This window comes from Xenopus laevis, chromosome 5L (assembly GCF_017654675.1).
Source record: "Xenopus laevis strain J_2021 chromosome 5L, Xenopus_laevis_v10.1, whole genome shotgun sequence".
Taxonomy (NCBI): Eukaryota; Metazoa; Chordata; class Amphibia; order Anura; family Pipidae; genus Xenopus; species Xenopus laevis.
The window spans coordinates 81,449,861-81,738,218 of record NC_054379.1 but is presented as its reverse complement, the minus strand read 5'-3'; the positions used below and the strand labels follow the sequence as shown (position 1 = coordinate 81,738,218).

At 38.7% G+C, this 288,358-nt stretch overlaps 2 protein-coding genes across 5 annotated transcripts; one reads left to right on the top strand and one right to left on the bottom strand.

Moving 5' to 3' along the window:
• Nucleotides 1-61,237: 61,237 nt before the first annotated feature.
• On the top strand, nucleotides 61,238-121,688 carry armc2.L (armadillo repeat containing 2 L homeolog). 2 transcript variants are annotated; one of them, XM_041562995.1, is made up of 19 exons: nucleotides 61,238-61,396; nucleotides 62,900-63,176; nucleotides 74,684-74,756; nucleotides 77,001-77,169; nucleotides 78,222-78,381; nucleotides 85,572-85,648; nucleotides 103,274-103,369; nucleotides 103,523-103,698; nucleotides 104,976-105,078; nucleotides 105,868-106,091; nucleotides 107,792-107,937; nucleotides 109,700-109,799; nucleotides 111,162-111,480; nucleotides 113,166-113,288; nucleotides 114,737-114,850; nucleotides 117,637-117,769; nucleotides 120,569-120,729; nucleotides 121,434-121,584; nucleotides 121,661-121,688. In XM_041562995.1, coding segments are annotated over exons 2-19 (2,535 nt in total). In that variant the 5' UTR covers nucleotides 61,238-61,396; nucleotides 62,900-62,967; the 3' UTR covers nucleotides 121,662-121,688. The 2 variants fall into 2 exon arrangements, with proteins under 2 accessions (XP_041418929.1, XP_041418930.1); XM_041562996.1 differs by lacking the exon at nucleotides 61,238-61,396 and adding an exon at nucleotides 62,272-62,341.
• Nucleotides 121,689-143,147: 21,459 nt separating this feature from the next.
• On the bottom strand, nucleotides 143,148-279,924 carry sesn1.L (sestrin 1 L homeolog). 3 transcript variants are annotated; one of them, XM_041562073.1, is made up of 11 exons: nucleotides 279,713-279,924; nucleotides 278,726-278,976; nucleotides 150,801-150,866; nucleotides 149,398-149,598; nucleotides 149,007-149,189; nucleotides 148,364-148,600; nucleotides 147,526-147,670; nucleotides 147,192-147,304; nucleotides 146,308-146,498; nucleotides 145,577-145,721; nucleotides 143,148-144,366 (listed from the first exon to the last, which is right to left on the bottom strand). In XM_041562073.1, the coding sequence occupies exons 1-11, from the start codon at nucleotides 279,810-279,812 to the stop codon at nucleotides 144,280-144,282; spliced, it is 1,719 nt and encodes a 572-aa protein (XP_041418007.1). In that variant the 5' UTR covers nucleotides 279,813-279,924; the 3' UTR covers nucleotides 143,148-144,279.
• Between the last annotated feature and the right edge of the window lie 8,434 nt (nucleotides 279,925-288,358).

Below are 288,358 nucleotides of genomic sequence, written 5' to 3'. Positions count from 1 at the left end.
TTTTTTATTATTTAAGGTATGTGAGTTATTTCACTTTACTTATTCAGCAGCTCTTCAATTTGCATTTTAAGCAATCTTGTAGCTAGGGTCCAAATGACCCTAGCAACCATTCATTGATTTGAATAATAGAATGGAATATGAATAGGAGAGGACCTTACTAGAAAGATGAGAAATAAAGTAGCAATAACAATACATTTATAGCCTTACAGAGCATTTGCCTTTTAGATAGGGTCAGCGACACCCATTTGAAAGCAGGAAAGAGTAAAAAAAAAAGGCAAGTAATTATAAAACTATAAAAAAAAATTAATGAAAACCAATTGAAAGGTTGCTTAGATTTGGCAATTCTATAACATACTAAAAGTTAACTTAAAGGTAAACAATCACTTTAATAAATTACCATCATTTTCAGCTGAGTTGACACAAGGCTAAGCCTATGAGCAGTCAGGCTGAAGGCTATGGCTGTTGTCAGCCTGTGTATTTTTGGAGGCTGAGAGAAACAGTTCTGCTCAGTGCCCCTACTCCCTTGATTTGAATCTGATCAGCCAGGGTCAAGGAGCAGATCTGCTCCCTGCCCCCTCTGCATTTAAAAATTTCAGCTGTCAATTAAATATTGTCTGCCCCTCCTCTATGCCTTAAGCATAGGGGCGGGGCAGACAATTACTTTCACTTTCCATTCAGCACTTACTAGATATCATTCTCTTCACCTATTAATTGTGTAACCAGGACATGGGGATGGACATCAGATCCCCCATTCTGGTGCACAAACAAGATTCTGAGATGATGCAAGGCTTGCCTTTATAACAGTGTCCACAAATGGCTCCTGTCTGCTTGCTACAATTAGGAATTCCCAGACTGAAGGAAACAAGATTCAAAGAATTTATATAGTGTAATTAAAGTTTATTTTGCTTGACCAATGTGATAAAATAGGATTTTGAATACTTTTTTTAGGTGATGGGTCCCCTTTAATCAAAATCCTGGTAGATGGTTTTTTTTAAATGTGGACACAGGCCAGTGTGTAAGGGAAATGGACATATGAAACATAGTCGATTTTATAACATAATTGCACAAGGATCTGATTACTGAAAGTACTTTTATCAAAAGGATGGTCAACTGGTTATATCCATAGAACAAAATCTTCATATGTAGTCTATATGGAATGAACAAGGATTGCACTTTCAATAGAGAAAGAAGGTGTTGCTCTGCTCCATGATCACTTTTTAGTCCTCAATGAAGACCAAATGCCCAACTAGAACAGAGGACCACTCTTGGGATGGTCAAGTGAAAATGATATGTTTTAGGGCTCTTACTGACGAGCGGTTGTAGCTACGCTCCCCTGCATTCCGTTTTTCTGCATTCAGCCGCAGGGGAGCGCAGGAATAGACGCATTAAATTTTTTCCAATGGGGCTGTACTCACACAGGCGCGTGTAGATGCTGAACGCAGGTTGAGATGCAACATGCTGCATTTTCCCTGCGTTCGGCGCATACAAGCGCCTGTGTGAGTACAGCCCCATTGGAAAAAATGTAATGCGTCTATTCCTGCGCTCCCCTGCAGCTGAACGCAGAAAAACGAAACGCAAGGCAGCGCAGCTACAACCGCTCGTCAGTAAGAGACCTTAGGTACTTACTTACTACAGAGGAGATAATGCCTGCAGAATGAAGTGCTACAGTACATGTTGTCAGCTACTATAAACAGAGATCAGTTACATACATTATATGGCCAACAGAGACAATCACAGAACATCCACTATTAAGACTCAGAGTAATTGTTCAAAAGCACCATTTTTTAATTATTATTACAGGTATCTATAAAGTTTCAAAATATTCCAAAGTACTGTACAACAGAATGGTGTATATGTGACATCTATAGATCACATACATTCATACACCGACTGAGAGAGGAGGTTAGTTCAGATCATACAATCCCACTACATGGCTGTAGACACATGCCTTTGAAATTAACTACAGAATGGTCTGACTCACATCTGTTAACTGCTGCAGCTCAGTCTCATTTTGCAATGGCCAATATTAGGGAGGAATGTCAGTGAGGCCTCAGTAGGGGTGAACCTGCCCTCCTTGATGCATATTTGTGACCAAATGAATATTCACAGTTGAAATGCATTCCATTGTTAATTTGCCTCATATGGAAAAATACACAAAGGAAGGTATTCAAACTATGTTTAATCACGTGTATTCTAAAAGCACATGTTTCTAGAGGAATGGGATGAACCAACTAGTCCCCTTGGGACAATACTTTGCAAAATATCCTAGGCTGTGGGACAATAATCTGCTGTTTTTACATGTTTGGGTACCAGATTATTATATAATTATGATGTCATACAAAAATATCTATAAAGATATTGGGCAATAAAAATCTCTTTGTGGGCCACATCTAGACTGCAGGCTTCCAGTTGGACAGTTCTGTCCTCTCTTGCCCTATGAAAAAAGATATAGCCTAAAACAATAGGGTTTTTTCAGTAGCGCTATTATTTCACACAAAAATATACACACATTTTTTAAATGTTGGGCGTTGTGCCAAGTGTGACAAAAGCAAGTGTGTACACATCTCACCATAGTCATAATAATCAGAGTGAATAATAGTATCCAAAAACACAATTAGTGAAGAAAACATGATTTTTATTAGGGTTTTTTTTGCACTGAATATTCCTGATCCAAAATCAATCCAAAAGGTTTAATGAGGAATCTGTGTGATATAATTCCCAGCAAAATGCTCATTACTTGGCTTCCATAGAATTTTTTGGCTTCATTAAAAAAAAAAGTCAATTATGAAGTATTCAAGGATATCAAATGTTTCAAGAAGTTTTTAAGCTTAAATATTTTAGGAATACTTCCGATCTGAAAAATGCAAACAATGCAAAGTCACGGTAACAGTGTAAAGGATATAAATGTCACACTGGGTCCCTATCTGCAGTATTGTGTGTTCTCCTTGTGCTTGGGTGGATTTCCACTAAGATTATTTCTAGGAATGCACCGAATCCACTATTTTGGATTCGGCCGAACTCCCGAATCCTTCTTGAAAGATTCAGCTGAATACCGAACCGAATCCGAATTTGCATATGCAAAGTAGGGGTGGGAAGGGGAAAACATTTTTTACTTCCTTGTTTTGTGACAAAATGTTATGCGATTTCCCTCCCGCCCCTAATTTGCATATGCACATTAGGATTCTGATTCAGTTTGGCCAAGCAGAAGGATTCGGCCGAATCCTGCTGAAAAAGACCGAACCGAATCCTGGATTCGGTGCATCCCTAATTATTTCACACACTATTTCAAAAACATATAGGCAGGTTCACTGGCTCCTGATAAAAGTGCCCATATCGTGCGTGTTGAGGATAAGGAATTTTTAAGATGCCACTGGGGCAGGGACTTATATTAATGGTGTATAATCTCTGTAATTATAAATAATACAATGTGAATGTTATAGGTGTGCCTCAGTGAATAGATATACTGAAAATGAGGCGGTATTTATGGCATTAAAGTCATAAATAACGAGAGTTGCTTTGAGGCTCCCATGCTGTCACTCTAAAGAGGAGAGTCAAACAGGAGCACAACTTGCAATAGGCCACCTTAAATACCTTTTCTCATGATTGGACACACCTGCCTAAAAAAGTTCAAGGCTTAATGAGCTAATCCAACCAATTTGGTGTTGCCAGTAATTAGTATTGAGCAGGTACATGCATTCAAATTAGCAAAATTACAAGGGTACCCAAATTTTTGCACAGCCAGTTTTTCACATTTGATTTAATTTAATACACCTGAATACTGCTTCACTAAAAATCATTGTTCAGAAAACAAACCAGTACTCAGATGTCCCTGAGAAATGAAACATACCACTGTTATCTTTTTTTGTTAAAAGTGGAGTAAATTATTATGCAGTCTGAGAGGGGTTCCCAAACTTTTTCATGTGACTGTAGATGTTGTGGAACACCTTTGGAATCGACAGGCTATAAAAAAAGAATATTTTTTAACAATGATGGCTCCAAATTAGCTGTGGCTGACACTTTTTATCTTACTCAAGATTTTTAGACTTGCTGAAAACCAGTTTGGTGTCCTTTGCTATGTGCTGTTTTGTTTGTTGTCATTATGGTTGTTTATTTAGGGCAAAACCTACTAAACAGCACTGAAAGAACTCAGGAAATAATGAAATTGCATTCTGCACATTATAAGAAAGGGGGACACACAATGCATAGACACATTGCATGGATATTATTCAGCACCCAACAGCCGAGGGCACACTGTGGGGCCCATTTACATAGCTTGAGTTAAGGAATAGAGGAAAAATAGTTCGAATTTCGAATGTTTTTTTTGGCTACTTCGACCATCGAATGGGCTACTTCGACCTTCGACTACGACCATCGACTTCGAATGGAACAATTCAAACTAAAAATCATTAGACTATTCGACCATTCAATAGTCAAAGTACTGTCTCTTTAAAAAATTCTTCGACCCCCTAGTTCGCACCTAAAACCTACCGAGGCCAATGTTAGCCTATGGGGAAGGTCCCCATAGGCTTCCTAACAATTTTCTGATCGAAGGAATATCCTTCGATCGATGGATTAAAATCCTTCGAATCGTTCGATATGAAGGATTTAATCATTCCATCGAACGATTATTCATTCGATCGTTCGATCGTAGGAATAGCGCTAAATCCTTCGACTTCGATATTCGAAGTCGAAGGATTTTTCTTCGATGGTCGAATTTCGAGGGTTGATTAACCCTCGATATTCGACCCTAGGTAAATGTGCCCCTGTGTGTATTAGAAAATATATGTTTTAATCCCTATACATAGTAAACTAAACTGCTGTGAGTATGACTGAATATGTGTTTGTTCTGCAGGTTTTATTCGTATTATTAAATTGAAGCCCTGCTTATTGGGCTTACGTTGAGCATTGGTGTATTTTCTGGCTAGAAATATGATTAGTAGTCATAGTTGGACTATCGTTGTTTTCCAAGAATCTACACATTTGGTATTTTGGTTATACAGAAGTCTCAATAAGTGAGTGTATCTTGCTGTCTGTTTATTAGAAGTAGACGAGCTAAGTTGCATTCATATTTTTATGTGTTTCTGTTCTCAGCCAGTTATGACCATGTTACTCCAGTAACCAATCCAGATTGATCTGAATCTATGAACAAAGTACGGTACTATTGCATGATAAAGGAAAGGCTGCTCTTCATTAACTTGTGCTTTCAGCTGCCAATTTATATTTGTTTTAGAGATACATAACATAAGCCGTGGTGACTCCTTCCCATATTTCCCTACTAACAAGGACAATTGTGCAAGAATTGCATGTACTGAGCCATTTGACAGATATCAGGCTTGTAACTGTTTACAATACATGTAAAATTATCTAACCTTTGAAAAGGTTACATTCTTTTTTTCTGAAACTGGTATTCTGACAGTTTATTCATTAAATGCCAGAAATGTGTTGAGCTTGCAGTATATATCCTTTCTTGTGTGTAAATAGATCAATGCATTTTAAAGTCCCGTGGCATACAGCTATCTTATTAAAATGACTGAATATGGAAGGAAATAAACAGGTAAAAAAAGTGCAGATAAAGATTTTCTGCTTGAAGAAATGAAGCACAATCAGATTGCTATAGTTCAATACAGTTCTATTAAGCGGTGAAGGATTGTGATTTAAATCTGAACACAGACATGTTTGCAGATTTTAATGCACAATTTTGGTGTGATATACATTAAGTTTGTTGACTTTATATTTTGGTGGTGACAAGGTTAGAACAAATGTACAAGTATGGTGGCGTCAACAATTTTTATCAAATTCCTTGTTGCTTCTTATATTTATTAGAGAGCCACAAACTGTGAGAATTCGGAGGGAGGGGGTGAACTCAGAAAAAAAGACTAGATCTGTAAAATGACATGTAACATATCTCAGTGGAACTGACACTCAGTGGATGTTTTGGGTAATACGGTGGCTCTGTGTATAACACTGCTGCAAGGAGTTTGTATATTATCTGTGTGTGACACATAGACCCAAATTCACTAAGCGCCGAAGGGCCTAACGCTAGCGTCAATTCGCTAGCGTTGGGCATTTTCGTTACTTCGCAAATTCACTAATGAACGCTGGCGAAAATTGCTAGTGTTGCTTCGCACCCTTACGCCTGGCGAATTTTCGCTACGGACGTAACTACGCAAATTCACTAACGCGCGCAGTGAACTGAACGCTACCTTTTACGCTAGACTTCCTTCGCCACCTCAGACCAGACGAAGCGCAATAGAGTAGATAGGGATTGCTTCAAAAAAAGGTCAAATTTTTTCTAAGTCCCAAAAAATGCTGGCGTTTTTTCTATATTATGGATGATGGGCTGAAAAAGATCGAACATTTTTTTGGGGCTCCCCTCCTTCCCCCTACATTTCCTAACTCATGGCAACTTAACTATACAGTGGGCACATGTGTAGGGCAAAATAAAAATTTTATTTGATGGTTTGAAGGTTTACCAGGCATTTGTAGTGATTCTACATATTCCTCCATTGAAATTTGAATTTGGTGCCGTATGCAAATTAACCATCGCTAGCGTAACTTCGCTTAGCGAATCAACGCTAGCGCAACTTCGCAACCTTACGCTACCCCTGTGCGCAACTTCGGATTTTAGTGAATTTGCGGATCGCTGGTGAAACTACGCCTGGCGAAGTGCGGCGAAGTTGCGCCTGGCGCAACTACGAATCTTAGTGAATTTGCCCCATAGGGAGAACATACTAATTCCATGGTTGAAAGTTTGCACCAGAGCCTGAAGGACACCAGTAATGTATCCAGCGGTGCAAGTGAAATACATACAGTATATGTATGGATGTATGGCAAAATTGCACCAATTTGATTAATCAGTTCAATCACTCAAAGTGCATTGAAATGTGCATGGAACAAAAATCTTCTTTTACAGAATATGTTTGACTGTCAACCTGTTCTGCACAATGTTTCATTTCAGGAGCATTGTCTTCAGCCTCCTAATTTTATTAAGTTACATAGCAGTTGAGTTGAAAATAGACCAAAGTCCATCAAGTTCAACCCCTCCAAATGAAAACCCAGCATCCATACACACACCCCTCTCTACTTTCACATAAATTCTATATACCCATACCTATACTAACTATAGAGTTTAGTATCACAATAGCCTTTGATGTTAGGGGCATATTTATCAATGGTAAAAGTTCGAATTGAAAAAAACTTCGAAATTCGAATTAAAAAAGACCAACCGAAATGAAGTCAAAGAAATTTTTTTTTGGTCGATTCATTCCGTTTTTGATCTAATAGGTCCATATTCGAATCGTAGGAATAGCGCATTCGAATTTGATTCAAAGTTTTTCACAAAAAAAAATGTTGATTTTTGAAAGTCCACCAATTGACTCCAAATAGGTTCTAGGAGGTCCCCCATAGGCTAAAACAGCAATTCTGCAGGTTTGGCGAATGGTTGAAGTTGGATTTTTAAAGAGACAGTACATAATAAATTTCGATATTCAAATAATTTGGACTATTCCCTAGTTGAAGTACACAAAAAAATAGCTCGAAATTGGATTTTTTTTTTCATTTGAAAATTCACCTCGACCTTTGATAAATCTGCCCCTTAAAGTCATTACCAGAATCTGCCATCATAACATCAACTGGCAAGGCAATCGACAACATCTTTGCCCGCATCATGAAGAACCACCTACACCTAGGATAGGGAGGACCACATGTCATATGTTCAATATGGTACCAGTATTAAATGTATGTTTACAAATGCAAGGAGTCTGACTGGTAAAATGGGAGAGCTGGAGCTGCTGGTGTTGGAAGGAAAATATGATGTGATTGGTGTGGCCGAAACATGGCTGAATGAGTCGCATGACTGGGCAGTAAATATCAGTGGCTCTACTTTGTTTCGGAGGGACAGAGGCAATAGAAAATGAGGAGGGGTATGTCTGTATGTTTGGCAGGATTTAAAAGCTTATATAAAGGAGGAGGTTATGTTAGAAAATGAGGGGGCCGAAGTCGTATGGGTGGAGTTCTTCACCAATTGTAAAGAATCCAGCAAACTAATTGTAGGCGTATGCTACAGACCCCCTAATGTAAGTGAGGAGGAAGAGACAAAGCTCCTAATGCAAACAGAAAAGGCTGCTAGTTTAGGTAAAGTAATTATAATGGGGGATTTTAATTACCCAGATATTGACTGGAGCAACAGTACTGCCAGATCAGTTAATGGGAACAAGTTTATAAACTTATTGCACGACAATTTTTTAGCACAGGTTGTTGAGGAGCCTACCAGAAAAAATGCTATTCTTGATTTAGTGATCTCAAATGACCCAGAACTTATAGCAAATGTGCAAGTCATTGAACCCCAGGGTAATAGTGACCATAATGTTATATCTTTTAATGTCTGGTGCGAAAAACAAATATATATATACAACAAAAACCATGAATTTTGGAAAAGCTAATTTTAGTACCTGGAGGGCTGCCCTACAGAGTATTGATTAGGGCATTAGGTTTTCAGCTAAAAACACAGAACAGAAATGGTTGTCCTTTAAAATGATATTAAATCATTACTGTTCTCAATTTATTCCCTTAAGGACTAAACGTAGAAGCTCTAAGAATCATCCTGTGTGGCTTAATACAGAAGTAAAGAAGTTAATGGGAAAGGCATTTAAAAACTACAAATCTGTAGGGACAGAAGCTGTATTTAATGAATATAAACACTGTAATAAATGTTGTAAATCAGCAATCCGGAAGGCTAAGAAAAGAAATGAAGAGTTAATTGCGGTGGAGGTGAAAACTAACCCTAAAAAGTTTTTTAAATATATTAATAGTAAAAAGATGCAGGTTGAGAGTGATGCTCCATTAAATAATGGTACCAGTATGGTTGTAGCAGATACAGATAAGGCAAATGTGTTAAATCAGTTCTTTTCTTCAGTGTATACAATAGAGGAGTCTATGTTCACAGGCTCACTTTATAACTGCACGAATGGTTCACCTAAATCTACTCAGTGGCTGACTCAGGATATGATTCAAAAAGCTTTAATACAAATTAATGTAAACAAGGCTCCAGGGCCTGATGGCATACACCCCGGGTTCTAAGAGAGCTTAGTTCAGTTTTAGACCAGCCCTTATTTCTGATTTTCTCAGATTCACTGTCATCTGGTATGGTGCCTATGGATTGGAGAAAGGCTGATGTTATTCCAATATTTAAAAAGGGATTACGATCTCAGCCTGGCAATTATAGGCCAGTAAACTTGACATCTGTGGTGGGCAAATTATTTGAAGGCTTGTTAAGGGATCACATTCAAAATTTTGTCCTAGTGAATGGCATTATGAGCAGCAATCAGCATGGCTTTATGAAGGATAGGTCATGTCAGACAAATTTGATTGCTTTTTATGATGAGGTAAGTAAGATTCTGGATAGTGGGGGGGCAGTAGATGTGATCTATTTGGATTTTGCCATAGCATTTGATACTGTGCCCCACAAACGACTGCTTTCTAAACTAAGGTCTGTTGGGCTTAAAGAAGTCATGTGCACGTGGACTGGAAACTGGCTACAGGATCGGGTTCAGAGGGTGGTTGTTAATGGGACATTCTCTACTAGGAGTAAGGTTCTTAGTGGGGTCCCCCAGGGCTCAGTATTGGGTCCACTTTTATTTAACTTGTTCATTGATGACTTAGGGGAGGGTGTTGTAAGTAATGTATCAGTGTTTGCAGATGACACAAAATTATCCAGCCCAATTAATTCCATCCAGGATGTGGCATCCTTGCAACAGGATCTTGACAAACTGGCAATCTGGGCAGCTAAGTGGCAAATGAGATTCAATGTTGATAAATGTAAAGTCATGCACCTGGGATGTAAAAATATCCAAGCCACTTATACCCTTAATGGGACTGCTATAAGCAAATCCATTATGGAAATGATGTAGATGATAAACTTGGCTGTAGCAAGCAATGCCAGTCGGCAGCATCAAGGGCAAATAAGGTCTTGAGTTGTAATAAAAGGGGCATAGATTCAATGGAGGAGGGGGTCATTCTTCCACTGTATAGAGCACTTGTAAGGCCCCATCTAGAATATGCCGTACAGTTTTGGTCTCCATCACTCAAACAGGACACTATTGTATAAGAGAGGGTACAGAGAAGGGCAACTAAGATGGTAAAAGGTATTGAAAATCTTAGCTATGAGGAAAGACTGGCCAAATTGGGGATGTTCACGCTGGAGAAGAGGCGCTTAAGGGGTGATATGATGACTATGTATAAATGTATAAGGGGATCATACAATAATCTCTCTAATGCTTTATTTACCAGTAGGTCTTTCCAGCTGACACAAGGTCACCCATTCCGATTAGAAGAAAAGAGGTTCCGGCTAAATATTCGGAAGGGGTTTTTTTACAGTGAGAGCTGTGAAGATGTGGAATTCTCTCCCTGAATCAGTTGTACAGGCTGATACATTAGATAGCTTTAAGAAGGGGTTGGATGGCTTTTTAGAAAGTGAGGGAATACAGGGTTATGGGAAATAGCTCATAGTCCAAGTTGATCCAGGGACTAGTCCGATTGCCATTTTGGAGTCAGGAAGGAATTTTTCCCCCTCTGAGGCAAATTAGAGAGGCTTCAGATGGTTTTTTTTTTGCCTTCCTCTGGATCAACTGGCAGATAGATAGTTTATAAAAAAAAAAGTTGAACTCGATGGACATGTGTCTTTTTTCAACCTTACTTACTTACTTACTATGTTACCTACCTATGATTGTGGAACCTCATTTAAGACTAGGACATATTATCCTATATACATATATTATAAACAACAACATTTATAAAGAAACTTAATGAAATGTGACCATGTACCTTTAAATTTAGAAAGTCTTCCCTGCCTCCATGTCTACCTTTATATGAAACAAACTTGCCTCCAATAGTTTTCTGCATATATAATTGTGCCAATTCTAATTATCAAGCATACAAGCATCTGAATATGTCTTATGCAATCTGCTTTCAATGTGCAGATCATATGAGTCAGATTTTCTGCTGTCATCTAATTGTTTTTCATTTACTTCATTGGTGCCTTACCTTTTGTACTATGTCGAAATCTCTGTAAGCAATGAAAGAGTAATGTGGTTACTGGAAAAGTAAAATATTACTTTTTTTTACTCTACTGTATACTCAGTTACACAAGCTAAACCGTAAAAAAATTAAACTGCTATATTTTAAATAGTGGCCTTCTAGATTCAATAAAGACATAATTTTTCATATTGTTTTAACTAAAAAGAAATCTACAGTATTTCTGTACTGACCAAAGCAAAAAACTGAAAAGCTGTGAAATTAAAAGTACTTTCATTTATCAAATTCCTTAGTTCTTAATAGGGATCCAGGATTCGGCCTTTTTCAGCAGGATTCGCATTCGGCTGAATCCTTCTGCCCGGCCGAACCTAATCCAAATCCTAATTTGCATATGTAAACTAGGGACGGGGAGGGAAATCACGTTAATTTTTGTCAAAAAACAAGAAGTAAAAATGTTTTTCCCATTCCTAATTTGCATATGCAAATTAGGATTCGGATTCGGTTCAGTATTCGGCCGAATCTTTCACAAAGGATTCAGGGGTTCAGCAGAATCCAAAATAGTAGATCTGGTGCATCCCTAGTTCTTAAATACCCCGTGTAATGAACTCCCCCTTATCTGTAAGCCAGAGGCACAAGCAACATAGGGAAAGGTAGGGGCTCCTTAATATTGAACTCATTCCATCTATTTAAACAAGTATTAAGAAAAATCAATACAATAGTCAATTTGTGTTTTATAAAAAATAAAGATAATTTTATGAAATAAAAAGGATATGCGGAATATATTTTCATTACAAGTTTCATTTATTTTTCTCAATTTTGTCATGTTGAACACAGGTGTATATGTACAGGTGTAATATGGGTACCTACAAACGTTTTAAATGCTTGTGTGCCTGTCAGATATTTCACCTCAATGCTTGAATCCAGATTCCAGATTCTTGTCCTTACTGGAAACATATTGTATAACTTTGAATGCACATACAGATACCCAATCCCAGAGAGAAATAGCCACATGGGAAGTCAGGAAAATGAGTGAATGCTAATTTGCTATTCTGGATACTCTTTAGAACACAAAAGCAGTGTTACTGTAACTTTTATTCAACCCAACTTCTAACCTATAGCCTAAAAACCTATTGGATGGCAAATAGGGTTTGAGTCCCAAAAAGCCTGCAAATCATTGAATTTATAGAGTTAAAGATAACTGCATATTTCTCTATTTTTCTGCACTGCTTGTTACACATACCCTGTTGGCTTATGTAACCCGTGACTCACATTGTACTTCATACAGGTTAAGCTGGCCATAGACGCAACGATCCGATCGTATGAATCGTGTATTCGTATGATTTTCAGACCGTGTGTGGGGAGTCCCGACATTTTTTGCCCGGCGGAGATCGGTTGTTTGGTCGATCGGACAGGTTAGAAAATTTCTGTTGCCTGCCGATAATATCTCTGCATGTATTGCCGATCGTACGATTTTCAGAGGGAGACTGTCACCAGCTTTGGTCAGACATAACTATCGTACGATTGCTGTCAGATGTAGAACATTGGCTGATCTGTTCTTTTACTACTTTATTTGATCGGAATGGCAAGACTTTGATCTGAATGGTTAGTGGAGGGTCGGGAGATGGGAAAGTCCGTTGATTCGTACAATCGGATCTTTGCGTCTATGGCCAGCTTAATATACTGTACACTTCTTTAATGCTTGTATTGTCCAATACACCATGCATATGGATATACATCAAAATATAAAGTGTTGTAAACTTGTCAGCTCCAATATTCACTCATGTCTCAATTCAGTGCACGTTATTTAAAGGGCCTATCCACAAAGCAAAGTATATTATCTTTTTTATGCATTGCTGTTAGGCATTTATTTGTCTCGCTGCACTGCTGGCCTGATAGCAAAAGTAAGAGACCTTAAAACTATGATTGTTATTTAGTGTGTTTCTTTTTAGCTTGCTTTATTGCTGTTATAGTATTTCCCTTATGAACATCACACAATTGCAGTGGCAAATGATAGAGAAGAACGGCAATAGAATGTTGTGAAAGCTTTGTTTAATGAACCATAACCATACATTTTATCTTTCAGCTTTCATTTTACACTGCTGTCTTATAATTTGGATGTGTAAGAATTAATCCAAGAGGGATTTGTATTTTATGCACACTGTAATTTCTTCACCTATAAGGCAACTTTAATTATTCCCTAGCCTCTCTTCTATACCCACAATAACTATTCCGTTCAGAAGAGAGATTGTTATTACAACTCCAAGTACAATGTGATAAATTCTGATTTCCAAAAATGTGTCACAGTGCCCTCACTGGAAAACTGCGAAAGCAACTCACTCACACAAACAAGCTTGGACGGGAAGAAGAAACTGGAAGTAAAACACAGCTATAGGGATTTTATTATATAACTTAAAACAAAATACGTATTGAAGGTTATTTCAGATAAATAGGGATTGTTTGAGCTGGCACTAGCCAAAATTATTCTCTTCCTGTTATTAACAAATAATCTACAATTCTAGACCCTGTAATAAACCCCTCTGCTTAGCACATTTATACCGTTTCTTTTCTTGCATGTGCATCCCCTTACCTACTGTATGTCTATGCAACTTGTTTAATAAAGCGAGCCAAAAAGTTAGCAAAAATGTTTTCAAAAAATAGATGGTTGGAAGCAGTTTTATTTAAAAGGTTCCTTCAAACAAAAATAAAGATCATACAATTCTAAAGCTGTCCAGCACTCATTTAAAGGTCTTGTCCCTCTCCGGGCTGGAACTAGAGTAGGCAGAAAAGGCATGTGCTTAGGGTGCCTGATGGGGGGGAGGGGATGCTGGGCACATAACGCTTATGTCTGCCTACATTGTGTTCAGGCCCTCGTCCCCCACTGCAGCTAGTCTCTACAGTTGGGTAAGGGCCTAGAGCCAGGGCTGTATTTGAGTCAAGTGCTGCCTAGGCCCCCCATTCGAGGAAGAGACAGGTAACCCCACTCCCCCTCAGTTCTACTGCCAGATTAAGCACTAGTGTCTACTGATGGACTTGGGGATTGGGGTAAATTTCTGTTAAGTGTTTTCCTAGCTCTGCTAACCAAACAAAATATGCTTTTTGCACTTACAAGTCTTTTTTTCATTTAGGGAAAACAAGTTTACTTTCTTCAATTCTAAACTAAAGTTTCCTTAAAGCGCTTGTTCACCTTCCAAACACTTTTTTTTAAGTTCAGTTATTTCCAGATCGTTTTAAGTTCAGTTATTTCCAGATCGTTGCTTTCCATTTTTTTTTATATATATTTTACTGTTTTTCCAAAATTGAAGTTCAAAGTTTAATTCTCCTCTCTGGTTTCAGTCTGTCAATTCAATAATTCAGGTGCAGATTCTGAACTGTTACAATTTGCTACATTAGTTGATACATTTCTCAGCAGCATCTGTGTTGTGAATTGTACAGGGCTTTAGGGGTGTGCACAATAGAGGTGTTATAGGTGTGAACAATGCAGGAGTTTATAGCCTGAATGTGAGGTGTAAACAATGCAGGGACCAGTTAATCTCACTACTGATACTTTTATTTTACACAAGGTAAGCAGTCACAGCAGGCAGACTTTCATGTGGGGGGACCACACAAGGGGGAGGTTGCAGTTGGAAAGCACTGTACTATAAATATTTCGAAGCACTTATGTTAGTAACTTTCACCACATTTCCCCATATGTTTTTTTCTCATTGCAAATCAGTCATTTGTGGCGATGTGCAGAGAGAAATTGTCATGATAATTGTCACACATTAGTAAACACACCCCTATGTTTCCAATTAAATTGATGAATAGCAACTTTTGACAGATCAGTGATGGATGTCAGGCCACATTCAACCTCTCTCAGCTCAGTTGCAGCCCCCGATGCTAGGGGACCCTCTAGGAAACCTTAACTGCCTGCACACATTAGTATATATGCACATAACATCAAATATTATACAATACCATGCATTTGTTTTCAAATAAGAATAACAGATTATACATTAACTGTAATGACAGCCCACTGTCCTGCACATACAATACACACTCTTTCTACTTATATGCATAGCAAACAAGATGAGACAATTAGGCCATTGTATCTGGGATGCTGTGACAGCACAAATGAATATGCTACACAGGTAGGTAAATGCTAATGTGTAAAGGAATAGCGATGAGTGAATCCCAATCCCACTTTACTATGCCAATAAGGGTTTTTTTGCAGCAACTTTTTTCTTGCAAAATACAAAGGGGTCACTTTGTTTGCTGTGAAAATTTTTATCGCAAAAGAAAAAAAGGGGATTTTTAAGCACTCCTCCAAAGGGAAAGTCAGGAATTTAAAGAACATAATGGCCTGACATCATCTTCTGGATGCCTCCCATCTGTAAGAACATCTGGATATTTATAAACATGGCAAACCTGCTGAGACAAATGTAATTAGGGCCACAGATTCTCAGTCTTTAGGGGATATGTTTCCTTGGAGACTAATTTGCAACAGAAAATGTTTATTTCATTTCCTGTCATATAACACGACTCTGCTAAACCATACATACATAGCTGCGCATATTTTTAAATCAACCATAGAAAAACAGGTGCTTGATTATGGGATATTTAGGATACGGACAGGCAACAGGTGGCAACTTTTGTGGAACTACAACACCCATTATGATTCTAGTGCGTAACTAGCAGAGAAATGGCAGTACTTATAGTTTGGCAACAGCTGGGGTGCCACAAGGAGCTTATTTATGATTTAGATATTCTTTGTTTAGACAAGACACTGGTTGACTGTTCCAGTGACTGAACATATATTACTCTGTTACAAAGTATTCTTTTGCAGAGTCTAAATTAATAATCCCACCCAAATTACTAATCATTTCCCAGTTCTGGATTATTAGACAAAGACAGAACAGCATTGCTTTAGGGCAAGGTTGAATCTGTAAGTGAGCGAGAAACACCTTTATTGAAACCAGACAAAGATTTTCAACATATATTTCGTTGTCTGATTTGTTATCTGGAAACATTCAAGTAAATAAAGGATTTTTCATTCTTCTACAGTGATAATAAATTAGTAATACAATAATGTTATATTTACTATCCCAGTATAACCCTACACTTATAACAAACATTCTAATTCTGTTTTCATGTAGAGATGCATTTTTTTTCATTAGTATAATGATCTGAAAAAAACATAACCATTCCAAATAACAGATCCTGTTTTGAACACAAAGCTCAAACGACACTCTGATAACCACATATAATAATATATAGTTATCTGATATGTTTCCCCTTATTCCATCATTTCAACTATCTCATTAAAAGGGGCCCAAAACATCTGGAATAAATCTGGAAAAATCATTGACACCTGCTACACTTTCTCTGCAGAGAATATGGCTAATTTTACAGGAAACAAAGTCAAAAGTTCAAAACACCACAAACTTTGACTGTTTGCTTGGGGAACCAATTCCCTTGCAACATATACAGTTTAAAGGCAGGAGATTAAAGGGATACTGTAATGGGGAAAATTTTTTTTTAAAATGAATCAATTAATAGTGCTGATCCAGCAGAATTCTGCACTGAAATCCATTTCTCAAAAGAGCAAACAGATTTTTTTATATTCAATTTTGAAATCTGGCATGGGGCTAGACATATTGTCAATTTCCCAGCTGCCCCAAGTCATGTGACTTGTGCTCTGATAACCACTCTTTACTGCAGTACTACAAGTTGGAGTGATATCATCCCCTCCCTTTTCTCCCCCAGCAGCCAAACAAAAGAACAATGGGAAGGTAACCAGATAGCAGCTCCCTAACACAAGATAACAGCTGCCTGGTAGATCTAAGAACAACACTCAATAGTAAAAACCCATGTCTCACTGAGACACATTCAGTTACATTAAGAAGGAAAAACAGCAGCCTGCCAGAAAGCATTTCTCTCCTAAAGTGCAGGCACAAGTCACATGACCAGGGGCAGCTGGGAAATTGACAAAATATCTAGCCCCATGTCAGGTTTCAAAATTGAATATAAAAAAATCTGTTTGCTCTTTTGAGAAATGGATTTCAGTGCAGAATTCTGCTGGAGTAGCACTATTAACTGATGCGTTTTGAAAAAAAAATGTTTTCTGATGACAGGATCCCTTTAAGTACATAATAAAAAACAGAGGGAAATGTACATCAGCTAAGAAGTTTTTATCTAAGAGATAAATTGATCTGGAAGATCTCTCTAACCTAAAACATTGAAACTGGAGATATTTCTTTGTTCTGAAGTTTTTTTTATACTATTGAATCATGGCTTGTGTCTCATTAGATGGGTAATATGAAGATAGATAAAGCTCTCCTGTAACATGAAAACCACAAAACCATATGAGAGATCCAATAAACCTTCTGCGTTTTCTTTTGTGTTTCTAATGGAAAATTGAATGCAATATATTTTATTATACTGGTGCTCCAGCATTATCAGGCTTCTAATAAAAATTCTGTTTATCCTGTCCATCCACATCCATGTGCCATTTTGTTCATACATCCTTTAGACACACTAATGTACAGTTCTTTCAGTGGGACAGTACAGACAAATAATTTACTTTTTTAAATCCACAAAATAAAGAAGGGATTAATTCACAAATGGTTATAAAAAATGTAAAGCACAACATTATTTGTGGAATATACAGAAATATAGTTCCCCCTGCATCTCACTCATTTTTAAATTGAAGGGGAAAAAACCCAAAAAAGCAGCGCAGGTGTTAGAACAGGTGGTGACTTTAAGGCCAGTCCCGGCACAACAAAAGGACTATAAGCATCCTGCTGATATAAGCAAATATTAGTTGTCCTCCATAACTGATCCCAACATAGATTGGATCCCTACAACAGCTGCTGCCAACATCTTTATTACCTTTAGGATTAAGGTATTTGTTTTAAGACTAAATAAAGGCATGGTCCCACCTATTGGCAGGCATAAAAAAGAAATCTACTAAGATGTACAACATACACAGTTCCACCAAAAGTTACAGTTTAATATACTTCAAAGACCTGCAATAAAGCTTAAAAAGCAGAATATACTTCAAGGAATAGTTTGCCTCAAAATTGGATGATAAAAACAATGGATTAGACAGAATGCTATATAGTCACTCTACACTTTCTGGGCCTATCCACATCTATTCTCCCAGTGTCCTAAGGAGTGTAATGTTATGCGGAACAGTGTCCCTAAAATCACAATAAATGTTTTTATGGATAGTAAAATAGTAAGTACAGGGCTCCCTATGTGTCTATATGTGCTCACCGTTGTACGATTAGAATTGCATAACATAATTAAAGGGCAGGTAAGCGTATCTCATGTTCTGCCTGGGTGCAATCCCCTTAACTTGTAGGAGTAACTTGTACCCATTTGTTCACAATTTACTTAATGTATTCTCCTTTGGTAAATGGCACAGTCAGGTAAGTAAAATGTGAATAGTGCCAATGTTTTGCACTTTGTACTTGTTTATTAAATTATCCACTTGTGGTTTCAATAATGTTACTGTAGTAACTTTTATACATTTGTGAAAAATGTAGAAGTTTCCACAAAAACCTACACAAAATTCAGTGGCAGACATGGTGCAAATATTTTATAGCTATTTTTGTGATTTTGGATATTATGTTGTTTGAAGGCATAGTGCACGGTATGTGAACCTGCCTTGAACAGGTATTTCAATTCATCATAATTACTCCCCAGCACTATTCAAGATACTCTCATAATTATTCCATATCACCATTCTTCATACTATCATTATAATTACTCCATCGCTCCATTCTACATACTGTCATTATAATTTCTCCATAGCGCCATTCTAAATACTCTCATTATAATTACTACTCCATAGTACCATTCTACATACTCTCATTATTATTACTCCATAGCACCATTCTAAATACTCTCTTTATTGTTACTACTACATAGCACCATTCTATAACTGTCATTATAATTACTCCATAGCGCCATTCAAAATACTCTCATTATTATTACTACTCCATAGCACCATTCTACTTACTGTCATTATAATTACTCCATAGCACCATTCTACATGCTCTCATTATTATTACTACCCCATAGCACCATTCTACTTACTGTCATTATAATTACTCCATAGCACCATCTACATACTCTCATTATTATTACTACTCCATAGCACCATTCTACATACTGTCATTATAATTACTCCATAGCACCATTCTAAATACTCTCATTATTATTACTACTACTCCATAGCACTATTCTACATACTCTCATTATTATTACTACTCCATAGCACCATTCTACATACTCTCATTATTATTACTTCTCCATAGCACCATTCTACATACTGACATTATAATTACTTCAAAGCACCATTCTAAATACTCTCATTATTATTACTACTACATAGCACAATTCTACTTACTGTCATTATAATTACTACATAGCACAATTCTACTTACTGTCATTATAATTACTACATTGCACATCTACATACTCTTATTATTATTATTACTACTCCATAGCACCATTCTACATACTCTCATTATTATTACTACTCCATAGCACCATTCTACTTATTGTCATTATAATAACTCCATAGCACCATCTACATACTCTCATTATAATTACACCATTATACCATGGAAGTTTGTAGAATAGTGCTATATAGTAATTATAATGTCAGCAAGTAGAAGGTAAAATGGTGCTATGGAGTAATTATGGGAGTATCTAGATACTCCCATAATTACTCCACAATTATGGGACAATGTAGGTACTCCTATAATTACTCCATAGCACCAGTCTACATTCTTCTTACTGTCATTATAATTACTACATAGCACTATTCTACATACTTCCATAATTACGCTATAGAACCATTCTACAATCCACATACATTTATTATAATTACAGTACCCCATAGCACCATTCTACATATTGTACATGCTGTCATTAAATTACTCCATAGCACCAGGGCCGGAACTAGGGGTAGGCAGAAGCGACACCTGCCTAGGGTGCAACAATGGGGAGGTGCTGGGCATGTGCCTGTTGAAGGGCCCTCTGTCTACCCCTAGTCTGGGTTTCAGTGCTCCCTGGTGCCTATTTGCTGTCGTTATAATTACTCCAAAGCACTTTTATACATACTTCTATAACTCCATAGCACCACATACTCATTACTGTTACTCCATAGCACCATTCTAAATACTCATTATAATACAAGTTGTTCACCTTCCAACACTATTTTCAGTTCAGACTATTTCTCTAATATTGAAGTGTAACGTTTAATTTTTTACTTTATTATATCTTTCTAAAGCAGCTTCGTAGCACATCTGTAACTTTCTAAATGTATATTTTAATTGATACATTTCTTATCCTTGACCCTGCTGAGTTTCATTAAAGGCTGCTGTTATAATTGATACAATAGTTGCTAATATCCCAAAGATACTGCTGAGAAATGTATCGACTAATGTAGCAATCTTTAGCAGTTCAAAATCTGCAACTGAATTACTGAGCTGCCAGACTGAAACACCAGAGACAGGGACAGTTAACATTAAACTTAGGCAAAAATAAAAGATGGAAAGCAATTGAAAAAGTCTTTATTTTTGGTGAGAAATCTGAAAACAACTGAACTGAATAAAAGTATTTGGAAGGTGAACAACCCCTTCAGTCCATAGCACCATTCTACACACTGTCATTATAATTACCAATGGCATCATTCTACAGCTCACTATTCATTTACATAGGATTGCAAGCTGCGCATTGACACTTTGATAAATATGCCCATTAGTAAAATATACCATGACTTTAGCAAACTGAAAAATAAATTGTACCATAAAAAAACGAATCTAGGGACAAAAAAAACCCATAACATACAGTATACAGATGATATAATTCAATAACATAGCATTTCTATATGGGAAAAACCTGAGAACTATTACCTAATACAGGATTTGATTCTACATGTATAATGTTACATAAAATATATATATTAGTGTATGTGTTCTGTCCAGAGCAAACATTCATTACATCATCCTCATGGCTAGACTTCAGTCTTAAAGAAAATATAAAAATATGTTTCTTTATTCATCTAATCTGAGCAGCCAGTAATCTAGAACAAGGGATGGGTCACTGTTGCTATGCAACAATCCACTTGCAGAATAAATTAAGGTTGGAATATTGTAGGTCCTTCTTCTTTTTTTTTTTTTTTACTTCTGGAGTCTTGCCACTAAGCAACAACTAACAAGAGCCTGACTTTCATCTCTTAATCTAATAAAATCTAATCTATAAAATAAATGAGAAAATTCTGTGTCTGGTAATCTCAAAATAATGCCTGACAAATGTGCATAAACATTATGTGTATTATTCCAAGCAGTTGGTATGAAACTTTGTGTATCAGAGGCCATTTTCCACTATTTCTCACACATCTCTCACCATTCTGGGTGCTTTGCCTTCCCCTTTGTCTAGCTGAAGTTCAATGAAGTACAACAGAATGAATGATCCATTTAACCCAAGGAAGAGAATTATATATATATATATATATAGTCAATAGTCAAAAAAAAATAATTTAATTTTAGTTTAGTGGGATGTTATACTATATAAGGATACGAATATGTTTAAGACTGAGAGAGCCCCAGTGCAGACCTTCCACCTCTTTTCAATAGGACGATACATTGTGTAACATAGATAGCAATATGAATGTCATAGCAATCGAAAAAGGAAGTTAAGAACTTTGTTGCACAGTATCTTGATTTTAACTAGTATTAAATAGTTTGTCGTAATTTATGTTATTTGTTGCGAGTGGCAGATTAGTATGTGTAAATTGTATAACATGTGACAACTTAGTAGTAGTCGATTTCTGATGATGAGGCGTATACGTCATTTTCAAGTTGGCCTGTTTTCCCACCAACCTGGGTATTTAATGCGTGTGTATTATGTATTATGTACTTTGAAAAAGGCCTCGGAGGAGGCCGAAACGTTAGCCCTTTACAATTAAATATATATTTAACAGTTGCTTTGGTCCACCAAATTTAGCTCAGCATGCAGTTTTGGCATAACCTAAGAAGCCATTGTTTCCCTAACAGTTTAACCCTGGTCTTATCCCCTACCATAAACCTTCTATTGTAATATTACTCCATTACTATAATCCAGAAAAGTAAGGCCTAGCAATCCAGGGTAATGCCATGATATAACTGTAGGAAAATCACCTGTACAGGACCATTAATGATATTCTCTATTATAGGGACAAATGTTTTAGTGCAGAGACATACCAGTCATGGATGCCATTAAATACAACTATGCAGCAAATTCTGCGGTTATAGTGCACTTTATGTAGTCTTATGCTGCTTAAAAAGAGAAAGGGGCAGACTGGCTAAAAGTGTATTTTTCTATGATAAATGGTCTAATTCTGTGAAAGGTTTAGCCTGATGGAACATGAGTTTGGGAGTAATAGTACAATTTCCAAGGAAACTACAGTGTAAATTTGAAGAGTCCGTCAATCTGCCAATTGTTAAAGAAGTTGTTTTTTATACCCACGGGGATGGCTGCATTGTTGCTTATTGCTGTTAAGAGAGAGGTGTATTTGGTCAAAGAACAATTTAATCGACTTTTATCCTGGCCCCTACTAATCCCACACTATGCCATACTAATACGATGTGTAGTAGTCAGGAGTGGATAGTTGTTTAAACATATCCCCCTATAAGCTATACATGGAAGGTGAAGTATAGGATGTATAGGATGATTGCTGTTCTGCCCATAATTTTGTATCCACATGATGATTGCCTTTTGAAGGGCATATAATTGTGAGTCTTCTATAGAAAATTGCAGGGATTAAAATATATATATAGAATTAATGAAACATATTGACAACTACAATAAAGGGACCTCTCAGGAATCACTAGATAAACATATCAAATATATATATATATATGCAATGCCAATTAGCTGACGGCTCCTCCCAAGGTGAAAGACAGCTGTTTAAGGCAGAAGCAAGAGCCGAGACCAGGGAGCCTAGCATTGGTTCTGGATTTTGGGGGCCGAACGTGACACTTTGTTCTTGTTACACTTCCCCCTCTCCTGGCCTCAAAACCTGGTTCTATATGGGCCATACCTTCTCCCCTCTCCCCTTTTCCTATGGACATTTGATATGTATCAAGCTATTATCAGAATTGTTGTACACCCTATATATATAGAAAAAGCAAATAAAAAGGATTGCAAGATAATGTATATATAATCCAAAAAATTATGTGCATGTTAATCAGATGCATATGGTGGAACCACAAAATGGCTTATTATTTTAAATCTTTCTTGGGCTTTAAAGTAGCATCTTTTAAAATAATATTGAACCTTACAAAAAAAAGTCCTTTGTAATTTTAATCTCGAACAGGATCCCATCTATTCTTCATTTTACTAGCTAGAGGCTAATAGATGGATAAAGAACATCAGTACAGTGCAAGCAGACATTGTCTCTTTATTTGTTGCGTAGACCTTTTCGCCTTTCCTCCTCCATCAAACTCATTAGATGTGAAACAGTCACTACATACAAAATAGAGAAAAGGGCATAACGACAATGCAAACTGAAGGAAAACTGGAAATACTCAGTCTGCTTCCTTGAGTTTGGATAGTAACCATTTTGTCAGGGAAATGCCTGAAAAGTTCTCAAGTGTTTGATGCCTATATGCCAGGGCTATCAGGTCAAAGAGGTTCATCTCTGTAGACAAATATGCTCCATTAGTGTTAATCTTGTGGAAAATTTTGGTTTTCACAGAATCAAGGAGCATCCAAGGGTTCATTAAGAGTAAAAGGAAATGTCCATTTACAGGTTTTGTTGCAATATTTGTGTGGTGCAATGAGTTGTCGGAGAATTGGTAGCTGAAATCAGCTTTTTCACACCGAATTAGCTAATAAGCATTGAGCGGGAGTCTTCTGTGTTTTCCAATTTATAATTTAGATTGTGGAAGGCCAAGTGATCAAAAACTCTGCGGAGCAATCGCTAGGCAGTGAAAGACCATTCCATTAGACCATCTTCCCCTGATCAGACCATGCCTCCTGATCTAGAGTTTTTAAATTAATTTTAGTAGATCTGCAGCTAATATTTATTACTACTGCTGGATTTCTTCTTTTGTAAAAAGGCCCCTATCTCCAGCTATAACATTTAGAGTTGAAGCATAGCCTGTCTGGAGGGAAATTGAAAAGATATATTATATTGTTTAAAGTTTAATCATAGATCTAGAGTAGTATGTTCTGGCTTGTTTTATGTGTTTTTCCTACCCTACTAGTGTAAAGACCTGTTTGCATTAAAATACATGTATATACTTACAAAAATAAATCAATGTCCAGAGCCAGTAAAATGCATTCTGGGGAGGCAGGATTCTTGGGTGGCTGCTTCCTTTCAAGGGGACAGTGACACAAAGGGTAAATGTCTAACATGGCATTGCCATGGAACAAACACAAGTATGTGAAGTGGATATAATCAGTAAGGCCTTACATGTGGAAAGCAAGCAAAGATAGCGTAGTCATCCAGTGAGGAATATCATTACCATTTTGTGTTTGTGAATTGCCATAAGAATAACAGTTTGTTATTCATTGAATTTTCTGATTAAGTATAATTTAGAACCAAACTAAAGGAAAATATGCAGCCCAAACAGGAAATACTTCCACAGGGTAATTCCCCACTGTATGCTGCAAGCTAACATCTCTCACTAACATACAACATATGAAATATCACACGGTGTATGCAAGCCCAGTATCGTACAGTGTAAAGCAAGCAGAAGCAATAAGATAATATGGATAGATTTGATAGATCAAGAGTTGAGTGGTAAAATCCATTACAGAATAATAATATGTTTGCGTATGGAGGAGACACATCCTTACTAGTTAGTATTCTTCTTTATTCATATAGCGCTGACATGTTTCAAGCAGAAATAATACAGACTAGGGTCAGTTTTATGAGGAACTGTATATTTTTGGAGTACCTGGAGAAAACCAATGCAGATACGGGTTGGGCATAAAAATTCTTTGCAGTGTTGCATTTCTGTGAAAATGTATACAGTGAAACCTCAATTTTGCATACCCTGACTTTAAGTTTTCCCATATTTTATATTGCTTTTTCGCGATCCCAACAATTTATAATGCATTTCAGTGGGTGCTTTTCCCTGATTTTAAATAATGTTTTTCTGGGTTTTACACCAACATTTTGTCATGATGTTCCCTGCCCTCTGTGAATATTATTAGTGAAGTAAAGGGTTTAAAATGCTAACTAGATGCATATTTTGCTATGGCTCTGTAAATAGTCCATTCCAATTTGTCTTCACTTCATACAGCCATGTATAATTCACTTATTGCTTCAGTTGTGACTGTTAGAGAGGCCTTGCATCCCCCCATAGTGTAACATAAATGCTGCGGTGATTAACCCTTGTCATTAAAACAGCTATATCATTTGGATTTTAGAATAATTTCCCTGATTTTACATTTTCCTGGATTTACACTATTTTTGCCTGGTCCTCTGAAAAACTTAAAATGATGTGGGTTCTACTGTATGTGAATACTTGAGAGCAACATATAAACAGTACACTAGAACATGTAGGGTGAATTAGATTTACTTGAAGATGGGATGTTTGTGTGTTTATTATTGGTTTTTATAATATCCATGATTACTCAGCCCAGCATATTAGAGGAGTGATTTGTGTTTAGCAGCTGAATAAAAATAAAATTGATAGTTACAATATATGGGACAACTACATCAAGGAAAAGGAATATGCCTCCCAAGAACACTAAGAACAAAGCGTTGTCTAGAGGTCTAGTTGACCCATAGAAACCAATCTGTCTTAAGTATTTACTGACCAGCAGTGTTGGACTGGGGTGTGTGGGGCCCACTGTCACCCCAGTCACTAAACTCAGAGCCGGCCTAGCCCCCATCCCATGCTCCGCCCCCCACGTATATTGCACACAATGTCCTGGATCAATGTGGGGAGTGGGCCTGGGTTGGAGTGTCACACTGGGTGTTTTCGCAGTGTCCCGCAGGCCCAAACCAACCCTGCTTATCAGTTGTTTGAAAACATCCATCTGATTGGTTGCTATGAATTACTATATCCAGACTAGGGCAAACTTTGCACATTTTCTTACATTATCGCACTAGCCTGTAAAAAAGGTCAAAGGATGCTCTTATTCTTATAAAAAAAATCCAACGAAATTAATGAGTGTCATTAGTTGAAAATTACCGACTACCTAAAACACTTATGCACAGAAAAGGCAAAAAAAAAAAAAAAAAGGCAGTTACAATATGTGACATGAATTGTGCGGTCACACAAAGGTCACTGAACCTCATTAATACAGAATGACATAAGTCTGAACTGGTGGAAATGGTATGGCCTGTAGCACATTCCAATTAAAGTGTGAATGGTGTAATTTAAAGACCAGGGAACTGCTCTAATATTCATAGGTCATCAGAAAAGAGCATGGAAATAAAATTAGGCAAAATGTAATTTACCATTTCACTGATTTTCCTTCATACCATTTCCTGATGAAAGAGCTCAGCAGCCTTGTTGTGGATAATGGATGGCCATCTAGTATCCACCAGTTTTATCATCTCCATTAGCAGGCTTAACAGATCATTAGAAAAGAATATGATTTCAAACACAGAGATTAAATAGGCACTGTTTCCTAAATTCGCTAAGCTTCCTCCTGGTGCAGCACAGTAGCTGGCTGGGTTTGTAAATGTCTCCATTTCTGAAAACAACTGCAAGATTACAGATATGTGAAAACATTGCTGCATTGTTTTTTTAAACATAACATCTAGGCCACCAAATATGTGTCATCCTAATCAACTTTTAAAATTAGGCCTTCTCGGTATCTAAAAGAAGACATATGAATTCGCCCTACACCTCTCTAGGTGACTTTATAGCTGAATCGCTGCTTTGGGCCCACGTTTGGAGGTAGCCCCACAGTATAGGACTCGGTGCCTTAAACTATTAAAGGAAAACTATATCCCCCAAACAATGTAGGTCTCTATTAAAAGATACTGAGTAAAACAGTTCATGTGTAAAACCCTGCTTCATGTAAATGAACCATTATCATAATAATATACTTTTTTAGTAGTATGTGCCATTGGGTAATCATAAATAGAAAATTGCCATTTTAAAAAATAAGGGCCGCCCCCTGAGATCGTACGATTCACTGTGCACACATACAAACCACATGTAAGGTCACATGAGCCAATTAACAGACAGAGTTCTGCCTTTTGCTTCCTCACTTCTTCCTGTTACAGTTAGTGTTGTAGTATTTCTGGTCAGGTGATCTCTGAGGCAGCACAGATAGAGTCACGAAATGGTGGTTCAAGGCAAGGGATGTAAAAGGGCAATATTTATGTAAATATATATTCCAGTTTGGTAAGATTCTTTAATATGTCATTCAATTTGATATAAACTATCTTTTGCTTAAGTATTGATTTTGGGGGTATAGTTTTCCTTTAAACCAATTGTGAACATCAGTACAATATTTCTGTTTCTCATTTAATAAGAGTATTGCACATTCAAGAATAATGAATACTTCTACTCTTCTGTGAGATGCAGGGAAAAGGTGGGACATCCTATTTGTACCCAAAAGTAGGACTCTCATATTCAGAGATTTTAAAGGAATGTAGACAGTGAATGCATATCAACATGGATTCAAATACAAACCTACATGATGTGTTTGTTAGCATGGGCAAGCATGGGTTTTGTTGTGTAGGCAGCTAAAATCATCAACCACAAATTCCTGTGCAATTTTCTTTACTGTAAGAGGTACACAGCCTGTCTTGTTTTTCTGAATAAAGCAGATCCATAAAATGTGTAGAAAATCAAACAGGATGAAACACAAATTACAAATTTAGGGCATTGGCACACAGAGCTACTTTGGGTGCTTTAGGCACTGCTTGTTTATTAGCCTAGAGATGCCGCATCAAAGTACCAAAAACAATCCTCATGGATTTAAATGTAAATTGCTTGAAAAGGGTGTGTATAAGTGCTTGTCATAGTATGGTTATCGTACCATGAAAAGGCACAGTGATGTGATTTATATTTAAATGTGTTTATGACTTTAGTGTTGCATTTTCGGGCTACTACTGGTAGCAGCTACTTATTGTGGCTACAAAATACCCTGCCATGGACAATACTGAGAATTGCCTTTGCTAAAACACATGTAGGGGCACATTTACTAATGGTCGAATATCGAGGGTTAATTAACCGTCGATATTCGACCCTCAAAGTTAAAACCTTGGACTTCGAATATCGAAGTCGAAGGATTTAGCGATATTCATTCGATCGAACGATCGAAGGAATAATCGTTCGGTCGAACAATTAAATCCTTCGAATCAAATGATTAGAAGGATTTTAATCCATCGATCTAACGAAATTCCTTTGATCAGAAATTGGGACCTTCCCCATAGGCTAACATTGATGCTCGGTAGGTTTTAGGTGGCGAAGTAGGAGGTCAAAGTTTTTTTTAAAGAGACAGTACTTCGACTATCGAATGGTCGAATAGTCGAATGATTTTTAGTTCGAATATTTCATTTCAAAGTCGTGGTCGAAGTAGCCAATTCGATAGTCGAAGCAGCCAAAAAAATACTTCGGAATTCAAAGTATTTTTTATTCTATTCCTCGAGCTAAGTAAATGTGCCCAGTAGTGTCTTAAAAAAGTCAATTATCACTATTGTCTATTTTGTAGCCGTGACAAGTAGCTGCTACCAGTAGCTCTATCCACTAAAGCACTCCCTGAGAATTTTATTTTGGTAAAAATAAAGACAGGGTCGGACTAGGGGGCCCAGGGCCTAGTGGAACTGCTGTACAGGGCCCCCCTCCGGACTAACTGACCTCCATACTCGATGCCCCACAAGAAGCACGGAGCCGCGCACATGCACGGATAGAGCCGCACAGTGATGCACCGCTGTGCAAATTGTTTTTTTTTTCAGCCCCAGGAGATCTGGAGAGGGGTCTGGCTCGGCGGTGGCCCATGAGGGCCGGGGCCCACTGGGTTTTTTCCGACCCTGAATAAAGGGAATACTGCAGGGAAAAATGAAAACAGAAGCTAGAAGCTGAAACTCAGACCAGGGCCTACTAGAGATTTTCCTTGTACCCTGCCCACAAGTCTGACCCTGAATACTTTGATTTTATTTTTTTGAGTATGAAATCTAAGGCAGAGGTTTCCAAGTTTTTTCCACTAACACTTTGCATGCGAATCATTGTCTACACTCAGATATTACCTATTTAAAACTTCTTTACCAAACTGTAACAAGGTTTACACATAATGGTAACATAACCGATCCATACATTTTTACATCTTTTAGACTTATTATTATGATATAAAATCGCTGGTCACATCACTACAAAAAAAAAAAAGAGGAAGAAAGATATAGTAGTACTTTTGTGCTATCACCAGCATTATGATGTGAAGCCCTGGTACTTTTCTCCACTTTTTCTCCACTAATCAGTCAACCTGGTAATCAATAGTTTTAAATAGTCCTTGGATCACTTAAAGGAGAAGTAAAGCTACCGAGGCAGTTGATGTTGCCAAAAGATTAACCACAATAGTACAAGCTATAACACTATATTTATTCAGTAGAATGCTTTACCATGAGTAAACAGCTCTAAAAACTCTCTCTCTGTTTAGGATAGCAGCTGCGGTAGTAGCTTGGTGTGACATCACTTCCTGCATGAGTTTCTCCCTATTCACTCATAGTGTAATAAGTAATATAGGGCGGGTATCCGGTGACACCGCCTTCTGGAGCACCTTACTTCCAAAGGAAGCTTCCTGAGAGGCTAGAACGTCCACTCTATAGTGCTGAATAAAGGTGTTTGGATTACTCCATGTAGCCATTCTACATATATGTTCCATGGAAACATCAGCTGCCTCAGCCCATGAAGTAGACAATTTCCTTGTTGAATGCGCTTTGATCCCCAGAGGAGGAATAACGTCTCCCTTTATTTATGCCATGTGAATAGTATCCTTAATCCATCTTGCCAACGAAGATTTAGAAGCTTTGAGACCTTGATTTTTCCCTGCAAAGGAAATAAAGATGTTTTCCAGTTTCCTGAATTCCTCAGTGCGATGTAATGTAAATTTTTAGAACTCTTCCCACATGTAAAGACGTGTAAAATTCTCTTGTGATATCTGAAAATATGGAAGAACCAATTCCTGATTCTAGTTGGAAAAAGACCCTATCTTAGGTCTAAAAGATGGCAGTGGTCTTAATATCACCTTGTCCAGTAGGAAAAATGAATAGGGTTCTCGAATCGAAAGAGCCTGTATCTCCCCAATTCTCTTGGCTGAAGTAATAGCTAAAAGAAAGAAGGCTTTGAAAGATAGACACTTTATAGCACAGTCCTGAAGAGGTTCAAAAGGACTCTCGCATAACTTCTCCAGCACCAATGGAAGATTCCATCTAGGAAAGGGACGACAGACTCTAGGTCTGAGCTTAGAAATGGCTCAGATGAACCTCTTGACTAAAGGAGATGATGAAAGAGGGCAGATAGTCCCGAAATCTGGACTGTAAGGATGTTAACTGCCAACCCCTTCTCGAATCCTTCCTGTAAAAACTTTAGCAAAGAAGCATCAGAAGGCTGGTCTTGGGAAACCTGATGTTTCAGACACCAAAAGCGAAAAACTCTCCAAACTCTAGAATATGCTTTGTTTGTGGATTATCGAGAATATCGACAACCTCTGGTGACAAATCTTGCTCCTCTAAAAAGGACCTGTCAATCTCCAAGCTGTCAACTGGAGTCTGTGGAGATCAGAAGTGTTGGGATCTGAGGTAGCACACAAAACTGACGTCTGGATATTTTCATCAGAAGTGAAAATCAGGCCCTCCTGGGCCAATAAGAAGCTATTAGGATGGTATTCACCTGTTCCATCCTGATTTTCTGCAGAACTCTAGGTAACATTGGGATTGGCAGGTAGATATAAACCAGGGGATAATCCCAGTCTATCGACATGGCATCCAAGTGGTTCGGCTGATCCCCCCTATTGAGGGAACAGAATAACCTGAGTTTACCCTTCCGTCTGGTTGCCATCAGGTCTATGTGAGGAAGCCCCCACCTCTCCGTTATGGACTCGAATATTTGTTGATCGAGTGACCATTCTCCTGGAATCACCCTGTTCCGGCTCAGGAGATCTGCTAACACATTGTCGCTCCCCCATATATGAACAGCCATTATACGGGGAACATGAGCTTCTGCCCAGGACAGAATCTTGTTTGTCTCCAGACTCAAAATTCGGGATCTGTTTCCCCCTTGTTTATTTAAATATGCCACTGTCGTAGAGTTGTCCGACAAAATCTTCAGATGTCTGCCTTTTAACAGGTGTTGAAATTCCAGGATTGCCATGTGGACTGCTCTCAATTCCCTGTAGTTGGAAGACATAGAGGCTATCATCGGATTCCATGCCCCCTGTGTGGTAAAACTGCCTGTGTGGGCAGTTTCCGATCCCATCTGGACAGAATCTCCGACTGCAATGGTCTCAAGTGAAGTCTTGCCCAAAGATCTGCATCTATGGAAGCAGCCATCATGCCTAGAACTCTCATTAAGTCTCTGCTGATGAGACACAAATCCTAGAAACTGGAGTACTGTTTGGAGAAAGAGTAGACTTCTCCCAGTTTATCCTCCAACCTAGATGCTGTAATAAACTTAATGTCTTGTCGAGATGTTTCTGCAGGAGGGACTCTGAGACTGCAGAAATGAGCCAGTCATCCAAGTACGGAATAATTGTTATGCCTTCTTGTCTTAATATTACTACCACTGCCAAAGTTATCTTGGTAAACACAATTGGAGCTGTGGTAATTCCAAAAGGCAGAACATTGAATTGGAAATGCTGTACATTTCCCCTCAGAAAGACTGTAATGTGCAGGAACCTCCTGTGTTCTGGGAATATCGGCACATGCAAGTTGGCATCCCTGAGATCCAAATAAGCCATGTAGTCGCCTTTGTCTAATATTTTTATGACGGACCTTATAGTTTCCATACGAAAGGTCTTTTTCTTGATAAATCGGTTGACAAACCGCAAGTCTTTGATTGTTCTGAAGGTCCCATTTGACTTTGGAACAAGAAAAACCTTTGAATATGTCCCTAGATACTGTTCTCCTTCTGGAACTGGTTCGAGAACATTTGAATGGGCAAAGTCTAAAATCGCTTGCTCTAGAGCTTCCTGCTTTAATAGAGAATTCAGAGGAGTGACTAAGAATCTCTTTGGAGGAAGATGATGAAATTCTACTCGGTAACCTTCTTTTACAACTTGAAGGACCCAAGGATCCAAAATAGTTTCCTCCCATTCTGCCCAAAAAAATGTAGTCTTCCTCAAACAGGAAGCAGACTTCTGGCGTCAAAAGGATTGCTTCTTTCTCTGGAAAGGCTTAGAATCTCCTTTCTCTGCTGTGGAGGTTGAAGCCCTCTTAAATGAACGAAAGGCGTAGGAATCTCCTTTTTTACCTTCCCTTCTTAAGGAAAAATCTTTCCTAGGAGACGATCTTCTAGACCTAAAGAAAGAATTTCTGGTCCGTTGATAAGAATTTTCCTGAGGCATGTTCTTTACTTTAAATCCAGACAGGGATTCAAGCAGTTTATCTAATTCAGAACCGAAGAGATGTCCAGGTTCGAAAGACATGGCACAAAGACTATTCTTTGACGCACAATCCGCAGTCCAAGTCCTCACCCACAACGCCCTCCTGGCTGATGTGGACAAAGCCATTGACTTGGCTCCCAAGACTTCAATTCCTCCTCCTGGATTGGAAACAAAAGCTTATGCCGTTTTGAGACTGTTGGTGCTTTTTCTAGACAGTTCCATTCTCTAACCATCAAATCTTTTATGATGGAATGTACAGGAAATGTTTTAGATGTTTTAAATGTTTCTTATTATCGGATGACGACTGACCCTCATCTCCATCCAAAATATTCATAGTATATCTAACCCTTTTGGTTAACTTATGGGTAGCTTCAGTAGGAAAAAGTGCTAAAGTCTCTTCTTCGGAAGAAGATGAAGAATCTTCCCCTGAATTCTCAAATGCCATGTTGCCAGATAGACTCTGGTAACTGATGGTCTCAGACACCTGATGTGGAGGACTAGACTGAAGTTCAGCCAGCATCTCCTTCATAGAGGCCCTTATGAAATCTTTAATCCAGCCAGTCATTGCTGGAGGCTGATAAGTGTCTTTCTGTGTCAAATATTCCATACAAAAATGGCAGACTCTCTTGTCATAATTATCTGGAAGCATCTCCTCACAAGCTCTGCAAACTAGATGCTTTGCTTTCTTCTGCTTCTTAGCAGGTGGATCCTCAGGAATAGAAGTGGACATTCTGAAAATCAATAAACAGAGCTGTTAATACCATGGCTAACACATGACATGCTCATGACAAAGGTGAGATGCTATACCTATGACATTAGTCCAAGAACAAAACTATGGCAACATTCCATTATAAGATGCTTGAATCAAAGGATGCACACACAATTTATACTTATTATAGTGTAAACAGGAAACCACAGGTTGTTAAACTAACTCTACTGTTACCACCCCATTATAATTATAATTCTCCAAAATGTTCAGTGTTTGTTGCATGAGAAATCATTCAGGTATTCATGTGCTATTATGAGTTCATCATTCTAACACTGTCAGGCATGCCAAAAATATACATATCCAGCAAGTTCAATAATTGTTGGGCTTTACATAATCTATACACTGTAATCATATGGACCATGTTTTAGTGGTTAAAAAAAATTGATCACAGCAGTCACCTTTAAAAACCATGCTCTGTAACTGAGGTGGTTCACCTTTAAGTTAACTTTTTTTATAGAACGGCCATTTCTAAGCAACTTTATAGTTGGTCTTCATTATTTTTCAGATGGGGGTAATTGACACCATCTGAAAACTTTTTGAAAAAGTGCTCTGTTAGCTACAAATGTTATTGCTACTTTTTATTACTCATCTTTTTATTCAGGCCCTCTCTTATTCATATTCCAGTCTCTTACTCAAATCAGTGCACGGTTGCTAGGGTAATTTGGACCCTGCCAACCAGATTGCTGAAACTGCAAACTGGAGAGCTGCTGAATAAAAAGCTCAACAACCATAATGGCGACTTTTCATTATAGCCAGCGCAAAACAGAGGGAAGGTGTTCGGTGAGATTAGTCGCCCCAAAGAAGAGGCGATTAGTCGTCAGGCAACTTAATCTCCCCGAATTGCCCTTACCCTAATGCTGGGGATTTAGTAGAAACATCAGGCTGTACTTAATAAAGTAAATAAGTTTTTCTTAATAAGGATGTATTCATCAGATGTATCCTTATCAGTGCTTGAACTGGAGTGAAGCCATTTTGATATTTTAATTTTGGTATTTTGAACAGTTTTATGCCCAGTATGTATTTATTCAAGTATATGGCCTGTAGGGATCCCAAAATAAAATAAGGACTTATTAATAATAATAATTGTTACCCTAAATTTCTTCTTCTCTCCTGTTCTCTGTACAGTCTCGGACTGGCCCACTGGGCTACCAGGAAAACTCCGGGTGGGCCAAGGTGTCAGTGGGCCCTCCTGCTTCTAAACTTTTGGTCTATTTCATGGTCATTCTCTATTTATTTATGGGAATAAAGAGGCTTAATAATGGAAGAATGGAGTATAGTATGTAGAAAAAAGAGACTAGGAGAATAAAGAGGTTGAGTGAGGAGAGGAGGTATAAAAGTTTGGAAAGTGGGCCCTCAACCTAAAGTTTTATGGTGGGCCCCTGGTATCCCAGTCCGAAACTGTCTCTGTAATCTTCTCTGATGTGTATAACACTTCTCCATCTCTTCTCTATTTCTCTCCCAGCAATGTTTTCTCTCCTATATGCTCTTTTAATTTTTCCTTTTTTATCCAATTCATTTCATTTCATTTGTAAGTGGTAAAGGAGCAAAAGAAAACTTTGGTTTTACAATAAAAAAAGTTCCAGGATACCCCCCAGAGGGGATTTCATTTCCCAAAAAATGAGTTCAATGAGGATCCAACTGGGCTGGCGGGAAACTGGGAAAAAACCCAGTGGGCCCCACTGCCCCAGACTTGCTATTGGCACTGCCCCTACTAGACCGGGGTTGCGGCTAAGGTGTCTAACGTGTAGTCGCTGCTGGTGGCCTGGGGGGGGGGTGTAGTGGCCCCAATGCAGCAAACCAGGGGCCCCCCCACTCTGACCCTGGCCAGCATTCAGTGGAGTAAAGAAAAACCTTACATTTTCTACCGTGGTGGGAAATTTCTGCTTTGTCGTTTTGCTTTAGTAACAAAATAAGTTCATTTCCCAAGATGTTTGCCAATTCTGTATGTCATTCAGCCAAGGGATTAAAGGAACTGTGCCATTTTCCATATTACGCATGCAGTAACTTTTCCAAGAAGGCTAAAAATTGCATTATGTACAGTATGTTTCCTTTCGGTACTGTTTATGGGAGTCAGTGGCAGTCTATCCATAGCAAAATCCACATACCACATGGTTCCTGAGAACACATTCATCTTTCAAAGACTTTGGGGCATATTAATGAAAATTTGAACTGGGCAATCCCAGTGAATTCCGAAATGTTAACATTTTATTGCATTTATTAAAACTTTCCTGACAACTAGGAAAGTGTTTTAATAGTCTGACACATATATAAATGCCCATTGGCTTCTCTTCCACTTCATTTAAATTTATTCAACTGCTTTCATTAGTAGAATACTTTTCAATAGGATGTTAGAGTTCCCTTGACTGATTTAGAAAGCCCCCCTAAAAGTTGAACATTACACTAATTTTAAAGCAAAAAGCAAAGCAAGTCTTTCTGTAGGGGGATTAGGGAAAAAGTCAGTAAAGATCATTCTATAGTAATGCAGAAATTGATTTGCCCCTTATTACTTACATTTTTATTACAGCTAAAATAAACTGCCATATTCGTACTAGAATAGATATCATTGTTTCTCACAAGTGTTAAATGAATTGTAGAATAGCTTTTAGCAGTACTTCTAAAAATATGCACAGTGGCAAGGTTATAAATGTCACTCACCAGTTATATTATTATATGCTTAGATCAAATGGGAGATACTACTGTATATCTCCCACTGAAATATATGGGGGGAAATTCCAACCCCATTGCTATTGTGCATTTGACCCAAGTCTCTCTCTCTCTTTTCACCGCCCACTCTAACCCCTCCATCAAATAAATAAGATTCACAAAATGGGCGCCTTAACAAGAGTACATTGTTTTTCTTGAGGTATTGTCCATTTTCAGACCATTTTCTATTTTGATCCAAAGCGAATGTATGAGTTTGATGAAAAGGGCTTGTGCTTAATATACTCTTTTTTGCCTATTGTTTAACCACAAAAAAAATTATCTTTGTTATTTCAAGATCTGAACAGGGCCAACAGGGAACTACTCCATGTTTGGTCCTTGTATGGTAGATAATTAGATTACCAGTATACAAACCTCTCCCTTAACACTTTTTGTTTTGATAGATTTCATCTTTCTCGCAAGGAGCAATAAAGAGTAGCTTCAATTTAACTGTTTAGCTCAAATAAATAAGTATGGAGATCAAAATTATGGAATACCCTAGATCCTAAGCATTCTGGATAACAGGTTCTATACCTGTAGAATTGTATGTATGTTATGAGTTACCCATAAAAGAGATAATCAAAACACTGAATGCATTTACAAAACTGAGCACTGCACACATCACCTGCCCTGTCACCCAAGATCCATGAAAAAAACAGTGCTTATGATTTTTCTTCCTTTTTAAAACAAGTAAAGGGCAATTTATTAAGACATGAATTTGTATGATGTTAGCAGTTTTTTCTACTTTGAATAAACTTTGAATAAACTCAAATTTTTATCAAACTCAATCGAATGTTTGCTTATTTAATATAAACTCTCAATATTAAGCATTTGTTTATTAAAATAGACCAATGAAAATGTTAGTTGAAAAACTTATATAGCTTGTTTTTAATGTTATACCGATATACGTATCTTTTAGTATTTACTGTAAAATGAAAATCCTCCTTTATCTGTGTCTCTGTACTTAATAAAGTGGTCTTAATGGGTCTACATGAGGAATGGGGCTAATTCCCCCAATCTTTATACTCAGCTCATATAATATAACTAATGTGGTTCTCAAAATAAATATTTGTGGTTGTTCCTTGCTATGTGCCTATTATGTTTATATCAGGGATATGAAACAAAAAACCTAATGAAATATTTAAAGCCTTCCAGCAACAAGGACTACAGAAGCAAGTTAACTGTCCCTAGCTATGCAGAACAAGAAGAGACCCTTCTACTCTGCAAAATAAAAAAATTTGCTCTTTCAATTCACATATCCAGCTTTCAGTGTAAATAGGGTAACCAGTTAACTGCATAGTGTTGGACTGGGGCTTCCACCTCAGGGCCCTCACCCCAGTTGCTAGGTCCAACATAGAGCTAGCCAGCTCCCCCCTCCCCCAAATGTGCATGCCTTTTCTCTTCACTTTTTTCTCATGATTGGGGTTAAAGAGAGCATAGCATCCATAGTTCCTGGCTGGGGGAAGGCTTGTTTGGCGGGTCTAAAAGGGCCGTGGCCTACCAGGTTAATGCAGGAGTAAATCTGTGATGAGGCTCTAATTCATTGCCTCCTTAAAATCATTTCTTCTGCTACTTGAGGCCCTAAATTTTACTTGATCATAATCCCTACCATCTTTCATCTTATATTCATGGGGTAACCTGTGCTGGAGGTGGGGAGTTTGTAATCTACCAGCATCTAGGACCCAAAATTATAAAACACTGCCATGAACAAACAGGTTAAACTGCAATGCCTTAATGGTGTAGGGCACAGATACTCACAGATCCCTTATAGGGAGAAGAAAATACCATGTGAATTCCATATTAACGATTTCCATCTGTAACAATAGTGTGCATGTAGGACAGATGCTAATGTTGTTAGTGATAGAAAAAATAGGAGGTGAACTGAATGTGGTGCAAGATGAAATACTACAGTCTGAGACAGGCAATCTGTTTAAGTATTTAGAATGGATAAAAGATTGACTGGATGAAAAAATTTACAAGTTACAAGTTACTCAATATAAAAGTTATATACTCGCTATGAAACAATAAAATAAACAATAAATAATAAAATGGAAAGCACAAACTGCCCCAACTATAAGTTTCTGGGAAGACATGGTTCATCGAGCAGTGCTCCAGTATAAGCTCCTATAGTCCAGGAGAGGCTGCCCAACAAGGGGCCAGTTTCAATTCAGTGAGAAAAAGGCTTATAGCGTGAAAACTCATGGACGAGATTCAGTTTGAGATGAAATTCAATTCAGAAAAAATCTCATGGTTTATCACACGAAAACTCTATTGAAGTCTATAGGAAAAAACTGGAACTGAATTTGGAGGAAAGTTTTTTCTCCTTGAATTGAATCCCAATCATGACTTTTCACATGATAAACCCCAAGATAACGTTTTCTCACTGATCTCGTTTTCTCTGGCCCAAAGTCAAAGAAAAAATGTGGTCCCCGTGGCTGGACAAGCATCCATATTCTACCATACCTTAACACCCACTGTATATGAAGGTCTGCAGGGCCCCACTAACCCCCCTTTCATCTCTTACCTCCTTAGAACTAACAAAGAAATGGAAGCAATGCATAATTTTGGGTTTAAGTTTCTACATTTGTTAAATTAGCATTATTAAAGTGTAAAGTATAGGAGAACAGATGTACATGAAATAGAACGGATAGTATTAAGGGTTATCAAATTCTGATATCAATGTTGACAACTGTATCTTATATTTGCTTTTTCTGATAACCTGTTTGTACCCTGTCTCTCAATAAAACCTTGGTTTAAAAAAAACATTCCAAAAGTGTAGCAGGACTACAAGGATAGCAGTGTATATCATTGGTGCCATGGAGGGAGGTCAGGTGGTCCAAGATGCAAAGTGACAATGTGGAAGGTTCAAAGACTGCCGGGACACCTCTCGCTGGGGTGACAGACAGTGGCAAACACTGGGCCAAAGCAGAGGTGCACAGGTTTGAGCAGAAAAGCAAGGGTGGCAGATCCCTTGGCTGGGAGTGTAGGTGAATCAGAGCAGGCAGTGGTCAACTTTTCCAAGCACAAATTAACACCAGAAGAGGGGGTTCACATTTAAGTTAACTATTAGTATGTTAGAGAATGATCAATTCTAAGCAACTTTTCAATTGGTCTACATTACTTAATTTGTATAGTTTTTTTTAATTGCTTTCCTTGAAATGAAAACCAATTGCCAAATGTCTCAGAATATCACTCTCTACATCATCTTAAAAGTTAATGCAAAGGTGAACATCCCCTTAAAGCATTCTATCCAGAAGTGACTTAGATCCAGGTACAAATAGCACACTTTTTCATGAATTAGTAACTACCTTACCCAGGAGGCCCAAGCTAGAGGCAATATTACCATGATGGAAAGAGGAGTAGCAGTACTTAAAGGGGACCTGTCACCCAAAAAAATTATTCAAAATCCTATTTTATCACAATAGTCAAGCAAAATTAACTTTAATTACACTGTATAAATTAATTGAATCTTGTTTCCTTCCATTTGGGAATTCAAAATGATAGCAAGCAGGCAGGAGCCATTTTTGAATGGGGGACCTGATGTCCATCCCCATGCCCTGGCTACACAATTAAATGGTAAAGAGACAGGGGGGAACGTGGGGAGAGCAGTGACATCTTTTTCATGAATTAGTAACTACCTTACCCAGGAGGCCCAAGCTAGAGGCAATATTACCATGATGGAAAGAGGAGTAGCAGTACTTAAAGGGGACCTGTCACCCAAAAAAATTATTCAAAATCCTATTTTATCACAATAGTCAAGCAAAATTAACTTTAATTACACTGTATAAATTAATTGAATCTTGTTTCCTTCCATTTGGGAATTCAAAATGATAGCAAGCAGGCAGGAGCCATTTTGTGGGCACTGTTTTTAAGGAAAGCCTTGCATCATCTCAGAATCTTGTTTGTGCACCAAAATGGGGGGGGCCTGATGTCCATCCCCATGCCCTGGCTACATAATTAAATGGTGAAGAGAATGGGGGAATGTGGAGAGAGCAGTGACATCTAGGAATTGCTGAATGGAAAGTGAAAGTAATTGGCTGCCCCGCCTCTATGCCCAGGGCATAGAGGAGGGGCAGACAATATTTGATTGACAGCTGAGATGTTTAAATGAGCTTACAACAGCTATGAATGCTTTAATAAAAAACTTGAAATTGGATTTCATGTTTAATTTGAAAAGGACTTTTATTATACAGATTTTTGTGTCTGGGTGACAGGTCCACTTTAAGAGTATACAATCAAAACTGAGGATAAGGGTGGGGCCTTGGTTGTTTTGGATGATTACCAATATAATAGAACTGAATTATTTAGAAATTATCTGATGTGGCTTGGCTTGCTATCAAAACTTGACTTTTGAACCTACATCTAAATGTATGTTACATCTAAAGACATTACTTGTGTGTCTGCATAGATGGGTAGAACCAAAGGGAGGCACAATATGTGGAATATCCAGTAAGACCAGTTATATAAACTGATGCATATTATTTATAGTTATTAAATCCACCCAGCAGGCTTTTAATATCAGCCTGGAGATCTCTACCTGAGAACTAGATATGTGGATTCTCTACTGCAGGATTAATTAAGGAAACAAACTTTTTACTCCTAATTGAAAGCATAGAACCTGAAAATATCGATTTTATTTGTTACTATGGACATGCATAGTTTATATACATGTATTCCACACAACAAAGGTTCAAGTGCTGTCAGGGAATTGTTACGTGAGAACAACCGATAAACTGGTCCTCCAACAAAATTTGTGTTATAATTAATTGAAACCATTCAAAAATCAACTGCACCACACCACAAATTCATTTACTTAATATGTCAGGCCTAGTACCTGTAAATTTCCATGTTTTTACCTTTTCTGCAATAAATGTAGTAAGAAAATTAATTAGAGGTGCAATTTTTGAATGCTTCCATGGATTAAGAGGATTTTACTCTGATGTAGGACACTGTCGCTGGATACGCAGGAAGGTAGTGATGTTTGCACGAGAACATGGAGCACAGTGGCACAGTTGAAGCAGTGAGAGTCTTTGTTGTTGCCTATCATTACTTTAATTCATACTGTATACAAATTACTTTATTTGAAAATCATTTTTATCTGCAACCTCTTCGGACTTCAGTGGGGTCAATTGTGCTGCCAGAATTTGCAAATACTTTTATGCACCGGAATAAGATCTGTTATTTAATAAAGGGATTGTTCACCTTCAAACACTTTTTTTCAGTTCAGTTGGTTCACCAGAAATGAAGACTTTTTCCAATGACTTTCTATTTTTTATGTGTGACCGTTCTTCTACTATTGAAGTGTAAATCAAATGTTCACCTTTTTAAAGGGGACCCGTCACCCAAACAAATTATTCATAATCCTATTTTATCACATTAGTAAAGCAAAATGAACTTTAATTACACTATATAAATTATTTAAATCTTGTTTCCTTCAGTCTGGGAACTTGTATTTATAACAAGCAGGCAGGAGCCATTTTGTGGACACTGTTATTAAGACAAGTCTTGTATCATCTCAGAATCTTGTTTGTGCACCAGAATGGGGGACCTGATGTCCATCCCCATGCCCTGGCTACACAATTAAATGGTAAAGAGACAGGGGGGAACGTGGGGAGAGCAGTGACATCTAGGAAGTGCTGAATGGAAAGTGAAAGTAATTGTCTGCCCCACCTCTATGCCCAGGGCATAGAGGAGGGGCAGACAATATTTGATTGACAGCTGAGATTTTTAAATGAGCTTACAACAGCTATGAATGCTTTAATAAAAAATAGAAATTGGATTTCATGTTTAATTTGAAAAGGACTTTTATTATACAGATTTTTGTGTCTGGGTGACAGGTCCACTTTAAAGCAGCTCTGGGAGGAAGGTCGCAGACTCTCTAAACCGTTCTAAATTGATACATTTAGTTGATACAAATCTTATCTTTGTCCCTGTTGAGCAAATTCACTGAGTTTCATTAAAGGCAGATGTTAGAATTGATACAATAGTTGCTAATACTCCAGCGATGCTGCTGAGAAATGTATCAACTAAATGTTGCAGAATTAAAACAGTTCAGAATCTGCATGTGAATTACTGAGCTGCCAGATTGAAACACCAGAGACAGGGACATTAAAATTTAGAAATTTAGATTTTGGAAAAACAGTAAAAAGTAAAAAATGTAGAGCAACTGAAAAAGTCTTTATTTCTGGAGAACAATCTGAAAACAACTCAGCTGAAAAAGTGTTTGGAAAGTGAACAACCCCTTTAAGTCAGTCATCCACTTTTTAGCCAATATGGTAGATACTTCCGGTGCTACACTGACAATCTACTCGTTTTGCAGCTTGGACCGAAGGAAGAATTATAAAAAGTATCAGGTACCCTCAAAAATGTGTTTTAAGCTACATCAAAGTGTTGATCAGATTCATTTTCTTAATGTGGTGGTATATAAAGAAATCCCAGACATTTGTTCAATTTACTTAGGTACCAAATGTTGCAGGTGGTACAGATTACTAAATTGGCCCTTGAAGAAATGACCAACCATTTTGAGAGGGGTTACCCTGGGGGACTGCTATATAAGGGTCAGTATGCATAAGGTAAATATAAGAGCAGCACTAGAACCAAAGCCCAAAAAGGTCACAAAACAGGTATTGGTTACAGAATAGGCATGGAGTGCCACCCTACAAAATGATATATAATCTGTAAATTAAATAAATAATTTTCCCTTAAACATATTCAAATGTAATAATGATAGAAAAGGTGTTGATTTATGCTGAGCTCTGAAAATGACTGCATTCCAACTGAATTGTGTCACATGCAACTCATCTCCATGGACAAAATTACACTGGATTTGTAGGGAAAATGCTGCATTCAAGGTGAATTGTGTGCAAAATTGCACACTGCACTTTGCAAATGAACCATATAGTTGAAAAAATTACAAAATATTTTCTTTAGTCAAAGCCAGACATAGAAATATGATCTCATTAAAAATACCATATCGAAATGTACAGTATATTTTAGAAATGCATTGTTATTATATTATAGGCCATGTATTCATTACTACAGCAAAGCTAAAAAAACATTCACAGATTAGGAGCACACTGTAACACAAGAGTACTTAAGAGCATTAAGCCATTCATGAAGTCCATTATTTTTTATCTCACTGATAAGTAATTGATTGTTATCAGTAGTGACCTTTCAGTTCTACAATGCCTGGATGCTGTTGCCATGGCACCATAATTATGCATATACTGTATCATTATCTCCTTGTACATATTAGTCATATTTACAGGAACATGAATCTTACAATTTCATATTAGGAATGAATGGTTTTATTTATAAACATTGCAAAAGCAATATCTTTTTTTTATGCTCTGTACTTATGGTACAATAGGAAGGTATAGATAATATACACATATCTAGTATATTTTGAAGACATACAAAACATAAAAATGTTCTTTGTGCCTAGAGTATGGAAATACCCAAGCCAGATATATTTTTTTCCTGTGATTGATTTGCACCATGATTAGTTAATTTAGTTGTGACCATGCCGAAAACTACTAGACTATGCCCCCACTCACTAGGCCTTGCCCCCAAGATATTCTCCTCTTCTGAAATTCATGAGATTTCTCTAAAAATCTCCTTTGTAGATTCTGGCACTTGCAGACTTCAGGGAAAATTATACTTTTTCAATTTGTTGTTTTAATATTTGCCATCAGATTTTTTAAATTAAAAAAATAGAAACCTAGATAATGTAATTATGAAGGGACATTCTTTGTTAATAATAAGTTGATATTGATAAGATAAGTATGAGTAAAATGTGTTATGCTCAGAAATGACTGCATGCAGATGTATGGATAGAGATGTCGCGAACTGTTCGCCGGCGAACTTGTTCGCGCGAACATCGGGTGTTCGCGCTCGCCGGAAGTTCGCGAACGTCGCGCGACGTTCGCCATTTTGGGTTCGCCATTGTTGGCGCTTTTTTTTGCCCTCTCACCCCAGACCAGCAGGTACATGGCAGCCAATCAGGAAGCTCTCCCCTGGACCACTCCCCTTCCCTATAAAAACCGAAGCCCTGCAGCGTTTTTTCACTCTGCCTGTGTGTGCTGAAGAGATAGTGTAGGGAGAGAGCTGCTGCCTGTTAGTGATTTCAGGGACAGTTGAAAGTTTGCTGGCTAGTAATCGTTTTGATACTGCTCTGTTATTGGAGGGACAGAAGTCTGCAGGGGTTTGAGGGACATTTAAGCTTAGGTAGCTTTGCTGGCTAGTAATCTACCTTCTACTGCAGTGCTCTGTATGTAGCTGCAGTGGGCAGCTGTCCTGCTTCTGATCTCATCTGCTGACTGCTGCAATAACAGTAGTCCTTGTAAGGACTGCTTTTATTTATTTTTTTGTTGTTTTACTACTACTACTACTACTACTACTATAAGAGCCCAGTGCTATTAGTCTAGCAGTGTTGGGGAGTGGGACTGGTGTGCTAATCTGCTGCTCCTAGTAGTTCAGCAGCACCAACTTTAATTTTTTTTTTTTAATATTCATTTTTTTTTATTTTACTTTTTTTTATTTTACTACCGCTGTAGTAGTGTATAAGTTGACCTTGTAGGCATTGTTTGCCCAGTTTTTTTGGCCACAGCCACTGAAGCACAGAGGCCAGAAAAAATATGCCATATAAATGCTGAAAATAGTCATTTTTTGCCATACGTTGACTCAACGTATATGGCAAAAAATGACTATTTTCAGCATTTATGTGGCATATTTTTTCTGGCAACTGTGCTTCAGTGGCTGCAACCAAAAAAACTGGGCAAACAATGTCTACAAGGTCAACGTATGGCGAAAAATTACTATTTTCAGCATTTATATGGCATATTTTTTCTGGCAACTGTGCTTCAGTGGCTGCGTCCAAAAAAACTGGGCAAACAATGTCTACAAGGTCAACGTATGGCGAAAAATGACTATTTTCAGCATTTATATGGCATATTTTTTCTGGCAACTGTGCTTCAGTGGCTGCGTCCAAAAAAACTGGGCAAACAATGCCTACAAGGTCAACGTATGGCAGTTGTTTAAAGAGAACAGTAGATTACTAGCCAGCAAAGCTACCTAAGCTAAAATGTCCCTCAAATCCCTGCAGACTTCTGTCCCTCCAATACAGAGCAGTATCAAGCAGATTACTAGCCAGCAAACTTACTATCATCTGTCCCTGAAATCACTAACAGCTCTCCCCCTACACTATCTCTTCCAAGCACACACAGGCAGATTTTTCAGATACATTTTTGCCCTTGATCCCCCTCTGGCATGCCACTGTCCAGGTCGTTGCACCCTTTAAACAACTTTAAAATCATTTTTCTGGCCAGAAATGTCTTTTCTAGATGTTAAAGTTCGCCTTCCCATTGAAGTCTATGGGGTTCGCGAACCGTTCGCGAACCGCTCGCATTTTTGCGCAAGTTCGCGAATATGTTCGCGAACTTTTTTTCCGACGTTCGCTACATCCCTATGTATGGATGCTTTCCCTTAGGGCAGTGACTCACAAACTGTGTGATTAGACATCTTAGAACAGCCCAGAGCAGTGATAGGGGGTCCTAGCTTGAAGGTCAGTTAAAGTGAGATTTAGAAAAGATGCCTATTTGCTCTCCTAAATATGCCAAAAAGCTTAAGGCACCTGTGGGCAAATGGGAGAGTCTTGAAACCCCAGGAACAGTGCCAGACTGAGCCGGTTTGGGCCATTGGGAACTCAACCTCTAGGGACTCCAGCTGACTACCACAGATCCTCCAACACCGCGGGAAAACACCCCACCAGTGCTGCAGATCCTTGGCACACCAAATGAACTTCCCCACCATCCTGACGCTAATGATGATCACTTTGGCAAAAGCCTCCATACTTTCATCTGCACTGTGGCAGGTAGCGGGTGGGACTAGTGGGAGGGAGACCCATAGCCCAGTAGGGCAGGAGCCCACCAGGATTTACCCCGCATCCCAGAGGGCCAGTTTGACCCTGTCCAGAAATATGGACAGGAGTGCATTCGCAAATCCCCTGAATGCAATCTATTTTCTCAAGCTGTAGGTCTGGGACATGTGCACCTAGACCCCACATTTCTACTGGTAAGCTTTTATTGCAAAGTATTTACACTAACATATACATTCTGCATATGGACAGATAAATTATAAAAAATATACCAAACTAGAATGTATGTATATAATAATAATAATAAAGATAATTAGCATGTATATACATAATATGTATGTTATATATTTTTCTCATATATTTATTTTGTTGAGTCTCATGCTCATGCTTTTGTGTCAGCAGGATTTTAAAATATTATATAATATAATATTCTAGCAACAAAGAGTTTCTGTGAAGCTGGTCCATTTTTTGTACCTGTAGTTGTCATCACCATCTAAAACTTCCAGGATACATGTTGCACTGTCCCCCAATGGTTAGTACTGGGAATTTGGGAAATAAAATTCACAATTTTTCAACTAACCCAGAATTTCCTGTAGGCGGCTAGAATATTGCTCTAGAGTAGACACACACAGCTATTATAATGTAGCAAATTGACATTTTATTAGACTGCTTGAAAACCTTTCTACAAATTTCGCACAGAGTTTAAAGGTTTAATCGACCTCAGTGCAGAAGAACACCTTTAGATATAAAAAGTGTTAGGTGTTGGAAAGAGAAAATTTACCCAAATTAAACATTTCTTTAATTGAACAAACATTACAACTTAAGTAAAAATTGCAATTTGAATAAAAATCCCTGTGGTTGTGGAAAAAAACTTTATCTGCCCTTTAGTCTTAATATAGTAATATGTTATTCTTTCAAGCAATGAACAGTATTGTACAATATTCCATTAAAAAAAAGTAAAGAGATTTTTCTTTCATCCGTCCATGTTATTATATTATCTTTGCAACATGTGTCTGATAATTAACTTTTAATAGAGGATGCAGTAAACTGGAAAACTTTCTAGAAATGCTAACAGTTCACTGCCATCTATCGGCACAAATCGGGAAAAACTCTAGGAATTTTATATAAAACAGAAGTTTTGTCCATGTACTGCTTAACATGCATGTTGTAGGCATATATTTGTCTGTATAGGTGTAAAGTTATATGAAACCCTTTACAATATGCTGGAAGCCAGAGCTGTTATGCCTGTCAGTGTACAATACACTTGCGTCTGGTAATCTGTGTCCTTTTTAGAATTAAAGGAACAGTTCAGTATAAAAAATAAAAACTTGATAAATAGATAGGCTGTGCAAAATAAAAAATGTTTCAAATATAGTTATTTAGACAAAAATGTTATGTATAAAGGCTGGAGTCAGTGGATGTCTAACATAATAGCCAGAACACTACTTACTGCTTTTCAGCTCTCTAAGCTAGTCAGTGACTTGAAGGGGGGTCACATGGTACATATCTATTCAGCGAGTTTGCAATTTATCCTTAGCATTCAGCTCAGATTCAAAAGCAAACAGTTATGGCCCATGTGCCCCACTCAAGTCACTGATTGGTTACTGCCTAGTAACCAATCAGTGGAAACCAAGAGAGTTGCAAAGCAGGAAGTAGTGTTCTGGCTATTATGTTACACATCCGGCCACTCCAGCCTTTATACATTATATTTTTGTCTAATTAACTATATTGGAAATATTTTTTATTTTGCACAGTCTATCTATTTACCCAGTTTTTATTTTTATACTGAACAATTCCTTTAAAGGCACATTCTGTGACAAAGTGCACAGCAGTTACTGGCCGTACTTTACCAGTAGACAGTCCTACTTTGCATATCATAATGTGCAGTAGGGGGAATGCTTAAGGAGTGAATGTGGTTTCCCAAATGGATAATCTTTAAATGTTGAAGCAAGCAGCACCTCAGAATGTGCAATTTGCTATCATGAATAATTGAATTGTGCTTTACACCATTAGGTGCTTCAAAGAGTGAACAAGGTGCATTGCTGGCATTTATTTGTAGAGTTATTAGTAGAGTTGCACATTGCACCCTTCTTAAAAGGGTTATTCACCTTTGAATTAATTTTTAGTATGATGTAGAGAGTGATATTGTGAAACAATTTGTAATTGGTTTTCAATTTATATTATTTGTGTTTTTTTCTTTTTTATTATTTATTGGTTTTATTGGTTTTCATTATAACATGTAATAAATTCAATAAATAAGATAAAAAAAACAACATAGCAGCAGTTTGTGTATCATTGATAGGTAACTCTATATATCAATACATAAAGATCATCTATACATTTCTAGTCTCTTCCAGTGACCTCTTGAGTTGTCCTATTGTCACGTTCTGCACCCTATATCCAGAACACAAGCTAAGCTCCTTGGTCTCGGCTCTCACTTCTGCCTTTAACCTCCGCCTTTAACCTCGGGAGGAGCCCTCGGCTAATTGGATGCCGCCAGGTCTTAACAGAGAGAGGAGCAAAGCTAACGGTTCTGGACGAGCAAAGGGGCACGATCGTCTAACCAGGATACTGGAATGGAAGAACACCACAGGAGAGCAGGCCAGACAACACAGCATGTAGCAGGCAGGCCTGGCCAGCACAAGCAGAGTAGAATCGTCGGACAGGCCAGGATCAGAATAAGAGAGCGTAGAATGGTCGATGGACAGGCAGAGGTCAGGATTGGAGAAGTCAGAATAGTCACAGACAGGCAGGATCAAGATTGGAGAGTTCGGAGTTAACAGACAGGCAAAGGTCAGGATTAGAGAGATCAGCGTAGTAAATCAGGCAGGCAAGGGTCAAACACAGTAGATAAATCAGGAATCTCTAGGAATAAACACCCAGGAACAAGCTAATTTGAACCTAGCAACGGGCAGCTAGCAGAACACAGAATTCCCCTTTTATACAGTTTGAATTTCGGGCCCCTGCGCATGACGTCATCACGCCAATGCATAAACCAGGAAGCGCGCCGGTGCGTGCGCCATAGAGGAACCGGCAGAGCAAGGGAAAGGAGCAGCGCAGCGGGCGTCCATGCCGAAGGAGCGGCGTTGGACCTCGCTGCCCACTAGACCACCAGGGTAAGGTTCCCTTACACCTATATCACCTCTGTCATCATGTAACTGTAAGGAATAGGGGTTTGGAAAAGAGAGTATTTGTGTTTTTTTCATTATTTAGTTTTTTATTCAGCAGCTCTCCAAGTTTAGCAATCTGGTTGCAATGGTCCAAATTACCCTAGCAATCATGCACTGATTTGAATAAATCAAATTAATTAGAGGACCTGAATAGGTAGATGAGTAATTAAAAGTAAACATAACCATAAATTTGTAGTTTCACAGAGCGTATGTTTTTAGATGGGGTTAATGACCCCACATTTGAAAGCTGGAAAGAGGCAAATAATTAAAAATAATAAATAATTTTAAAAAACTAAACAAATCATGAAAACCAATTTTAAAGTTGCTTAGAATTGGCCATTCTATAACATACTAAACATTAACCACCCCTTAAGTGATCCCTTATAGTCCCTTATAGTCTCCAGTGTATTTACATTTGTCCTGACCATTAACCAGGTCTGTTCCTAAATCCTCGGTTGTATAGTACATTTAAGGATAATGGTACAAGGACTGTGTCTTTGCTTTTCTCTGACTGTGAAAAAGTCAATGCTTTCCCATCCTCTCCTTTGTGTGGATGCATTAAATGGCATAGTGTCGACATGTGTGTAGGTACATGGTATAGATTTCACGATGAACATTTTTGCGTGGTACGAAATCCACCTTATGGGGGGCAATTGACTTCTCCCCATGAAAACAGTCACGGAGAGGCAGAAGCATGGCATTGTGTGCTCTTAGCACAGATATGATTGGCTATGGTTGCCCATTTCACCTGTACCCAACTTGCAAATCAGCTACAGTGAAATAAAAATGAAATTAATTACTAAATGTGTTGTCTGTAAAAGCAGATTTGTAATTAGATTTAAATATACTCAGAACTTTTAAATGAGAATAGAATATTTCAATCTTGTTTTCATTTAAAAAAAGAAAACCTTCTCCAGATGATGTAGGATAATAGTGGTACTTAAATGTAGGTGGGTATATATACAGTATGTAGAGATAACATTTTTTTACTTTAAAGAGGTATGACTTTATAGTTTCTACCTAAGCGTAGGTAGTTGCCATAAGCATGGGTATTCGTTTCAGTAAAGTATGAAAAAATATTTTCATCAAATACCATTTTGACAGCTCCCACTGTCAATGAACAAGAACTCTTGTCATTGACATAGTCATAAAGTAGCTGTCTTCAGTTAATGAGGTTCAAAGACGGCTGTATCCACATTATCCTTTATTTAGCATCAGTATTGGAATGCTGGTGAAACTGCTCCTTCTATATAGGATCTTTGATATATAGCAAAATGGTGTACCCCAGAACTGCATTAAAATGTTTTTACTTAATAAATTAGTTATACACCAAACCCACTAGTCACTGCCAAATATAGAATACTTCAAAAAAGAATTGTTCAAATATTAAACTGAATACAAACTTAAATGCATATTCCAATTTGAACTCCATAGACAAAACTGCATTACCTATGAACAAAAATCACTGTCTTCAAGTTACCCACAGGTCACATGTCGTTAAGAGTCTAGACTCAGTAGGAATCCTCAGTCACTGAGGATTCACCAGAAGTGGAATTGTGCAAAAGTTCTGGCCTTCCAGAAAGCTTCAGTATATTCCACTTTATTTGTAAGGGGTGGGAATGGGTCTGTTTTTTCCAAGGGGAATGTCCTTTGTGAGAAAATCTACTTTCTCCTAAATTTATATAGCAAATATAGAGATAAGCATTAATTATCATGATGCAAATTCTTAACTTAATAAGACACAAGTTAATGAAAAAGACATGCAAATATATGCATTTAATCTTTATGAATTACACACATTTAATTATGAATACAAAATGTTATTTTCTCCATTAAAAAAAAAGTTTACAGAATTTGGTCATTCAAACATTTAGGGGCATATTTATCAAGGGTCGAATTTCAAATTGAAAAAACATTGAAATTAGAATTCAAAAAGACCAACCAAAATTAAGTTGAAGTTTTTTTTGGTCGAATAGGTCCGTTTTTGATTGCATAGGTCCATATTCGGCCGAATTTGAATTGTACGAATCGAAGGAATAGCACATTCAATCAAATTCGATTCGAAGTTTTCCCCCCAAAAAACGTTGATTTTTCAAAGTCCACCAATTGACTCAAATAGGTTCTAGGAGGTCCCCCATAGGCTAAAACAGCAATTCTGCAGGTTTTAGATGGCGAATGGTCGAAGTCTAATTTTTAAAGAGACAGTATATAATAATTTTAGATATTGAATTTTTGAATTTTTTTCATATTCAAATTCCCTAGTCGAACTACACAAAAAATAGCTAAAATTTTTTTCATTCAAAAATTCACCTCGACCTAAGATAAATCTGCCCCTTACATTATGTATCATATTTAAAAGGTAAGAAAGACCAAGAAATGCAGGCGATTTAAAATCAGTACCATACATGGCCAGATATACAAATTTTTTTCCCTATTCAAAAAACTCAAAAAAACCTTTTCCCGATGGATCATGTTATCAGCGTCTAGTAGCGTTCTCTCAGGTACTTACTAAAGTGTTTTTCAACTGCTCTGAGATGTCAAAACCATTCCAACCCATGGTCAAAGTAATTGTAGCTTTCTAAAGAATTCTAGCAGTAGAGCCAATGGAAAAGGCAAAAGCAAATGAATAAAAAAATGGAAAAGCTTTCTTGACTTTTAGCAAATCTGCCCTGCAATGTTAGCAATTAAACTGGAACTTCAAACATTCAGTATAATTTCCAGAAAGCATGATATTTTCATTTTAAAAGCCTGTAAATTCTTTTTCCATGGCTTCTGGCATCTTACAAATATGTATTTACCTCATGTTCCATTGAACATAATACACTGAGTGGGCTTTGTTTAGATGACAGAAACAAGATCCCTGAACACACCAGCCTTGGTAGTAAACACGTTGTAATGAAAGAAAACAGGATGTCCGCTTCAAAGTTTGAAGTAAACATTATGCATGTGAAAGATAATTTGCTTCAGTGAAAATTGTAAAAGGGATTATTTGGCACCTATATTGTTGTTAGGAACAGTAACATCAAAAAATAAAAAAGTGTTTCAAAAGTAATAAAAATAAAATGTAGTGTTGCCCTGCACTGGTAAAATGGCTGTGTTTGCTTCAGAAACACTACTATTGTTTATATAAATGAGCTGCAGTGTAGCAATGGAGGCAGCCATTCAAAGGAGAAAAGACACAAGATACACAGCAGATAACAGATAAGCTCTGTAGAACATAATGGTGTTATCTGTTATCCACTATTTAACCTGTGCCATTTAGTCTTTTTTCAATTTCCACCATTGCTACACAAGCAGCTTGTTTATATAAACAATAGTAGTGTTTCTGAATACTATACCAGTGCAGGGCAACAGTACATGATATATTCATTACTTTAAAACATTCATTTTTTTTGGTGTTACAGTTCCTTTAAGCTAACTATAAAAATAGTATAATCTGAGCTAATCATGGTGCAACAGAGAGTACAGTGGGGTCCCTTCCTAACAAATATTAGAACCATAGTACATATACCCCCATATGTAATAAAAGACACAATGTTTGCCCAGGAGCAGTAACCCTTAGAAACAATACAATGTTTGCTTTTTAACCAGTGACCGTAAATGCTACCTGCTGGTTGCTTGATATTGGTTACTGACCTGGGCACATTTAGTGCCTTTTTTACATAACCAATAGTGCTTTCAATTATTTTGCCATTCATATATGGCATTCAGTTTCTGCCTTTCCTTAGGCAACTCACAGACATAAACAAAGTAAATACATACAAGGAAGGGAAGACTTTGATTATGAGACATAATACACAAGACAGTGTGTTTACATTAAGCATACTAGTGGAATGTTTCTTTCTGCTCCAAATTCAGGAATGGATATAAATAATTCTTCTGTATACAATGAAACAAAAGTCTTAGAACTAATGAAGAAATGATTGATCAGTGTTAAGAAACTGGTTTGGTGCTAGAGTCTTTCAATACTAAAAATAATGATACCTATGTGTTAGGATATTTGTTGCAGTGTATGGATAATATTTCAGTTTAACTTGGAAGAGCAAGACGTTTTGCACTTAGCGGTCTGTGTGAAAAAAAACAAAGTTTTCCTGTAAATAATTTAAAGAAATGGCTACTAAAAAACAGGATTCTTTAAACCAGGGGTTCTTACCCTTTTTGGCAGTTGACTCGACCAGGATTCAGGCTTGAAACCCAAGATTTTGTTTAGAGTGAATTATTTACCTTGTAATTATTGTTGTCTATTGTAAGAAGAAACGGCAGTGTACTACAGGGTATCATATAAACAACTGCAGCTACAAGAGCTAAGACTGCACCCAGGGCCAAATGCATATAAATAAATATTTCACCACAGAAGAAAGAAAAAACACATCATAAAAGGGCCAGTTCAAAATGCCACATTGGCCTAGGGGTGAAATAAGGGGGGACAGCCTAGTATAGGCATAAGAACTGTAATAATCTAAAAGCAGACACATCTGCTTACAGAATTATCAGGAAGTGAAAGCCTTAAAAGAAATATAGGACTGTTTTCTAAAACTCACCTCATGTCACGTGTTGTTCCCATGTGCACATCTCATTTTCTGCTAAGTTCATGTGCAAACCAGTTATATTTAACATTTATAATAAGCAAGGTAAAAAAAGCAGGATGTGGCAGCGAAGACTGCAGAAGTCGGTGGTTGATTGAGTATCTAGGCAACAGAAAGGTTGCAGAGTATTAGTCAGCTGAAAAGACCCTTGCCCATAGATTTGCAAATGCACTCTCCTTGTATTAGTGTGAGCAGAAATCAGCTTGTAGTAAGTTAAATATGGGCATACATTTATAAGTTTATTCTTCAGCAATTGCAAGCTGACTTGGAGATATGTCACTCTAATTTGAAACAAGACTGAGCTAATTCACGTCGGTATTATTCATGACTTGGGCTGTATGCTAGCAGGAAATGATACATTTACTTCAATTATAATTTTCAGTCCACATACCACTTTTCATCAGAAACTAAGACTATATTGAGAATTAAAGTATAGTTATGCTGTCTGTGAGGTTACTATCCTGAAGGCTTGGCAAGCATCAGGCTTGTGTAAACAACAGGTCAGAATTTACCATAGTCACATAGAATCTCATGGCATCACTACAAATTTTCTCTGTCTGTTAGTCAAAAGGAAAAAAGCAGAGCACGGTTATAAGAAATGTTTAGCTCACAGCTTATGTTTTGCAGACACATATGAATTTAAGTTTGGTTCAGTGGAGGCATGCTCTGGGCTAAAGGAAACCACAAGTTTCTCCTCAAATAACATTTGCTCCAGATCTAGTAACAAAGATCAGGTCAGGTCAAGAATTCTGAAATCTCCACTGTATTTACTATGGCATTAATTAAAAAGTCAAATGAGGTAATGTCAGTGTAGGGGAAGAACCACATTTTGTAAAATATGCAGATTGTTATTTGAAGTACAGTGATTTGATTTAAAAGCTCCCCAGCGTTGGATTTATGTAGACAATTATGTAGACTGCTTTGTAGCTAGCAATTAGGGGTTAACCAACAAATTCCTTGCTCCTGTTTTTAATACTAACAAACCAAACATCCGATTTTAATTTGACAAGCATATGTTTTTGTTTGTTTTGCCTGTTGATGTGTAATTTCAGCATATTACATTAAAATACATTTCTTTGACTCTTTTTCATAAGCTTGGAAAAAGAATGAATTCACAGGTTTTGCATTAAAATGCTCTGACACATCTGACAGACCTTCCACGTCTCTCTGTATTTCCCTCCCTTAGTGACAGCCAAGTCATTGGTCTGTGGCTGATTTGAGTGCTCCTCTGCTACTGGCTACGAGAGGTGCCTTAACTGCTATGATAGGTAGGCAACATCTGACGTGGTGACCGGATGGATGCTTTGTATCCAGGAGAATCATTTTATGTACAGCTATTTAAATCTCAGCCAGATGATGCAAGCACTGGTGTTTGCTTTAAAAATAAAAGTACCAAAAAGGTTAGTAATAATGCGAATAAAGGAAAATCGTAGGATACTGAATTAATCAAGCAAAAAAGGATTTAAAAAAAACACCAAACATAATTCTAAAAAAAATTGACTGTGATATTAGCAGCAAGGAGCATAAATAAATGATTCTAGAGTAACATGAGATGTGGGTCAGAATAAGGATTGCTGTAAGCTTTGGAAATGTACAGTAGGAAAAGTTTATTTTTGCTTGGATGTTCATGATTGCATGTCCTCGTGGCATGCAGGAAAACAGAAAAATACAGAAGGGAACACTTAAGTCAGAAGCATGTTAATATGTCTGCATGTTGCCGTTGGCATGAAAACAATCCAGGTTAAAGAACCAGTATTTGTATTTTCTTGGTTGAAAGAAAAATTTTAGTTCTATAATTCTACCATTATAAAAGCATTATAAAAATAAAAGAATAGCACTGTGTTTAAAAGAATATTCACTTATCTTATACATATCAAGATGCTTTTTTGTGTGATTACATTATTGTTGCAGGTCTAGACTGTCTTTAAAAGAGACAGTCTATTAAATTAGCTTTTACTATGATGCAGAGTGTGATATTCTGAGACAATTTGCAACTGGTTTTTATTTTTTATTTGTATTTGTTTTTGCATTATTCAGCTTTTTATTCAGAAGCTCTCCGGTATGCAATTTTGGTTGCTAGGGTCCAAATTACCTTAACAACCATGCATTGATTTGAATAAGAGATAATTTGAATAGGAGAGGGCCTGAATAGAAAAATGAGTAATAGAAAGTAGCAATAACAATAAGGGGCAGATTTACTAAGGGTCGAATATCGAGGGTTAATTAACCCTCGATATTCGACTAGGAACTAAAATCGTTCGACTTCGAATATCGAAGTCGAACGATTTAGCGCTAATCCTACGATCGAACGATCGAAGGATTATTCGTTCGATCGAACGATTAAATCCTTCGAATCGAACGATTCGAAGGATTTTAATACAACGATCGAAGGAATATCCTTCGATCAAAAAAACGCAGGCAAGCCTATGGGGACCTTCCCCATATAGCTCCTTCTGCTATAGGCAGAAGAGTGAGTTGTGATCGGGTTGAGTGATGAGTTATATCCCTGCAGTGAACACCAACCGTTTATTTTTTTTTTAGTGTGCTACCACCATTAATGTGGACATGGTCTTAAAAGTCCTTGTGGGTTAAAGTGAGTGTGGTTTAAAAACAGGGAGTGGTCAACACTGGCTTCTATTAGCATGATTGAATCGCTGGAACCAGTAGTAGCTTAACAAGGTTGAAATTTGGATCAATTGTCATAAGTTGCCAACTTTTCATAAATTTGTAACCAGCCAGTGGTGGGGGCGTGAACAAAAGGGGCGGGCTGTGATGTAAAAGGGGCGTGTTGTGACAAAAAAAGGCAGAGCCATATCGCAGCGATGGCCAGAAGGAGGAGAACAGTTAAGTTTCCAGCGCAGTGGGGGCGGGCCGATAGGTTTTGTTAAAGGTACTACAAATTTACCAGCAACTACAGTGTGGGTAAATTTGTAATTACTAATTTTCAAGTAAAAAATACTTCGACCATCGAATTTAAATACTTCGAATTCGAATATCGAATTCAAACTTTTTTCATTGAATTTGGGTATCATGCGGTTGAAGTAAAATTGTTTGATCGAACAATTAAATCCTTCAAATCGAACGATTCAAATGATTTTATCGTAAGACCGAACGATTTTACTTCGACTTCAAAAAACGTAGAAAAATGCTGTAGAAGGTCCCCATAGGCTAACATAGCACTTCGGCTGGTTTAATTTGGCGAAGTACTGAAGACGAAGTTACATAAAGAGACAATACTTTGATTATAGAATATTCAAATATTCAAACTATTTTACTTCGAATCGAATTTATAGTAAATTTGAAGTTGTAGTAAAAAATTACTTTGAATTTCGAATTTTTTTACTTCGAAAATTCCCTCTAATTCACTTTGACCCTTGATAAATCTGCACCTAATTGTCATAAGGCTGCTGATATATGATTCACGTGACTAAAGCTGTTTAAGCCAGGATCTAATATTTAAAAATATTAATATTACTGCACTTTGTATGTTACACTTGTTCGTGCAGAAAGATAATAGTCAATCGTGTGCTCCCCTCCTTGTAGAAAACTGCGCCGCAATACAAGTCAACTGCCCAAAAGGCTGTGCCTGGATGATTTACAAATAAATTGTATCAGCACTTCTGTGTCTTTGTAGAGCCCTTTAATGAGCATGATAGTCCAAAATAGAAAACCAGGTCAGATGATGAACGTCTTTTACATAGTTTGTTATTCACAAGTGTGTTCAAGTTGAAAAATATCAAATCAACATGCAGGCTGGATAACCTGATTTAACACTAATTATTTGAGGCAATCAGAAATATTGCAACAGCATAATAAAATTGTAAATGACTAGACATTCATAAAAAAAACTATAACTCAAAATAACATTCAAATAAAATATGGCTGGGTTCACAAATCCGCATCTATGTAAATTAAGAATAATAGAGAACAACCCATGTTCATTAGCCTTTTTCCAACTTACAATATTTGTAAAGAGTAATTAAAAAGAGCTACCGAACACCCATTAAATGCTTATTGTCTTCTACAATGGTTCCTCTTGCCTAAAAAGGAAGGATTTGTATCGCTATGCATATAAAGACATGAGTTTTCTTTCTCCACACTTGAAAATGCTTTCTAAGCCTTATACAGAAATAGATGCAGATTCAAGTGAACATCTGAGAAAGACCAATGGCTTCTTCTAAAGTGCTCATCACTGTCCATATATGTAGTCATATCCGATTACACAATGATCAATGTTCATCAATGATTTTACCATCTAGGTAGATAGAAAGCCATTTAGTGAGTAAAACACTGAACTTTAATGTAGGAGGCATGGGATTGATTTCTATTTAAGCTCCCTGTAACCTTGGGAAATCCACTTAAGGACATCAAGCACCAAAATAACGCTACCAGCTAGACACTGAAGGAATGCACTGCTGAACATGACGGCAGCAAGAGTTGATTGCCGGGAAAATACTCTCCATTGAAAAGAAGGTTTCTATTTCTATTTTGTATTAAAGCATTCATATCTGTTGTAAGCTCATTTAAAAATCTCAGCTGTCAGTCAAATATTGTCTGTGGGGCAGACAATTACTTTCACTTTCCATTCAGCACTTACTATATGTCACTGCTCTCACCATATTCCCCCATTCTCTTCAACATTTAATTGTGTAGCCAGGGCATGGGGATAGACATCAGGTCCCCCATTTTGGTGCACAAACAAGAATCTGAGATGATGCAAGGCTTGCCTTAATAACAAAAGAACGGCTCGTGCCTGCTTGCTATAATTATGAATTCCCAGACTAAATGAAACAAACTTCAAATTAATTGATATTGTGTAATTAAATTTCTTTTTGTTTGACTAATATCATAAAATAGGATTTTGAATATTTTTTTTGGGTGAAGGGTCCCCTTTAAATCTACTTAAAATTAAATAAACCCAATAGGATTGTTTTGTTTCTAATAAAGATTAATGATATCTCACTGTAGGTGGGATCAAGTACAAGCTGTCAATTTTAAAAATGTTTATTATTTGATTAAAATGGAGTCTATGAAAATAGGCCTTCTCATAATTCGAGCTTTCTGGATAACTGGTTGCCAGATAATGGATTCCATACCTGTACTGCCAATACAGTAAATTTATGTTAGCTACATGAAAAAAATCTTGTCACAAATTGCTGAAGAGAGTAGTTGTCAATGGTGAAGTCTCAAACTAATCTAGGGTTTTAAAATGGGTCTAATTTTATTCAACATGCTTGGTGACTTAAACAAAAGCCTTAAGTCCAATTTATGTGTTTGTCAATGATATAAAACCATAAAAAAACACAACTGAATCCATCCAGGATGTATCATTCTAGCATCGATCTCTTGACCAGCCAGCGAAATATTGATTATAATCTCCAACAGTCCAGAAAAGAATGACTAAATTAGAGGTTATGGAAGAACTAAGTTTTATTATATATATATATATATAGTTGGCCAAGATGGACGTGGTGCAAAATTACTATGATTTATTAGCCAGCAGATCTTTCCAGAAGACAAAAATGACTCCCATGAGATTAGAAGAAAGGTTTCATCATAAGGTGCAAAAAGGGCCTTTTACAGTAAAAGTTGTGGAATTCTTTCCCCAAGTTGCTTTCACATAGATCAGATAGTTTGAACAGGTTAAATTAGATTTCACTGATGAATATGATAGTTTTTATTTAAGAAAGGGCTCGATGAGTTTTAAGGAAGACAATAAACACTCCAGGGACTAGTCTGACTGTCCTTTTGAAGCAAATTGGAGACATGTCTTTTTTCAGCCTCAGCTTTAAAAATATTATGAGCAAATATGTGGAATATAGAATTCATCTGTTGTATTTTTTGCACGGTGCCAGTAGATTTTGTTTAACCCCTGCCAGAATTTAGAATTTATGGCGGTAAAGTCAGCATGTTAGCGCTATCTACAATACCTGATGAAAAGAAATTCCTTGTGCTATATGGTTCACCAGGCCACATGTCAGGCACATAATGTACTTCATATGTATATATAGTACGCTCAGAACATTATTTATTCATAGAGCACAGCTATGGAGTTGGGAGAGCAGAGGATGGAGGGCTGAGTATGAAGTGCTGAGAACTAAAGAAGTAGAGTAATAGTGAGTGCATGTAAGTTGTTGCCATGATTGAGCACTGACACACTGTCCGATACCTAGTGGGCTATATTTCTATATGGGCATCTGATGGCCCATGCCTAGGGCAGAAATTTCAGGGGGGTGTCCCAAGGGCAAATACAAATTGATATTTAAAATAGGTCCTGGTATTTCAAGTACACAGAGACGCAGACACTCCCTACAGGCCCAGTAAATGGTGATTAACGATGGCATCTTATAGGAGCCCCTTTGGCATTTGCCAACATCTACAGACTGGATAATGGATGCCTATATAGAAAACATTTCTCCCACCATCAGGTTTTTAAAAGATAAGTCCTGCTGCTGGAGACTTACTGCAAAATCTGGCTTTGGGGGCTGGGGCCAAGGGGGAGGGAGGGTTCTTGCATATATACGTAGGACAAGTATTTAGTTGTAGGAGCCACCCAAGCCATGCCTGCTTTGTCCACGGACAAAACCCAATCTCACCAGGCCATGCTCCCTGATCTGCCTGTTTTGTAGGATTTAAGACAAGGAAAGTTAAACTAAAGAAGTAGGCTAGAAATGTTCTACATTATGTTTTGGGCTTCTGTACCAGTCCAAGGCAACCACAGTCCTTTAGCAGTAAAGATCTATGTCTCCAAAGATGCCCCAGTAGCTCCTATCTTATTTTCTGCTGATTTACTGCACATACTCTGTGCTGCTGTCACTTACTGAGCTTAGGGACCCACTCACAATATACAGTACACATAGATTAGAAATGCCACAGTATAAAGCTGATTAGTAGTTAATAATTAATACATGGCAGCTCAGAAACTAGTGCAACCAGCACCAGAATTTAATAATCAGCCCTGTCATAATTTACGATGACCCCTTAGCTTAGCTGCTCAACAGCTGCTCAGAGCCCACTGAGCATGTCAGTGTTGCAGACACTTTCCAAGATGGCGACCCCCTGTGACAAGTTTGAAGTCCTGGATCATTGCTGCTATTGAGGAGCTGAAACTCTAGGCTGGTTCACATTCATTCTTTGGGTTTAGTTCTCCTTTAAGGTGGCGTTTCAATGCTTTTCCATGGCAGGGGTAAAGTGAAAATTCTGATAAATGGGTGATTAAACTGTTATGTGGGGCGACAGCAAAACATGGTCAGATAGGGTGATTTCCTAAAAAATTGTGTTGTCTGAGGATGTCCTAAAATGCACATGGTGAATCCTATTTTTTTAGAAAAATTGCACATAATTGGTAATCTGAGAAGAGAATATATACGACTTCGTGGGAAACTGGGAGCTGAGGTAGTGGGCATGGCTGACAACAACCAACACCAAAGAAAAGTCTTTCAATTGTTTTTTTGTTTTGTTCTCTGTAACAGAAGTAATAGACGAGTTACTGCCACTTGTTACAAGCAGCTTCCAACTAAGCAAGGCAGCGTTACGCTGACGCACCACTCCCACAGGGTGGCTCTGTGATGCGTCACTGCGCTGACGTGTGGTAGTTGCGCCAGTCTCGCGTGATGAGACTTTTGTTGTTCGGATTGTAAGGGAAAGAGCTTGTAGTCACCATAGCAACAGCCATAAGTCTGGAGCTCGCTGACACAAGGGGGGCGCGATAATTCAAGTAAGTGCAGCAGCCCCTTAACTGCCCGATGCTGGTCCTGCATATATGATCCATGATTGCTGGTTTTTAGAAACGTGTTAGTGTAAATACGGTAACAGTAGCATATACTAACGTGGATTCCAGAGTGTGCATGAAATAATGCCATAGAATAAGTATGAGAAGGAATAAAGGAAATCCCATTATAGTATACACCTACCTGTCGTATGTACCACTACTTATGTTAGTTAGGAAGAGGAACAGGCCCAAATAGATAGAACGTGTAAGTCATGGTATGGATTTTTTTTAATTCACAGTTTTTTGGAATCTGTTATCTGGAAACCCTTTATTCAGGTAGCTTTAAAATTGTGCTAAGGCTGATTCCCATAGACTCCACTGTAATCAAATAATTCTAAATGATTTCCTTTTTCTCTGTAATCATAAAACATTACCTTGTGCCTGATTCAATTCCGAACTAGGATTTAATTAATCCTTTATTGGAGGCAGAATAATCCTATTGGGTTTAAATTACTTTTTAGTAGATTTAAGATACAGAGATCCATATTATAGAACTTGGTCCTGAACCTTCTTGATAACAGGTCTCATGCCTAGTATGATTGACAGTTGAGCGTTTTAAGGGCCCTTACACACTGGCGTTTTTACCGAACCAAATCCGAATGCTAATTTGCATATGTGGGAAGGGGAAAACATTTTTTACTTCCTTGTTTTTTGACAAAAAGTCAAGTGATTTCTCTCCCCGTCCCTAAATTGCATATGCAAATTCGGATTCGGTTCAGCCAGGCAGAAGGATTTGGCCGAATCCTGGATTCGGTGCATCCCTAGTTTGGCGCTTACATGTGAGTACAGCCCACTTCAAAATAATTGACTGCGTCTACTCCTGCGCTCCCCTGCGGCTGAACGTAAAAAAACCCAACGCAGGGGAAGAGCCCCTAAATGAATTTATAACAGGTATGGATATTTAAATATAAAAAAATTTAGTTTTTTTTGTTTAATTTGAAAAGGACTTTAATTTTATAGCTTTTTATGTCTGGGTGTCAGGTCCCCTTTAAATTCGTGTAACTTTAAAGCACTAGACAACCAAAGGCGCATTTAAATGTGCTCAACTTAGGGTTCTTATTTGGCCAATTGTTATGGAGAATTCAATATTCTGTATTTGTTGCTTCTCTTAATAAAAAAAAATAATGAAAACTGTCCTGTAGTGGGGTTAAATGATAAATTAATATTAATGTTAAACATAATATAATGATTATAAATATTCCTCATTAGGGCTTGTGTTCTACAAGTATGTATGTATAATTTTATTTATAAAGCACTACTAGGATATGCAACATTCTACAATTTTCGAGTATATAAAAGTGCAGGCAGGAAAGACTGTATTATATTATGCAGATATCATCATGGTTAAGTGCTGTGTAATCGGAGACACAGTAGGAAGGAAGTCCCTGCCCTGGAGAGCTTACATTCTATGTAAAATATTCACTCTTTTCCTTTTTCCCATATTCACAGAAAAGCATTGCTGCTGTAGTTCTTTTCTGATGATTTGCTGAAATATCAGCTTTGAGAAGTTAATCATTATGAATAATTCCCATGCAAAAACTTCAGAACCATTCTACAAGCCTAGGACACCTGCTAAAAAGACAAGTGCTGAGATAATAAATGAGGCCAGAAATTCTCTGCGAACCCTGAGAACCCAACGTCCCTTTACACCAAGGGAAGATCAAAGAAAGTTATTTGGTCCTTCTTCAAGCCGAACATCAGATAATCGTCCACCGTCTTCATTCAGGTAAGTTGCATTTACTCTGCATTAGTTAAGCATTTAAGATGTGTTTTTTATGTAAAGCAACAACTTTTCACTTTTTATCAAAGATTTTTGTATGTTCACTATTAAGACTTTATTGCAATTGGTCTTTTTTATATTTATTATTATCACAATTTTTAATCACAACATTTTTTATTCATTGTATATATTATGTGTATACAAAGTGATGTTGAGCACAAGGTAAAAGACAGACATTTTATGGATTTAACTGAAATGGACTGAATTTTATAATTTTGACCATCATGGGTTAAATAAATAGCACTGATTTTTTATGTTGTCACAGGAAGAGGGAGTGGCCTTTTTTTCCACACCCCCTCCTCATACTTTAAATATGGATGTGGGAATTGTAACACTAGGCTTGATAAAGGGCCCAGGTGGCCCGAAACGTTGCCCTGTTTGAAATAATTTGATGCAATAAAATACACGTTTATTCATATCTACGGTGTGCTGCTGATATCTGCTCTGATTGGATAACTTGACCCTGTAACAGGCGTGGGTCCTTCAGTACAGCATCTGGTACCGCAAAGGTATGTGTTCAAGTTTCGGCAAATAGCCTTTGTCAAGGGGATTCAAGAGAAAGGCTATTTGCCGAAACGTTGGGGTTATTCTCATTTTGGCAGGTGTATTCGCTCCTTGTAGTCTTCTTTTCTGCCTTGCTTGTACCTTAAGGGTGGTATGTATATTAGCATCATGTGAAATGTTTTTTGTTTTTGTTAAACATTATGCTTTTTGTTTGCTTGTTCTTTTTAACTAGTAAAACATATTTCAATCTTACCACCTGAGTCTAAAGATTCGTGTTTGAGTGTGCAGACCTGATTTTTTGTATGTACTATATTTGGTTGCTCTGTAGGGGTGACCTAAAGGTTATTTTGCACCTCCCACTACATTGTTTTCTTTTGTATATTTTGAATAAGGTGTGCCCTCCATTTATCTGTATTTCCATAAGTGTTCTCTTTCAGTGACAAGAATTTTTGGTGTAAGAGGAAGAACAACTCATATGTTCTTAGGTATTTCGGGAATAATCTTAAAAGTTTTAGCAGTGGCATAGTATGGTAAAGGACCTTTCATTTGATGATGCTATTAGCTTAGAGCTGAATTATATGACACACTCATTTTAGTTATCTAGGGAGGTATGACATTTATGCTTGGTAAACATGCCACTTTATATTTATTAGTTTATTACAATATTGAATTTAAGTAGAATAACTTGGACATTATGGGTAGGCACGATTTAGGGATTTCCCATAAACCAAAAGGGGAGGATTTTCTAGGACGAGGGCCAAAAGACAAATAGCATAGGGCTGGGTAAAGGACAAGTAAATTACAATGTAATCCAAAGTATAACGTTTGCTACAGTCACCTTCACCATCCAGTCAACAGGCAGCTTTTACTAGTCATCACTTTAGGGGCTACATTACTATTAGCTGAGCTTCCGAAAACACAAGCTCATGTGAAAAAAACCAATCCATGAGTGACACTCACTTATGCATTTTCTGGCAATGTTCAACCAAACCCAAAGCTCAGCTAATAGCAAAGAAATTTATCATAGTAATACAGTGCTACAACTGATAATTGTTTCCCTGGAAAATCTTTGTATGATGTAATCCCCTAAATCAAGATGTTGAATATCGATACAGTTCATACAGATCATATATACAATAGGCTAGTCAGGACCAAAATCTGGTCCCCATGCTGTATATGGTGCTTTTATGGTGGGTCTCAAGTAGAAGTAGAATGTCCTGTTATAATAGTCATATGAGGTGCATAATCATTTTTAAACCAGTTTTTTTTGAATGGCAAAGCCAAGTCCCAAATTTAATATGGTGCCCTGAGAAAACCTGTTGCAGGCTGTAGTCTAGACACATTGGGTATCTTTAGTTGTTCTATATAGCCAAGCAGAATTATTTTTTACTACATTTTTATGTACAGATGATGAGTCATGTCACTTCGCATTAGTGGCAGGTAGACTGATTTAGATGCATCCAGGTCATTGCAACTTGGCAGGCATATTACAATTCTATTAACAAAACTGATAAGCTACTGGTGGTATAATTTGGTAATGTAGCTTCCAAGGCCAATAGCTTCCCATTTTTCTGGTTGTCTTTCAAGGTAATATGGAAATGTTTTGGATGATGGTGTGCCTTGGTCTACTGGGACCTAATGATCTGTCTTTGAGAGACTTTGCATTTAATTACATTACAGTTCTTTAATTAAGTACAGTTGTTCTTTAGACGTTTTGGTGCAAATGTAATATCTGCTGCTGTTATGAAGTTTAGCATTTAAAAATGCTCTTTGCTTCATTTAAAATAAATTATACTTACCATACTGCACATCAGAGGAAAAAAAATAACTTTTTACAGAGGAAGAAGTGGCATTCTGTTATAGTGTACCACAACAATCTCCAAATAACCAATATGTCATTCAGAATTAATTCAATTTCAAATATCTGTGACTGCAACACATTCTACAGGTTCTTGGAAATGTTGGCAGTAACAGGTATTATGAAAAAAAACATGAAAACTTTATAAAGCTTCAAATTTCTTAGCAGAGCAGATATGGCAAATGCCTCTTTTCAGTCAACTGGAGGGGCTGGGCTTGTTTTGCTACTTTTACAGTGTACTGAATAAATGCCACTCAATGGCTGTGCATCAGGAGAAATCTCGGCTCTCAATCCAAGTAATACACACCCACTTCAGGTGTAGCAAATGAGGCAGTACTAGCTGTGTGATTAAACACACTTTGCAGCAGCTACTACTGCCTCCTGGTTCTCTCTCAGTAACATGAAGTACTCCAGCACACGTATTCTGCTTAAGGGTTACTACCCATGTTTAATGTCAAGCCAAAAAGGTTACAACGTTTCGGGGTGTACCCCTTCGTCATGTGATCTGTGCCTCCCGCCTCCACCCTTAAATATGTAAAAAATTCAATCTCCACCCACTTCGGTTATAAATCACATATCAAGAGAAATAACACAACCAAATGATTTCCCTTGAATCACAAGAAAAGTCCATTAATGTACAACGAGTCCAGAATCCATGACGTAATTGAAGTTTCACCAGTAATTCAAGTAAAGTCCAAAGATATTCACCCGGCTGAAAAGTTTGAAAACATTTTGTATTAAAACAGAGCATTTAGGGGTGCAATCAAAACACAGGGTTAATGACCTAATACAGTTAGTCCATTTCGGAAGGAATTAATCATACCTTTCCTTTTCTTATTACTTCCTAACGAAAAAATATCATGTTAGGGGAATCTGTAGAAAAATGGAAACAAATAAGCAACATGATATAAAATGGCAGAATGATACATTGTTACAAATAACATGCCAGGCTAAACTCCTCATTTAACCCCCTTGTTGTCTGCGTTTGTAGCAGCCATATCCAATAAGCCTCACGTTGTGCTAATTTTAGCTTGAGACCTTGACTAGGTGTTCGTATTTTTTCTAATACCTGCCATCTTAACTAACTAATACCTGCCATCTTGAGTTTGTTCTTGGTATCTTATCAACCTCTTCACGAATTTTTAAGAGGCTATTTTTATCGTAACCCCTTAACATGAATTTATCAATCATCTTTTCAGATTCACATGCATATAACCCATCATCCGATGTAATTCTCCTAACTCTCATTAGTTGACTTTTTGGTAAGCCATTAAACAAGCTAGGGGCATGGAAGCTGGTAGGACTCAATAGATTGTTACGGTCTGTGGGTTTAGTAAAAACCGTTGTTTTAAAACCATTATCAGATCGATATATGTCGACATCCAAAAAATCTATATTGGCAGGGTGATATTCCAGAGGGAATTTTAAAATGCTATGTACACTATTTAAATACCCAAGGAATTCCAATAATTTATCTTTGCCACCTTTCCAAAGAAAAAAGGTATCATCCACATAGCGCCAATAAGATAAAATATGTGACAAAAATTCAGAATTGGAAAAAATAAATGTGTTTTCAAAATAATCCATAAAAATATTTGCATAGGCAGGTGACATATTTGCCCCCATGGCGCAGCCTTGTGTTTGTAAGAAAAAAATATTGAATGTGTACGTTCATATCTGAGCCATACAAAAACACCTACATACCACATCACTTTTCTATGCACTTTATTGGAAATGGTACTTACAAAAAAAGTTTTTTCCTTTAAAAATATTTTTTTCTTACAAACACAAGGCTGCGCCATGGGGGCAAATGTGTCACCTGCCTATGCAAATATTTTTATGGATTATTCCAGAGTGAATTTTTAAATACCCAAGGAATTCCAATAATTTGGCTTTGCCACCTTTCCAAAGAAAAAAGGCATCATCCACATAGCGCCAATAAGATAAAATATGTGACGAAAATTCAGAATTGGAAAAAATAAATGTGTTTTCAAAATAATCCATAAAAATATTGGCTTGGCTTACTGGCTTGGCATATATTGGCCAAACAAGTAGACAGGTAAAGATAAGGTTAAACGAACATAAGGCTGCCATCAGAAATTATAAACCACCACTGAAAGAACAAACTAGAAATTAGTGACAAAAAGAAAAAACTTTTTTATATGACCATTTTCTTGAAGAAGGCCATAGGATATCGCAGTTAAGATGGCAGGTATTAGAAAAAATACGAACACCTAGTCAAGGTCTCAAGCTAAAATTGGCACAACGTGAGGCTTATTGGATATGGCTGTTACAAACGCAGACAACAAGGGGGTTAAATGAGGAGTTTAGCCTGGCATGTTATTTGTAACAATGTATCATTCTGCCATTTTATATCATGTTGCTAATTTGTTTCCATTTTTCTACAGATTCCCCTAACTTGATATTTTTTCGTTAGGAAGTAATAAGAAAAGGAAAGGTATGATTAATTCCTTCCGAAATGGACTAACTGTATTAGGTCATTAACCCTGTGTTTTGATTGCACCCCTAAATGCTCTGTTTTAAAACAAAATGTTTTCAAACTTTTCAGCCAGTTGAATATCTTTGGACTTTACTTGAATTACTGGTGAAACTTCAATTACGTCATGGTTTCTGGACTCGTTGTACATTATTGGACTTTTTTTGTGATTCAAGGGAAATCATTTGGTTGTGTTATTTCTCTTGATATGTGATTTATAACCGAATTGGGTGGAGATTGAATTTTTTACATATTTAAGGGTGGAGGTGGGAGGCCTTTTTGGCTTGACATTAAACACGGGTAGTAACCCTTAAGCAGAATACGTGTGCTGGAGTACTTAGTTTTTCATTGAATAGTGGAGGTGCCGTCCTCCTATGCCCCAAGCACCGCGTATGTTACAGAGAGACCAGGTGTGCACCTGCATTCGTTGGCTGATTTACGTTATCTCTCTCAGTAACCTAATGTTTTGATTATTTCATAAATGCACTTGTTTTCACAAAAGATAATGGAGCAGGGCAGTATTGGAGGTTTGTGAAGGGTGAGTAAGGCTTTTCCAGGGCTATATTTTATCTTTTATTCTCCTTTAAACTGCATAATTCAGGTATATGACCTGTTATCCTGAATGCTTGGGACCTGGGGTTTTCCGGTTTAAGGGTTTTTTCTGTAATTTGGATCTTCATACTTTAAGTCTACTAGAAAATCATGTAAATATTAAATAAATTCAATAGGCTGGTTGTGCTTCCAATAAGGATTAATTATATCCTAGTTTGGATTATGTACAAGGTAATGTTTTATTATTACAGCGAAAAAGGAAATAATTTTAAATTTTTTTGATTATTTGGATAAAATAGAGTCTATGGGGTATATTTATCAAAGAGTGAAGTCTGAGAACGCCACAGTCCACTAGAGTGAAATTCTGCCACTCTCCATTCATTTCTTTGGTATTTGAAGGCATATATGAAGGGTGAACTTTCACTTTTACCCATTGATAAATACTCTTTTAAAATTGCCACAGAAATGAATGGAATTTCACTCTAGTGGATGTGGCGTTCTCAGACTTCACTCTTTGATAAACATACCCCTATGGAGACGGCCTTTTTTCGGATAACGGATCCCATACCTGTATTGAAAATCGTCCATCAAGCATAAACCCTAGAAATACTGGTTATAGTCTTTTTAATTTTTGAAACGTCGTCTGAGATTTTGTAGGTATCGCTTTATGCTAATCATGTTTAATGATGGCAAGAAATGCATTTAGTGGGGCTTTTTTTATAGCAATACCAAATCCATGCATCAAATGTATGTGTGCTTTTAAAGCATTCCATTGGTAGTTTGAGCCTGGCTCTGGAGAGAAACCACTTTCTTCACAGATAGCAGAACTACAAGGCCGATGTAAAACTAGGATTTTATGACTGTGTTGGCTGCCCTTTATTTTTAGTGCAAGCTAAGCTCACAAATGAAAAAACAAATCCACTCTGAACATGAGACTTACTGTTTCTGTTTTTTTTTCTTTTACATCCAAAAAAAAAGAATAAATCCCAAAAGCTTATGCCAGCACACAAAAGTAAGCATCTTGGAGATCTGTTGTTATTTTAGAAGAGCATATGGTTTCAGTTTAGTGATTTCTAGTATTACTGAGCTCCCACATGGCCTTGTTTTCCATGTGAGATAGCTGGCCATGTTTGTTTTGTTTATAAGTAGTCTGCTTGTTCAGACCTCAAAAGAAAAAAAAAACATTGAAATTAACATGGAAAAATGTATGTGCTTTGTATTGGCATTCATTTTTATGGAGGGTTTTTCATTGAATGTAATAACAGTTCTCTGTAATTTTCTTTTAAGCATAGATATTTTAAGTTTTGTTTTCATTCTGATTTGAATTGCATTTGTTTTTGTACCAGAAGGGCTCATATATTTTTATCGTGCAAAGTGCAAAAAACAGGCACAAAGCATGCACAGTTTTTTGCACGTTGCCGATTGAAATGTGACAGCCATCCTGCAACTCTTTGAGGTCACCAAACTGAGCAAGTGAAGTAAGTGATCCATATGCATAAGTGTGACATTGGCATTCCTCAGCACAACATATCAATGGACTATATGCAAGAAAAAATGAATACCATTTTAAAACTTGCTTAGAATTAGCCATTATATAACATACTAAAAGTTAACTTAGAAAAGAACTAAGCCCCCTACCAAAAAGCCCCCCTTAACTGCCTGACATTGCCCCCCTCCATGCACTGTGCATTAGTAAAAAAAACCCTTAAAAAAATCTGACCCTAGAATGCAGAGCAGTGGAACTCCACAGCACTATCTTCCACAGATTTGTATTCTTTCTGGAGTCAACGCTGATTTGCGCATACGCAGGTAAATCCGATTCCTGACTTGGCCCAATTGTGGATGCTCCGACAGGCTTCGTTTCGGTGTTGACGCCCGAAAGATTACGAAGTGGCGGAAGATGGTGCCCTTAAGCTCCCCTTCACTGCTCTTCATTTAACGGTCAGAGCTTTTTTAAGGTTTTTTTTTTTTAACTAATGCACAGTGCGGGGAGGGGGAGGCAATACAAGGCAGTAAAGGGGGGCTTTTTTGGTACAGATGGTTTAGTTCTCCTTTAAAGGTGAACTCCCCTTTAAAGACAGAAATAACTAACCATGATATATTTAAACCAATGATGTAACCACCACTGTTACAAAGCAGGAAGCTTGAATAGGGCCCTTTAGTGAAGGACTTTGTTGTTGCTCTCTAGCTGACTAATAGTTCTTGTTCATTGTGGTTATTTATTTGGCTTTGTCCCTGGTTCATTATTATGCACTGTAATCTATTCTGTGACCCCAACGCACAGTTGAAAATGATCTCTCGTATACTTGAGTTTTTTTTTGTCCATGGAAGAGCCCCTGGCATTTAACAGTGACCAGCTCAGGATTTGAATAATCTAATGACCAAAAACCAGATCTGAGTGTCATTCATCCTCAAGAATTACAGCTATAGAATAATAGCATATTGCTTTATTATAATGATGAACATTTACTAGTAGGGATGGGCGAATTTGACCCGTTTCGCCAAAAAAACGCCGCCAGTGAAATGTTGCTGACGGCCATTAAAGTCTATGGGCGGCAAAAAAAATTTGTCGTGCTGCGAAATTGTTTTGACGCGCGTCTTTTATTTTTTTTTGACGCACAATGCCATACAAGTCTATGGGCATCATTTTTGTGGCGAAACAAGGCGAAAAAATTTGCCCATCCCTATTTACTAGTACTATAAGGTCTTGCAGAGATGGTACTGTACATGCTGTGTTTTTGTAATCATTGTTTATTACAGCTGTCAATAGGGATGTCGCGGACTGTTCGCCCGCGAACTAATTCGCGCGAACATCGACTATTCGCGTTCGGCGAATGTTCGCGAACGTCGCGCGACGTTCGCCAATTTGGGTTCGCCTTAGCTGGCGCTTATTTTTGCCCTCTCACCCCAGACCAGCAGATACATGGCAGCCAATCAGGAAGCTCTCCCTCCTGGACCACCCCCACACCCCCTGGACCACTCCCCTTCCATATATAAACTGAAGCCCTGCAGCGTTTTTTCATTCTGCCTGTGTGTGCTTGGAAGAGCTAGTGTAGGGAGAGAGCTGTTAGTGATTTGAGGGACAGTTGATAGTAACTTTGCTGGCTAGTAATCTACTTGATACTGCTCTGTATTGTAGGGACAGAACTCTGCAGGGATTTGAGGGACATTTTAGGTTAGGTAGCTTTGCTGGCTAGTAATCTACCTTCTACTGCAGTGCTCTGTATGTAGCTGCTGTGGGCAGCTGTCTGTCCTGCTGCTGATCTCTCATCTGCATCTGTTCTTCAAACAACTGCCACCTAGCTGTCTAAATATCAATAATAATACCGTCTCCAGAAACACCACCCGAGTGACGTTTTTCAAGCAGCAATAATATATTCCGTATCCAACGGCTGTAGTGTATACGTTGCCCTTGCAGGCATTATTTGCCCAGTCTTTAACCAAGTGCCACCTAGCTGTGTGAGCTTTTTCACATTCCGTGTCCAGAAACATCACCTGAGTGACGTAGTGTGATTTCTGCCCTTTACAGCACAAAACGCAGCGCTGTGTCAACAATGGATTTTTCAGATACATTTTTGCCCTTGATCCCCCTCTGGCATGCCACTGTCCAGGTCGTTGCACCCTTTAAACAACTTTAAAATAATTTTTCTGGCCAGAAATGTCTTTTCTAGCTTTTAAAATTCGCCTTCCCATTGAAGTCTATGGGGTTCGCGACGTTCGCGAACTATTCGCATGTTTTGTCGCAAGTTCGCGAATATGTTCGCGAACATTTTTTCCGCCGTTCGCTACATCCCTAGCTGTCAATGCCATTATGTTCACAGCAGATATGGGTGTCTTGGACATTCTGACTAGGAGCAAAAATGGAGGGGAGTCGAGCCAAAGGATATGGTCATGCATTGTTTCTGGCTCAAGGTTGCAATATTGTATAAAAACAACGCTAATAAATTTGAGCCAATATGATGTGGGATGTCATCAGGTACAGGTTATTATAAATATAATCTAAATATCCCTGCCACTGTAATACCTATAGATAATGTAGATTGTTATGTGCATATATGTGGATTGTTCCCGCTGATGTTTATCTGGTGTTTTGCACATGGCATTTAAAAATGAGAGACTGTCTCTGTCTACTACAAGCCCTTAATCCAGGGGTGCCCAAAAGGTAGATCGGGATCTACCAGTAGACCTTTAGCTGGTGATCAGTTACGTAGGATCTCTGTTGTAAATACTTTCCAAAATTTCCCAGTAAAATTTGCTGTCTGTAGTGCTTCTTTCAGACTTCTGTTGAATCGCTCGATTTCTCCATTTGCTTGTGGGTAATACACTGAACATTTCCTATGCACAATATTCTTCTCTCTCAGAAACAATTCGAACTCAGATGAGACAAACTGTGGTCTGTTGTCTGATATTAACTCCTTTGGATTACCTTCTCTGCTAAAGACTGTAGACAGAAATGTTATTACTGTAGCTGATGTTATATGAGAAACAAATGCAATTTCAGGCCATTTACTGTAATAGTCTATCAAGGTTATAGCAAACCTACAGTCTATAGGAGCATCTCCAAAAGGACTGACAATATCAATAGCAAGTTTTCCCATGTTGAATCAGGGAATGGTACTGGTTTTACATCTGGTCTCAACTTAACTTTGTGTACAAAGTTATTTGCACAGCCCAGTGAAGTGTTGCTTTGTGGTGACATTTTAGACACTGGCTGTGTGGCAGGCACTGGTGCTGTAGTAATGAGACCGTCAACTAATTGTAGGTTTATTGGAGCAAAGAGATCCCTTCCAAGTATAGCAGTACCCTTATTCACAATGTAAAAGTCACATTTTGCAGTATTTGATTCAAATTGTACAGTCACTGGCAAGCAACCAAGCACAGGGATTGGATCCTTTAAGTAACTGACCAGTTTCAGGGCAGGTGCAACAAGTGGATCTTTTGCAAAGTATTTCAAGAAAATATTGTTTTATAGTATAGAAACAGCTGAACCTGTATCAAGCATCAGGTTAATGGGGTGTCCCTTGTCAGCAGAAGCAGTATTAACACTGACATGCATATAAACTTGTCTGGAATAAATGTACCAGCTTTATCCACACTTAATACTGTGACATTTGTAGTAGTGACTTCATGAACATCTTTAGCAGAACTACGGCACATCTTAGCAAAATGTCCTACTTTTGTGCATTTGCGGCACCATTTAGCTTTTGCAGGACATAATTTGCAGTGTGTTGTGTTGAACCACAGCGAAAGCAGTACTTTTTATTTGTATTTGCTGTACGGTTTTGCAATGTAGGTGAATCCCTTTCCTTAGCACTGTATTTTGCCTGTGACTGTGCATTATTAGGCCACAGTGTTGAATTCACAATCTGTACATTCCCTGACTGAGAGTTTTAGCCTTTGTCACTGCTGTTTCAATTTGGCTAGCAACAGTAATAGCCTTTGCAAGGGTTAAATCCTGCTCTAGGAGCAGTTTCTCTCTCTTATGCAAGGTGAGTTTGTTTTTTCCATTATTTGGTCTCTTAGAATTTCATCTGTTAGATTCCCAAAGTCACAGGTAACAACCAGCTCTCTCAAAGCTGCTACAAATTGTTCTGTGGATTCACCATTATGCTGTCCACATTGGCAGAATTTATATCTTTCAGCAACCACATTTACTCATGGCACAAAAAAGTTCTTTATAGCAGTAAGTGCAGTTACATAAGTCTCATCAGGTAATGGTAATGTATAGAATATATGCTGTCCCTCTGCTCCCAGGCAGTGAATAAGTAAAGCATGCTTTCTAGCAGCAGAAATCTCCCCTTGGTCAGCAGCAATAATGTAATTTTCAAACATACGGATCCAAGCAGTAAAAGTTAAATTGTTATAAACCCCACACTTATGAATGCTAATTTGTGATGTTCCAAAAGACATTTTATTTGTATAGCTTTGACTTGGCTTAGTCATATAAAAAGCCTAAAAGTGAAACCTATTTTTTTTTCATAGTGAAACCTATTTTTTTTTCATAGTCCCATAACTTTTCTTAATATTGTCTATGTTCCACAGTTTGCATTCCTGTAGCTTTGATTCCCCTGACTCAAGACCTGTTTCTGGGACACGTCTCAGCCCTTTACCTCATGTAAGTATACCTTTTTATTTAGTGTTGCTTGTTCTTTTATTTGTATAAAACAGTAAAAACTGTGGGTTCAAAGTTTTGACTGAAGGGTGCCCAGCCTGAAGGCAGCTTAGGGACATATTTGGGTGGAATGTTTTATTTGTGTCCTAGATGTAAGGGCCCGAAGGCTCAAACTGGAGTAGCGGACCAAAGAGGAAGCTGAAGTTCAGCACAGTTCGCGGTACAATAGGATTAGGCAAAAGAATGGTCAAAGTCCAGGCAAATAGGTCAGTTCAGGTGGCAAGGGTTCAATAACGATAAACAGGCAAAGGGTCAAGATCAGGAACAAGAATCAATATCTACTAGCACACCCAGGAACACACGAAGTAGAACCTGTAATTGGGCAATGTTTGCAGACCTTTAGGCTCCTTAAATAGGCCTCCATTGGCGCCAAAGGATAAACGTGATGACGTCACTGCGCTGGCGTAATTGCGCCGGCGTTCCGACGCTGGCGTCCATCCAAGCGCCGGCGTCCATTCTGACGCTGGCGAAAACGCACTGGCGTTACAGTGCCGCGCCTGGGAAGAACCGCGTAGAAGGACTGGGCGCCGCCATCTTGGGCAGCGTCGGCGTGGAGGGAGGAGGTAATTCTCCCTTACACTAGATGCAGGCAAAAGCACATATTGAAGGTCAGTTAGAACAAGATTTTTTGGTGAAGGCAATGTTTTCATGTTTGTAACCTTTTTTGGGGCAAAGGGTTGCCCTGACTTAAGGTTCCTCAAAGGGACGCTCGGAATGGGTGGATTTTCATTAAGGCTAGGGGAGACTAAGCCCCCCAAACCCATTTGACATGTAAAACTAAAGAACCTGCTCCGTTGCTGACTTCCACTTGCTGATTGTATGCCATGGGTAACTACACCAGTTGAATTTAGCACCTATGTTGGAAAATGAGCTATATGTAATATTTTTTTAATTAGTTCCACAATTTAAAACTGCTGTTCATCCAGTTTTCACAGCACAATTGAGTATAAACTGTACATTCAAAGAAATTTGTTTAAAAAATATTTAATTTCTTCAAAACTAAAAAAAAAATAAAGACAAAATTAAGGCAATTTGTTAAATGTTAATAAACATCCATTTTAGTAGATTTTTCTTTGTACTGATACCGTTTCCATGCTTTGGAATCTGAGAAGGCATGAGCCTGGGTAACGGTTAATGCTATTCCATCGTTTGTTAGTTTAATATTCTGTTTTTATTAGCACTTGATGTAATCCACAGCTCAAGAAATGGTCTTACAGAAAGACCTTCAAATTCTATTATGTTCAATAAAAAATTTACTGCAATCCCATATTTTTTAATTTCTTCACTGAGTGAGAAACATCTTGCAAAAATGCCCAATACTTGTATCATAGAATTCATGTGTATATAGTATTGGCTATGTTATTTCATTTTCATTTTTATTTAACAGACAAATTCTACCTTCTTTTAGTGTTTTCTTTAAGGGTCTTTTAATTAGCTTTTTTGTATCTTATCAAAGGATCAGGAAATACTGTATATTTCGAATATAAGATTTTTTTCTGATAATGGCTATATGTCTAATGGGATGCTTTTATTGGCTATAGGTGTTTTTGCAAAATGTAGATGGGAAGTGGCCTGTAGACAGGTCCCTGCTATTTTGGGGGTTATTTACTAAATCTCAAGTTTATCTGGCCTGGCTTTTTGGGGCAAAAACTCGAATTTATCGAGATTTATTATACCCGATACTGCCAAAAGCCTGAATTTGAAAATCGGCCATCTCAGACCTGTCAAGGTCATGTATAAGTCAATGGGAGAGGCACCATTTGAAGATATCACGGTTTACGCAGAGTTTAGCCTGAAAATCTAAAAATGTTGTGTTTCCTGGCAAAAATATGAAAAAATCTAGCAACTCGGGGAAAAAAGTGTGAAAAAAGGATGATTTGGGTTTTCGTATGATTGCATTGGGTTTTACCCCAAACCGATTAATTTAATGGTTTATTTTATTAATAAATATAGTTTATTGTGGGTTTATTTTAATAAATTTGGAGTTTAGTAAATAACCCCTTTTATGTTATCACTGAATCAAGCTGGCTACCAGATATGATGCCAATCCAATAATATTTTAAACATTGATATCTGGACCACGTGCATACACATAGAAGTCATGAAACATGTTCTTGTCCTGCTTTCAGAAAGCTTGTGGCGTGATGTGGATTTGGTACATTGGTAATTCCCAAGTTTTTTTTTTAGAAACCCAAATTGCAGTTGTCTTCAACATCAGATGTGGAACATGGCCCTTGTATCCCCATACCCCCAATGCATCCTATGCAGGCAGGAAAAACTGGGGCGAGTCGTCTATGGTTGCTCAGAGCAACATCACATGGAAGTCTACCTGATAACATGATTCCACCACAAGAAGGTAAGAGGTTGTTTCTCCCTGTAGCTATCATCAAGTACAGTGACGCTACCATGCCATTTTATATTTGGAAGTCAACAGTATAAACTGATTCTAAAAAATTGTAATGTTCTGATTACATTTTCTGATGTGATTTTTGCTAAAGGTCTTAGGAAATCTCTTACTCGATACTGTGCACTTTGTAAAAATGTTTTTGTTTTATAGACCCTCACCATGGCTTTCAGTTGGTATAAGCATATCTGTATTTCCAATGACATATACATATGGAATGTAGCAAGGAGATGTGTTTTTGGCCTGTAAAATTTTTTAACATATGTTAAAATCCAGAAAAAAAACTCTTACAACAGAATTATATACAGTGTTGTAGATAGGCTGCCACAAGTATTCACAACTCACCTTATCAATGTCTCTGCCCCTACACTTTGAGTCCAAAGGAACCACAGCTTCCACAGCATATAAATTAGGCTGCACAGGCCATGGTCAGTAGCAGTTTTGCACATTTATAACCATTCAGACCCACGTTGCTCTCTCCAGCATGTGGCTTTTTAACCAACACACAAGGGAGGGTAAATTCTGAAATGTTGGTTTGAACCATTCTTTTAATAATGGTGTTTCCCTATAATTCCACTTGTTTTTATGTATTAGACTTGTTGGCTATATATTTTTGGTCTAAAGATGTGTCTAATTAAAGGGATTCTGTCATGATTTTTATGATGTAGTTTTTATGATCATTCCAACTTGCACTACAGCAGTAAAGAGTGACTGAAGTTTATCATAGCACAAGTGGCATGACTGGGGGCAGCTGGGAAACTGACAATATGTCTAGCCCCATGTCAGATTTCAAAATTAAATTTAAAAAAATATGTTCGCTCTTTTGAGAAACGGATTTCAGTTCAGAATTCTGCTGGAGCAGCACTATTAACTTATGTGTTTTTTTAAAAAAAAACAAAACATTTTTCCCATGACAGTATTTTGTGTATTTTTTGTAACTTCTGTTTTGATACTGGCTAAGTAATAACTGAACATGGGTATTCATTTAATATATTCTTCCACAGGAACGAAACAGCAACATACAAGTCTTGCTTTGAAGGACAATTCTCCTGAAGACTTTCTTAGTGATACAGGGTTTAATCCTGAACCAAGCCACATTTCCAATATAGAAATAGAAACTCCAACTTCTGAGAGACCGTGCAACCCTAACCACAAACAGAAGCAGTATGTATATCTTACTGAATATTTTTTGGTTGTCTAAACTCTTCACTTAACAGGGACATAAACCTTGTAATGAAATGTCACTTCTCAATAATGTTTCTGGACTATCAACTACCAGAACTCTCCAATGCAATCCAGCAATGAGTAGCAGCATTTAAGACTGCATTCATAAAGCAGCAATGCTCCGTTAACATTTTCTCAAATATATCTGCATTGGCCAGATACATGCATGTGCATCCTTCAGTAGAATTCTACCTGCTCTGTCTATACACACCTTGCTATACTTTGTTATTGTGATTGTCATCTGAAGCCAAGAAATTAGGTGTAATTTATGATGACCCTGGACACAAGCACTCCCAAACTTGTGCATCTGAATAATAGAGATGGACACCTATGTGGCTCCTTCTACATGCTGCTCGTGAATACAGTGCTGCCAAACACTAGCAGCATTGTATCCATGAGGGAAGCACATGTCTTTATGCTCCATGGAGTGCAAGGGCATGCAGTCCCATGTGCTGACAAGAGGGCAGTGTCTCAAGTGGAAAAAAATAGAAGTTTGCACCAGTTATTTGCACTTTGTGCATTTCCCTGCTGTCTGTTAATAACTGGTATTATCTTGTAATCTCAAAATGTAAGATAACTGCCAGATGACTGATGTAGATCTGGTAGGCATGATACTTGCTGGAGAATACCCTACCATCTGCAGAAACAGAGTTTTTTGTAATCACTGTGGCTACAGGAGAAAGCTCTATGATCTGTAGAGACAGGAAGTTTTTTATTTGCTTTACCACAGGCCCTTACCATGCCCTGTCACATTCTAACCATACAATATTATTGGGTCATTCGTTAAAGGGCACCTGTTGGGTAAAAATGTTATCCCCAGCCAAAGGTGCAGGCTAATAGAAATAGAGCCCGCATTCCTGTTGGGGATAACAGTAGTTTTTTTTAAAAAGAAATTCCCTAGGCCACCAGCGCTAGGCTACCCACACCGGGAGGGAGCTACCGGTGCAAGCAGCCATGTCTGGTCACTCGCATGCGCATAACGCGCACGTGACGTCACGCGCATGCACGTAATGAGCAATTCGGTGCAGGTAGCCTAGCGCTGGCAGGGGGGGGATTTCTTTTTAAAAAACTACTGTTATTCCCAAACAGAATGTGGGCTCTATTAGCCTGCACCTCTGGTTGGGGATAACCCAAAAGGTGCCCTTTAAAGGGGAAGGAAACCTAGTCGGCGCAAACCCCCCACCCCCCTCCCGTTTGTTGCCCACCCTCCCTCCTCCCCCCTGGCCTACCCGTCCCGCTGGGCAAATGCCCCTAACTTGTTACTTACCCTTCTGCGCAGGTCCAGTCCAGGGAGTTCACAGACGACATCTTCTTCCACGCGATCTTCTTCCTGCTTTGAACGGCGCATGCGCAGTAGGATCATTTCGCCGGTACCATCTACTGCGCATGCGCGTGACTTTTGGCGCATGTGCAGTAGATCCTTACCGGCGAAATGATCCTACTGCGCATGCGCCAAAACGCCGTTCACAGCAGGAAGAAGATCGCGTGGAAGAAGATGTTGTCTGTGAACTCCCTGGACTGGACCTGCGCAGAAGGGTAAGTAACAAGTTAGGGGCATTTGCCCAGCGGGACGGGTAGGCCAGGGGGAGGAGGGAGGGTGGGCAACAAACGGGTGGGGGGTTTGCGCCGACTAGGTTTCCTTCCCCTTTAAGTGACTGATAAAAAAGCATGGAACACTGTGCATTCACACTGCCATGGTCATTGGGGGCAGGAGTGGGGGAGCTATAGATTGAGAGGGGTCTGTGATGTCACCCAGGTCTAAAAGAACATTACAGATTCAAGCAGCATTAACTGAGGTGCACATAAGTTATTTGGACCACTTAATTATAGAGCTTAACATTTTGAGCTATCTTGTCTTTTCCACAGCCTTAAAAGGGTTGTTCACTTTTAAATTAACATTTAGTATGATGTAGAGAGTGATATTCTGAGACAATTTGCAATTGGTTTTCATTTTATTATTTGTGGTTTTTGTGTTATTTCGCTTTTTATCCAGCAGCTCTCCAGTTTGCAGTTTCAGCAGTCTGGTTGCTAGGGTCCAAATGACCCTAGCAACCATGCATGGATTTGAATAAGAGGATAAACAGGAGAGGCCTGAATAGAAAAATGAGTAATAAAAAGTAGCAATAACAATACATGTAGCCTTACAGAGCATTTGTATTTTAGATGGGGCCAGTGACCCCCATTTGAAAACTGGAAAGAGTTAGAAGACCAATTGAAAAGCTGCTTGGAATTATATATCTATAACATACCAAAAGTTAATTTAAAGGTAAACCACCCCTTTAAGTATCTGCCACCAACATCTTCAGTCCTAGGCAGGTCCTAGGCAATCTTTAGAATTCTTCTGTCAATAGCCTAATTTTGTTTTCATGGTTTTATGCCCTACCCAAGTCTAGGGTTCTGATGTTCATGTGCATTCATTATAATTGACCCGGGCAACATATTACAAATGTTGAGTGTCCTAGAGGATGAGGAGAGCGGTACTGGAGGAGCTAAGAAGATAGGGCTTGCATGGGCATTTGTAACTTAGAAGACATGGGCTGCTAAATGTGAGGAATTACAAATACTAAATTTCAGTGGGCAATTAACCATGCCTGTATATAGTATAAAACAAAGCATTTAAAGTGATGATATTTTTACTTTCATCTAAAACCTTTCATTATGAGTAGAGTATGTTGCAGTATGACTATGTGGCCATGGTGTATTTCTAAAAAAAACAATTTAGCACTTAACATTTTACAAGACTGCCATCTGGTGTTCAAAAAGTGATTTTAATCCATAAATGTCTGTACAGTACTTTTATATCAATACAATAGTTTTAGGTTTAGATAGGACTACATGCAGAACTTTTCTTACTCATTAAGTCTTTTACCATCGGAGACACCGGAAACTAGTTTTGTACAAACAAGATTTGTAAATGCAGCAGTTAACGGACTTAAATTTTTGTTACTGGGTTTCTCCTAATGTAAATAATATGGAGCAGTGTTTTTTTATTAATATTTTATAGAAATCTCCAGAATATCTATTGATTGCTAGAACAGAACATAGTTTGCCAAATACTGCAAAAAAGACTGTATTCCTTAGAGTAATATATTTACTATAAAATAGTTATACATGTATTGGTGTTTTCAGAGCATTTCATACTAAAAGACGACTGATCCCAGCTTCTTGTTCTTGCATAAATTACATGGGGTTGAAATATTAGTTAATATAAGCTGTTCCTTAATGCAGGTGTGTTTTATCTGCAGCAAATCCATTATACTTGATGTAATGTAAATACTAGGGATGCATCGCAGAATGCAAGATTCAGTTCAGAATTTGGCTTAGAGTTCAGCTAAATGGCATCTGAATTCTTTAATGCCATGTGTCTATAAAGCTCTGCATATCTGCATGCAACTTTTTTGTCCCTCTTTTTATTTCCAAAATATTGGGATGTATTTCTTATAGGGTTTTTTGTGCAAATTATGTTTAGGATTTTGTTTGGTATTCAGCCATGTCTGTAGTTGCCAGGGCTTAACTAATAATACACCCCTTCCTTATTGTATTCTATTTCATTGTAACTTGGTTTGCAGTATTTAAGCCTTTCTCTGCGAACTAACTTTTAAGGAATATATTAAAACTATCTGCATACCTGTGGAGGTAGATGGTGTGGGTGTGGAACAATAACGGTGAAAAAGATTAGCAGTGAAACAAAACCTATTACACAAAGTAATAGTTTAATTATTCACAATACTGCCACAGTTCTACTTATTTATCTATTAAAGAAGAACATATTGTACAATTTTTAGCTATATACTGTCTATATAGATGTGTTTTTTATGTCATGACACCATTAAAACATTTTAGAGCATTTAAAAATGCAAAAATAATTTAGTTGGTTGAGCATGAATTCAAGATGAATAGAGCAGTAGCCGCAGACTTCTTTTGTGGCAGCGATTTTCAAAGCAAAGACTCAGGCATAAGAATCCAGGAGCTTTAGGGAGAACTGTAAAAACTGCTAAGGCAAATGCAGAGAGGATGTGCAGCCGATACTTATGGTCTGATATATGGTCTGAACTGAGACTTGTGTCCAGTGTAACATTATTTTGAACTTGCCAATTTTATTCTCCCTTCTAATGAGCTTCTTATGACAATGCAACTGGGCCCCATGGACTTTATTAGCTCATCAATTCCTTGTATTAGCATTTAGAAGTTCTGAGTACCATGTATATGTTCAAAATGATTATTACAAAATGGAAGGCATCGCCAAAATGTAATACTCAACCCTCATTTAGTGCTACATTGGAGTTACTAAGCGATGAAATCCAGTAGTAAATTGTGTGGAACCTCACAGATGCAAATTAAATGGGCTGTTGTGTACCTGTACAATATTCTGAGGGACCTATGCAGTAAATTTACTGTTGTGATTGTGCCAAAAGCTTGGGTGCCTGAATTATTCTGGAGCACGTGTTTAATTTGTACAACCCCCCTGCTTGCATGGATTGCTCACAATTTTCCTTTACAGTGGGGCTCCCATTAATAAGAGCAATGTTTAAGACCAGAGTGCTGTAAGTTTTTCTTCCCCTGCATCTAAACCAGGAATTTCTTGATTACACTGCCAACACTATTGTCACGGCCGGCACCCAATGCCAGAACAAATGCCAAGCACCCTGATCTCGGCTCGGCTTCACCAGTAGTGTGACCACCGTTGGGCTTCGGGAGGAGCCCTCAGCTTACTTGGGTGCCACCTGGACTTAACGAAGGGTGCAAGGCGAGATGTTCTGGCTGGCGAAGGGGCACGGCTGTTAGAGTCTTTTTGGGCCGAAGGTCACGGTACAAAAGGATCAGGCAGAAGAATCGTCAGACAGGCAGAGTGGAGGCAGGCGGATATCAGAATCGTCAGGCAGGCAAGGGTCAAACCGGGTTGTTAAGCAGGAAGAGTTGTCTTGGACAGGCAAGGGTCAGGATACAGAGTTCAGAATAGTCAGGATACAGGCAGGGTCAAACACGGATAATCAGACAGACGAGATTCAGATCAGATGCACAAGGCTCAGGAATCCACTAGAAACAAGTTCTATCACGGGCACTGGCTGGGAGTATGAATGGGGCTTATATATATTCAAAATTGGCGCCAAAACGAGCGTCAATACGCGCTGGCGCAATCACGCCAGCGCGCCTGTACCTTTAAGAGGCGCGCAGGCGCGCCGCGCGCGCCCTAGGAGAATTAAGATGGCGCCGAAGAGCCACGCGGCGGGCGTCCCCGCTGGTGGAGCGGCGGCCGACCCCGCCGCGTAGGTAATTTTATTACAACTTTTGAGTGACTCTATAGTTTCATTTTATGCAAGGGGATGATTGTCCTGATGGTTTAGCATAGGCCTTTACCTCCAACTGAAAGAGGTCTAATTTTTAACTGTATTCCTTGTGGCTCTTAAGATCAAAGTCAAAGTAAACTTTATTAAAATGGGGGGTTGTGGGTGCACACCTGAGGCCAATTTCAAAACGTTTAGAGCCCTGTCTAAATGATTCAAGTAAAAATGCAAGTGCATGTAATTTTGAAACAGGGTTTTTTGTTACAAAGTTATGATCATAATATTGATAAGCCACCATACCACGTCAAGGTAAAACCCCACATGGTGGTCCCTAACTTATTAACCTCTAATCATAGTAAAAAAGGAATTTTACCTCTGTTTAGTAACAACTCTTTATGTAAACATCTCCTGTGCCTTGGTTTTAAACTGTGTGCTAAATCTTCCCCCGCCAACTGCTGAGCGGCTTTTAAGAGGGAGAGACTGCCTAAACCAACGCCCATTTCAGAAAAAAAAAGTAAAATGGTGTAATTAAAAACAAAGTATAGTGATATGTGCAGTTGCACAATAGTGTGTATATGTGAAATGTGTATGGTGGTGAGAAGGGGACAGTGTGTATGTATTTGGGAATGTGTATAAATATGTGCATAGAATGAAAGTGTGTAAAGTAAACTTTATTGTCATCTCAGCAGTATATGAATATACAGTGAGACGAGACGACGTGGCTCCAGCTAGTACATATCACAAAAAGGCACTTAATAATAACAATAAATATGTAAACATGAATTGTGCAATATATAGGCAGAAATTGGATATATACATGTGTAAACCTTTAGAATTGTGCAAATAAATATTTGTAATAGGTATTTTATCCCCTTGGAAGCCCATAACCCAGAATCGTTTTTTTTTTGAAGTGCTGCAGTTTGGGGTTCTCCCATATTGGGGTACCCGGCGACTAGGTTTTGGGTCGGGGATACCCTCGCCTAAGGTATAACTCATTAAATTCTCATCACTGGTTCCATTTGGGCGGTATGCGGAAAAACGGAGTGCTTGCCCCTGTACAAGTGGTTGGCCAGTGCCTCTAGTGAAGTGGCACAAGCTGCTTCAGCCACCAGTGCTTGGTTATTTATATCGGGGGCCAGCCACCAATGTGCGTGAACTAATTGGGATGCATGGTAATATAATAAAAAATTTAGCAGCGCCAGCCCCCCCCCCTGGTTGTTGAGGACTGCAGGGCAGCTAGGCTGATGCGAGGTGCCCGGTTCGCCATAAAAAGGTATTGATGCACCGAATCCACTATTTTGGATTCGGCCGAATCCCCGAATCCATCTTGGAAGATTCAGCCGAATCCTAATTTGCATATGCAAATTAGGGGCGGAAAGGCAAAAAGTGGAAAAAATTTGGTTTACTTCCTTGTTTTGTAACAAAAAGTCACGTGAAATCCCGCCCTCCCCACAATTTGCATATTCAAATTAGGATACGGTGTATCAATATAAAAAGGCATTCGTTATCTTATCGACTTGTTTGAACCAGGTTTGAGGAATAAACACCGGGGCATTGTGCAGCTTATAAAGAAACTTTGGTAGAAAGATCATCTTGCGTTTGTACGTTTTACGTTGTGTTTTTTTATGGCTAGATTTTATTTGTTTCAAACTGAATATACTTAGCATTTGTATCTTCCCAACATAAATATTAGATGTTAGGTATTTATTAGATGTTAGACATTAATAAATATGTTATATGGTGTTCTAAGGTTTATATTGATATTCTAAAAACTTGCAAATTCTTTGGCTAATTTTGGGTTTAATTATAAACACTACTAAATGGAGATTTATCTGTTTTTTTAAGTGACTGCAATGGAAGTAAGAGCAGGCCTTCTTCTTGCCCAAGCAGAACCGACAGTCCTTTACTGGGAAGTAATTCAGGTAAAACACACAATATAATTACAGGTTTACTGATGTTTTAGGGGGTTGTTTAAGGTGGAGTTGTGTTTTCTCACAAAAATTTGAGTTTTCGAGGGTAGTTTCAATACCCTCGAGATTTATTATGCCCCAAAACTGCAAATAGCTCGAATCTGAAAATACTCCAGCTAAAACCTGTTGAGGTCATGAAAAAGTCAATGGCAGAGGTCCCTTGAACCATCTGAAGATGTTTTTAGCCTTCGTGATTTTAGGTGGTTTGCGCTCGAAAACTCTAAATTCAAGCTATTCGAGTTTTTTTTCCGCCAACAACTCAATCGATTCATGTTTCCCCCCCCTGATTGCATTCATTCAAGTTTTTCATACATAAGCAAACATTTGAGTTGTTAGTTTATTCGAGATAGAAAAAACCTCACAAACTTTACAAATTCGACCTTTGATTAATAACCCCCTTAATGTTGTACAACAAAGAGCATATAATAACTTCATAATTGATGATATGTTTAGATCAGTTTTGAAGTCCAAAATCTTCAATAGATAATTTTAGAAATAGAATCCAGTTTGACCACTAGACCTATTATCTAAAATAAGTTGCTATTGGCTATCGCTGTTTATAGTGTATCAATATTTTAATGTGCTTTTCCTTAAATATCATGTTTCTGGTCGGACACAACTAGTGCTAAATAAAAATAAAAATTGATGCTTAAATTTAATTTTCATTTCCATTTGGATAGTTAGGTGTAGTAGACTGTGTCCTTTTGTAGAACAAGGTTTTGCTTAGCTAAGAGCTTCTCTTTTCTGGTATGGTTGGGGATCAGATTTATACCAATTATCAGAAGTGGAAAAAATTATCACCTTGTGTCTCTGCATATTTTGGTGATGCTAAATGTATTGGTTTCTATGCTTTACTATAATGTGTATCTGGTTAATTACTAATCAACCTTATATTGTGACATTTATATTATATATAAACTCAGTATAGTTTGAGTTGGTCCCTAAGCTCAGTAAGTGACAGCGCACAGATCATGTGCAGCAGAAAAGAAAATGGGGAGCTACGGCATCTTCAGAGGTACAGATCTTTACTGCTAAACGCTTGTGGTTGCCTTGAGCTGGCATTTGTAGTCAAATTCTTTTTTTGGGGGAGGGGGGACTTTAGTTCTGCTTTAAATTAATACTAAAACAATCTTAATAGCTGTGTGTAAGTTGAATGTACCGCATATTTATGTAAAAGTTTTGCTTTTTGATAGAAATTTAAACAGAGTTTGTGATACTGTTGAGACATTTATCTCAACATTTGCAGATTTGAATACATAGAGCCTCCGAAACATAATCCTGGTAATGTTTTTTACAGCAATTTTGAATGTTCTAAAACACAAATTTCATGGAGATAAAGGAAGTCACAAAATGAATATTTAACTTCTGCTTTAAAACAATGTGCTGTAATGTTGAACAAAAATGGTTTACTACAAACACTTGGTACTAGGGTGGGGTGGGCCATGGGCCCCAACCCTGCTTCCAAATTCACAACAATAGAATCCTAACCTGAATTTGGGAGAAAAATGTGCTGTCCCCCTCATCTGACCTAAAGTAGAAGATGTTTTATTTTTAACTTCTATAACCAGTCTGATTGGTCAGAGCTACTCATTATTTTTTTCCAATACATTTCACAGTTTTTTTCATGCTCGCCTTTTTCCAGGATATATATATATATATATATATTGGAATATCGGCACTCCAAACCGCACTGCTCCGATCAGGTATTATGTCTGCACACAGATGTATGTTGAATGATATGGGGATTTGCGGCACGCGACAGTCGTGACGTAATAGGAAGTGACATCACAAACATGAGCAGAATCTCTCCTGAACCCTCAGAAACCGATCTGTTGACATCACAGAAATAGTCTGTTGATTTTTGCCTGCCAATTGTCAGAAATCAGGGGAATGCGTTAAAGTGACAGACGGCACAGTGTAAAATCGGGTAAAGTTGATAAAATAGGAGGAGATGACAGCTGTGTGTGTGTGTGTGTGTGTGTGTGTGTGTGTATATATATATATATATATTTGTTAAATTGTGTATACATTGGATCTCCGTGCACAGGGGCAGCTAAAAGGAAGGTGGTGCTACCCAAGAACTTATATATATATATATATATATATATATATATATATATATATATATATATATATATATATATATATATATATATATATATATATTAGTGTCATACTGCCAGTTTGCCTTGAATATCAGAAAGCATCCCTAAATAAAAAGCTTTAAAAAAAAAATAAGACTCAGGTCAACCGAGTAGTGGACATATGTATGTATGTGTATATGTATATGAGTATGTATGTATATGTATATATATGTGTATATATATGTGTATATATGTGTATATATATATATATATATATATATATATATATATATATATATATATATATATATATATATATATATATATATATATATATATATATAAGCAGGTAGATGAGCCCCACAGACTTTCCATCTGACTTTGACAATCTCAATGTAGTGGGTTGATTACTAAGTGGCAAGGGTAATGTATCCAAGTTTAATGATCCATAATGACTACCCATATAATTGCATTCAAACAAGTGATAGTAAATGTGACCTGCTGACTGTTTGCTTTAGGTTACCAGACAGACTTGTGCAAAACTTTGTATATTTTTTTTTCTTACTCCAATAATAGTTGGACCTGGTCTCATAATCCGTAACAATCAATCAGCATACAATATTGAATGCACACCTGTTTAAAAGCAAAATTCTGATTTTTTTTAAAGCTTTTATTATAGCATATATTTTACTTCTTGCTGTAGCACTCTTTTATAATGCTGCCCAGATCATGTGCAATAGTCTGCAAAAAAAAAACAAACAGGTGAATTACTGAGCTGCCATACTGAAACACCAGAGGCAGGAACATTAAACTTAGAACTTAAGAAAAAACTTAGATTTTGGAAAAACATTAAAAAAATAAATAATGGAAAGTAATTGAAAAAAGTCTTTATTTTTGGAGAACAACCTGAAAACAACTGAACTGAAAAAAGTGTTTGGAAGGTGAAAAAACCCTTCAAAATCACGTTCCTTTTCATCACATAAACCAAGGAGATTGTGATTCAGTTTGGGATTCGGACCTGTCTCAATATAGTGGATTTGGTGCATCACTACTTTCAGGTTAAAAATTGTGTTGTGTAGGTTTACCATGCAACCTTTTTACTACCCAAAGAGACTTATGTAGAAGTAAAGAGGAAAAACAGACCTTTTTGTTATCTGAAGAACCTCAATAGGGTTTAATAATTAAGTAAGATTTTTTATTTAAAATTACCTTTTACATTATTCAACAATAGCAAGCACCAGGCCCAGATCAGAAAACCTAACTGAAACCCTATCCTCTAGTTCAACAATAATGCTATGTAATAGATGTGGTCACCATCTGAAGCAACCAGACAGTGGAAAATGTAACAGAAAAACATAGCATTCATTATAATGGGTGTCTGGTTTGTGTGAAACCTCTAAATGAAGGCGTGCAGTAGATGAACAAGCTTAAATACGAGTTTCATATGCAGGAAAGTAGATCTTGCCATATGGTGGAAGGTGTGAACAAAACACCATAAATAAGTGCTTAAACAAAATAAGGTTAAAATAATAGCATTCTGACATTTCGATATTTTCAAATGAAATAACTTGATAATTCGACTAACCTGTCCGACAGACTGGACTCGCAAAACCACCAGATATACCTACTAAAAGAGCAGCAGAGGACACAGAGAACAGGAGCAGACGCTGCAACATAAGGATCAGAGGCATACCTGGAGATATAAAGGCTCCCAGATGCCCGGCAGTTAATGGAGGACCTATTCAGACAATTATTGGGCCTAGACAAGGACACACCGATCCGCATCGACAGATTCCATAGAGTCGCAGCGGCCAGAGCTGGTAAACCCCGCAATGTATTATGCTGCCTGCACCGCTACAGCCAAAAGGAGGAAATCCTCAGGAAGGCCAGAGAAGTGGACGATCTCAAAATCTAAGAAGACAGGATTGAGTTATTCCAGGACCTGGCATATTCACCATTCAGCAGCGCCGCCTCCTGAAAAGCCTAACCAAAACACTGAGACAGCGTAAGATAATCTACAGATGGGCTCATCCATTTGCACTCTCTGCACGACCGGATGGCACATGGTATCACCTCCGCGAACCAGCCGACATTGGAAGATTCAGCACAGCTTTCGGGATACCAGCACCTGACCTCACAAGCTGGGCCAACTACATTTACGGTACCGACCAACCTGCTCATGCTAGAAGATGAGATATATTATAGTCCTTGCAACTGTGGTACAGACCTTCTTAAATGTTTATTCCATAGACTTCATTAGAACGAATGAGTATAACTGAATTTGCAACAATGCTTAGACCTAGCTTTTATTACACAACACGGGCATAATTACAACAAATAGAATAGCAGATACCTAAAGAATATTTAAACAACAGAGACAATTATACTCCTAGGTACACTCATCGAGCCACCATAGGAATAAGCAGAATGAGGAACAACACATGGGACCTCCCAAGATTTCTCCTGAATTATTCACAAGAAGGGACTGACTGAGATAACCACAACTACCACAGAAGTAACCCCACAGATGTATAAATTAAGCTGCAGTTCCCTGTAACAATTGCTCAGCAAAAGATGGCACAAGACATAAAGGTGCCGGAGCTCCACTTGCTTAAGTTTATTTATCATCGCTATTTCCCCCCAAGTTCATACACTCCCTGTTTGATAGCTACACGGAAGTGATTATTGTCATGAACAAGAGCATAACAAACTAACCCTTTCCGCTATCAAGGGGATCCTACCCCTGCACTAACTAACTTCACCTATGTTATCCCCCCCAGATCTCTGCCTCTACCTACACTACTTTAACTTCCACTTCCCCTCCCCCTTTTTTTTTCTCCTCCTCTCCTCCCTCTACACCTGTTCATACATTTCTTTCCTACCTTCTTGTATAACCCACCCTCTAACAAAAACACCACAAAATAGCGGCATACGCAGAGGATCTTTTTATTTCGTAACCAACCCAGTGATCTTGATCTTGAATGACCTAGAAACATATGGCTATGTAACTTCAGAATCAATTACACCAAATCCCTGGCTCTTAACATATCTATACCACCACATACAATGCAAGGACCAAAATTGCCCGTACACATGGGCCAAAAAAAAGACACCTTACATACCTTGGAATCCAGATCACAAAGGATTATGGAGAATGGGTCGCTATAAACTCGAAAGCCTTACTTACTAAACTGAAAAAAGACTTAACATATTGGGCTAAACAACCAATGGCTAGATGTGGTAACAATGAATGTGATGCCCAGAGTTTTGTACCTGTTTCATCGCCTATCGCAACCCTTTTCAACTTCTTGCATAAAGACTTTCCACTCCACCATTACTAAATTTGTATGGAGTAACAACCCACCTAGAATTAAAGCAAGCACACTTTTCAGGAGTAAGACAGAAGGGGGGGCTTGCTTTGCCGGACTGTCTGTGATACCACAGAGTTGCAATATTGAACAGGATAATTGACTGGTCACATAACCTGGATGATAAAGCATGGATCGAAATCGAACAAAAGTCTACCTGCACACATCTCATCCACTTACCATGGATAGATAAATTACATCGCAGAATAATCCATACCTCTCACCCATCACTAAACTACACACTGGAAATTTGGGACGCACTGAAAACCCTCATGAAACTCTCAACCTCGGTGTCACTCCTAACGCCGTGACCAGCAACCCAGCCTTCCCACCCGCTCTAAAACCAATACATTCAAAGAATGGTTAGTAGATGGACATCTCCAAATAGTATATCTAATGTCGGGCAACCAATTAACCACTCTAGAACAGCTGAGACAAGCCAGACCAACCAATACCCTACGTGAGTTCCAATATTACCAGATCAAACATTACTACAACTATATAGGAAGAGACCTCACACCCTTCAAACATATCACCTCACCCCTGTACAAACTTCAAGCACAGCCGGAACAGAAGAAACACTTAAACTTTGTCAAGTCATGGGAAAGAGACCTAGACCTAAACCTCTCAGAAGAAGATATTGGAAAGGGGTACTACACGCCTCAAAAAATAAAGCAGTACATGCTGGAAATGCAAAACTGAAGCTGGCACCCTCCACATCTTTTGGGACTGTAATTCGCTTTGTCCCTTTTGGAACCAGGTTCTACGCTTCTGTTCACAGATACTGGGACGGGATGTATTAGGCACCCTGGCACACTCCTTATTTTACCTAGAAATAGACAATAGGGATACATCACTGGACTCTGCACTGGAAAGACTCCTTCTCAACACATCCAAAATACTCATACCTAGCAAGTGGAAAACGACAGTTCCCCCCACCATACTGGAATGGCTAAGAAAGATAAATGAACTGGCAAAATTTGAAGATTTCTCAGCACGAACGGAGAAACAAAAACAGAACTTCAAAGACACTTGGCTACGCTGGTTTTTATTTAAAGACACAGATACATACAAACAACACAGCTAGGTCACCAGTCATAGCAAAGAATCCCCAGTGACTACTATATTATTATATCACATTCACACTCTCCACCTAGCGGGTTAAGCAATACAAATAGAAGAGCCCTTAAATAGTCATGCAAGAATGTAACACCTTACAGTCATGAAGCGTTATGTAACAAGTGTGTAGGGTAGATATAGTGCTCTACAATATCCTGGTATAATGTCACAAAGTGATTATAAATGTCAAAATGCAATTGTGTTATGTCATGGAAAACTGATGCACTACTCTACTGCAGAAATGGCAATGTATTCTTTATGTGGCTATATCACCCCCTTCTTTTCCCACTCCTCTTTTTTTCCTTCTGTACCCCCCTGCCCTGCATATTGGAAATCGATAATAAAAATTATTGAAAGAAATAATTAACAATTTGTTTATGCCCTTAATTAGTAAGATATCACAAATATGTAGTAATACTATATATATATATATATATATATATATATATATATATATATATATATATATAGATATATATAGTAAAGAATGGACCCGCACTCCAATGTTCTTAGTGAAAAAAATGATGTGTTTTATTCACAATGCATATCACACAAAACACATAATTTTTTTCACTAAGAACATTGGAGTGCGGGTCCATTCTTTACTACAGGCTCTCCATGCGCTACTTTCCATGAGAGCAGCGATCAGGAGTGACAGGCCCGGCGGTGGGAGCAACAACAAGCGCTCTCCGCCGCAGACCCCCAGTCAGCAGGGACCTCCATTACACAGGGTGCACGGGAAACAAAGGGGCAGCAGGGCTCAGAGTCCGCAGCAGCAGCACACCGAGTGTGCAGGGAGAAGTCCAGCGCACGCCGGTTTTGTGCAAGCCCCGTAGATGATCACCACCAGGACCAGTACGGCTGCATCAAGAAGTGACTGGAGAATATAGCAATCGACCCGTTGCTACGACATATATTGAAATGCCAGCAATTACAGGGGATACAAATAGGCCGAACAAATCTTAAAGTGACGGCTTTTGCTGATGATATCCTGCTTTTTGTCAATCAACCAAAAACGGAAATACCTGCTCTTTTGCAGATCATTCATAGATTTGGCAAAATAGCAGGATTTAAAATCAATTTAGACAAATCAGAAGCTCTCCAACTGCACCATACAGAAAACACGGATTGGCTTCCACACTTCCCTTTCAAAAAAACTAAACAAAGCATTAAATACTTAGGAATCCAGATTCCATCACATCACAAAGATTTATACTCCCTAAACATTAGGAAAATAATTGATACTATACAACAAGAAACGCAGCAATGGAAACACATCAATCTTTCCTTTCTGGGCAGAATACACTTCGTTAAAATGATTTTATTTCCCAAACTTTTATACCCAATACAGATGCTGCCATACTGTATTAAACCGACCGATCTGAAACGATTAAATCAAATATTGAGAACTTTCATATGGAACAAAAAACGCCCACGCATTAGCCTTTTTAAACTACAACAACCTAAAACCCTAGGTGGACTCAACTTCCCTAACTTTAAGGCCTACAACGAAGCAGCCCTTCTTCGATATGCGGGAGACTGGATTCTAAATAGAGATTTATACACTACACTCTCTTTGGACCAATATTGTACTGATAATCACTCTCTCAACTATCTATTACATACGCCCATACAGAACATACTAACGCATACTAGAAATAATCCATTATTCTTAGACACATATAACGCATGGCACTCAGTTCGGAAAACCCAAAATCTATCACGGTATTCCTCTCCTTACTTGTCGTGGATAGATAATAAAAACTTTCCACCAGTTATGCGCAATCCCATACTGTACGACTGGAGTATTAACGGCCTCCGGAACATACACGATATACTAGACAACAACTACTCAGTACTCTCTTTAAATAAACTGGTAGAAAAATTTCCGTTTACCCACACCCACTTATATCTAAGTCTACAGATCATTCACTTTGCAAACGCAACAATAACACTCCTAACAAATCCTGACAAAAATAACTTGTTTAATCAACTCTGGAAGAACAAAAATAAGAAACTCACAACTTCACACATTTATCAAACCATCAAACCACTTCTAGTCATAGATAACGATGATAAACTTAATTTTAAGTGGATTCAGGAGATACCTAATACTACAGAATCAGACATCTTGAAACAACACACTAAAATTATGACATTACTTCCGGCGAGCAGGTTTCAGGAAATGTCATTGCAAATTCTCCACAACTCGTATCTTACCCCACTCAGAAGATTTAAGATGGGTAACCTCTCCTCGGATGTGTGTTTAAAATGCCACGCTCCTGGAGCAAATTTAATCCATACCATGTGGTCTTGTCCTCTAATGCAATCTTTTTGGGAAGAAGTCGTTTCATATGGTGCACGGATGATAGGGAAACCCCTCCAATTACATATAACATGGGCTCTGTTCAGTACTCTTGATTCATATCCACAAATCACGAAAACTGAAAAACATCTCATGGGCAGATTGGCAGCAGCTGCCAGGAAAACGATACTGCAACAATGGCTACACACTGACTCCCCACCAATGACGTTGGTGAAACAAAAGCTGCACCATATTTTCCATATGGACTGGTTGGAAACTATAACCAGAAAGGAACACAACACATCAAAATTCTTTAACACCTGGTCTACCTACATAGCACACCTCCCACAACACATCAAATGCCTCACAATCTATACCTTTAGACATACGTCTTGGTATGACATGGAACTTTTCAAGGATCATCCTTTGGTCGTGGAATCATCCCAATATCTAGCAACATTACAACAAGAGCTATCAAGCCCCGATACCGCGCCTCCCAGTAGCCATCTAACCAACAGACTACTAACCTCCTATCAGAACTAATCCCCACAGATCCTACCCCCCAATGCTATAAACCATGACTGAGCTGAATGTTTCTAATGTTATTAAAATGTTATTGAAATGCTACGTATTCGAAATCACAATTACTATACTCTCCGCTTTATGGAACCATGTATAAAAATCCGTTGTGACTGTACCTTGTCATTTACAATAAAAAACAAGTTATAAAAAAAAAAGAAGTGACTGGAGAAGAAGAAGCTGGCTGTCAATCTTGCTGGCAGAGCGCGGCAGACATAGAGTGGCCAGGAGAGATAGCCAGGGCGAAGAAATCAACTGCTGCAGGAAGGATGGTCGCCCTGTCGCCGTTTGTGAAGAGGACAGGAAGTGGAGTTTCAGTAAGTTATTTTTTAATAAAGGCTTTGCAATTTAAAATTTTAAAGTGTGTTGGTGTTTATATTTCGATGTATATTAACGAATTTTGTAAAAAAAAATTTTTGACGTTACTGGTCCTTTAATTAGTAAGATATCACAAAATATGTAGTAATACTATATATATATAAAATATCAAGGGTAGGTTATGTTATACCGATAAAGTATAAAACCATGTCCCACTGATTGAAAAGTAACATTTTTATTTTGTTTTCTGATGCATTTGTCCTCAGAGACTCAAGTACTGTAAACCAAATCTTTAGGCAGAATATAATAGTACACAAATGCATATTTGTCAAAATAAGAATAATAAAAACAAAATGTACTATGTACACAATATTCTTTTCCACTGCATTTGCATTTTTCATATGCGTGGGAGTTGCCACATTTATCAGTTGTATTAAGCCTGAAAATTCTCAGACCGCAAAAGCCATAGCACCATCTATTTATGACTATTGGGGGTTATTTTCTAAACCTCATTTATCTGGTTGGGCTTTTTGGGGGGGAAAAAATGTTTAATTTTTCAGGATTTATTATACCCCAATGCTGCAAAAAAAAAAAAATTAGGGATGCACCCAATCCACTATTTGGGATTCGTCCTGATCCTTGGTGAAACATTCAGGCAAATTCCGAAATTAGAGGCAGGAAAGGAAAAAGTGTAATAAATACTTTTGTGACGAAAAGACACATGACTTCCCTACCCGCCCCTCATTTACAGATGCAAATTAGGATTCGGTTCGGCCAGGCACAAGGATTCGGCCGAATCGTGCTGAAAGAGGCCGAATCCTGGCCGAATCCCGAACCAAATCCTGGATTCAGTGTATCCCTACCGAAAATCCGTCATCTCAGACCTTTCAAGGTCATGTATAAGTCAATGGGAGATCTCAATTTGAAGATATTGTGGTTTGCATTGGGTTTAGACTGACAATCTGATGCATTCAGGTTTTCAGGCAAAAACTCAAAAAAATTGAGCAATTTCGGAAATTTGTGAAAAAATCGTACGATTCGGGTTTTCACTTGATTTTGTTTTTTTCCCCAATCCGATTTATTCAAGTTATTTCAGTAATAAATACGGCAAAATCAGCCATGGTAGTTGGTTGAGCTTTTTTTATTTATTTATTTATTTTTCGTATTGTAATTTTTTATTGAATTTTTCAACATAGCACAGAATAAGAATAGTTATAGAGTAGTTACAAATAATAGCTATAGTTCTGTACAGTCAGCACAGTTGAATTTTATATATATATATATATATATATATATATATATATATATATATATATATATATATATATATATATATATATATATATAGCATTTATTTAGCCAATGATGTGCATAGATCAAAAGAGAGAAAGGATCTCAACAGTGAAAGTCGAAGGTAGATGAAGGAGGGGAAAAAATATCCCTAAAACAACTTCCTTATTTGGAGATTCAGATTTAGATGTGTGTTTTGTACCGGTCCGTTTCTTTGAAATTTAGCCATCTCCACCAGATGGAAGTAAACATTATGTTTTGCTCTTCTGTACCTGCGGACAGCTCTTCGGTGCCATAAAGCTTCTCCAGTTTGGCCAACCATTCCTTTATTGTTGGAATTTGCCTGGATTTCCAATATAGAGGAATGAGATATTTTGCTGCATTGAAAAGAAATGGTTCAAGGGAATTCTTAAAAATAGACATATGCTTGTTGTGAAACAACAGGTAGTACTCAGGTTGTCTGCCTAATGTTTAATTTAGTATTTCTTCAGATAAAGTCATGATTTGATCCCAGAGAATTTTTTATTTTAATTATGAGATAAATTCAGATTTTAGTAAATAACCCCTCTAATGTGATGATGCTTTTATTGCCTTCCAGGTTTGCCTTAACCATGGAAAATAATGCAGCTCAAATTCACCTGGCAAACTGCTTGCCAGTTCTCATTGATATATATAAATGCAATTATTAGAAGTACAGGTATGGGATCCATTATCCGAAATTATGGAAAGGCCATAGACTCCATTTTATCCAAATAATCCAAATTTTTAAAAATAATTTCCTTATATCTATAATAATAAAACAGTGCCTTGTACTTGATACAAACTAATATATAATTAATCCTTATTGGAAGCAAAGCTGACCTATTAGATTTATTTAATATTTACATGATTATCTAGTAAGAAGATCCAAATCATGGAAAAGATCCATTATTAGGAAAACCGAGCAGTCTGGATACAAGGTCCCATACCTGTACTATTAGAAATGGTGCACTCAAATTTAAATTTCTGTCATTCTCAATTCCCATCACATAGTTGCCCCCATTTAGTTTCTAAAAGGGTAAGTCTGCATGCCATGCATTCAATTCGGTGGATGGAAAGTATAGCGAGGTTGAATGTGTTAGAGAACTGTTTCTCTATGGCCATAGGTTTCACCAAGGTTGCCACCCGGCCGGTATTTTATTGGGGAGCTAGTGTATTCATCTACTTTGCTCTAGTCAGATATAATTTAGAGTGGTGATATCCCTGGTGATATAGTTTTATGGCCTTTTCACCCAGGTAGGTTATTTTAAAGCGTAGAATGTGGATGTGGGAAGGTCTGGTGAACTATTTCACATTTCACATTCAATTTAAAGGTACTGAAACATTTCTATTTTCACATCATAGTAAGCTCTTCCTCATGTTTTAGTAAGCCTACCTCTAAAAAAGGCACACTATTCTTTAAAGTTGACATGGGTGTATAAAAAAAAGTAGAAAGTTAAGCAAAAAGTTAAGTAAAAAAAGATAGGGGGAAAGAGAAATGAATATGGGGCATATAGAGTTGTTCCAGCTAATTACAATTAAAGTTCTGTAATAAATATGGACATATATAATAATCACACCTTGTCGATTATGGTAACTAGATTTATTAACTCTAAGGACGTATTACAAAACAGCAAGATCTATGTAATATTATATGATGTATAGAAAGAGAAAGATCTATCCTTTCTGCAAAGTTCACAAAAGAGTCCTGCAGCAGGTTGGGTACCCGTGGGTTACCCTGCAGGTTGCGGGTAGAAGTTCCGGGTGCGGGTATAGACGAGGTTCTGCGGGTTTGCGGGTCGGGCCGCAGGTCTTCTCAATAGTGAATTTTACTCCTTTTTTCTGATCACGTCCACTTCCGATGATGTCACTTCCAGTTTACAATGACAGCACTTCCTGTTTTACTCGTTTTTTTTCTGACCATGCCTACTTACAATGATGTCACTTCCGGTTTACAATGACAGCACTTCCTGATCCATGATGGTCAGCGGGTCGCGGGTCTGGATTGCGGATAAGTATTTGCGGGTCGGGTAGCGGGTCAAAGCGGGTAAGAATGCGGGTCCGGGTTGCCTATTGCAGTTTGCGGGTACGGGTAGGGTACGGGTTCCAAAAATTGACCCGCACAGGACTCTAACTTGAGGTACTAGCATGCCATTCTTTAGTTAGAGCTCCCTTGCACCTAGTTCCAACTGTGCAAACACCAGGAAGTGGTTTTATGCCATTATTTCACATCACATGCTGTGGTCCCTTGAAATCCCTAGGACCTGGCTTACGGAGAGCTGCATTTTTCAGCACCACTTTCACACCAAGGGGCCTATTTATCATGCTGTTTAAAAATTGGAGGAAAACATCATCGGTGATGATGCCTATAGTGACCAATCAGCAATTAGATTTCAGCAGTCAACTACTAGTTAGAAAACAAAAGCAAAGATCTGATTGGTTGCTATGGACAACATCCTCCAGTTTTTACATAGCAGGCTAAATAGGCCCCTACAGTCTCATCCATAAAGTTGGGTAACATATATTGCACCACCTTCATGTGAACATTGCACAAATATACATTATAAAAATGTAATTGTACCTTCACTGTATGTATGCACAATTGCACATACATCTTATTCATTACAGACAAAACTTATCACCTATGCAAGAACTGATAGAACTCTGTAGTCCAACTGTTTCCTACCCCCCTTTTATAAGCTTCTAATGATAGAGCAGTAGGTTATCATTGATCTACTAATCTCATCCTTACTACCAATCATGCCTCCCCCTACCACATCTACTGCTTAGTCTCTCTTTGGGAGCTATCTGCACAGTCTGAGAACCTCTGCATTATACTGATTCAAAACACTATAGTATTTAAAGATAAAATTAAATCGGCAGAAAACGTTAGCAGTTTTAAACCCTTTTCCAGTATTTCGGGATAGTTCTCCCCATGGGTTGCTTTGCACTAGAAGTGGTAACATGGTGTAATTGTGCCCTCTTAATAACATGATATGGTTATACAGTTTCAACAGGGTGTACAACGAAGCTGTTATAATAAGCAAACTGGGCCAAGCTATATGACTTTACCTTTTTGCAGCCTTGTTAGATTTATATTTTGGGGGAGGGCAGCGACATGAGGAGAGAAGAAGGCAGTACGTATGAGTAAGTGTGTGGGAGAAGCTTAAAGAATCAGCAGTGTTGCTAAGGCTCCTGAACCTTCCTGCTAAAAACAGTAGCCAATCACAGAAAATTGGGTAGTGAAGCCTCCGTCACTTTGTGACCAGTCTGATGTGTGTGTTGAAAGTACACCACAAAAACCACAAGAACTTCAACAATCTTCTGTACTCATTTGTTTCAAGCTTCCTGTTCATTATCTGAAACCCAGTGTGATAATGCAAAACCACTTGTCTCATGATTATTCTTGTGCTTTAGAAACAAATAAAATAAGGTAGCATGTTTTTGTTTGGATAAAATTAGATGAGATGTAATGGAACATTTCTGTGTTTGCATCTTATCATTTTGTATCATTAAGAAATGCTGCAGGAATTAACCCCAACACAGGACTTGGCAGCTCAACCTATTTGCTGTATTGCTTAAGGGTTATTGAAAACATTGACATATTCCACAGCGATACAAAAGAAGGAAGAGAAGCAAAAGAAAACTGTGACCGATATGTTTTTTTATGCCACGGATATCAGCCCTCCAGCAGTTGTGAGCAACTCCCAGCATTCTTTGCACAACTTTGAACAAGGATGTGAAACACAAGGCAAAACTGCTGACTGCTGTAGTTCACAAGAGCTGTAGGACTGCAGATTTCAAATGAGTTCTAAAATGTTTGTGTTATTTTCTTTGAAATGAGAAACAAAAAAAAAAAAAAAAGAATAAAAAAGGGTACATTTTTGTGTTCTTGATCAAGCCTGTGTACATTTTAAATGAAAATCCTGGAAGGTGGGAGTGATTCCCGTCTCTAGCACAAAAGATGTCTGCAAAGCCTGATTTTTGAATGTCATCTTAATTTTACATGGGATGGCTCACGATTATTAAGGAATAACAGAACTAAAGTTATTTAATTATTTCAACATTAAGGGGCAGATTTATTAAGGTCCGAGTTATGTTATCCACCAAAAATTCGAGTTTTCAAGTTGATTTTTTTTGGGGTCAAAATTCACATTTTCAGGTTAAATTTCAAGCTATATTTTTCACGTTTTTTGCAAATAATACATTTTTCAAGATTTATTATACCCAGACCCTGGAAATAGCTAGAATCTGAAAATACACCATCTAAAACCTGTCGAGGTAATGTAGCAGTCAATGGCAGAGGTCCCTTGAACCATTTGAAGATGTTAATAGCCTTCATGATGTTTGAGGTTTTTTTGGAGGGTTTTGCCCAAAAACTCGATCAATTTGAGCGATTTGAGTTTTTTCCTGCTTGCTAACCCCGAACTCGCTGATTCAAGTTTTTCCCATTCAAGTTTTTTTTAAAATTAGAAACCATTTGAGTTGCGAGTTCATTTGAGTTATATAAAACTATACAATTCTACTTTTTATAAATAACCCCCTAAATAAACCCACCAATATGGATTCAGCTCAATAAAATGGAGCCTATGGGAGAAGGCCCTTCCATTATTCTAGATAATGGATCCCCTAACTGTACTTCTAATAATTGCATTTATATCTATCAATGAGAACTGGCAAGGTGAATTTGAACTGTAATTTTTTTCCATGGTAAGGCAAACTTTGAAGGCAATAATAGCATCATCACACTAGGGGGCAGATTCACTAAAGGGCGAAGTGACTAACGCTGGCACAAATTCGCCAGCGTGTCGTCATTTCGTAACTTCGCCAATTCACTAACGGGCGCTGGCGTAAATTCGCTAGCGAAGTGGACCTACTCTAGCGCTACTTCGCACCCTTACGCCAGGCGAAGTTGCGCTATGGCGAATGGGACGTAACTACTCTAATTTACTAACTTGCACATTTTACTGGATGTTACCTCTTGCGCCAGACTTGCCTTCGCCACCTCAGACCAGGCGAAGTGCAATAGAGTAGTTAGGGCTTGCTTCAAAAAAAGTTGAAATTTTTCCTAAGTCCCAAAAGACGCTGGCGTCTTTTCCTTTTTTAAGGGTGATAGGCTGAAAAAGATCGTTAATTTTTTTGGGAGCACCCTCCTTCCCCCCTACATTTCCTAAAATATGGCACCTAAACTATACAGTGGGCACATGTATAGGGCAAAATAACAACTCTATTTTATTTTATGAAGCTTTCCCAGGCTTGTGTAGTGTAATGTATTTGCTGCTACATATACGTCCATTGTACTTTAACGTGGCGCCATATGCAAATTAGGCATCGCTAGTGTAACTTCGCTTTGCTTGACGAATTAATGCTAGCGCAACTTCGATACCGTTCGCCTCCCTGAGCGCAACTTCGCATTTTAGTGAATTTGCGTAGCGCTGGCGAAACTACGCCTAGCGAAGTGTGGTGAAGCTATTGCAGGTGCAACTTCGGATCTTAGTGAATTTGCCCCTAGGGGTCATAAATTCAGAGCTATGTGGAAAATGGGTTTCTGGATAATGGATCCTATATCTGTATTTGAAAATTGAGTTGATGATGTAGGCTTGTACATTTAATTTTATCGTTGCACATATTCTGTACATGTATATGTATATAGCTGACCGGTTGGGCAGCAATACAATCATTTTCAATGTTCAACTTTTATTTTTGCTGCAATTTATTTTTGATGTGGATTGTAAGTTCCCAAATGAAACTGGTGATATAACCATTGTATTATCCATGTCAAACCAATCAGATGTGTATGTTTATGGCTATCTTAAGGCCTTATTCACACTGAATGACATGGTTCTGCTAGTTGGGTTTAAATAACTTATTTCAGAAATGGCATAGTATTATTCATTGATTGCATTTGCAAAGTGTCTTATTTCCATGAGATGGAACTCATATTAAATTTAAATTTTTACAGTGATCCCCTTTAAGATCACACAGTATTTGTGACTGTAATAGTCTCTGGTAGAACCATATTGCCATGTCTAGTGACACTGTTTAGGTCAGTTCCATGCCACAACTTTGGTCTGACTCTGCATTTTTTTTGGAACTACATGCAACATGTACTTCCCAACGTTCCCAGAGTGAAAATGGGGTATGTTAGGCCATGCCCATTTAATCACCCCCATCTGATGATTATGCAGTAGATACTTTGGCAAATTCCATGATTTCCAGGACTACAAATTGGGTCAGTCCTGTTTGAATAAGAATATCAACATAGTAATAGTAGTATATTATGTGGCAAAAATGCAGTTTGCAGGTTGTAGAGTGGAATACATATCCAAAAATATATTCTGTCTTGGTCATAATCCAGTTGTTGCATTTAGTCTTAAGCATTGTGTTTGGGGGGATTCATGAAGTGTCCTTATACTACTGACATTGTGGAAAAATGTATGTTTTATTTTTAACCTGTGCTTATTTTAATTCTTCATATCTTATGTCTTTGGCAAAGGGTCTGAACCAGAATCTACTGTGTCAGAAGAGGAAACTCGCCTTTGGAATGAGAAGATTTGCCCAATAGTGCAAGACTTAGAAGCTGCTCAGCATGGTAGGAGAGAATTCTTATGTTTTATTTAAAATGTGTTTTTGTGTTTCTCCTCTTTAGCATAATAGTGTTGTTAGTGAAACAGGAGCTTTATTATGCAGTATGTTGTATACATGTTAAAGATCCTTATGTTTGTCCTTTCTCCTCTTAAACCAGAAAACAATCAGGATGATCTCTGTTCTCTGTGTGTTAAACTACACGAGGTCCTAGAAGAAGAAAATATGTTGGGAAAGAAATGCAAATGGAGAGTTGTGGTTTTGAAGACTTTATTCAAACTAGTAGACATGGGTTCAGATAAACTTGGAATCATTCTTGCAAAGTTAATTCTAGCAGTAAGTTCCACTTTTCTTTCACTAACATGATGATGTAAAGCAGAGATGTCTAAGCTATATCTGTTGCTGAATTACATCTATATATTTCTGCAAAAGCCAGAGGGCTATAGGTTTGGTATCTCTAAAAGAAGGCACATCAAAACTATTTACAAACTATGCATGACCAACCATGCATATTACATATATTTATTTAAAGGGCTTACAATCTGTGGAAAACAGTACATAGTCTTCCATTAATTGAATAGTCTATTAAAATGATATATAATACAGCTGTTTAATTATCTGGTAATAAGGCTTTGGAGGATTTTTTATTTAGTTAGGTTGGTCACATACAGGCAGATTTTGGCATATGTGACTGGTTGGTCCACAGTCCAGAGAGTTAGAGATTTGCAGAATGTATGGCCTGATAATACAAGTCACTGGTTGGCCCATTTTCTCATCTTGGCTAATTTCTGTTTTTGTGATCACATTAGAGTTTTATACGCCAAAAAATCTCATGGGACATGGACGAAAAAAAAAAAAAAAGACAAAGACCAAATAAGATGTATTGCATGCTTGTGGTAAAGGCTTTCTTTGTATTTTATTCTAGAGCCCTTGTTAGCTAATGTGTTGTGAGTCTCACCTTTGTTTTACTTTTATCATAAATGAATGTGTGCCTTGCTAGCATTTTATAAATAAATTATGATTTCCAAAAGCAATTGATCTTGCAGGCTAATGGTACCTGGGTGGTTGATCACTACAATCCACTCAAGTTGAATAGTAATGGTTAAAACTTTATGGTAATATGGCAGCTGCTTGTTATTCTATTGAAAGGAAGACGCTTTGCCTCTTCCATAACATTTGAATTTTTATTAAATTACTCGATTATGATACATTTTGACAGCTGATCCCATTAGAGAATGGGGTGATCAGATTTCATTACTGTATATGGTGCACTTTTGTTCTACCAAGAGCAGCCGGATAGCTACAATCCATATCAACCATAACGTAGTGGCATTAGAATGTACTTGGGAGGGACACAAGGCTCAAGTCAGTTTATTTCATAGAGAACCATTGTGATCCAAACATCTGTGTCTGCAGACTGCCACATCCCAGCTCAATCAACATCTGTCTACTGGAAGAATTGTCTGCTTAGACAGCATATTTCATATTTAAGTTGCGGAGATGAGTTTCCTATACCTGTAATAACAATGCTTGTGTGAATTGTGCCTAATTCTTACAATTCGTACCCAATGAGTAGATGAATTGGATAAACCCCAGTGTTTTTCTATTTCTAGCTTAAAGTGAGCGGCAGAAATCTTCTCAATACATGTAAGCTTATTTTTAAAATAAGCAGAAGTGAAAACAATGATTCCCTATTTCAAAATGGTAACATCATTGGTAAGATTATTTTCATGTTTTTAAAATAGCTTAGTATTTTGATTAAGTTTGGAAAGTCCCTTATTGTTTTAAGTGATGTTGGCATTTTTATATATTAGATATTGTTAAAATGGATTAGTGATTTTGGGCACCTTTAGGACATTAGGAACAATGATCCTATACTGCTTTTCTGGCCAAGCATTCACTGTATAACATTTATATGAACCAAAAGACAAAACATGTTGGAAACTCATAGCATGGGATTAGGCATAGGCAGACTGATGTACCATCTTTATGAACTTTGCATGCTGAGGAATATATTCTGAATGTATAATGTCAAAGTCTAGGACAATAATGAAACAAATTATGGACTTCTACAGACAGAGCATACTTTAGTTCATCTCAGTCTTCATTTTACCTAATATGACGTGAAGAATTATTAATACATAATTTGCTATAGCCACTGTATACTTACGAATCTCTAGTTGCAGTAAGAGTTGCTAGAGAAAAATCCTTGAGGATCCTGAAACGTTCTTCCTTTTGGTTGTAATTGTATGCATTTCCACAGCTTCGAGCCCACAATGTTTTGAGAGCCAAGCGCTTTATATACATTGTTTTAAGGTGCTTTACCAATTAAAAGAAAAAACATCAGTTCTAGCTTGAAAAAAAACTTGTATAGCTTGTCTAATTTCTGCTATTATTTCTCTGGTTCATATTAATAATATATGCCAAATCATTTTTTAAAGAAGATATGAAAACAATGCAATTTAAGAGCCCCTCTGTTTTGGTTTCTTTTAATGTTCCTTACAGATTCTCTTCTTGAGGTTCTACAAAGTGAAGATGTTCGAACAAATAGTGAAGCTTTCTTGTACAGCATGGGGTCAATCAAATTCCTTTCTGGAAATACAATGATCCTGAATGATTTACTCAGAAAGCAAGCCATAGAAATATTAGTAAAGCTCATGAAAGAGGTCACACGTACAAGCAAAGTTGCAGAGAAAGTGTCTTCCAGTATGAGCCATCTACTAGTACAGGTGAGAACATACTTTTTTTCTACATTCCAGTGGGATCACATTTTGCCATGTGTTATTTGTTTAGCGCTTGTGAAGTCACATGTATCACTCATAGTGCACTGGCATTTTTATTTTGGCTCACATAAAACATGTTTTTATCCAGTGCTGAGTACAGTACTTAAATATCAGCAACATCTGGGAGATCAGAGTTAAGAAACCTTGCCACACACTGATACAGTATAGGACTGGCCCACAGGGATACCAGGAAAAGTCCCGGTGGGCCCAGGTGTCAGTTGCTGCTAAACATTTGGTCTATTTCATGGTCATTCCTTATTTGTATGAGAACAAAGAGACTAAATAGATGGTATAATACATTATAGTATATAAAGAAAAGAGACTAGGAGAATAGAGGTTGAGCGAGGAGAGGAAGAATAATAGTACTAAGAGTGGGCCCCTTGTCTAAGATCAATTGGTGGGCCCCTGGTCAAATATTTTTGGTGGGCCACTGGTGTCCCAGTCCGACACTGCACTGATATATGCTGTTGTTAAGCCAGTACCTCTGAATTACTGCATCTTAGCTGGCATTATAGGGGAAGATTACAGTACATAGATATAACTGTGCGTCGGCCAAATAAATGACAAGATCGCTTGCACAGTCAAAGGGTCTTGCTCTTATTATGACCACATGTATGAAAAGGGTAAACACAAGACAAACTGAAAAAATGCAAATGATATGGCAAATGGAAGAGTTTATGAGGCACTGTTAATGATGCCAGTTACTAACTTATGTAGAATAATACATATGTTACTGTGTAAAACTTTGTCTCGGGCAATAGTATAAGATCTCCAAATATTCACAAGGATTGCATGTTGCATGTTGGAGTGAGTGTTATTTGATTATACTTGCATTTACTTGCTACTAGCAAACCTTATTTGTCTTATATGCCCATTTATGAGCAAGGTAGACTATGATTTACCTTTAGTGGCCCACCGAATCATGACACTTATTGCTAGGTTATTGTGTCTACATTCACACAATGATGTGAGCTTTAATAGTATTAACAGGTTCCTTCATAAAATATTCTTTGCCGGCATGGTAGTGTGGTACATTTTATCCTCTTTAGGCACTTCATGTTGTAAAAAAAGTTGTACTGTATGTCTATACAGTGTCTGGTCAATAAGTTAAATAGTCATTCCGGTTTAAATATGGATTTGATCAGGGTTTCATTGATTATTCCAATCAGCTAAGTAATATGAAAAGAAAACTGAACACATGTAACGACCTGGTAGGTTTAAATTCAGCAACAGTGCCTTCTATTTCTGGGCAGTGATGTATACAGTAAATTTTATGTCTCTAGTGCAGTGATCCTCAACTCAAAGCAGGTGATTATTTTTGAATTCCAGGCTTGGAGGCAAATTTTGGTTGCATAAAAACCAAGTGTACTGCCAAACAGAACCTCCTGTGGGCTGACTGTCCACATAGGGGTTAACAAATAGCCAATCACAGCCCTTATTTGGCACCCCAGGAAGTTTTTTCATGACTTTGTAGCTCCCCAACTTTTTTTATTTTTGAATGTGACTCACGGGTAAAAAAGGTTGGGACTGCTCTAGTGTAACACATTTCTGTAGAGGTGAATGCCACATACCTCCTATGATAATGTCCTATAATGCTTAGTTTAAACATACTTTACTTTACTGTTTCTTTCCCTCTTATTTTATAGCTTACTGCAACACTAAGAAACCTGGCTGATCTTTCCCAATCAAAGCCCAGATTCCTTGCCTGTAATGCACTACCAGAACTGTGTGCATTGCTGGAACACTATATTTGGGATAAGGACATCTGCACTAATGTCTCTCGGATACTCAGGTATGGCCATGAAAACCTTTAAACTAATAAGAATTTATGTAGTTACAAGTGCAAAGTTCACTATAGGATTAGTAACCCATAGCATCAAACCAGATATGAGCATTTACTGCCATGTTTACTTTAGAATAATAAAAACATCTTATTTCTTGTTATGGGTTACTAGATCTGAAACAAGTGCACCTGTTAATACATGTGCTCTCTGTGCATTTAGTTGGGGTTAGTTTTGGCTTTCTTTGGATGAACAACAGAACACAGTATTGATCTGATGAGTTTACTGAGAATTTGGTTGGTGTCTATTGCGTAACATAGTACTAAGACAAAGCCAAGATTTCAGGATGGTTTTGGCTTCTTCCAGGTCATGTTATGCACCAACAGTACAGTCTTGTTGTCTAATATGCACTCTCCTGTCCCTATTGTTTTCTAAGCACTCCTTCTTTCTCAGACTTTGCATACCTTAAGGAGGTGCTGGCTGGCAATGCTCACTGCCTCTGCTGAAACTGAAATCAGTAGGCACCTCTTTGAAAAGGTCTGCATAGGACCCATTATGATCCAATCATTGGCCCAGAATCACATGTTCAAATTATACTGATTTGGCCCATCATGTTGGTGGCCAATTACGTAAAGTCAGCCTTGCCAGAGGAGCAGATAATGTACGGCTATCTTTAGTCTTTTGTTAAAATTTTCGATTCCAAAAAAACAAACAAAACTAACAACCTTTATACAGAAGATGTTATAAAGAAAATAACATTTTTAAATAAATAAATAAACTATTCACATAGATTACTTAAAAAGTAATTTAAGTACATTAATTATCAATTGTTCCCATATTGCATAAAACATGTTTGGCTGACCGTTCCCGTAATAGAACTTCTTATATAAGGGCAATGCTAGTGTTGGTCTTTAATTTGTTGTCTCGCACTAGTTGGGTCAAACTTTTTCTTCTGTGGTAAAAAGCAGGTAGACACTTTGCACTGATTTGATTTGGAGATATAGCAACCTAATGTCAACATGCGTATAGCAAAATAATTTGAACTCTTCTTAAAGGGTGCCTATCCTCATCAGGAGGCTGTGTTGCGTTTCACGCTAGAGTCCTGCAGTGGGTCAGGTACCCGTGGGTTACCCGCAAAAACCTGCAGTACCCTGCGGGTTGCGGGTAGAAGTTCCGGGTGCGGGTATAGACGCGGTCGGTGGTTCTGCAGGTTTTGCAGATCGCGGGTCGGGCTGCGGGTCTTCTCAATAGCGATTGTTACTCCATTTTTCTGATCAGGCCTACTTCGGATGATGTCACTTCCGGTTTACAATGACAGCACTTCCTGTTTTACTCCTTTCCCCCCGATCATGCACACTTTCGATGATGTCACTTCCAGTTTACAATGACAGCACTTCCTGACTCTTGATGGTCAGTGGGTCCGGGTTGCAGATAAGGTACTTGCGGGTCGGGTAGTGGGTCCAAGCGGATAAGAATGAGGCTTGCAGGTTGCGGGTACAGGTTCCAAAAATGCACCCGTGCAGGATTCTAGTTCATACATGTGCATAATGAGTGAGTGTCCATCTTGCTCTTTATGTGCATCCATGTGATGTAAAACTAGTTAGCATTCCATATTCTTCCAGTGGGTGAACAATTTTTGCACAATTGGTGGCTATTTATTTGTCTGAACTTTTTACGCTTCACATTCATATTGACTCAAAGATTCGTTTGTGCCAAAATTAATTCCATCAGTGCATTTTGTATGATTTAATTTTTTTTTTCTTTATCCTTTAGCAAACTTTCTGTGTATAATGACTGTTGCATGGCGTTAGCGGATTGCTTCAGATGTTACGCTTTGCTCTTATCTGTGCTGAACAAACATCCAGAGAAGCAGGTCAGCTAATTCGTTCTCACTACTTCTATAGCTCAATTAGTGTTTAGTTTAGAATTGCTCCAAATATGTGGTTTCAATTATATGTACATGTAGAACTCCTGTGTCAGTGAAACATGTTCCCTTTGTCTTTTGTAGTTAATCAGAAGACCTTTCAAACATTTGTGTTTTGTGGTTTTCTGAGTGACAACTGCCTGACACGTGGGTGCACCCACAGTTGCAGACAGTTGCCATGCAAATTCCATTTCTCTTCCTCTACCACTTTTGAGCAATGAAGAAATAATTAATACTTAAACAGTTTTTAGTAGACTAAAGGTATGGAGATCAAAATTACGGAAAGTCCCCTTATCTGGAAAACCCCAGGTCCCAAGCATTCTGGATAATAGGTTCCATAACATTACTTAGTATCACATTCTTCTAAAGAATTTCATTTTTCTATCACAGTGTTATATACATAAGGTGGTCGATCCTTGTGTGATAACTTAAAGGGTTACTGTCATGGCAAAACATGCTTTTTTCAAAACGCATCAGTTAATAGAGCTACTCCAGCAGACTTCTGCACTGAAATTTGTTTTTCAAAAGAGCAAACAATTTTTTTTATATTTAATTTTGAAATCTGACATGGCTAGACATATTATCAGTTTCCCAGGTGCCTCCAGTCATGTGGCTTGTGCTCTGATAAACTTCAGTCACTCTTTACTGCTGCACTGCAAGTTGGAGTGATATCACCCCATCCCGCAGCAGCCTGACAACAGAACAACGGGAAGGTAACCAGCTCACTGGTAGATATAAGAACAGCACTCAGTAGTAAAAATCCATATCCCATTGTGACTTCTTCACTTACATTGTGTAGGAGAAACAGTAGCCTGTCAGAAAGCAGTTCCATAGTGCAGCACTGGCTCTGAAAGCACATGATCATGCAAAATGACCCGAGATAGCTGCCTACACACCAATATTACAACTAAAAAAAAATACACTTTTTGGGTTAGGAATGACATTTTACACGGTAGAGGGAAATATTTGCAGTGTTAACAGTGTCATTTAGAAATAAAAACTACACCATAGAAATCATTACAGAATCCCTTTAAAGTACAATCCACAGTGTTCAAATTAGATGCAGATAGGTTCTGCATTTTTTTACAGTGCAATATTTTATAGGCAAAAAACACCAATACTAGTCCTAACTTAGTAGAGTCACATTTAAATTGTCACCTAGTTCCAATATGGAAGGATCTGTATGCTGCCTTTCTATGAATGGGCTGGCATTAACTTGAAGCTCCTGGCCTACTAATACAATTTCATATTTTTATAGCCAAACTATTGCATCTATATATTTAAACAATTATTATTTTACCTTCTTTTTAGGACCTGGTTGTTCGAATTGTTTTTACCCTTGGAAACTTGACAGCAAAGAATAACAAGACCCGTGAACTGTTTTATAAAGAACAAGGAAGCATTGAAACTATGTTACATTTGTTACACGTTTACTATGAACTTGATAGAAAGCCTAGCCAGTCAACAGCCATTCAAAATGAGAAGACCACGGAGCTTAAAAAGCCCTCTGAAATTGAAGATGTCCTAATCAAATTAATAAGGACATTAGCCAACTTGTGTGTTCATCCAACCGTGGGTGCTGAACTTGCTGCAAATCAGAACTGCATTACGCTTCTAATGCAAATCCTTGGTAAGTGGCCGTATCTTTCAGATGTGGGTTTCTGATATTACATTGTTATTGTGGTGTATGGGCACACCGAGCAGCATAATTGTTCGTGATTGTCAGAATTAAGTGTTATATGCATGTAATATTGTACAAAATATTCAACCTACCATTACTTTTAATGATGAGCACTGTTACGCATTCTAAAACATAAAAGAAAGAAGAGGAACTTAAATCATTTATCAGTATATGTTGCAGAATGTTACATGAGATTAACAGCAAGTCAGACAGAGATCATCAAAACTTGCATAATGTTGTGCATTGTAATCATTTATGCTGCCCTGCTTAAATGAAGAAGAGAATGGTATGACCCCTGCCCTGGAGAGGGATAGTCAAAGACACTGCCCCAAGAGATCTTTTCTATGTAACCTGTGCAGCAGGACTCAGCTAGGCGACAAAGCACACACACAGCTCAGAAGCAAATCTACTGAGTTGCTGAAATGCCTTCTATTTATTCTAATATGCAAACACTTGAGCTGATGGAGAACACTTAAGAAAACTGGGAGATAAACGGATAAAGAGACCAGTAACTACCAATAAGATGAGATGGTGAAACACTCACAGAGTTGCTAAGCAAGAGCTCTTCCAGTCAGTATTTGTCATGAATCAGTTGCTCTGTCTGTGAGTTCAGCTGAACTCTATCACACCAGCTGCTGGCTGGGAAACAGGTCTGGACTGGGATTCAAAATAGACCCTGGCATTCCAAATACACAAAGGCGCAACCAGTCCCCCACCAGCCCACTCCACAGTGAGTGTCTATGGCATCTTACAGCAGCCCCTCTGGCATTTGCCAGAACTCAAAGATTGCCAGTCCAGGCCTGCTGGGAAACTAACTTTCAGTTTGAATCTGGGTTCCTGATCTACAGTATATGCATTTTGATTAATTGACTAGTGCCTGTCACTCATACAAAACACAGTAGTCTGAAGGGCCCCAAAGGCAAAATACATATCTTCTACTGTGAATTGTTCTTTCTGTTGTTAATTAAATAAGTATCCGTATGTGTCCCTCAACTCATAATTTCGTTATTCTCATTTAAAAAAGTGTTTTGTGTAATTACTCAAATTGATGCTAATATAAACACTGCACATGATTATTATTTATATCAGGCAAAGCTACAGAAACTTGAGAAAGGGCTTTGCCTGAAACATGTAGAAACATAATTAATAAATACTAACTGTAGCAAAGACCTGCAATGTCAGGAGTCCTACATCTTCAAGAATTTGTCTATGTTCTTATGTCTTTTGAATGCTCCTCAAGCTCAAGAAAATGCAGCTTGTTATAATACGCAACTCTGAGGGCTCATGAGTCCAAACAGGCAGAATATAATGGATGCCATTAGCTCATGGGCTTAGGTGTGCTCAAACCTGTGTCTGAAACACATAATTAACCACTTCTTTTTCCTCAACTTCCCTGGCCTATTTCTGTTTATCTGATCCCCACTATGAATTAAAGACAATACCTGTCTAGATGTTTTACTAAAGTGAAAAGGAGCGCTGGATTTTTTAATGGTTTCTTGAAGAAGTTTTGCATGGATAACAAAGGATTCTTTTATATGCTGGGCTAAATCATTGTGTTGTCAATGTTGACATGAATTACACACATCAGCTTTCATTTTCCTTGCTCTAATATGAAGTTTTCTTGGTTGCATCAGAATACAAGTCGATTGATGAATGTGAAGAGTTGGTGATCAATACTGTTGCAACAGTCAACAATTTATCTTTTTATCAAGATGACACTTCTGTCATTACAAAGAAAAGGCTCGAGATTTCTAAATGTAAGTCCTTCCTTTGGATATCCTTTCTATGATCTCTGTTACATGTAAAATGTATTGATTTTTTTTTTTCCAAATGCACTGAATTTTGCTATGGAATTATTTTCTGATAAATGAATCTACATGTCCACTTTGATTTTCTTTGATTGCAGTTCTATAACTGTATGTATTGGGCTACTTAAGTCCCATAAAGAAAGCACTTGTGCCTGTAACTGTGGTAAGTGCAGGCCATCTGTTCTCATTAAGAGGTAGATGCAATCTAGTCAGCCCATATTTTATCATATTTGGTTGAACAACTAACTACATTTACAGTTAACTCAGACCAACGTTCCACTGAGGGAGAGCCGAGATTGCTGCACTTCAGAAAATGACATTCTGCATAACTAGGGACTAGTTCATCAATTATGCCAAGCAAACCGATTTGGGGAGAGAGGGTTTTGGGAAAGGTAGTTTTATCTTGAATGAATCCATCACCTAATTCCAGTAGCTAGCTATTTTGGGGCATGAACACATCATATGTACAAAGTTTGCTTTATGATTTCTACATTTAAAGGAGAAGGAAAGGTTTATATCAAGTAAGGTTTATATCAAGTAAGCTTTATCAGAAAGCTGATCTGAGTCCTCTGTCAAAAGAAACACAGCATTTCTGAATTTCCTTCTATTGTGTACACATGGGCTCCTGTATCAGACTTCCTTCTTTCAACTTTAACCTCCAAGGCTTGGGCTTGAGCATGCTCAGTTTGCTTCTCCCTCCTTCCCTCCCTGCTGTAGTCTGAGCCCAGAGCTATGAGTGAGCAGGGGAGACTCAGACAGGAAGTGATGTCCCACCAAACTAATATGGAAGCTGCTATGCTAAACAAACAGTGAGTGCTCTTAGAGCAAAACTTTGGCTGGTTTGTTTAAAAGTATGCTAAGAAGGCATGTTTGAATTACAAACAACTATATTTATCTAGAGTTAACATTGCAAAAAAAATATTTTCAAGATTAAAGGAAAAGTAAATCCTCAGAATTCATTTATCAGAATTTATTTTTGATTTATCTGGAGGCCAGTGCTTAATAGCAGTCCCCTTGCTATGAGTTGACCTTCTTAAACAGCTGCCTCTACGATACTCAGCCCAACCCTAAACCATCTTATATAATTAAGTAGTTGTTGACAACGAGGGAGATAAGAGTCACCCATGTCCTTCTATTTGGTGGCCTTAAAAAGAAGGATTCTCAAACAGAATTTGAGAAATAAGATGCACCTAAAGAGCTTGCAACATAATAAAATCTATCAAACCTAATTGAGTTGTTCTCTCCTGTACATTACTTTTATACTCTCCTGTACATTACTGTTATACTCTTCGTTCACCTACTGAATATATAGAGGAATATAATTTGTTTGGCAGTGCGATATGTAAACTTGTGTTTCTAGTTCAAATAAAACTTACATGTAACTTCTATTTTCTAAGCGCTTTTTAAATTATTACTCTGCAACAACATGGATGGGATACTTGAAGCAGCAAGGGTTTTTGGCAACCTCTCTCGCTATCAAGATGTACGCAATTTTATGATGGAGAAAAGTGGTGAGTTTCAGAAAAACGTAATCTTACATAAATGCAAAGCTTATGTTGTACATTGCATTACAGCACACTGACAAAAGCAAATACATGACACTCTTTCCCAGTGTGTTTAATAAGAGATGAGTGTTACACTGCTAAGTGGCAGGTCTGACATTCTGGAAATAAGCAAATTGTAACATATCGTTTCCCTAACCAAGAGCTAACTCCAAGGTTCCGTTCACAGCCCGGTAGCAGCCTATAGCAGCCGCCTTTGGCTTTGGGTGGAGCCCTCCGCTACTCAGATGATGCCAGGTCTTATTGTGGGAGAACAATGAAGAGTTCTGGGCAAGCACAGGAACCAAACGTGTATGGATAGCACAGAGGAGCGGTTAGCAAATTAAGGAACAGGCCCAGTCAAATCAGGGGCAACGCTGTACCAAGGCAGGTAGCAGGAGCAAGGTTGGGGTCACAGGCCAAGATCATACACCAGGAAGATTCAAACGCAGTACCAAATCGGAATCAGAAGAGTGGTCAAAAAACAGACAGGGGTCTGTTCAGGCAGCAGGATGGCGGAGTCAGGGACAGGCAAGGGTCAAACAGAATATCAGCAGAAGAAATCAATACAGAAAGCACCCAGGAACCAGGAAGGAACTTTGTAACAAGCCTTACTCTACTACTTACTCTGTGACAGACAAACTTGTGAAACCGGCCATACGAAACACGGAACATTTCTAGCTACCTCTCTCCAGTCCATAAAAGAGGTTTTCAGATATGCTTTAATCCTGTACATAAATCTACAATCCTTCTTAAAGCAAGTTAGTTCTGCTGCTGTTTTGCCAGAAAGGAAGAAAAAATCAGTACAAAATATTACACTTTGCACACAGGCTTCATTAACCACATTTTATTCAGATGACAATATCCCTTAATAGATTTTGCCCCTGGCTAAGTCAGGTGAGCTGACTCAAGAACATAGAAATGAACAGAAACCTGTTTTAACTGACTGCAGCTACTGGCAGCACAACATATAATCAGTTTGAGCGTGTGCTTGGGTTTTCTGTGCCCCAGTTATGGCTTCCTATATGAATTTCCCATCAACGCAAAACTTAGGAACCTTCAGATTCTTGTAAGAAAGTAGAAACTGGTCACTTTACTGATATCATTATTTGTGGGGGAAAAGGTTTAGAAATTGTAGACTAGAATAGTTATATATGGATTGTGTTGGAAAATGGCAGGTTTTTGTGCTGCAAGTAGATTTGGAAACAAGGCAAATAGTTTGGGCTGCATGTGCAATGTTTTGGAAATGGGACAGTTTGTACTGTATAATGGTGATAAGGAACGGTTCCTGCTTATTGGGAGGAGGAACCAAATCTGTATTTTGCTGTGTGAATTGTGGAGAAACAGTTTATAAACCTTGTAGACAAAAAAATGTGCCATATTGTTTAAATGCAGAGTGTGAGGTTTTGTGGCAAGTATTTTACATCATAATTTATTTTATTCAGTCCCTTAAATAGAATGTCTTGCAGTTCTCAGTTTGCCACAATTTGTATTTTTATATCATTTTATAACATTGCTACATGATGCTTTTTCTAAAAACAGGAACACAAATAATCTCCTCTCCTGTAGGCCACAAAGTTCCTGGAAATACCCGCCTGTGTGCATTTATTGGAACTGCCTTATGTAAAATACTTGGTTATCCAATGAGGGGCAGTTATTTTTTAGGGCTTTGACACCTGTGGGAGAGGAGATTTCCCATTTGTTCATTATTTTCCTAAAGGGCATCTCCACCTAAAAATGGTTTTTGGATAATGAAATCAAATCTAATTCTAAGCAACTTTCCAATACACATTCACTTAAAAGCATTCAGTAGTTTGAAAGTTATCTGTAAATACAGTTGCAGTTTAAAGCAGTGTTTATTTATCCTTTTCTGGTTTCTCTTATAGCAGAAATCCAATTTTCCTCAGAGCCAGTAGTGAAAGGAATATAAACAGCCAGACAAGTGCTGCTTTACATTGAGATTACATTTGCAAATACATTTATAATCATCGAAATTTATTCCATTATGCATAACACTGTTTTTCAAGTCAGACCATGCCAGATTTCCTAGCAAGCAACTCAAGTGATACTGATGTTCTTTCTTCTCATATACAGGTATGGGACCTGTTATCCAGAATGCCCGGGGCCTGGGGCTTTCTGGATAACGGATCTTTTTGTAATTTGGATCTTCATACCTTAAGCCTACTAGAAAATCATATAAACATTAAATAAACCCATTAGGCTGGTTTTGCTTGGATCAAGTTTAAGGTACTGTTTTATTATTACAGAGAAAAATCATTTTTAAAAATTTGGATTATTTGTATAAAATGGAGTCTATGGGAGATGACCTTTCCATAATTCGGAACTTTCGGATAACAGGTTTCTGGATAATGGATCCCATACCTGTAATACAAAAAAACTTGCTTGCACTTACATACAAATTAAAACCTGCTTGTGAAGAACACACCTCCTTACTTTTATTTCTTTACATTTGAGTATTCTGTTCCATAATAACTTTCTCTCTGAAAAGAAAAATCTGCATATTTCCATTAAAACAGTTAGGTTCAGTCCTGGGCTGAGATTTATAATAGGCCTAGTAATTTCAAGTATGCAGAAGCTCAAACTGCCCCGCTCAGGCCCAATAAATAGTCTACAGGATACCTCGTTGGTATTTGGCACAATCTACAGCTTGCCAGTCAAGCCCTGGTTGTGTTCTGGTTTAGCATTATACACTGTTCTATAGATTAAACACGTGCATTTTCTGCTTTCCACCCTAGTGTACAAGTTCTTTGTTGCACTGCTCGATTCTAAACACCAGGAGATCTGCTTCTCTGCCTGCGGGGTCCTGATCAACCTGACTGCAGAGAAAAACAACAGAGTCTTGTTGCAAGAAGAAGGTGCAATTGAAAAGTAAGAAAACAAGCTAAATGGATATACACGGTGTACTACTGGGGTATAAACATTTGTTTTTTTGTTTATTTGCTAAAAAGTCTACTTTATAAATACCCCTCCACTGGCAAGAGATGGGACAACAAAAATAAATATGCTTAAACAAAATATTTCAATCCATAATAATGCTGCAATGATGTAAAAAGTGGATTCTATGAATCTGTGATAATTCTTTGTTGTAAAAATGAATCTTAGCCATAAAGTGTGAACTCGTGATTGGTTTGTGAGAGATTTATTTAGCATTAGATTCTGATTTCAAGCACAGATGTTACATTTTGATGATAATGCCTCTTTAAGTAACACCTTACTAATTACTGCCTCAAAGTGTCTTACAGTTTCCCCTTTTGCCTCTCTTTGCACAGCATCATATTAGTTCCTCTTTACTCAGTTCTGTAACTATGTTAATATGCACTATTTGTGTACAGCCTCCATATGTTTCCCTCTTTGTCTAAAAATACATTGGAGAAGTCCTTTCTCCTACATTCACTGTGCAACATTCACTGTGCAACAAACACTTCTAGGGCAGATTTATCAAGGGTCGAATAGTAAATTTGAATTTTTGAATTCAAATTTAGAGTGTCATAATTCACACATTCGAATTGTACTCCCACTATTCGAATGTAGATTCCAATGTGAGATTTATCACACCTTTACCATGGAAACAGTCCTAATTCGAATATTCACCTCATAAAACCTGCTAAGATTGTGTATATGTCAATGGCAGAGTTCCATTGAGCAATTTGGAGATGTTAATAGCCATCCTGACATTCAAGTTTTTTTGGGAGAAAAGCTCGATTTGTATGAATCGAATACAATTCGGATTTTCGGGTCAAAACCATTCAATCGAATATTAGAAATTCTAATTTTTTCTTAAACAACCTTCCAGTTGAATTGTATATTAGAATTAAAAAAATATATTAAATATATTAGAATTAAAAAAAATTCACATGAATTTGAAATTCAATCTTTGATAAATGGACCTCAAAGTGTATCCCAATGTAGTTTCCTTCTGTAGCCTCCATTTTATCTGAAATCACTGAAAATCTTTGCCAAAGAACTGAGCTACGCGTCCTTATTGTTAAAGGTGTTGTTCACCTTTGAGTTATCTTTTGGGTTTTGGGTTATTTACAGCTTTCAAATGGGGGGTTACGGACTTCAGCAACCAAATAACTTCTGCTGTGTGAGGCTACAGTTTTATTGTTTTTGTGTTATTTTATATTACTATATTATATTTCTGTTCAGGCCCTCTGCTGTCCATATTTCAGTCTCTCATTTAAACAGCTACCTCCCTGCTAGGGTGAATGGGGCCCTAGCTACCAGATAGCTTCTTAAATTCCAAACTGGGGAGCTACTGAACAAAAAAACTGAAGACCAAATGAAGACCAGTTGCACATTTGCCTCAGAATATCACTGTCTGCATCAAACTAAATGTTTATTTAAAGGAGAACTAAAGTTTAACTAAAGAAGTAGGCTAGAAATGTTGTACATTATGTTTTGGTCTTCTGCACCAGCCCAAGGCAACCACAGCCATTTAGCAGTAAAGATCTGTATCTCCAAAGATGCCCCAGTAGCTCCCCATCTTCTTTCCTGCGGATTCACTGCACATGCTCTGTGCTGCTGTCACTTACTGAGCTTAGGGAGCCACTCACAATATACAGTACACATAGAATAGAAATGTCACAATATAAGGCTCATTAGTAATTAGTAGTATTTGCTCAAAGCTTTTACATTACCTGTCTGACTCCCTGTAATCGGGGGCTGCCATATTTGTGCAGCAGGAGTCGTTAGCATTAGAAACTGACAGGCTGAGATGGGACAATGAGTTTGGCAAAACAGTCAGGTATGGGATCTTCCACTAACATTTACTTACAAAAACAACCTCTCAGCAAAAAAACATTAACATGACCTATAGGTAACTTTTAATGAACATTCATATTTTAAAAAGTAGTTTTTTAGTGTCAGTATCACTTTAACTGTAGTCCCAGGCTCTATACATATTTCAAAGGGTAATTTGTCATAAGCTGTTTTTTGCTATCTGCAGTAGCTATTTGTACAATGCAATGCTTTCTGGTATTTAAACATCTAAATGGTATTGTCCCTTCTTCCTGTGTCAGCTAGCTGTATTAATGTTTGTATCCAGCTTAATCCAGTCCCTGGGACACAGAAAACTTCTCTTTAGAGCAGTGATTTGTGGGTAAGCTCCTGGACTCTGGACTTCATTACATTGGTATATCTACCTGTGCCTTACACAACAAAACTGTATATGAAAGCCCTGATGATCTACTGTATAAAGCTATTGCTAAACAACATACTTTAGAGTACAAGTTCCCCTTAGAAATGTCAGTTCATTATTGAGACCCATAAGGTGTTATGTATACAGGGAGACTACCCACTTTATTTGTTAGAAATACTGTAGCAAAATATACGGGGGCACTGTAAACATTTGTACAGCATTTCTTTCCTTCTATTGTGTATACACAGGCTTCTGTATCAAACCTCCAGGGCTAGGGCTTGCACTTGATCGTTTGCTCCTCTCTCCCTCCCATAGTCATTTTGCCATTGACTTGTACATGAATTCAACAGCTTTTAGCTGGAGTGTTTTTGGATTCAGATTTTTGGTACTTGAACTTGAACTTTAATAAATAACCCCCTTAGTGTTATTTTAGACGGTACATGTGCTGATAGATTTCAGTTAAACTTTATTACACAATGCATTGTATCTTGTCTAATAGAAGTCTCTACTTTTAATTCCCAACACAGAATAATTGATTGTTTGCGGGACTTTGCTACTTCTGATTGGCAGCTGGCTGGTTTGTTGTGCCAAGCACTGTGGAACTTCAATGAAAACCTGGAATATGCAGAGCCATGCTTTGGAGTTGAAGAGACTGACTCTCTCCTGGAAATTCTGACATATCTTCTAGGTGAGAGGAAAGTGAAAGAAAACATTCATTGTTCCTCCTCCTTTTAATACATCAAACATGTTTTCATGTGTGTTGCCAGCAGGCTTGTGTGTACATGAGAGCAAGTAGCAGTATAATTTGTATCAGTGAATCTGAGTATTTATTAGTAGTTGGTATTAAATAGACTATTTTTTCTAGGGTTAATGTTTATACAGATCTGCCTTTACACTTTGCTTCCTGTTTATAACTGTGTGTCTTTTTTCAGCACTTACTATACCATATACTTAAGTGACTTAAGGGGGGCCATATGGTTCATTACTATTTGCTTTTGACTAGGGATGCACCGAATCCACTATTTTGGATTCGGCCAAATCCCTGAATCCTTCGTGAAAGATTCGTCCCGAATACCAAACCAAATCCTAATTTGCATATGCAAAAATGTTGCGAGTCTCCTCCCCGCACCTAATTTACATATGCAAATTTCGATTCGGTTTGGCCATGCACAAGGATCTGGCTGAATCCGAATCCTGCTGAAAAAAGGCAAAATCCCGAACCGAATCCTGGATTCGGTGCATCCCTACTTTTGTACCTGAGCTGCATGTTGAGGATCAAAAGCAAACTCACTGAACAGTTATGTCCCATGTGGGCCCCCTTCAAGTCACTGACTTATTTACATTTGCTTTGTCTGGGTGCCCTAATAAAACTGATATTTCCTTTATTTGCAGATGAGCAAACAGCTTTGGACAGCAAGAACGAAGAGTTAACTGAATATCACAAGACTTGCTGGGAAACAGAGTTTAAACCCGTGGCATTTCAACTTATGGAAAGGCATAAGAGGCATCATTCCTATTTAGAACCTCTGCCTTATCCAGTGTAGTCTTCTACATACTTTTACAGTATATATATATATATATATATATATATATATATATATATATATATATATATATAGACACACACACACACACACACACACACACACACACACATATACAGGTATGGGATCTGATTTTTGTATTTCAGGTCACCATATCTTAAGTCTCCTAAAAAATCATTCAAACATGAAATTTTATTATTACAGGGAAACAAAAGATAATTTAAAAAATGCATATTATTCAATTAAAATAGTCCGTGGTCGATAACCTGTCTGTAATTTGGAGATTTCAGCATAATGGGTTTCTGGATGACGGATTCTATACCTGTATAAGAGAAGACATTACTTAATATATTGTTAGTTATTTATATGTGACTCTGCTGTGTGTCCCAGATAACGGCAGTGCATAAAAAGTAATTCCTTGGTAATAGTTGTGTGAATATATTAAAGATAGTTGAGATTTCTCTTTAAAGAAAAGGCAGTTTACATTCAACTTAATTTTTTGCATAGTGAAAGAAAATTTATTTTTTTTGTTTTACAAAAAACATAATTTATTGTATTATTTTTATTGATGATTACAAAGTTTTTTTTGCAGTGTAGACTCCTCTGTAATGTCCACAAGATGAATGGCTCTGCACCTCTGTCTCTTTGTCCATGCTTATTAATCACATTTTATAATCACACAGTCTTCTTCCAATCTACAGACATTGTGACCTAAGTTTTCTGCTCTGAATATACAAGCAGCAGTTTTTACTCCCTCTTTATACCCCAATGCACCCACCGTCCTTCTATCGCCCTTACTTTCCATCTGATTTATTATTTTGGCATTGTTCTTTTAAATAACAACAACCTCTATAACAGTAGCTTGTTTTTAAACGAGGTATAATGAAGTATTCCATCCAGAATAAGTTCACTTAAAGGAACAGTTCAGTGTAAAAATTAAAAACTGTGTAAATAGAAAGGCTGTGTAAATTGAAACATGTATCTAATATAGTTAGTTAGCCAAAATTGTATCTTTAAGGGGGGGCACATGGGACATAACTGTTCATTGAGTTTGAACTTCAGTATGCAGCTCAGATTCAAAGGCAAACAGTTGAGACCCATGTGGGCCCCTCAAGCCACTGATTGGTTACTGCCTGGTAGCCAATCAATGGAAACTAAGAGAGCTGCAAAACCAATAGAAGAACAGGTGTGATGTCATAGCAATGGTGTTCAAAGGGAAGGGGACACATGACAACAGATCCTGTTTTATTCTGGCTCCAAAACCTCTTTAAAAGCACTACAGTTTAGCGTGCACTGATACACAGTCTTGCTAAAGCTTCTTTGTAAAACTTACGGCATTTTGGGGGGTTCTGTGATTTGGCTGCAGGGACAATGACAGTGAATGCTAAAATCATTTGTTGAATGTGCCGGTGAGTAATAGGAAACCTTAGGACCTGCTTGTTGGCTCCCGGGGTGCCGAACAGCTAGAAGGTGTCAGGAATCAAACACCGTTTTGATTATGAATGAAGGTGCATCCCTAAATTAAGAGACTTTCCTTTTTATTTTTAATCAGTCTGATGTGCGTATGTGTCTTAAAAAAAGGGTCTGTTTTGCTATTTTTAATGCAATGAATTAAAAGTTACGTTTTGATATTATCAACCTATCTGCCACTGGCGAGAATACGGTGATAGATTTATAGTGTCCCCTATTTAGAGTCTCTTTTTTTCCTTTACCATATTTCTGAAGTATAGCTAATATCTGGATCCGTTTTTGAGAGTTCTCTTGACCATTTTTTAATTAAAAGTGTTCCGTACATCCTGCAAGGTTTCTAATAAAGTCAAGTAGCACATACAAAGTCCTCCTTTAGCCAAAGACGATGAAATTAATTGTGTAAGCATTCATCTTGGTGTTAACTGATCTTTTTTAAATAAATGCAGAATTTGCAAATCTGTATAAAAATCTTTGAGTGATAACGCTTTTCTGTTGGAGGAAAATGAAGAGTTGTGATGTATCAGAGTCACAACCCAGAGTGAATACATATTGTAGCAAGGGAAAAGTCCAGTTGTGTATATTTAAAGATATACTGACACCAGAAAATGAACCTTTTTTTAAATCTACCATAAAACTGACTTTTTGCATGCTTCTTATAATTTTGTCATAAAGTATTTGCCCAATGCTTTTACATTACCTGTCTGATGCCCCATGTTCCTGTATGAGGGGGCTGCCATATTTGTGCAGCAGGAGTCCGTTAGCATTAGAATCTCTAATTGACAGGCTGAGATGGGACAGTCAGGTTGCCAAAACAGTCAGGTTTAGGAACTTCAAAATAACAATAACTTACAAAAACAAACCTCTCAGCAAAAAACGATCAACATGATCTATAGGTAACTTTTAATGTACATTCATATTTTAAAATGTAGTTTCACTTTAAGTTGGGAATATCGAGTTCCAGTTATTGGGTGGAGCAGTATGTTGTAAACTGATATCCAGTTTGCTGACAGTTTTCATTTTTATTGGTCAGTTTTGGTTTGCCATTAAATTCATCTTTTCAGCCTGTAATGCAGGGATCCCCAACCTTTTGAACCTGTGAGCAACATTCAGAAGTAAAATGAGTTGGGGAGCAATACTAGCATAAAAAATGTTCTTGGGGTGCGAAATAAGGACTGTGATTGGCCATTTGGTAGCCTGTATGTGGATTGTCAACCTACATTGAGGCTCTGGCAGTGCACCTGGTTTTTATACAACCAAAACTTGCCTCTAAGCCTGGAATTCCAAAACAAGTACCTGCTTTGAGACCACTGAGAGCAGCATCCAAGGGGTTGGAGAGCAACATGTTTCTCATGAGCTACTGGTTCGGAATCACTGCTGTAATGTATAATACAGTGCACTATATGGTTGTTGGGCTCAGTGGCCCTAAAAGCACATTTTGTGGAGGTTAGATTTTTTGCATATGGGCCATTTAGTCACCACTGTAAATCTGCGCTACATCTGGTGACAAATCATCCCTAGTGTCCTTACCTTACCACCAGCAGTGCAGTAGCGCAGATTTCCTGTGTATGACAAAACATCCCGTGTGCCATTGCCTGTACATGTTCCTTCGTTTTTCAAACTATACTATACTGTCATAACAAGATTACCAACGTTTATCATAATACAATTATTGCACAATATTTAAGAGTGTTCTGTTGTCTTTCCTATTAGTGGTTTGGATTGAATATATTTGTGATTTATACATTCATTGCATCTGTGTAATTTGCCTCAGCTCAGCTTTCTTATCTTAAAGGACTTTTAAGTTAACTTTTGGTATGTTAAATGGCTAATTCTAAGCCACTTTTGGCAGAGAGCCCAGAACATTGAGCAGCTGCACTTAGATACTTTTGTAACAATTTAAGATAAGCAAGGATACAATTGTAACTATTTAAGCAGGTCTCTTGGGAGAACAGAGAATCACAGTTTAACACATAAAACATGGCCCTTAAACGCCCAGAAATGTGTTCAAACTTTCATAACCTGACACATTTTGTAAAATGGACATGTTAAATAGTGGTGTGGTCATAAATGGGTATGGGCAAAAATGTTTAGCTTTTTCTCCCTCTTTACAGTGTTCAAATGTTGGGAGGCAGTGGCGTAACTACCGGGGGAGGAGGGGATTGGGCCAGGGCCCGCACCCCCTCAGGGCCTACCCGGCAGCTCGCGCACCACTCTGTTCTAAGGTAAATGCAGCCGTACTGAGGGGACGGGGCCCGGCTGCACTTCCCGCGCCAGGGCCTGCCCCCCTCTAGTTACGTCTCTGTTGGGAGGTATGTTTTTTGGAGGCTATAATCCCAAAGCAGGTTCCCATTCTCACATGAGCTGGTTACTTCAAGTCCTTGTGAAATGTATTATTTCACTTTAAATCCTAAGGGGGAAATCAAATGTGTTTAGTAGGGAATATTCTTTTAAATATATATGCAAATGGCATGTAGTGTAGGACTGTCCCCGTGATCTCAGGGGAGTACCCGCCAGTAATATGCACATTACTAATCATAGCTGTTGGTTTTTAAAGAAAAATAACTATTTCTTTGTTTGTCATTTGACTAAGAAAAGACAGAGAGGAATGTAACGGGTTGTTAATTAATCATATCTCTGCTAAATATTTTAGTGACACAACCATAACTGAAGTATATGTCTTAACAAATCAGAGCACAGGCTGCCAGCCTTAAATATGGCCCCTACCTGGACATTAAATTCCAGTGAATTTCACAGACATATTTTCTTCCTCTCTTTTCCTCTCTGCCATATACATACCTCCCACCATTCTGGAAATGGAAAGAGGGACAACATGTTTGACCACGCCCCTTTTTGCAGCCGCACCCCCCAATTACCATGCCCATTTTAAAAAATTTGCCAGGTTATGAAGGTTTGATCACATCTCTGTAGTTTTTATGTTTTATTACAGTTTTACTAATGAAAGTGAGTCTAACTTCATCCAAGGCACAAAACTGTTACAAATGTATCTTAAGTATCTATTCTGGGCTCTTTGCCAAGAGCCAATTAAGTTAGAAACATTGTATCTTTTTTGGCTGTTCAGTGCAGAGGAATTGGGACTTTCCAGTACAAACGCAGGACTGCCAGTTGAGCTGTCAAAAGAGGGACTGTCTCTCTTAAAACCTGACAGATGGGAGGTATGCCATATAGCCATAGTTTTTCACACCCCTCCAAAAGTCCATTACTATGTGGAAAACTCATGTTCTCACTAGAGCACCATGTGTCTGACCCTCTATCCCCAGGCCATTGCTGTTAGAATACTTATGGGGCAATTACACTCTCTGAATTGACCCACTTGCAAATAAACCTTGTCCAAGTGTAAGAATATGGCTTCACTTACATCTGATAGTTATATCGTTATAATCCATGCTAAAGATTTGCCGTTTTTACCTAAAGATTCTGTGCACCACCCACTATGGAAAGGCCCAGAATCCATCATTTCACAATGGAACACAATTAGAGGGAGGTTGGTCCCTACGAACACAGACAGACTTTCATGGTTTTCACTGTCCACTCACTATATAATTCTCCTCTGTCGCAAGAAGAAGAAATAAAAGGTGTCGGTTATAAATCTCTGTCAAATTCACATATGCTCAAAGCTCATTTTTAACTACCATTTTTGGGAGGTTTCAATTTGATTATTTTTGACATCAATATTAACATTCCTCTGCCCCTTTACAGTTAGGCCTCCAATATGGAAGCTCTGCTGCTTTTTCCCCTGTTTATCGCACAATGTTACAAAGGCATTGTAGTGATGTTGCCATTTATGGTAGAGGTATGGGACCCGTTATCCAGAAAGCTCTGAATTACGGAAAGGTCTTCTCGCAGTGACTCCATTTTATTTTAAATAATCCAGATTTTTAAAAATCACTTCCTTTTTCTCTGTAATAATAAAACAGTACCTTGTATTTGATCCAAACTAAGATATAATTAATCCTTATTGGAAGCAAAACCAGCCTATTGGGTTTACTTAATGTTTTCTAGTAGATCCATTAGCTGGAAATCCAAGTCCCAAGCATTCTGGATAACAGGTCCCATATCTGTACCTATTTTCCTCGTTGCATATGTCAAGGCCCCCGGGGCCATTTCTTTTTTCTGTCTATACCCACTCCCTTGTTGAGCTAATCCCATGTCTTTAAATACAGCCTTAGTGTAGATGAAACTCAAATACAAGCCACAGTGATAGGCTTTATAAATGGAACTGACTCATACATGGGAAAGCATTGTCTGAATTCAGTATTTTAGAGGCCAAAAGTATTATATATTCAGCATGACTTGGTCACACTTATTCCATTGATGTCTCACAAACCTCCCTACTCTAGTTTCCACATCATGTCACCTCAATGCTGAATGAGAGGTTAGCCTTGGCACACTGTAGTATTGGTGTCACTTTTCCTTTTGGAGCCTATGATGCTACAATTTATAAGTACAGGTACCGGACCTGTTATCCATAATGTCCGGGACCTGGGGGTTTCCATATAATGGAGCTTCATACCTTAAGTCTACTAGAAATTCACGTAAACATTAAATAAACCCAATATGCTGGATTAAGGATTAATTATATCTTAGTTTGGATCAAGTTCAAGCTACTGTTTTATTATTATAGAGATAGATATGTTTTAAAATGTGGATTGTTTGAATAAAATGGAGCCTATTGAAGATGGCCTTTCCTTATTTGGAACTTTCTGGATAATAGATTTCTGGCTAATGGGTCCTATACCTGTACTGTGCTCTCCAATCTCCCAAGAAACCTAAAATGATGAAAGACCTGCTATCAGGCTATCTGTCAGTGTTGCACCTTTCCTGTTACACAAATAGCCTGTGATGTATACACTCTGGCAGACATTTGTATATATGCAAATAGAAAGTAGGCTTTGTATTCCACTTTATTTCTATGACAACTTTTATGACACTGCCTTCCAGACTCATGTCACAGCACGTCCATGTCTCACGTCAAACAGGCTGGTATAAATAGAAAGCCATGTACTGACAAAACTACTGGGATTGTCCTACAGGATTTAGGCCTCTCATATTTCATCCAAATCAATATAGAGAGGTGTTGCACAGAAAATGACACTGCTCATGCTCAGGCCTTGTGAGTTTTTGTTCTTTTCTATGAAATAGCTGAGGTTGAGACTACTTGCATATACAATCAGATAGGAGTACACAGGTCTGGACTGAGAACCAAAATAGGCCCTGGCATTTCAGGTACACAGAGGCCCAAACAGTCCCCACCAGCCCACTAAATACTGACTTTCTATGGTACCTTATAGCAGCCCCTCTGGCATTGGCCAGAACCCACAGATTGCCAGTCCGGGTCTGGGAGTATGTGCAGGCAGGGCCGCCATCAGAAATCGCAGGGCCCCATACGAAAAAATCTCCTTGAACCCCTGGGCCCACCACAAGCCCCACCTACAGGTCCTCCCACCCCACAGGTCCACTCCCCACCACACACTAAAAAAAAAAAAACATTGGTGGCTATGGTTCCCACATGTTAATAAAAAAATATTGGTGGTCAGGGCCCCCCCATTGAAAAAAACATTTGTGGTTAGGGCCCCCCCCATTAAAAAAAACATTTGTGGTCAGGGCCCCCCATTAAAAAATATTTGTGGCTAGGACCCCACATGGGGAGAAAAAATTGGTGCCCAGGGCCCCCCCCACATTATAAGAAAATTTGTGGCCAGGGCCCACCTTAAACGTCCATGTAAAAAAACTTGCCCCCTCAGAAGTTTAAAAAAAATTGGTGCCCAGGGCCTTGCCATGTTACACTTACTTCATTAGTGTGGCCCACCTGCTGTCAGTGAGCTGCCAACTACACAAGGGAGGAGGGGAGCACAGGTGAGCTGTATCTTTTTCCAGTGACAGCATTTTCTTCCCTTATTGGTCACAGAATTTCAAGTCCTGGTAAAGCTGCATGGTGATTGGATGAGCTGGAAGAGAAGTTCAAACCTCAGCTATCCAATCCCTGAGCAGCTCAACCGGGACTTAAACTCAGTGACCAATAAGGGGAAGTAATGGACAGAAGATACCTCCCCTTGTGCTCCCGCCCTGCCTTCCCAGGGGCACTGAAGTGCAAGCAATGGATGCTGTGTGGCAATGGCACACGTCATCTATATCAAAACCAGCCAAAGACTATAAAAAAACTAGCCAAAAGCCATTTTAAAAGTAGCCCAAAACTAGCCCAGTTCATACACTGCCAATTTCATTTCCCGTACCTTATGCAGGTAACACATTCACAGAGACTGTCAGCACAGCAGGGCTTCCGGGAGGTAGTAATGTTAGTTTGCTTTCTCAGTCCAGCAGATTCCTCCAGCAGCAACAACGAATCAAGTACCGCAAAATGGAAGCTGGGGCAGTGGGGCGGGCCCAGCCGGCATCACTTGAACTCTGATGTCACGTCAATTTGCATAAAAAAATTGGGTGGGTTTTAAAAGTCCAAACATGCGGCAACTTCCAAAACTATCCCAAATCCGTACCTTGGTGGGTTTAGACTTTTAAAACCGGCCAATTATTTTTAAAAATAGCCCTATAAATCCGCCAATCTGGCAACCATGATGGCAACTCCCACACACGTGCACACGCGTTCTTGTTTGCACACAACCGCGCATGGGGGGCTGTTGCGCGACGTGTCCATCCGGGTTGCCTGGGGCACCCAGCTGGCATTGCCCGGCACTGTTCAAATGCCTCCGTCTCCTTTGATTTGCCCTGGATGCTTTACACTGCAAGGAAAGTCTAAGAAAATGACACTGCCTCGGGGGTTGCTTATTAAATTGCCACCACCAGTCATTTTTCGGTTGTGTTGTCCTTTAACAGAGCTCACTTTAAAAAATGCTAAAATCAAGTGTCAGGGCACAAGTTGTGTTGCTGCAGTGTAATGGTATGACACATGTTAAAGAGGATGGCATTAGCCTTGTGGCAGAGGCAGATGGTTATTTTCCTATTATTAGTGCCCTTATGTCACCATATAACAATTCCAATTCAGAGTGCCCCTTGTATATATAAACAGCAGCATAAACACATCCTGAGCTACTTTTCCTTACACTTTGTGCTAATAAATCTCCACTTTGAAGCAATTGGAAGGTTCTGTGCTGTTCCCTTGTGAAATCACACACCTTCACTTGATTAAATAAGTGGCCAGTGATATGGCAGCTCCTGCTCACCGTGTCCCTGGCTATTGAAAGGCGTAAGTGATGTGGCCTCATTGTTGTTTAGGTAGCAGAGCAAATAAAGCCATGATGAATGACGGTGTGATGTAATGAGTGCAACACTGCTCTTGTGCATCGCCAGTTAAAGGAACACACGCATACACACTAGTATAGCTCTTATTTCTACATGAAAACCATTAGTGATGTTTTGTAAAGGTGAAACGTTTTATAGTTGTAGTTTGCATATGTTATAATGGTAAAGGCAGGTTGTATGTTTTCATTATCTCACAAAAGCACCAGGTAAGATGTTAAAAGGGGTATTTATGCCACAGTGCAAGGTGACAATCTTCCCCCAGCAATTTATCAGCAGTGAATAAAGCCTGGTAACTTTAAAGCCAAATCTCCATCCTTTAAACTAGCAAATGCCCCACCATAACTAGTGATCTCCCTGTGAACCAGCACTACTAAGCACAGGGGGTTGGTGCATGGGCAGCTGCTGTTGGAGGGCAGACTGGCCAAGTTAGGGAGAAGTACAGAGGCCACCAGTGCATGTGTGCTATGAGCCCAGGGGCGATCCTGGCCCCTCTGCTGCCGCCAGGAGCAGCATTTTTGCCGCCCCTGGTACCTAGATGCTGCCGCCTGAGGTGACAGCCTCAACTGAGTTTAACCCAGTGGGGTGGAAGGGTAGCAATTTATTGTGTTCTTTATACAAACTATGTTTGTACTGTGTTGCATATGATTAGATCAGTGGGGGATTCTGGGAGTTGCAGCTCACCAGTTATATGGCTTTTATTTTTATTTCTCTTTCTTGGGGCATCAGGCTTTTTTTGTAACTTTGGCCATTCTTCTGCCAGTGAACAGAGTATGACTTAATGTTTGCATTTTTAACGAAATGTAAATGTACCAATGTTAAGGAACATGGTGATAAGCAATGTTTTTGAAGTGATTAGGGAAATACAAAACAACTACTGTAAAAACTGTCATTTTTTTCATTCCCTTTTCACTCCACAGCTGAATCCTTGTGTGGCCTGTGCAGCTTTTATCAGACATATGCAATATGCAGCTGGCCAGTATAAAACCGCAGGGCTGTTTTAATGAACTGGTGGGTCTCCAGCAAATATCTCCCCAGCATACTTCATTCTTCCCAGGTACCCAGCAAATATCCAGCATACCCCATTCTTCCCTTCCACTGAATAATTGTGCCAATACTGTTAAATAGATCTAAGCTCCACCAAAAATATTGAAGACAACTTAAGCTGGCCATAGACGCAAAGATCCGATCGTACGAATCAACCACTCCACTAACCATAAAGATCAAAGTCTTACCATTCTGATCAAATAAAGTAGTAAAAGAACAGATCAGCCAATGTACTACCTCTGACAGCAATCGTACGATACTTATGTCTGACCAAAGCTAGTGACAGTCTCCCACTGATAATCGTACGATCGGCAATACACGCAGAGATATTATCGGCAGGCGACAGAAATTTTCTAACCTGTCCAATCGACCAAACAACCGATCTCTGTCGGACGAAAAATGCCGGGACTCTCCACACACGGTCCGAAAATCGTACGAATCCACGATTCATACGATTGGATCGTTGCGTCTATGGCCAGCTTTAGAGTGCTTCTTTGGACACTTTTGCAGTTTATACTAATTGTCTATTTTAAGTGGTTTTTGAGAAGTTTGCACCTTTTACACTACGAATATCAGGCTTTTTGCTCAACTAAGAGTCAGTAACTCAGTGGTTAACCAAACACAAAAATGGAATCAAGGTCGCTGACACTGTGATCTTGCAAGAGGGCCGGGGACCTGACAGCTTGAATCTAAAACTTGAGAAAATGTAAATTACAAAAGTGTTGATAGTATCTAAGGGGCAAATTCACTAAGAATCGAAGTTGCGCCAGGCGCAACTTCGCCGCTCTTCGCCGCACTTCGCCAGGCGAATTCACTAAAATGCGAAGTTGCGCACAGGGGTAGCGAAAGGTTGCGGAGTTGCGCTAGCGTTGTTTCGCTATATAAAGTGAAGTTGCGCTAGCGAAGGCTAATTTGCATACGGCGCGAAATTCAAATTTCAATGGAGGAACACGTATCTGCACTACAAATGCCTAGAAAACCTTCAAATCTGCAAATAAAATTTTTATTTTGCCCTACACATGTGCCCACTCTCCAGGTAAGTTGCCATGAGTCAGGAAATGTAGAGGGGAGGAAGGGGAGCCCCAAAATTTTTCGATCTTTTTCAGCCTATCAGCCATCATGTAGAAAACACGCCAGCGTTTTTTGGGACTTAGAAAAAATTTTGACTTTTTTTGAAACAATCCCTATCTACTCTATTGCGCTTCGCCAGGTCTGAGGTGGCGAAGGAAGTCTAGCGTAAAAGGTAGCGTTCGCTACACTGCGCAAGTTAGTGAATTTGCTTAGTTTCGTCGCTAGCGAAGATTCGCCTGGCGTAAGGTTGCGAAGTAACACTAGCGAAACTACACCATCGTTCGTTAGTGAATTTGCGCAGTAGCGAAAATGCCAAACGCTAGCGAATTAAGCTTCGCGCCTTAGTGAATTTGCCCCTAAGAATCTAAGTATCAGTTTGTGTTTTGGGGTAATGGTTCTGGTGTAATGCACACACATCAATAGCATGCTAATATTGGGGCTTTTCTAATAGAATTCCAGATATACCAAAACCTTGCTTCCCAGATCATCATAGCACAAAAACGAAAAATGCATTATAAAAGCTTCCATTCTGCCCATTGTGTTGAATAAGATAATAAATATGTTTGCCTTTAGTACCTCTTTAAAGCAAAAGGAAATGGCTCCAGACTACTTAGACATACTACAGGTATGGGATCTGTTATACAGAAACCCATAATCCAGAACTGGGGGAAGGCCGTCTCCCATAGACTTCATTTTATCAAAATAATCCAAAAATTTAAAAATGACTTCCCTTTTCTCTGTAATAATAAAACAGTTGGGGGCGTGGCCTGACTGCTGATGGGATAGCACGCACTTGGTGGAGCTCCGCAGCATACCCTGCTATTATCCTGAATAACCTGCATTATTTACTCTATTTTTGGAGCTGGAGCACTCCCTACAGCCTCCTTTACCTCAGAGAGAGCTCATGGGGCAAAATAAAGCGCAGAAAAGGGCTTCGGAGGCTGCATCCCGGCTGGACAAGTATGCCAGAAACTCGTCTCAAAATGGCGGCGGTAAAGGCCTGGCTGCGCAACGATCTTCGCCTGCGAAGGAGAAGGAGACGGATGACGCTACCACTGATAATGGAATCGGTGACCCACAACCGGAGGGTGTTACTTTGGCTGAGCCAACACTCCGGGATGTCTTGGAAGAAATCAGGGCTGCTAATGATACCTGTACAACTCTTATACAATCCAAGACTGACGAAATCAAAATAGATCTTTCCATTATCAAGCACGATCTCCAAAAGCTGAGGGAAAGAACTACAGCAGTGGAGTCGCGGGTGAGCAATCTTGAGGACTCGTGCAGCGAGTTACCCGCCCAATATCGTGCGATGCAAAAACTGATGGTGGAATGTCAGCGCAAATCGGATGATTTGGAAAATCGATTGCGCAGGAGTAACTTACGGTTCGTGGGCTTCCCCGAAAAGGCTGAGGGGGCCGCTCCCGAAACTTTTCTTGAAACCTGGCTCAAGACCACCTTTGGAGCAGACCAACTTTCCCCGACGTTTACTATTGAACGGGCGCACCGGGTACCTACCAGGCAGTCGCCTCCGGGAGCCCCTCCTAGGCCGATGATTGCTAAACTCCTTAACGCAAGGGATCGAGACAAGGTGCTTGCTCTGGCGAGAGTACAGGGTCAGCTGCGGTATCAAGATGCCACGGTCTCCATCTACGCTGACTACTCTATGGAGGTCCAGCGACAACGCGCGGGATTCCAGAGCTGCAAGATCCGACTCCGCAATGCTGGGCTCACGTATGCCATGCTCTATCCGGCCAGACTCCGGGTGCAAGCGGAGGATCGCACCCTGTTTTTCACGGCACCACAGGATCTGAACCAGTGGTTGGATGCGAGGGGAGTGAATTAACCCGTTCTACGGATCTACCGCGCTCTCTGTGAGTACTGTTCATGTATGCCTTTTGCCATGCCTTGCGGAAGGCCTTACTCTGTCATCTCTGCCTGGCCGGGCATTGTTGCACTGTCTGGGACTTGGCCTTCATTTCATCACCTAAGAAGTGACTCTTTGAGTTTCCCGACAGAACATTACCGTTATTTTGGCTTGGTCTACATTTTTCATACGGCCGAATGTGCCGCTGCTATCCTGTTTTGTCACCTGGCAGGTTATCATTTATTTTCATTTATTTACCTATTCTGAAGCTGCGGGTTCCTTGTTTTATTTTTTACTTCCCAAGGAGCGACTTTTCCTTTTTTGTTTTTATTTGACTTTAACTTTTGTTGTTGGTTGGAGCCGCTACATCCACGGTTAGTGGCGCCAACGGACCGGCACGACCCGCCCCCAACCAGGATGTGCACAGGGGTTATGTTTTGGGCTCGAGTTCTGCCTTTTGTTAGATATGAGGTGGAAGGGGAGGGGGGTTTTTTTTGTGGGCGGCATAGAGTTGTTCTGTTGTTACGCATCTCTAAGCCTATTGTTAAACTTTTTTCTGCAATTTTTTTGCTTTATGCTCAAAGAACCGATTTGAAATGTACTGCAATGTTTATGGTGTTTATGCTGTTACAACTGGGTAGACAGGAAAATGGCGATTAACCTCACTAGCTGGAATGTAAGGGGTCTGAACTGCCCAATAAAACGTAGATTGGTTATGGATTTCCTGAAGCGACATGCCACCTCCATTGCATTCCTGCAGGAAACCCATCTAACTGGTTCCAAGGTGATGGCTCTGCGGAGACCCTGGGTGGGATGGGCATACCATGCTGAATTCTCGACTCATTCCTCAGGGGTATCCATCCTAATCGCTAAGTCTGTACCCTTTGTTTTTGGTAGCATTAAATCTGATCCTAAAGGCAGGTATATTTTTCTACATGGTCACATTCATTCCCGGGAGGTGCTGCTGGCGAATATTTATATCCCCCCGCCATTTGACGTTCGGGTACTTCAATGCCTGGCTGACCAACTCCTTCTATACCCTCATGCCTTGGTCATAGCTGCAGGGGATTTTAATGAAGTCATGTGTCCGGAGGTTGATAGACTGTTAAAGCGTTCAGACAGGCCACCCCCGCAACATACTAGGCTAAGCAGAATGATTCAAGGGTTGGAGTTACTGGATATATGGCGTGTCACAAACCCGGCTAAAAAGTTATACTCCTGCTATACAGTCGCCCAGCAGGCGCTTTCTAGAATAGACCTGGCCTTTGTGAATGCAGCTGCTGTCCCTCATGTCGCATTTTCTTGCTATCTCCCTAGGGGTATTTCTGACCATGCCCCTCTCCAACTTAAGCTTACTGCCCTGCATAAGCCTGATAGACCTCGCCTTTCTATTCATCCAGTTTGGTTGAACATTTTGGACAACCACGAGGATGTGGAAGCTGTGATACAAGAGTTCCTGGAACTAAATTCGGGTATCCCTAGTATTCTGCCTATCTGGGACTCCCTTAAGATATATATCCGGAATTGTATTGCAGCGGATATTGTTGCCTTTAAGAAGCAGTCTAGGCTTGCAACCCAGGTCTTGGAAGAGGAGGTAGCTATATGTGATGCCCGTGCTGCTCTAGCCCCTACCCCTGAGAATTTTAAGCTACTACAAGTAGTCCAGGACAAGTATTCTACGAGTCTAAAAGCCAGTGCGCAAAACCGTCTTTACTTTTCTAAAGTTGGAGTATATGAGCAGGGAGAGAAGGCAGGGAGAATGCTCGCACACCTAGCCAAGGCCCACCATACACCACCCCCGATTCCTGTCTTAAAGGACAAACTGGGGACCCTCCACACTGACCCTAGTGAGGTGAAAGACATGCTAGCTGACTTCTACACTGATCTCTATTCGAGCAAATTGAGTGTGTCTTTGAATGACATTGTAGCCTTTTTGCAAAAGGGGGATCTCCCTGCTCTCACCCCTGAGTATAGGGAAACCCTAGAGGCGGATCTATCTCTCCTTGAAATTCAGGAAGCAATTGATTCCTTTCCTTTAGGTAAAGCTGCTGGGTCTGATGGCCTCCCTATAGAGATCTATAAGCGCCACTCTAAAACTTTGTCACCGCAACTCCTGAATTTGTACACTGAAGCCATTCAGATGGGACAGTTACCGCAATCTCTATATGAGGCAGCCATTGTACTTCTTCCAAAGCCAGGAAAGGATCCACAGCTATGTGAATCCTTTCGTCCCATCTCCCTTCTCACGGCAGATGTGAAAATCTATGCTAAGATTCTTGCTAGGAGGCTAAGCAGGGTCATTACTCAGATTGTTAACCCTGACCAGGTGGGATTCATCCCCCAGAAAACCACTAGTTTAAACACTAGGAGGCTTTATCTTAATATTATGATGGATAGTGGGAATGTAGGAGGTAGGGCCATTGCGGCGCTTGACATTGCCAAAGCTTTTGATACGGTGGAGTGGCCCTACCTCTGGCAGGTTATGGAGGCGATGGGCTTCGGCCCGAAATACATTACCATGGTTCAACTGCTATACAAGCTCCCTACAGCTTCCTTGAGATTAAACTCTTTGCACACCTCGAGCTTTTCCCTCACCAGAGGAACAAGGCAGGGATGCCCTCTCTCTCCTTTGCTCTTCGCCTTGGCCATTGAACCCTTTGCCCAAGCTGTACGGTTGCATCCTCAAATTAGAGGTTTTGAAAGGGAGGGGCAAGTGGAGAAGATTCAATTGTATGCAGATGACACACTGGTGTACCTGGGGGATAGAGGCCCATCTCTGCAAGCCTTGGTTGAGCTCACACAAGACTTTGGCAGAGTTTCTGGATTACAAACAAACGCAAAAATCTGTACTGTTTTTGGTGGATGGGTTGCTACCAGGTGAAACGTTGCATGACTGTCCCTTGCAGGTAGTAAATTCTTTCACTTACTTGGGTTTGCAAATAGCGTTGCCAATTGGGCGGTTTCAGGAATTGAACCTGGATCGGTTAACTCAGTGGACTCAACTCAAATTCAAGACCTGGGACTCCTTGCCTTTGGGGCCCGCTGGTAGGGTACAGCTAATTAAAATGTTTATCCTCCCTAAATGGTTATATACCCTCTGGCATTCGCCAATTCTTATACCTAAGAAGTTCTTTGCTGGACTGAACAGCACTATTAGCCAATTCATATGGGGTGCCTCTAGGCCACGATTACGCCTCACTACCTTAATGAGACCTAGGGTTGAGGGGGGTTTGGCACTGCCAGATCTATATTTGTATTATGTTGCAGCACAGCTTACTCATTGCATACCGTGGGTTCAGGATGGTATATCTCCTCCACTGTCACAGCTCTGGTCGATAGCGGCGCAACATCCGATCACCCCATGGGCAGCACTGTTGGTTAAACAGCCTAAGAAACGACAAATGCCGTTGGTGTGGCTACAGAGCTATATCTTACGTTGCGCCCATAGAATGGTTGGTTACAACCAACTTGCCCCCCAAACTCCTCTTTGGGGTAATCCTGAACTAGTGGGTCTGGCGGGGTTTCCCCCCCAAGGATATGGTGTGATCTTGGGATTGTTTCTGTGGGGGACATTTGGGAGGCTGATCAGGTGCTTTCGCTGCTCCACCTTCACCAAACTAGAAAACTTCCCCAAGCTCAATGGTTAATGTACCATAGAATTGTTACCACTTTGAAGGAATTTAGACGGCGTCCGTACACTGAAATAGCGGACTCACCCATTATCGAGACCCTATCCGCCAGCACCCTCAAGAGAAGGATCTCGCATTTGTACGCATGTTTATCCAAACCACAATATGTGGATACCGAATTGAAGGCCAGAGGGGCATGGGAGGCAGATGTAGGCATAATCACTGATGATCTGTGGGAATGGGTATTGCGCACTCCTACACTTGTAGCCCACTCATATAGGCACAACCTACTGCAGTTGTACTTGATCCATAGAGCATACTATACAGTTCAGAGGCTATATGCTATGAAGCTGTTGCCCTCTCCCATGTGCCCCAGATGTGACTTGGAACCTGCTACTACTTTGCTCCACACACTTTGGGCGTGCCCCAGGGTCCAGGTATACTGGAAAGAAATTATTCTTTGTCTGTCCTCAATGGTACCTGATTGGGGGGCGGGAGATGCTAGAAATTGTATGTTAAATATTGATCTCACTGAAACATTGGACTTCCATACCAGGCTTTTTCTTGTTAAAGCGCTATTTCAGGCAAGACGCTTATTAACTCTACACTGGAAAGACCTCACCCCTCCAACATTTAGAGAATGGCACCTAGCTATGGCAGACTTGGCTGCTCTTGAACGAGTGGTGTTGGAAAAGAGGGGTCAAATGCTCAAATACATTCAAATATGGAGACACTGGTCTAGCCACGTTGAGTCACTTGAAATTGGCACGGGATAATATGGAGTCATGGAGTTAGTTTCCTGAGTGGGGGACGGGTGTGTGGGAGCTCTCTCGGTGTACTACCTCTGTTTTAATTGCCATTGTTGCTGTCAGTACGCATTGGTCTGTATCTTGTACATTGTTCTGATTGATGTAACCCTATAACATTGCTGTAATGACTTTGTTTCAATAAAATCTTCTTTGAGCAAAAAAAAAATAATAATAAAACAGTAGCTTGTACTTGATCCCAACTAAGATATAATTAATCCTTATTGGAGAAAACCAGCCTATTGGGTTTATTACGATTTTCTAGTAGACTTAAGGTATGAAGATACAAATTACAGAAAGATCCATTATCTGGAACAGCCCAGGTCTAGAGCATTCTGGATATCAGGTCCCATGTCTGTACTTATATACAATCTTATATAAGACAGGTGCTATCCTCCTCCCCTAAACCACCATGGCACTTATATATTAACACATTTGACTATGTAAATACGCCATCTAATTGTGGTCATTTTTTCCCTTGGTACTGTATATAATTGTGCTTAACATTGTAAACTCTTAACCGGATGACACATGCACCTTTTATTCTTTACCTTCATCACTTGGTGTCTTCCAAAAAAAAGAAGCACATTTGAGGTTTTGAATGATTCCACTGTTGAAAACATGAAACAATCCTTTTTCAGGAGTCAGCCCAAGTCCCAAACCACCCACCCGGTTCCTATATCTTTATATTCTTAAATGGGGCTGTTAGCTCTTTCTCATATTATACATATTATATTACCCAAGGCTGGGTCAGAAATACAAGATTGCAATGTCAATACCAGAACAGGTGTATAGGAACCCGTGTTCTTATACACCTGTTCTGGTATTGACATTGCAAACTCTTGGAACTAATGAAAACAATCCTGATTGAACAGACAGTTAAGCCAATAGCAATTGCAGCACTTTACAGCCAACTTATCCGAGGCAGCTGAAAAGCACCCTGACCATTCTGCAGCTCCTATTTACTTGAATAGGAAATGTGTGGCATTGCAGAGATATTGGGGCAGGGGCATAAACAAATGTGGCAAATCATGGTATTTTGATTTAATAATAAAACCTGAGTGCATACATAATTCCGCCCATTTCCTGCTATTCTAAAATGTTTTTACAAGTAGTAGCAGTTTAGTGTGCCAAAATTCCAGTTGTGTCTGCTGCTTTGATAAATATACCCCCTTGTGTCCAATTCATCTAAGAGTGAGATCACCACAGTCCACTCGAGTGGAATTCTGCCACTCTCCGTTCATTTCTATGGGATTTTTAAAGGTTTATTTATCAAAGAATGAACTTTCACTTTCACCCATGGATAAATACGCTTTTAAAAATCCCATAGAAATGAATGGAGAGAGGCGGTATTTCACTCTAGTGGGCTGTGGTGATCTCTAACTTCACTCTTTGATAAATATGCCCCAAGGTGTCGCACCCTCTGGTGCAAGGGAGCCCTGTGATGTACAGTGTACCCGCTTCAAGCAGGCCATCATTTGAGGGTTTCCTTTGTGTATTGTTCCTATAGGCTCTCCTACTTGTGCTGAAACAACTACAACAAGATTTAGCAAACAGGTGCAACATAAGCACATATTGACTATTAAATTATTTACACAAACCCAATCATGCTGGGATACTGGGCAAACATTTGCATTGTGGGTAAAGCATGATACTTTGTGCCCTCATTGCTTGTTGTCATCAAACTTGAACTGCTAGTTAGACAACTACTCCAAAAATATTTTTTTAGAATAAACATCCTTGTTTTTCTTTCCATTATCCCCTGAACAACCCCAAGACCCACATACTTCCTCTTGCTAGAGGCAACTTTGCTGAAAAGTGAAACTGCAGCATTTGACAAAAGCTTGTGACTCCACAGAAAAAAATAGAGTGCAATGTTTGTATCCGCACTCATCATTTTATATGGGTTTGGAAGCTCTACCAAACCACGCAAGAGCTGTAATAAATCACAGGGCTCCCTTGCAACAGAGTGTTACAAACCAAGGGGTCGCTGACCCTGTAGATGTGTAAGATAGTTCCAATAAAGCAGTAATCCCCATAGGGGCTAAATGGCCAATCACAGCCCATATTTGGCACCCCAGGAACATTTTTCATGCTAGCAATGCTCACAGGTTCAAAAGGTTGGGGATCCCTGCTATAGAAGAATGACCAATTGGTGTTGGAGCAAAGTTATGGGGTCTTCTTGATTTATAGAGGAATGCCATAATATGCAGAACTCAGAAATGGAAGGTATACATCTCTACTCAACATTTTTATTATTTGCATCTGATCCGAATGGCTGAGACAATACGGCAAATTGGTAAAATTGACATACAAAGATAAAACAAAGGAGGGAGACATGATCATTGCCCTTGTGCTGTATGTGATGTTACTGACTGGGGTTACTCAGAAATGGGGGGACCATGACTGGCTGGCAGAAACTGGGGAGCTAAAGATCCATTGAGTGCAATGAGATATATTAAAAACACTGCATTTTTGCGGATGAAACTACAGTGCCAATAATATTTAAATTAGGGATGCACCAGATCCAAGTCTTTTTATGCAGGGTTCTTAGTCTGAATACTAAAATGGTGGATCTGGTGCATCCGGAATTTCAATGGAGAAGTGTATTTACTTACTGAACATGTTGTAAAGGTAAAAATTGTCTTTTTCTCTTAAATAGATGTCAGCACTATACTCTAATGAGCATTATAAAGAGTTTTCTGACACAAATAATAATTTACTTTAAGGATAGTGTCCCCTTTATCCACCCATGCTGAAACCCCTTAATCTTTCTTCTTGCGATTTAGGTTGTTCTCAAGCATGTGAAGCCTAATGACCTGCTGATTTGCAGATATATTTTTGGACAGGAAAGAAGTTGCAACATAATTGCCAATAAATATAGGAAACAACTAAGAATGTAATGCCCATTACCAAGCTGGCCACACTCAGGACTGGTTTTCTCTATGGGTAGGTCATTTGTGGCAAACCATATCATGAAATGTGCAGATCCCACTTAGTGAGCCAATAAAATTCGAATGCATTAATATTAGGGATACACGGAATCCGCTATTTTGGGATTCGGCCAAATCCTTTGTGAAGTGAATACTGAACTGAATCCTAATTTACATATCCGAATAAGGGGAGGAAGGGTAAACGAGAACTGTGTGTACAGCGCACAGTTAAAACTTTTTGTATTTGACAAAAAGTCACATGATTTTAAGGATTCGGTTCTGCCAGGTACATGCATTCAGCCGAATCCAAATCCTGCTGAAAAGTCAAAACAGATGAAGTGAGACCAGGTGAAGTGCAATGGAGTGCATAGGACTTCCTCAACTTTTAGGGTAAGGCCACACGAGGAGATTCGGAGAGATTTTGTCGTCTGGCTACTAATCGCCTCGTCTTTTGAGCAACTATCTCCCTGAACTGCCTCAGCATTTTTCCCCATAGCCTACAATGAAAAGTTGCCTGCGTTAATGCACACACGGCAATGCGTTTTCAATAGTTGCCTGAAATTGCCTCACTGAGGCAACTTTGGGCAACTATTGAAAACGCATCGCCGTGTGTGCATTAACGCAGGCAACTTTTCATTTTAGCCTATGGGGAAAAACGCTGAGGCAGTTCAGGGAGATAGTTGCCCAAAAGACGAGGCAATTAGTAGCCAGGCGACAAAATCTCCCTGAATCTCCTCGTGTGGCCTTACCCTTAGTGGCATAAAACGCTGGTTCCCCCATACATTTTCTAACATATGGAACATAAATTATACAGTGGCCTCATGTGTAGGGCATTATAACAACTCTATTTTATTTATTATGGTTCCCTGGACTTGTGTAGTGTAATGTATTTGTTTCAACATATACGTTCATGTAACTTTATCATTTCCTACGGTATACAAGTTAGGTAACGCTAGCGCAACTTTGCTTTGATTGCCGATATAACACCAGCGTTCGACTCCCTGGACGCAACTTCGCACTTTAGTGAATTAGCGTTGTCCTAGTGAATTTGCGCCTGGCGAAATGTTGCGATGGCTGCAAAACCGTCGCTGCCGAATTTTCGCCGGTTAGGGAATTTGCCCCTATGTGTGAATGTTGTATGATCTCTAAAGCACTACAGATTATGTTGGTCATTTCTGAGGCACATTTGGAATGATCAATAGTGAAAACGACATCTCAGCGGAGGCTCCTCCTACAGAAAACAAGTGTACTACTGTACTCCCCTATAGGACAGCCGTGTGGCACATGCCAGAGTTTCCCAAGATCACAAAGTACCCCCCCATTCTGTGTTTAGAGCTGAGGAGCAGATGGAGGTTGAACCATCCAGGCTCCCCACAGACATGGCATCTGCTGTATATTTAATTAAGTATAGTGGCTATGCTGAATTTCTTTCACACCATTTGCTAAGGACCAAACAGAGATGGAATATGGTTTCTCATGTTTTATTTAAAAAAAATTGTCAATAATACTGACAGACTTTGAAAAAAAACAAAAAAACAACTAAGTTTTCATAGCATATTCATGTTGATATTTTCAGAACACAATGGGGTTCATCCTTTTTAAACGGTTTTTATTTTGCCTCCCTCAAAGTCAGCATCTAAACATCAGACCTGGAACTGGATGTTAAGAAAGAAAGAGAAATAAAAGACTTTTTTTTTCTGAGTTGTGTGTCAAATAAATTGTGCACTCACGAGCTGGTTTTTCTGCCTGCGTTCCTTTGTTCCCAACGTTAACTGCTAGTAACAGAGTAGCAGCTTGAAAGAAAGATTGGAACTGTTACAAAGTGTGCACCCCATAACCAAGAGGTATTCTACATTCCCTGTAGTCGTTTTATAGTATAGAACATACCTACTAAAGACTCAAAAAACTAATGTACAATTTTTAGGAAGACAACTTAAGTTTCAAACATTATGAAAAAAACTAAAAAAAAAAACCTCACAGCTTCTTATAACTAAACACATAGCCAAAGAGCAAGATGGAACCTGGGAAGTATGCAAGGAAGTATGTTGCCATATAATAGGGCTAGCTTCAGAGCATGCACAAATGTATTCTGTAAGTCTCTTTAACTAGGCTCAGACTGTAGCAATGTGTTCACGTTTAGCTTAATTCAGCTGCCTGCACCTCACTGTTTCTTCTACTCATCTAAAGTCCATCACTGAAATAGCAGTGCCATCGTAATCTCATTTCTGTGTGCACCTAAAGGGAAAATAGGCAGAGATATCCCAGTCCATCCTCTTGAAATGTCTTTCATAGAACCATTGTAACCACATCCTGATATACAGTTAACATCTGCTATCTTATAAAGCAAAGTTCAAGCATATGTGTCCGAGACACAAGGCCAAAACTTGGCATCTCTTCTTCACACATTCAACTTCAAGTTCACTACAAGTAGGTGGTGGTAGTAAGCCAACAGTTGATATGATGAGAAATATGGCACAAAGGATTTCGGGAAAAGGCAGCTGCCATAGTCTTCCGAGCGAGCCGGGAGATTTTGCCATTTCAACATTCTTTTGTTTTTTGTAGTTTTTTTTTTCTTTTTTCCTTCAGTCAGTAGAGGAAATCAGGTCATATATCGAGTAATTGCTCTCAGAGCATAAAGCAGTTCTCCCTGCATCCTCGCTTCCATAAGAAGCAAATTTACATGTACCTACGGAAAACAAGGAACAAAATTTAGCACTCTCTCCACATCAGTTTTGGGGGAAAAAATACAAATTTAAGCAGAAAAGGAAAGGCATCAGTGCAAACACCAATGACCAAAAGGTACATTATAGTATATGGCCATCTGAGCAAAAATAAGTGTTTGCTTTTAGGATCCATAATCTTTAAATGAAGGTTCAGGTGGTGTAAATAAAACAACCGAAAAACTATATTTCTATAAAGAATATACTCTGGGGACACAGAGTGATGTGAATGAAGAACAATTTGTGGAAAGAGCAGTGTGTATGTGTTTGATAAGGGCCTTAGACTGTAAGCTCCACTGGTGCTGGGAATAACAATAATAATAAAATTAGATGCCACAAGTCGCCTGGTCATAATTGTGCAATATTGCAAATGACGGAGGTAACGATGGGAACACAGTTTCTGTTCGTATCTGTTGAACCTAGGGTTCCTTCTAAATAACATAATCTCTAGTAGAAAGGTGCAAACACTACCAATTTGGGGGCTGAGTTCTAACCTAGCAAATGATTTTTGTATTTCTCACCCAATTGGCTAATTGTGTCACTTGGCTATTAGGTTCATGTAGGTTCTACACACCAAGGTTCCAAGTAGGGATGCACCAAATCCACTTTTTGGATTAGGCCGAAACCCTGAATCCTTCGTGAAAGATTCGGCCAAGTACCGAACCGAAACCTATGCAAATCAGTGAGGGGGAGGGAAAAATAGAGAAAAATATTTTTTTACTTCCTTGTTTTGTGACGAAAAGTCACATGATTTTAAGGATTTGGATTCGGTTCGGCCAGGCACAAGGATTCGGCCGAACCGAATCCTGCTGAAAATGGCCGAATACAAACCGAATCCTGGATTCGGTGCATCCCTAGTTTCAAGCAACAGGTTGCTCACCAACCCCTTGGATGTTGCTCCCAGAGGCCTCAAAGCAGGTGCTTATCTTTAAATTCCAGGCTTGGAGGCAAGTTTTGGTGTACTGCCGAACAGAGTTTCCTGTAGTAAGAAGAAGCCAGGCCACATACGGCTACCTGGCACCCCAGGAACTATTTTCCTGCTTGTGTTGCTCCCCAACTCTTTTTACATTTGAATGTGGCTCGCAGATAAAGTTGGGGACCCCCTGCTGTAAAGCATCAATCACAACTAGACAAGATGTATACAAAAGTCATTGCTTCTTGTCCAACAAAACTCACTTTTTCAGAGTGCTTAAATTGTCTCCAAAAACCATCATACATTCTCTTTGACGTTTTCTCAGGACTGCACACCACATTTTTAATGTAAACCTTGAAGCTGCGATCCAGTAGCTGGTTGATTTCTCCATAATCATAGTCATCATATCTGTAATTTATACAGAAATGGCATATTAAAATATAGACTTCACATAAACATTGTATGCTTCTTAAATGTTCACTAGAGAGCCTTGTTTTTCATTCTTATTTATCACAAACATTTCACTGTTCATAATGTTAATTTTCTTTTTTTTAAACTGGTGAGTCATGGATTGTTTTTATGTGATTATTGTTTGTTATAAATGATTGTAAAGTGCTGCCTTGTTGGCTTTATATAAATAAATGATTATGCCTACATCTCTAATGATTGTAATTCAATAAAGCAGAGGGTCTGATTTTAGCTGTTGATTTGGCAATTACAGACCAAGTCAGTAGCTTATTTAATCATTTAGGGTCCAGAGATATTATCTGAGTATTTGGTCAGGTTTAAAAATCTTGTCCTATCCTGTTGATATGGTCTTTATCAGAAAGGTATTATGATGATCTGATGTTGGCTTACTACGTAGGTGGCAAAACTAGACCAATAACTACTGGTTTGGTGACCTGACTTAACAAATGGATGTGCAGATATTATAGTGTATGCCCAGGTTTATACTGGAAAATGACAATAAGCACAGACAAGTGCAGACACTCACCTTATACCAAACATGCAGTGAACATAATTCCATACTGCGCGTCTTAAAGTTGAAGTATCCACATCTTTATGCATTGCCATGGTATTATAAGTCAGGTTGTAAGCAATGTGGAACTTCTCATCTAATAGCTGCCCGACATCTGGATACAGGCGATTAACTAGTGAATAGCCGTGATCTTCCCAGCTGTAATCCTGTCGGTAAGAAAAATCACACTGCATCTAAATATCCTAGGATCAGTGAATAAACCGCTGTGGCTACATGTATCAGATATTCAGTTTTCTAAAGCAGAAATAAATTTAAGAAAACCTGCTAAATCTATAAAGATGAAGCAAACTTCAATAAGACTTCAATAAGACATTTGACTCATGGTTCACATTGTCATTCCATTAACACTTTTGACACTTCTAAACAGTAATCTGATGTCTAAAATCCAAATATTCTAATTATTACAATGCAAAGTGAGAATATATTCTATGATAAATATATGTGATTTACATAAAAGAGATGAAAGATTTCTTTTATTCTGTATGTGAAAGCTTATTTAACTGCATGTATACTTGAATGGTAGCTATACCGACAATAGCATATTCATTTAGTCTATTCTACAAATTAAAAAAAAAAAAAAAAAAAGCACCCTCCTTGGCCAAATTGTTTGGCTCTACCAAAAATATGAAACTATCGTAATTCTGCAGCTAAACAATAAATGAAAGTAACTTAATGCTTTAATATGTGCAGTTATACACAGCATGGAGTTGAAATTCAGTTCTCCTTTAAAAAAAAAAAAAAAAAAAAAAATCTTTATGTTTTGCTCTGAAAAGAATTGCTTGCGTTGTAGCAAGGGTTACTGGTGGTTAAACAGGCAGTATATTGAAATGTATTTATACCTGCACTCGAAAAGTAGGCACATGCATCCCTCGTCTGGAGAAGTCTTTGTAACCATAGCTTGTATCTTCAAAATGCCGGGAAACATCTATATCCGGGGGAGGGTCTTCATCTTCTTTTATAAAAACAGAACAAATAAAATTAAATAAAGAATGGCAATTATCCTCATTGCTGTTTTAAAAACATGCAGTTTTGCATACCTAACTGTGTTAGTATCTGCCATTTTTAATTGTCCCCTTTATTAAACTTAACATACCTAAACTCCCTCACATAGGGCAAAAAAACGGACACCACTCAAGACAAGGCGAGTGAATCCAAGTGCACTGTAAGTAGTACCTGTAGAAAACACCATGCTTTCAGTTTTCTCTCTCTCAAAACGAGTTGCCATCTCTTCTTGACTTGCTTCTTCTTCATCTCTGCCTTCTTGAAGTTGCTTCATCTTCACCATCAAAGCTTCGACCTCACAAGTGGAGTCTGTAGGCTGCAAGAAAGAGTACATACATTTATATAATAGATATATAAAAAGGGTAAGCTTAGTCTTTCAGTGCATTTGCACCTTATCATTTGCCTAGCAAGCTGAAAATCATTTAAATAAAGCTGCCGTGACCCATAATAGGTTTCAAACACATTCAGCTGTTTATCTCCACCAACAAAGACAATTCTTTTACAGGGAAAATACATCCCTCCCCTGTTTAACATGAGGTTTTATGTAACTTCCAAAAATAAATCTCAGTTTACTTGATTCATACCCAATACCTCATTAAGTGGAAGCCATGTTACTCGTAAGCACTATTTCCAGGCCACCTTTCATTACCTTGTTCCATTGCAGTGATAGAATCTGGGACTTTGGACCCCTCTGCTCTCTATAGTGGGTGTTTTATTTTCTGGAGGAATTCAAGTCCCAGAATCATTCACTTCACAATGGAACAAAGCAAGGGAAGTGAAGTGAGGAAGGGGGTGGTTGTAGAACTGGTCCCTGCAACACAAGCAAACTATTATGGTTTCCTTTTGATCTGTGGTATATCTGTGTTAAAAATTAATACATTAAGGTGCATTCAGTTTGCACATTTTCTATATAAGCCCAACTTACTGAGGTAATTTCACAAAAGGGGGTATATTTTCCATTTAGCTATCTTTGGCCAGTAAAACACAGAACATGGACCACCTTACTTACCATCACAATTCCAACAGGAAGATGACCTTCAGTCCCATGATTGCCATTGGTAATGTCACATATACAGTAGTTGCTGACAGATGGAGGGCGGAAGGTGTGGCCACCATTACTGTGTATTTCTGGGTTAATTCCACAACCGAATGTGAAAGAGGCTAAAGAGTGATAGTGAGCCAGAAGAACGATTGCATGAATTAATTCTGCCAAAGACCAGCTGTGTTCCCCAGCTTTTAGCAATTGCTGCAAGTAAAAATGAAACAAAGCATTATTATGATTAGTATTATTATCATCATATACATAGCATTATACATGATGTAGAGCATTCGAGAGATTATTCATCATTCGATTTAGGATCTTGTGCAAAAAAAAATTTAAATCTAAAATTAAAGTGAAAACTTTTGGCAAGTATTGTTTAGTGTTGCCATATTTAATCAGAACTTGTATAGTGCTAGAGGTAAAACATTGCCATAAAAAACATGACGTCATTTTAACATTACAAATTCCTCTGGTCACTTATAGCAACCAAACAATTACTGCACCCGGGAAAACTCTATGCATTTAGTTACATATGGGTGGAGGAGATTAGGATTATGTTACGTGTATCAGCAAATAATATCACCATTCATCTTCTATCTTCTTATCTTACCTTAATGTGCTCTTTTGTGATGAGCCACGGCCTATGTGCTAGCATCTTGTTCAGCTCCCCAAGGTTACGCAGCTTTTGGGGGGCATTCTCCAAGCCATTTAACCACTTTTGGTCCCCTCCATGATGAATAAAGTCATTGACATGAAGATTAACAAGATAGGAACACTGATGCCTAGATGCTGCCTGAAAATAAATACCAACAAATTAGCACAGTTTTCATTATATCAGACAAAAATATACCGCTGTGTCTTAAAAGCAAGAAAAGTCTGGTTATGGCACCTGCTATTTTAAATGGAGAATGAAAAGTGATCAGGAGCGAGTAAAAGAATTTTGACTGCGGTCAAAAGTAAAACATTTTAAAAAGTTAAAAATACTGTTTATATGCGCTCACCATGATGCCAATGTAGTGCTGATAACAGGGTGAGAGGGGTCCGTCCATTTGCAGCAAGTAATGCTGAGTCTTCAGAAAGCTCTCCAAGTACTGAGGGTGAAATACCATCACTAGGGTAATGTTGTCTAAACGGCCCAAATCTGTGAAAGCGTCGGCAAACACAGAATGCATATTTGCATCCTCACTTGCCAGCTGCAGAATCTGTAGGGAAGGGAATGAGTTACACGGATTTAATTGCATTCGTTTCCTATACGAGGCTTAATGTTTCACTGTAAGAGTAAATTATTCAGGATACATCACATTTGCTTCACTTTTACCTCTGCTTCATTACAAGGCAATATGCACTGAAAAACGCTCTACAACCTAAACTTGTGGTCATTACAGGGTTGTCTGCAAAACTGCCAGCTTAATATCAAAGGACGCCATCACTAAAACAACAACTGTGTTATATATAAAGTCTCCAAGCCACAATGAAACCAACACAAGGATCCATAGGATTATTAGGATAATGGCAGATGTGTCAATTCCAGGCATTCTGTAAAATTTTTGGAGGCCAAACTCAAGTGCCAAAATGCCCCAAATCTTCCTGCATTGTCCTTATGGAAATCTTCTTATAGCGTCAGCACGTGCCAGACAATTCTCAGCTAATACCACTGTTTCTGGGTGCCTAGAAAATGCAGCCAGCAAAGTAACCGAAATAGACCTGTATGTCATGCCTTATCTTAAAATGTAATGTTACTACCATGTAGACAACAATATTCTCAGAAAATAAGCAATTACTATTTATTTTAACTATTTACATTTGTTGTTCGATTCTCAAACTTATATCTGGTTGCCATGGCATAATTACACTAGCAGGTAAGGATACACTGGCACACGAGGTATAATGCAATGCAGGGTGACCCCTTGCTTATTTATTTGTGCGGACGTGCAACGTTTCGGGGCGAAGTATTTGTCTGGGGATTGCCGCACCCTCTACGTTGTGCACCGGGGCTTCTTATACAAAATTGAGGAGTGTGCTCTGCTTCATCCTTGTTCCAGTATAATTACACTAGCAACCAGGAAAGAGTCTGAAAATCATTATGGAAGCCTGGAAGAAAGATAAGCCATAATAATCTTCTCCCCAAGCATTTTTTGCCTCCAGCTATTTTTCATGGCCACTTGCCTCCACTCTGGCCTGCACCTCACACACAGTCATAGAAGACAACAGGACTGCATAATGTATTTTCAGAAGAGCAAAGTCCTACTAGCTTCTGCAAAAACTCTTCTATTTCAGCTGGCTGCTTGTTTTTGTACAGTATCTGATAAATATTGCCATGGTGTCATTAGATGAACTGGGTTGGCAGGTCAAACAAATCCATTGTCGCATTTATAGTAAGTTCTATACAGAATATACAACTAACCTCTTCTTCTGGAACAAATCTACTGGGCCCTTGTCCTAGTGGCCGTGGAATTCGGATTCCTAGTTCCTGGGGAGAAAAAAGAACCATTAACTTATTTTTATTTAAAGTCTAAACATAAAGACAATGATCCAGTACGTGAAAGCAGTTTTTTTCCAATGGTACAGTCAACATAATATACCATAGGGCACTGGGAATCACATTGAGGCACTGGGAATCCCATTCAGGCACCTGGAATACAATTCATCATGACTTGCTAGTGAGAATATTGAGCAAGCAAATGTTGCAAGCTGGAAAATGCTGATTTCGTCAATCTCTGCTTTCATTTTTGCCAATTTAAATGTCCCTTGAAATGATACAATTTTCCTGATTAGGAAATGCACCAGTAAGAGGAAAAAAACGAGCCATTGTGTCATTTGATTTACATATTAAAGTTCAAAACTCCAACAAACAAGAAATAAAAGGCAAAATCCTTTCCTGGCAGGCAAAGCTATGTTTATCTGAGCTCTCTGCTTATCTGCATCTTTCTCTTCCACTGGCACAAAGCAGCCTTGTTGTAAATGTATCCATGTTTATGATAAAGACATCCCATGACCCAGTACTTCTGATAAACCGCTATTAGACAACTAAAGTGCATTGTCACTTGGGGAAATTTTGTGTTTTGCTACCTTGGCAATTTCCAGTTAGTGGGCAGCAAAATGCTTCCAATCACCTCTATTGACTTACATGTACCTGGCTGGATACTTGAGGGTCAGGCACTATCACTTAGAAACATGGCTCTGCTTTCACTATATACACCGGCTTAGTGGCAAAGCGGCCGGCATGCAAACTCCCCCTTGGAAATCAGTACAGGAGACACAGACCTACTCAAACTACAGCATACCTCCCAACATTTTGGAAGTAAAAAGAGGGACAAAAAATTTTTTTCCGCACGTAGCGCAGCAATTTTTTGACTACACCCCTTTCTGTGGCCACACCCCCTAATTACCATGTTTGTTTTACAAAATTTGGCAGGTTATAAAAGTTTGAAAATATTTCTCCTTATCTAAACTGTGTTTTTGTGTCTCAAAATTGTTACAAAGTATCTTATTTGCACCTGTTAGCTGTTCTGGGCTCTCTGCTAAAAGCCAAATTAAGTGAGAAACTTTGTTTCTTTTTCTGGCGGTTCAGTGCAGAGAAAAGAGGGTCTTTCCAGTACAAATGAGGGACTGCGGGTTGAGCTGTCAAAAGAGGGACTGTCCCTCCGAAAAAGGGACAGTTGGGAGGTATGCTACAGGTATGGGATCTGTTATCCAGAAACCTGTTATCCAGTAAGCTCCGAATTACAGAAAGGCCGTCTCCCATAGACTCCATTATAATGAAATAATCCAAATTTTTTCAAAATGATTTCCTTTTTCTCTGTAATAATAAAACAGTAGCTTGTACTTGATCCAAACTAAGATATAATTAATCCTGATTGGAAGCCAAACCAGCCTATTGGATTTATTTAATGTTTCCATGATTTTCTAGTAGACAAAGTATGAAGATCCAAATTATAGAAAGACCCCTCATCCAGAGGTCCCAAGCATTCTGATTAACAGGTCCCATACCTGCACTACTATTGATATATTTATTTAGTATATGTTACTGTTTCTAGGCAAAATGCTAAGTGGAGCCTGTACCTATCCCATAATATAAGCTAATAACAAACCCACTAAGAAAAAAAACAAACAAAATCCAACACATCATTTGCTTTAATCATTTCTCTGTCAGCAAATGACTTAACCTCTGGATAAAACAAGCTCTCTTCATCTTATAAATAGACACCCCATAAACAAAGGTAGAACACTCTTCCTATATAACACTGCATGGATCTCTGCTACATACGCTTATAAAACGGGATCCTCTATCAAAGTTATCCATCTATAACTTTCCAGTAGAATCACCCCACCCTCCCTCAAACCATCCCAAGAAAGTAGGTGGGGCGAACAAACATTGGCGAGTTGTTGACAAAAGACGTCTTCAATGTATAGGCACAAAGAACTGTATCAGAGGCAGAAATGCAGACTGGATACAAATTGCCGCTCTATGTAGAAAGATTATGACATCATTATAAGAAAAAGGAAGGGTTTGATATAATCCTGGTGCATCCCCAATATATCTGGGTTAAAAACACGCTGTATTTGCCGCATCTGTGCCTCTGCTAAACATCTTTGTTAATACACAGGTAGGCATTGCCTCTTGTCTGTGCTGTTAGCAAGATGCCAGGCAGCTCCGTAACTGCCATTTACATGCCAACGCATCCTCATTTCATTACATCACCAAATTGCTTACTGAATACTCAGCAATTATGCAGCTTTGTCAGTAATACCGAGCATTTATTCATTCTTAATACAATAAACCAAAGAGGATTAATGGTATATATATATATATATATATATATATATATATATATATATATATATTATTATTATTATTATTATTATTTTTCCCCCATACATTATACACAGGGTCTGGATTAGGATCAGAAGAAAAGAAGAAGGTGCCAGTCAAAACAAACATGCGGCCATTATTCATTTAAATGAGACTGTATACCCAAGCCAGACATTTTTGTACCACTTATCATACAACATATATACATAATGAATTTACAGCTTTACATGCAGAATAACTCATAAACCCAAAACACAGGTGATTCCTTCCCCCCAGGTGGAACACTCTGCTTGTGCTGAGCCATACAATTGAAAGGTTTGGCACCAGTTCAAAGCCTCCTACCCGATCATGAAACGGATGTTCTGGTGAAAGTATAGACAGCACTTTCCCCATACAGGCTTGTCCATACATGTTCTGGCAACCAAAAAGTCCCAGTGGCAAAAGCCAATACAGGGTGGCCAGTGCCACTAAATTAACTTCATAAGCAGATACCCTTAAAGCCATGAAATTAATGATTTTTCTTAGTAGCCCCAGCAATTTGTATGGTGCTTTACAGATTATTACAAAGATTTTGTTTGGCAGGACAACTGGTTTCTGGATCCTAGACCTGTGACATCAGTGATTTATCTATACAAATGTAACCACAAAATCTACCTTTGGTATACAAAACTTTTATACTGTACAAGCATTATATACTGCAGTTCATTGCCAGGGCAAAGTAACAGAACAATAAATGGGGGGCTAGTTGTGACAGTGACAAGTCATTATTTGTGCTTATTTCATCCAACGATGCGCTCTTTTAAGGTGCAACATGGATCGATAATGGTTGTGCCATACTAGCCATTCAGATTGCCACGACTTCCAATGAAAATGGCAGGTGTCACTAAGGTTCCATACCAGTCAACAGCAATAGGGAGGGCTACAAATAGCCATACCTCCCGGTGGGTTTATTGCCAATATTTGTGGGAACAGGACTAATCTCTGACCTTCCCGTTTTGCTTGTCAGTGGGTCATGACCTGCTAAGATCCATTGGCATTTGACTGTAAGCGAGTGAGATCGGAAGACTAGTGGGCCACAACCTTTAAAAAAATTATTTCAATCAACAAAATTATAAAAGCAATATGTTTAATATTAGAAAAAGGCTGAGTACAAAGCTTAAAAGGGATAGGGAGAGGGGGAGTCTTCAGGCTTTTTATCAAGCCTGTAAAAAAACCCCAAGAGGAAGGGGTCAGGCAGCAGAATACTGGGGCCAGGAAGGGGTAGGGTTAGATGCTAAGAAGAACTGGCTTTAACAACTCTGTAATGCAGATGGGCATGGCTTACACAAACAAAATGTAAGATTAGTGCCCACTGTAATAGATAGCTATAAAACCCTGTTTCAGTTGGATGGTGTAGCTCATAAAACCCTGTTTCAGTAGGATGGTGTAGCCCATAAACAACAGTAAATACTGAATTAAATCTCCTACGACCTGCTGTGGGATCCATTTCTCATAGGGTGGTGGGAGTTGTAGTACAGCAACAGCCCGAGTGCGAATCATTAAATCTCACTGCTCATATCAACGGGTCTGCAAAATTGCCATGACATATTCTTTGCTGTGCTACCATTCCCCATCCACCCCACAAATCTGTTACTAAACTCAGCTTTCCAGAACTTTGAGAGGTTGATTATGTCTGGACTGCAAACAGAAGCAGGTACCTTTTGTCACTGCGGAGGATATTACAGATGATAATACCTTTTACTTGACTCGTTAAAATAAATAAGGGCATGGAAGCAAATGCAGCGACATACAGTCATCAGCAGCCCACAAAGGAACAGCTGTAGCATTCAGTCGTCATATTACTGTACATACAGTCGGGTAAGTAAAACATAAAATACATAAAGGACTGGCACTCCAGGTGGGCACGTATGCATTGAGAGATATCCATATTAGCACAGAGAAGAGCATCGCTGGCAAGGGGAGCAGCACTATTCTGCTTCCAGATTCCATGGGTAACATACTTTATCCTATTAGTGACCTGGAACACTAACAGCAGTGATCAATGGGGGATCAGCACAAGCCAAGCACAGACCACTGGTAGCCCAGATCTCTCAGCAGCAATGGCTTTGTTACAGCATGGTGGCATTTATATAGAAGACATATATACAAGTGCCATTTATAGAAGACATATACACAAGGTCACATTCACAGGGATGTATGAGTTGAAGCTGCCATCCATTTGAATTGAAAGGAACCATTACCCATTAGTGTGACTAAGGTGAATTAATGATAAAAGCCAGTAGAACGTTTGATGCCAACCTTCTGCCAACCAACAGGCATCTTGTATTGTTTGCACGGGCGTCTATTGTCCCTTTAACTTCACACAGGCGAGGGGGGAGGCTGATTTTCTTACCTTGTTGTTACAGGACTGGCTGCAGCGGCTGCAAATGATCTCTGGAGATGAGAGAGCTGCCCGGGGAGATAACCTCATCGTCCTCACGTCCTGTCAGTGTGCAGACAAAGCTCGCTCGGCTAATGGACAGGCAATGCGGGGCTGCTTTATTAACACAAAAGCTTTACTTCCCCTCTCTGACAGGCTTCGCTTTTGGGAGCTGACTGGGGTTTATAAAATGATGTTACACTTCTTGACGATAATGTTCCACAACACACAATGTCACGGTAGTTACCGACCACCCAGAGCTCCGCTGCCTGCAACTCCCCAGCACACTGGCACCGAGCACGGCCCTTCACACAGACTAATAAACAACAGCCAGAAGGAGGGCGGGGCCTGCATGACCAGCACACCCCCTTGTGAGGATAAACCAATGAAACGGAGCATACAGAAACTGCATGGCTACAGCCGCCAATCCGATGCCGAACATTAAAAAAAGTCAGATTGAGGAGTAGGCGGGGGATCAGTGCCATCCTGACGTAATGGGGGTGTGCGCTGCAGCTTGTGGAAAACAACAGTCTCTGAAAAACACCAGGCTTTGCAAACATTTTCATTTTTTAACCACGTAGGTGCTGCACACAGGTTTGGAGAAAACAGGTAGAAGGAAACACTTCACAGAGCTCCCCAGAGAGCACAGACACAAGGGAGTTATCTTTGCCTTTTTTTTATTAGATAATGGCTTTATGTGCTTTCTCTGTCGGACTGGGCCACCAGGGGCCCACAAAAAGACCTTAGATCAGGGGCCGCTCTCACTAATCTTATAATTTCTCTCCTCACACAACCTCTATTCTGCTAGTCTTTCATTTACATGCTATAATCTATTATTCCATCTCTTTAGTCTCTTTGTTAGTCTCATAGAAATAGGTAATGGCCATGAAATAGGCCAAATATTTAGAAACAGGAGGGACCACTGACACCAGGGGCCCACCAGGAGTTTTCCTGGTATCCCTGTTGGCCAGTCCGACTCTTTGTATAGAGAGGGACGTGTGTCTCTGCCAATAACACTTTTATGAGCCACTTGCTGTGCCTGCCTGTGTGCAACAAATATGAAACTCAATTAGAAGGAAGATGGGGGCCAAACTGGTTTGGTGGGGGGGTTGATGGAATGAAGAGAAATAAGCAGCTCAGTCTATTTATATGTGGTTAATAATCCAGAGGCCTGGGCCACTTCCAACATAAGTAGAAAGCAATGTGCCTTGTATCATCCCCACAACAACTGTTCCTTTCAGTTTGCTCTTTTTCATTGAAAGCAGTTATACAGTATATTAAATGTATTTTACCATTTGTCCTGTTGCTGCTGTAGTGTATTATAGCTTGTGTGAGAGCAGATGTTCACCTTTGCACTTCCCACTTCCAGGTAGGGTTACCACCTTTTCTTGAAAGAAATACCGGCCTTCCTATATTTTTATGCATTTCTCCTATTAATAACATTGGGATCAAGTTTAATTTTTACTGGCCAGTCCAGTAATATACCGGGCAGGTGGCAACCCTACTTCCAGGTCACTACATTTATTAGTAGGGATGCAGCAAATCCACTATTTGGGATTCAGCCAAATCCCTGAATCCTTGGTAAAAGATTCTGCCGAATACCAAACCGAATCAGGAAAAGGAAAAAGTGGAAAAGATTCTTCTTTTGTGATGAAAAGTCATGGGATTTCCCTACCCGCCCTTCCCTACCTGCCCTTCCCTTCCCGCCCCTATTTTACATATGCAAATTAGGATTCGGTTCGGCCAGGCACAAGGATTCGGCCGAATCCTGCTGAAAAAGGCCGTATCCTGGCCGAATCCCGAACCGAATCTTGTATTCCGTGTATCCCTATTTATTAGTCATCAGCATGATGGTCCATTAAAAACTATACAACCAATTTCATTCAATAACCAAAATATGCTTCCCCTCACCCTTTTGACATGAGCTCTTTTATTTGGGATTATGTAAAAAAAAACACTCTGAAGTGTCAAAAATATATCTAAATGTATTTTTTTTACTACCTGATTTCACAGATTGAAAGGAAACCATGATAGTACGTCATGATTGATGGGAACAGTTCCCCACCCTCCTTAGGATCACAGTTTAATGAACTCCGACCCTTACCATTGTAAAGTGATTCTGGGACTTGAAGTCCCTCTGCTTTCCAAAGAATCTGTGCACCAACCACTATAGCAAAGAGAATTCAAGTCCCAGAATTCATCAATTCACAAAGGAACAAGGTGATGGAAGGAGTTGCAAGACGTTGCGAACCCAAGGATGGTTGTGAAATGGTTCATCAGGATAATTTGGAATCAGGTTTGTCTGAGTAAAAAAAAACATATTTATTTTTGGAAGTTTATTTCTGGTTGTTTATGCAACCTTTTTTCATAGGCTTATGTGAACAAGCTCATATAAAGTTCTGCCAGTAAATTATGGATATTTGCTATGCTGCTTTACCCAAAACGGGTTCCTCACTTGCCACGGTAGTGCAGTACTTATGGGTGATTTTGTTCAGCCAACTTTCAGGTACTTTCACAAAGAAGCTACACAGAACAGGTAACCTTATGAGGGTGATACATACATTAACTTGTTTTACACTGTTTCCAGATCCTGGAATATTCTAGGGACCTGGCAGTAACGTAAATAGAGGGGGGCGGGACATGCAGCCGGGCCCCCGCCCTCCTCCATACGTCATTTTCTGCCGCCGGAGTCAGTGGCACGCGAGCTGCCGGGGGGCCCTGAGGGGGAGCGGGCACTGGCCCAATCGCACTCCCTGCTCCCCCAGGTAGTTACGCCACTGGCACCTATTGTAATATGTAAGATACATTGCAAAGTTGGCTCCAGGTCCCATGTGTGAGTTTCTAATAGCATGTCAGTAAGTGGTACCTGCTGATTGGTTACTATGGGTAACTAGAACTGAACTTTGCACATACTATTACATTATATCCACTGTTACACATGTCACACACTGTCACACATCAATTGTCATGAGAGGGTATATTGGTAGTCTGGTGGGAACAAAGCAATCAATGTGCATCAGCTATGTTTGTATACTGGAAAATGGATGAGTACATCTACAGGAACTGTTATCTGGAAATCCTTTATCCAGAATGCTCCAAATTATGAAGGTCATCTCCCATTGACTCCATTATAATGAAATAATTCATATTTTTAAAAATGATTTCCTTTTTCTCTAAATTAATAATAATTAAACAGTATTTTGTACTTGATCTTAACTAAGACATAATTAATCCTTATCAGTGAAAGAACAATCCTATTGACTTTAATTAATGTTCAAATTATTTTTAAGCAGACGGAGATCCAAATTACGTAAAGACCCCTTATCTGGAAAACCCCAGATTCAGAGCAGTATGGATAACAGGTTCCATACCTGTATATTACAAGTCAATGGGGAGTAGGTTGAGTGTTTTTATAGGTCACATAATTTCAAGCTGACTTCTAATAAATAAATAATGTTTAGTAAGTGGTAACATAAATAAAATATATAGTGATAGCCAACTTCTTTCATTATTGTTGTGAGCTACTGTCATCAGCCTAAATTTCGTGCACAAAGGTTAAAGTTCTTCAGCACTGGCATTTGTGGTCTACATGTCCTATAAAGTGCAGTGAGTTCTTTATTTATATGAGGGTAGCGTTAGTGGCAAGAACCAGAGCAGAACCTGACAAAGTTACAATATATGGCTGTACTAGCAAATATATTGCTTACAGCTTTGCTTCAAACATAGCATCAGAATCTGAATCTTGGAATTCATCCAAATCCCCTATAAAGTGTTCGCATCCCTATTTTAAGGGAAAAGATACGATACTTGTATGCTGACACATTTGAAAAGATGGTGGAACACAACAGATTTCGGACATACATCTTTGTGAATTTATCATGATTTCTGTGAATCAGAGAATTATAAAATATTGACGCTTCATACCTGCATTAGACAAAATTCAGAAGCATGATAGCATCATCAAAAAGTCTATAGCTCTGCTAATGTGTGTGTGTGTGGGGGGGGGTGAGGATATAAAGTATGGATGGTGTTTGTATATCTCTCATTTGTGCCAAAACAAATCTTGTGTACTGCTTGTAAAGTGCATTTATGTGGGTGGCACATTGCTAGTGCGGATTTGTTATGTGGGTGGTATAAAGTATTTAAGTGTCGTGTTAGTACAGTGGTAAAAAAAAGTGCTGTTATGTGGCTGGTATAAAGTTTGTCCAGTACAGTTATGTGGTTATCCTAGTAAATATATTGCTTATGGCTTTGCTTCAAAGTTAGGACCAGTATTTATGTCCCTGACTCTTGCAGCTCCTCAATGGATTTTGGATGTGGCTCAGTCCCGAGCAGCCACATGTTACAATATAAATATTTTGGCAATATGCAGCAATTTAAGCAGTACATTATAGGAATTTTCACAAATTTAGAGCAGACTTCTCTGTAGCATATTAAAGAGGTTGTTCACCTTCAAACAACTAGTTGTTTTCAGATAGATCACCAGAAATAACGACTTTTTCCAATTACTATACTATTTTCTATTTGTGACCGTTTTTCAAATATTGACGTGTAAAGTGTCATTTCTCGCCTTCTAAAGCAGCTCTGGCAAAGGGGATCGCCGACCTTTTAAACTGTTCTAAATTGACAAATTTAATGGATACATTTCTTATCTTTGTCCCTTCTGAGCTGAATCCCTGAGTTTCATTACAGGCAGCTGTTAGAATTGATACAATAGTTGCTAATACTCCAGAGATGCTGCTGAGAAATGTATCAACTAAATGTTGCAAAATTGTAACAGTTTGCACCTGAATTACTGAGCTGCCAGACTAAAACACCAGACACGAACATTAAACTTTAAACTAAGATTTCGGAAAAACAGTAAAAAATAAACAATGGAAGGTAATTGAAAAAAGTCTTTATTTCTGGGGAACAATCTGAAAACAACTGAATTGAAAAAAGTGTTTAGAAGTTAACAACCACTTTAAGTTAAGTTAGAGTTGAAGTAACCTGTGGCACAACTGCGACCAACCAGCCCCCCTCCCAATAAAAATTTTGGGTGCTCAGTACTAACCCGTAGTGGTGTTCTCACTTACTTGTGGTGGACTGCTAACTTTATTGTACTAATGAGGGTTCCCCCTGTGGACCCCCGCCCATTGAGTTTGCTGTATTGTAATTACGCCACTGGTTATGTTATAATTCTATAATTTGAGAGTTTAACTGGATCATGGATATTCACTGCTTTATGTTTCAAAATAAGTATTTATAAAAATGCAAAAACTGACATTAAGGCCAGCAGAACCCCTTGGGGATGGGTTTACCTGTTAAACATAATGAATACAGTAGCACTACTCAGGAGTTAAAAACCTTCAGTAGATTAAAGGTGCTTCCCTCGTGATCCTGTTCTCATGCGTTAGTTGCACAGAAGGTCAGTTATTGGAGCAGCAGAGGAAGGGTGTGCGTTATATTCTTTCCTTGCCAAAGATCACTGCTTACATGTGCAGCATATCCAGGTTTTACATCATTATTTTTTCTGGATTCAAAATAATCACTGCCCTTTAACTTCTTTTCTTTTTGGGAAAAAAAGACTTTGGTCATGACTATAAGACTAGAATATAGCTCAGAAGTAAACGCATATCCAGATTTCACTTAAAAGGGGATAAATCTATTTTATTTAATATTAGGTCTTGAGATTTTTTTGGTGTAGTGTTCAAGTAGTTGTTATATCAGTTCCAGTAGATTTCCAGTTGTGAGGTCTACATCATACTATATGTTAATCTTATAGTTCACAACCTATGGCCAGACATTTAGAAAGACTGTGCTCTTCTTGATTCGTGTATTTTGGAAAAGACACATCTAAACACAAAAAGTAAAAAACTGAGGCCACTACAGGCCTACCTATAAACTGAACCAATTAAGTTGTGGATAGCTGGCTCATATAATATTGCCTTAAATTGTGATTTTTTTTTAATGTATTTGCTAGATTTCTTTTTTTACTGTGAAAAGGCTCAAATTAAATACATGACTGTTAAACCAAGAGCGGTATCAGATTCAGCAAGCTAAAAACAATATTAAGGGCAGCCTTGAAATATATCTTGGTGCAATTATGTCTTAGTCTTACATCAGCTCCTTGCTGACATGCACAAGATTTTATTTCACACTTGGCATTCAGAGGGTAACCAACTATATTAGCCAATATCAGATCAAATTGTCATCAGCAGAGACAGCTATCCAGAATCCATGCCATCAACCAGGGGCCATAACTTTGTAACTACAAACCCCTGTTTTTGTAAACACATGCACTTGCATATATACTGAATTATTTATGAGACAGGGGACCAGGGAATGTGCATTAATTAATTGGACAAATCAGTTTCACTTCCATTGTAATTAAACACATTTTTATTTAGCCTTGGAGTGCTCCCACAATCCCCCCTGTATTTTTAGATAGAAAGCAGACCCTGTAGTTGCAGAGGGGCCCAGGAATGTAGATGGTACTGTAAGGCCCTCATTAGTGAGCATTTTCAGTATATCTATGGTTTCAGTGCCATAAATTGAATTTGATGAAGGGTCCAATACCATCTAGTTATGCCACTGCCATTGATTAAACCACTATAAATATAGAATGTCAAATGCATATCCCCCCAGCTGTTGTAGATTGTAACGCCAGTCCCAGCATCCTCAGTTAGACCACAAGCTACAGCATGTACATCAGAAGACAGCTTACTGTACCTTGCAATTTAATATAACTATATTAAAAATGAAAAGTTGATTTGGGCAAGAAACCCCAGTTCAATTAAAAGTAAATACTTTCTTCAGTGTACATCCTTCTAAATAGACTGCAATGGCAAAACTTGCTGTGGGTACATAACAGTTCTGTACTTGCTGTTGTTTGTACAGATGAGTGACAGCTATAATATTTTTAGGTACATACAGTGGTTGTAAATAAATGAGGATGATATATATATATATATATATATATCAGTAAATGGACTCGCACTCCATAATCAAGTGAATAAATGTGTCTTTATTCTTTAATGCAGGGATCCCCAACCTTTTGAGCCCGTGAGCAACATTCAGAAATAAAAGGAGTTGGGGAGCAACGCTAGAATGAAAAATGTTCTTGGGATGCCAAATAAGTGCTGTGATTGGCCATTTAGTAGCCCTTATGTGGATTGTCAACCTAAATTAAGGCTCTGTTTGGCAGTGCACCGGGTTTTTATGAAACCAAAACTTGCCTCCAAGCCTGGAATTCAAAAATAAGCCCCTGCTTTGAGACCACTGGGAGCAACATACAATGGGTTGGAGAGCAACATGTTGCTCACGAGCTACTGGTTGGGGATCACTGCTTTAATGCGTATCCACGTTTCGGCCCACATTAGGGCCTTTTTCAATGTGGGCCGAAACGTCCCACATTTTTGCATTTCACAAATTTTTCGGACTTTTTCATGCAATTTTCACGATTTTCCTGATTTTTTAAAATAATTTTCACCCCAAAACTTCGAAAAACTCGGGGTATTGCATGAAACCCAGCGCACATCAAAAAATCATTGGGACTTCTCCCATTGATTTATATGCAACCTTGACAGGTCTGAGAGGCCAGATTTTCAGATTCTGACTTTTCCATCCTCAGGGTTTAATAAATTCTGAAAAAGTTGTGATTTTCTAAAAGTCCGATTTTATAAAAAAAAATCAGCAATTTTTAAACATTCAGAGTTTAGTAAATAACCCCCTACATGTTGCTTTCTGAGATCCCCAAACCGTTGGGTTTTCATCTGCAGTAGTAATATTATGAGGCGGGTTTCACTCCGTCAGTATTCTGAATTAAGACGTCCCCTTATTGTGGCCAGTTGTTATAAGGATACCATGAATTACCTGTAAAATATATCCTTATAAATAGTGCTTAATTTAATCAGTGATGTTTAGCTCTTAGTGAAGTCCCTTGTATCACACTGTATTATATGAAATAATGTAACATGCCCGAGTTATGGTTGTGGGGGCCCACCAATGAGATCTTTGTCCTGGGGACGTGAAAAATACACCGGCACACAAGGATACTGCTAGCAGGGCAAGCCCTTGCTGTTTATTGTGTGATGCAACGTTTCGGGGAGAACTCCTTTGTCAGGCATCAGTCAAGAGGGCCAGTGTGTGCGAGAAAGACTGCTTGTATCTAATCTTTGTCCTGGGCTCAGTGGTAAAATAAAGTAAACCTGCCCCATGCCATATGCCAATGATAATAGCTTAGGTAGAGTTGTGTTTCTGTGTGGACATACCAATTGATATCTTATGTGAAAACTACCTTCCAAGGAGACAATGGCTACACAACTGAACTGCCACACTGCCTGACAATAATGCTTTACTGGTCTGGACTGGGTGTCAACAGCGCCGGATTCGCTGGGCGGGCGCCCCTAGGCCATGCGATCCGCACGGTCCTAGCGCCCGCCCGCACTACCACACGCTGGCACAAAAGCGCCAGCATGCAAGTGCCACAGCACTGGGGAGCAAAGGCTCCCCACAGAGCGGCTGGGCGGCATGCCGCCCCCAAAAATGTGCCGTCCTAGGCCCGGGCCTATGTGGCCTCGCCACAAATCCGGGCCTGGGTGTCAAAATAGACCCAGGCATTCCACGTACAGACCGGTCTGTCCAGCCCACTAAATAGTGACTTTATGGCATCTTATGGCAGCCCCTCTGGCATTTGCCAGAACCCACAGATTTCCAGTCCGGCCTGCTTTAAAGTTTAGCGAAAGCTTTTATTAAATTATGACTCATTTGACTGGTTGATGTTATCCATCCCTGTGTTAAAGAATAAAAAGAGGTTTTGTGGAATGACTACCCTGGTAATCCACTACTACCAATGGACATCTATAGCAATGGGTAACTACAAACTCCCAACAGGAAAGGATAGAAAGTAACATACAATGCGTGCAAGCACTCTGTTCTGCTTACATTTTGGTGAAACTTATTCAAGCAATTGCATGTTCCCTTTAATAGATTGTTGATTAATGAGGGAAGTAACCTAGCAAGCTCTTGGCATAACCAGTTAACAGTTGGATCAGTAACAGTTGCTTTTTTTTACACTGAGTCATATGATCCAAAAAAGGGAATGGGAGGTTTCTGCAAATAAACTTTAACAGAGGTCATAGGAAGTAAGTGCTTAGTTCTGTTCTTTTAGAACAATGTTTAGAAAATCCAGACCGGACAGTATCACAGAAATAATTCCTTTTATATATATATATAGAGAATAAAAGCAACCTACTGTATTGGCATGTATGTCAAGGTAAAATCATGAGGCTTGATGAAGGGTCCGGGGGAACCCAAAATATCACTCTATTGTGTATACTGTATATATTGCAGCATCAAAAAAAGCAGTGTAGATATGGAAAAAAACAAAATAAAATGTGCTTATTTTTACATCTGGTTTTAGTAAAACAATTTACTGTATAAGGTACACAAGTCCTTTTAAAGTGTTTACAAGACCAGCTAAGTATTTTCTTTAATCCCAACTGTCTACAATATAAATCACACTGAAATATCATTTGAAGGAGACTTGTGCCATAATACCCTCAAAATATTCTGCAGAATTGCTTGTGAAATACGCAAATAAAGTTCTGTAGTTTACATACTATAATCAAAGGGTTGTTCTTAGTATAGACACATTCCTTTTCATCCCTGGATGGGTTGCTAAACCATGCGCACACCTGGTGTATTAAAATATACTTACTTATGCATGTGCTTCAAATCAATCGGACTCGATTGTCCAGTGTTTATAAATGAGCCCCAGTGTATGATCTGTGCTACTGCAAGGTGGAAGAATTGTGTTTATCTCCCTGGCGCAGGATGTGCAACCGCCCCCCCCCCCCCGCCCCCTCCGTACGTTTTTTTTCTGCCCGCAATTCCACAGGAGTCAGTGGCGTGCGAGCTGCCGGGGGGCCCTGAGGGGGTGCGGGCCCTGGCCCAATCGCACCCCCTGCTCCCCCAGTAGTTACTCCACTGATTATTTTCCTGCATTATCCTGAGGGTTACTATTCAAGCTGAAACCATGTTTGCACAGCAGATAACAGATAAGCTACACAGAATACGATTGGTTTGGTCAGCGTACTCGCCATTCCTACATCACACATGCACATAATGAGCGAGCTGGAGCACTAAAATTGTTAGTGTAGAATAAAAAAAAACACAAAGACATAGTAAACGTTTAAATCGTTGTCTTTAATAAGAAATAACTAAGCGAAAATTTGCTTGCGCTACTCTTCAGAAAAGGTGACGATCCATCATGCGGCGCTCGATTTCTCCTCCCTGGCTATCTCCTATAAGGAAAGCAGGGAGGAGAAATGTTCGCCTTTCCTGAAGAGGAGCGCAAGCGGAGTTTCGGTAAGTTATTTCTTAATAAAGACTAAGGGGCAGATTTACATAGGGTCGAAAGTAAATCCTTCGACTTTGAATATCGAAGTCGAAGGATTTACCGCAATTAGTTCGATCGAACGATTAAATCCTTCTAACTCGAAGGATTTTAATCCATCGATCCAACGATTTTTCTACGACCAAAAAAAGCTTAGAAAGCCTATGGGTACCTTCCCCATAGGCTAACATTGCACCTCGGTAGGTTTTACTTGTCGAAGTAGGGGGTCGAAGTTTTTTTTAAAGAGAAAGTTCTTCGACTATCGAATGGTCGAATAGTCAAACGATTTTTAGTTCGAATCGTTCGATTCGAAGTCGAAGGTCGAAGTAGCCAATTCGATGGTTGAAGTAGCCAAAAAAATCATTTGAAGCTTTTTTTATTCTATTCCTTCACTCAAACTAAGTAAATGTGCCCCTTAATATGTCTTTGTGGGTTTTTTTCGTTCTACGCTAACAAATTTTTTAATTAAAAAAATTGATGTTACTGGTCCTTTAAATAACTCACTTTAGATATATGCAATAGTTTAAATGAATCTTGGCAGGTGCATGAGAAAACTTGATAAACACCAAAGTCTATCTGCAGGAAAACACCGTTTTTGGGGGGGGTTTTTTATGATAAAAATACATGTAATCTTAATCTTTGATAAATGTGCTCTATTGTTTTTATGAATGCATAGTTACAGTATATTAATTGTAAATAATTACTGTCCCTTGAAACAGTTGTGGTTTTAGTAACAACCATAGATGCATACTGTATATTGCTTGGTCAAAATCCATCCTCTGCAGTGAATTCAACAGCGCTAAATGGATTTTCTGCTTGTTGAATTTTGAATTACTTTTGTGGTTGTTATTGTTTGGCCTATAGAGAACAACAAGATGATTAACTCTTTTCTCCCTGGAATATTGTATATAAAAGCGATTATTGTTTCCATGCTGCAACATTTACAAATGCCTTGTATGGAATGTCCTGTGCTGAAAGTGATACATTAAAAGCAGCACACTAATCACAACTGTAATTTTACCAATACAATTATTCTGTGTATTTAGCTGAAACTTTTGTTTGGCTGAAACTCCTGTTTAGGGGCCTTCTAATTAATCAGGTTATTTTTTTGTATAAAAGAAGAAGAAGCAGTCATATTCTGCCCTTCCAAACTGCTGCCTGTTTGCTAATTTAATTAAGCCCTCCCAACATTTTGGAAGTAAAAAGAGGGACAAAAAAATTTTTTCCGCATGCAGCGCAGCAATTTTTTGACCACACTCCTTTCTGTGGCCACACCCCCTAATTACCATGTATGTTTTACAAAATTTGGCAGGTTATGAAAGTTTGAAAATATTTCTCCTTATCTAAACTGTGTTTTTGTGTCTCAAAATTGTTACAAAGTATCTTATTTGCACCTGTTAGCTATTCTGGGCTCTCTGCTAAAAGCCAATTAAGTGAGAAACTTTGTTTCTTTTTCTGGCTGTTCAGTGCAGAGAAAAGAGGGACTTTCCAGTACAAATGAGGGACTGCGGGTTGAGCTGTCAAAAGAGGGACTGTCCCTCCTAAAAAGGGACAGTTGGGAGGTATGCCCTAGCAGCCAAATAGCAGGGGCACTTGGAGTGGATTTTCAACTTTCCTACAACTGTTTTTTGTAAGCGTGGAGTAAAGCATATCCGATATCTGCTGCAAAGCAACCAGTCAGCAGGTAACATTTACTGGTCAGCTGTTGAAAAATAGTGGATTCAGTGGATTTAAGCAGTGCTTTTTCCTGACTAAAAGTTTTGAGGCCTACTCAAAAGTAGGCCTCAAAAGTAGGTCTCTCCGTGAGGCATCAGGCATGTTAGAAAGTCGTTCCATTGCTAATCCCTGGCTCTGTAACCCAATCTTTTAATTGTATTACACAACGCCTCACGTATGCATGATCTATCAGGGAAGCAGCCATGTTTACATCATTTACTATTTGGCTGACAAAAACAAGATGAATTCTTCAATAAGAATACAGTTAAAATAATAATATGAAATTCCATTCCAGGCATAAAAAAAGACCAAGAGACAGAAAGAATACTATGGTGTGTGTACTATGTGTCAGGTGTTAAAGAAGATTGGAATGTAGCAAATGTGGTTATTTGCATGTAAGTAGAATGAAGTGACATATTTGAGATTCTAAGGGTAATGAAAGTACAGAAGTGTTAGAATTTCACTGCTTGGATTCCTTAGTGTATCCTTCTGTATGCTATGATTTGACTGATTAACTCCTTTAACTCAAATCTGTCAAGGGCATTGATACTTTGTATGTACAAGTCTGCTCATGAAATATATTCTGGAATGAAATACCAGCATTCGGCAATCAACTGTTACATTCATTGATCAAGGGGGTTATTTATTTAAACACGAATTTATCTGCAAACTTTTCGTGGGAAAAAAACTTTTCGAGATCTATTATACCCCGATGCTGCAAAAAGCCAGAATCCGAAAATCCGCCATCTCAGACCTGTCGAGGTCATGTATTAGTCAATGGGAGATGCCTGTATCCCAATTGGGAGGTACTGTGTTTTGCGCTGGGTTTAGCCTGATAATAAGAAAATCAAAATGTTGGAGCAAGACACTCATATAGCTCAGACTAAGGGGCAAATTCGCTAGCGTTTGGCATTTTCGCTACTGCGCAAATTCACTAACGAACGCTGGCGTAGTTTCGCTAGTGTTACTTCGCAACCTTACGCCAGGCGAATCTTCGCTAGCGACGAAACTACGCAAATTCACTAACTTGCGCAGTGTAGCGAATGCTACCTTTTATGCTAGACTTCCTTCGCCACCTCAGACCTGGCGAAGCGCAATAGAGTAGATAGGGATTGTTTCAAAAAAAGTCAAAAATTTTTCTAAGTCCCAAAAAACGCTGGCGTGTTTTCTACATGATGGCTGATAGGCTGAAAAAGATCGAAATTTTTTTGGGGCTCCCCTTCCTCCCCCCTACTTTTCCTGACTCATGGCAACTTACCTAGACAGTGGGCACATGTGTAGGGCAAAATAAAATTTTTAATTGCAGATTTGAAGGTTTTCTAGGCATTTGTAGTGCAGAAACGTGTTCCTCCATTGAAATTTGAATTTCGCGCCGTATGCAAATTAGCCTTCGCTAGCGCAACTTCGCTTTATATAGCGAAACAACACTAGCGCAACTCCGCAACCTTTCGCTACCCCTGTGCGCAACTTCGCATTTTAGTGAATTTGCGGAGTGCTGGCGAAAATTCGCCTGGCGAAGAGCGGCAAAGTTGCGCCTGGCGCAACTTCGATTCTTAGTGAATTTGCCCCTAATAGTGAATACAAATTAGAAATATTTTAACAACTCATGCCTAACACGTTTCGTGTCACTAGGGGCAGATTTATCCCTCAAATTCGACAGTCGAAGTAAAATCCTTCGAATTCTGATATAGAATTCAAAGGATTTTAGCGCAAAAGCTTAGATTCAAACGATTTTAAGTGATCGATCTAATGATTTTTATTTGATCAAAAAAAAACTTAGAAAAGTGCTCTGGAAGGTCCCCATAGGCTAACATTGCACTTCGGTAGGTTTAAAGTGGCGAAGCATGACGTTATTTTTAAAGAGACAGTACTTCGATTATCGAATGGTCGAATAGTCAAACGATTTTTACTTCGAATCGTTCGAATCATTCAATTCGATCGAATTTGACCAATTCGATGTCGAAGTACCCAAAAAAATACTTCGAATAAATTCGAATATTTTTGCATTTGAATTATTCACTCGAGCATAGTAAATCTGCCCCTAAGTGTCCTAGGGCCACCCATTCAACTTGGTGAGTTATTCCACTGGTGAAGTTTTTTATGCGTATACACAGGTGTTTGGTTTAGCCTAATAATCCCATATTTTTAGGATTTTCGGGCAAAAAAAACCTGAAAAAATTGATCTGATTCCTTCGAATTACTTTATTAAAGGCGAAATCGGGAATGGGAGTTTGGTCGAGCTTTTTTTAATTTAAATTATGAGATAAATTTAGATTAGCTGCTTAGCAGAGTCCTCATGTGGCTACTAGTATAAATAAAAGGGATATGTTTATTTTGAAGCACCTGTTAAATGCTCACTGATAGCACAAATGATCCTGGTCCAAAGTGAAGCATATCAAACAAAGGCTTCTACTTTTTGTTTAATATTATCAAAACTGTTATGCATGGTTTATCATTCCTTGACCTACCTAGTCCGAGTTATGAAAAAGCCATGCTGCTGGACTCCACCCTTCTCTGCTCATACAGTCATATATATATATATATATATATATATATATATATATATATATATATATCCTAATACAATTGTTCATAGAAGTGATGCTGAGTAGTACCCAAATGCTACATGTTGTGCCAAAGACATGCTGCCCAAGAAAACATCACAGATGGTCACATTTTCCAAAGAATGCGTAGCTCTTCTATTCACTTGGGTGGGCCATTGGTTTTCAAAGCAGTTTAATGTAGACAATATTCAAAATCAGTGTTTTATTTTAAGCCACAAAAAGTGTCTAAATAGTTTTAAAGCTAAAACAGATTTAAACAAGCATTAAAGCCAGGGAGAGCTATAAAAGACTTAAAACGAATACTCCAGCACACGTTTTCTGCATAAGGGTTAATACCTGTGTTTAATGTCAAGCCAAAAAAGGTTACAGAGCTATTCAGCAATACGTTATCTGCATCTTTGCTGTAACCATATGAGACGTGCAGTGTAACAAAGCTACATGCAAGGCAAGGCTATGTGCAACTAGCAAAGTGTAAGAAAGTTGCTGATTACATTTCCTGTAGCTAATGACAAACTCGGAGGTTAAAGTGAAGCAGACAGTCTGTGGGATTCTGCTAATCAGAGTTCTCTAGAATAAAGTTAGATGTATAAATATTATTTCTACTAGGAAGAATGAAAAGAGATACACTGTATCACAAAAAAACACCAAATTGGTTTCCAGATTTGCATAGCTATAACTTAATATTTGTTTTGTGAAGCTGTTTGTTTTTTTAGCATTCCCAGAGATAGCATATAATAATGTAATAATAAAAATATAATAAAAACCCCTAATGAGTGAGGCTAATGAATTTTGACCAATTCCTGCAAAACATACAGGGCAACAATGGTTGAATGCATGGTTTCCTTTTATTAATGCTATATCTTTAATTATTTTGCCCTAAACCTACATTTTTATACACCATATGATTCTGTTCTACCATTTGAGTCCTAAACATTTTAGTCTATCTTTCTTAACCAGACTGATTTACTAATGAACAGCTTGTAAAAGGCATTATCATTTTCACTGTGATACAATAGATAAGAGGTACAGCTTTAAAATGTGTGCATGTTGCAACAGGCAAATTTAGCATCTGAATTCTACATACTGTATACCCAAAAGAAAATGTTAATCTCTTCCTCAAATTTGTTTTGACACATGCAGTCTTTATACAGTAAGTGATACATTTCTCTGTTTAGTCTTATCTTAGTCATCTTCTCTGAAAGAGGGATCTGAAGCACTGAATCCAGCTGATTATGTAGCCAAGCACAAAATAACACTGCATGTTGCTTGTGCTTGATCATTCTGGTTTCCACACCAGAGAAACAGCCAAGTACTAAATAACATAAAATGCATTCTATGGGGGCATGTCCTGATGGTTCACTGAACCAGACACACTTTTCTGAGCTCCGCCACAACGTTCAGTAAAGCGGATATAAGATATGTTGTTTCACAAGCATGGGGAAAATTAATTTATCCTTATTCACTAGCACTACTCCGAAACCTCGAAACCTTTGGGAGTGAAGCACAACAAGGATATTGAAAAATCCTTTGAGAAACGACCTGAAGACGGGGAGCACTCCGAGAATTCCAATATGGTGGATGTAGAGGCCCAAACACAATCCCAAGGCTCCACCAATGCGCTACCTAGCAATGCCTCAGAATCCTTATCCCTTCACACACTAATCCTCGACTTACCCAACGAGTCTGACATGCCACAGCTACTAGTGGACATTAAAACATCTATAAAACAAGAAGTATCCGCACTACATTAGGAACTGGTAAATCTTTCAAAAAAGCTGACCACTAGAAACTGCACAGACAGATTTGCAGGATAAAACATCCCATTTTTCAGACAGAATCAACAATCAGGTCCGGCAAATATACAGGCTGCGGAGAGCCTTGGAGGAAACTGAAAATAGGAATCACCACTGCAATATAAGAATAAAAGGCATCCCGGAGTATGTAGATCTACCCGAAGCCTGCCAAATTATGGAAGATCTCTTCAGACAGCTCTTGGGCCTTGACAAAGACATACTAATCCAGATTGATCAGTTCCATAGAGTGATGCCCGCCAGACCAGGTAAACCTAGAGATGTCTTATGCTGCCTACATCACACAAATTGAAGAGGTCCACTGTAAGGCCAGAGAAGTGGGAGTTCTAAAGACTGAAGAGGACAGGATCAAATTGTACCAGGACCTGGGCCACTCCACTATTTAACAGCGCAGATTCCTGAAAGAGATCGTATAAGTGCTGAAATCCTTCAAAACCACCTACCGATGGTCCCATCCGTTTGCTTTGGTAACTGTCAGAATGGTCCCAATATGCCTACTGCACCCACAACTCAGCTACCACTGATGGCTAAGGAACCCCTGCATCACCTTTCCATAGGTTTCTGCAATCTTGAACACGACTGAGTTCAACATGAAGACTTTCTCTAACTGGACTTGCTTAAAGACTGTATTAGAAAGTGTAAGTCTATAAGTCTAAGGTGGTTTTTGTGACTTTCAGTTCTTGTTGCTTATCTAGTTTATGACTTTTAAATATTGGCATACCCTCTCTCTGCCTCACTGATGTGAGGTTCTATGGGCAATCTAATGTTATATATGGACACTTAATCACACAGTACTCAATAATGCAAGTAGTATTCGGTGGTTTACAATAGTTAGCAAGGTTTTGGTTTTAAAAGTTAAATTCTTATTACTGCTAAAGCTACTTATGGACACTTCACTACACAGTGCTCAATAATGCAAGTATTACTCTTGTGGTTTATAATATTTTTTACGACCAGCAAGGTTTGGGCTTGCTTATATCATTCTGTTTAAAGTGGTCATATTGACTGGACATCAAGGCTCAATAGTTGGCGCCTATAAAGCTTTTGGAGGCTATATATCTGTTTTAACTCTATGGATCCCCCCTTTCTTTGATCGTTAGCATAAAGGGGTGTAGGAGTAATCCACTAATAACTTACATAAGAAGCTTGATACCTATTTATAGCTATGATCCTACCAAAGCTTATATGTTTATCTGGTTCCTTCTTAGAAATGATTAGTAATAGGAAAGTATTTATAGCCCACAATAACAGATAGTGATGGCTACCCTTTCAACGTAAGTGTGCGCCGGAGCACTATCAACATCAGATTTCTCCTGGACACACTACCCCCACTAGAGGTGCAGCACCAATGAGGCAGCAGCGTCCCTCAAGTTACCAGGGGTGGTACCACTTCTGGTACCTTTTAAGAGTATTTGGCTCTTCTAGTGCGAGAGAGAGAGCAATTGCACTCTCTGTACTAGCAATGTGTCCCCCGGCTCAGGAAAGGTATGCGCTGGGGGGCAAGGGCGGAAAAATTGACTCCCTCATCTCCCCCCTCTCTACGTTTTCAGTTCTCCCCTTCTCACTTATCTTGCGCCTTCTTCCCATACCCATCGCCCTACTTCCTTGCTTCCTCCCCCCTTTTTCCTTTTTCTTCTCTCTTCATTCCCTTCTCCATTCACCTCCCCTTTCCCTCTTTCCTGTATCCCCAACATAGCACCATGTCGACACATGGTGTCAGTCCCCCTGATCAGAAAACATACCCCAGTGACTATAGTAAGTCTCAATGCGAATGGCCAAACAGATATTACACAGAGATGTATTGCAGTAAACCTTAACAAAACAAAACTAAAGGCATTTCCATTTTGTTCAAAAAAAACTTTAATCTTAAAGTGCTCTATAACAAAACAAAACAAAAAAATTGATTTAGAGCAGTGCAATAGGATCAGCACAGCTCCCATTGACTTCTATAGGACCTCCCATTGACTTCTATAGGACCTCCACAAAATGTATCTGCTGAAGTTTTTTATTAGAGGTTTTGGTGGTTTTTACACTTAATAAATCTCAAATTTGGAAAAAATCCAAAATTGATTCTTATTTAATGGGCCAAAAGTAATGTACAAGCAAGTATTGCCTCAAACATCATTATAACTGGAAAAAATGCACTGGAAACTCTACCAACACATTTTCAGTCAATGTGGTATATTAAATTATATAATGATATGTGCATACGATTGAACCTATAAATTGCATGCACAAACACATGCACACAGCTTAGAGTAAACATTTAATGCAATCTTTATGTAAAGAGCTTCTGGATTAACACTGCCATGCTTCAATTTTAAACTGATTTTTTAAAATAATGCAGCTTTTCACAAACATTTGGCCTAAAAAAATGAGTTGTATTACTGAAAGTACATGGAATTACATTTCATTTTGACTTCTGCTGGGAACCTGCATTCTTAAAAAGATAAAAATCTATGCGGGCACAATTGAAACAAAGGAAGTGTGCTTTTGGGGTTTTGTTTAAAGCTTCAGTGAAATTCAGTGTAGTTTGGTATGAAATGAAAGTGATTGGTTTCGTATACAGTAAAGGTGACAGATTCCTGGATTTGTATAGACCAAGTCAGTTTCAGTTGAATATCTTACCAAGATAAGCACCAAAATATGACACAGTCTTATTTACAACTATAAACATTTCATAATGAATGTTATATGATTTGACTGATACAGATGCCAGACTGTACCACACACACAAACACATAAATATTTACTGTTATTATTATTATTTAATATCAGAATTTTCATCAGCACTGAACTATATTTTTGGCTCAGGTTTGGTAAACAGCTCCCTGCTTTACTACCAGGGGAGTAACTACAGAGGAAGCAGACCATGAGATTTCAAGAGGGCCAAGGAGGGTAGAGGGCCCTGTCAGACCCCAGTTAATGAGCAATATCAATATATTTTGGTAGAATTGCTCAACTTAGAATTGTTCTGGGGCCCTAAATTGAGCTTGCTGTGGGTCCAGTAATTATGCCACTGCTCACTACATTGGCTAAAGTGCTGGACAAACTATAGTCCTGCAGCCACTGGCTCCCTGGAATCCTGCAGCTCCAATCTGACTATCTCTACCATAGGGCATAATACTGATAATGTAACAAACAAACAAACAATCTAGATGGTAGGTCCAAGGATCATGCTTATATGACTAACCTTCATAGTCCAATATTTGGGTAGGACTTCACATATATAAAAACATTATCTAATCAGTTACCCTAGATGTTGTCTACAATTCCAAAAATATTTCTCACATTTGACTCCCACGTATCCATGAATAGAAATAAAGCATTCACTCCAAATATCACCCTGGCTAAATGCCTACCCTGTCCTTTATTCCTAGGCCAGTCTCATAATTTGGGATACTCTGACCTGTGCATATTTAGTAAGGCACTTGAACACAAGTCTTCCAAGGCAAGTGTTCGATAGAAAGGGTCTAAATTAGAGGTGCTACATTTTTTGTACTAGTAGAAAGACCATGACCCAAGCTCAAAGGGACTAACACTAGGAATTTGCCATTTATCGAAACATGTCAAACTGTTGTGAAGGCATAGGATTCAGTGGGCAAATGGTCAGGTGGCATAAAGAACAAAAGCCTCAAAACCTTGCTTCTCTAAGAGGCTTGAAGATGGTAAGTAGAACTATTGCTTAAAACAGGAGATACAAATTTCAAATAGCTTGAAATATCTTCAGCAGTGGAAATTAATATATATATATATATGCAGACACATTTTTAAAATAAAGCTTTTAGTTAAAGTTCTCGATAGTGTGAACAGGAACTTAACACCTTATGACAGTGGTGAAAAACAAGTTCTGTATTAATGACAGGCTTAGATATTATTTTAGTCAGCCGTGTATCTAAGTGAAATCATGAGGATTTATGGTATGTCAACAGAACATTTTCATTCCAACGCATTTGCCTATAGATGCAATTTTTCACTTCTGTGATATTTACCTGCAAATGACTGCACATGATGGAAAAATCACCCTAATATAGCCTAAGAAGCACAAGAAGAGCCAAAATTCTGTTATTTAAATTAGAAATTAAACCAAAAAGGGAAGATACTTTAGTGCTATAATCTCTAAAGATATTCCTGAAAGAGCTGTGTCTGAAAGCTATATTGTTCTTTGTTTTTCATTTTATTTTTATATAGTCTTTTGCATATGTACTGTTTTTTTTTGTCAAGACAGTGGACTAGGTAGGCTTTTTTTTCTTATTGGTGGTATTATCTTCGTGGTTCCATTCAGCAATTTTTAGAAGGTGCAGGGGTTTTGGTATGCGTATGTGTTGGCCCTGAACACATCGGGCAAATCCACTAAATGGCAAATTTTTGCCAGCAACTGCTTCGCCACACTCCGCTCCACTTCGCCAGGAGCAAATTCGTTACTAATTCACTAATATGCAAAGTTATGTCTCAGCAGCCGAATGCTGACGAATTTTCACTAGCGTTACTTTGGCTGGACAAGCATTTCATAGCCTGGAGAAACTTCGGTAGCACTCTTACGCTTGGGTTAATTTGAATAGGGCGGGTACCTAAAAGTCATGAGGATATTTTTAATACTAATGTTGGTGCAAATGTTTGAAGTGGCCACTTTTTAAAGCAAATGTCCAATGAGCCACAATAAAGGCAGAAGAGATCCTCTAATGGCCTAGACATGAGCCCAGCCTTAATCAAATGTGGCATGCCATAAATTAGTTTTAAAATTACCAGCATTTTTTACAACTTGAATGCATTTCCAGCATATGGGATATAATGTCACTGACATAAGATTGAGGAAGATGTAGCTTAGTTTTATCAGTTTGCCTGGTCTAAGGTGGTGAAGTATACTGTGGTGAAAGAGGTAAACTACAGTAAAATGTGCATCTTAGTGAATTTGCGGAGTAATGACCGTTCACCAGAGCATTAAGTTGCCTGGCGATAGGGGTGCAAACGAACGCTATCGATGGTCTCGTTCACTAGAGAATTGTCCTCTACATCTGTTAGTGAATTGGCAATGTCCCTGCTGATGAGATTTCTGGCGAATTTTCGCTAACTTTGGCCACTTCGCCCTTTAGTGAATCTGCCCCATAGGGTGGAACAGAAGAGGAATGTCAGCCGAGGTTTAAAGTGGAAGTGGAGATGGAGAAAGATAACTTCTTACTATGAATCTGGAAAGTTGTGCAGTGTAGTTAACATGCTCCATTTACATTTCTATAAATAATAAAATAGGTATTTTATTTACATTTCCTTGTCCTTTAAAGTTAGCAGGAGCAGCGTTTTGCCACCCCTGGTAACCTGTGGTGCACTGCTGCCTGATGCAAGTTTCTATACTTGTTTTGTAACAGTAATGGCCCTGATTGTACTCTCACAAGACACAGGGTAGGATGCATTGCCATTTCTCTGCACCATTATTGGTGGCATGACAATGAGGAAACACTACCATTAAAAGCCAAAAAAAAACCAAACATTTAATAGGTGAAGAAGGTCAGGGTGGAGAAATACATTTAAAGAAAAAGCTTTCATGTTTGGAATAACTAGCTATTCTCCCTCTTGTAGATTTATAGTCAGGAAACAAAATGAAAGGAAGGGAAATATGTTATTAAAATAATATACTTAACAGGCATCTTTGTATGTTTCAAGACTTGAGAATGTACATTAAAAACTAATAAAACGCTACTGGTTAAAACTTGAAATAAATATTGTTTAACATATAATAAAGTTATGTCTTTATTCAGCTAGTGAATTGTGACATTACATAGCAACACATGTGGTATTCTATACAGTAAAATTAAAAAATGAAGGCCGATTGTAAACTTTCTTGGAACAACACTGTCTTCAATATATTTGGTGGTGAACTACCCATTTACAGTTTTGGTGCCATCTGTTGTTGATCTCTCTACAACTAGGGGGCCCATTTACTTAGTTCGAGTGAAGGAATAGAGGAAAAAAAAGTTTGAATTTCGAATGGTCGCATATGGCTACTTCGACCATCGAATGGGCTACTTCGACCTTCGACTACGACCTTCGACTTCGAATCAAACGATTCGAACTAAAAATCGTTCGACTATTCGACCATTCGATAGTCGAAGTACTGTCTCTTTAAAAATGTCTTCGACCCCCTAGGTCGCCACCTAAAACCTACCGAGGCCAATGTTAGCCTATGGGGAAGGTCCCCATAGGCTTCCTAACAATTTCCTGAGCGCAGGAATATCCTTTGATCAATGGATTAAAATCCTTTGAATCGTTCAATTATTCCTTTGATCGTTCAATCGTAGGAACAGCGCAAAATCCTTCGACATTCAAAGTTGAAGGATTTTACTTCGACGGTCGAATATCGAGGGTTAATTAACCCTTCGATATTCGACCCTAGGTAAATGTGCCCCTAGGTGTGGTGTTTATCACAGAGCAAAACAGAAATGTCAACTCTGTGGTGCTCGCCAACATATCAAGTACATAAGGATATTCAACAGATTTGTAATTTAAAGGATTAGTTCAGTGTAAAAATAAAAGCTGGGTAAATAGATAGGCTGTGCAAAGCAAAATAAAAAAAATGTTTCTATTATAGTAAAAAATGTAATGTATAAAGGCTGGAGTGACTAGATGTCTAACATAACAGAACAGAACACTACTTCCTGCTTTTCAGCTCTCTAACTCTGAGTTAGTCAGCAACTTGAAAGGGGGCCACATGGGACATAACTGTTCAGTGAGTTTGGAATTGATCCTTAATATGCAAGTCAGATTAAAAAGCAAACAGGTATGACCCATGTGCCCCCCTTCAAGTCACTGATTAGTTACTGCCAATCAGTGGAAACCAAGATAGCTGAAAAGCAGGAAGTATTGTTCTGGCTATTATGTTACACATCCAATCACTCCAGCCTTTATACATTACATTTTTGCCTAACTAACTATTTATTCTGCTTACCTAACAATGTACATTTCCAGAGACATATTTCAATAGAAAACCATGTGTTCATATTGAGCGCTAACTAACTAGACCATAAAAAGGATGACTATTTATGTAACATCTCTTTTCAAAATCATGATTGCGTTCTCTTTGTTAGGGACAGCATGTTCTCATCTAACAGCAGGTAATAAGAGCTTATTCTAGTGCATTTATTATGACACTGTATATGTGAATACAGCAAGGAATGGCCAAGTAATTGCATGTATTTTGAGCATTTTGTTGCAGTTAATGCAAATTTGTTTCACATAGTAAGTCTATTTGCTCCAGAATATAGCGTACCAAATAACCTTTGCTTCTTGAAAAAATATTTATGTATTTTATATATAAAGAGTAGGCCATTTTATTGCTTTTCTTTTGTTGCTATGTAACATGCTAATACATTAACAGAATAAATGTCTGATTTTTGTCCTACAACATTCTGATTGTTATTGCATTGTGCTCTGAGTAGTTTTTTTCCATTGTTTATCGGCATGGCCATACAGGTCCTTCCATTAGTCTGATAATGCTACACAAATATCTATCTCCTTAGTGTCCTATGGGAGCAAACTTAGCAGTAGTCTTGATGCCTTAATTACTGCTGTTCACATATGAACACTCTAGTTTAGAGAAGTTTGGATGTTTTGCATTATGTTCCCCTGGGAGGACCAACAATTGGTCACGACACCCACTTAGCTCATAACAAGTTTACCGGTATATGAAAATATTCAATTGTCGCCCATCATCAATAATTCCAAGAATATCTATTACAGCAAATTAGTGTTCATGGCCAAATAAGTGTTTACTCCTAACCTCACTATAAAGTACCTTTAAACTGGGATTTCAGGATTATGTATGAAAGCAAACAAACGCATTTTTCGCAAATTTTACCCTAAATGGGCTACAGACTGGGTCCTCTAACCATAGTTCTGGGTCTCTAATCACCTCTAGTGTATTTCACCAGTGAGACTGAATTAAAATCTAAAAACCTGCATTTCCATAGGCTAGCAATACAAATCAAGCAAGCACATTGGTAAATAGCCTCATGATTTAGGGGCAAATGCATCAAAGGTCGAATATCGAGGCTTAATTAACCCTTGATATTCGACTGGGGAATGAAAATCCTTCGACTTCGAATATCAAAGTCGAAGTAGCCCATTCGATGGTCGAAGTAGCCAAAAAAACACTTTGAAATTCGAAAGTTTTTTTTCTTCTATTCCTTCACTCGAACTTAATGAATGGGCCCCTAAGTGTCTCTCATTTATCATGAGCTGTCTAAGCACCATAGAGTGCATTATTCTCCTAGAAAGCCACTTCATGTGAAAGGGTTACACCAATGCAACTGGCATTGACGTCATTTCGGAATTTTGCTGATTTACTAACGGGCGCTGGCGTAAATTCGCTTGTGAAGGAGATAGACTCTAGCATTACTTTGCACTCTAATGCCAGGCGAATTTTCGCTCTGGCGAATGGACGCATTAGGAACCCTGGACGCAACTTCCGATTTTCGCGAATTAGCATAGTCCTGGCAAATCTACGCCTGGCGAAGTGTTGCGATGTCAGCGAAGTAGGTAAGTAAATTTGCCCCTAAGTATGTAACCAAATATGTATACTTGGAAAATCAGTATAAGTTTCCAGTAAAGTAATATTTCAATTTCTACCTAACCTTTCCAACTTTTTTACCTGGTCTTCGGCTTCATCTTGGTCACTGAGCTACTGTGTGTTTTATGCTTAAGAAAAGTACCAACATCATCATCCTTATTCATGTTTTTCTCTAGATAAAGTTATTAAACATTTTATTTTTAGAGTACAAAGGGAACTAACTAATAATATGCATTCTAAAGTTCATATTATAGTTAATTTATACTTCAAAACATTGTGTAAAAGCTTTAAAAAAATGTTGATTCAAATTTACATAATTACCCAGCCAAAAAGGCTAGCACTTTTCACAGTGCCAAGATGCTTTTAATTAATTGTTATCATTGTGTAAGCACTTAAAAGGGCATACACAGCAAATCCTATCTCATAAAGTGTAGTTCGCATAGTCATAAAAACTAAAACTCTACAGAATCAACTAGAAATAAAGTCGAGTCAGGCAAATATATTGCTGCCTGCTGATGCCTATATTTCATGTCTCACTTGCACTACTGTCCTGGAAACAAACTTCCTTTGTGCTGCTAACCTCACGGTTTGATAGTTAGTACGTTATGGTTGGTTGAATGTGCGCTTTCATTACTTTCTTTTCATAACTGTCTATATTTGCCTGTTGATTACGTTATGGGCTTCTGATACACATTTTATATTAGGATATCTGTGCCTTTTTTGTTCAGCTCAGTTTTTTTAAATGATTTGGTACATTTGAAGAACCATAAAATGATAATGCTTTATATTCTGTATTTGGGTAAAGAATAATGACTGATACTGTATCTGTCTGCTGTTTACTCCAAAAACATTGCATTCTAAATCAATTATCTTCTATATGAAGTCGGCTCTACAGCCATTTCTGACCATGTGTGGCAATATTTAGTTCTATACATCAGGTAACAGTACTATACAGTATATTTAAAAGTATTTTTATCCTGTTTTGACATTGTTGTGCATGCAGATTCCTCAAAAGAGAATGTAGAAACAGTCTGTACTCATTCACCACACTTCCTTAGAAACTCACTTTATTTAGGATAAACCGTTATATTGCATCACAATCGCTATGCAAAAATGTCTGCAGCATTTTATGGAAGCTTGGTACTTCCTTAGAAACCATCCACTGTTCCATCTACCTCTAGATTCTCTTTTGAGGTGTCTGCAAAGAACTGCTCCTGTCTAGGACTTCTGCAGTTTAAGTTCAGAGGGCAATGAAAAACATAACTGTGATTGCTGAACAGGACAGAACTGTAGAGGGAATCAATAAGAGAGATTCTGACGGGACTTTGATTGTGATAACAAGAACCAAAGCCAATTGCTGGCAACAAGTCAAAGGCAATAGCTGTAAAATACCTTTATTTTGATAAAAAGAAGTGAGTTGTCTTTACTGGAAAGTGGACAGGGTTATGGATAGATTGTTCATACAGTAGGTAGGAAAAATATAGGTGCGGGCATGGAGGACTTTGGGTTTAACAAAAGGGTTATGAAACCCTATAAATAATGGAGAAGAGGCACAGTGTAGGAGGGCCAGTAGATTCTTGACTGAGGTACAATTTTAATACATTTGTGAAATTCTCACCTAAAAAAAGTTTTATGGGATTTACTATACCTCGAAAGCACAGACAAGTGCTGGAAAACAACTTTGATAAACCTTACTCTCTCGCAATTATTGTATAGTGTAATTACTGTATATAAGATTTCTTCTTGGTTCAATGTCTTTTTCAAGACAAAAGCATGGGGTACATAGAAGTATGCCTTCTCTCACCTGCTATGCAAAAACCAGGGTCTCTGACAGGTTAAAGTCATTACATAAAACACTGCACAACTCCACTATAGTCTGTGTGGAAATCTGGGACTAAATCTGGAGATTTTCTATTAAGTAGGGCAGTATACTTTAAACGTATTAGCATTTGAGAAAGGTTTCTACAAAACAGTAATTGCTGCACTTGAAACTGTATAATTTACTTTGAAAATAGCAAGGTGCACAATAGTGCAGAATAGAAGTATACCGAAAAAACATCTACATGCCAAAGTAAAATACAATTTAGAAATCTAAAGTGCACTTGGAATATGTATTCCCATCTGGTTACTGTAAAAACCTTTGCAGTTTCTTGTGAAAGTACTTCTGCAAAAACTGGTCTTTTAAGTCTGTTCTTCTAAGTAAATTGCCAGGAGACAGCGGAAAGTGTAGGGTTGTCTGCTGCACTTCAAGCAAATGCAATTTTCCACCTGCTAGTACCAGCAGCCGTCTTGAAGGGGAAGTTAGGGTACAGTAGACAGAGTGTTGATGCACAGTAGGTGTTAAAAGAACAAGATACACAGGAAAGTGTAGGAGAACATACAGATGTACTGGGATGTACAATGAACTTTGTCAGGTCAAGCCACATTAAAGACCCTAAAGAGGGTCAGTACAATGTAGTAAGAGGACCAAAAGAACTTACATTGCACATATAAATAACACATAAATACAAAGAAAATGTAAATTATTTTCCAGGACAAGAAAAAAAAAAAAAAAAAAAAAAAAAGATTTAATAATGAATTTTCTCTATTTTGCCTCAATGAGAGAACAAAAGGAAGATTGTTTATATTTGTAGTGTGGCACACTGCAATGATAGACTTGTAGTCTTTGGGGCTAAATTGCTCACATAGTTGTTAACAGTTATACATAGGAACAGATGTTAGTTTTGATCAGACATATAAGTTACAAAATAAAAGCTAATTGGTTGCACGGTAGCTCAATTGGTACAAATTAGCCCCTGTATGGCACCAGAAACTACAGACTATTTTCCTTCACGATAATTCTCAAATTTTGTCTTTCATGTTACATCATTATGTTATATGAGACAAACTGATTGATTAATACACATTCCATGAACTAATATAATTTCTTGAACTGCATTAAAGCAGGCTATACTTATTGTATTTTGGTCTTGAAAAAACTATAAAGGGACAGGATCAGCCTGTAAGGCCTGAGTATTGATCAGGATATATGTTTTCAAGAAAATGCAGGGAGTTGTCTATAAAAATGACTAGTGGTGAGTGTCTGGACAGATCACAGCAATTATTTGTTGTGGTCTTGGAGATTTTTTCTTATAAATAACATGTAGGACCAAATGACTGGCCAGGAGACACTTTTCCCAAGAAATTGTAAACTGTGACTAAAAAAATCCCCTGTATGAACTTACAAAGAAGAGAGATGCCAACCCTGATGTACCAGTGTGTCTTGGCTATGCCCTCTTCTGCCCAGGCCACAGATCTGTTTCACTCACATTATGCCCCCTAATAACTCTCCTTGATCCGCTATGCTTTTCAATAGGGTAAGTGAAATTAGAATGCACATTGTCGGGTGAGGGATGGTAAATTAGGATGACACCTGAAAAATCCTTATGAGTTGACATGCCTGCAAGCAAGTCTGCAAGGTACGTCTATTGATCAATGTAAATCTCAAGCCCTGTTGCCATTTAATTTAACTCCATTCTTTAAATGAAGAGAACTTTTGTGCTCACAACTGTTGAGATATACAAATATATTTTCAATCAGGAAAAAGTATGTTTATTTGTGAACAAGGCAGCCATCAGGATAGACAATAACATACTGAGAGTGGACATAAGTAAGCCTAATTGTTTGCTATCTCTGTTTTTTCACCCTTGACTTTAAGTAGAACTGTGACTTGAATTACTGTAACGGTTGGTACCCTAAATCTAGAACCGATGCCAAGCACCCAGGTCTTGTGCTTCTGCCTGTAGCAGCCGCCTTTGGCTTCGGGAGGAGCCCTCAGCTTCTCAAATGCCGCCAGGTCTTAAAACGAGAGGTGCAAGGCGAGGGGTTCTAACAAGCAGAGGGGCACAACTGTAAAGCAAGAGTCTTTGGGCTGAAGGTCACAGTTCAAGGCGTTAGACAAAACTGTAGTCGGATCAAGCCGGGTTGGGGCAGGCAGAGTACAAGCGTAGTCATGCAGGCAAGGGTCAAATTGGGTAATCAATCAGAAGAGATTCAGCAGAAGAGGTAGTCGTATAACAGGCAATGGTCAGGAATCAGGAGTTCAGAATAGTCGTTAGCCAGGCAGGGGTCAAAACAGGAATCAGACAGAATAACAGATAGCTTAAAGCTCAGGAACCACAGGAAACAGATCCTATCACGGGGAAGGTCTAGCAGCCCAACTGAGCTTTTTATAGTGCCAGTTTCGCTCCAAGATTTTCGCCAATCCATTATCCGGAAATCCATTATCCAGAAATCTCTGAATTACAGGAACCTCCCAGTCACCATTTTAATCAAATAATGATGACTTTTTTCTCTATACTAGCACCTTGAACTTGACCCTAACCAAGATATAATTAATCCTTATTGGAGGCAAAACAAGCTAATTGGGTTTAATTCATGTATAAATATTTTTTTAATTTATGGTATGGATATCCAAATTACGAAAGACCCCTTATCTGGAAAACCCCAGGTCCCAAGCATTCTAGATAACAGGTCCCATAACTTTAGTGGTGATCTTCTTTATGTTACTAGGCATGCCCATCAGGGTAAACTCATGTAATAAGAAGGGGTCAAAGAATGAAGGTAGTAAAGCACAAGCTGAAAAGTTCATGGCAACATGAACACAAATATACAAAATCTTGCCACATGCATGGATGTAGTGATCTACTTGTGCATTATACATGGGTACTCATACCCCTATTTATTGTACTTGAAAACACCAAAAAACCAAAGGCAGAACTTCGGTGGCATCATCTTATACACATCCGGCAGGCATGCATACTGCAGATGAACATAGAACATGTGATTTATCATGGAGAAAAGTAGGACACGTCCCTATTAAGTGTTGCCATGATAACCCCTGCCCTTGATATTAGTGCATTAGGCCATCTGCAGACAACCTTGGTTGGAAGACATACAATAGTATATTGTACACAAACCTGACACTGCTGACCCCACATCCACGAACCTATAACCAAGTGCAACAAGGGAGCTTGTGTTTACTGTGTTCATGATGTTACCAAGATGTGCTGCCACAGAATAGGAGTGTAGCTGTGCCTAATGTATGCCAATGTTTGTACGGTGTGAGATGATTAGCATATACAGTGCTTCTGCTCCACCAGATCAGTGTGTATTCCTCAAATGAACACTCTGCACAGTAGAATACGTACAGCTTCTCAAAGAAAAGCATTATTGCCGTATTTACAGCCATGCTGTCTTTGTAAATGTGTGCCAATTTGTACAGTCCTAGAATGTCAGTTTACGAAGCAATCTGAAAGGCACATCCTTTATCTAAAACAGACATGTTTCCAAAGAGCCCCTCTGAGTGGAAACCTGGTTTCTAACCTTGTGAGCCCTCTAATGCAATTCACAGTTTTACTTGACAAGCAAGTGTCCAAGACTGAGAATAGTAGCACTAAATAATATTTTTATTCCAGTGAGGTGACACGTCTGACATCAGCTTTATTTTAAGACTGTGATGGATTTTAAAAATCCATTTTGTTTCCCATGGCCCTCCAGGAAAATGCTAAATCGTTTTGTTTTGTCAAACAAACCAGCTAGATTACTGAATGAGAGAACCATTATAGGTTAAGGTCTAGTTAGGTGTGCTGGCAGACCTTTTATAGTATATCATATGCAGAATTGACTAAAAGCTCTGTACTGCTATCAGTAGCGATCCTAGAGGGGGGCGGGCCCTGGTGCGTGATGCGTAGCCGGGCCCCGCCCCCCTCCGTACGGCCGCATTTGGCCGCACTTGTATGTGGCGCACGGACTGCCGGGGGGCCCTGAGGGGGTGCGGGCCTTGGCCCGCTCGCACCCCCTGCTCCCCCGGTAGTTCCGCCACTGACTGCTATTGCTTTTCTAATAATTCTATGCCACTGGGAAACAATACAGTAGTAGCCAAATGGCAGGCTAAAGGATCTAGATTACACATGCATTAACTTATTAGGGGCTTTATTTTATTTTACAGGGTTAGCTTCCTCTCTAGTCAGGCCCAGTCAGATGCCCCTAGGCCCTCGGTCCTGCCACTACTCCTTGCTGCTGCCCACCCTGGGCATGTGCAGGTTTCATCTGGAGCAATGGGGATTAAAGGGGAACCATAGTGAAAATGGAATATAAACTCCAGCATACTGAAATAATAAACTTTCTAAATACAATCAGTTACAAATTCTGTACTGTTTCTAAATAATCAAGTTTATCTTCACTATCCCTCTCTCAGCATCTGTTTCTCTTCATTCTGTCTTCATGCAGCAGTTGGGTGTCAGATATTCATTGACAGGTAGATCCAATATATCCTATAGGGCTCCTTTTGCCTAGAACATATATTAGAGTTCACTCTATTAAAATCACCAGAAATCCTGTCTCTTTACATGCAGAATTTGTGCAAAAGGCAGTTATTTTGTTAAATTTTGTTTGTACTGGAATCTAGAGTTATCTGAGTGAGCTCTAATACATCTACTAGGAAAGGGAGCATACCCTATAACATATATTGGATCTAACTGTCAATGAAGAGAAAGATGCTGAGAGAGGGATAGTGCAGATAAACCTGATTATTTCAGAAAAAGTACAGAATTTTGTAATTGATTATATTTAGAAAGTTTCTTATTTCAGTATGCTGAAGCTTATATAACATTTTCATTTTCGTGATAGTTCCCCTTTAAGCGTGCAGGAGATTTAAACGGGTTGTTCACCCTTGAGTTAACTTTTAGTATCATGTAGAGACTGATATTCTGAGACAATTTGCAATTGTTTTTCATTTTCTATTATTTGTGTTTTTATTTTAATTAGCTTTTTACTCAGCAGCTCTCCAGTTTGCACTTGCAGCAATATGGTTGATAGGGTTTAAATTACCCTAGCAACCATGCATTAATTTGAATAAGAGACTGGAATATGAATAGCAGAGGACCCAAATAGAAAGATGAGTAATAAAAAGTAGCAATAACAATACATTTATAGCTTTACTGAACATTGTTTTTTTTAGATGAGGTCAGAGACCCCCATTTGAAAGCTGGAAAGAGTCTGAAGAAGAAGAAACTATAAAAAAATAAATAATGAAGACCAATTGAAAAGTTGCTTAGAATTGGTAAACATACTGAAAGTTAAAGTAGAGGTGAACCACCCCTTTAAAGGCACAGTTTTTCTGAAAAAAATTGAATGTGGCTTGGTGGCATGCTGCCCCTAAAATCTTGCCACCCTAGGTCTGTGCCTTTGTGACTTTCCAGTCTGTCTCTAGTTACACCCAGGAAGGTACAAACTATGTCTGATATGATATATATATTAATAAATATAATATGATCTCAGTGTGCAAATAAGATATGCAGTACTGCAATAATTTTCTATTTATATTACACATATTGAACACCCTTAAACAAAGGTTAACAACTCTATCAAGGCTTTTGGTTCAGCAGCACATGCAGTAAGAGGTTAATGGCTACAGAGATGCTATTTACAGGTATTAGGAAAGGTGTGTATAATGTTTAAAGGACATGTAATGTCTAAAAAGGAGCATTTTCCTGCACTAGCAGAAATTACATAAAAGCAAATACAGCAAAGCCCAATATTACAAGTGTTTTTCTCAGCTTATAAATAGCTGACGGCTGGGAGAGGTAACATGTCATTACTCCTCCTTCTAGGCATCTCCTACCTGACTGCCTGAGCTCTTATTGGCTGCTGCTGTTTCTAGGCGGAATCCTTTGTTCCTCAGGCAGATTTAGAAAGTTGACTGCTGCCTATTTCAACTTTTTTTTTTTTTTTTTTTGCTTCTACCTCAACAAAAACAATTTCCTATGTGAGCCCTTGTCCCAATGGAAAGACCAACTTCTTATGCTTTAGTTCAAGGAATAGTTCTGAATTGAAACCCCCACACTCCTCAGCAGGGATGCTGGTGTATCAAAACAGCTGGGCAAGCTAACAATGAAGAGAGTTTATAGGTCAGCAGTAGGTTTCCAGCAAATTTACAGACCAATTTTGGAGCTTGATGTGCAGACTTATGTAGCTGCAACAAGTTTCCAGCAGCTTCTTTTTCACACAATCATATTGTTTGTGCTGTCATTAGGTCGACATTTCAAGCCAAAACCTAACATTAATCTTCTTATGTTTAATAACAGTAATGTGATTATAGTTGTGCTGGTAAGGGATGATTCTCAGTGATGAATTCTTTTGCATCTGTAATTAAGCTTGGGAATCTGGTAATTTGGTAAGGGTAGGATAATTGATGGAAGGTCTACTTCCCCTTTAAAGTGCTCTGCAGCATCCCCTGTGGTGAATGTCTCTATAAAGTAAATGCAGCCCCCCAATTACCCAGAAGAAAAAATGTAGTATCCTACTGTACAGTGCCAGCCTATTTCACTAATCTGTATTTGCATATATATTTAATATATTTTATGTCACCTTGGCAAAATGAATGTATGCTAAATCCAGTGGTTGTCCCTAGCTGCTGTAGGATTTATAGCCCCAAATAGCTCCTACCTCATTGGTGAATAAGGTTCAATGCAATGTCATGTTTTGGTTAGAATGGGATCATCTTAGAAGGGGTAAAAGTTGCAACCATAGGGAAGTAGTGTGCACCCCGAAATGTCCACTTCTGTTCAGTTGCCAGTAATACAATGTGGGTGCAATGGTAAGCAGAGACTGAAACATGTCACAAAGACACCAAGTAATAGCCCCACTGGAAGGTTGCAAGCAGACAAAAAGTGCTAGTACTGCATTGAGCTCAGAGCTAATAAAGAGAGTTGCCTTGTGTAGGACAAACAGCATGGTCTGACCTTACAGTAAATCCCCTCAGAAGAAAAGAGCTTTGTTTTTGAAAGTTTTCCCCATTCCCACAGTCTCTCACATAATATCCTATGACACCCTCATATCATTTTTGGAGAGTGGATAGGGCACCACCATGGCATGCAGGCTTAGGTTGAGAGAACTCTCAATCTACCTGGCACAAAACTGCAATCTCTTAGGATCCTCACGGGGGTAAGCCTGGGGTTGTGAATTGCAAGGTAACAGGCATTCCTCATGGTAGCTGAGGATACCATGAATGTACATTATACAGTAGGCAATTTACATTCTGTTATCCTCTTGTGCATTTTAATATTTACAATTCTATGGAGGGTGTAGTATTTCTTGTCTCTACAAAGGTACTATTCGTAGAGAATAAAATAGATTAGCAGTATTGCTATATTAGTAAGGCTAAATGGTCTTTTAGCACAATCTTTACAGAGAATTCATCTGCCTGGACAAGCATTATGGCATCTCAGGCTTATATGCAAGCTAGCCAGTAAAACACCTGCCAAGGGGGTATAGCAAATTTATCAGCAATGTACTGGGTACTGGTGGGTAAATTTGTAAAACCCATTTGTTGTGATCCTGACCTGCCCCTTATGCCCTGATCAGCCCCAGTCTTACCCTTTCTTGTCTTAAATCCATCCAGAATGTGCCCACTGTCCTCCCCCGCATCATCACCTGACTCCTTGACTTTACTGCTCCGCGCCATCATGACCAAACAACCACCAAACATTGCTTGACCATAATATTTACAGTGTTCCTAGGGTAAGGCCCTGCTAACCTAGTAGTACAGTATATGGCCCCATGATAACTGATCTGCAGGAAAGTGTAGTGAAGGTAGCAACTGTCTAGTAGCCAGATGTTTGGCAACCAGATGTTTGGTTTCAAAAAGTTAACCAGTAAATTCTACGTACTGATTGTTAGACAAGTTCAATTGTTATCACATTACCCCCTTCAAACCCCTAATCCTAAATTTTCAGATTGGTGAGTGATATAATTAAATGTGCAGTTTTTTCTCCAGGTCCAGTAATACGGGTATGTGACCTATTATACAGAATGCTTGGGACCTGGGGCTTTCCAAATAAGGGATCTTTCTGTAATTTGGATCACCATGCTTTACATCTACTAAAAAAAATATTTAAACATTAAATAAATCCAATAAAATAGTTTTGCCCTCAATAAGGATTCATTATAGTTAGGATCAAGTACAAGGTACTGTTATATTATCACAGCGGAAAAGGAAATCATTTTTATAAATCTGAATTATTTGTTTAAAATGGAGTCTATGGGAGATTGCCTTGCCATAATTTGGAGCTCTCTGGATAACAGTTCCTGGATAACGGATCCCATACCTAGCAACTAATAAGCACGTAAGATTTATTGCTAACATGTGGGTTACTAAATTCAGCATAAATATATCAACCTCCAATACCAGTCTAATAAAAAAAGATTTGTGTAGGATTGTAAAAGACAGTAGAACCTAGTAGCTTGCAATCTACCAGTAAATCTAAGCCCTGCGTGTACGAAAATAAGATGTGACCTGTATTCTGCAGCAGAAATAGGCTGCAAAGCAGAAGTGAAAATTCACAGCATTGCCTCAGCTCCATTTTAGACCTAACTGCCTGTACTAAAGTCGACTGTACATTGCTTTTGGGAGTTCCCTGCTTGTACTGCACCTCTGGCTTTAACTTCCTGTGCCTCTGTCAGCCTTGCACCTGCATGACCTTAACCCACGTTCCCTAGGTAGGACAGGAAGAGGTTGTTACAGCGCAGCCAACATCACTGCTGAAGCTTCTCACGTACTGTCAACCAAGACGTTCCAAACCACTTCAGTGCTGTAACTGACAATAAACATGTCAAGACTAAAGGTGGCCATAGACGCAAAGATCTGCTCGTTTAGCGACATCGCCAAACGAGCCGATCTTTCCCCGATATCTAACTAACGGCATGGCTATATCGGGGGTAATCTGAACGTTTGGCCCTATGGCCGAACGATCAGATTACGATGAGAGCGCAATGGGCTCCGGCAGGGTGGTCAAAATCAAACCTGTCCTCGATTCGTACGATAGGATCTTTGCGTCTATGGCCAGCTTAAGGCATTCTCTAGTACCTGACTACTAGGCACCAGGCACTGTGTGGTGGTCTTCTTAATTGCTGTCATAGGCAAGTTGACGTGATGTAATTACCTGATATAAAGAGAGAATGCGTCATTCACTGTGTGAACATTGGGACTCCACCTCCCACAACTCCCAGCATCGACTGCCAGCACAACTGTCAGTGGGTGCTGGGAGTTCCTCGACTCCACAACACATGTTGTCTATCCTGTGTCTGGACTAAGCTGCTTCCATAAACAGGTGCTCTCTTTGTTTTTTTTTATGGCTGACAATAACAAACATGCTGTACAAACAAGATAATACAGCAGCGGTTTTTAAAAGGAGCTTATTTTTTTCCTTGGTTCGCTTGGTTTTTTTTGTTTTTAATCTGTTCTGTTTTGGACAATAAAAGAAGTTTGATGTAGGCATACATAAAGAACATTTTATACAATGACAACAAGAGGAAGAATATGTCATTATATACATGTTGTCTATGGCCCTAATCACTGCTTTGTTTCTTTTTAATGGCAACAATGGTGCACTCTCCTGCTGACACAAGAAAGAGGTTATTGCAGGTTATGTAAGGGAATGCTCTTTCATTTAGTCCCAAGTACAGTACTTATTTTCGGAAACAACCAAGTATTTCTCTGAGGCCAAATCAGAAATCTTCTCCCTACCTGCATAAACAGATCAATGCATGTTCATACATATAATTTATTATACATCATTTAATACATAGGTACATGCAACACCCAAGTGAACAAAACTTTTCATTACAATGGAGGAATAAGGGTGCAATATGGCATCATAAGCTTTAACTCTGTCTGCTTCTTGACAGGATCTCTAGTTGTATTGTATATTTAGGGTGAGTGGGCAGTCTGTAACTTTGGGAATTTTTCTACATAAGCCCCTAAATTTCTATTTTCATTTAAAAACTTTCCAGTCAGAACAGTCCCAAGCCATTTTTAGCCGGCAAGGCAATTGGGTTTCAGCACTGATGTGGATGATCATAGCTGCAGTTCAATTATACAGGTATAGAACCTATTATCCAGAATGCTCAGGACCTGGGGTTTTCTAGATAACTGGTCCTTACATAATTTGGATATTCATACCTTATTCTATTAGAAAAGCATATACTGTAAACATTAAATAAACCCAACAGACTGGTTTTGCTTTCAATAAGGATTAATTATATCTTAGTTAGGATCAAGTACAAGATTCTGTTTTATTATTACAGAGAAAAAGGAAATATTTTTTTTTTAAAATTCAAATTATTTGAATAAAATCGATGGGAGACAGCCTTGCTGTAATTCAGTGCTTTCTGGATAATGGGTTATACAGAACAGATCCCATACCAGTAAAACTGTAGTTTCTGGTGCTGCAACCTGAACCTGTCATACTTTTGATCACAATCATGGCAGGTTGTTTGTTACATAAGATCTTAGAGGGTTATACTTCCATCCTCGATTTTACCTTATTTAGCCTTAAAATAACTTGAAAAAGTCTTGTTGGAAAAAAACTTGATAAAATAAAGCAAACTCTCGAATCGTAAGAATTTTTTTGACTTTACTCCAAAAATGCTTGTTTTTTTTTGGGTTATTGCACAAAAACCCAAATTTTTGATTCAGATTTTAATAAATAAGCCCCTTAGTGTCAGGTGACTGACTATCACTGGTGTTATAGCTTTAAGATTTTCTTGTACACTTTAGTGCATGGATCCCAAAACTTTTTTACCCATGAGTCCAGTGTCAGACTGGCCCACCAGGATACCTGGAAAAGTCCCAGGGACCAAGGTGTCAGTGGGCCCTTATGCTGCTAGACTTGTGGCCTATTTAATGGCAATTCCCAATTTCTATGAAAACAAAGTGGCTAAAGAGATGGAATAATAGATTATAGTATTATAGTATGTAAAGAAAAGAGACGAGGAGAATAGAGGTTGAGTGAGAAGAGGAATAATAATACTACTAAGAGTGGGCCCTTGGTCTAAGATTAATCGGTGGGCCCCTAGTCAAAGATTTTTGGGTGGGCCCCTGACGTCCCAGTCCGACACTGCGTGAGACACATTCAAGTGTAAAAGAGTTGGAGAGCAACATAAGCATGCAAAAAGTTCCTGGGTGCCAAATAAGGACTGTGATTGGCTAATGGTAGTCCTCATGTGGACTAACAGCCTACAAAAAGCTCTGTTTGGCAATACACCTGGTTTTTATGCAACAAAGCTTCCCTTCAAGCCAGGATTTCAAAATTAAAGCACCTGCTTTGAGGCCATTGGGAGCAGCATACAAGGGGACGGTGAGCAACATGTTGCTCACAAGCCACTGGTTGGGGACCACTGCTTTAATGTGTTCCTAATATTCCTTATAGGTTGGCCCTAACTTGCCCTACCTACAGCTACTCTGCTCGTACTAAAACACTACCCAAAGTGGTGAAATGTGTGTGTGTGTGTGTTTGTGGCTGTTATAACATGCTTTCTTTTTGGGGATAACCATTTTAGTTTCACTGCCTATTTAATCAAGGAGCAAGAATGTCCAGCCTGCAGCTGTTTCTGAATCACAATGTATGCTAAAGTCCTGCAGCCTTCACTTCCGGTATAGGGGATCCTGCAAGTTTTAGTTTCAACACCATACCTCCCAACATTTCGGAAGTAAAAAGAGGGACAAAAAATGTTTTCGCACGTAGCGCAGCTAAATTTTTTGACCACGCCCCTTTATCTGGCTACACCCCCTAATTACCATGTTCATTTTACAAAATTTGGCAGGTTATAAAAGTTTGAAAATAATTCTCCTTATCTAAACTGTTTTTTTGTGTCTCAAAATTGTTACAAAGTATCTTATTTGCACTTGTTAACTGTTCTGTGCTCTCTGCTAAAAGCTAAAATTAAGTTAGAAATGTTGTTTCTTTTTGTGGCTGTTCGGTGCAGAGAAAATAGGGACTTTCCAGTACAAATGAGGGACTGCAGGTTGAGCTGTCATAAGAGGGACTGTCCCGACGAAAAAGGGACAGTTGGGAGGTATGCAACACATCCTAGTTATTCAGCATTACTGTATAAAAAAAAATATTAAAATTAAAATTATTAGTGTAATGGAGCAGAGAATCTCATACTGAGCCCAAACAACAAAAATTCTTTAAAATTGTGGCCTATTTTAGGTCTGCTACTCATGGGGGTAGATTCACTAAGCGCCAAATTTGCGCTAGTGTTCGCTCACATCGCAACACTTCGCCAGGCATTGATTCGCCAGGACAACGCAAATTCACTAAAATCCAAAGTTGCAAGTGAAGCTAGCGTTACCTAATTTGCATATGGCGGGAAGTTAAAGTTCAACGGACGAATATGTTGCAGCCAATTAATTACACTACACAAGCCCAAGAAACCTTAATAAAATAAAAAAGAGTTATCATATTGCCCTACACATGAGCCCAGTGTATAGTTTATGTGCAATATGTTAGGAAATGTAGGGGGGTGCCCCAGAAAAAAATGTATGATCTTTTGCAGCCTATCACCCTGAAAAATGAAAAGTCGCCACTAATTTTTGGGACTATTTTTTTGAGGAAGTCCTTTCCTGGCCATCCCCCCGTCGACATGGAAATATATACTTATGGGTAATCTCCTACTGCTTCCCAGCCTGGACAGAAGAAATGGTTAATCTTTAAACCCCATAAAGCCCACCCCTTCCTATTCCTCCTCAGTCTTTTCTTCTGTCCCAGCCTAGGATGCAGTAGGAGATTGTTCCCTCTGTATCTCAGGCAGGAAATCGTACTCACATCAGATGACCAGATACAGTTCTTAGGAGATTCTCTGTATCTGAAGCCCCTATCCTGTATGGCAACGGCGTTGTCTGGAAGGGGAGGCACGGCAGGGCTTGAAGTTTGCCGCATTCGCGGCTCCGAGTTGCGCTGGTTAGCGCGATGACGTCATTATTCAGCGACGCCTAGGATTTAAATGTCTGGCGCCAAGTATCAGCGCCGCTGCTGTTGTTGCCGTTTTTTGCCGCACATGCAAGATGGATCCAGCTGCCCCTAAGAAAGCCCCTTCCAAGATGTTAATGTGAGTACCTTCCGCATTGGATTTCAAAAAGAATCTCCCCTAAACCGTGGCTTATACTGTGCCCTTATTTTTATAGTGCCCCTGCTCCTGAAGAGCCCAGTAAGAAGAGGGACAAACAGGATGCTGATAGGAAATGTCGGGCATGTGATAATTTGGCTATGAAGAATAAAAGATTCTGCCAAGACTGCTTTGATGAATACCTCTCTAGGCAGGTTAACCCTTCGGTGGCCAGAGAGTCCTTGCAGGATATGCCTGTTCCTTCTACTTCTGCCGCTGTGCCTGATCAGCAATCTTTGATGTCTTGGATTAAAGATGCAGTGTCACAAGGTCTTAAAGAGACAGTACTCTCTACTCCAGACTTATCCGTATTTAATAGAGAATCCTCTATTCAAGAAATTCTATCAGATATCAGTTCTTCAACTGATGAGGAAAATGCTGAGGATGAAATTTCAGTATTTGACCAAAAGCATCTAGGTCCACTTATTAAAGCTATCAGGCGTACTTTAAATCTGGAGGATCCAGGTCAGCCTTCTACCTCCCTCCTTTTCTCCAAAAAAGCGAAAATGGCTTTCCCTATTCATAAAGAGGTGCAAGATTTAATCCATCTAGAATGGGAAAAGATTTCTAGAAGAATTCCAGCCGAGAAAAAGATTGAGGAATTATACCCTTTTTTGGATGATATTCAAGATATTTTGAATACCCCTCCTTCGGTTGATGCTCCGGTAGCAAGGCTATCACGGAAGACCGCGTTACCCATAGATGATATATCAGCTTTTAAGCATCCTATGGATCGCCGCATGGAAACTGAATTAAAGAGGTGTTATGTGTCGGCTGGAGCAGCCTGTAAGCCTTCTATAGCACTAGTGTCGGTTACTAAGGCACTCTCCTTGTGGGCGGAGAATTTAGAGCAGGCGGTTAAAGATCGGATTCCCAGAGAAAAGATTTTGGAAGGTCTTGAAGACTTCAGATTGGCTTCTAATTTTTGCCTTCAAGCATCTCTGGACTTAGTACAGTTGTCTGCTCGCTCAATGTCTTTTGCTGTAGCAGCTCGAAGAGCCCTCTGGGTAAGGTCTTGGGTTGCGGACACCGCTTCCAAGAATTCACTCTGTAAGATGCCCTATGAGGGTAAGAAGTTATTCGGCAAGGCCTTAGATGATATTATTTCAAAATCCTCAGGAGGTAAGAGTACCTTTTTGCCGCAAAGTAGAAGGTTTCGTGAAAACTTTAAGAGGAGGCCAGAAAATTCCTTTCGAAGAAGGGAGGATTCTAGAGGATTCAAGTTCGGAAGAGATTTTAAAACCTCAACTTGGCGCTCAGGTCAGACATCTTTCAGGTCCAAGGTCAGGCCTGCGAGATCCCCAAGGTCTTCAAAGGCTCAATGACGGTCTCTCTACCCATCCTCCTGTGGGAGCAAGGCTTTTAGCTTTTCAAGGAGTATGGGCCAAGGAATGCTCAGACGCGTGGGTAGTCGCTACAATTCAAAGGGGCTACCTTTTGGAATTTTCTTTAAAACCTACCTTAGACCATTTCGTTGTCACAGACGTACCCAGGGATCCAGAAGAAAAAGAATTTCTTTTTCATTATGTTCGACAACTGTTGATGAAACAAGCAGTTGCAAGAGTTCCTTTTCAGGAGAAGAAAACAGGATTTTATTCTCCTCTTTTTCTAGTCTCCAAGGCCACAGGAGATTTACGTCCAATTCTGGATCTCCGAAGAATAAACGAATTTCTGAAATATCAACCGTTCAAGATGGAAACGTTATCAACCATAAAAGCAGTTATTCAGCCAGGAGATTGGCTAGCATCCTTGGATCTAAAGGATGCCTACCTTCATGTGCCCATTGCTGTAGAGCATCAAAAATATTTACGGTTTTGTCTAAACGACCAACACTATCAATTCCGATGTCTTCCGTTTGGGCTAGCAACATCGCCCAGAACCTTTACCAAGATCTTGGTAGTAGTAATAGCCAAATTAAGACAAGAGAAGATAGAGATCTATCACTATCTGGACGACTTACTTCTTGTAGCCCGAGATCCGAAGATGTTATCTGTCAACCTTCAGAGAACCAAAGTAGTGCTGGAGAAATTTGGCTGGATCATAAACACTGCCAAGAGTCAGCTGGTACCAGTTCAGAGGATGATCTATTTGGGCGCTCAAATAGATACAATTCTGGGTATGGTGTCTCTTCCGTTACTGAAGATCCGACATTTAGTTCTGCAGGTGAGTCAATTCCTGGAGAATTCCTACACATCAGCAAGGAAATTCATGAGTCTCTTAGGTCTCCTCACCTCGACAATAGGTTTGGTGAAGTGGGCCAAGTGGAGGATGAGACCAGTTCAGCTTTCGTTCCTCAAGCAGTGGAATCCTGTTGTACAGGATTGGTCTCGATCAATTCGAATCACCAGGGAATGCCGACAATGCCTTGCTTGGTGGAGAGTTCCCAGCAACCTTCGGAAGGGATTTCCTCTCGAGGAACCAGTTTGGTTGGAAATATTTACGGATGCTTCCGGTCTAGGTTGCGGAGCTCACCTTCTGGATCTTTATGCTCAGGGAGTTTGGAGCAAAGATCTCTCCAAGACTCCATCCAATATCTTGGAGATCAGGGCAGTTTTTCAAGCACTTCAGACATTCGAGAAGATCATTCTCGGTTCCTCGGTGAAGATCAGGTCGGACAATGTCTCAACCGTGGCATATATCAAAGGCCAGGGAGGAACGAGAAGCAAGATTCTTTTCAGAGAGACGGCACCGATCATGCAGTGGGCTCAGACTCACCTCCAGAACCTTACTGCTCAACACATTCCGGGTGTTCAGAATTTATGGGCGGACTGTCTGAGTCGTCACCATTTACCGAAAGGAGAATGGGAGCTGAAGCAGGAAATTTTTCTCTGGATAACATCTATTTGGGGTTGCCCACAGATAGACCTGATGGCGACAGATCACAATGCCAAACTTCCGATATTCTTTTCCAGAGCCCCTTGTCCAGGAGCAGCAGCATTGGATGCCTTCTCCCAAGATTGGGAGAATCTCTTTGCTTATGTATTTCCCCCAATACCGGTAATACTGAGAGTCTTACGGAAGATTTCATATACGAGAATGGAAGCAATAGCAATTCTCCCCAATTGGCCCAGGAGACCCTGGTATCCTCTGTTGAGGCGCTTATCAATTGCGGATCCATTACCAATCCCTCAGACCAAAGACCTGCTACTTCAGGGCACCTGGAAACATCCCAACCCAGTCTGTCTCAATTTAACGGCTTGGAGATTGAGAGGACGATATTGAAGGAATACGGCTGTTCTAATTCAGTCATTGAAACCCTTATTAGGTCCAGGAAGAATAATACCAATTCAAAGTATCACAAGGTTTGGAGAACCTTTAATTCCTGGGCTACAAATAAATGCCTCGATCCTTTTAAACCTACTGTTGCAATTATATTAGAATTTCTTCAAGAAGGTCTTCAGAAGGGATTAAGCCTTAGCACCTTGAAAGGCCAGGTTTCAGCTCTGTCAGCGGTTCTGGGGAGGAGATGGTCCAAGGAGCCATTAATACAGAGGTTCTTTCAGGGAGTTAAGAGAATTCGACCTCCAACTAGACCTATTTGTCCTACTTGGGATCTTCCACTAGTGCTGAAAGCACTGTCGACTAAACCCTTTGAACCTCTGGAACAAGTATCACTATTGTTACTTACCTTAAAAACTTTCCTTTTGGTCGCTATTACATCAGCCCGTAGAATTTCCGAACTTCAAGCTCTTTCAGTAGATCCGCCTTACAACCATTTTTCATGAAAAGAAGGTGCACCTTCGACCAGTTTTCAATTTCCTTCCTAAGGTTGTGACTAAATTTCACATCAATGAGCCAATTATTTTACCTTCATTTGAAAACCCTACATCTTCTCAAAAGAGAGATTTATCGCTGGATGTTAAGAGTTGTTTGGAAATATACATCAAAAGAACAGAGAGTTTCAGAAAGTCAAGAATGCTTTTTGTTATTCCCGCCGGGAAAAGGAAAGGAGAACAAGCCGCTAAATCAACTCTAAGCTCATGGATAGTCAAGGCTATATCAAGGGCATATAAGGAGCAGGGCAGCTCTCTACCTAAAGGAGTTAAAGCTCATTCGGTTCGTGCTGTAGCAGCCTCTTGGGCAGTGGAGGCAGGAGTCTCACCTGAAGAGATATGTCGAGCAGCGACCTGGGTTACGCCCAATACATTCATTAGGCATTACAGATTGGATGTGATGTCTTTTTCGCAAGCCCAATTTGGGCAATCTATACTTTCTTCTGCCTCTTCTGTATAATAAATTAAGCAGCATTATATCCCGCCCCTGTTTTTATTCTTGATTGCTTGGGTATAACCCATAAGTATATATTTCCATGTCGACGGGGGGATGGCCAGGAAAAGAGAAAATTGATTAATACCTACCGGAATTTTCTTTTCCTGGCCATCCTCCCCGTCGACATGCCCGCCCTATTGTGACTTTATAATTGACTGAGGAGGAATAGGAAGGGGTGGGCTTTATGGGGTTTAAAGATTAACCATTTCTTCTGTCCAGGCTGGGAAGCAGTAGGAGATTACCCATAAGTATATATTTCCATGTCGACGGGGAGGATGGCCAGGAAAAGAAAATTCCGGTAGGTATTAATCAATTTTCTCTTATCTACTCTATTGCACTACGCCTGGTCTGAGGTGGTGAATGCAAGTCTGGCTAAAGAGGTAATGTTCAGTAAAATCCGCATCTTAGTGAATTTGCGTAGTTACGTCCATTCGCCAGAGCGCAAGGGCTGCAAGGCGCAACAGAGTGAAATTCACCTGCCCTTTCAGTCTGAGTCTAGCGTGGGTCCTCAATTTGCTATGCACTGCTGACAGCAAGCATGAGTTGTTTGCAGTAGGAAAAACATTTTCAGTGGCAGTGTGCACAAATGTCGCTGTCTTGGATGTATTGATGGTGGGTTGAGTGCAGAGGACTCTTGTATTTGTCTATATGTATTTTGTGGTCACAGCCTCATTGCACCCCCGCCTAATGGTTTTAAAAAATAGTGGTGAGCACAACTTTCCCTTGTTTGTTATAGTTATACAGGAGCAGTGACCAGCTCCATGTTGTAGCTCCCACCCCTCCCAGCTATAGTTAGGTGATCCCACTGGTGTCTAATAAAAGGGCAGCCAAGTATGGGGGTTTACTTTGAAAGCAGCAAGTAAGTTGCAGGTAAAACCTAGTCCCTTTGTAAAATGTATAATGAAGCAATAGAATTCTTAATGAATCAGATAAAATTGAGCATAGGACTGGCCAGATATGGGATGACTTTGACGTAGTTGGCCAGCTTTGATATATTGCAATGTATGGACGGGCAGTCCCTGTTTTGTTTGAAGGGTGGGGCATTTTTCAGTGGTAGTGTGCACAAATGTCGCTGTCTTGGATGTATTGATGGTGGGTTGAGTGCAGAGGACTCTTGTATTTGACTATATGTATTTTGTGGTCACAGCCTCATTGCACCCCCGCCTAATGGTTTTAAAAAATAGTGGTGAGCACAACTTTCCCTTGTTTGTTATAGTTATACAGGAGCAGTGACCAGCTCCATGTTGTAGCTCCCACCCCTCCCAGCTATAGTTAGGTGATCCCACTGGTGTCTAATAAAAGGGCAGCCAAGTATGGGGGTTTACTTTGAAAGCAGCAAGTAAGTTGCAGGTAAAACCTAGTCCCTTTGTAAAATGTATAATGAAGCAATAGAATTCTTAATGAATCAGATAAAATTGAGCATAGGACTGGCCAGATATGGGATGACTTTGACGTAGTTGGCCAGCTTTGATATATTGCAATGTATGGACGGGCAGTCCCTGTTTTGTTTGAAGGGTGGGGCATTTTTCAGTGGTAGTGTGCACAAATGTCGCTGTCTTGGATGTATTGATGGTGGGTTGAGTGCAGAGGACTCTTGTATTTGACTATATGTATTTTGTGGTCACAGCCTCATTGCACCCCCGCCTAATGGTTTTAAAAAATAGTGGTGAGCACAACTTTCCCTTGTTTGTTATAGTTATACAGGAGCAGTGACCAGCTCCATGTTGTAGCTCCCACCCTCCCAGCTATAGTTAGGTGATCCCACTGGTGTCTAATAAAAGGGCAGCCAAGTATGGGGGTTTACTTTGAAAGCAGCAAGTAAGTTGCAGGTAAAACCTAGTCCCTTTGTAAAATGTATAATGAAGCAATAGAATTCTTAATGAATCAGATAAAATTGAGCATAGGACTGGCCAGATATGGGATGACTTTGACGTAGTTGGCCAGCTTTGATATATTGCAATGTATGGACGGGCAGTCCCTGTTTTGTTTGAAGGGTGGGGCATTTTTCAGTGGTAGTGTGCACAAATGTCGCTGTCTTGGATGTATTGATGGTGGGTTGAGTGCAGAGGACTCTTGTATTTGACTATATGTATTTTGTGGTCACAGCCTCATTGCACCCCCGCCTAATGGTTTTAAAAAATAGTGGTGAGCACAACTTTCCCTTGTTTGTTATAGTTATACAGGAGCAGTGACCAGCTCCATGTTGTAGCTCCCACCCCTCCCAGCTATAGTCAGGTGATCCCACTGGTGTCTAATAAAAGGGCAGCCAAGTATGGGGGTTTACTTTGAAAGCAGCAAGTAAGTTGCAGGTAAAACCTAGTCCCTTTGTAAAATGTATAATGAAGCAATAGGATTCTTAATGAATCAGATAAAATTGAGCATAGGACTGGCCAGATATGGGATGACTTTGACGTAGTTGGCCAGCTTGGATATATTGCAATGTATGGACGGGCAGTCCCTGTTTTGTTTGAAGGGTGGGGCATTTTTCAGTGGCAGTGTGCACAAATGTCGCTGTCTTGGATGTATTGATGGTGGGTTGAGTGCAGAGGACTCTTGTATTTGACTATATGTATTTTGTGGTCACAGCCTCATTGCACCCCCGCCTAATGGTTTTAAAAAATAGTGGTGAGCACAACTTTCCCTTGTTTGTTATAGTTATACAGGAGCAGTGACCAGCTCCATGTTGTAGCTCCCACCCCTCCCAGCTATAGTTAGGTGATCCCACTGGTGTCTAATAAAAGGGCAGCCAAGTATGGGGGTTTACTTTGAAAGCAGCAAGTAAGTTGCAGGTAAACCTAGTCCCTTTGTAAAATGTATAATGAAGCAATAGAATTCTTAATGAATCAGATAAAATTGAGCATAGGACTGGCCAGATATGGGATGACTTTGACGTAGTTGGCCAGCTTTGATATATTGCAATGTATGGACGGGCAGTCCCTGTTTTGTTTGAAGGGTGGGGCATTTTTCAGTGGTAGTGTGCACAAATGTCGCTGTCTTGGATGTATTGATGGTGGGTTGAGTGCAGAGGACTCTTGTATTTGACTATATGTATTTTGTGGTCACAGCCTCATTGCACCCCCGCCTAATGGTTTTAAAAAATAGTGGTGAGCACAACTTTCCCTTGTTTGTTATAGTTATACAGGAGCAGTGACCAGCTCCATGTTGTAAGCTCCCACCCCTCCCAGCTATAGTCAGGTGATCCCACTGGTGTCTAATAAAAGGGCAGCCAAGTATGGGGGTTTACTTTGAAAGCAGCAAGTAAGTTGCAGGTAAAACCTAGTCCCTTTGTAAAATGTATAATGAAGCAATAGGATTCTTAATGAATCAGATAAAATTGAGCATAGGACTGGCCAGATATGGGATGACTTTGACGTAGTTGGCCAGCTTGGATATATTGCAATGTATGGACGGGCAGTCCCTGTTTTGTTTGAAGGGTGGGGCATTTTTCAGTGGCAGTGTGCACAAATGTCGCTGTCTTGGATGTATTGATGGTGGGTTGAGTGCAGAGGACTCTTGTATTTGTCTATATGTATTTTGTGGCCACAGCCTCATTGCACCCCCGCCTAATGGTTTTAAAAAATAGTGGTGAGCACAACTTTCCCTTGTTTGTTATAGTAGGAAAAACATGTTAGGTTTAGGAAACAATTTGAATAACAATTATATATCAAATATATCAAAAATATCAAATATATAACAAAAAATATAAATTAAAAAACATTTGGAAAAAAAGAACCACCCACTACAGTTTGGGTGTAATTTTTACCTTAATGACAGTTGTCCACTAAAGGAAGGATGAAAAAAATCCACCCAAATCAGACATTTTCCTGCCACAATTCTTCCTTGCAGCCTTGTAGTTGAAAGCCAGAAGGCTGCAGACAACTGCGATAATATGGTGACATTCCTATGAACTTCCTGCCAATGCCAGCTACAATTCCATCCCATCCTGTTCCTTAAGTCCCAGGGGAAATTCTGAAGCAAAAGGCTTATGCAAAGTAAAAGGATGTGTCAGCAAAACACAGCTGGCCTTCATATGGACATTCATTTTAACCTTATCAGAGGTTCCCACCACAGGAAAAAGTTGCTTTTATAAGAATGCGCAGCCCAACAGAGCCTGCCCATTAAATGAACATGATTTGTTTTAGATGTTTTCTTCTGCCACTTCTACCTATAACCCTCTGTGCATACACCAACAGAGGTCAATGGCTAATGGCATTTCTTTTTTAGAGCAATCACAATGATCTTTTAGGAGAGCTTACCTCTGTCTCTGTAGAAAGGAGAAGGATTGGGAAGAGTTAACCTAATGTTTATAATGTAAGTAAAAGAGAGTAAAAAAATACACATTTCACCTAACACTTAGTTGTAGCTATTATTTAACAATATTATTTGTTTGGAACAGTCCAAAAGGTGGGGATTGTTTTAAACACATTTCCATTGGGTATACATTCAGTAGATGTATATAGCACCGAAAAAATTATTTGACTACCCCTGATTTGTTTATTTTTAACTCCTGGCTGGTGGTTATTTACTCTGCCACCTTTTTTAGTACACTGTACCACATTACTACTTGGTATACTCCTCTATTCTACACCCTCCACCTATCATGTATAACCTCTTTATTTCTTACTTTAATTACAGAGCATTATTTCACTACCCTAAATACTGTTGAGTCCGGGTCTAATCTCATTAATCTTGTGTCTAAACTTCAAGCCTTCAGGTTGTCGTAAAATACATCTTAAAATAAATGTAAGCCAATTCAGACATAAAAAGTACATTGTCTTCAGAAATATACGTACAATCTTCCTGCGATTTAGGTATTAGTAAAGAATCCTCTTTGTGAATCTATTGGGAGCCAATTTCTTGGTTTCCCACAGGAGTTTCAGTTGTTCCATTCCTATCCCAACTACCCTGTTACAAATATTCTGGGTGGCAAGGAAGCTTGAAACTACCAGATGTGTAATCATTTGATATGAACCTAAAATCTCCAAATCTCTTCATGCTATAGAACAGCAAGAGTTTTCTGATAGTAAAGAAGCTATGAACAAGAAAGATATCACTATTCAAATTTACTGATCAATGTGACAAAACAATTTGTTGATTTATCCCCTAGAAAATAATTTTTTTAAATGCAAGAAAACGTCTGCTGACCAAGAACTTTGCACCAGCCATCTGATAGTCTGTTGTGAAGTGTTGTACTAATAATTGGGCTGCAGCCAAGAGCAATTATCTCACAGATGTCTCAGAAAACATTTTTTGCATTGTGTTACATTTCACAGTGCTTTATGGCCTTTTTATGCTGCTCAGTATGTTTCTGTGAACATGTATTCGGCTATATTATATATTTATGTGTGACTCTGTCCTGACTCAGCCTTCCCTTGCTTTTTGCTAGGGAGCATTTCAGCAGTGCATTTTTAGAAGGGCTAATTGGACTGAAAATAACTCATGTGCCCCAATCAATAAATGTACTATCATAATAATATACCAGGGAAAATCCCCTTGGCTTTGGACTGCATCAGACCCTGTACAGGTATGGGATCTGTTATCTGGAAACCCATTATCCATAAAGCTCCAAATTACCGGAAAGCCATCCCCCTCAGACTCAATTTTAATCAGTAATTAAAATTTTTAAAAATGATTTATTTTTTCTCTGTACTCTTGTTAGTGCTACGCAATATGTAGGCACTACATAAATACATGTTAATAATAATAAAATCTTGTACTGGATCGTAACTAAGATTTAATCAATCTTGAACATACTGGATAACATGTCCCATACATACCTGTATTAGCTTCTTAGCTGACCAAATTTCAGAGGATCCCTTCAGGAATTCAAATAGGGCAAAGATCCATTCATCTGATAATCCAACCAAACAAAGGGATCTTTACATATATTATTGGCTAATTGGAGCCTATTGGAGGTTGCCATGATGTGCTGCCCCAATTCAACATAGCACCCATTTGAAAGATGATTCCTACTGCCACCTACATGGCAATAAACAATGTATTTTACAGAATGGTGTAAAATATAGATATTTTTATGCAAACATTGGATGTTTGAAACTTATTTGATGGTTGGCCCAAAATATTTGGCCAGTAAGTAGTTGTTAGATGAGGAACGTGAGTATAAAGTGCACTGGTGATGTCAAATACCCTCAATTGTCCCATGAGCTGTCCTGAGTGTAAGTACCCATAATGTTAACAGTTCACTTGCTTCTTTTCAAATATCATCTGAATAAAAAGCAACATTAGTACCATTGTTTTTCTGGTTGGAAACCTACTCTTTTCTTTGGCACCAGAAACTCATTGGAAGTGCCTATACAATTTACACTTGACTCTGATCCTCATAATTTACTGCAGAACAATTTTCTAGTGACAACTCTGGGTCTGTGCTGACATTTTGTAAATATTTTTGATAACTTTTAATCACAAATACAGACTATTTTCTGATAGGGATAGGGATTATCTGAAAGCGACCTACTAGCACTTTCATGCCATGTTTCTTTAAAGCTGCCTTCAGAGTTGACTGTGATAGCCAGAGACACTGAGCTGACATTTACAGCTTGTTTTCCCCCTATAGACTCGTTGCATGCCAAGGAATATGGACAGCAGTTATTTACTTCACATCTTAGTCACCCTGACTACAATGATGTGCTGGGACAGGCATTTGTAATGTGATAACTAGTTATTTTAAAAAGAAGGAACAACAAGAAGAAAAAAATATCCCCGAGCGTACTAGGGAATTCAGGGACATGTGAAAATCAATTTTCAGTGTGTGGCAAGATGTGAATCATTCTTAATGTACAGGGACAGGAAAACAAATGCCTTTCCAGCAGGTGCTATATCACATCACATACTGTGATTATAGGTGTCTTATCATCAGATGTTGTGCCTTTACTGTTCTACAATGCAAACATCTGTACCACAACTTAACTGATGGTTCTCTTAAAAGAGTAATGAGTGTGATTTGTGTAGCAATGTGTTTAGACAATAATGCAATTGCATTTATAAAAGTGACCTAGCAATGTGACTCCTTTCGGTTATGGCTAAAGCAATGTGACTCCTATGGGTATGTTGGCTAAATAAATGACTTTATAAAGATCATTGTCATATATTTCCATTCTATGGATTCTAGTTGCACTTAAACATATGGTATCTCTTCCTTTAAAAAACATGTGCATCTCTAGATATTGAAATTCAGCATTGACTTCTCAGTTTAATAACTTGCTTTGTCCTTTCAGGTGCATTCCAAATCTAAATGTGTGTATTTTCTCTTTTATCTGTTTTGCTGATAAACAGAAGAAACTGCAGAAGAAAATGCCTAATTATATGTACTATACATACAGTATGTACATGTTACAACAGACTGCATGACATAAAATATATTCCAAGGTCAATGCAGTACTTGGGTCAGTGGATTGTCCTGTTGGTCTGTAGATAAATTAAATTAATTGCATTCTTTTTTCACCCAAATAATAATGGTCTACAGGTTTAGTCAAAATCCTCCAATATCAATCCACATGTTGGTACCATAACACAGCACAAATCTCTGCATTTGGATGGATAGGTTATATTCTATTCAAGTCACTAAATACCATATATATATATATATATATATATATATATATATATATATAACAAACAAGGGAAAGTTGTGCTCACCACTATTTTTTAAAAACATTAGGCGGGGGTGCAATGAGGGTGTGACCACAAAATACATATAGACAAATACAAGAGTCCTCTGCACTCAACCCATTATCAATATATTTAAGACAGAGACATTTTGTGCATACTGCTACCAAAAAATGCCTTACCCTTTAAACAACACAGGGATTGTTTTTCCATACATTGCAATATATTTAAGATGGCCAACTACGTCAAAGTCATCCCATATCTGGCCAGTCCTACGCTTAATTTTCATCTGATTCATTAAGAATTCAATTGCTTAATTATACATTTTACAAAGGGACTAAGTTTTACCTGCAACTTACTAGCTGCTTTAAAAGTAAACCTCCCAAACTTGGCTGCCCTTTTATTAGACACCAGTGGGATCACCTGACTATAGCTGGGAAGGGTGGGAGCTACAACATGGAGCTGGTCACTGCTCCCGCATATATATATTTTTCATTATATTTTTTTCTCAATTAAGAATAACTTGTACATAAGATCTTGCTTCACTTTATATCCTCTGAAATGTTGCTCCAATCAGCATAATCTGTTTATCATAATCCACAATGATGTCATTATGATAATACTGTATAATGATAAACAGATTATGCTGATTGGAGCAACATTCTATAAAGTGAAGCAAAATCTTATGTACAAGTTATTCTGATTTGAGAAAGCCAGTTGGATGACTGGTGAAACGTCTTCAAGAAAAAAACTCATCAAGTCTAGTTGATTTGACTTATCACTATAGATATACCATGACCACACAAAATCCGTGAAGAGCCAGCACAACTCGTAATCTGCTGTGTTATTTGCCTGGGTGCTATCAGCAAAAAAGCATCATGAATATCCAGAACCTTTAGCTTTTAGGCTAGAGTACTAGCCGAACGTCAGCTTCTGTATGTTAAATAAAAACACTTTTGTTGGACTATTAAGACCTGAGAGTGCTCGCTTTGGTTCTGGATATATAGAGATAGAAAGATAGATAGATATAGATAGATAGATAGAGATAGGGATGGATGGATGGGTGGATGGATGGATGGATGGATGGATAGATATAGAGTTCCAAAGGAGCTGCAGTCCAGTTTCCGTGAAAATATTCAAATTTTATTCATACTTGTGCATCCAACGTTTTGGCCCTCCTTTGGGCCTTTATCAAAGAACCTTGATAAAGGCCCGAAGGAGAGCCAAAACGTTGGACCAAAACATTGACAATAAAATCATTTTTTTCACTCATTCATAAGTCCTGTGAGTGCTCCATTTTTTCATATGAATATATATATATACATATATAGTGGTAGTACAGTGCTTGAACACCTAGCATTTATTAGGCACAATGTTGTATTCAACGTTTTAACTGATAAGCATCTGGATTTATTTACACAATGTAGAAGCTGGATAAGGTCCACTCTATTTCTGCAGAATAAGAAGCAATTTTCAGCATGGTCTCGCAGACAAATTTCCTGAACTTTAGCTAATGAGGCTGCAATGGATCACACCACAAGTCGCACAGCTTGGCATAAGCTGCATTAGATTTATGGATGGGTATACACTTTTTGCTTATTGGGATAAAAGCAATGGAGGGGGTGGTCTGTCTAATAATGCTTCCCTCAGCTCTATAGTCAATCAGGAAGCCACTCCTAATGAAATATTATAAAAGTGTATACCATTACTTGCAGCATATAAAAAACAACATAAAAAAAATATGTTACCTCCTATAATACTGCTGAAACAAGAGCACTTTGCCCCTCCTTTTGTAATATGATGCGTTGCAATGCCATAAAAAACATATACAGTCTCCTATACAGTTCAAAGAACATCACTGATAAATATGTGCTATATAAATAAAGAATACCAACAATGCTACAGTTTCCGGGAGATAGTACTCATGCACAGCTATTTATTAGGCAAAATGGTCTTTAAACATTGGACTCCCTGTAAAACTGGCCATTGCCATGGATTGGGGACCGTGGTTCAATATTATATGATTATTATAAGTTATCCATTGAATTGTTTTACAATATATTTCAGACCTTAAATTGGCCCCAAAAGCCAATATATGTATCTTTCATTAGAACTTACCAGGCATCCCTAAAAACATCAGAAGCCCAAATAAAGCAAGACTATACTTGTTCAGTGGGCATAAGATTAAGAAATTGGCCTAGAGATTTTAACAAAGTTGTCTAAACAGATGTTATTGTGATGTGAAAGCAGCTGATTGCTGAACACAACAGCTCTAAAGTAGCAATCAGTTAAACTTGGAGGGACCTCTTCCCTAATTTATTCCCATACACGCTGCAAGGGTCCCAAGATCATAATCAGCGAGTGCCAACATAAATGGAAGGTGGTCATGGTATAGGCCACTTGGTTGCGTAAGCAGAAGAGTCCACTGACAACTGAGGCCAGTTAGAGATCTCCCCTGTTTGGCTAGACCAACACTGACATTAGCCTCAAAAGAAGGTACTTGTACAGGGTTAATATTCTTTATCTTTCTAAAATATTAGGTGCCAAAGTCTTGACTTCTCTTTCTTTGCATCAGCTTCCTGCAGTTTAGCCACAAAGACATTTAACTCCACAGCCACAAACAAGCTGTAGGAAAAAGAAGGAGGCTTGCTTCTCTCATAATCAGCTAAGCGAATGGGGAGTTTCCACATTAAAACAATCACATAATTAAAAAAAGAACCAAGAACCAAGCAAGGCAAATAAACTACGTATGAATTAATGAAGAGAAATACTTGCATATCAATGTCTTCCGACTCCATTTCCCCTCTCTCTATGTCCTGCTTATGCCAAGATTGTGGCCAGGCCAAAGATGGCCTGGCCTAGCAAGATTTTAGGGGCAGACAGACAGATACCGTAGATAGATAGATAGATAGATAGATAGATAGAGGATAGATAGAGAGAGAGAGAGAGAGAGAGAGAGAGAGAGAGAGAGAGAGAGAGATATTTAGATAGATAGATAGATAGATAGATAGATAGATAGATAGATAGATAGATAGATAGATAGATAGATATTCCAGAATTCTGAGCTTTCTGACAAACGTAGCAAATGTGCCAGAAATGTAACATGTTCTCATTTCTGTATTGATAGGAACACAACCGTTCACAGACTTAATTATGACTTTTGAAACATTTAAATAACTTGTAGCTGGGCAAGGATGAAATGGTATGCAACATATTATAGTAGGCAATTTCATACCAAGACAATTAAAAATGCTTATTTTTGCATCATTCACAATGGCACATACATTTCAGAATCAAATATATATTCTCCATACAAACTATATAAGAACACTGCTTTCTTTAGTTTCATCATCAGAGTTTGTCTAAAACAGTCTAATGTGTGCTGCTTTGGGGACAAGGAATCATTTTGATATGTATTTATTGGTATGTTTCATTGCACAAGATGTTTGTGGAGGAAATTCCCTAAAGTAATGATTTTCACTTTTGAAAAATGCATGCTATTTACAAGAAGGGATTTCTTTCACTTTACTTTCTTATAATTGCTTGATAAATCGTACACAAGCATGCGACCTGCTACCCAGAATGCTCAGGACCTGGGGGTTTCTGTATAATGGATCTTTCCATAATCCGGATACCTTAATTCTACTAGAAAATCATTTAAACATTGACTAATCCAAATAGGCTGGGTTTGCTTCCAGTAAGGATTAATTATATCTTAGTTTGGATCAAGAACAAGGTACTGTTTTATTACAGAGAAAAAGGAAATAATTCTTTAAAATTTGGTTTATTTTAATGGAGACGGCCTCCATAGCTTACATGCTATTCGCTCTGACAAATTTAAATATAATATTAAAGGTATGGGATCTATTATCCAGAAAACTCATGACCTGGGGTTTTCTGCATAAGGGATCTTTCCGTAATTTGGATCAGTATGCCTTTAGAATGCTAAAAAATCATTTAAACATTAAGAAACCCAATAGAAATGTTTTACATTTAATAAGGATTAAGTATATCTTAGTTGATGCCAAGTACACTATTCTGTTTTATTAAAGAGAAAAAGGGAAATCATTTTTAAAAATTTGAATTTTTTGCTTAAAATGGGCTCTATGGGAGATGGTCTTTCCATAAATCTGAGCTTTCTCGAAAACAGGTTTCTGGATAAGTATCCCATACCGGTATCTGTAAATGTGAATTACTTTACTGAAAATGTCACGTTTCGGCACCAAAACCTGCCACATTTGCATGCACCTGAGTGAAGCCAGACCCAGAGAGTAAGAACAGTGGGGCAGAGAATTGTCTGGCGTTGGCCTAAAGGAGAAGCAAATGTTACAACTAAGTAAGCCTTATCAGAAAGGTTCACCTAAACATACCAGTAAACCCTCAAAGTAATGCTGCTCTGAGTCCTCTGTCAAAAGAAACACTGCATTTCTTTCCTTCTATTGTGTATACATGGGATTCTGTATCAGACTTTGTGCCTTCAGCTCAAACCTCCTTGCCCCGGGCGTGAGAGTGCTCAATTTGCTCCTCTTCCACCCCCTCCCTTCTCTGCTGTAATCTGGGCCCAGAGCTATAAGTGAGTAGGGAGAGACTCAGGCAGGAATGTATGTCACACCAAGCTAATACGACAGCTGCTATCCTAAACAAACAAATGCTTCTAGAGCTTTTTTTTCAGGTATGGTATTCTACAGAATAATAGTGCAAACATTCTAGCTTGCACTATTGCAGCTAATCTATTGGCAATAAAATGCCTCTGTAGCTTTCCTTTTCCTTTTAACATTAATTAAACCCAGAAGAATTTTTTTAACTACCAATATGGATTCTTGCAGCTTAGTTATCATAAAGTACTGTTTTTTATTGCAGGGTAAAAGCAAATCAGTGATAAATACAAAAGACTGTTTAAAGGGGAACTATCGCGAAAATGAACATTTAATATAAGCTTCAGCATACTGAAATAATAAACTTTCTATATATAATCAATTAAACATTTTGTATTGTTTCTGAAATAATCAATTTTATGTTCACTATCCCTCTCTCAGCATTTGTTTCTCTTCATTCTCTCTTCATACGGCAGAACATCAGCTGATTTGTTCTTTTACTACTTTATTTGATCGGAATGGTTAGTGGCAGGTCGGGAGATGGGGAAGTCCGATCGTTCGAGGATTTGAACGATAGGATCTTTGTGTCATTTGAGTGACCTCTAATACATCTGCTAGAAAACAAAGCCCTCTATAAGATATATTGGATCTAACTGTCAATGATTATCAACTGCTACGTGAAGAGAGAATGAAGAGACACAGATGCTGAGAGAGGGATAGTGAAGATGAACTTGATTATTTCAGAAACGATGCAGAATATTTAATTGATTGTATCTAGAAAGTTTCTTATTCCGGTGATATGAAGCTTATATTACATTTTCATTTTCACAATAGTGTCAGCAATGACATCTGGATAATTGGTTAAGATCTCATACTTATAACCTATCCTATAACATTCCCAGGATGGGACTAGGCCAGAAGGAAAAACCTGGTGGGCCCCACTGGCCCAGACCCTATCCCGTCGGCCGCTTGAGTGACGTGCCTGACTGACGAAGAAATAAGTAGGTATGCGCTGGCGGGGATGCAGAGGGGGGGTTATCGCTGGGGCGGGGGGCGGTGGAGTGTGCAGGCCCCTGATGTGGTAGCTCTGTTGGGCCAGGACCCTCCCCAGTCTGACACTGAACATTCACATTACATATCCATGATAATGAGCTACCCATGTTTTACTTATCCTGCTCTTTAAGGTTTATAGGGTGCATAAGCCTTTCACAGCACTCTCCCAATGCACACTGTAGCTACACAATGTACATATCCTATTTTTTAATGCAGATATGATTTAAGTCAGAAATGCAATAAGGAACATGCCTGCTGAAAGATGCACAAGCAAATTCATGTGCAGATATAATATACCATTCCCACAATGGCTGCATATTAATGGAGGGGGGGGCAGGTACAATCCAATTGCTCTTTTGCAGAAAAATACATCTGATAAATTTTTGACTGGCTATTTTGAGTCCAATCTAGTCATAAAATGTATTTCTTTAAAAATGTATAATTGTGTCAGTCCCAGTAAGAATGCACTTCTCTGATACAAGCATAGTAGGTGTAAGATTTTAACATAAATAGGTAACTGTTGACAAGGAGTGAGTCACTCTCCCCCTATCAGTCTGTGGGCACTTTTTATGTGAAATGTGATGATAAGGAAGGATATAAATACCATAGTTTTGGCAGCGCTGCCTCTGTTTTCTGCCACATGAACCCCAAGGGTGAGAGGAGAAACTTCCTCCATGAACTCACAGTCTCAGCAGCACTGGCACAGCCCACAAAGCAGGAAAGAGGGATTTCTGGGAAAGGAAGTGGCAGACAGTTTCTGGATTAAATAAAACAAGAACATTTGCACTTCACAATGCACCTGGGCCTGCCAACAAATTCAGGTCAGAAAATGCAATATTGACCCATTTATGATTTTCTTCTGAGTCCAGTATCAGTTTCTATTCTCACTTTCACTATGATCAACACAAGGAAGGTAAAATGTATGAAGTGTGATTGTCTCCGACATTATCACCAAGATTTGCCATTTCTAGGCCATAAAACTCCCACCAAAATATGATTTATGTGTATGGTAACCCCATACACATAAATCATATTTTTGGTGGGAGTTTTTTGGCCTAGAAATGCCAAATCTTGGCGATAATGTGGATTCAGAACTTCATGGCCTGTAGTCTGACCAATGTGATGGACCAATTTATAATTTATGTTCAGGGCTCTTTAAAGTAGAACTAAACCCTAAAAACAAATATGGGTAGAAATGCTGTATAATACACAAAAGCCATGAATATCCTGTAAATTATATCCTTATAAACGGTGAGTAGTGATGTCATCAGTTATAAACGGTGAGTTCTGATGTAATTTCTGTCACATGACTCATTGAAACTTGTGTATTATAATAAATAAAGTACCCCCAGTTGTAAAATATGAGGATATTAGAAGTTACCTCGGAGTTCCATGACCTGTATAAAAACACTCGGCCTTCGGCCTCGTATTTTTATATGGTCATGAAACTCCTCGGTAACTTATAATATCCTTATATTTTACAAGAGGGGGTACTTTATTCACTATATCTCATATACTGAATTTACCGCGCCAGCCTTAAGTTTCTATCTCTCTATGAAAGTAATTCTGACCTTCAAAGTTGGGGCGATCATCTTGAAATCTCTGACACTGCACATGCTCAATGTGTTCTGGGCAGCTGTAGAGAAGCTAAGCTTATGGATTGTTGCAAAACATCAGACAGAAATTGAGGTTCACGTGTCATAAAAGCTAATGTTAGGGCTGACTATTAAATTCTGATTCAAATTGCACTGGTTTCTGATCTATCATGTAATGAAAATCTAAATAAATTACTAAGCAGCCATGTAATTTGGCTTTGATTTTCTATATATACAGTATTCTGTGAGCCATAAGTTTACAGACAGGAGCACAAAGTATGCTTTGCGAATCAGAAGAAATAAAATGGGGAGCTACCGGGGCATCTTCAGAGGCACATATTCACTGCGGCCTGTGGTCACCTTTTGCTGGTACAGAATCTCTATACATAATGTGCAGCATTTCTAGGCATCATATGTTTTGGGCCTTAGTACTAGACCAAGGCCACAAAAGCTCATTAATAGTGAAGTCTGGGCCTCCAAATATGCCAGTTTCCTTTTGTTCTAATTCACAGCACATGCTCTAGGCAGCTGCCAGTTACCTGAGCTTAGGAAGCAACTAACAACATACAGTATATTTACAAAATAAATTCACAATACCAATCTGAGTAATAAACATTAACATAACATGGCAGCATAGAAACCAGTGCATTCTGCATCAGCACTGATTAAAAATCAAGTTTAACCTTGCTTTCTGCTAGTGTTTTAATGATTTATTGACAACCCCAACTTCAGTTTCTCAACAGTAGCTTAGAGCCCATTGAGCATGTGTGCATCATCACCATTGGACTTTTGGGCTGGAACAGCAAATTTTCTGTATAAAATACTGCATTTTTGACCATTTTATATTTTTGGAGCTCTCATTTAAGAAAATATTTATATCACACTTAAATTTAAAGTGAAATGACTGTTTCATAATACTTTTATCCACATTTTTAGTTGCACATGCTTAAGTAGTCTGAACACCTGCTGGTTTATCACTAAGGAACTGCCTGCCTCTGTTTAAGTTCCAGTCTTGGCAGCGAATTTGACTTTGCAGAACAATAGCTAGCTGACCAGTAAAAGTTTATCATGATTCACATCACGTATTTATTTATCTTTTTATTTAGCAAATCAGAAAGGGAAACAGGTGTTATAAGCATTTGAACAGGGGACAAATGCACAAATGCTTAATAAATCATTGTAGGATATATTTCATGCAGGGAATAAAAGCGTGTGAAAGGTGGAGGAAGCAGAGGGTGGAAGTATGAATTCTCTTGTGATGAAAAGGCCTTGGAAGTAATTTGAGGTGCTTATTTCAGAAAATGCTGTCTTTATAAAAAGGAAAGCATGATAAAAATGGAAAGAGGAAAGTAAAATAGGGGGAGAATAGGGAGAAGGGAGAACAAAAGCTGGAAGCTGAATAGAAACCAGAAAGAGAAGAAATGAAAGTGGATAGAATTAAAAGACGGAGTAGGTCCTGAGTGCCAGAGGAACACTCTCCAAAAAACATTCTGACCTTTTGATTCTCCTAGTCTCTTCTCTTTAAATACTTTCAAATATACAAGGGTGCCCATTCTTTAAAATATATTTCCTCCTTTCTTGTCTCGCCTTTCCTATTCTCCTACAGCGGAAAAGTATTCACGATTCGCTAGAGTATGCCTCTCAATCAACAATTTTACATTTGCACCCATTTTATATAGCTTTTGCGAACCCAGAAACTGTTTACTGACCACTTCCAAAAGTAAAAGATCGAGAATTTTATAGTTTGCTCAGTGTATGCAATAAAACTTCTTACAGAAAAGTTTTGTTTGTTTGAAAAGATTATGCTGCCTTTAGGCATAAATAAATGTGCAATAAATAAATGTGCAATTAAATTTCTCAATGTAGTTGGCAGTCTAATGCCATGAAAATCTTGGACTTGGACTTTTATTCATATTTGTGCACATTTTTTTTCCACCCAGTATCTTCTCTTTACATACTTTTAAAGGTGCAGTAACACCAAAAAATTGGTGTTTTAAAGTCATTAAACTGTACAGTTTCCCTGCAGTGGTAACAATTGGTGTGTTCAGGGCCGGATTTACATAGCCCCTAGGCCCGCTGTTGTTCGTCACCCCCATCCCCTCCCTTTTATTCACTGAAATTTTCATCATCAGGACCGGAGAAATGGGGATTGGCACAAGGGAAATTTAAAAAACGATTGTATAACCTGTGCATCCCCAATGTTTCTGAACCAATGTGGGTGTGGTTGGTCAGCATGCCGTCCCTTAAAATCCTGCCACCCTAGGCCCGGGCCTTTGTGGCCTCTCCACCAATCCGGGCCTGGGCGTGTTTGCTATATAAACACGACTATAGTTTATATAAATAAGCTGCTGTGTAGCAGTGGGGGCAGCCATTATACATAGAAAAGGAACAGGTTACATAGCAGAGAGCAGATACGTTCTGTAGAATACAGTGGTGTTCTACAGAGCTTATCTGTTCCCTGCTATTTAGTCCTATTTCAGTAGCCTCCATTGTTGCACAAAATATTGTTTCTATACACTAAATAGTAGTGTTTCTGAAGCAAATATATCTGTTTCACCAGTGCATATTTGAATTACTTTGAAATACATACTTTTTTTCATGGTACTGTTCTTTTAAATATACATGGGAGCCCATTATTTTTCTCATCTCTTAACTCACCCTTTTATTTGTTTAGTTTTATTTTACTGTGCATACTATTATCTATCCTTCCCCTATTTCTTCTCTTTGTTCTTGTACAGAAATGTGAAATGTGAGTTGGATGCCTCACATACCTCAGGGCTCACCAGAGTTTTGCAGCAACCCCCCCCCCAATTATTAAAATAATACAAAATACAAATAACAACTCAGAATTATTATATGATAGGAAGGGGTTTGTCCTCAAAAGCATGTGCCTTGGCTTTCTGCTTTACAATAAATGCCATTTAATAAGGTGTACAGTGCTACTGTAAGTAGGGTTGCCACCTTTTCTGGAAATAAAATACTGGCCTTCCTATATATTTATTTTTTTTCCCTATTAATAACATTGGGATCAACCATCATTACCGGCCAGGTAGCAACCGTAGCTGTAAGGCTGTAGCCCATAGTGAGTGCCTCTCCCATGATCATTGCCTGAAAATTCATTGTTTGGAACTAAGGCGTCTCAATTTACTATTGCCATTGCCCTAACTGCAACACCTAGGGTTTCACAACCCTCAAACGCAGAGGTATGTGTGCTTTGCAATCTTCTACAGAAGGAGGTAACACAAATTGTCAGCTGCAGGTTAGTTCATAAACTGTGTCTAAAATAGACACACATCCTGGGCTGGAGAACAGTTAACTAATGCCATATTTTTTATATATATTTTAATGGTAGTCAGGACCAGCACTAGAAGGAATAGCAAGGTACAGAGAGATTTGTTTTTCAACTGCAGTTATTAATAATTTGTAATGAATGTATATTGGCATTTCAGCTTATTATGCAAAAAAGTTACCTGGTTTTCTTATTCTTGCCAATTTATAAACCAAGCTGTCATTGTTCGTAACATTGGTATAAATATATACATATAAACAGACTAAAGCCCCAAAGGTTATGGGTACACTTGCAATTAAGAGGACAGAACAACGGAAAGTTACAATCAATCTGCATCCCTTGTCTCACTTTAAAGAAAAGGAAAATGGAAAGCAACCAGACATAAAAAGGAGCAAAAAAGACCAAGTGCAACGTACCAAAATTTGTAAGAAAGTGAACAGATATGTAAATAAGGCATAATAATGACTCTAGTCCCAGCCAGAATTATAAGTTACACCTTGACTCAGTATCACATTCACCATTGCACACATGCCCAGGTGGTGGTTGGCAGATATATATATAAATGACACCACCCCTGTTTATCATTACTGTTATGTATACAAGATAATCAGGCTCTCAATATGCTTTTAAATACTTTTCATTTATATTTAGTTACTTCCATGAGAAAACAAAATGTTCTCTCTCTCTCTGTCTGATGTCATCGGCCCTCTCACTGACTTCGTATTACATGTCATAAGCTCCTTCCCTCACAGTAACAGTTGCTACGCTTGAAAGGAAATTGAAGGGCTTAGCAAGGCAGGAAGCCATTACCAGCAAGGCAAGTATGCAGGGCTGTTCCACTTCTATATACATACTGTGTCCTGTCCCCATTTTAGATAAACTTAGTATATCTATAATGGGGACAGGACACACTTTTTCAATAAGAATTAATATATCAACTAGGGCCCTGTGTTTTAGTTCATGCTTATGTAAATATTCTGTTATTCCCAGTACTGAGGAGAACTGAACAAAAACGTACAGTACATAACAGTTCAAAACAAAACTGCTAAATACAGTTAAGTCCCCGCTGATCCAGACCACTGCCGCTACCCACCTGATTGCTGCTCTGGCACTCTCTCTTTCCTATACCCCGATCATAGGCGCAAGGGAACAGGTATGCATGGGGGAAGGGTGCACTGTGAGTAGGGTTCCACGACTGAGGCTGGGGCCCCCAGGATATGTGGGGGTCCCCAAGTCCAACAGTGCCTCACCGCCAAGATAAACACTTTTTGCACCAATTGTGTATGGAGAATTCATCCTTATCCCTAAATGGCACACAGATGTAAACAAGAGCTGGAACAACTACTACCCAGCCCATATAAATGGAATACAGACACCATATACTGTATTGTTCAAGGTTTATATAAATAGTACCAACACAATATAGAGGTTATACATCATTCACATCAATCCCTGCCCCAGTGGAGTTTACAATCTATGGTTCTTCAGACTAGGGGCAATTCCAGGAGGAGAAAGTGGGAGAAAGCGAAGTGGGAGAAAACCCACACAGTTCTGTTATATACATATACAGGTATGGGACCTGTTATTCAGAATGCTCAGGACCTGGGGTTTTCTGGATAACGGATCTTTCCCTAATTTGGATCTTCATAACATAAATCTACTAGAAAATTATTTACACATTAAAGGGATTTTTTGTTTTTCGATGACAGGATCCCTTTAATAAACCGAAAAGGTTGGATTTGCTTCCACTTAGGATTAATTATATCTTAGTTTGGATAAAGTACAAGGTACTGTTTTATTATAATAGAGAAAAAGGAAATCATTTTTAAAAAAATTTATTATTTGAATAAAATGGAGTCTATGGGAGATGTGCATTCTGTAATTCGGAGCATTCTGGATAATGAGTTTCCAGATAACGGATCCCATACCTGTACCTGTAATATCAACAGATTAGTATTGAACAAAAATCTAAAAAAAAATATATATATATATATACAGACATGTCTGAAAAATAGATAAAGAGAGAGAAAGTCTATAATAATATAATCTGTGCCTTTACTACATTAGGGGATGTCAATGAAGTAAGAGTAATGTTCATGGGGTCAAGCACATAGATAATTCCTCTCATTGTTTTAGCCCCCTGATGGAGAAACACTCCTCCATTGTTGTTATTGCTGTAATGTGTTTGGCCTGCCCAGCGAAATTCTGCAATTGCTTAGACAGCAGAAACGGTAACTATTGTGACAAATAAGCGAGGCTTTCTCAAACGTAATCATCGGACAGACAGTGAAAGAGTCCTATTGTGCATTCACCATCAGCAATCAAACTTCCATCTAATCGTATTCTCTGTAAAGAAGCAAATAGTGGACAGTGCGTATTATTATTCCATCCAGGATCGAGATATTATTAGCTGCATTTATGACCCATTTATGACATATTCACCCAAGAGTTCTTCCAAGTTTGTATCTTCTTTTATGTTCACAAGACAACATGTATTTGTACTGAACTGGGGTGAGCTGAGGACCAATACCAATATCTAACACAAGATTACCAAACCAATCCTTTAGTTCTAAATTTGCCTAGCCAAATTCCTACAGTACATATGCAGTCTGAAGTAATCTTGCCAGCAGAACATGGAGTGGCTCTACAATTCAGTTTTACAATGCACACTGACCGCCATTACTGTGATGTGCATACAAATTGTATGTATTTTTTTTTAAATCAGATCTTTGCTTTCAAACAGCAGATCAATAGATTCAACCAGCTAATTGACTAGAACTTTTCAACTGTTACGGGTTGGATTGCCTATTCGGGCACTGGGAAAATCCTGATGGGCCCCAACCCTATTGGGCCCTGAACACAAGCCGGCCACCCCAAACTACGGCCACTTCCTGCTTTGGTGCTGTGTTCCACTGTGGAATGCACAGCCATCTAAGTAACGCAGGGAGCAGATTTGGCTGGGGGTGGAGCACCAATGGCTGGGTGTTGGGTGCTTGAATTGAGTACCTGGTGGGCCACGGGTACCCTAGTCTTACTATGATTATACTTTGATGTGACAAATGTCAAGATCATACATGGAATGAATAACACATTTTTTTACGGGTAGCTCTGGTCACAATGTATATGGCCGGTTGGCCACCTTTAGAAAGTGAAAGAAAAGATCAGATTGGTTGTTATGAGCAACTACACTGAAGCAATTTAACACTTATGTTAGTAAATCTGTCCCTGTGTAAGTGAGTGATCCTTTCATTAATGTTAAATATATATTAAAACTGCTGTCTTCCAAAGTAATGGCAGCAGTCTCAGCAACAACACATTATGTACTTCTCAACACAGAACATTTTCACTGATCAATAACAGAGAGTTCAAAAACTAAACTACTAAGAATGTGTCTTACTGCAGCCAACAATATTGCAAAATTGGGATTTCTGCATCCAACCCCCTCAACCCTCCCAGGTTTCTTGACCCAAGTTCGGATTACTTCAGCACTCACTGCCAACATGCTTTGCTGAGCCAGAAGTAAAAAAGATTCAAAGTCTGCCTTGTTCTCTTTTGAATACAGACTGGTAGTCTATGATGTGTACTGTGCAGTCATGTGATGTTTTGCTGGGGCATGGTAATCTTCTAGGAACTGCTATACAGGACAAGCAAATCTATTTAACAGCAGGGCTTGCGATCCTCCCTTGATTCTCAGAATACATTTTTGGCCCCAGGCTTGCTCTCCTAGGAGCTGGCAGTCACATAAGTTCAAGGATTAGATAGACAAATTGTTGATAAAATAAAAAGGTATTTTTTTACTTATTATTTGAACTCTGTGTTTAATGTTAAAAAACTCTTTATAATTGATATATCCATAAAATACTCTATGTATATATATTTATTCGTTTTTCAAAGGTTAAGTTTAAGATGGGGATGATTGATCCAGGAAGAGATAGCTAGAGACCTGGGTCATGCGTCAGTGAAGGGGTGAATACATATACTTTTATTTATTTATTATAAAGATGTTCTGTACATACAAATAAAATTTGAAGCCAAATGATTACGGCATCCAATGTTATAGAAGAACAGCAGCAGGTGATGAACAGAGCCTGGAGTTGCCCACCACACTAAGGTTAATAGGTTACAGGGTTTTATTAGAATAGAAAGACAGAAAATTCTAGTTAGAAAAGATGTAGTTTGATTAATCACATTTCAAAATAGAATGTAACAAGAGGAACATAATAAAAAAGTATTCCTTTAGCAATCTGGAGATCATTTGTAGCTTCAAATAAGGCCACCCCTACCTCATTAGTGTGAAGGTGAAAAACTAGATTGCAAAAGATTCTATAAATGATATCTGTGTAGAAAATTGGTAATGTGAGAGAACACTATGCATAACAGGAGTTTTGCGGAAGAACGGACAAGGTATGGTAGTGAGACAGGATGTGTCAAGTGTTTTAATGAATAGGTTTAAAACAGGCCTGTTTGAATGAAGAATTCCAGAAGAGAGTTGAGTATATGTGTAAGAGTCGGTGTAAGGTCAGCAGCACAGTGTTAAGGAGATCAAGGGAGTAGGTTATTGGGACAAAAGCAGACAAGAGACTTCAGAGTTCATTAGTTTAGCTAATCTTGGTTGGCCTTGGAGAGGGCAGACTTAAGGCATGACAGAAAGAAATTATAGTGGAGAAAATCAGGTTTTTGCAAAAAACATGGAAAGCTTTGGTCAAGTAGACTTATGTTGACTTCCAAAATCTTGTTGCAACTGCAATCGGATGTTACAAAATCTGGTTCTCCACAGAGAAAAATGCCCATAGACTCCAATGTATTGTAAAAAAAAAAAGTTTCATGACTTGGAAAAAGATGGTACAAATAAAATGCCCATTGACTTTAGCACGTTTGCAAATTTAGATAAATAGTGCACGCATTGCAAAGAAAGATTGGAAGAAGAGGTGATGCCCTATACATTGCTTCTATAAACAGAGTAGGTCATACAAATTTGTGGTGAAATTATGAGTGTCTGTTGCCAGATATGAAAGAACAAGGTAAGATGGAGAAAGTGCGAAGGCTATGATTGCTTTGATTTAAAATCAAAGGGAAAAGAAGCAGAGGGTGTGGTGCTTTTAAAAAAAGCAACCTATTAAGGTGAGTATCTGACATACTGTATGTACAAGGCAGGGCTGGTCCAGCCCGCTACCCACTACCCGCCCAAACCTGCATGTGCCCATGTCTGACCATGCGTGCAGTAGCAGAGGGGCGGGTGAAGGAGAGGTGATGAGGGAGGGAGAGCTACAGAGGGCAGCGAACACAGACTAGGGGTAGACAGAAGACACTTAATAGGTACCTGCCAAGCACCCCCTTATCTTTGCGCCCTAGGCAGGTGCCTCTTCTATCTACGCCTAGTTCCGGCCCTGGTAAAGGGAGACTATTCAAAAGAAATGGGAATGTGTTTAAAATGAGGATAAGTTAATTGGGAATGGATGCTTAAAGGGTGATCATCTTGAATTACATTATTTCTTTCAAAATTGTGCGGTTGTATAGTTGTACATTAAAAAAAACATTTTGAATTTGCTTTTAAAGCTGTTTAGGTTATGTTTGTCTACTTAGATTAACTCTTTTAGTTACTTTCAAAAACAAAATAAACAAAAATGATAGCTTATAAAACAACATAAATCATCATTTCACCCAGCAATTGATTGCTTGTCTTCTCTTGGGAGCAATAACTGACTAGGATATTAACAGTGACATGTCAGCTTTTCCTTTCTCTCCTTGCCTGCTATGTGGTTACATCAGTTTATTAAGGATATAAGTTGCAGTATCATGATGCAATCCATATAGCTTTCTAATTTAGCATTGGATGGAATGTGTAACATGCGGTAGAAAAAAATACATCTTCTATTTTTATATACCCCCTATGTTGGGTCTGAAAAAAACAAACAAATCAAGGGTCATAAAAATTCTATTTCAGCAAATTAATTTTCCACAGATTTAAGACGTTGACAGGCACCATTTGGCTCACAAACACCTTTCATAAAAGTTCTTGTTCATAAAAGAGACTGGTGTTTGCTAAGTTGCTTTGTAATTGTCTACACCCTGTTAGGACAATCTACAACACTTCCAGCACTGGACTGGGCCTATGGGGCACTGAGAGAAAACCCAGGGACCCCACCGGACCAGGACCTCATGCTATTTGCTACTGGGGCGGGGGGACCAGGAGACAGTGACCAGTCAGGTGTGGTGGGACCAGGAGCTGGGGCAGGAGGAGTTTGTGATGGCGGCACCTGGTGGGGCCAGAACATCCCAGTCAGACACTGGACTCTGATGAATGAATGAATGAATGAATTTATTAATTAATTAAAGATCCCAGGCAGGTCCAGGAGGTATTCAGTTGCAACACTACTACATAAATTAAATCCTAACAGTGAATCTGCAGGTGTGGTAAAAATAATAGGGACGGGCAAATTTTTTCACCTTGTTTCACAGCGGAAATTATGCCCATAGACTTGTATGGAGACGCGCAACAAATTTTTTTTGACACCCATAGACTTTAATGGGCGTAGGCGACATTTCATCAGCGGCAATTTTTGCCGAAATGAAACGGGTCACATTCACCCATCTCGAATACTCTAGCTGACTTTATGATTTGTACCAGGTGAAGGGCAATCTGAAAAGTTGTTTTGCTTTTTGTTATGGTGCTGTTGGTGGTGATGTTCTATTTAAAGGGGAAGTAACTGCACTTTTTCCATACTCATCAATCATTGGGTTAAATACTGCACTATATTACACATTTTGCTTTTTTTTATTTCATCTACAACTCTGGAGCTCTTATAAAAGTGCAACATTAAAGGAATGCTTGAGATTTTTAATGATTTTGCTGGTAGCCAAAGTGTAACTATACACACTGCATCCTTTCCTCTTGTTGTGACTTAATCTTCTGCTTTCTGGTGCTTGCATAAAAGATTATATAATCCACTACAGTTTTGTGGAGTTTCATAATAGCAATAGTCCCTGAAAGGGGACAATGTTCCCCAATCTTGGCCAAATTGGAGAATAACCAGCCTTACGGCCTATAGACAAGTAAGTCACATGACAGCCAAACTGGTCCATTAATGACTGCCTTTACAATCATATAAACTCAAAAATGCAGACAAGGAATGTGTGTTGTGGTCAGTAAGCAGCACCCATAAACCTTACAACCTATTTCAAAGGGAAAAAATGGAAGTTATAGTATAACCTTGTTTTTTTGTTCTTTACTGTTTATAAGACTTCACATTAAAGGCCCGTATAAAAGTCTCAGTGAGTATTAGTGGCTGCATTTTAATTTTTTCTTTACACAGTTTCCACATGTTTAAAGAGGTATTTAAACCGCATCCAGTTTAGACTACTAAAAGTAGTCTACACTACTTTTATCTTTTTGCCTCTTTGATAAATGGTACCACATTTACTGATTTCAAATTGGGAAAATATATGATTCTGTAGAAAATCACAAAATACAAACAGAAATATCATACCTTTAAAGAACAAAGTTATGTGTAAACAAACATTGGCTTTATCAGTGACGTCATTGTTCATTGGACAGGAAATAAGATACAATAATGTATGTGACATGCGCCACGTACAATACGTATATATGAAATGTTAAGTACTGATAAAGCCAGCATACAAAGTACTTACAACAGCAGCAAACTTATTACAGTCCAACCCTGATATGCAACTTTGCTGGCACTAGGGACTAGAAAAATGATGACAAATGTGGAACCTGAAGAGCAATTGGTCATTTGATGTGCTTCTGCTTATTTAGCCTGAAGCAACAGACCATCTTAATTCTTTGCCTTTCCATCTCCATAAAAATGCCTATAGAACACATGAAATGACAGTAATATCTCAAAAACTCCTTACACTCCAAAATATAAAAACTTAAACAAAAAAACGTATTCAGCTGTTTAATGTGTAGAGGCTAGTAACACACTTGAAGGATCCTAGACAATAGATTTTCTGCTGCAAGAGAAACATTGTCTGTCCATATTGTGTCTTCCTCCTTCATTGTTGCTACTGTCGCCACCTGTACAGTATTTCACTGGCCTAGCAGGTGTTTACCAGCAATGTACTCCCAGTTCCCTGTCTATCCCAGTATCTCACAGACACCTGCCCTACCCACTGCTCTACAGATTCGGCCCTCTGTGTAATGACTCTGCCCCTTTGTGGCATGACCCACCCATTTACAGCCCTGCCTGCTAACAGGCCTGGCCTAGTAAGTGTTCAGGGAGGAAGAGCAGGGGAGTTGCAGTGGCAGGGTGATGATGTCACAGTGTGGGCAATGATGTCAGGGGGAAAGAAGTGGGTGAATTGGGGCAGAAAGTGGGTGGGTGAGATGGTGGAGGGCTGTCTGCTATGAAGATTGGACCTGATGACTGAGCAAGAAGTGCTGCTAAGGAAACTTCACAAAAGAGAGGGAATTAAAAATTTACTGGCAATTACATTTCTTATTAATTTGTAATACTGGCCCTGGTCTTTACTGACTAGGCCAGTGAATTTCTGGCCGGGTGGTAACCCTAGAGAGGAGTAACTAATGCTGGCCATACATTGGCAGATTTAAACAATGGTTTCAGCCTGTTCAGACCATGTTGACAGCTTATCTTATCTAGCAGCTTATGGGCCCTCCCCAATAGGTTTGAGAATCCAGTCAGATGGGGACTGCATCAGTGGGTCGATGTGCAAAGGCATCCATAAGGCTTGATTTGCCCCAGAATGTGGGGGGCAAAACTGAGTAAATACATCATTTGATGAAGTCAGATCTTAATGTGTATGGCCATCTTTTTTTTTATTTCTACTTAATGGCTAAATCTCTCCTACATGCAAATGGAGGCTGATGGAGATGTTCAGTCTAAGCAACTCAGAATTGATCGCTCCTATGATTAAATGATTGGGTTCAACATTTTAGTCAAAAACAGTTAAACTGACCACCATTTGTGGCCAACATAAGGGTTACATTGAACTGTTTTCCGTGCTCAGCAACGCCCTTGTATCCACAGGTCACTAGGAAACAGTTTGAAGGAAATCTTCATAAATATTGCAGTTGAAAAAAATGTCCATCAAGTTAAACCCTTTGATCAAAACATTCAGCTTGTTTTTCTGTGACTTCTAATTGCAAAGAATACATTCTGTTTCCTTTGAAGACTAGTTTCCTTGGTAGTTTCTGTGAGTAAATTCTCAAAATTCAAGTTTGTGCACCAGAAGCAGCAAAATTAAGCAATCAAGGTCATGATCAAAAACCTTTATTGATGTCAGTAAAAAATCTGTGGCATAACTATTGGGGTAGAAGAGGGCGCACCCTGGCCCAATTGTTTATGTTCATGAAAAATGCCTTATTCCCAAAATTTGGAGGTCCATAAAATTATTTTGCTGTGGGGCAAAGTCACTTATGGATAAATGTTCTATTTTGAGCTTATTAACTGTTAAACTAAAAAATTGAGGATATTAGATGGTAAACAAAAATACAAGCTGAACTCTTAAAAGTGTACAGAGCATGATAATACATGGGATTATACTTTATTTGCATGGGATCTAATACTACTGAACATATTTTAAAAAGGGATTAACAGTTGTTATTCTGTTTTGTTGGCATAAACACACTCATTTCGTGATGTCTTCATCAGTTATTACAAAATATTCCCTAAGTGAACGCTGACACTGTTTTGCATATCTTTTGCTCTAATAAGCCATGTTGTCATATGAATATCATATATGGTATATCAAGAAATATTACATACCTTATGAATCTAACGCTAACAGTATTAAAGCTTTCTCACTGTATAAAAAAGGGAATAAACCTATAGATTGCATTTTTAACATGAAACCTAAGCATTAAAATGTGTTTCTTATTTGACATCTGAATAGTTTATTGGAGACCTCTAGTTTCCTTTGTGCTTTAGTACAACATTGGTCTGGAACATCTGGAAGTATTAAAGCAACAGTTTTTTTAAAAAAATAAAAAAAGCTAATAATTTTGTATTTGTTGAATGGACATGTATAATGAAATATACATATACAGTGATGTAACTAAATGGTGCGGCCTCCACTCTGCAAGCAATCTTTGGTGCCCATCGTAACCTGCTCCTCCTGTCCGTCTCCTTCACTACCTACCCACTAATAGATCACAGAATAGAAATGCATTTCTTATTGAGTTTCCTAGTGCTTCTTAAAATGTGTTAAAGCTGGTTATACACAGTGAGATCTGCTAGATTGGTGAAGTCAACAAGTGGGACAATCTCTGCTCAAACTATCGAACAATTTGTTAATAGAGTGAACCTGTGGAGGTCCTTCAGACAAGGGATCAGATCAATGATGTGGTGCTCTCTCAATGGGATTTTCAAACCTGTCTGAATTTTCAGCCAGATATCTGTTGGGTAGGCCCTCCTGAGAAGCCTATACACAGGCCAAAAAGTTGCAGATTTGCTCTGGAAGTGGGGGAATAATACATATTTGCTCTTATATGAAAGGCCAGCTAGAGGGTCAGTTTGGGAGAACACTTACTGTATTTGCTGTCCTGGATTTTCTTGTAACTATGGCTGAATGAATGAAACACCAATGTTTTCCTATATCCGTAACCTTGTTATGTGCTATGATCAAAGTCTGGTCCTTCAAGAGTCTGACAACCACTGCTCTAAGGGTTAAAGAGAGTTATGACAATTTTTATTAAAAAAAACTAACTTGTTCAAGGCTAAAACAGAGAAAAACAACCCTCACATATAATTATAACAGCAAACCATTTGAGTACTTCTCACATGATGGCAGAAAAACAGGTTTGGTTTTAAAAAAATGATAATTCATCCTTTCTGTCAGGAACCTGTCCAACTACTTTTGGCAGTTTCCTAAACCCTTTACTACAAGCAGAGCTGCAGTCGGTAGAAGGCAATCATTGACACAGTAAACATCTCAGAAGAACGATCACACTAATGTAGTTATGATTGCTTAACTGCGCAGAGCACCTCATTGGTTGTGGGAAACAGTATGATCCTGATGAATCACATCAACTGCTTAACAGCTCCAAATAATTATTTACTTATTTGGACTATTGTGCTTTACTCTACAATGCTGGATTAGATAAAGAAAGTTAAAGTCTGGGGCTTATCTGGGTTATTTCAGTCCATGCCAACAGTGATTAAAGGGCACAGCAATTCTTTTTTCCAATCAAGCACCAAGGAGAGATGGCTTGTATTTATTTAGTTATTTTTTATTTTAATGTTCTCCAATGACTTCCTCTCAGAAAGGGATTATTTAGGTATATCATACCTTGATGAGCTGCCCCCCAGTTTTCCAGAGTTCTAAAGTGCAGGTGTTGCCAGAATAGCCAGCAAATATAAGAGCATTTCAGTTCAAAGTGCAGTAAATAATTCAATACTATGTCATCAGATATTTCTTGCAATATATTTAAAGGAGTATCCACCATCACCTTTTTTTCATTTATATAAAAGAGCAGAAATTGGCAGTAAAGTTTCCCTCTTATCAATAAGAAGTAGAGTGGGAATAAAATATACGGTAGCTGTCCTGCCTCCAAACTTATCCTTACTGGGTTTTGTTATGATACCTAGAAACTTCTAGTCATAGCACTGTAGGATAATGTTACCCTAGGGTGCGTGCATCTCATACCTAATAATCTAATTTTGATAGAACTGCTTTGGGTCCTAAGCATGGTTACACTAGGTATAATCATTACATTTTGTTTCAAAACATACCTTTAACTGTAACTGTGCAACAATGAGATAGAATTGCGGCAGCACCCTGTTACTCTTTTTTCTCTTTGCTACTGGACTCTATCATGGAATAAATCCTCCACCCACTCAGCCCCAGGCTTCCATCTGAACAGCATCATGTGTCATAATGGATATTCTTTTCTTGTTCTTTCGATCCTGCTTCAACACCATGGTAACACAAAGAGATAACACCCAGCCCCATCACAATCCAGGAAAATAAAGGCTACGGTATAATCCATCACACCTATTCAATGGAAAGGAAATGAAAGTGCAATCAAGACTTATTGATAACCGGTGCCTCTTCCAGCTCTGTAATTTGTAATTACAACTTGTCAGCCCTGTCTATATGCTGGATATATATATATTTGTTGCTCATTTACCTCACAGCAGGAGTGATTATTGGGCCAAGATTTACTGTATGTTCTTTAGGGGAAACTAGTTGTTCCTACTTGACAGAATGGTTAATAACCCTCTCAGATTTGTGTTTCAATAAAGCCAAGTCCCAGAATCTTCAGTCAAAGGGCATTTCCTTTTTCAACAGCTGATATGAGGGGCATTGGCTTGCGATGCCTGAAACATACAGTATATGTTAACTCTTATAGGACATAGATGGGAAAGAATTATATATTTGCACACTACATATTATGAGCAACTTTTGGCCTGTGTAAGGTGCAGTATCATTGTAAAATGACTAATAGACTAAAGCACATATGTATCAATCGGTGAATAAGCAATTCGCTACGAAATTTTCCAAACCTCCATTCAGTTATGCAGGCTTTTGTTGTATTTTTGTAAAATTTTTATATTTTAATAACCGGCATTTTACCATTAGATAACCAAATACCCTTAGGCCTATTGTACATTTGGCATTTGGCTGCCATAGACTTTTGAGAAAGAACCAGCAGTAAGCAGTCATAATACCCGATGAAAAATGTTGCCTGTCACTGCTAACACCTTTACTAGAAAAAAATACTGGTTTTCCTATATTTTTCCTATTCTTTCTTCCCTATTAGTAACATTAGCACCAAGCATAATTTTTACCAGCCATTAAAATACCTGTCAGGTTGCAGCCCAAGCATTGCCAGACTAGGGTGTCCAGGGCCCACTGGAGCTGCCACCTCCGGATCTCCCACCCGCCACAGTTGTGAGGTCCTTCACTAACACTACAAACCCCCCCCCCTTCATTCTCTGTGTGTTCTTTATTGCGGCCATGTTCAGGAGGGGAGGATAGGGGGAGCACAGATGATTTCAGGCAGGCTTTTTTTGGGGTGTCCCATTGGCCTGGTTCCACCTTGGGTTGCCACCTATTCCGGGATAAAATACCGGCCTTCCTATAAATTTAAATTTTTCCCATATTAATAACATTGGGATCAACCATCATTTTTACTGGCCAGGCCAGTAAAATACCGGCCAAGTGGCAACCCTTGTTCCACCCTGAACCCAAGTTGCTTAGGAATGCCAAAGTGATCATTTAGTGATTCCTGAGTTGCAGAACCAATATCAGCAATAGGCAGAGTATTTGTTATTTAATATAACACAGTTTTGTCTGCCATCGTTTTCCCTAAGAGAACTTTAGTGGCCAGAATGCACCACAAACCACATGCCTTAGGGTATTGGCCGATGGGGAGACTTGGTTGCACCCTACAAGTCGGATGTAGTCGCACAGGTCAAAATATAATGACACAGATACATAAATCTGATGAGGAAACTATGTGGAAAATCGAATACAACACAGCATGTGATGTTGCATCTTCATCCTAAGAGATAAAATCTGATGGTGTCTGAATTTTGTTTTCCATTGAATTACAGGTATGGGACCTGTTATCCAGAATGCTTGGGACCCAGATAATGGATCTTTCAGTAATTTGGATCTTCATACCTTAAGTCTACTAAAAAATAATTTGAACATTAAATAAACCCAATAGGCTGGTTTGGCTTCCGATAAGGATTAATAAGATCTTTGTTTGGATCAAGTGTAATACACTGTTTTATTATTACAGAGAAAAAGTTCAGATTATTTGGATAAAATGGAGTCTATGGAGACAGTCTTTCCGTAATTCGGGGCTTTCTGGATAACGGGTTTCCGGATAACTGATCACATACCTGTACATTGATTGTCAGATGTAGATGCGTGAATAAACGACACCATCCAACCTTGGGGCCAGATTCAATTCAGTGACAATAAGGTTTATCACGTGAAAACTCATAGATGAGATTCAATTTGAGAAGCAATTCAATTCAGAAAGACTTATCTCACTGTTTATCACATGAAAACTCCATTGGAGTCTATGGGAAAAAAACAGAAACTGAATTTGAAGAAAGTATTTATTAATACTGGAGACAAACATCACCGGTGCCCATAGCAACCAATCAGCAATTGAGATTTGTATAGTCACCAACAAGATATAACATTTTATAAATATTTTTACTGGGAGGTTTGAATAATTTATACTGGCCACATATTGGCACATTGGGCTGTTTGATTGTTTGTGTACTTTCTTGCTAATTTGATATCTTGTTTAAAATACAGAGTTGGGACCAAGCCATTTGTCTGTATATTATTAACACTGGTTAAATTTTAGGCTTGCACCTATCTCAGATTTAGAAAGTTCTTTCTGAACACACCAAGCTTGGGTGATTCATAAATATCAATGTCACTGCTAAAAAAAAAAGGAGGTGAAATGGGTTAGTAGCTTAACCATTAGGGTCACAAATGAAGCTTCACTATACTATCACAGGGCTACTCAACCTTCCTTGCTGATCCACAATGAAGTAGATTTTACAAATACAGTAATATTATTTTGCAGTTAATCTGCACAGGGTGATGTCATTTCAGATACAATGGCATTCTTTTCTTTAATGACACAGTTGCTTTTAAAGTTGCATATTTAAAAACAACATTCTTAAATGTCAGGAAGTGAGAAACGTAGTGGTGGGGAAACCCAGTAGAGAGCTATCACTTGCATGCTGAAGAGGAGGGCATCATCACATACTTTGGGTGTAGGGGTGTAACTACAGACTCATCCCACGCATTTGCAGGGAGGGGGGCAGGAGTGTAGAGGACCAATTAAGGCCGTAATTAATTAGCGATTTTAATATATATTGGTAAAATAGGTAAATTTACAAATAAGTGATGTGCAGGTTAGGTTTTTATTGATCCGCACCCAACCTGACCCACACCCAACCCGAGCCTACCCGCACCTTCCCTCTATTTATAGGCCCACTGCATCGTGCCCCCGATGACATCACAAAAGTGACCTATAAAGTGCACCTATAAAAACAGAAGCAGGAAGCCAGCAGTGTAAGGTGGCGGGCGGGGAGAGCAGGTGGAAGAGCTCAACCCGAACCCGCAAAGGAAGTGCTGAGGTCGCCCCGAATCCACCTGACCCACACATCACTATTACCAATGTATTGGGGCCCTAAATTGAATCTGCTGTGGGGCCCACTAACATCTTGTTGTTCTATGAAGGCCTTATCCTTATCTTTTCATATAGACATGGTAGAACTGTGGGAACTTTGTCACGCAGCCGCAGCAGGAAGAAGGTGTCCGACCCAGTCCGACTCTGGAGCTTCCCCATCTTGCAAAAATTAAAACATGCAGATAAGAATTGGGAAATATATACCAAGCAGGGGTGTAACTACAGAGGAAGCAGACCCTGTGGCTGCAGGGGGGCCTAGGAGGTATAGGGGGCCCCATGAGGCGCTAATTAATGAACAAATTCCACATATATTGGTAAAAAAGGACAACCTCTAAATATGTTGGGGGACATAAAATGAATTTGCTGTGGGGCCCAGTAACATCTAGTTATGCCACTTACCAAGTGTGATTGTCCAACTTATATAAACTTGTCAGTGTGACAAAATAACCAATTTGGATAAACCAAAATTGGGATAAGACTTGTGCTATGGCTATGCAAATACTGGCTGAACTACCAACTACCATCAAAGAGAGAAATAGTTGCCGAGCGTTATCCGTGTCTGAGACAGTTCTAGACTTTAGTAGTGCTTCTCATACCAGTATTTCCAGCAGTCTAGTGGCTCTCAAGTCTCAAGATGACTGGATATGACAGGAATCCAAAGAGCTATAGGAAAAGGTATTTGCTGCTTTCTGTGATAATGTCTATAAGTACTGTGTTTTTGTCAGCCTGTCTTCTTATCAGTTTAACCATTTGAATTACCTAGAAATAACTAACTACTCTGCGTAACAAAAGTTATTCTAATGGACAAATTAATATGCTACCACCCAATAGCTGTAGAAATTACATTGTGCCTCAAGGGAACCTGCTTCATATGTTAAAACCATGAAGATTTAAATGCATAGCAGTAGATAAAGGATAGTATGTCATATATACCTTATACTTATATACACAAAGACATATGGATATATGCACAAGTTGGCTAAAGTAGGATTTCTTACATTCATAGAAATGGTTGTTAAACACAGTGAACCTAATTCAGTGGGTTTCTTTTATTTTGGTGAAGCTAATGCAAACTACTTGTTTTCATAGCTTACCTAAAGTGTCAGTTGATGATGATTGAAATGAGTTATGGGTATTTTAATATTAAGTATATATGGCTGTGGTAGGGGAAAAAGTTTTAGATTTAGTTAGGAATCATGGGCCACAGGAAATGAATGGCCACACATTGGCCAAATATTTTGTCACTTTATGGCCTTAGGCATAGATTTAAAGCATGTTGATGCTTTTAACATATATGGTATATGTTGTAAATCTACTAGAAAGAGGGCAAGTGGCACTCAAAATATGATGTATAAGACACAAAGTATATCTTTCAATTTAGCCGGTACCAGCACCCCAAAGTTTTTAGGTTTATTCAGATCAACCATTGTGCATTTAACAGGCCCCCCTTAACGCATAATAAGGTCACAAACCTTTGGAAACATGCTCAGCAAGAAGGACTTGGTGACATATCTCAAAGGCTTCCCACAGTAGGTGTACTTGGAAAGAACAAATTGTAACTCACAATAAAACTTTCACAGAATTAGCCTACAAAGACATTTTATGGTTTAATTAATCAATTAGTTTGTTTTAGTATTTGTTGCTCATTGTTAAATGGGTATTTATTTCTCATCTAAGGCTTTCTGGGCTATAGCACATGTGGAAACCTTGCATTCTACTAATGAAATCAAATGAAAGAGCAGGAATTTGTGAATTTCATGTTATGATCATGAGTCTCAGTTAGTTTTGTTGGCAGGAAAAGAATTACACTCTCCTACATGCTAAGACCTTGCAATTTAGCTCTTGATTCTAGTAAGTAATACAGTCAAATCAAAGAGTGCTATGGAGCCAATGCAAACATGGAACTGGCAGTACATTAAAATGTGAAGGAATAGAATAAAAAAAACTTTGAATTTTGAATGATTTCTTTGGCTGCTTCGACCATCGAATTGGCTACTTCGACCTTTGACTACGACTTCGAATTGAACGTTTCGAACTAAAAATCGTTCGACTATTCGACTATTCAATAGTCGAAGTACTGTCTCTTTAAAAAAAAACTTTGACCCCCCTACTTCGCCACCTAAAACCTACCAAGGTGCAATGTTAGCCTATGGGGAAGGTCCCCATAGGCTTTCTAGCAATTTTTAGGTCAAAGAAAAATAGTTCGATCGATGGATTAAAATCCTTCGATCGAACTATTTGGGGTAAATCCTTCAACTTCGATATTCGAAGTCGAAGGATTTACATTCGGCAGTCGAATATCGAGGGTTAATTAACCCTCGATATTCGACCCTATGTAAATCTGCCCCTCTCTGTTACACAATATGATTTCTTGTGATTGCCAGTACCTCCCAGTATTCCAAAAACTAGAAAGAGGAACATGGTTAACTGCCCCATGGAATTCATACCATGCCCACTATATAGCCTTATGGCATCTCATTTTTTTTTAACACCAGCACAGTGTGTACCAAGTTTGCTGATTAGTTGTGGAAAAAGCAAGTGTAAATGAAGTTGTTCAATTTTCCAAAGTCCTGCTTTAAGAAACATTTCGGAGACTGGGCACCAGACGACAAAAGGAATTTTCTGTAAGTTGCATTTTTGCCTTGGTTATTTGTGTATTTATTGTAGATAAACGGTTGGATACATGGGTGATCCTTGCTCCTGTGCTGCCCAAGGCAGTCTTTCCAGTGCTGCCCCTCCCGCTACCCCATCTTTTTGGACATTTTACTCTATGGGAGGTAACAGGGATGATTTTAGAAGCATTAGTGCTGCAGTAGAACAAATACATAAACTTAGAGAGCTGCATTTGGTGGAATGTAATGTTTACTTTCTAATACAGCATTTGCTTTAGGCTCAAGTTCTCCCTCAAAATAAAATATAACAGCAATAAAAGTAGACAAGTATTTCCTGCACACCACTGAGTAATCTCCAAAAATATTAGACTTTATGGATTTATTCCTTCAGAGTGGTTACTAAACTGGGTTCTCAAAAAAAAGAAGTGGTTATGCCACAAGAATGTAATTTTCTGTGGTCCTGGGTATTAGTATAAGGAGATAGGATGCCAGTGGTAGCAGAGAAATAAAATAGAAATGGCATAGAAATGTCGGGAAGCAATTACTGTGTAAGATTTCAGGTTATACCAAATAACACCATTATTGGTGAGACCTAACGAAATATAATAATTTTAAACCACAGAAACAGAGTGCACATATTTTTGCTGGTATAACCTACCTTAGCTATAAGCAAGCCGCTTTGCAATATACTTAAATTATATTTCATTATAGCAATTTTAAAATATTTGTTCTCTACAACTTACTTAAAAGGTAGTTCTCCCTCAAAACCGATTGTATTAGATAATGAAAGATAGTGTGTATAGCATTTTTCAGTCTTTTTAAAAAATATAAAAAAAAAAAAACTTATTTAGGGGTGCATTTTCAGAAAACAAAATAAAAATCAGTACACAGGGAAAGATGTGTACTGCAGCCCTTAATGCTTGTTCATTCAGGCAGCACCCTCAGTCAGGGAACTTCTCAGTGACTTTAAATTTTCTTATACAGTTTTTTACTATAGGGGTACATTATTCCCTATATAAACTGCAGAGCTGTCGCAAAGCTAAAAAACAGGGTGCATTATCATGGGGGTGTTGAAACAACGTCAACTGTCCAAGCTGTGTTTTCTATTTATGCAAAATAAATGGAAAATACTGTAAGGAACTTACATATACCAGAGCTATAAATAATCACTTCCATGTGCAAAATCAGCAAAATAATACAGATACTAACTTTATTCTGATTAATAACCAACAGATTCTTATAATCTGTTTATACAGCAGCAATATATATATATATATATATATATATATATATATACAATATCAAAACAGGGGGGTTGTGGGAGCACTCTAAAGGCTTTAAAGTATATATAAGTATAATAAATGCTATTGCATATGTACCCAAAACAGGGGTTATTTTGTTACAAAGTTATGATCATAAAATTGATAAGCCACCATACCACGTCAAGGTAAACCCCGAATGGCGGTCCCTAACTTGTTTTATATTTTATGTGCATTCTAGCATTACCTGTAATCAATGTCCGTTGAACGCTGTTTTTTCACTGAGGGCTAAATCCTCCCCAGCCAGCAATCAGGCTTTTAAAGGAGAGATATTCCCAAAACAAACGCCCAATTTTAAAAGCATAGGATCACCACTAATTCAAAGGGGGGGTATGGGGTGCTACAACCACTGAAGCTATGCCACAGCTCCTGGCGAAATATACAATATCAAAACAGGGGGTTGTGGGAGCACTCTAAAGGCTTTAAAGTATATATAAGTATAATAAATGCTATTGCATATGTACCCAAAACAGGGGTTATTTTGTTACAAAGTTATGATCATAAAATTGATAAGCCACCATACCACGTCAAGGTAAACCCCGAATGGCGGTCCCTAACTTGTTTTATATTTTATGTGCATTTTAGCATTACCTGTAATCAATGTCCGTTGAACCCCCCTGTTTTGATATTGTATATTTAGCCAGGAGCTGTGGCATAGCTTCAGTGGTCGTAGCACCCCATACCCCCCCTTTAAACTAGTGGTGATCCTATGCTTTTAAAATTGGGCGTTTGTTTTGGGAATATCTCTCCTTTAAAAGCCTGATTGCTGGCTGGGGAGGATTTAGCCCTCAGTGAAAAAACAGCGTTCAACGGACATTGATTACAGGTAATGCTAAAATGCACATAAAATATAAAACAAGTTAGGGACCGCCATTCGGGGTTTACCTTGACGTGGTATGGTGGCTTATCAATTTTATGATCATAACTTTGTAACAAAATAACCCTTGTTTTGGGTACATATGCAATAGCATTTATTATACTTATATATATACTTTAAAGCCTTTAGAGTGCTCCCACAACCCCCCTGTTTTGATATTATATATATATATATATATGTATATATATATATATATATATACAGCTGTACCAGATAATTTTCCAAATTTCCATTCAGTAAAGGTACTTGCATCAGTAGGTGCTCCTTGTGCTTCCATATTGTCACGCTCCATGTCCTGCCTCCTGTACTAAATTGAGTGCTATTTCCTTGGCCACTACAATTAAGCTGGAATTATTGGGAGAAGTGCTGCATTATGGGTAAAAACTAGTATTGCACTTTGCACTCTGCACTTGTGTGTCATAAATTACCTCTAGTATTTCACAGTGTTTAAATAACAAATTAAAAAACAAACAAATACAAAAAGTATTGTAGAAGTGATACCTATATCGGCTAACAATAAAAATACATTGCAATGTATTATTATTGTTAGCCAATATAGGTATCACTTCTACAATACTTTTTGTATTTGTTTGTTTTTTAATTTGTTATGTTTGCTACTGGCTAACACGGTACCCCAGTTTTTGTTTTGTGCTTAACGGTGTTTAAAAAATACATGTAAAGTTTATTTCATATAACTCAAAACGAATGTAGTACTATGAAATAGTATGAAAATATAAGCAATAATTGTCACAAGGCAGCATCAGCGCTAGACTAGGCTTTGTAAGAAATGTACAGAACATGGTAAATAATATGATTTTTTATCCAATAGCAACTAAAAAAAAATCTGTGTAAGACTTAAGAAAGTGGATAGTTATTTTTCAGTTTTGTTGCATTAAAATCAGCTTTGACCATAAGAGTTACATTTTCTTGTGATTATTTTCCAGAAACAAAGGGTAGGAAGGAATAAATGGGATGGCTGTTAAACCCATGTAAGCCATCCAGATATGTGGGAGGTTGTGGGTTGTGTTACATGAGATTGAGAGATCAAGTTTAGCATTTCTTAACAAGTGCATCTACTGTTCTGATTTACTGCATATTCATGCTTGGATTATTACAGAAAATGTGTTCTTAGTTGTTTGTTTTGAATTTTTTTTTCACTATATACTTGGGAAAGCATTATCTGGGTTTCAAATTTTTTGTAACACTGTGCTAGCAAAAATAAAAAATAATGTTTATATGTATACCCATGGCAACCACTAAGATGTTTGCTATTAAACAAGTGACCAGGAAATTCTACATTCTGATTGGCTGCTAGTAGTGACTAGTTTATTTTATACAAGACTAATGTGGCTGTAGGTACACGTACTGACATAGTTACAGATGTCTGATAACAAACAGACTTGACCAGCGTCGGTGGGGGGGGCACCCCAGCTCCAGCCACAATCCATCCCTGGGACCTCAACCGCAAACCCCACAGAGCCCCGTGCCCCAAACGCAGACCCTGCAACAGCTGGGGGGAGGCCATAAAGGTATAGCGAAACCATCAACACTAATACAATTGGGTCCCCACATATTGCTGGACTATAACTCCAGGCACTCTCCTTATCATAAATTTATGGATTATGGGACTTGAGTCCGGCAACATCTGAGTACCTAAGTTTAATAAATGGGGAACTAAGTGATGCAGTTAAATATATGTTTATAAAAACTTTCCAAAGTTTAAGTGGGCTCCCAAATGACTCTACTGTGGAGCTTATATGTATAGTTAAGATTTAATTTTATTTAAAAATGAGGGAAAGTAATACATATAGTTTACAGTATGCTGACCATCTATTATAATAAAATACATTTAAAGGAATAATGTAAATGATTATTTTTCAAACTGGCAAAAGCACTTGTCCTGCTATACTTGCTTGATCCATATAACACTACAATGTGTGAAAAATACCAGATTACTTTTCAGTTTCTGACCTGAATAACAACATGCCGTAACACAAACACCACAAACGTCTCACTGTGAAACCAACTACTAGTGAACCAGAAACAATTTGAATTTGGAGGAAAAGAGATCCCCAGGTAGTGCTCTTTCAAAAAGCCCTGTGTTTGAACTTCATCAACTGCATCTATAATGAAAATGGAAATGAAAGGGCTTAATGTTCAAAAGACAAACAACTGTCTGTCATCTGAAGCGGCATGTTATGTGCAAACCTGCCCACATAATTCAGCAGTCCTTTCTAAAAAGTAACAGCAATTGCATTTTAATGTTAAAGTTACTGGACTTTTAATGTTCTATTTTTTTGTAGATATTTTCCTCTAGCTTCCTAGAGGTTTACTCATTTGCAATGCGTAGAAACCCATGCAATCAGATAAGGTTTGAACTGTGTATAACAGAATCAAGTTTGCTAATAAGATTTCTGGTAACAGCAATAAAGTAAGCCAAAACACAGGAGGACTGTACACATTTATACTCAGTAACAGAGATACTGGCCACTCCACACATCTGTAATTGTTTTGCCCAACCTCCTGGAATCTGCGTGAACACAGCTAACATAGAGCGCACAGCACCCTGTTATAAATCTGCCAGAAGATATCACCTACAACACACTGAGGGGGGAGCACTGGGAATATTATTGAACCACTGTTTTGCCTTACATAGTCATGGAGTATGCGTTTTGCTCATTTGCCCTAGTCTCTAAATCTCTTTATCGGTATTTATTTTTAACATGTATTTATATATGCACAGCGCTGATCAGTACATATATTACAAAATGTGGAGATACAAGATATGGGTTATTAAAGCTCATTTATCAACACTGGGCAAATTTGCCCATGGGCAGTTACCTATAGCAACCAATCAGTGATGAGCTTTTTGAAGCCTGCTGCAATAGAACAATGAATGCAGCAATTTGATTGGTTGCCATGGGTTACTGTCCATGGGCAAATTTGCCCACTGTTGATAAATGACCCCCAGATAATGTAATGCTATATACTTTTTTTGTTATTTCCGAATAAAACATTTATTTTGGCATTTTAAGCTATGTTTCTGGTTGATGAAAGATGATTTCAAAAATGTATTGTACTTGTATATACCGGAATGTTACCCATGCACTACAATCAAATGTAATAGCTATTGAGGCACCAGGGGTGGAACTTCTGGGGCTGGCTAGAAACACCTGTATTTGGCTTTTCTTGAGTGATGGCAGCGTGCAATATCACTAGAATAGTAGAATATTAAAAAAAAAAACAAAAGCATTGCTTAAAAACAATTATTCTTATAAATATAATACGTAAAAAATAAAAAAAAATTGTATTTGCAGGGCCCCCATCCTCTCCATACTACTATGCAGTTACCACTGCTTTCACCTTGGCCTCTGGAGAACCTTAACCCCAACTAACTCATGTTTCCCCTCTCATTTCCCAACTGCTGAAGAAATTTTCCCTCAAGGAAATTTCCCATTCTCCCTCTTCCCCACTTAAGATGGATCAATACCACCAAGAACAGTAATACCACCAAGCCCTTTTATCTCACATTTGCTCTAGCTCCTCAACCCCCAACTAAGTTGTAAGAGGCAAGTGTAAACTTTAGGGGGCATATTAAATGAATGAGGGTTGATGACTGAATATTTACTGATGCTCTAACTGCAGCTTTAGCAGTTTTACAAGAGTTGAAAAGGAACATCCATGTAGTCTCAGCTGTATGGAATAGTAGTTGACTAGGCATGGCAGATGACCGAGAAGTGACAGAGGCATTCAAAATAGGCCCTGGCATTTCAGTTACACAAGTAGTAATACAGACCCTGGCCTTGGAAGATACTTTATGGGTTAGACTGGTGAAATACCGGCTAGGTGGCAAGGTTAGGGACAGTAAAATCTGTGTCACTTTGGTACTTTTTATACCTAGATTCTATGATCTGTGGCATAAAATGTACCCCCTACTTTAAAGGTACAGTTCAGTGTAAAAATAAAAACTGGGTAAAAAGAGGCTGCAGTGAATCAAACTGAGACATATGAGGCCTATTGTTCTCGGGCCTGTCGCCAGGGCTGAGTGTCTGGCAAGGCAGGCGTGAAGGGGTGGGAGAAGTTGTATTCTGTTCTGGTATGTTAGACATCCCCTCACTCCAGCCCTTATAGATTACAGTATTCTAATAACTGTATTAGAAACATTTTTTATTTTGCACAGCCTATTTACCCAGTTTTTATTTTTACGCTCAAAAATTCTGTTAATAGTTGAATTTATTGTTGAATTTACCTTTGAGTTCTACATACAGTACCTACAGGTAACTCCATAGTACCTTTTAATAACACTATATCTTATTACTACTGTGCTACAACTGTTTTTTATACAAACAAAAAGGCTCCCGTGTTCCAAACACAATGCTTCTTTGCACTGCCAGTGCATATCGACTCATGTACAGCGTGTTTCAAAAGTCTGTGATGTACATTAGAATATGGTGTGTCATGGGCCTTTATTGTTCATGCGACTACAAGGCATAGACCCCACTTTGTACAAGGATATGATTCCAAAAATGTACAAAACAGTAAATAAGCCCCAAATTGAACTGTAACAGATCAGATCAGGCCCCCCCATACACTATTTGAGTTTCTCTAGGCAGGCCATCCCCACAATTTTGCCAACACTGGTACTGGCAAACAGAGCCAATAATTTGGAATCCCAAATTACTTTTTTCATGCTTGTGTTGCTCCCCAACTTTTTTTTACATTTGAATGTGGCTTGCAGGTATTAAAATGTTTGGGAACCTCTACTGTAAACTGTAAACAAATGTACCAGTGCATTATTTTTTAATCCATATAAAAAACTATAATTTTTAGAGCTAATGGTCATTTTCTTGGAATAACACCAGTGAATATATCTGCAGTTACCTTTCCCAGCACAGCATTCTTCTATAACTTTGGCAGTCTTGTGTTAAAATTGTGCCTAGCACTTTTTCCTGCCATATTCTAGAGATTATATTATAAAACTTATATTATAGAACTATGCATATATGTTTATAAAGCTGCAGGGAAAAATACTGTGTAAAAAAAGAAAGGCAGACTGTGTGGGTTGGACACCATCAGGTGCATGTGGGGTCATTTCTGTGAGGGGTCGGCCTTGGCATTGCTTATTAAGATACTAGCACTGGCCTTAATGAAACAATTCACTATATGAAATGAAGGTCATATGACCAATTTATTTCCTTGCTCCTGTGTAAGCAGCTTTTCATTTGGGGTGTTAAACCAATTTATGGCCTATCAAAGCATGAGAATGTTTACAACAAGAACTACCAAATATAACAGAAAGGGCACAGAATATATATTTGTCATGTTCCCTTCTTTATGAGACAAAAACAGCCAACAGGAGGCAGATGAACCATTCAGGGTATTGTAATAAAAGGCTTAAGAAAGCTGACCAGTAAATGCTACCTGCTGATTCGATGCTATGGGTTTCTAGACAAGTAGCAAACTAATAACTGTGTTTTACATTACTTCCTATATGATCAGTGATGCCATGCTGCAAGATGCTGTCACCGATCAAATAAAAACCAACACTGAAAATATTTTGTATGACCTTTCTTGATGCGTTACTAAAAGTATCCTTTGTCAGGTGTTTTTAAAAAGTTAATGGTTAAATTTCCTCAAGCACTCAACAATGTTTCCCAATGGCTACATTATTAAAGCCATATTCCATACACATAAAGGCCCTGATTTAGGCACTGAATTATGGACCCCCGGGGAGGGAAGGGTTGGTTTAAGGAGTAGTGGTATGACTGGCAGAATAAAATGCCGAAATTGTCAGGACTTTTGGTTTTCATATGTTGGGTTGTTTGATATTCACAATTCCCTGCATTAAACAGTGTAGCAAACCCAAATAATTTGGGTGCTTTCCATAGAATCCCTTTCATGAGAAAAGTTTTGGTTTGTGGTAAACCCCATGCATTTACAACTGAATATTCTGTCTTAATTAGTCTTTTTGTACCTCCTAAACATAAAAATTGCCATCAGTGTAATTAAAGGCCCGGATACAAAACTTGCGCAAAATCCGCACCCCATCTCTTGAACAAACTACTATCTACTGTACCTAGTATCTACTTAGTTAAACAAAAGAGGTAATGGGCCCATTTGTATTAGTTTAAAGAAGATTCCAAAACTTTTTCCACTACAGTCCTCCAAATAAAAATAGCATTCAGTGTTTTTTTTCTTATTAATGAGAAATGAAAATGTCCGTGTGTTCAAAAAATGTACAAAAGTATTTTGTGTTAAAAAATGAAGGAAATGAATATGGTAGTATTTCTAGAAATGTTTATAAATCTGTCTCTCTATCATCATCTTGACTCTGGGAAAGAACAGCAACTAAAGACAAGCCATACTGTGTAAAAAAAAATTAGGAAGATAGCATTTTCTTGTTCCCTGTAAGACCTTTTACTAAAATTAATTCTTCCATTTTCTTGGTTTCTTGACTTGGTTTCTTCTTAAAACAACAACACTAATGCATATCAGAACTTCCAGATGTCTGTGTGCTTTCCAGGAATTCATGCTGGGACTATAAGCCCTGAATATTCCAGTCAGGAATTTATGGCAACAGAGAGGTTCAGAATAATTATCACACAAAGATGTTGGATTTCCCTTTTTTACATTTGTAAAGTCCATTGTAAACAATTGTCTGCAGAAGACCAGTGGATCAGCCCTTGGGACATTACTGCTGATATTATGGTAGGTCTTTATGTGATTGGCTGTGAGTGGGAATCTAGAAGTCTTGCTTGTCCATTCCATTCAAAACCATACCACAGTTAGAAGTCCAGGGAAACTAAGTTTAAATAAATGGCATATTTATGTATAGTTGTGTAAAAAATAGCGTTCAGATATGCCAAGATTCACTTTTAAAGTACGGTATGAGGATGAAATCACATGTATTTATGTATTTGCATGGAATGTGTAGCTAAGTCTAAAATAGTCAAAAATATATTAATATTGAAACATTTTTCCACAAAAAGGTAAATAGGACCTGTGTTTGCTCTGTTGACCTCAAGGACACATTATTTTATACCTTTTTAAAAAATATTTAACACAGCTTTATAAATGCTATTATTGGTAGGGTCAGTCTTTTGTGTGCATTGATGACATTCACTAAGGGTCAGGGCACATGCTCAGATTCGGGGAGATTAGTCACCTTGTGACAAATCTCCTCTTCTTCGGGGTGACTAATCTCCCAGAACTGCTTCCCGCCGGCTAGAATGTAGATCGCTGGCGGGATGGCAACTAGAGTGATTCGTTTTCCGAAGTTGCCTGAAGTGGAAACTTCGGACGACTTCGGAAAACTAAGCGCTCCGAGTGCCTAAACAAGCTTCCGGCACGTGCACGTATAAGAAACAAGTGCCAGTGCACATTCCCAGTCAGGACTGATTAATTGTTTAAAGTGTGCCTATTAACGTAGAGGAACCTTGAGCAACTGCCTCCTCAAAGGACCAAGGTGTGAGGCCTAGGTGTTTGCATTTGGAATTATGAACTTATAAACAACTTGTTTGTTTGCAGTGCACCCTTACTCTATTGCTTATAGTCTCTCCGCATCTCGAAAGTGTAGTTGCTTGTGAGTCACTTATCTCTCCCAATCTCAAGGGTCTTAAACTTCGAGGACTTTAACCTCTGATTGGTCAGAACTGAAGCCTTTGGAAACTCCCTTGGAGGGGTAAAAAAAACATCAGTGGGGATTGGGTTTGAAGTGCTTATGTACAACTCTGTCCCACTGCAAATAATTTTTATCTGATTTCTTTACCCTATTTGTCTAGGTGGCATGCCTTCATTGCTTATAGAATTGGTTGCCTGACAATGGCAATAAATCATAAAAAGCAGATTTGAACCAAACCAATCATATGCAGTCATTTTGATGTTGAAAGGCAGAAATGACAGAATCCTCACTTTTGAGTGCAATTGCATATCATATGTTTTAATGCATCAGACCCAATTGGCTAAGCACAAATTTGCATGTGGCAATAATTACACTGGAATTTTGGGGGAAATTATGCATTGTGGGTAAAAAAAAAAACATGCCAAATTGTGTCTGAAATTGTATTTCGCAAACTGAATTTCCATATATAAATGTGGTCTCCAGCGTCTTAACCGAAACCAGGTTAGGTGATTTCCTGTACAGAAAGTTCTACATTGACCCTACCATTAAAGCCTACTTCCTATTTTCCCAGATCATGGCTATCCGACCTGGAGGACAGACATATTTATGGCCCCCAGTCTGCTTAAGTGCTCTGTAGATTTCTTTGTGTGGCATAATAATTTTAATATAACCAGACCCTTGAATTTGTAGTACAAGATTTTACATTTTTAGTTTGTCAGTTGTTTGTAATTGCCATTGTTATTAATTATATATCCATTGCTGATCCTAATCAACTGATTTAAAATAAATATATGTTGCAATCAAAACTCCCTTCCATGGCTTGTAATGGTAATCAATTAAAATGCCCTGTCTGATGGTTTATTCAGTTGTATGAAACTTGGGGCCTCAAAGAATAAATGTAATGCCATAAAAGCTGGAGAGATGGGCCAAAATACCACTGTACTGTATGTATTACAGACTTTACAGAGTTAACTTTAAGTATTTCATAGAAAGGCTAATTCTAAGCAACTTTTTTTTAATATTTTTTTTATTTATTTGCCTTCTTCTGACTTGTTCCAGCTTTAAAATGGGGGGCATTGACCCCATCTATGAAAACACATGCTCTGTAAGGCTACATATTATTGTTATTGCTACTTTTCATGACCCTAGCAAACAGATTGCTGAAATGAAAAACTGGAGAGCTGCTGAATAAAATGCTAAATAACTCAAAAACCACAAAAAAAAATTAAAGCCAATTGCAAATTGTCTCAGAATATCACCCTCTATATCATACTAAAAGTTAATTTAAAGGTGAACAATCTCTTTAAGTTACAGAAGGAAGTATAGCAAACAAAATTGTGGTTAGTGACTGCAGAGGGAACAGGCCACCAGAACCCAGACACTGGCAACTCACAAGCATAATCAGAGGTCAAAATAAGTATCAGCCAAAGAGCAGGTCATAGATCAAAACTGGAACAGCAACAGCAGAGAAAAACACCCAGACAACAGCAATAATGTGAACATTATACCAACAACAGTACCTGCTGATCTATATTGAATAGTTTATCATGTATAAAGGATAAACTATGGATGGTAAAAAAAAACTTGCAGGATTGTTTTGTTTATAACTCTGAATATAAATCTGGAAACCACTGCAGAGCATTTTTTGTAGTTCACTTCACATCCACACAAGAGCAATTCGTTTGCATCTATATAAAAACCAATGCAACATGTAGCATGAATCAACACTGATATTAATCATTCTGCAGCATTGCATCCTGCAGCAATTTTTATAGCTGATAACATCTAAATAAAACTAAAATAAGAAAATGAGGATGTCCCAGGGCAAATTAGGAAGTATAGTCTCCATCATAGGCCTGCATTACTTCTTGTCTAGTACATTCAGATTAATACTAAGATTGGCAGACTTCCCATTTTCCAGTTTACTACAGCATATTGCATTTCAAGTCTGATAAATCTGGTATGGTGGGCATAACCATTCAGATTTTCCATTTAGAGGCAGAAATTAGCTGACAAGACTAACAAAAGGGACCCTCAACTTCCCAGCTGAAATTTTTGTTGCATGACATGAGAGGCCCTTACACTGACAGTTACTTCTCTACAGGTCATGTTATAGCTATATACCTATAACTTCTTTCTACCCTCATATCATTCCTCTGACACCAGTTCAAATCACAACTACAATATATGCAGGATTATGGCATAGAAGTGGACACATGGACATTTAAGGGTGACTGAAGGCCTGAAAGCTGTGGTTGTGTGACCACAATGACTGACCCCTGTTGATGGCTCTGATGTTCATCACAATAATATTTCTCTAGGTTTGTGGCTCTGTGGAAGCTGAAATGATTTTGATATGAGCCCGTTAATGTATAGTTAGCCTAGTGAATGCTCATTTAAAGGAACAGTAACATCAAAAAATTAAAGTGTTTTAAAGTAAAAAACATATAATGCAGTGTTGCCCTGCACTGGTAAAACGGCTGTATTTGCTTCAGAAATACTACTATTGTTTATATAAATAAGCTGCTGTGTAGCGATGGGGGCAGCCATTCAAAGGAGGAAAGACTCTGGTTACACAGCAGATAGCAGATAAGCCTTGTAGAACATAATGGAGTTATCTGTTATCCACTATTTAACCTGTCTCATATAGTCTTTTTTTTAATGTCTGCCACTGCTACAGAGCAGCTTGTTTATTTGAACTATAGTAGTGTTTCTGAAGCAAACAGATCCGTTTAACCATGATATTTTCATTACTTTAAAACACTTTAATTTTTTGGTGTTACTGTTCTTTTAAGAAGGTCACAATTATCATCTAAATATTTATGTTCCATCTATGTTGAAAACTAATAGAAATTGGCCATAGAAGTTACATACCATACATATCAAATTGTAAGAGTTAAAGGGACACTATAATCAAAATATAAAATCATTTTTGCAAGCCCCTTGTGTGGCTCCATAAGATTTTTTTTAAAAGGGCTCCCAAGTATTAGATTACAGGCAATGTATTTTATAACAAATTAGGCCATGTTATACTTGGGAGATTCTTATTTAATGTGTTTACAAGCATTTTATTTGAAAATAACACTGTAGAGTAAGTGAGGCCATGCACATGATCTTGCTTCTCCCACTGGATGCTGAACATCAATAACATTTTTGTTGTGCAAAGAAGCTCAGAAAAAACAGGCTTGCTGGTTTGGAATGTCAACAGACTGGTATAGTTAGAATAACGCCAGTCATAGGAAGAAGGCTGACTTCAAAATACAGTATAGAGAATTATGCCAACCCAGTTGTGATATTTTGCATAGTGAAAGTAAATTTAATTCTATGCATCTTTCCAATGTATATATTTAATTACAGCATTTAATGTCACTCATTAAATATATTTGAATCCAAAAGCAGCAGATCTGGCTTTGCTATTCCCTGTACTGCTGGTTATGACTATTTGTTCCATTGAAAACGTAACAGTAGTCAGCAATCCTCCAGCCAAGACTCTATTTCCCATAAGAGTTACATTTGCTTGAACATCTCCTTTAATATGTACATTGTTCATAGCATTCTTATTAGATAATTATGCCATGGAATTGGAAAAAAAAAACTTTTCCTCTGTGATCCAGATTTGGGGACTGAATAGTACTAAATATTGTTTTAGGATCCTGGCAATGATAGGTTTTATTGCTGGTACCTCCCTGATAATTGACCTGAAATGTCAATATATCTGTTTCTCATGCAGGTAAATGTAATCCTTTGACTATACACCATGTGACTTACCAGGTTGAAGTTTTAATAAAACAATAGTCAGGAAAAAAAATCTATTTATTTAGACAATAAAGGTAACTTGTACATGTGACTGTCATTAAACTGCAGACTGAGACTGTTCTTATCTCAAGAACACCTGGAAACAAGTGTATAATAAAGAGCAGGGGTGTTCAATCTGTTACTCTCTTCTGGCTGCTGAACTATAAGTCTCCACATACAGGCTCTAACCACAGTAGCTGCAGTAAATACCATAAGAATATGGTTAATTAGCTATATAGGGATACAGTAGCTAAGTACAGAAATTGTGCGTAGTTCACTGTTTATTTTATACAGTGCAGTATTTCCCAAGAATTCCAGCATGTTTGAACCCAATGCAAGGCACATGACATGCTTGAATACTGGAGCACAGATTGTGATTATACTGTAAAAAAGGACAGGATTCATGTAACACTGCAGAAACAGAGCAGATAAGAACTTTCAACTTTATTCAAACATGCTGACAAACAGTCTGTCTTTTGGAGTTGACAAAAGTCACAGGCTTACTAAAGCAATCAACACGTGCTATTTAAGGTGAATATACTGTAAGGAAAACACCCTACTCTTTTCCTCAAACACACCCATAAAGGCATCTTCTCAATTTAAAACAAAATCATGAGAACAAAAACATTATTTGTGTTTAACATGGGTTTTTTGATGGCTGCTGTTTGGTGTTTGCATTTAACATAGCGTGTGGATTTGCATATACAGTAACATAGTGTGCTCCTAATGGCAGGCATAATGGTGTTGGGATTCTGTAAAAAGAAAAAAAAAACACTGTATTGTGGGAAAAAGAATTGCCAACGTGCTGATTTTTTACTATACGTATTTAGAACTTTTAGTAAATGAGGCAAATAATTCCTTAGAATAACACTAAACTTTACAAACAATTGTAACTCACAGAGGCATATTTATTTAAGTGTGAAGACAGAGTTCACCACAGTCCACCAAAGGGAAATTTCACAGTTCCCCATTAATTTAAATCGGATTGACTAAACTGATGTAATTGCATCTATAATTTGTTAGAGTGGGAATTATGTTATAAGGACCTTTACATAAGATTCACTAAGTCTTTTGCACCTACTGGTGTAGCCCAGAGAGGGGGTCCTTTAATCATGGCCAGTTTAAAGGTGCTGGTAGCTCCAGGGTTTCAATAGGTGCACTTGCATGCAATTTAGAAGAGGAGGTGGGCTGGAAACACTGTTGCCTACCAAGACTTAAGAGAAGTGCAAGGAGTGTCTTTGGACACAAAATGTCATCAATACACACAATGATTATGTCCATTTTTGTGCAGCCACAATTGCTGCTAAAAAATGAACCATTATGTCTATATATATAAATAAAAGGATAATAGTAGCAAATGGAAATATATTTTTTGCTGTTTTCAAGAGAATCTGTTTGGTATGCTATTAAAATAATTGAAAATCAAGCAAAACAAGGACCAAGAACTGAAACAGCGAAAAATAAGTAGAAGGTGGACAGCAAAACCAATATATTAAAAGTACAATTTATTATATAAACACAAAAACACTGGGCGGCCAGGAAACACAGTGAATAAATTATGAATAAATAATTCTCAAATCAGTAATAAATACAATCCAGGTGGGCAATCATTTTTCCTGTGGAGAAAATTCAAATGATTGTTCCTTGGTGTTGGTATATGCTAACAATTTAAAAAAGAAAATGATTGTGAGTTGTTGTTCAACAAGACAGAAAAGTTATTTCCCAGAAGTTAAAGCTGGAATTTTTGAAGCAGTGGAGGATGGTTGTGAGTTGTAGTTCAACAAGACAGAAAAGTTATTTCCCAGAAATTGGAGCTGGGATTTTGAAGCAGTGGAGTGTGCAGAGTATTTAATTAGATATAACAAACAGGCCGGCCGATAGATGGCTGAATTTAGAGTACAGATTATAAAATCTCCCTCCTCCTTGCCAGCTGCACAGACCCCCCAAAAAGAAGTTGGAATAATCTCACCAGATACACAGTTCCCGAATTTCTCAAGGGCACAGCCGGATTTGAACTCTCAGCAGCCTTAAACCTGTTTCACATATTTCTCTGCAGATGTCCTTTTCACGTTGATTCAAGATGGCACACCGTCTGTTTCAGTGTGTGCGCTCCACAGCGGAACGCAACCTCCGATTTCTTTTCACGATCTCCCACTGCTTCACTGATTTCACGAACTGGCGGATCATGAAGAACCAACAACTTGTAATTTTTCACGATTTTTTCATATTTTTGATTAAATGCATACAAAGTGAAAGTCCACACCAAGGAATGATTCCACCTCGATACTGCAACGCGTTTCGCCAAACTAAGGCTTTCTCAAGCAGTTTAAATACCCTAAGCTTAAAGGGAACACAGAGAATTTCAGCATTAAAGACATATTACACCAAATCAGGAACACTAACAGCTTATAGCCATTAAATTAATTTAGTGGCTATAAGCTGTTAGTGTTCCTGATTTGGTGTAATATGTATTTAATGCTGAAAATGTCTGAAAGCCTTAGTTTGGTGAAACGCGTTGCAGTATCCAGGTGGGATCATTCCTTGGTGTGGACTTTCATTTTTTATGGTTTTAATCAAAAATACGAAAAAAATCACAAAAAAAAAATCACAAAAAGTTACAAGTTGTTGGTTCTTTTTGATCCGCCAGTTCGTGAAGTCGGTGAAGCAGCGGGAGATAATGAAAAGAAATCGGAGGTTGCGTTCCACTGTGGAGCGCACACACTGAAACAGACGGTGTGCCATCTTGGATCAAAAGGACATCTGCAGAGAAATTTGTGAAACAGGCTTAAGGCTGCTGAGAGTTCAAATCTGGCTGTGCCCTTGAGAACTGTGTATCTGGTGAGATTATTCCAACTTCTTTTTGGTGGGGTCTGTGCAGCTGGCAAGGAGGAGGGAGTGGGGGACGCCCCAATATACCCCCTTTTTATAATCTGCTCTCTAAATTCAGCCATCTACCGGCCGGCTTGTTTGTTATATCTAATTAAATACTCTGCACACTCCACTGCTTCGAAATCCCAGCTCCAACTTCTGGGAAATAACTTTTCTATCTTGTTGAACTACAACTCACAACCATTTCTTTTTTAAATTGTAAGCATATACCAACACCGAGGAATAATCATTTGAATTTTCTCCACAGGAAAAGTGATTGCCCACCTGGATTGTATTAATTACTGATTTTAGAATTATTTATTCATAATTTATTCACTGTGTTTCCTGGCTGGCCAGTGTTTTTGTGATTATATAATAAATTGTACTTTTAATATATTGGTTTTGCTGTCCACCTTCTACTTATTTTTCTTAATTGGTTTTTATCCCCAATAGGACCTTGGGGATTGAAGATGTGCAGTCTCTACCAATATAATACCGCTCCCCCATCCGTCACAGGAATTTCTTTGGCAAGAATTGAAATAGGCCTTGAATTTGATGCTGGTAGAGAAGATGAAATGGTGTGATCAACAGAAGCACAGGTAGGAAAAATAATAGGAACACAAACAAACAAGGATGCTTACATGATCCATAGCTACCAACTATTTTTTTGTGGAATACTGCTAAAGATTCACAGTCTGAACCAAACAGCAGAAGATAGAAAATTAAACACAATGCTGTTTTCAAGTGTGTAACAAAAGGGGCAGTAGATGCAATGGCTCATGTGAGGCCCAGGATGGGAATTAATTGATGGGGAAAAAAGTTTTTGGGGCCCTAAAAGGAATTGCCAGTGGACCCCAGTAACATCTACTTACTCACTGCCTGTTTTCTAATCTTTGTAGTTAAGGCTTTATTTAAGATTTACTAATGTCATGGTTTGTACCCATAGATTTCACCCTGACTGCATGCAAAGATTTCATCGCACTGTTTTCCAAGTGAGGAAATTCCAGAGGTGTGTTACAGAACAACCAATCACAGACATTTGATAGAGATCATAACATGAGGCTGCCTTAGCCTAGAAGTAGCAGGATGTGTTACATTTCCACTTTGCTGGGCCTGACAGATGATCATTGAGAGGAACTGCTATACACGCTATTATTTTTTATTATTAGGAAAACTAGAGACAAGAATGGACACATGCTAGCAAGGCTTATCAATGATGTGGCTGACTAGCTCTATTTATAATAGGACTGTTAAGTGAATTGTGTGGTACCTTTACTTTACTTAACACTAAATAAAAAAAAAAAGGATTTTAATTTGCCTTAATCATTTTTAGTTTTTATAACAACAGTGAGGGAAAAAATAAAATAAAGTCAACTGGTGTAATTCAGTAGGAAATATTGTACACTATTACTTAGATATTATTACATTGTTAATAAGTGTAAGCATCCCAATGTGGATATAAAGGTTTTTCTACCATACGTATAACTTTGGATTTAGTGTTATTCTTTTAACAGTTTTAAAATCAAATGATGGCTTGGCAATTCTGTGCTCACGCCTCTGTAAGAGGAAGATTGAACTGACTTAATGTAAATATAATTACCAAACAAAATGAGTGGCTAATAAAGGGGCTACCAATTAGTAGCACTGTTTAGTTTGCAATTTGATCCTAATGAACCACATCATGTTTCAGCTATTCTGTTAATTGTGTTCTTTTTTTCTGAAATGTTACATCATCAAGATACCAACAAAATATTAGGCTTACACAACTGTATTTAATTTAGGCACTGATCTTTATCAGTGTGGACTATTGGTAAAAAGCTGAGATGAACATTTTCACCACTTTCCAGGCTGAACTAAAGGTATATGGGGAGAAACTAATTTGTAGCTCCGGTTACAAATTAAAATTACCTTCACACCTCTCTATAATCAATGGCTGGTCCTTCCAAAAGTATTAAAATTGAATTCAATTATAAATATTCTTATTAAGGAGCCGACCAACCTGCCCAGAGATACGTGTTTTAAAGAAATTATATATGTAGCACTCCAGAGTATAATAATAATAAATGAAGACACGCTTAGACAAATTCCTCCATGTTTTGGTGAAATTGTTGAATACTTCAGTATTTGGTGGAATATTATTCTTGTTGTCCAAGAAAATATCCTAGACTATGTAACAATGTACAGACAATGCACAGAAGGGACAATAATTATAACTAAACATTATGATGGGGAAAGGTGAGTCAGTTGCATTTTGGAAATAAAAAGAGGGACAAAAAAGTTGGCGTGTGTAGCATGGCAACATTTTTCTTGGCCATGCCCATTTTTGTGGCCACACCCCCTAATTACCATGTTCATTTTACAAAATTTGGCAGGTTATGAAAGTTTGAACATATTTCTGTGGTTTTTTTTCAGTTATTACAGTTTTGCTAATGAAGGTGAATTGCCCTTTAAACTGTGAGTCTAAGTTCTCCCAAGGGACCTGTTATCTTATATTGTTGTTACTTATTTGCTTATCTAGAAACTGTTACAAATGTATCTTATCTTCTGCTGTGGCTGTTCTGGGCTCTCTGCCAAAAGCCAATTAAGTAAGAAACTTTTTTCTGGCTATTCAGTGCAGAGAAAAACTGGACTTTCCAGTACACATGAGGGACTGCAGGTTTTAGAGGGACTGTCCCTCTAAAAAAAAGGACAGTTCGGAGGTATGCAGCTGGTTTTATATAATGTTGGGGTGGGTGGGTGCTGCCTGGGGGTGTGACCATGAAGTCAGGGTGGGAAATTCAGACAGGCAGTTTTCACCTGGACAGCACTACCAAAATCTGGGCTGTCCAAGTGAAAGCTGGACATTACTTACAAGTTAGAAAACAAAAGTAGAGATATGATTGGTTGTTATATGCAACATCACCAGTTTTGCTCCTCTGTTTTATGCAGCATGATAAATAGGCCCCTTAGTGTGTACCAATAAATTGTGCTAATATTAATATACTGTCAATAAGAAATAATTTGCATAACGGACTTTCAGTTCAGAAGTGCATTATGAGAAAGCACATAAAAACCACCTGTGCTAACATTTTTCAGTTATGATACACTAATATTTACTAATTGTCTGCTAAAACACTGCAATGAATATTAAAATGTCATCTCTTGGCATACAGACACTATCCAACCACAGTTGTTAGACATCCTTACAATGGTTTACCCTGCAGTTTAAAGGAACAAAAATATAAATTGTATATAAAATCAAAAATTATTATGGTAATTGGTAAGCTTTATTACACAACACTTTGTAACATGACTATGTACATGGGTCTGAGTTATGAAAGGTATCTAAAGAGACACGTTGATGGTTATTTTCTTATTGGGGGGGTTAAAGAAATGTTTAAAAAGGAAACAGTAAGGAATGTGACTATTTTATATTTGTCATCTTCAGTCAATTTAAGGGAGACCAATGGGTTTAAATTAACATATAGGGGGCAGATTTATCAAGGGTCGAATTTAGAAGTTAAAAAACGTCGAAATTCGACCATCGAATTGGCCAAATTCGATAGTCGAAATTTTCTTTTTGAATATTTTGCCCGTTTTTGGTCGAAGTAAAATCGTTCGTTCGATCGATTGTAGCAATCATTCTTTCAAAAAAACAAAAACTTCGACTTTTTAAAACAAAGTGTCGAAGTTTTTTTAAAGAGGCAGTACTTCGATTTTCACATGGTCAAATATTTGAAGTATTTTCAAAACAAATCTAAGTTGGATTTGGCCTATTCGATGGTCGACGTATCCAAAAAATACTTTTTTAAAAAGATTTTTCATTCGAAAATTCACTTCGACCTTTGATAAATCTGCCCCATAGATATCTATAGAGATCATTCTTTTTCTAGTAGCTAGCTACACACAGAAGCATCCCGTTACTTGGATGAACTGTAGACAATCAAAACCATTCAAGTTCTGAGTCAGTGCAGTTAACGGATGACTACATACAGTGTATAGCAGAATGTCATCCACTAGTGAGACTTTGAAATTTGACTGATCAAGGTCTAAATGGATACAAAACAAAACTAGGCAATTTCATTATTTTAAACGTATATGGTGTAACCAGTTTTAAGTGATCATAATCCATGCTGCATTTATAATTGCATTTGTGTATTAGCTGTTATCTCTAATAAACTTTTATCACTGTTATAAAGATGTAAGCACTGACTGCTATGCATTTTATATCTTGAGATTTGCCTACATTGGTATTGTCCAGGAGGTGATTACAAATCTTTAACAGTCTAAAATGAATGAAATTGCCTTCTACTACAGGGGCATACATATGTATACACAGGACCATTTCTTCTCTGCTTGGCAGACCAATAGGGACAGACAATCTCAGGGTAGAAAATTCAAATATATTTGTGTTTAGGTCTTTAGTGCCTTAGCCTAGGGCAAAGTGATTTGGAAATTATAAGAACGGAGAGAATTTGTGATACTATACAATTGGGTATACTTTTTTGAATAGCTCCCTTTCTACAACTATCATCAAAGACATGGAAAAGACTGTGGGAAGCTTTGTGTATTGATGACTTTTTTTTGGCAAAGTTTCTAACTTGCTGCTGAAGGAAGAAACAAAATGATAGAACTCTATTTTAATCGAAGTTCTTATAATGTGTAAAGTCTGAAACTGTGGGTTCAAATGAATAGCAGATCTGTAGTAGTTAGGTGCAAATTAGGAACAAAAACTATAGAACATTTTCCATGAGTACTAATCTGTGTATACTGGAGACCACCAGCAATTCCCTATCACCCCTTTCTCAAGGGGAGGTTTCTCATCTGAAGCTTACTGTTCTTCTGATCCATTATTGCTCTGTTGGCAATGTAAATATGGGTGGCACAGAAAGAGGCTGAATTTGCGTAACTGCCACAAAAATCTGCTTAGTATGAAAAAATCTTGGTAAGGGTTGTCTGTCCAGAGGTCATTAAAGGATAGTTTCATTAAACAGTATAATGACATTATGTCAATTTCACTGGAACCAGTAAGGATAAAACCATATTATATATGCCTTTTTTATATGGGCCTACAGATAATATAAGTCATCAAGGGATGATTACTAGGAGAAACGAGCAAATGGACAGGAGTTGAGATAAAGCAGTAGCATTACATACGCAACACTCAAACCTGCGGCACAATACTCCAAGTTTAAAAACAGCTTTACAGACAGACAACAGTCAGGAGCTGATAATCCTTTTTTAACTGAATGGTTCAAAAATAGCATATCTAGGGGAGTCTGGAGTGGATGGATATGTATGATAAGTGCTGTTGTTATTATGAAACACAACAATATGAACAATATGAACTTGTAGAAAGGGCACACTTTCTATCAGAGAATAGGCTGTTTGCAATACAGGATGGAAATGTTTACATGAATGAGAGATCAGAAATATCCGTATTTCCAATGCCCATAAGAATCAGCGATGTAACTGGAGAGGAAGCAGACCCTGCCATTGCAGGAGGACCTAGGAGTGTGGGGGGCCTAATAAGGCCCCACTCAGACCCGGATTTGTGGAAAGGCCAACAAGGCCCGGGCCTAGGGTGGCAGGATCTTAGGTGGCGGCATGCTGCCCAACCACACCCACATTAGTTCATAAATACTGGGTATGCACAGGAGATAAACTCGTTTTTTACATTTCCTGTGAGCCAATCCTCATTGCTCCGGTCCCGATGATGAAAAATTGAGCGAATAAAAGGGAGGGGATGGGGGAGATAAACAGCAGCAGGCCTAGGGGTGCCCGATATGTAAATCCGGCCCGGGCCCCAATTAATGAGCAATTTCAATATAGCTTGATAGAATAGGTCAATTTACAAATGTTGGGGCCACTAAATTGAATTTACTGTGGGCCTAGTAACATCTAGTTACTCCACTGATAAGGAATTGCCAGTGATGGATTCCAAAAAGTGCAGTAAGCAAAAAATTTAAATCTAAAATCTGATGTTTAAACTGCATCTATACATGTATGCTCAAAGTCAGGTCTATTCTTTTCATTAAAAGTAGCACATACCTCATTTGCAGGATTAAATCCCATTAATATCACTCCCAAATATCAGGTCTGGCCAAACCAAGGCTTATGAACCCCCAATCTCAAAGACTTTTTTGTTTAAAGGGATCCTGTCATCAGAAAACATGTTTTTTTCAAAACGCATCAGTTAATAGTGCTACTCCAGCAGAATTCTGCACTGAAATACATTTCTCAAAAGAGCAAACAGATTTTTTTATATTCAATTTTGAAATCTGACATGGGGCTAGACATTTTGTCAATTTCCCAGCTGCCCCTGGTCATGTGACTTGTGCCTGCACTTTAGGAGAGATATGCTTTCTGGCAGGCTGCTGTTTTTCCTTCTCAATGTAACTGAATGTGTTTCAGTGAGACATGGGTTTCTACTACAGGGTGAGTGTTGTTCGTAGATCTACCAGGCAGCTGTTATCTTGTGTTAGGGAGCTGTTATCTGGTTTCCTTCCCATTGTTCTTTTGTTTGGCTGCTAGGGGAGAAAAGGGAGGGGGTGAAATCACTCCAACTTGCAGTACAGCAGTAAAGAGTGATTGAAGCACAATCAGAGCACAAGTCACATGACTTGGGGCAGCTGGGAAATTGACAATATGTCTAGCCCCATGTCAGATTTCAAAATTGAATATAAAAAAATCTGTTTGCTCTTTTGAGAAATGGATTTCAGTGCAGAATTTTGCTGGAGCAGCACTATTAACTGTTTCATTTTGAAAAAAAAATGTTTCCCCATGACAGTATCCCTTTAAGATTGTATAATCTGCCCACTAAATGGAAAATGCTAATATGCTTCTGAGTAATATAGAGAATGATAAAAAAAATTATATTAATTATCCATCAAGAGGGGGACAATTCTTTCCGAATTCAGTTTGGCAAATAACTGGTCCCTTGATAAATCTTTTTAATTCCAGTAACCCTGTTTTTTATTTCTAAAAACACATTTTGGCAGCATAATATTCTCTTTGTTTTTGTAGTTGTATGGGTATGGTTTACTTTTTATTTTGTTTTCAATGGCGAATATATTAGTAGACTGCCAAGATGACCCGAAGAAGGAATTTGCATTATTTGATTCTCCTGATGCATTTGACCCAGACATGTGTATTGTGTGAATGTGAGTTCTTAGACTGTAAACTCCAGTGGGTCAGGAACTCGTGTGAATACTGTATAATCTCTATAAAGTGCTGTGTATATGGGTTATTAAAAAAGGATAAAATACAGAAACACTGTAGTTTTCACAGTAAAGCTTTGGAATTGCTGTACTGGCAGCTTCATTGGATAGTTTAAAAAGAATGATTAGCTGTTGTATTCCTAAAACCTGATTTATGTTTGCCTAACGTAAACATAAAGAGCAAATACAGTTTCACCAAAGTGTGTAATTTTGGACTGTATCTAAATTAGGTAGATTGCGTAAAAAAGCATGTTCTTATTTTAAATTTGCACTAGGAGTTAACAGTGTTTTTGTGAAGATCACTGGCGAAGAGCCACACAGCATTGCATCAGCCAGCTCTATCACACAACCAACTTCTACCACAGCTTGACTCTGCAATTCTACTTTCCACCTGGTAGGTTTCTGTAGTTCCTGCCAGCCACACAAAGCACCAGCAAAGGAAATCAATCATCCTCCAGAAATGCTAAAGTGTTTAGCAGTGGCTCTAACCATTTGGTGCCCATGTGCAGCGATAAGCAAGGTAATTCATTAGAAACTGCAGACATGTGAGTGTCTACAGAGTATCATGCTGGGCAAAGGTCTTTTCAGCAATGGCTTGTGCAAGATTAGCTTCTGTTGCACTGGATAATAACCGACACTGAATTAATGAAGAAAGCTTTGCTGAAATATACAGTTGAATGCAGCTGTTTGGGCACCCCTTGCCAAACAACATATTTAGTAATTGAAAAGAAGTAACTACTACTGCAGGAATCTGTTTGTTAAAAAAACAACATATTTGCAAATGTTAATGCTCGGGTAAATATTTTTTCATGGCACCTTCTACTTGTCCAGTGATAAACACTGTTTTTGCCATGTCCCTGACCCTAATTACAGTACCTTAATTACCCTAATTAGCCATTAGTAGTTTAAAGAGTTTTAAGAGGTGTTTTTTTTTTTGCTTAGTTGTTTTCAGATTGTCCACCAGAAATATTTATTTGTTTTTCATTTTTTTTTACTGCTTTCCCCAAAATTTAAGTTAAAAGTTTTATATTCCTGCTAGTGATGTGCGGGCCGACCCGAGGCCCACGGGACCCGATGGTTTACCTGCGGGTCGGGCAGGTTCGGGCCGACCCCTGGACAAAATGCGCGGTTCGAGCTCTTCTCCTGCTCTCCCCGCCCGCGACCTAGTACTGCCGGCTTCCGGCGCGGAATTTATAGACTTCCGCCTGCTCCGCCCCTTTTGTGATGTCATTGCGGGGCGGGCGCGGGTCTATAAATAAAGGGGAGCAGCGGGCCCGGGTCGGGTGCGGGTAGGGTGCAGGCGGGTTAGGGTGGGTGCGGGTCGAGAATTTCTCGACCCGCACATCACTAGGTCCTGCCTCTGGTGTTTCAGTCTGGCGGCTCAGTAATTCGTGGATTCTTCTGAACTGTTACATTTGCTACATAGTTGATACATTTCTCAGCAGTAAATGTGGAATATTAGCAACTATTGTATCAATTGTTACAACTGCTTTTAATGAAATTCAGTGATTCTGCTCAGCAGGTCCAAATAAAAGAAATGTATCAAATAATCTAGAACAGTTCACAGAGTTGGTGACCCCCCTCACAGAGCTGCTTCCGAAAGACATAATAAGGTGAAAATGAAACTTTACACTTCAATATTAGAAAAACAATCACAAATAAAAAAGTAATTGGAAAAAGTCTTTCTTTCTGGTGAACTGAAAACCAACTGAAAAATTGTTGGAAGGTGAACGCCCCCGTTAAAGTGTAATATTCCTGCGTCTGGTGTTTCACTCTGGCAGCTCAGTAATCCAGGCGCCATTTGCTACATTAGTTGATAAATTTCTCAGCAGTATCTTTGGAATATTAGCAACTATTGTATTCATTATATCTGCTCAGCAGGGCCAAAGATAAGAAATGTACCAACTCATTTATCTTATAGAACAGTTTACAGAGTTGTTGACCTCTCCCCCCCCTGCCCCCCAGAGCTTGCTTCAGAAAGACACAAGAAGGTGAAAAAAATTAAACTTTAAATGTCAATATTAGAAATAGGATCCTAAGTAGAAAGTAACTGTAAACAGTTGAACTGAAAAAAGTGTTGGACAGTCAACAACCACTTTAATAAAATCCCAAAGTTTGGGCTGTCACTCAACAACCAAGGGCTTGATCAACTGATCAAGGATCTGAAATGAAGCTAATTGATGCCTACAAAGCAGAGGAAGAAGGCTATAGAAACTCTGCACAACGCTTCCAGTTCACAATTTCCATTGTCTTTAATGTCATTAAGAAATGGCAGTCAAAAACTGCTTAATATGATGATGTAGAAATCTGAAAGTTCTAAACAAATTAGGGATGCAGGGATTTGGCCTTTTTCATCAGGATTTGGATTTGGCAGAATCTAAGTGCCTGGCCAAACTGAATCCGAATCCAAAAAATCACTTACATTTTTGTCACACAAACAAGGAAGTCAAACATTTTTTACTCTTTTTACTCTCTTTCCCCCTTGTTTCCATAATTTACATAAGCAAATTAAAGTTCAGATTTGGATTGGTATTCTGCCGAATCTTTCACAAAGTATTTGGGATTCGACTGAATCCTAAAATAGTGGATTTGGAGCATCCCTAAAGCAGATTAAACAAATGTCTGACTCCCACATCTGTAGATAGGATTGGTAAACTACTCTCTACTGTCTACAGGGGTGGCACATTGGCATCCAGCAGGATAAGTTGGGCAGGATGCAGGCTGTTCAGTTGTGGAGAGAGTAAAGTTTTGTGACATCAGTTCCAGGATCACAAGGCTCTCGGGGGGTGGTCAGGTTGGAAAATTTAGCAGTTGTCTTGGGGCCAGTTCTGTGAATAAGCAGCTGTGTGAGTAAGCAGGTACTGGTCAGATCTGTGACTGCAGAAGAGCTGCAGCTCACCTTCATTCCTTTTTGCCCAATGGAAATAAATATTCTTCCAGGACAGATGACCCTCAGTCGACCATGATCGTTGACTATACATTACTACATTGTCGGGTAGTGTGGTCAAAATTAGCCAAAATATCCAACCAAATCTGGGCATGTATGTTTAGTTTTACTGAATCAATCAGGTAGTTGAGCCCTGCTCAAAGTAGTTAGTTCAGCTCAAACCAGCATATTTAAAAAAGCCAAAATGCACTAATACATGTGTAAATGTGATAAATTTGAACTGCTGGGAATTCATAAGGATTACTCTGTTTACATTTTCGAAATCTGCCCCTGTGTGTATCCAACTGAACACAGAAATAAACACTACTGTGATTTATATTGTTTTATAAAATAAATGTAGAACTGCTGAATTCTGTAAAACAAGTGGCGACATTTCAGCACACTAAGCTTTCAGATAATATATGACCTGAGAAAAGGGTTAAAACACATGCTACAGAGAAGCAAACAACTTCATACACTACCCAAACTCATTGTGGCTTTAGCCAAAAAATCCCAGTACTGTATTGATTAGATAAGCAGCGTAGCAAGATGAGAGTATGAAGCAAGACCCAGTATCTGAGTAGGCTGCTCCCATTTACATAAGTCTGGGTTATGCTGGGATAACCACTTGTTTTGTTTGCTAAAAACAATATGATAAGTCATATCAGCCCAAAAATACCCAGCACAAACTCCTGGCTTCTAAACAGTTGGATGGGACTAGGATTTAACATATTTAAGGATATTAGACCTGGAAATTGACTTAAGCCTAAAGTAATTATGCATAGTGGGTTAACACGTGCAATGATCCTATATGGTGGATGAGAACTCTAATATGAAACAGCAGAGGTTGTTATGTTTGACTGCATTTTGAACACCTTCGGCCTGAGTGCAGCTATACAGAGTGGAGCAGAGATCAGCCCAAAAAAGTGAAAGCAGACATTTTCAGGCCAATCTCTGCTCCACTCCGCTCTGTGTAGCTGCATTCAGGCTGAAGCTGTGCCTGTCAGAGCAGCTACACGGAGCTGCAGAGGAGAGCGGATCTGCTTTTCTCTGACTGCCTACAAAACACAGGCAGAGAGCAGAGGTTCAAGCGCTCTGTTTGACTTTGGCCTAATGTATATGCTTCACAAAAGTATTCAAATAAGAATTGCTCTGTGTTGTAGTAGCGTCAACTGAACAATAGATTGGGCCACAGATTGGGCCTGAATTAGGTAATTTCTCCCTGAGTGAGATGGAGACCCCATCCATTCTGCATTACCATGATCCCCCAATAACCAAGGCCCTGCAAATAATTCTTCAGTACTGTCTGTTTAACAGTTCCAGTATAATAAATTACCCTTTGGCATCTGTGTGTGCTAATGTTGATGGGTATCTGTGAAAATTATCTAAGCTGTTAATACAAAAGTAAAAGAACCAAACAAACCTAAACTAAAACAATCCTACAAAAGCAAACACAAAGAGAGAGGTCATATACATTTGCTTAATGTTCCACTGATGACAAAGCACACATACCATCAATCACACTGAGTTACCATTACTAAGCCAGTACCTACAGCAAAAAGCAAGAAACATCAAAGGAGGCTGGCACAAGCCTGGTCCCACAAAGTAGTAGAGCCGAAGTCAGATGGTAAAAGGTTAAAAACTTACATTATATTTTCCAAAATTAAGAACCAAAGCCTGACGCATTTCATGTTTACCAACAGTGTCAGACTGGCCCATCAGGATACCTGTAAAACTCCCGGTGGGCCCAGGGATCAGTGGGCCCACATTTGGCATTTTCATGGCAATTTCCTTAATAAAGAGGCTAAATAGATGGAATATAGATCATAGTATGTAAAGAAAAGAGATTAGGAGAATAGAAGTTGAGTGAGGAGAGGAAGAAATAGTACTGAGAGTTGGCCTCTGGTCCAAGGTTTTTGGGTGGGCCCCTGGTGTCCCAGTCCGACACTGTCTACCAAGGACACTTAGTCATAGGCTGTAACTATACCTGGTGGTCTAGTAGGCCGGTGAGGATGTCCGAGTTCTTCCGTTTTGGTGCACATGTGCCTTGTCTGGTTTTTTTATTGCCCAACATAGGCCTATTGTCAGTTCCTGGGTGTGCTTATTGTCCGATTTTCCTGTTCTTGACCTTGCCTGTCCTTGACCTCTGCTAATTCGCTGCCTGGCACGACTACTGCCTGTTTTTTTTACTATACTTCCGGATCCTGACTTTGTACTGCGCTGATGGACTGGTTATTGACTCCTGCCTGTTTCCTCGACTACGCTTTGCTCTAACCAGGGCTGTATTTACATAGTGGGCACCCCTAGGCCCACAGCTGTTCATCGACCCCTTCACCACCCTTTTATTTGCTCAAATTTTTACCATCGAGACCGGAGCAACGGGGATTGTGCACAGGAAATGGAAAAAATCCTGTACATCCCCAGTGTTTCTGAACCAATGTGGGTGTGGTTATGCAACATGCTGCCCCCTAAAATCCTGCAGCCCTAGGCCCGGGCCTTGGTGGCCTTTCCATAAATCCGGGTCTGGCTCGAACCCGTTCCTCCTGTCGCAAGTTATGGTTCTCTTGCCTTGTTCTCTCACTATAAGACTTGTCACCATCTTCCTGAAGCAAAAGGCAGCTGTTACAGGCAGAAGCGTAAGCTGTGACCAGAACCTTGGCATATGTTATAGGTTTTGGGATACCATACGTGACAGTGGCCAATGGAGTTCACATAGATTATTAGGGAAATTTCCTTTTATCTATTATTATATATATGTACAGGGTACAGTGTACAGGTAAAACTCAAATACTTTACAGGAAAAGGGCTGGTTGCAAATCAAGTCAGTCAAGGCCTATCCAACCTATGTATTAGCTCATTCTTCTTGTTATTTTTAGGTGCTGCTTTTCTTCTCAAGGCCTTTTTTCAGAGAGAGAAAGTATTAGATAACTATGCATGCAGTTTGCTTTCTGAACTGCAGTGTCAGTGCTGACCTTGGCCACATCGTCAAAGCCAGAAAACCCAGGTGTGATACTGAAATTCGATGTGTAAGTCAGACTCAGATCTAACTGTTTCTTGAGACTATTCTGCAAGTACATGTCCCTGGTGTCTTTGACCTGTTCTAGGGGACCCACTGTTTTCAGCTTGTTTTCAGCTTCCAGTATGTAAGTGCATCGCAGTCTTACAAAACAGCCAGCACTTGGCCTGCACTTCTTGTTCCAGTCAGCCACAGCGCTCCTAAGAAACACTACAGAGCTCAACGTTTGTTTTTCAGACAGCACGAAAACAGGCCCACCGCATTCTGTGCATAGCTTTGTCTGGACATTGTTTCTTTCATGTCAAGCAACACCCCTTCTAGTTGCTGGGAGTGCAAAATAATGAGGGCAGTAGCACAAAGCAGGGTTTGGGAAACCTGTGTTTCACTAGCAAGCAGGAACAGAGTGTGGAGAGATTTATTTTGTTTATTTAGAATAAAATTCAGCTGCTATCAAAAACATACAGCTGTCTTTATATTTAAGTAGAGCATACTTACAGGGCTCTCTCTTCAATGCCCTAAAGTTGTTCCATGCTGCCTACTAGTGGTAAAGGAAGCCAAACTCACTGGTAACAGGACTGGCACCCAGAATGTGTCAGGACATATTTAGCCAAATTAAATTGAAATAGTTATTAATATTAGAATGGAGAATGTAATGCTCAGACGTTCAACTTAATGCTTAATCAGAAATTAATTCTTAACGAGCTTGATTTTTGACAAGCTATTTTTTTTTTTAAGTAAATGCTTTAGCCTTACAATAGGAACAAAATCACCATGACCAGGTCTGGAGAGATGACATAATAGGATGAAATAGCAAAAAGCAATAATGTATTTAAAATGTGCTGCTCGGGAAACCTTTTCCAGTATGTAAGTTTTCTCTGTTGTTGTTACAGATTCAAATAAAAATCTTGAATCAATCAACAGGTTTGAAAAAAAATCAGCTTGAACCTTTTTTTCGAACTCCTCTGCTATTTCATTGTTGCAGTGGTCTTTGAAAACTGAATACATTAAAAGCCCCCCATATGTTTTTCTATACCTGATGGCTGATTTTTATTTAATGTGGCTAAACACACAGATATTTTTCTGGATATTTTTTCTAATTTCAAGTGGTGACTTTTGACCTTCATGACCTCCTTTCTGCCCTGCAAACCCCTTCTGGAAGCCCCCTCCCATTTTATATCTAACACTGGGGAAGAGGTTATGGAGTCTGCAAGTGTTGATGTCAAACTGGCAGGGGGCTGCGTTGGTCTGTAGTTACGCTGCTGCATATGGCCTGCCCAACCCTGCTATGATTTGGTTTAAATTACTTCAAATGTTTTTGTTTTTGCAGCATATAGCTGTCTGCCAAATGACTATAAAGGGCCACAGAAGCTGAGACTGCTGCATAAAAAGAGTGCTTTGTACAGCACTAGCCCCAATAATTCATAGCTACATGATAACTGAGCCACACTGAAACTAAACTGTGCAGTGCAATGTTTCACACTTTAAATTGACCACTACTGAAAAGAAATGTTTTATATGTATCTCATGGTTGTACAGCAAGGAGAATAAAGCTGGCCATAGACGCAAAGATCCGATCGTTTGAATCCTCGAACGATCATACTTCCCCATCTCCAGACCTGCCACTAACTCTTCAAATCAAATAAAGTAGTAAAAGAGCAGATCAGCCGATGTTCTGCCCCTGACAGTAATCGAAAGTTATGTCCAAAAAAAGCTAGTGACAGTCTCCCACTGAAAATCGTCTGTTCAGCAATACACGCAGAAATGTCGGGACTCTCCACTCACGGTCCGAAAATCGTACAAATCGAGGATTCGTACAATTGGATCTTTGCATCTATGGCCAGCTTAAGGGTAAAGCTAAGTTCAAGAAGCCCTAATACATACTTCAGACAGGTACCAGGGTCCAAATGATACAAAGATATAGAGCCTGACAGATAAGAAGGGAATACAATCAGCTGTGATTTAGATGTGGGAGGAGAAACATTGTTTGCAGAATAAGCACAGTAAGCGCTTTTAGCCTAGAAAGGCTACTGACTTCTTGGGAAGTATCTCCCCCATGTGTTCATTAATAAACAATACAATTAAAGCAGCTTTTATTTTATAGGTTTCTAGCTGTCTTAGTAAGGCAGAATTTCCAGTAGCCAGGATTGTAGGCTTTCTGCACACTCCGATTATGAAAGGCCACAACTAGGTAGAGACAGGATTGCAGCAGGCCTGGACTGGCAATCTGTGGGTTCTGGCAAATGCCAGAGGGGCTGCTATAAGGTGCCAAAGACAGTCAGTATTTCGTGGGCCTCTGTGTGGGCTGATTGGGCCTCTGTGTACCTGAAATGCCTGGGCCTATTTTAATTCTCATTGCAGACCTGGATTGCAGTATCTTCCGCTGTTGGGTTTATGGGAGGACCATAAAGCAAGACTTGTAGTCGTTTTAAATCTTGACAAATTAGTAATATTGCAGTGCAGCATTTAAGCGCAGTGGGACAGCAATAACTAACTCAAGGATTTACTTGTAAGTTGGGTGGGTTCGGGACAAGGTAGTCCTAGGTACAAGGGTGGTATTAGGGTGGGTGGTGAGTAAAACTTTAAGCACAGCCCCTCCCCTTTGGTGATGTAATTGGCTTATCCTGGCCATCCAAAATGTCATCAGAGGGAGTGGGGACATGCGTGGGTTATAAATAGAAGAGACTTCAATTTTTGTTTGGGTGCAAGACATGTGGGAAGGAATGGGTTAGGGTTGATCACAGGTTGAAACATTCATTAAGCTAGGCCCGGATTTCCTGCACAATTTAGGCCGCACAGTCCAGGTGCCTGCCGTCCGCCTACCTTCACAAGTTCCCCCCCCGTGTGTGATATTCATACATATCCTTTATATAACTAATGTATATGAAATACCAGAAGTCAAGCGAACAGGGCCCAAAAATAAATGTAATCATGTGCCTCATACTCATGCTTAGACATAGTTAAATTGGGCTGAAAAAAGACAAAGTCCATCAAGTTCAACCCCTCCAAATGAAAACCCAGCATCCATACACACATCGCTCCCTACAAAAATGATTATGTGTATACTGATACATAATGATTATATACACATAAATCACATGCTGCATTCTGATTGGAAGGGTTTCTGTTACTGGAGCAAACATTACATCTGTCATTACCTCCATTAATTTTAAGTATGCATAAATATCTTTTTCAGTTATTGTTGAAGGAGAACTTTAATAAATTAGATCTGCTAACATTTCTCTATAACTTATTGGGCCATGTATGGCTGGGGCCTTTCTAATATTCTGCTTGATTACAAAAATCAGCCAGATCTGATAGTAATCCATTGCACTTACTACATAACAACCTGCACTACAGTATAAGTTAGCAAGAGTTTTGGGCAGACCACCCATAAGCAACAATATGTTCAAGCTGGAGGATTTGCAAAGGTGTATTTAGCTGAGTTTGAAAATGAAAGCAGACTGGCTGCAATGGGCAACTATGCCAGACAAGACCCACACTTGCCCTAAACATTCCCTTTTTAACCCAGACCCAACCAGGCCCAATCCTAAATAAGGGGCTTTTATAAGCACACATGGGACCACACTGTTCCACCAATGAGAGACGGCAGGAAGGGAACGTCAGCGGCAGGGCACAGTTAAAGGGGAACTATCGTGAAAATGAAAATATAATATAAGCTTCCTCATCCTGAAGTTAGAAACTCTCTAAATACAATCAATACAATTAGTGAACTGGGCACACCCAATCAGCAGTTGGGTGTCAAATGAATGATCCAATATATCTTAGGGATTCCTTTCCTAGCAGATGTATTAAAGCTCACTTAAATAACTGATTCCAGTACAAATAAAATCTAACAAAATAACTGCCTTTTGCACAAATTCTGCATGTAAAGGGATCATTCATCTGACCAACTCCTGTATGAAGGGAGAATGAGGAGAAACAGATGATGAAAGAGGAATAATGACGATAAACTTGATTATTTCAGAAACAGTACAGAATTTTTAATTGACTGTATTTAGAAAGTTTCTTATTTCAGTATGCTGAAGCTAATATTACATTTTAACTTTTGCCATAGTTCCCCTCTAGAGTTACTGTGCTGCTGCAGCTGGTAACATTTAACCTGCACCACATCTGAATCCTCTATAGGTGTATGGACATCAGAGCAAATCCATCTGACCTGTGGGTGTAGGGCCAGCCCATGCATTACTATATACAGTCCTATTGCAGCCCTGCACAAATTAGTGAACTGGGCACATGGAAGTGTCAGTTAATGGATGGTCAGACTCAGTGAGGGGTACTTAGGTTTAAACTGAATAGGCTGATGATTAGTGTGAGTACTGTAAATAACATTGCTACCAAAAAAAATAATCTATTATGAACATTTCACAGTTCTGCATGTTAAAGGGATACTGTCATGGGAAAAAAATGTTTTTCAAAATGAATCAGTTAATAGTGCTGCTCCAGCAGAATTCTGCACTGAAATCCATTTCTCAAAAGAGCAAACAGATTTTTTTATATTCAATTTTGAAATCTGACATGGGGCTAGACATACTGTCAATTTCCCAGCTGCCCCTGGTCATGTGACTTGTGCTCTGATAAACTTCAATCACTCTTTACTGCTGTACTGCAAGTTGGAGTGATATCACCCCCCTCCCTTTCCCCCCCCAGCAGCCAAACAAAAGAACAATGGTAAGGTAACTAGATAACAGCTGCCTGGGTGATTTAAGAACAGCACTCAATAGTAAAAACCCATGTTCCACTGAGACACATTCAGTTACATTGAGAACGAAAAACAGCAGCCTGCCAGAAAGCATTTCTCTCCTAAAGTGCAGGCACAAGTCACATGACCAGGGGCAGCTGGGAAATTGACAAAATGTCTAGCCCCATGTCAGATTTCAAAATTGAATATAAAAAAATCTGTTTGCTCTTTTGAGAAATGGATTTCAGTGCAGAATTCTGCTGGAGCAGCACTATTAACTGATGCATTTTGAAAAAAATGTTTTTTCCCATGACAGTATCCCTTTAACGAAAAAGAAGGCATTTGCAACCTTTCAGTGTTAGATGCAAATCTACTTCCAAAAGCCACACAAAGAAAACAAGAGCCAGGAAATTTGGAGGGATAATAAGCAGTGTGTGAAATACCACTGGGTTTGTCTCTCCTTGCAGATTTAGCTGGCTGCAAACCACAGCAATAATTTGAGGTTTATTTCAGAGCTTATTTTTTTAGGCAACCACTTTCATTGTGCATGTTTGCCTTTCCTTTCTAGGAATGGTTTGGGCTGTGTTCACCTTCACAGCTGTAAACAAATTGCTGTAACACATGCAATATGAAACTGTTTCTGGGACGCGGAACATTCTGTTCTCTCTGTTTTCGCATGTGCTTTTAGGAGCCCGTCCTACACAAGCCTGTGTAACAGGAAGCAGCTGAATGTCTCTAGAAGCTCACCTACAATATATGGAGTGGAAACAGCAAAGCCATTACAGATGACTAGGAATAAAAATAAGAGGCTCTGTTGACAACTGACATCCAATGTAATGCACTCAAAGAACTGTCTTTCCAAATATGGCAACACATAAAACCATTAAAACCAGTGTCTTTTTTTTGCTAACAGATAATTAAGCACTGACACCAAGATAAATATTTAGCATCAGTAATACAACCTGCTAATAAATAGAATATAGAGGTGACGAGACATGTGATCCTAACATCTAGGCCCAGTGCCAGCTCTCAGCTTGATGAATCAGATTACAATTGGAAAGAATGTAGGGGTTCCTAATGAGTCTGTTGACAAAATATCTCACTGGCTCTGTCCTTACAGACCGAGTTCCCATAGCAGCCATAATATATAGATCTATATATAATAGATGCTACAGTTTGAGAGAGGGGAAGTAGGTACAGGGCAATAAGATGTTGATACTTATACTTTATGTCAGTTTCCCATAACCCAGGCATGTCCAAAGTCAGGCCCGGGGGCCAATTGCGGCCCTCAGCCTCCATCATGAAATTAATAATAATGTGCCCCCCCAGCACAGTGCGAACAAGAATCACGTAGCCGTAGCAGTAATATTTGGGCACATTAGTGAAATGATTTGTCACTTGGTCTATCCTGGTGCCTGTGTGCTGAAGGTGTTAGCAATAGACATGTACTGGCCCATAGTGACGCGTTGCTCTCACATACGTCTTTAGGGCTGAAGGTGCAATAGACGTACTGACATGCCAGTACAGTAAAATAAGTATGCAAGAGCAGTGCCTCACTACGTGCCAGTACGTGTATATTGCTAACACCTTCAGCACACAGGCAGCAGTATAGGCCAAGTGGCAGATCATTTCACTAATGTGCCCAAATATTACTGCTACAGCTATGTGATTCCTTGTTTAAATGAGTTAAATGATGTTAATGGTTAAAAGAATGTCAGGCTGAATGTTCGGCCCCCACACATTTTCACCTCACCAAATCTGGCCCTCGTTGCAAAAAGTTTGGACACCCCTGCCATAACCAGTTGTTGTCAAAGTGTAGCTTTCAGCAGCCATCAACAGCCAAAAGGGGGGCAGCAATTCTTCAACAGTTATATTTACATAGGTCAGACAGTACTATTTTATAAAAATAAAGTCTGTTTTGCCTCCACCCCTCCACTAACAAAGACAAGATTGACTTATATTATAGTCCTCAGCCTAATAAAATGAAGCTTTTTAAGATCACAGTATTATCATGTGAGGCCAACCATTGTGCTCATTTCTTCATGTGATGCAAAAAGACCTAACTAGCAGCATGCTACAATATCAAAGGCATCCATGCTTGGCAAGAGAACAGCTAAAATGCTCTGACATCAGAATAAACCCTCTAAGCAAGAAAAGCTAATAGAATAAATAGAATTTTATAGGCGGAATGGAGTGGGACTTAGTTACAGTGACAGATATATAAGAATAAAAGATGAGTAAGAAGTAGAATCCTGGAACCAGTAATAAAAAATGTTTCATGTTCCTAATTTAAACTGTCATCGTCTTTAATAAAATAAAGCCAAACTTTAAAGCAAAAACTTGAACATCTACATTAGTAACGTGCAGACAGTGGCAATAAAATGAATATCTACATTAATAACTTGCAGACAGTGGGTCCTAGGGGGTGCCCAATAAGGGCTGTAATTGGTTATTTGGTAGCCCCTGTGTGGATTGGCAAACTACAGATGGCTCTTTTTGGCAGTACACATGGTCTTTATTCCTCCAAGTCAGAAATCCAAAAAAAGGACCTGCTGTGAGGTCACAGAGAGCAACATCAGAGGGCTTAGTGAGGAACATGTTTACCGGGACCTACTGGTTGGGGGTCACTGCCCTAAGGTAAGATCATGTGCCTGGTGTGTGTTATGGTGGGAGGGGTGCACTGGGGGCCTGTTACAGGTTTTACACCAGAGCAATTAAAAGTATTGTACTGCATAGCTAAAAAAGAAAAACAGCAATTTTGGAATTTGGCGTTTCACCATTTATTGCTGCAAATGAATTTACTTTTATTTATAAGATAAAATATGAATTATATGAAAATAAATGGAAAATACATGTAGAGCATTTCCATGAGAATAAAAAAATACAATTATGTGTGGCTTTTTCGCTCTAAAACTCCAGAGAAAATAATGAATAGATTCATGGTTTAGTCATGTGAAGAAGATAACACATTCAGCTTGTTCTTTTAATTGTAGAAGACGTCATCAAATTGGGAATGGGCTGGCACAGCACACAGAACAAAAAAAGTAGGATTTAAAGAGATGTTTAAAATAAAGTAAGTTAAACAGTATACCCTTTTATCACAAGGTCAGTTCTACTTGGTCGCAAGACATCTTTTCTCTTGCTGCATTGGCTCAGACACAACATGGTATAATCTGTAAACAGATTTCTATAACATTAAAGGTACATTTAACATTAAAGGTACATTTTTTTTTAAAAAATATGCTTTAATTGCAGTGATTAAATCTGATTTGAAATGTACTGCTCCATAAATATGCCACAAACCTGTTAATTTATACAATTAGCCAAATACTTGCAAATATTTACAGAAACATAATTTACAGTAATTGTCCTAATAATTATCAGCAAGATTGTTCGATAAGTAGTTTATATGAGGTTCTGCTGACATCTAGCCACATAAATCATATGGCATTTTGTAACAGTGTAATGAAGTATACGATGCCTGTTCACTGAGAACAGACAGAGCTTTTTCTGTCATTTCAAAAACATAAAAACCATGCAAGTAGCAAATTAATTTAAAAAAAGCACTGCGCACAATTTTCTCATTTTTAAAGAGTCACAATATCGTTCAGCACTCAAGTACAACAAGAAAACAAGGTTAATATATGTACATAAGTTAAGTGTCAAGTGATATTAATGTCAGTTTAGATAAATGATTTTGCATGTTGGATGCTACAATTTTCCACCTTACGATCATGCCAGTAAATCCCAGCTAATAGTTTAACGTTGCTTTTCATGCTTTTTCTTCACTTCAAAACAAAGTTTATCATTTTAGCCCTAGGTTTTCTGAAGCTAACACAATCAATTTTACATATGAAGGAGATGCAGACATGTAGTTTAGTTTTTATTGCCTGGTTGCTGCACTACTAGACACCACACGTGGATTACTAAACTCCTTTAAATCCTGCAGAATGGAGGGGCAGCTGAGTTCCCATTGGAAACTGGATTTATTAACCTCGAGTATGTTGGTCCCATGCTCTCACCTTTACAATGATCTGCTCTTCTGCCACTATTTCAACACTCTGTATTTATGTCCGGGTGCTGCTCCAAGGACATCATTCAAATATAGAAGGACAGAAGTGCGCTCCTGGGTCTACATTCAAGATCTTATGGAAAGCTCTAGGCAAGAGTCGAAATGTTGATTTCATGACATGATGTAATAAAGTTTTGCATGTTTTAAAAGAAAGTCCCAGGAGTGCACTACTCAGGGGTGTAACTACAGAGGAAGCAGACCCTGCAGCTGCTGGGCCCAGGAGGTGTAGGGGCCCTATGAGGCCCAGCCCTTATTAATGAGAAATTTCAACATATATTGTAAAACAGGACAACCTCTGGATTTGTTGGGGGCCCTAAAATTAATTTGCTGTGGGGCCCAGTAACATCTTGTTACGTCACTGGTGCTATTATTCCGATTTCCCTATTACAGATAGTCAGAAAATGTTATTTTGATTTTCAAAAATGTAAGGATTTTGAGAATATAATCAGGGTAAAGTAAAACATTTTGGTACCGACCCTACTATGGCTGCAAGTACAGTATTCATTAAAAACGACTGCTTGACATGCTGCTAAATTTTAAATCTGATTGTTTGGATTGCAAATGATACTTAAACTTCTGCTATACTGTTCATATTATTTTGCTCACAGGCAGATGATGTTATAGTGCTTTCTAGCACAGGTTTCTAAGCATTTCTGCCAATGTTCTGCTGAGATCCCCAGATGGTGCTGTAAAAAGAAATCCTCTGTAATACGATATGATCAGCCTTTATATCTTCTACATACCTCAAATTATAAAGCTGAAAATAAGAAATGGCCACATGTATTCTTTTCTACATTTTATACCTTAAAGGAAATGTCAAGCCGTTTTTGACTTTTACCATGCCTGTGTAGCCTACTTTAGCCCCAATCGAACTGCATTATTTTCACTTGGAAAAACGCTCTACCTTCCCTGCACCGATGCATTGTTTGCCTCCCTGCGCCTTCATTAACCCAGCGGCCATTTTTTCATGCTTGCGCTCTTTCTATTAGCAATGTGCATGTGCCAATACTCTGACTCCTTCTGACTTGCTAATAACTTACATACAGTAGTTATCCTGGTTGGCAGTGTAATAGTTAATGTCTCCGCTCTCTTGCTCTGCTCCCTGCAGTCAGCACGAAGAAATATGTGCTAGAAGCACAACTGCGCATGTTCTAGATTAGTTTAGACAAGTGCGCATGTGCGTCTAGCCAAACTACAGCTCGCATTCCGAAGGGAGGGAGGAGAGAGGCAGATAGTGCAGGACAGCAGCAGGCAGCCAAAATCAACAGAGCTGCTAAACGGATCACTTTTCAAGGGCTGCAATACTAGTTATGTAAAACATGTAACAAGGCATAACGCTTATAAGATTTTTGTTGTAGGAGTAGACATGTCCTTTAAACTAGACAGGCTTCTTCTTATAACCTTACCAGCTATGTTGTCATCATCTAATGGTGAATGTGTCAGGCACGACAGGTGAATCATTAAAGATGTCCTTGAGACCACACAAAATTTGATACTGGCTAATATAACCAATAGACATTGCCCTACAGTGGCCCTGTGTGACTGCATTATGCAGGGTACTCCATGTACTGAAAAATAGATCAGTTAATACTTCATGTTTTGTAAAACTGATTTTCCATGAAACCATTGTGTGAACAACATCCACAGTGCTTTAGCATTGCATAATCTGCCATTTACGTAAAGTGTAGTGTAATTCTTGTAATTGCTTAATTAGCATTATTATGAAGATGTTCCTTGGTTATAGTAATACAGGGAAATTACAGTTCAAGTACATGTTGTTCTCATATGAAAGACCATTTGTAATTTTGATAAATGTTTATTCCAGACTGATTAACCACGTGAAAAGGATGTGTGTAATTAAAGCATTAGTTAGGGTTGCCACCTTTGAAAATAATAACCAGCAGTGATACAGAGAGGGTAGGCTGGTGAATGCCTTACAGCTCCCAATGCTACATTATTCCTCTTAGTTCATCCTTATGCATGAGTATTGTTTCGTAACACGGCTCCTAATACATCTGTGATTGATTACTCAGTTCACCCATACACATAGATATTCCCTGGGGAAGATCTGCTTTGCATATGCTGAAATTAGTCAGGTCCTTTAAATTGATGGACATCACTGTCTTTTTTATGTGCTGACATTGAAATTAACATAGCTAACAATATATGAAAATATTCCACACACACATCGCTGTTGGACTGATGTATTACAGTGCAATATGCCTACAATAGTTGGCACACAAGACATGCCATATGGACATAGCATTTAAATCTAGCTTAACCTTATTGAGAGAAGATAATAAGTAGTTTTTCTGTGATTTTCTCTTTGTATTTAACCAAGTCGATGATCCATGATGATACGACCACAAGATGGGAGGAGTAAGGTAAGATAGCAATAGTATCACTTTATATTAATGTTATGTAAGTTGCATCTGTAGCTGTCTTTAAAAGGGTTCAGAGGTGAGAGCACTGAGCCCTGCAGATATTATCAGCATTATTAGCATTATTATAAGCATTGGTAACAAGACAGTAAAGCAATATGGAGACAGTGGTGAAAATCACTTACACTGGGCAAATTAGTACCACTACAGTAACCAGGAGCATCCAATCAGGGATTTACTTTCATTATTTTACCTGAAATACACTGATCAAATTTAATTCTGATTGCTTCCTATGGGTTTTTTAATACAACAAATTTGGATAGTATTTTGTAAAGAACCTCACTAACAACACAACCTTTAGTCCTTCAATTGCTGATGAAAATTGTAAAGGGGTCTTGGCTAGGTCTGCAGGTGTACAATGGGTGAAGAGCCAGACAACCTTCTTTTATATAAATAGCGGCTGCCTGTAAAGTCTCTTTTCCCCAGGGACCCATTGCAAACACTGGGCGGAAAAAAATGGTTAAACAACCATTATAAGCAGCCAATTTTAAACAAAACTTACAACTTTGCTGAACAAAAACATGAGCATCTGCCAATAATTCACCAAATCAACATGAAGTAGGCCAAATTTACATGGAGGTTTTGCACAGAGGCAGGAAAAATGTCTGTTTTTGTTTTCTGGATGAATCATTTACCCTGAGTTAAATTCGTGTGAAAAAAATGGCCTGATTTGAGCACAAATTAAGTTATATTCAATGCACACAGAACAAAAATTACTTTGGTGAAGGTCATATGAGTTGTGAATGGGAAACTAAAAATTCAGATACAGATAAAACCTATATAACATGAGGAGATTTTATGGACTGTGAACAATATTTCTTATGGAAGTACTTAAAGGAAAATTATACCCCCAAAATTAATACTTAAGAAACAGATTTTACATCTCTTGCCTTGAACCCCCATTTTGTGATGGTCTGTGTGTGCCTCAGAGAGTGTGCACAGTGAATGGTATGATCCCAGGAAGCGGCCCTTATTTTTTGAAATGGCAATTTTCTATTTATGATAACCCAATGGCACATACTACTAGAAAAGTATATTATTATGAAAATGGTTTATTTACATGAAGCAGGGTTTTACATATGAGCTGTTTTATGCAATATCTTTTAATAGAGACCTACATTGTTTGGGACGTATAGTTTTCCTCTAAGTAAGACAGCAATAATGGATTAATTATATCTTAGTTTGGTTCAAGTAGAAGGCACTGTTTTATTATTACATGGAAAAAAGTAAATCATTTTTTTGAATTTGGATTATTTGGATAAAATGGAGTCTATGGGAGACTTTTCGTAAATCAAAGCTTTCTAGATAACAGTTTTATAACGGATCCCATACTGGTACAAAGTAGTAGACCCCCTTCTGTAGAAATTACTTCAACAAGTTAAACGTATGGTTATCATAACTTAACACTCTTGTAGACTGTTTGGTAACTAATCCCATCCTTTTGAATAAGCAAGTTTGACATACAGAGGAAGCCTAGTAAAATCCCCCTGTGATGGGGGCTGTAAAGCCGTAGGTCCTTTGAAATTTTTCTACAGTTGCACGAGGATCAGATTCCATGCAAAAATATTTTGTTGTATGTTGTAAGTATTTTGAGTAAATCAGTTAACATAAAGATTTTAATTACAATTACAACATTTTAATTACTGATTGGACTGCTGTACAAAAGACTGTCAGTGAACAGTCAAATACAGTGAAATTTGGTTTATGCACACTGATCGCACCTTAAGGATGATCCCCTAAACCAGTTCTGGATTTGATGATCCACATCCAGATGAAGCATCAGCAGATACAAATTCCAGGCTCATCTGACATAATGATGACAAAATGAGCCATTTCCCAATCAAATCTAATGGCTATCTTTATACCACTCTGTGCCAGATATATTGTGATATTGCAGATTGTGTATATCCTACATGCTAGGCACAATTATGGATACATGCAGTTACTGAAATTTAACATCATACAGTCACAAATACATATTATAAGTGTAGTTAATGTATGCAAATTAAAATCAAAATTTTAAATGTATGAAATAAAGTAAGTGAGGAATTATCGCTTACCTGAACCATACCCAGGATCTCTAAGGTCTTTTCTCTGACATCTGGGAAAGGGTATCTTTTGGAGAGCATTAACAACCTTGCCAGCATCTGGTTGAGTTCTGAAGGCCCAGTTGTGTCCATTTGAGTCATCACAGGTCCTTGGAGCTCAATATTTCTTTGCACTTCCTCCCTGATGTTGTTCACAGCCAACTCTCTGGTCCTGGGATCTCTGCTACACAGACCCTCAAATGTCAGCTTCTCTTTGTTTTTTGCTATTTTTGAGAGAAATAAATCTCATCAAAAAACAAAATCAGCAAAAACTTTATATGTTAATGAGGGTCAATAACAACTACGTCATTAATGATCAGCTAACTTATTTTAAGAGTTCACTTTATAAGTGATTACAATATTTGTTTTGTTCATTCTCATCATCATCTTAAATGGTCTTCTGCAGTGCCACATGACAATTAATAAACAATACTACTTTAGAGTATTAAGGAAACTTATTCGGTTACTATTTCTCTTAGCCTAATCAATACAGTAAATCAAACTAAGCAAAAATAAACCCCACTTGGACTTCACCATGGAATGCTTTTGGGGATATTTAGTGGCAGTAGGAGCAATGATGAGAAACAGCCACTTTTAGATCATTTCACAGCGGCTGTCTCCCTAGATGCTGCTCACAAGCCTTAGTTAATAGGCAGACTTTTTCCCTTTGTTTCTCCCTCTCCAAGATGCTGCTTTTGTTTACTTGCAATTCCTACAAACCAAGAGCAGCACACACCCACTTTTGGGTTTGTTCCACCAAATCCATACAGAACCCGTCACAAAGAGGAGTCTGGTAGCTAGCCCCTCTCCTTGTAAGTTCCTTGTCTCTGTGCACCTCACACATTAAATAAACAAGCATTTGTTGTGCACAATTGTGCAAGCTGGAGTGTGATCATTTCAGAATGAAAACTGTCTCCCAATTGCCGTTCTCTACACTGCAATCATATGTCCCGCTCTCACTAGTTTCTCCCGTCAGTCCTGCAGACCATGTCAGCATTATATTCTTGTTTTCATCCTCCTCTGTTTTCCAGATCCTTCCAACTGCCTGTCTCCTCCTCATACAAACAGGGGAAGAGGAGGCGGGCTCAGCCCATGGACTGATTCCTGACAGTTTAAATTGCAGGCAGCTCTCTGTTTTCCCTCTTGTGGTCGGATGTTCAGTCACCTTGCAAACGGGAACCTGAATGACAGCATTGTTACTTCCGAACATTTCAAGCCCCTGATCAGATTGCTTGTTAATCTTATGAATGAAAAGTCACGTGCAGTGGTTCATTAGAGTATGTTTTAAGAATCAAGGCTACTTTAAAGTGAATCTCCACAAAAAATTTGTTTTCATAATTTAATAAAAAATATTCTGAACAAATTTCCAATAAAATGTAATATTTTCACTTTTCACTATTTTCAGTGGAATGCAGCATTTCTGTTTGCTGGTAAAAAAAATAGCCAAAGCAAGGTCTTTTAATAGGCTGCTTCTACTAGTTTAGTGGTACAGTTGTAAACAGCCAGACAGATACTGCTCTCTCAGCAGTTGCATTCAAAACCACTGAAAACTTTAATAAACATATATTAAAAAAATTCTTTGAAACCATGGCTTGCAAAGTTAACAATTGTATGTCAATATTCTCATCTTCCACAAATACCTGTATATGCAGAAGATGGTGCCTGTGAATACTGCTGTGCTACTCTGCATCTATTGGTCAGGGACACTTTTCCTTGTAAAAGACTCTGTGTAGAGGGGACAGGTTGGGGGCCACATTAAGGGCAGTGGATGGGGGGGGGGGGTAGTTCTCCTTTCTGGACATGGCTGCATCATCCCTAAGGCATAGTATCTGGCCTGCTATAGAGGGTGCCCTCTAATGTCCCCTCTGCTGCACAGTAATAAACATTTCCTAAAAGAGCTGCAGTTAAACACTACAGGTTCATAATTGGAAGTTTTACAAATGGCTGAGAAATATAATGCTGCGCTTATAATGAATGTAGAGAAAGAAAAGTATGCAAAACATAAATATGATAATTTTAGGTGATATGGCTATTCTTATTGTAGTAACCTGCTTGTGTGGCCATTTTGATTAAGGGCATTCCTGCTGTTTCCCTCTTCCTGACTAAGGTGAGAGCAATAATGGGGCAGGCCACACCTACCTGCCATGTTGTAATAAATGTACCAGAAGCAGGTGTGGAACTACAGTGGAAGTAGACCCTGCGGCTGCCAAGAGCTATAGGGGCCCCACGAGGCCCTAATTCATATACAGTTTCAATAAATATTGGTAAAACAAGTTAACCTCTAGACATTTTAGGGGCCTGAAAAATAATTTGCTGTGGGGCCCAGTAATATCTATTTACGACAGAAGTTTTTGTGCTTGTCTGGCTGTTTTGCCTGAACTAACACAGTAGAATCATTTAATCCACTACCAGCCAGTTTATTACACATCATCTTGAAGCCAAACCCATCATTATAATTGGTCTAATATCCTTTCAATGATGTCTGACAAACTCTCAGTCAGTTATAAGTTTTGTATATAATTGTTAGCCTCCAATGTCTCCTCCTAGCTGTAATCTTGCACCCACTTTTAGCACTCTCTTAATATGTGCTTAGCTATAATTCAACTACTACATAATAGGTTTAGCCAGAGATGTGGGACATAAGTGCGTCCGTTACACGGAGGTTATACATTTGTGAGACAAATTGCTTGTTAAAATGTACAGAATGGAGTTCGTAATATAATGACATCCTTTTGGGCACTAACCAGATTTTGTTTTCATTCTTTAATAGAAATAAGTCTTTTGTATATTTTTTGTGTATGGTCACAAATACTTATATACCATGAGAGACTTGAATTCTGTGTATTAGGGATAGAAGCACTGCATGCAAACACTGTCCTTGTCAGATTTAATTAGTAGGTGGATGCCTTCCTCAGCACCTGCTACAGTATTGTACATACAAAATATCTGCGGTTTCCAGAAACTGCTTCTGATGTAGGAGCCTTATCTCTTGGAGAAGACAGGGGCGTATTTATATTAAGGCACCCGAGGGCCTGTGCCTAAGGCGGCAGGTTTTGAGGGGTGGCCCGCGGGTGCCTATAAATGTATTTTTTAATGGGGGTGGTGGTGAGGGGTTAGGGTGCATGGTATAGGGGGAATGATTAGGCTCTTGCTGTGTCTGCTGCACCCTACTAAAGCATATTTGTTGGGTGCAGCTCTAGTCTCAGTCTCTATAGACAAGTGACAATAGGCTGTAGCAATAGGCTGCAATCTTCAAGGGATACTTTGCCTTTCTATGTCTATTTAAGCCTCTGCCTGGTTGCTAGGCAGGTAGAACATTTGAAACAAGAAAACTATTCCAATTCAAGCATAAAGAGCTGCAAAACAGTACATTGAAAAAACATATTCCCAACAGAATACTACTGTCTGCCTCAGTGATCCCATAACTGTATCTCTCTAGCCACTGCTAAACTACAATTCCCAGCATTCAAAGCCAGAACCAGTAGCAGAGTTGTAGCTGATGGGCTAAGAGAGGAGATCTCAGCAGGACCTTTATTCATTGGGCATGGGAGAGTCCAGTCAGGGACCAGTGAGTTCTGATGGTGGCCCTGTTTCTATGACTGCTTATGTTTGATATCTATTTGTTGTATTTTCATAAATGCACGTGTGTGACTGATGTGATTGGCTGCCAATTACTGGTATATCATGCCTTACTTGAGGATGACATCACTCCCAGCTCAGCACTGATTGGCTGAAAGCTGCCAGGGAAGGTGACTTAACGGTTCAGGCACAAGTGACAGGTATTTCATTTCTGGATTCAGAGGTAAGTGGAGCAGACTTTATGGGGGGGGGGCATAAAGTCAATGATACAAGGGGATATTTGGGCAGTGTGGCTTTCATGATTTATAGTAGTTTGGGGACTAGAGCCAGGCCCAGACTGGCAATCTGTGGGTTCTGGCAAATGCCAAAGGGGCTGCTGCATAGACAGTCATTATTTATTGGGCTACTGGGGGGGGCTGTGAGGGCCTCTATGTGTCTCAAATGCCAGGGCCATTTTAAATCCCAGTCCAGACTTTAGTATTTTGACTTTTGCCCCACCATTGCCTGCTATTGTAATTGTCTGGGAAGGTGCTTGTCACAAAATTGTCCATTGGAGATGTCAGTTTGTCTTTCCAGTTCCATCTTTTCCAATTTCATGGGGAAAGGGGGGGGTGTCATTTTTGGTGATAAGCCATCAGGGGGTACAAAGGGGTACAACTACAAGGGAGGGGACAATCAATGATGGGGCCTTGAAAATGGTTTCTGGTGGCAGCCCTGCCCCTTCCCAAACTACTAAAACTTGTGGGTGCCAAAGTACCCAAAATCTGCCTGTGTGCCATTGCTGAGACAACACGAGAACTTGCTGTCCCACTGACTCTAAACCTGTGCTTATCTAGCTGTGCCTTAACTACAATTCCCAGCACCCCCTGTGGCTGACTTGTAGTTATAGAATATAGTGTGTTTGGTATTTCTTGTTTACTTGTTACAGTTTTTGAAGTGTTAGACCATTTACACTGCTGCTCTTTAGCTGTAAATGTCAACTGCCATTTTTCCAACTGCCATTGGCCAACTGTCCCACTCATCAGTCATCCTAGTGACCTCAACATTAGAGTAGATGATGGTTAAGGGAGGACCTGAGAAGAAAGACAAGTAGCACAAACAAGAACAATAGTTACATGCCTAGAATTAGGGTGCTTTGTGTTATGGGTGCAGGGGCACTGATCAGAGCTTGACTGGTTATGAAAAGCCCCAGTGGGCCCATTACTCACCTGGTCCTCTAGTGTCTTCTGCCCCTATTACACCCTGCCAGTAACATACAGCTTTACAGTAATGGCACAGAGGGGGATTTGGGATGTTTTGTCCCCATGTGATTTCCAGTTCAGTGTATGGCCAACCAAATGCTCACTCCTAAATGATCACTCACATTTCTAAATTCAATTTAGAGCCCTGGTGAAAGCAATTGCCATAGAAATGAAGGAGGGTAATTCCAAGTGTTCATTTAACTATTAGTTTGTGCATTGTCACATTGTCACAGTCACCAGGACCCAACCTTTTTTAGCAGGAGTGTCTAGGGCCATTGATTGCACCAATCATTTCTATCTCTCCCAATCAGCTCCTTCATTCTATTAAAGTTGCTGCTGATTGGTGTTACTGGTTATTTATAAGGCACAAACATATTCAGTAGCGCAGTATTGAGCTATTAAGGGAAATCCAGTATATACAGATATATATGGCAGAGAGGGTTCAGTTCACAATCTCTTCTCTCTCTTTCTCTCCCCATAAAGTGAAATATGAGCGATTCCTAGTGATTATCTTCGATTCATAGTGATTCTCAGTGATTCTCAGCGATTCCCAGGAGCAGAAGGAGATAAAGAAGAAACACAAAAGTCTTTTTAAAGACTATCAACTTTCATCAGGAGCAGAAGAACAACTTGCCCAACCCATTGTGGGTTATTTGGAGGAAGGTAAGGATCCTGCATTTTTCCATCCAGGGCCGCCATCAGGGGGGGACAGGGGGGCCATTTTTCAAGTCCCGAACAGCCGGAAGTGCCAAAAATCCGAAGTCACGAAAACAGCCGAAGCCAAAAGCACCGAAAAGACCCGAAGCTAAGAAAATTTAAGCCATAGGCCCGAAGCGGCGAAAAGACCAGAAGCTAAGAAAATAGCTGAAGCCATAGTCCTGAAGCGGCAAAAAGACCCGAAGTCACGAAACAGCCGAAATCTAAGTCCTGAAGCGGCGAAAAGACCTTAAGTCACGAAAACAGCCGAAATTAAAGTCCTGAAGCGGCGAAAAGATCCAAAGTCACGAAAACAGCCGAAATTGAAGTCCTGAAGCGGCGAAAAGACCCAAAGTCACAAAAGGAGGCGAAGTTGAAGTCCTGAAGCCATAAGTTCAATTCTACTGAACACCAATTTGTGTTGTTTTTTTTTTTAATCCCCTGGCCAAAAATGTATTATTTTAATATTCTTTAGGCCCCTGCCACCAATGTTTTTTTAAAAAATATTTTTTGGGGCCCCAATTTTTTTGAACTTGTAAGGGGGCCCCTGGCACCAATGTTTTTTTTTAACTTATAATGGGGCCCTGACCATCAATAGCTTTTTATAACTTGTGTGTGGGGGGGTTTACTTTTTTAGCACTCATGTCTGTGTGGTCTTTTAATTGTGATGTGGAGTGGGCGGGATCTGGGGTAGGCCTCAGGCGGCAGTGTGGGCGGGGCCCAGGGGGCCCCGAAAATTTTGTTGTACGGGGCCCATGATTTCTAATGGTGGCCCTGTTCCCATCTGTAATGTATTACACAGTAGATGAGGCTGAAAAAAGACATGCGTCCATCAAAGTCTACCTTTTTGTGTAACTGCTGATCCAGAGGAAAGTAGGGCCCTGACAGAAATAATGGGCTGATTTGTGAACCAAATAAAATGGGATGGTATTGTCTTAAAATGTGGACATGGGGATCTGGTGGGGAGGGGTGTTCTATATACATAAGTAAGCATTTGTTTCTAATTGGAACCATATTAAAACCATAGTTTCTAAATGAAAAGGGTTCTTATTCAATAAGGTGTAAATATGCTGCTGTTATTACCTCTGTTATTACCTCTATTAACTCTAACCTTCCCAAATCTCTATTTTATATTACAGGAACATCAAAGATGGGCATGAGTGCAAGTAGTAGGCTTTACTACCAGTGGCGCTATGAAAAGGTAAAGGTGCTCACAGCTAATTTCCTCATTTTACTTTCTGACTGCTGAGAAAGGTATCCAAGGGGTTAAAGGAGGGGCTAACCTAATACTAAACATGGCGTATCTTCTGTGTAAATACAATGAAACAGAAATTTGACAGGGTTTAGCATATTGTGTGCCCTGACCTCAATGTTTTCTTGCTTCTTACATTTTTCTAGCCCTCACCATGGATCTCGCCTGATCTGGGCATCTTTGAGATCAGGGATTTTGAGGATCCACTGGCGGCCCCTTATCTTGAGTGCATCAGGGACAAGATCACCTTTGACATTAGGTTTGCATTCTACGATCTGTGGATGGCCAAGGACTGTGTGAAGATTACCAAATGGTGGAAATTACACCTTAAGAACGAGTTCTGGCAGGACTACAGATACATCAAGGCCCACCTGAACAACCTCTACAAAGAGCTAGAGAAGATCAACAAGGCCATACTGATTAAGAACAATGAGAGATATTCAGGTGCAGTATATAATCCATCCTTTTCTTTCCCACACTTGGTCAATCATTTCATTTTGCCTAATCACCTGATTTGTGCTTAATGTACTCCTAAATATTACAGGTGTGGGATCCATTATCCAGAAACCCATTATCCAAGAAGCTCCGAATTACGGAAAGTCCATCTCCCATAGACTTGATTTTATTCAAATAATCCAATTTTTTTTAAATGATTTCCTTTTTCTCTGTAATAATAAAACCATTTCATGTACTTGATTCAAACTAAGATATAGTTATTGGAAGCAAAACCACCCTATTGGGTTTATTTAATGTTTACATGATTTTCTAGTAGACTTGAGGTATGAAGATCCAAATTACAGAAAGATCCGTTATCCAGAAAACCCCAGGTCCCAAGCATTCTGGATAACAGGTCCCATACCCATATAAGGATTTTACAGGGATATCAGTTGCTAAGGTAAAAAAATACGTAGTCTGAGTTATCTTGTTTGGTTTTACAGATGGTCCTCGAAACAACTCAGAAACGGCACATGATAAGAGCACCACCAGCAGTTTCCTAGGTACCAAATACCGATGCACCTCGGTCTAGGCACCACATCCTCAGGAAACAGCAGTAAGTATGGGACATCTCAATTCCACCAGTGATGCCCCCTTTCATCCACTGCACTTTCACCAGCGGTGCTTTCAGCCACCGTATTTCCACCAGTGGTTCCTCCCCTTTATCCAAAATATGGTGTTATACACAGGAACTCCTTTAAGCCACTTGGTAGACCCTGCATTTCTTTTCATTCCATCCCTCAGTCTGCAGGCTGCCCGGGGTCCAATGTAATGGAAAGGAATGCAGCATTCATTGTGTGGCTTAAATGTGCCCATGTTTATGCTGCCATATTCCCTTCTCTTTCTCATCCTTTCACTGCAGTCCCTTAAATTACCATATTCCCCCCCTCCGCTTCCCTTGATTCAATGTGGTGCATTGATCGTGGGATCCAATCCGATCGCCTTTAAGGGGTCAGGAAGGAATTTTTCCCTCTAGTGAAGGAAATTCACTTTACAGAGGTTTTTTGCCTTCCTTGCGATCAAAAAGCGAGCTTTATCTAATTATTAATAAAGTTGTGAATTACACAGATTAACCACAAAGTCATTGTGTGTATCTTTATTGTGGGTATTGGGCTAGGGATTTGGCAGGGATAACATATAGAGGGGGAGGGAGAGAAGTTAGAATAAGGCTCTTATAGAGCAGGAAATGATCACATTGGTTATGTTTCTCCTTGGTTCCTAACAATGAAACTGAAACAACATATAACTGCTGTGTTAGTCCTACTATCCTCCATAGGACTTATAGAAACCTATGTAATTCTGAGAGCCAATAAACATCCTTCCAAAATCTCACCCTAACTGGCCTTCAGACAACTCCTCCCTTTGGGCCTTTGGAAAATAGCCTGACCCACAGTTTAGAAGGGCCCTGATGGTCTGTGTGGTTTAAGGAAGCCATGTAAATTGAATATTTAGAGAGAAAACCAGTTACATGCAGATCTGCAACCAAATTCTGTTTTAGAATCATCATCAAATGCTCTTTTACCTTAGTTGTCTAAAATTCCCTGGAATTAGGGAGGAATCTACTAATTTAGCCTCTTCAGTAGGCAAATTATACTGGGTTGCAGCTGGATTAGGTGGGATATTTATATAGACTTGACACTGCCCAGCCTTTATCACACCCATTTATTAGTGTAAGAAGGTATAATCTATTGAGGTTTTATGAAAAGGATGTTGTGAATCAGATTCCTGGAATGAACACAGGGTTGAACATAGTGAGCTGTACTGTATGGAGGAAGGTTATACAAGCTAAAAGTGCATTACACAATTCCCTCTGTAAAAAGCTGACGAAGCAACAGGGTAATACTAATACTAATCTTTACGAGTAGTAAAGGGAACCAACAGCACTGCTTGTGGAATTTATTTCAGAACATGGAATAGTACATTAGCTCTGATCTCTGTTTGCAAGTGATATCTATTGTAAATGTGGCTACACTTTCGAACGAATTAAGCCTATTGTGTGTATGTCAGAGCACTGGAATGAGATACCTGTACTTGGATTCTTTCTGGCACATCTAGATAAGTACACCAAAAGGGATTCTATATACTTACATATTACAGCAGAGTTCTGGTGAGCCCAGAGGAATGCCCAAGATGACAGTTTTATGGTATTTCTCTTCACCAAAATGCACCATTTCAGGGCCCCCTAACTACTCAAAAGTGCTGCACATTATACTTCAGGTTTGTAACTCAACACAATAACTTTTAGAAAAAAAGAAATATACTCATTTTTTAGATACTATCTAGACGGTTTTTATTGTGCAGCATAGTGGGATGTCTAAACAGTTACTGAATGAAGCAACATTG

Coding starts and splice junctions, on each gene's coding strand:
- armc2.L (XM_041562995.1), top strand. CDS start 62,968: ATGAATAATTCCCATGCAAAAACTTCAGAACCATTCTACAAGCCTAGG. Junction 63,177..74,683: donor CGTCCACCGTCTTCATTCAG/GTAAGTTGCATT, acceptor TATGTTCCACAG/TTTGCATTCCTGTAGCTTTG. Junction 106,092..107,791: donor TGAGCCATCTACTAGTACAG/GTGAGAACATAC, acceptor CTTATTTTATAG/CTTACTGCAACACTAAGAAA.
- sesn1.L (XM_041562073.1), bottom strand. CDS start 279,812: ATGAGGAGGAGACAGGCAGTTGGAAGGATCTGGAAAACAGAGGAGGAT. Junction 147,305..147,525: donor AAGCATGGTGTTTTCTACAG/GTACTACTTACA, acceptor TTTTTATAAAAG/AAGATGAAGACCCTCCCCCG. Junction 145,722..146,307: donor CACTGCATGTTTGGTATAAG/GTGAGTGTCTGC, acceptor TATAAATTACAG/ATATGATGACTATGATTATG.